This window comes from Cavia porcellus, unplaced genomic scaffold (genome assembly GCF_034190915.1).
Source record: "Cavia porcellus strain 051 isolate PalLab524CR breed Dunkin Hartley unplaced genomic scaffold, mCavPor4.1 scaffold_7, whole genome shotgun sequence".
NCBI classification, from domain to species: domain Eukaryota; kingdom Metazoa; phylum Chordata; class Mammalia; order Rodentia; family Caviidae; genus Cavia; species Cavia porcellus.
This window is the reverse complement of record NW_026947490.1, coordinates 27435620-27704854: the sequence shown is the minus strand read 5'-3', so window position 1 is coordinate 27704854 and position 269235 is coordinate 27435620. Positions and strand designations below refer to the sequence as shown.

The 269235-nt window shown below is 51.4% G+C and overlaps 23 protein-coding genes across 51 annotated transcripts in view; 13 read left to right on the top strand and 10 right to left on the bottom strand.

Annotated features, from left to right (window-relative positions):
• Ppfia3 (PTPRF interacting protein alpha 3) overlaps nt 1–10605 on the bottom strand; it is a 23024-nt gene extending 12419 nt beyond the window's left edge. The window contains exons 1-11 of one of the 4 annotated variants that reach the window (XM_063253072.1): nt 10525–10605; nt 5218–5472; nt 4949–5050; nt 4274–4438; nt 3818–3892; nt 3414–3488; nt 2898–3119; nt 1460–1606; nt 1220–1354; nt 454–537; nt 186–317 (exon numbers count right to left, since the gene is read on the bottom strand). In XM_063253072.1, the coding sequence (XP_063109142.1) occupies nt 186–317; nt 454–537; nt 1220–1354; nt 1460–1606; nt 2898–3119; nt 3414–3488; nt 3818–3892; nt 4274–4438; nt 4949–5050; nt 5218–5457 (1377 nt within the window). In that variant the 5' untranslated portion in view covers nt 5458–5472; nt 10525–10605. Of the gene's footprint in view, nt 1–185; nt 318–453; nt 538–1219; nt 1355–1459; nt 1607–2897; nt 3120–3413; nt 3489–3817; nt 3893–4273; nt 4439–4948; nt 5051–5217; nt 5473–10125; nt 10341–10524 lie in introns of those variants that run through there. The other 3 variants (XM_013147926.3, XM_063253071.1, XM_003465520.5) reach the window with 3 other exon arrangements.
• A 758-nt stretch (nt 10606–11363) lies between these two features.
• Nucleotides 11364–14336, bottom strand: Lin7b (lin-7 homolog B, crumbs cell polarity complex component). Of its 2 annotated transcripts, XM_003465521.5 has the most exons (6): nt 14181–14335; nt 13764–13882; nt 13480–13551; nt 12669–12878; nt 11749–11912; nt 11364–11465 (listed from the first exon to the last, which is right to left on the bottom strand). In XM_003465521.5, exons 1-6 carry the CDS (start codon nt 14215–14217, stop codon nt 11444–11446), a joined length of 624 nt encoding a protein of 207 aa, XP_003465569.1. In that variant the 5' UTR covers nt 14218–14335; the 3' UTR covers nt 11364–11443. The 2 variants fall into 2 exon arrangements, with proteins under 2 accessions (XP_003465569.1, XP_005001828.1); XM_005001771.4 differs by lacking the exon at nt 11749–11912 and having other exon boundaries at nt 14181–14336.
• Nucleotides 14337–18571: 4235 nt separating this feature from the next.
• Nucleotides 18572–34519, bottom strand: Snrnp70 (small nuclear ribonucleoprotein U1 subunit 70). Of its 2 annotated transcripts, none has more exons than XM_005001772.4 (10): nt 34296–34519; nt 33384–33540; nt 31220–31282; nt 31062–31116; nt 27583–27647; nt 27378–27440; nt 24393–24474; nt 21175–21276; nt 19467–19554; nt 18572–19358 (listed from the first exon to the last, which is right to left on the bottom strand). In XM_005001772.4, exons 2-10 carry the CDS (start codon nt 33528–33530, stop codon nt 18728–18730), a joined length of 1296 nt encoding a protein of 431 aa, XP_005001829.1. In that variant the 5' UTR covers nt 33531–33540; nt 34296–34519; the 3' UTR covers nt 18572–18727. The 2 variants fall into 2 exon arrangements, with proteins under 2 accessions (XP_005001829.1, XP_003465570.1); XM_003465522.5 differs by having other exon boundaries at nt 18572–19385; nt 34296–34516.
• A 20820-nt stretch (nt 34520–55339) lies between these two features.
• On the top strand, nt 55340–60042 carry Kcna7 (potassium voltage-gated channel subfamily A member 7). The gene is made up of 2 exons (XM_013147928.3): nt 55340–56606; nt 57385–60042. Exons 1-2 carry the CDS (start codon nt 56058–56060, stop codon nt 58198–58200), a joined length of 1365 nt encoding a protein of 454 aa, XP_013003382.1. The 5' UTR covers nt 55340–56057; the 3' UTR covers nt 58201–60042.
• A 2117-nt stretch (nt 60043–62159) lies between these two features.
• On the top strand, nt 62160–64934 carry Ntf4 (neurotrophin 4). Of its 2 annotated transcripts, none has more exons than XM_063253069.1 (3): nt 62160–62271; nt 63159–63287; nt 64025–64934. In XM_063253069.1, exon 3 carries the CDS (start codon nt 64035–64037, stop codon nt 64680–64682), a length of 648 nt encoding a protein of 215 aa, XP_063109139.1. In that variant the 5' UTR covers nt 62160–62271; nt 63159–63287; nt 64025–64034; the 3' UTR covers nt 64683–64934. The 2 variants fall into 2 exon arrangements, with proteins under 2 accessions (XP_063109139.1, XP_063109138.1); XM_063253068.1 differs by lacking the exon at nt 62160–62271 and adding an exon at nt 62357–62799.
• A 742-nt stretch (nt 64935–65676) lies between these two features.
• Nucleotides 65677–69175, top strand: Saxo3 (stabilizer of axonemal microtubules 3). The gene is made up of 5 exons (XM_013147929.2): nt 65677–66731; nt 66921–67121; nt 67219–67374; nt 67990–68117; nt 68829–69175. Exons 1-5 carry the CDS (start codon nt 66576–66578, stop codon nt 69166–69168), a joined length of 981 nt encoding a protein of 326 aa, XP_013003383.1. The 5' UTR covers nt 65677–66575; the 3' UTR covers nt 69169–69175.
• Nucleotides 69176–69805: 630 nt separating this feature from the next.
• Lhb (luteinizing hormone subunit beta) lies at nt 69806–70699 on the top strand. The gene is made up of 3 exons (NM_001172830.2): nt 69806–69827; nt 70066–70233; nt 70416–70699. Exons 1-3 carry the CDS (start codon nt 69813–69815, stop codon nt 70656–70658), a joined length of 426 nt encoding a protein of 141 aa, NP_001166301.1. The 5' UTR covers nt 69806–69812; the 3' UTR covers nt 70659–70699.
• Nucleotides 70700–70741: 42 nt separating this feature from the next.
• Ruvbl2 (RuvB like AAA ATPase 2) lies at nt 70742–92189 on the bottom strand. 2 transcript variants are annotated; one of them, XM_023563198.1, is made up of 15 exons: nt 91866–92189; nt 88236–88290; nt 86692–86747; nt 85951–86092; nt 79703–79832; nt 79474–79540; nt 76784–76890; nt 76595–76688; nt 76249–76372; nt 75783–75877; nt 75589–75707; nt 71840–71959; nt 71474–71603; nt 70929–71043; nt 70742–70847 (listed from the first exon to the last, which is right to left on the bottom strand). In XM_023563198.1, the coding sequence occupies exons 1-15, from the start codon at nt 91875–91877 to the stop codon at nt 70825–70827; spliced, it is 1389 nt and encodes a 462-aa protein (XP_023418966.1). In that variant the 5' UTR covers nt 91878–92189; the 3' UTR covers nt 70742–70824. The 2 variants fall into 2 exon arrangements, with proteins under 2 accessions (XP_023418966.1, XP_003465572.1); XM_003465524.5 differs by having other exon boundaries at nt 70742–70850; nt 91866–92185.
• Nucleotides 92190–92459: 270 nt separating this feature from the next.
• Gys1 (glycogen synthase 1) lies at nt 92460–110985 on the top strand. Its single transcript, XM_003465525.4, has 16 exons — nt 92460–92790; nt 94132–94313; nt 95737–95928; nt 96970–97155; nt 97389–97533; nt 98495–98612; nt 98901–99021; nt 99636–99742; nt 101331–101390; nt 101485–101563; nt 103260–103373; nt 103597–103723; nt 105771–105866; nt 106029–106192; nt 106588–106668; nt 106835–110985. Exons 1-16 carry the CDS (start codon nt 92673–92675, stop codon nt 107153–107155), a joined length of 2211 nt encoding a protein of 736 aa, XP_003465573.1. The 5' UTR covers nt 92460–92672; the 3' UTR covers nt 107156–110985.
• Nucleotides 109634–110938, bottom strand: Ftl (ferritin light chain). The gene is given in 4 exon segments (NM_001172858.1): nt 109634–109942; nt 110074–110199; nt 110413–110559; nt 110721–110938. Coding segments are annotated over 4 exon segments (528 nt in total). The 5' UTR covers nt 110823–110938; the 3' UTR covers nt 109634–109789.
• A 2341-nt stretch (nt 110986–113326) lies between the features above and the next one.
• Bax (BCL2 associated X, apoptosis regulator) lies at nt 113327–207932 on the bottom strand. 2 transcript variants are annotated; one of them, XM_003465527.5, is made up of 7 exons: nt 207929–207932; nt 117888–117939; nt 117276–117327; nt 117046–117192; nt 116520–116655; nt 113854–113958; nt 113327–113590 (listed from the first exon to the last, which is right to left on the bottom strand). In XM_003465527.5, the coding sequence occupies exons 2-7, from the start codon at nt 117919–117921 to the stop codon at nt 113486–113488; spliced, it is 579 nt and encodes a 192-aa protein (XP_003465575.1). In that variant the 5' UTR covers nt 117922–117939; nt 207929–207932; the 3' UTR covers nt 113327–113485. The 2 variants fall into 2 exon arrangements, with proteins under 2 accessions (XP_003465575.1, XP_013003385.1); XM_013147931.3 differs by lacking the exons at nt 117276–117327; nt 207929–207932 and having other exon boundaries at nt 117888–118020.
• Dhdh (dihydrodiol dehydrogenase) lies at nt 123549–133727 on the bottom strand. 2 transcript variants are annotated; one of them, XM_063253066.1, is made up of 7 exons: nt 133531–133727; nt 132999–133110; nt 131918–132081; nt 127699–127948; nt 125629–125753; nt 124012–124165; nt 123549–123817 (listed from the first exon to the last, which is right to left on the bottom strand). In XM_063253066.1, the coding sequence occupies exons 1-7, from the start codon at nt 133618–133620 to the stop codon at nt 123708–123710; spliced, it is 1005 nt and encodes a 334-aa protein (XP_063109136.1). In that variant the 5' UTR covers nt 133621–133727; the 3' UTR covers nt 123549–123707. The 2 variants fall into 2 exon arrangements, with proteins under 2 accessions (XP_063109136.1, XP_003465577.1); XM_003465529.5 differs by having other exon boundaries at nt 124018–124165; nt 133531–133720.
• On the bottom strand, nt 136457–152318 carry Nucb1 (nucleobindin 1). Of its 4 annotated transcripts, none has more exons than XM_023563200.2 (13): nt 152169–152318; nt 151694–151831; nt 149699–149806; nt 148793–148925; nt 147522–147625; nt 145968–146153; nt 145637–145727; nt 139134–139192; nt 138379–138471; nt 138212–138304; nt 137711–137881; nt 137226–137352; nt 136457–137135 (listed from the first exon to the last, which is right to left on the bottom strand). In XM_023563200.2, exons 2-13 carry the CDS (start codon nt 151820–151822, stop codon nt 137023–137025), a joined length of 1407 nt encoding a protein of 468 aa, XP_023418968.1. In that variant the 5' UTR covers nt 151823–151831; nt 152169–152318; the 3' UTR covers nt 136457–137022. The 4 variants fall into 4 exon arrangements, with proteins under 4 accessions (XP_023418968.1, XP_005001835.1, XP_023418969.1 ...); XM_005001778.4 differs by having other exon boundaries at nt 137250–137352; nt 152169–152317; XM_023563201.2 differs by having other exon boundaries at nt 151694–151828; nt 152169–152317.
• On the top strand, nt 154312–169961 carry Tulp2 (TUB like protein 2). Of its 2 annotated transcripts, XM_063253057.1 has the most exons (10): nt 154324–154445; nt 155117–155237; nt 155718–155909; nt 158494–158618; nt 167369–167674; nt 168466–168578; nt 168822–168936; nt 169067–169165; nt 169396–169567; nt 169804–169961. In XM_063253057.1, the coding sequence occupies exons 1-10, from the start codon at nt 154353–154355 to the stop codon at nt 169935–169937; spliced, it is 1470 nt and encodes a 489-aa protein (XP_063109127.1). In that variant the 5' UTR covers nt 154324–154352; the 3' UTR covers nt 169938–169961. The 2 variants fall into 2 exon arrangements, with proteins under 2 accessions (XP_063109128.1, XP_063109127.1); XM_063253058.1 differs by lacking the exon at nt 169804–169961 and having other exon boundaries at nt 154312–154445; nt 169348–169535.
• Ppp1r15a (protein phosphatase 1 regulatory subunit 15A) lies at nt 171778–175338 on the bottom strand. The gene is made up of 3 exons (XM_003465434.5): nt 175117–175338; nt 172629–174386; nt 171778–172246 (listed from the first exon to the last, which is right to left on the bottom strand). Exons 2-3 carry the CDS (start codon nt 174375–174377, stop codon nt 172001–172003), a joined length of 1995 nt encoding a protein of 664 aa, XP_003465482.5. The 5' UTR covers nt 174378–174386; nt 175117–175338; the 3' UTR covers nt 171778–172000.
• Plekha4 (pleckstrin homology domain containing A4) lies at nt 177044–195346 on the top strand. Of its 4 annotated transcripts, none has more exons than XM_013147935.3 (20): nt 177044–177434; nt 177972–178099; nt 179145–179255; nt 180174–180246; nt 180340–180440; nt 180580–180689; nt 181647–181862; nt 182175–182451; nt 182915–182989; nt 185409–185456; nt 185580–185660; nt 185776–185925; nt 188273–188371; nt 190230–190370; nt 190944–191043; nt 191112–191188; nt 193211–193372; nt 193881–193930; nt 194345–194457; nt 194903–195346. In XM_013147935.3, the coding sequence occupies exons 2-20, from the start codon at nt 178016–178018 to the stop codon at nt 195169–195171; spliced, it is 2337 nt and encodes a 778-aa protein (XP_013003389.1). In that variant the 5' UTR covers nt 177044–177434; nt 177972–178015; the 3' UTR covers nt 195172–195346. The 4 variants fall into 4 exon arrangements, 3 of the variants coding, with proteins under 3 accessions (XP_013003389.1, XP_005001837.1, XP_013003388.1); XM_005001780.4 differs by having other exon boundaries at nt 177044–177568; nt 177923–178099; nt 179148–179255; XM_013147934.3 differs by having other exon boundaries at nt 177044–177568; nt 177923–178099.
• Nucleotides 195600–204063, top strand: Hsd17b14 (hydroxysteroid 17-beta dehydrogenase 14). Of its 2 annotated transcripts, XM_003465435.4 has the most exons (9): nt 195608–195844; nt 196329–196367; nt 196477–196559; nt 196970–197036; nt 198456–198547; nt 202027–202131; nt 203402–203469; nt 203567–203663; nt 203755–204063. In XM_003465435.4, the coding sequence occupies exons 1-9, from the start codon at nt 195757–195759 to the stop codon at nt 203986–203988; spliced, it is 873 nt and encodes a 290-aa protein (XP_003465483.1). In that variant the 5' UTR covers nt 195608–195756; the 3' UTR covers nt 203989–204063. The 2 variants fall into 2 exon arrangements, with proteins under 2 accessions (XP_063109137.1, XP_003465483.1); XM_063253067.1 differs by lacking the exon at nt 196329–196367 and having other exon boundaries at nt 195600–195844.
• Bcat2 (branched chain amino acid transaminase 2) lies at nt 205156–215780 on the top strand. Of its 6 annotated transcripts, none has more exons than XM_063253064.1 (11): nt 205159–205744; nt 209079–209153; nt 209511–209714; nt 212604–212714; nt 212804–212911; nt 213008–213171; nt 213783–213925; nt 214078–214163; nt 214300–214440; nt 214516–214590; nt 215390–215780. In XM_063253064.1, exons 1-11 carry the CDS (start codon nt 205721–205723, stop codon nt 215426–215428), a joined length of 1170 nt encoding a protein of 389 aa, XP_063109134.1. In that variant the 5' UTR covers nt 205159–205720; the 3' UTR covers nt 215429–215780. The 6 variants fall into 6 exon arrangements, with proteins under 6 accessions (XP_063109133.1, XP_063109131.1, XP_063109134.1 ...); XM_013147939.3 differs by having other exon boundaries at nt 205160–205911; XM_003465436.5 differs by having other exon boundaries at nt 205161–205744; nt 212792–212911.
• A 19931-nt stretch (nt 215781–235711) lies between these two features.
• Nucleotides 235712–238030, bottom strand: Fgf21 (fibroblast growth factor 21). Its single transcript, XM_003465437.4, has 4 exons — nt 237895–238030; nt 236913–237314; nt 236730–236833; nt 235712–236243 (listed from the first exon to the last, which is right to left on the bottom strand). Exons 2-4 carry the CDS (start codon nt 237163–237165, stop codon nt 235953–235955), a joined length of 648 nt encoding a protein of 215 aa, XP_003465485.2. The 5' UTR covers nt 237166–237314; nt 237895–238030; the 3' UTR covers nt 235712–235952.
• Nucleotides 238031–238676: 646 nt separating this feature from the next.
• On the top strand, nt 238677–241331 carry Fut1 (fucosyltransferase 1 (H blood group)). Its single transcript, XM_013147941.2, has 2 exons — nt 238677–238839; nt 239094–241331. Exon 2 carries the CDS (start codon nt 239232–239234, stop codon nt 240318–240320), a length of 1089 nt encoding a protein of 362 aa, XP_013003395.1. The 5' UTR covers nt 238677–238839; nt 239094–239231; the 3' UTR covers nt 240321–241331.
• A 1328-nt stretch (nt 241332–242659) lies between these two features.
• Nucleotides 242660–247320, top strand: Izumo1 (izumo sperm-oocyte fusion 1). 6 transcript variants are annotated; one of them, XM_063253055.1, is made up of 9 exons: nt 242660–242830; nt 244442–244516; nt 245039–245125; nt 245390–245410; nt 245713–245793; nt 245916–246016; nt 246258–246411; nt 246601–246778; nt 247033–247167. In XM_063253055.1, the coding sequence occupies exons 1-9, from the start codon at nt 242806–242808 to the stop codon at nt 247145–247147; spliced, it is 837 nt and encodes a 278-aa protein (XP_063109125.1). In that variant the 5' UTR covers nt 242660–242805; the 3' UTR covers nt 247148–247167. The 6 variants fall into 6 exon arrangements, with proteins under 6 accessions (XP_063109125.1, XP_063109124.1, XP_063109121.1 ...); XM_063253051.1 differs by lacking the exon at nt 242660–242830 and adding an exon at nt 243165–244150 and having other exon boundaries at nt 246601–246744; nt 247033–247307; XM_003465439.5 differs by lacking the exon at nt 242660–242830 and adding an exon at nt 243177–244150.
• Nucleotides 247321–247413: 93 nt separating this feature from the next.
• Rasip1 (Ras interacting protein 1) lies at nt 247414–260509 on the top strand. Of its 2 annotated transcripts, XM_003465440.4 has the most exons (12): nt 247417–247550; nt 247763–247903; nt 248317–249002; nt 250889–251244; nt 252840–253493; nt 254507–254544; nt 254759–254910; nt 255023–255126; nt 257037–257280; nt 257467–257639; nt 259480–259627; nt 260114–260509. In XM_003465440.4, exons 2-12 carry the CDS (start codon nt 247767–247769, stop codon nt 260311–260313), a joined length of 2892 nt encoding a protein of 963 aa, XP_003465488.1. In that variant the 5' UTR covers nt 247417–247550; nt 247763–247766; the 3' UTR covers nt 260314–260509. The 2 variants fall into 2 exon arrangements, with proteins under 2 accessions (XP_063109120.1, XP_003465488.1); XM_063253050.1 differs by lacking the exons at nt 254507–254544; nt 254759–254910; nt 255023–255126 and having other exon boundaries at nt 247414–247550.
• A 700-nt stretch (nt 260510–261209) lies between these two features.
• Mamstr (MEF2 activating motif and SAP domain containing transcriptional regulator) lies at nt 261210–266490 on the top strand. Its single transcript, XM_063253048.1, has 9 exons — nt 261210–261969; nt 263012–263050; nt 263592–263734; nt 263848–264008; nt 264283–264385; nt 264981–265175; nt 265462–265635; nt 265717–265771; nt 265921–266490. Exons 1-9 carry the CDS (start codon nt 261912–261914, stop codon nt 266202–266204), a joined length of 1212 nt encoding a protein of 403 aa, XP_063109118.1. The 5' UTR covers nt 261210–261911; the 3' UTR covers nt 266205–266490.
• Nucleotides 266491–269235: the final 2745 nt, after the last annotated feature.

Here is a 269235-nt window from a genome sequence, read left to right as displayed (position 1 = left end):
GGGTCCACACAGTTTGGGACTTTGGGAAAAGCCAAGGTCTCCGGGTATAGATGCCCCTAGAAATCAGCTCTTGGATGTTTAGATGACAAGAAAAGAGGGGGTCAGAAATGGATTGGAGTGGAATGCAGGAATCCTGGTGTAGGTATATCTCAGATAAAGGATGGGGAAAATCAGGTGGGGCTCACCTTTTCCTCCAGCGCCCCCATGCGCTCCTTAAGGTGCAGCTGCAGCCGCTCGTTGGACTCGCTCAGCAGCTTGTCAACCGTCTCCGACAGCCGCTTATTGTGGTCATCGTTCATCTTTTCCCGCTGCCGCGCCTGCGCACAGAAAAGCAAGGTCTGGCGGCTCACCGACTGGTTCTGCCCTAAATCTTCTTGGGTGCCAAGCCCTGCCCTCTCATCTATGCCCCACCCGGCGCCAAACACCGTCCCCTGCAGTCCTCTGTCCCCTCACCCGCTGCAGCTCCTGGTTCTTCTCCTCCAACTGGGCCTCCAGCTGCCTAAGCCGTTCCTCGAAATTCCCGTGACGTTCCTCAGCCTAGGGGACAAAACCCACGGCCTCTGACTTGCTTACCCACCGTGCTCCAGGTTCCTCCTCCTGCCATTCAGGCTTGGCCCAGTCCACTTACTTTTCTTTTTTTTTTTTTTTTTTTTTTTTTTTTTTTTTTGGTCTTTTTTTCATTTTTATCGGTACCGGGAATCGAACTCACGACTGCTTGCTTGCAAAGCAGGTACTTATGCCGCTGAGCTAAATCCCCAGCCCCCTCCACTTACTTTTCTCCAGCCCTGTTCCATCCACCTTAGGCTGCAAGACATTCTTCCCACCCCCCACCCCATACTGAGGATTGAAACCTTGGCATTGAGCTACTTTTTAATTCGTGAAGTTGTGCGGGCTTCACACAGACTTGGAATCCTCTTGACAGCCTCCTAGAGTGGAGGGATTACAGGTGTATACCACCACAATACCTGGCTATAGGACACTCATCCTTTCAGTTCAGAGTAGGGTACCTTTCAGTTCAGAGTAGGGTACGCAGACCCTCCTCCTTAAACCCTCAAGCCCTGCCGCATGCCAAGCCCCTTCCTTTAGGAGACTTCCAGCTTCGGGGTCTTCATTCTACCTCCCCAGATTCTAGGCCCTGCCTCCTATAGGCCCGTCTCCTATAGGCCCCACCTCCTGAGGCCACGCCTCCTATAGGCCCCGCCCACTCAACCTCGTTCACCTTATTGAGAGCAGCCACGCGCTGAGCCAGCTGGGCCTCTATCTCGGGTAGGGTCTCTGCCTTCTGTAGCGTCTGCTGCAGCTTCTGCTTGGCATCATCCAGCCACTCGGCCAACTGCCGGCTCTTCTCTTCACTCTGGCGCAGGGACAGGCAGAAGGATAGAAAGGGCGAAGTCATACGGGCAGTCTCACCGGTGTCGCCCCTCCTGAGGGTGGGGTGAGGGTGCAGGGCAGCACTCACCTGCCGGTACAGCGACTCCTTGCTAGCCAGTTCGTTTTCCAGCTTGTCGTTAGCATCGTGCAGCGATGTGGCCTCGCGCTGGGCGCTCAGGTAGCGCTTCTCTAGTGTGGTGATCCTCTCTTCCATGTCCTCTCGCTGGGCCAGTGCCTGAGGGGCACGGGGGTGGGGGCTGCATGGACTAAAGCTCCCAGAAGTCCCTGGGGTATCCTGGACTTAGAACCTGGAGCAAGGCCGCCCAGGGATTCCTAGGAAATGAAGTCTCTTGCTCCTCCTCACCCCCCTCCCCATGCCAGGAGCGTGGTACCTTAAGTACCCTGACACCTGAGTAAAAATAGTGTGCCATTCGATCCCCGGTACTGATAAAAAAGAAAAAGAAAAAGAAAAAGAAAAAGAAAAAAAAAAGTGTGCCACACCTCCCCTCGCTTCTAGGGTATTTCTGAATGAGACTTTCACTGCAAAGGGCCCAAAGGCCCCTGCAACATGAAGATCCCTCTCAAGCCTTAGGATTCCCAATCACTTTCAGCACAGCACAGGCTTAGAGTTAGAGCAAGTGCACTCATGTCTCATGGACATCCACCTAAAGGTCAACACCTCTCGGGCCACGAAGGTAGCACAGGCTTAGAGCCCAGGAGAGGCGCTCCAGGCTCTGGGGAGTGATAAGACTAGTCTGGAAGCCCTTGGGTTGGAAACACACTTCTAACAGCGCCCCATGGCCTGCAGTCCTGGAAGGAAGCCTCAGTGGATAAGGACAAATCAAGTGTTCACTCAAGCACTGCCTTCGGGAATCCAGGCCCCAGAGCATGAGGATTATGGGTAAGGGGATTAGTAAACCAAGAGAGGTTCAAAGCCAACAAAAGATTCAGTGTCGGGGCTGGGGATTTAGCTCAGCAGCATAAGCACCTGCCTTGCAAGCAGGCGGTCATGAGTTCGATTCCCCGGTACTGATAAAAAAAGAAAAAGACAAAAAAAAAAAATTAAAAAAAAAAAAAAAAAGATTCAGTGTGAGCCTATGGTAGCAGTCCATGCCTGTGATCTCAGTACTCTGGGAGGCTGAGGCAGGAAAATCACAAGTTCAAGTCCAGCCTGGGAAACTTAGTGAGACTTTGTTGCAAAATGTGAAAATAAAGAGGGCTGGGGATGTAGTGTGAATGCCCTGGTGTCACTCTCAGTAACACATGCACACACACATACACAGACTCAGTTTAGGAGCACAGAGGATGCCCCATGGGAACGTAATAGCCAGGCAGTTACTGCAGCCTGCTCTAGGCACACATCAGCCTCTGAAAAGGTTACAGGCCATTTTCCAAGTCAGGTGGGTGAGTCCACACCTTGACAACTGTGTCCAGGTACTATCATTGAGTTCAGTGACTCTGGCCAAAGGAGAGAAAGCTGAGAAGAGGGAGGGCAAAGGGCAGTGCATCAGGGGCTCCCGCCTCACCTCCTTGAGGTCACGCTGTAGCTTGGAGTTGGCCTCCTCGGCCTTGCCCAGTTCGCGGTGAGCAGCACCCAGCTCCTCCTCCAGCTGGCTCATCTGCCGGCACAGCACAGCCAGGCGCTCCCGCAGCTGGCACATCTCAGCACGCTGCCGCTCCAGGGCCTCCTCCAGCTCTGCAGTGCGCCGGCTGGACTCCCCGGCAGGACCCAGGCCATTGGCAAGGGTCTGGAGCGAAAAAGGGGGACACAGAAGTCAGGGCCGGGAGCACAGAGATGTAGAGGGAATGCAAGGAGAAGGCTGATCAGCTGAGGTGATGGAGGCTGAGGATCCAAGATCATTAAGGATCATGCAGATCAGAGTCCCAAGGGGTCACCAAAGGTCACAGAAGTTAGCTAGGTGAGCTGAATCAAATGTGGAAAGCCAGAAAAGGTTCTAGGAGTTTACACAGCCTAGGGTCAGTGAGGACCATAGCAGACATAAATGACCATCATAAAGCCAGGGAAACTGCAGGTGTCTCACCTGCCCATCTCCATCCTTGCCTGGTTCTTCCATCCCCGACCTCCGCCTAGACAGCTGGTCTCGAAGGTTCAGAGTCTGGAAGAGGAAACGAGGATCAGAACAAAGGGCTTCAGGAACCCCTGTTTTACCACAGGAAGGTGGAGTTTTCCTCTTTAGTCCTGCCTTTCCCCCATTTAACCGTGTGTTGCTTAGTCCCAGAGAAGCCCCAGACCCAGGTTTTCCCTTTAGTCTCACTCTCACTGGAAAGGTCTCCCTAACCCCTGCCCAATACAATCTTCCCTAGAAACCCACAAGTATCTTTCAATGGTGCAACCCCATTGGTTGCCTGCCTAATCAGCCCTGCCCATTGGTAGTTCCCAAATTCTGCCTCAAGGAGTCCACTTTCCTCCTGGATGGATCCCCACCTCCTGATTGCTCAACTCCAGTTCCTCCTCCAGCACTGCTACTCGCTCCAGGGCCATCCGAAGCCTCTCCCGGACCTGAGGATGGGCAGTGGGGGACAGAAATGAGATGGAGCCTAGACCCAAACTGGGACCCTTGAAGCTGGCCCGAACCCCACTATCCTGGGACTCATCCAATAAGGCAACATAAGGGTTCCTTTCTCTAAATGAGTGTGCAGCTCCCACCAGAGGCCAGGCAGCCTCCCCCACTGGCAGCCCTCTCTTGAGTACCCCATTTTACAGTATTTTTATCTTATCAACCATTTAGGTCACAGCCCATGAAGCCTGTCACGCTTGGTCACAGTAAACTTCCTCCCACTTTGGACATCCCCAGCAAATCAGGTAGAATCTCGCCCACTCTGGATGGCCCCAGTGACCCAGAGTTTCTGTTCTTCATCCTGGCTCTTCCAGTTCTCACACCTTCTCATCCAGGGCCTTGTGATGCTCGAAGAGGGACTTGAGCGCCTTGAGCACCTCCACCTCAGAGGATACCCCGCCGGGGGACTGGGCCTGGCGCTTCACCACTGTCATACGCAGTGACCTTTCGTGCCTGGACACCAGGCATTCTAGATGTTCCAAAAGGAGCTAGAAAGATAGGACACTGAGTCAAGGAAAAGAGGCAGGCCCAGCGCTCGGACGCTGAGGCAGAAGGATCACTGCGCGTTTGAGGCCAGCCTGAGCTACCAAGTGGGTTCATGGCCACCCTGAACTGCAGAGTGAGATCCTGTCTCAAAAAGAAAAAAAAAAAAAAAAAAAAGGCAACTGGAAAGAGTTAGGGTTCAGGGAAGAGTGACAAGTAGGGAGAACACGTGCAGGAAGAGGTGGAGCCAAGCACAGGGCACAGAGAGACAGGTCAGAAAAAAAGAGGGTAGAGGCGGGATCATCAAGGGAGGTGCAAGAATAAGAAAAGGTTATAGAGATCAAAGAAGGGACATAGAGGAAGGAGGAGGACCAGAAGAGATGGCTAGCCGGGAAGTGAGAGCCTGGAAAAAAAGACAGGGACGAAAGAACGGGAAAACAAAATATTGGGGGATGAGTCAACCTGAAACGCGGAGATCATGCCCACTCCTCTTAGGCCATGCCCACGCCCCTCACCCGTGTGTTGTTCCGCTCTGCCTTCAGTTCTGCAATCTCTTCCTCCCTCTCCAACAGCTGCTCCCGACATAAGTTCAACTCCTTCGTCAGAGCCGCGAACTCCTGTCCAGCAGTGGGCAGGATCCGGACAATCGGATCAATTCTTTCTGTCTCCCTTCAATTCAGAGTTAAGCCCCGCCCTTTGTTGTCCCAGGCCCCGCCCACTCAAACAAGCCTGTTTCCCAGACTCCTCCCACTCAGGGACCAAACACCGCCCTCCCAGCCCAGACCTGAGGCAGCGCGATGCTGAGCTGGCGCTGCAGCGAGTCCTTTTCATGGCCCAACTCGCGCAGCCGCAGCTGCGCCGTCGCCAACCCGTCCTGCGCCTCGCGCAACGTCTCGAGCAAGCGCTCGCGCTCCGTGAGCATGGTGACCATGAGGCGCTCCAGCTCGCCGCCCGCCTCGTCCGGGCCCAGCGCCGAGCCCCGCCGGCCATCCTCGCTGATGGTGGGCATCACCTCGCACATCATGGCGGCGGTGCCGGCCTGCGGGAGTGTGAAAGGGGTAAGGGCCAGAGGACAGCCCTGTCAGGGTACAGGCAGACGGCCCAAAGAACCACCACTCGGATACCCTAGGGGGGAACAGGTGCGCAGATCCAAGCACCGCCCCAGAGAAACTGAGACCCAGTTTATCATGACACAGGGAAACTGAGGTCCTGAGGTCCTGACACCAGGGACTTCGTCAAGGAACTTAAAGGGTTGTCCAGCCGGTGCTGCCAGGGGAAATGGTCCTGTTCCTTGTAAGCCCGTCACGGAATAAATTGAAATCTGCTGTCAGAAAAACAGCCCTGGCCATGTGGGTGCGAGCATTTAGGGAAACTGAGGTTGGGCCTCACCAGACACAGACAACCAACCTGGCCCACTGAGACAAACTGACGCTGGTCGACCCAGGCATCACCTGAGCAAACGTGAAAGAATCATTTCCAGTTATTCTGACTACCTAGAATCTGCACCACCCCATCCCTCACACAGGTGGGGAACCAAACACCCCCAACCATCCCTTTCAGAAAGCAATAGGGCTGGGGCCACTGAACAAGGTCACCTGTAAAATAACATCACAGGGCGGGTCCCCACCACCCGCTATCCAGGCCAAGTTGTCCTCCTCCTTCAATTTCCCAGATATCAATCAAGACTAGAGTCAATTCGAAGACCCATACTCCATTGGAAAAAATAAAAGTTAAAAGCATGGCAAGGGGCGAGGTCGTGCTAGGCAGCCCCCTCTTCAAGGCCCCCGGGGTCCTGGCTCTAGCTTCCGCCTGTCTGCCCTCACAGCAGTCTGGCGTTCCCCTTCCCGGTCCTTCTCATTCCCCAGGAGCCCAAGCCTCCGGCCCCCCAGCTCCCTAAACCGGCGTCAGATGCCACACCCCCTTCTCTCCTGAGCCTTCCAGCCTCCCTCCTGAGGCGCACAAGTCCCAGCCTCAGACGCTGCCTCCCCCACTAGGTGTACTAGGAGTGCCCGCTCCTCTGGTCGGATCCGGGAGTTCTGCTTGCTCCCGCAACCCCGGGAGGGTTAACCGAGGGTGGGGAGGAGGAAGGGGCGGGGTTTCTGGGGCGAGGAGGCGGGGCTTGGGTCCCAGGCGCCTGAGACCGCGCTGGGATACAGCGAGATCCTCAGAGCCGCTCCCTGGTGCACTTCAGGCCGGACAGGTCCGGCTGGCCCGGCCGAAAGCGGGAGGGACTTTCATTTGTTCCTTTCCGTCCTCCCCAGGAGCAGCAGCATAACCGGTTTGAGAAAGGGTAATTCGCAACCCCGCCCAACTTGCAGGTTGTGCCCACAGCCTGGAACTGGGGCCTTGGACTCCCAGGAGGACTTCTAGACCTGGGAGAGGAGGCAGCTGTGTCTGCACCCTTGGGTCTTTAGTGGTGCATCTGTGAGTCCAGACCGCTGCATCCTAGCAGTCAGCGATGAGATTCAGGAAAACGTTATGGAAAGCAGGCCAGCGTAGGCTAAAACTCAGTAGGACATTTCAAACCCACAACCTGCTCAGACGATGCAACACAGCATGTTTTCAGGAGGCTGCCGTAGTACCTTAGATTCATTCTGGGGACGGAACACAGGGCTGGGAATAGATCTAGAGAGCGGATGTTGTGAAGACACAACTGGGGGCAGAAAGAAGCTGTGCTTCCACACATTAGGCCAAGAGGAACACAGTCTAGAACCAAGGTTGGGAACTTAGAACCAGCCAAAGGCAGCCCCATAACAGAGTATCTGGGTCATCCCAGAAGCCCAACAGAGAGGAGCACATGAAATACAACACATAGCAAGATGAATAAGATATAATCTAGACCTCAGAACCCACTGGAAACCAAGGAGTTAACAAGAGAACTGAGCAAGGGTCATGTTCTTGTTTTGATCAGAAGACAAACTCAGTGGTACAGCACACGCCTAACACACACCTGGCCCTGAGCTCAACCTGCCAGCACCTGGTGTTGGGTGGGGATGTGGAAGATAAACTAAGCAAGATGCAGTATTGGGAGAATCAGAAAACAAAAGATGTGCTCCAGAACTGGGGTGTACTCCAGCGGAATAGCACTTGCTAGAATACCAAGGTGACAGGTTCAGTCCTTCACACTGAAAAAAACAAATGTGCTCTAGAATTCAGAACATGCCATGAGTATGAAGAAAAACAGACACAATAACAGAACTTCCTAGAACTTGGTGAGTGCCTGGAGGAAAATGCAGAAGAACTGGGATAATATTAAGTAAGAATTAAGAATTTCCTGAGAGCCAGGCATTGTGGTGGATGCCTGTAAATCCAACACTTGGGAGGCTGACGCAGGAAGATCATCACAAGTTCAAGGCCAGCCTGGGCTACATAGTGAGTTCAAGGCCAGTTTGAACAACATAGCAAGACCCTGTTTTTAGAAAACAAAACAAGGGCAAAGGATTTAGCTCAGTGGCATAAGCACCTGCCTGGCAAGTGTGAGGTCATGAGTTCAACCCCTGGTACCAAAAAAACAAGCAAAAAATTTCCTGAGATCAAGACTGAACTGGCAAGGGAGAGGCATGTTCTGGAAATGGGAACATTCTAAGCTGAAGACTCTGGAGGAGGAGAGAGCCTAGAACATGCCAAAGTGGCAGATGGAGAAGTCCACAGTACACCAGGCGACGAGTTCTACACTAAGGCCACAGCAGGAAAAAAAAAAAAAAAAAAAAAAAAAAAAAAAACCACAAACAAAAACCAAGGTAGCCACAGATGAGCCTAGAACCTAGAACCCGAGGAAGAAAAATGAAATGTAAAACCCTGTGTAAACAATCTTCTAGATTTAAGGTTGTGAAATAAGATGGAAGATAAAACAAAGAAATCACTTCCAGAATCGATAGCATATATTGGGACTCTTTCTAGAAGTTAGAACATTCCTCGCAAGAGAATGCAATCTAGAATGCCAAGGATATGGACACATCTAAAATGGAAATTTAGCAGAGACTAAGTAAGAAGTGGTGGCTAGAAATTTGAAACAGATCTGCAGAGAGGGTGAGATCAGAATTTGGCTTGATCCTTATTGAAAAGATAAGTGAAAAAAGCCATGACTAGAATTTAGCAAGTGATCCAGAACATCAGTTGTGCCCTGGGTTGAAACAGAACAGGGACATCACCTAGGTGGGCTCTAGGACTTAGGAGGAATCTAGAACGTGGAGCAGCGCAAAGGCACTGAGTGACTAGAAATGTGGGAGCCTGAAGGTAGGTTCTAGATCAGCTAATGAGCCCAGTAGACCTCAGAATGCATCTGGAGGAGGGGATGGATGATGGGCTCACTGGCCTGAGAGACTGTACTCAGGGGACATCAAGACAGGGCTCAGAGGCAATGTAGTGCTGGAAGCATCTCAAGAATCAGGACTTTAGAGGAGAGAGGAGAGTGGATTCCAGAAGCCTAGTATGTGACATGCTATGCAGGGGGTGTCAAATCATAGGAGATGCGAGTTTCATGAGAATCATGGGACCATAAAGATCTAGATCCCTAAAAGTTCGATCTGAAAAGCTAGATGCCAGTGGGGAGGGGTTGCTGGATTCCTGAACTCTTGTGGAGGTGGAAGACAGGAAGTTAGAGCCTGAGTGTGTCTGGAAGGGAGGACAGGGGCAGCTGGTCTGGGTAAAGGTGATGGTAGTACAGCAGCTGCTTTCTGAGCTCCAGAGTCCTCTGGGGAATGTGGGGCTGGGGACCAGAAGCTTGGGTCACAAAGTGGGGAAAATGGACAGAAGCCGAGGAATTACATTTCAGATCCTGTCAGGAAGCAAGTCATGGTGCTGGAGTTCCTAAAGGAACAGATACTGGGTACCAGGAGGCTAAGCAGGTTTGTCTGGGGGTACAGGGGCTGTTCTAGTAGGTGCTCGGGGGCAAAAGGGAGGCCATGGGATTCCTAGGACCTATAAGCCTGGTCTGGCAGATTGGGTGAGTACTAACTGCCTTCCAGAACCCGGTGGAAGCTAACACTAGGTGCCAAGGTCCCTAAGGTGGACAGGTCAGGAGTATTCAGTAGCTCTGGCCCCTCAGGGAGTAGTAGCTAGGGTTCTGGAAACTCGGGGCGTTGATGCCGAGGCCAAGAGTCTGGGCAGCAGGATCCTGCAGCCCCGGTTAGGGAAGGCCAGGGTGTCCCCGGGTCACAGACGCTGCAGGGGGTGTCCCCCCTCGCCGCCTGCGCCCCCTCCCTGGCAGCAGCGGCACAGGGTGGGGGAGCCAGGCTGCCGGGCGCGCTGACCATGGACAGCTCCGGAGCCGGCCTGTGCCCAGAGCGGCCGGTTGCTGGCCTGGCCGAGGGATGCGGCCGAGGCTGGAGACCTGGACGGGGGCGCGATGGGGGCGATGCCAGCGCCCCAAGGAGCCTGACAGTCGCAGCTGACGCCTGGGGCGCCCAGGGCTGGGGAGCACAGGGGTCAAGGCTCGGAGGGCCCGCGGCTGGATGGCGGACCCAGACTCCTGGGCCCCGGAGGCGGCGCAGGGAGGCAGCATGCCCGGGATTCTAGGGTTCGACTAGGGACTCCGGGAAGGGGATGCTGAGTCTCCAGGGTCGGGCTGTAGAATCTAGGCTCCAGGGTCCCGGGGGATGCGCTCGGGAAACCAGGATCTCCGGAAGGCGGGGGAGGCTCGCCCAGGGTCCCCAGGGTGGGCGCTGCCGGGCGGGCTGGGCCGGGCGCTTACCTACCTGGTCCGCGGCGGCTGCGGGCGGAGCTGGGCTGCAGAAGGGACGTGGGGTGGGGTGGGGGGACCGGGCGGGGCCCCTGGCGGCGGCCGGGGCCCGGATCTGGAGCTCTGGAGCCCTGTCTCTGCCGCTCACGCGGGATCAGCGTCTCCTACTCGGGTTTGGGCGCTGGGGACCCCCCTCCTCCTCACTGTCTCACAGTCCTCTACCCCCTAAAATAGCCCCTTGCCCCTGTCGCCGTTCAGCCTCCCCCCGCGAGGCCGCATCCGCCAGATCCAGGGGTGCCAACTAGCGCCCCCCAAATCCCACCTCCCCCCCAAATTTCTTCCTCCTTCCCCCTCCCCCCTACAGCTCCCAGGCGGTCGTGGCCCCTTTAACAGGAGACTGACAGACGGTACCGAGTGGCCAATGGGAGGCTGTGTCCGCGCCGGCCGGCTACTAGACCCCGCCTCTGCATGGCTAGGGAGGGGCCGCGCGGGCGGAGAGCGGGAGGCGGGGCTCAAGGTGCGTCGGCCAATAGACGTACGGCGTGCGGCCGCTGGGGTGGGGGGCGGAGCCCAGGAGGGAGATGATGTCACCTGGAGCTAGTAGCTCACGGCGTGGACCGCAACTCCCGACCCTAGATCCCGGCGTTGGCGCGCGCAAGCCCCCGGCTGCATGGGACGTGAGGGCTGAGCTAGCAGTGGGCTGGGGATAAAGATTGGATTTTAAGGGAAGGGCGGCTCCCGGAAAGAAGTGCTTTGGTTGGAAGGTGGGGTGAGTGCCCGATGGATGAGTGCACCTTGTTCTGCACCCCTGCGCCCGCGTCGGGAACTGCACGAAGCACCCCCAACCCCGACTCCCACGTAGACTGTCGTGCGGCCTGCGGAACTCCCCTGGCGGACAAGGCTAATGGTTTGGTCCGCCCCGCCCACACAGAGGCCGCCCACTGGCTACCGCTAGAGCTCCGGACTCCTCCGTCAGACCCAATGCGGAGGAAGAGGCCCCGCGGCTCTGACCCTCTTAAGGGTAGGAGGCGTTGTCTTAGTGCTCCCCACCACCTGACCAGGGTCTGCCACACATCTCGAACTTGGCCTTGGGAGCCCAGCCGGCCTCCACTTCAGACACGGAGACAGAAGAGGGCGCTGCCTCTGCTGTCTGACTTTGAAAAAGGTTTAGGGCCCATTTAGACCTCAGCTCCCCCAATCAAAGCACCTCAAGATGCTCTAACCCCAAGACAGACACACAGACACTGAGCGAGGGTCAAAGATCTTTAAATAAGGAGTCGGTGACAATAAATACTGTACAGGGGAGAGGTGAGGGTCCAGAACTGTGGTTTCAGCCTCGAGACTCCAAGGACCTGCGGGGTGCGGGGTGAAGAGAGGGAAGCAGGTTGAGGGGAGGCACCAAGGGAAGAGAGGGGAAAGACCACGAGCTGGGTTTCGGCCCAGGGAGCGGGGCAGCTAGGAGGGGATAAAGGAGCTGGTACTCCCAGACGTGTGGCCACCATGGGAGGGTTAAAGGGCCAGAATGCCAAAGGACAGGCAGGAGTTGGGACCTGGGTGGGAAGCAAGTGCCCAACGATTACAGCTGGTCTGAGGGGAGGCAACAGAGGCCCCCGGGGTGGGTGGCCAGGGGCTCACGAGTAGCTCTGGTGCTGCTGGCGTCGGCGGGCAGAGCGCATCTTCTCAAAGCGGGCCTCCATCTCCTCCAATACGCGGGGCGTGTACCGCACCACCAGCTTCACGGAGCCCTGAGCCGCCTTCAGCAGCTCCACGGCCTTCTCGTGCTGCTCGCCCTCCACGCTCTGCAGAGCAGGCCGTGCACAGCTGGCTGGGCCCGCCCCCCAGGGAGCCGGCTTCTGGTGAGCTTGATGCCAGACCAGGTGGGGCTGGGGCCTGGTGGCCTCCTGGGAGTCATTTGCTGAGTCCCTCCTGTCCTCTCCCTTCCTGGTTTCCCTTTCTTGGGTTGCACAGCTTTAGCCTGACTCAGACTATGTCCTTCCCATTCTGGACTCTTTTTCTGGCCTTCCCAAGTTGGGTTCCTCTACACCCCAGGCGAAGTGATCCCTTCCCTGCTCTCAGCCTTCCTGTGGATTCTTAGGCTGGCACTTAAGCCCTGCAGGAGTGGCCCCAACCACCGACCAGTGATGCTGCTGTCTACTCTTAAGCACAGTGTTTTAATTAGCTGCATGTCCCAGATGGCCATCAGAACTGAGCCCCATCTCAAAGGAGCTAAGTTAGCCCTTGCCAAGGATACCTTCAGCCAGAAATACTCATCTGGTTTCTTTAAAGAATTCCTATCATTCGTCAATACCCAGCTCAAATATTTCTTTTGCAAAAACTTCCCTCATCTACACTGTACTGGAGCCACATCTGGATTCTCACAATGCTTTGTGCTTCTTCATTATGTCTCTGAGTTGGGTCTAGTTCAGTTAGAACAGGGAGAGAAGTCCCTGAGTCTACACTGTAAAGGACCAGCCACTGAACAGTGTTGAATGGGTGTTACCATCAGGATCTGCACAACAGACGATCACCCTGGCCCTGCCCAGCCCCCTACTCACCACACCATTCACCGACAGCAGCTGGTCCCCACGCTTGAGGCCTCCATGTCGGTCAGCAACGCCTCCAGGGATGACTCGAGAGATGTAGATGGGAGAGTTCTGCTCTTTGCCACCCATGATGTTGAAGCCCAGGCCTTCGTCTGTCTTGGGCAGCTCCACCACTCTGGGATGTGCATGACCCTCACTGGCCGTGAAGGCAGCCACTGTGGCCTTCCGGAGAAGAAGCACATGGTGATGAGGGCCTGTCCACAGTGGACTATGGGATGGGGCCGCAGGGTGAGCAGGGAGAGCAGATTGAAACATAGCACTTCCCTCAAGCTCAGGGTCATATTGGGCTGTCTAATCTTGTTGTTTTGTTTTTGTTAGATATGGGGGACTAAACTGAGAACGTTTTTTATTCTGAGGCTGGGTCTCCCTAAATTGCCTAAACTGGAGTTGAACTTTCGATCCTCCTGCTCACCCTTGAAGAGTATTGGGATTACAGGTATGTGCCACTACACCCAGCCCAATCTTGCTTTTTTACAGATGAAAACTAAACCTCCAGAGGGAATTGGAAACCACCAGGCAGCAACAAGCAGCAGCATCTAAGTGCAGTGTAGTAAGAGTTCCGTACAACAGTCTGCTGTATAGATGTTGATTACAATTATCATCTAGACATCACTGAAATGATTTCCATTGGCCTATTATGCAACGTTGGTTTTAGTTTAAAATGTGTAGCTATTTAAAGGAAACTATAAATAAAGACTCATAGTGGTTTTTATAGTTTTGGTAAAAATCACAAAGGAGGACACAGGACTGCTTGGGCACCTACCTTGGCCGTGGCATGAGCCCTGATCTCCGCGCTGCCTGTGATGTCCAGCGTGTCATACAGCTGCTCATACACCTGCAAAGGATGCCGCAGTGTCCGGGAGCCTCCGCTTCCCTCCTCTCTTAGACACAGTAGCCCCTGTGGTCTCCGCACCACCTCTCCCTTCTCAACCAGGGGTCCGCCTCGCCCCCGCGAACTACAACTCCCACAAGAACCCCGGGCTGGGCTGTAGCGCGGCCCTGGCGTAGGTGGCTCAGGCGCTGCTGGGAGGCGTAGTCCAGGCTCACCTCGCGGATGGCGGAGCAGAAGCGGCTCTGCAGAACCCGCTGAAGAGCTTGCAGCTTCTGCGGCGGCAGCTCCCCGCTGCGCTGGAGCCGCTCGAGGAGCTCCACGGCACGGGACACGTCTGGGTGGCGAGAGCGAAGACAACATCACAGCACGGAGGCCACGGAGAGAGGCAACGAGAGATGGAGTCAGGGCGGAGGCAACGGAGCTGGGAAGGACAGCATAAGCCAAGCCGCCAGTCCCGCTGCGTCCAAGTGGCCCTGAGGTCTGCGCCAGCGCACACCTGGCCTGGGCCTGGGGCCCCACGCAGTGGACCCGCCCCGCGCACCCTGTCCGCCCACTGTGTCGGCCTGGCCGGGTGGGCGGGGCCGTGTGGGGCACAGGAGGCAGCTGGTTGCGCGGGGCCCTGGGGCGCTTACCCCGCTCCAGCCCCAGCGGCTCGACCAGCGCAGCCATGTCGGCGCCACTGCCAGCCGCCAGTCGCCCGCCTGCCCTGGCGCCGGCGAGGGGGCGGTGCTGCCCGAGGCCCCGCCCCACGCCCCCGGCTCGTCAACAGTCTCTTTCCAAGGTCCACCGTGTGTGACCGCGCCTGGCGCAGCTACGAGTCTGGAACCGCCTGTCGGCGTCTCCTTCCTCCCAATCTATCTTGCCCACCCCTTCCCTGTCCTTTCCCCAGGTTTCCACACTTAACAGATCCTGAGCAGCGAGGTAACGCAGGTGAGCAAGGGAAATAAGCCCGCTGCCTGAGGGGTTCGATCTAGGATGACAGATGACCAGCAACGCTGTGCTTAAAGAGTGGAGCCAGGCGTGGTGGCCCATGCCTGTAATCCCAGCACTGGAAGGCAGAGGGACAAGGATCGCCGTGAGTGCAAAGCCAGCCTGGCTACATAGTGAGTTCGCAGGGCCAGCCTGAACTACTCAGTGAGACTATCTCAAAAACAAAAAAACAAAAACACCAAGAGTGGGAGCAGACAGTAGGAAGGGCGCTGACAAAATCCTGACAGGTAAAACCCACAAGTGAGATCTAGGGCAAGGTGGCACTTGCCTATAATTCCAGCTACTTGGGAGACTGAGGCACAAAGATTGCCAATTCAAGGGCAGCCTGGGGAATTTAAAAAATAAAAAGGGCTGAAGGCATCTCTCAGCACTATAAAGCCTTTGCCAAGCATGCATGTGGTCCTGGCCTCAAATACCAGTACGCAAGGATGGAAACTGCAGAAAGCGGAGTGGGGAAGTTGGAGATGCAGGAGCTGTGTGGCCTTGTACATAGGCATCTGCACGATGAGGATCTGGGACTCATGAGCACTCCTGGGAGAATACCGGTGACCATGTCTGCAGTTTAGGATCACTGTGGCCACCGTGAAGACTAGCTTAGGGGAAGCAGGTATAAATGTTCTCCAAAAGCTCCCTGTGCTTGTGGGCAAATGGGGCAAGTGACAGGCCTTGGCCAGACAGCCCAGTGAATGCAGTATTGGGGTGCTTTGGTGCCCTTTGCCAGGGTGGCCTTGCCAGAGGATAATAGAAGACATTCTAAATTTGAGGAGCCTGTGGGCTGCAGGCAGTTTTGGAAGCTGGGACAACAGGTGGGAACTAAAACCAGTGGTCAGAGTGGAGGGGGTGGGGAGCAGCAGGGGAGTCCAACGGCTCCCAATGCTTAGTCGGGAAATAGCAGTGTGTGCTGAGAACAGGCCCTGGAGGAAAAAAGCCAGGAGAGGGGTTTTAGAAAGAGAAAGGCTGTGGGGAGGCTGAAGCAGCACAGGAAATGTGAAAATTGGCCTGCTATGCAAGGGCTTTCAGGCAGGGGGATGGCTCTGTGGCTTCCAGAAAAGGATTTGCTCAGACTGCCTGCAGCAGGCTGGCTTCCTGGTCAACTCAGGTATTTACTTTTTACGGTGTATATGGTACAGTACTTGGAATTGAAACTCAGTTTCTCAGGCTGGCCTTCAGGTGCAATGTTGCCTCAGCCTCACCAGTAACTGGGTTTGGGCCAAGAGTACAGCCTAGCAGCACAAACATCTACCTGGCAAGTACAAGGTCCAGAGTTTGATTCCCACTACAAAAAAAGTAGCTAGACCACGCAAAGTCACATATTTATAGTTAAAAACAGCTAAGGGCTGGGGCTAGGGATTTAGCTCAGCGGCATAAGCGCCTGCCTTGCAAACAGGCAGTCGTGAGTTCGATCCCAGGTACCGATAAAAACGAAAAAGACAAAAAAAAAAAAAAAAAAAACCAAAACAAAACAAAACAAAAAAACAGCTAAGGGCTAATAACAAAAACCCCACTAGTTCCTATACCTCTCCTAAATCTGCCTCCTTCAAGAGGTGGACGTGATGGCACACATCTATCATTCCAGCACTTGGGAGACTGAGGCAGGAAGACTGCAAATTCAGTCAGTCTGGATTACAAGCAAGACGCTGTCTCAAAAAGAATTTTTTTTAAAAAAAGTAATTTACAGATGTCTGTTGCTTCTGTAATAACATGGTATTTCCTGATTTATGTGTTGGTAACATACTGCATACTGGTTTCTGTTCTCACCACCTTTCTTCTACCATCCCTGAGAATTCAAAGCTAGGAGCTTTTGGTTTTCCAGTTCAGTGCTTACAGGGTGTCAGCCTACAATACCATCACTCTACTGTCCTCATATTCTAAGATTACACTGCATTTCAACAGCTCCCTGCTTTGTCTCTTATTTTGGCCCCAGTTCATAACTGATTGGCCATACAGGCCACTGTCCCTTGTTTATACCGATCACAGGCACTGCGCTGGGCCAGGGACCTGCAGTGCTCTTCTGCCAGGCGCATGTTCCCAGCCAGTGGCTCTGAAGCTGTGGATTCCCACTGAGTTCAGTCACCACCACCAGGATACAAAGCTCATCACTTGAGGGTTGCATCCTCCACCTCCAGGTGCTCAGGTCTTTGTGCAGCTTTTCCCACGGGAGTCAGCAGAGTCCCCTGGCAGCAGCATTTTCTTTTTTCCCACAATTTCCAAGTCTCCAGCATGACACTGATCTTACTGAATCTTTTTATCCAGAAACTTCTACAAACTGCAGTCCTCTTGCCTCCATCCAGGCCACTTGCTTTGCAGAAACTGCCATTCTGAGACTTCACTCCACATGGCTCCTGGATTGCATCTTTTTAAAATTCACTTTGGTGAGCTGATGTGAATTCCTAAAATGATTGTCTTTTCCTTTGTGTGTGCACATGCATGTGTACATGTCTTATTTTCAAAAAAATGTGCCTACTCTTAGCTCTTCAGTTTTCGTAAGGGGAAGATTTCAGATTGTCTTGAGCCTATTCAGTTATCAAATTCACTTACAAATCCTCAAATAACTGTTTCTCAGTTCTAGAACTTCCAGTTGACTTTGAGAATCCAGATGTTAAATATTCTCCATTTTTCCTTATTTTGTGAAAATACCAGTTATTTCATTCTGAACTCCAAAATCTGCATTAGCCTGGTTCTGGCTTTTTAACTTCTTGAATTCCTGCAATTTCAGAGCTGTTTCTAGCATGACTGGTGAGCACTGCAAACCAAAAGCCATAGAATCTGGATGTCTTCCTTCAATGAGGGAAGCAGAGGGCCCTCTTGGTAGCTTGACACCAGAACCCTGATGAGGTCCTGCTTTGGGCTCAAAGCTGGTAGATTCCAGCTGTGGTTTGATTCTGATATGCAACCTGTACATTCTGATTAACACTGCCATGCCATGGAGATGACCTCCCAGCAGGTTCCATAGGGATTGCAATCTGTACAGCTGTCACCTCCAAGTGAAACTGCATCCTGCCGTAAGGGTGTGGTAATGCCTTGAAGTAACTCTTGGAAGCATAGGACAAGTGCCCTCCTCCTGGCCTAGTTACACTTCCAGTGCTGAACTGCTGCACCAATCCTGACCAAATGCAAGCAGCTAAGCAGCAGCTCTCATGTCAGTGCAGGCTCCTCCCTCAGGTCTGGCCTCCATGGCTGTTCCACAAGTTTTGATTTGTTTGGGCTTTGTATGACTCATCTGTGCCAGATTAGTCCAATATGGGCTCTTACGGCAGTTGCACTTTTTTTTTTAGAAGTCCTATATTTTTTGGTCAGTCTCCTTGAATGTACCGATAAGTATTTTTTTCTAATTTCTTCTATAATTTTTTTTTTTTAAGTTTTGGGGTCTCTTGTTGCAGTTTTTTTCCTCAAATGCCTGAGTATTCTTGATGTGATTAAAGACTGAAGCCCTTGAAAAGCAGACTAGACTCCACATGGCAGTCAGATTCAACCACTAGGCTGGCTGTGGTCATCAGGCAACTCATCCTGCAGGCTGAGACTTCCAGAGGCGGCCTTCCTGGCCAGCTCCTCTCCCTGTTGCTTGGAGTAGCAGCCCTGACCTACTCTCCAGGCCCGGGCTTCCTTCTCACTGCAACCTCATTCAAAGGTTCCCTTGGCCTCAGTCTGCTTGGAGACCTACTGGAATCTCAGTTGCCAAGGGCTCCTCTTCCGCTCCTGTACAGCACTGTCAGGTAGTACAAAGGAGAACTCGGCCAGAGCTGAAGGCCCTCAAGCTTCCCACTTTCTTCCGAGCCACATTTCTTTTGTTTCCTGCTTCAGAGACAAGTTTCGCTCTCAAGCAAGCATTTTGTTTCTGCTGGGTAATCCAGTGTCTTCCTCCCACTCCCAACACTGGACAAAAAAAGCCCCAAGGAAGGGGATGCAGGACCGGGGCATGGCTGCACGCTTCAGCCCATGAAGGTCAAGCCTGGAAACCGTACACCAATGTGGGACAATAGTCAACTGACAGCCTGAAATGTTAAAAGCAGTGAGGAACAAAAGATGCCCACCATCAACAGGAAATTAATTTTATTCTTAAATCCAAGGGCCCGAACAAAGGAACTCCTACCCTCAGAGGGCAAACTGAGGTGGCCAGGAAGGTTAGGGAGAGGACGACAGTGAGGGCTGGCTGGGATCTCGTCCGAATAGAGCAGCTAGGAAGACCTCCTCACTCAGGTGCTGCCTCCATGAGATACCCGTTCTCCGGAGCCATGTATCCGTCGCCGCCCTCAGACTCTATGTACATGTCTCGGCTGTCATTGCCCAGACCTTCCAGCCCGTTGTCCTGGCCACCCCCGCCCCCGCCGCGGGCCTCATCCCTGCCTCGCTCACCACCCCGTTCCCCCCGCTTGTGCTCTCGATCACGGTCCCGGTCCCGGTCCCGGCGTCGCTCGCGCTCGCTCCTGTGACTCCGACGTCGTTCCCGGTCACGATCCCGGCCCTTCTCCTCCGGGCCATCAGGGCCATCAGGACCAAGCTCCCCAGGAGGCCCATCATCAGGAGGTGCATCACCAGGCTCAGAGGGCTCGGCCATGTCACCACTACCACCACCTCCACTACCACGAAGCTCCTCCTTGCGTTCCCGCTCCCGTCGTGCCCGTTCCCGGCTTCGACTGCTTCGACGCTTCCGGTCTCGGTCCTTGTCCTTGCTCCGCTCCCTGGACCGACGCCGCTCATCCTTGTCACGACTCCGTGAGCGCCTCCGCCGGTCCCGAGAGCGGGAGCGTCGCCGTTCCCGCTCCTTGTCTCTCTCCCGACTCCGCTCTCTACGCTCCCGCTCTCGGTCCCGGTCCCGGTCCCTGTGCGGAAGCGGGGAGGGGCCAGGCCTGGATGAGGTAGGCAGTGGTGTGCAGCAGGGACCCCCATGTCACCAGCCCAGTCCCAAGAAACTAGTCGCCCAATCTTACCTCTCATCATAGCGGGATGTATCATCACGGCCTGAATGCCGGATGTTCACATCAGCCCCACCTCTTCTGGTACCACCAAGGCCACCTCCTACAGGCAGGGCAAGTAGACACGGGTCAGTGTGGCCAGGGTAAAACACAGAGGACTAGGAAAAGGAGGGGCCTCAAAGAACAGAGGGCAAGAAAACTACCACCTCGGCTGGTGGCCAGGGGCCAACTCCAAGTATCCACCACCTCTGCGCTCTTGTTTCAGGACAGCCTTCACCAGGTGCTGCCTAGGAAGGTTCTGAGTAGGAACCTATCTAGCTCAGCATGGTGCCCCACCTACTGGGAACTGAGCCTCTTAGATCCCCTCCCCCTGATACCGGGGCTCCAAGTGAAAACAGGTCCGATTTACACTTTCCTGCCTCAAATCCAAACTCCTCCCCAAAAGGGTAGAGAAGAGCCTAAAGAGCCACCATGCCCAGCTTCCTGCCTGGCTCCCAGATTCCAATGGCCCTGGCTCCTAGACTCCAACGGACCTTGGAGTCAGCCATCTGCCCAGACGCTACTTCCTCGGCAAACCCTTCAGGGCCAACTGGCAGCCCCTCACTCCTCAGAGTTCCCAGCATCTCCTCTGAGGCTTTTGCAAAACTGCCATGTGAGGTGTTGACCAATTGCATGTTACCAGGCTGTACAGCCAGTGCCTGGCGCTCTCCCTGCTCCAGCACAGGTGATGAACCTGGCCAGAGAAGCCGATCTGCCAGAGGTGACCTTCTTTCAGATGGGAAAGCATTCTGTCATTTGCCCCTGGCACCCTGGAAAGCAGGGGGTGGGGCCGGGAGCCACTCCTGTCTGCCCTCAGGAGACCCCGGGCTAGCACTCTTCTGTCATGTTCCACACAAGCAGTAACCCAGGCAGATATAACCCAGCATTGAGACCAAACCCAGGGCCTTCACACTACCTGCAGCCCTTTTATTTGCTTTTGCGGCAGGGTTTCTTACTTACTTAGTCACTAAATTGCCTGGGCTGGACTTGATCTTTGGATCCTCCTGCCTCAGCCTCCCATGGTGCTGGGACAGCCATGAAACAGCAGATCCAGTTCTTTTTTCTTATCTTTTGATACAAGGTCTCACCATGTAGTCTAGGCTGGCCCTGAACTTAAGATCCCCCTGCCCTGGCCTCCTAAGTGCTAGGATTGCACATCTGCACCAACACTCCTGGCTTCAACACCACACTCAGCTCAAATGTGTTTCTGAGACTTGCTACCAAACTGACCTTGACTGAGACAGCAAATGGCAGAGGTTGCCTTTGTCTTGTTCTAGACTACAAGCCTGGTACACAGCTGGTGACTCAGTGGGTACTTGCTGAGCCCAATGAATGAACAAAGAGACAGCAAGTGCAAAGGATAAGCAGACAAGCAAGTGCCACCTACGAGCCCCACCAGATCCACTAGCCGATGGGCACCAGATGCATCAAATGCATGACTCCCACTGCGTGAGGCCAGGAAAGAGGGCAGAACAGCGGCATCTGACAGCTAGCAAACAAGCAAATGAGCCAGGCTGGTGTTTACCCCAGGCCAGTCACCCAGAAAAGCCAAGAGATGTAAGAAGATGAGTTAGAAACAGAGGGAGGCGTGAAGGGCAGACAGAAGGCAGCAAGGTTGTGGAAGAGAGGGACATTGAGGCCACAGGGCACAGCACCCAGGCACTCAGCACACATGATCGCTCACCCAGCCGCCGAGGCCTCCAGCCCTTCACGGTCCGGCCCCTTTCCACATCCACGAGGACTCTTCTGCCATCAATCTTCTTGCCATCTGCGTGTTTGTAAGCGGCTGCAACAGATGTGGGGAGGGGGAAGGGGAAGGAGTCCCCACAGGGTCCTCTAGTCAAGATAGAACCCCACACTGCAGCATCCCCATTCCCCAGACTATCATGGCACGAGCACTCGCACACGCACGCCCACACCACCAGCCAGGCACCTGCCAGCCAGACCGACCCTCTCCCAACCCAGGGAGGGGCCTGCTCCATCTCAGTGCCTGCTCCTTTCTCAGCACCCCCATCACGACTGAAGGTGACGGCTACCAAGGACCACTGTACCCCCTAGAGGTTCCCCTGCTCCCACCAGATGGAGCAGCCCTCTCCTGCTGGATGGCCAAAGTTGCTGCAAAGAAACTGGAAGTTAACACTGGACTCTGCTGTGGGGGAGGGGGCTCCCCCACAACCCCAAGCATGCACCCTAAAACATCATGCTGGGGCAGGAGGCCTGACTGGGCCACTCCACACCCCAGTTAACACCAGTTTTTTCTTCTTGTATGGTTTTAGGGGGAGGAGGCTGAGTGGGTAAACAGACATCAGAACAGAAAATAAATCAGAGGAAGTGGGAGAAATCTTCAGGAAATGGCAGGGAGCAGAGAGGCGGGTTATGTGCTCCCAGGGGGCCTACAGGGACCCCCCAGCAGGAAACATGAAGGGAGGCTGGGGGGACGTGCGGTGCTACTGAAAAATCCCTGCCTTACCTGAGACCACTGACCCTGTCACCACTCAACCTGCACATCTCTCCCCTCGATGCCCCAGCTCAAAATGTGCCAGACACAGCCCTGGCCTGACCCCATCAGGGAAGAGGAGAAGCAGAGGAGGGGCCGGGGAGAGGCCCAAGACTGCTCTCGTGCAGGACAAGCACACGGTAGGCCCAATGGCCAGCCTATAATCTTGGGGGGCAGTTGGGAAGGCCAAAATGTCCTGACCCCCTCCCCAGCCCTGGTCTAGGGACTTTCCTCAACCAACCACAATACCCTGCCCCCCCAGCCCGCTCCCCCCCAAATACAACCAGAGGAAGAGAAAAAGGTGCCATTTACCGATGCCAGCCTTGCGGGTGTCCAAACCGAGCGGGATGGGGGGGGCTCGGCAACTCCTGGGGGCCTGGCGAGGAGGCGGGCTTCCCGGGGGGGTGGGACACACGGGACGCTTACCTGGAGCCCCCAAGCTTACCTGAGTAGGCGCACAGACCCTCCCCAAAAAACCATGGGGTCAGCTAAAGCTACAGGGAGGGGAACTTGGGGGTCCTGGGCACCCCAAAAGGGAAGAGCCAAATCTCCTGCGCCACCTGGAGACAGGCTGAGGAAAGAAATAATGGACCCCAGAGAAACTTTCGGGTGAGAGTAACATCGAATCTGGGTCTGGAAAGCCGGGGGCCTATCTTGGTGGGATTTGCAAAGGTGGCTAGGAGGCCTCGGAACACCTGTCGCCCTTACCAGTTCCTGATACACTCACACTCACTAGGCACAGGCCCACCCCACTCAATTTGGGAATGGCTTTCCCACCTCCAACTCCACAGCCCAACCACCAAACTGCAGCCCAAGGCTGGCACACAGGGAACATACTCCAAGGTCTGGAGGTGCAGTGCTGTCCATGCTGAGAAGGGGCCGCTTGGCCCCTGAACCCAGAGAAGGGTAGTGGGGAAGGAATGTGAGGACCAGGGTGCAGCCGAGCAAAGAACTCTGCTCGGGGTCAGCATCCCAAACCCAGGAAAGACCCAACCCGCAAAGAACAGCAAAGAAAATGTGTCAATGTGTCCATCTAGGCCTCTCTCTCTCTCTCTTTCCCTCTCTTTCATCTCCAGACAGTGGCAGATTCTTAATAAGAGCCTACTACACCTTCATCATTGGTAGCCTGCTTCTTTCCCCCCATGGTCCAGACCTGGGTTCCATGCACTCTGGGGAGCTCCTGGAGTCGGCTGGGCACAGTAGCCAGACCCCTCGAACATAGGAAGACAGATGAGGGTGCAGCACCTTGAAACTAGCCAAAGATTCTCCAGGACCACCATAGTAACAGACCCATGGCAGGGATGGGGGACAGGCACTGAGGGCAGAAGGGTTCCGCATGGAACCCTGGCCCCGTGCCCCACCTTCCATACTCCTGCACCTCGCCCTTCATGTCAGGAAGCCAGGGAAGTGAGGCTGGGTGGAGTTCATCTGGAGAGGCGATGCCTTTCCCAGCGAGGTCCACCCTGCCCCTCATGGGATTGGCCAGACAATCGGAGTGTATGGATCGGGTAGGAGGGGCAATGGGCACCCAGCTAAGGAAAGGGCTGTGGGTGCGGGAAGGCTGAGGGGCGACCAGGGTGGGAAGAGGGACGTCTCACTGCTCCTGTGCTGCCTGGCTAAGCTGGGCTGGTGTGCAGTGCTGAGTGATCTTACCCATGATACAAACCCTTATACCAACCATACACTGAGGTGTTGTAAGGGGAGCGTAAGCATCAGCTGCAAGCCAGCTGCGTGGTGGCTGCAGTGACAATAAGAACAGTCAATTAATACGGCGGCCCCTGGACACGCCGCAGCCCTGCCCACCCCCACCCACCCATCCCTGCCCCTGTGGGCACCGCGTAGCCTCAAGGGGGCTCTGGAGCCGTGGAGTGGGCACTGAACACGCCCACTGGGCCCGCTGCCCCACAGCCTGGAGAACAGGGTAGGGGCCAGAGTGGGGAGGCGGAGGGTCGGGATGGCCCAGCCCCAGCTCTACTGGGGGGGAAGCAAGGGCACGTTCAAAGGCCAGTCCTCATGTGGCCTGGCCACCCCCAACCCCAGGTGGGGGAATTAATGGGGAGAGACTCCCGGAAAATCCAACCCCTCCCCCCACCTCCAGCTGGCCCCAGCCCCCACCCAGTTCCCTCCTGGCCCCTGAGGTTCAACGTGTGGCACTTACCTCCCTGGGCTCACACACACACACACACGTTGTAGGGGATTTGGTTTTTGTTTTTTAAAAAACACGTATATATATATATATAAATATATACATATATAAAAAAAAAAAGATATATCAGAAACAGAGGGAAGAGGAGAAGAGACATTGCTAATGTCAGGTGTGTCGGGGAGGGGGACAGACAACAGGGAAGGGCGGGGCAGCAGAGAAGTGAGAGGGCAGTGGGAGGGCAGAGGCCAGAGGTACTCACAGTGCATGTCCCGCTCGTGCTCGTACTCGATGAAGGCATAGCCGCGGGGCTTTCCCGAGCGCTTGCTGTACACCATGTGTATCTGCAGAAAGAGGCCAGGTGAGCATGGGCCTTCAGACCTAGTCCTCAAGCGCTCTCAGGGTCCCCCTTTAGCTTTAATGATGAAAGCAGAGGACACAGAACTAGAGAGGCACGGGGAGACACCTTGGAGAGAACACAGGCTAAGCACTAAACACTAACGGGGGAGACTGAAGCATTAGCTTCCCATGTGCAGCAGCAGTCACTCCAAAGAGTGGGCCACGGGAGGAGGCACTTCTGTGAGAGTGGGATTTTTGCCCAATTTTCTTTTTTTTAATACCAGGGATCGAACCAACTGATCTTACGCTTACCAGGCAAGCACTTGAGTCACTGAAGTAAATCCCCAGTCCCTGGAATGTATTTTTGTTAAGCATTTTACACCATTTATTCTTGTAATCAAAAACAGGTCAATTCTTCTTGCAAAACAATGCAATACAGTACATAATGGACACACACATCACATTTTTCTTTCCATGGCTCTGGCCCACCCCCACCAAGAGACCAAAAAAAAAAGCAAAGCCCAACAAAAACTCTTCCTGATCACATTCATGGAACATGACACCAGGGTACTACTACAAAGCAGGAGGTGAACATCTGCTCTATGTTGTAAGGTTTCAGGTTTGTTCTCCATGTCTATACTAAGTGATAACCAACACTGAATGTGCTGTGCACCAAGTCAAAATTAACATGTCCAACCTCACTTAATACGGCGAACATAGTAGAAACCGAACTTTTCCACAAGTATTTTTCCTTAAGCACTGGAGGACGGAATGTATTCTGATGGTGAGGCTTTTGGCTTGAGGCTGCAAAGTTAAGTAGACACCAGGACCACCAAGGATCCCCAGTGAAAGGCTGAACATGGACTCTGAGGAACTGAAAACGATGCTGAGTAAAAAGGAGGCCAAGTGGAGAAGCCACTTGGAGTTGGGGTTAAAATGGAGGAGCTCCAAATGCACTGGGTAGGGCGTTCCAGAGCAAAAGAAAGGGCACTGCAGACGCACCCACACACATGAAGCAGAAAGCTGGGAAGCTCGGGGCTCCACAAGAGGATTCTCACTACAGGGACGCCAGCACGGTGCATCAGATGGTGGCACACAAGCCACTCAACAGTGCAAGGCCACCAGGCAAAGCACCTGAGGGCCCAGATGAAGAATCTAGACCTCTGTCCCTATGTGCTAGGGAGCCATGGAAGACCATGAGCAAAGGTGATGGGTCCTCTCTGGGTGTCACCCCCTCTGGGACCATATGGAAGATGGACTATATGAAGAACAACGGTGAGGAGCAAATTCTGGGGATAGAGGGTGAGGATGAACCAGAAAAACAGTGGCAAACAACAAAATTCAAGTTGGCCAAGGATGCATACTTGTCCACTCACTTCACTACCAGTCAGCTGCCCTGAGCTCACCCTGTGCTAGAATGATGGTTACAACCCTGCAGCCTCGCAAACTCAACTCAGATTCCAAAGTGAGCAGAAGAGGTATCAGAGGAAACAGGCCAGAGGCCCAAAACATCAAACAACCCAGCCCTGAGAGCCAGAGCCAGGGCCAGAGCCAGAGCCAGGAAGGTAACAGCAGAGCCCACTCACATCCAGCACCAGGCTCAGCAGCTCACACAGCCCATGGGGGGCGGGGGGGCCATCCACCTTCCCAGGGAAGGGAAGAAGGCTCAAAGTTGACTTCAACTTAAGGAACAAATGTCAGATATACAAAGCTGTGCTGTAAAACAGAAGCAGCAGACCCAGCAAGGTGGCACACACCTAAAATCCCAGCATCAGAGACTGAGGCAGGAGGATCACTGAGTTCCAGCCCAGCCAGGACTACATAGTGAGTTTGAAGCCAACCTATACTACACAGCAAGACTCTGTCTCAAAAAAACACAATAAATAAAAAAATAAAAATAAAACAAGAACCAGTAACAACTTTTAGTAAAGAGTCAGCAAGCAGGCATTCCTAGCTCTGAGAACCACAGTCTGTCATAACTCAACTCTGCCTTCTAGCAATAGCAGCCAGGTAACATGGAAACTAATGCACTAGCCTGTGTATCAACAAAAGCACATTTACAAGGGCTAAGTGTGCCGGAGATTTAGCTCAACGACATAAGTGTCTGCCTTGCAAGTGCACAGTTGTGAGTTCAATCCCTGGTACAAAAAAAAAAAGAGCTAAGTGTGTAGTTTCCCGATATCTGCCCTCTGTCAACTAAGAGTCAGTCACTACTACTTATTTTCCTTCTGCTACTTAGGCTGCGTCAAAGGGCATAAACCCTTTGATAGCCAACCATGGTAGTGCACACCTATAATCCCAGCACTTGGGAGGCTGAATCACGAGGATTGCCACAAGTTCAAGGCCAGTTTGAACTACTGGCCAGTGAGACCCAGTCTCACAAACAAAACAAAAAAATACACCGATAAAAATCTTAACTTTTATAAATTTTACTATTTAAAAAAAAAAAAAAAAAAAACAGGCATAGTGGGATTCATGCCTGTAAATCCCAGCACTTGGTAGGCTGAGGTGGGAGGATTGTTGTGAGTTCGAGACCAGCCTGGGCTACAAAGTGAGCTCAAGGCCAGCCTGAACTGCGCATAGTGAGACCCCATTTCAAAAAAAGAGGAAAAAAAAAAAAAAAAAAAAAAAAAAAGCTGAGTGCAGTGGCACACGCCTATAAGCCCAGCATTTGGGAGGCTGAGTCAGGAGGATCACCTTGAGTTTGAGGGCAGCTGGGGTTAAAAGTAAGTTCAAGGCCAGCCTGAACCATACAGTGAAACCCTGCCTCAAAAAGACCAAAACCAAACAAATAAACACTGTGAGGGAGGTGCCAACCTCAGGGCTAGGAGCTCAGCATTCTCTCCCTCCTAGGGGACTGCCCTCCCCCCAATTCCCAGTTCTAATACCCCTATTTTGACCCACTTACTCTTTTGATGGGTCCGTACACTTCAAACTCTCTCCGAAGCTTGGATTCTGTTGTGTCATAGTTCTAGAAGGAAAGTCTCAAAATTAGAGAGAAGAAAACTGTCCTGAAGCCTCTGTGTAGTCCCAGACAAGGGACTGTCCTGTAAGACCCAGGCACTCAGCAAGTGGGCCAGTGGGGGTTCTGGAGCTGGGAGCTGTGGACTTACCACTCTGGCCACGAACAGAGTCTTGAAGGCATCACCCTGAGCATTGGGATCATTGTGTGGGTCCCCTGTGCAGGAAGAAGATACTCTGTAAGATTCCTGTAGCCAGAGGTATTTAGACAGGTACAGACAGATGGGCAAGGTCCTGGAGACAAAGATAGAGTTGACCTGGCCACTCTGGGCATATCCTCCTGGCTTCCCTGAATCAACACCTTTACTGGAATGATGCTTAGGCTGACAGAATGAGGCTGACTTCAAGCTAAAAGGACGTGGCAGGCCTGGATGGCACCCTGGATGTCTATTCAGTCCTATGCACCCTATGGATCCCTTCCTTTTTTTTTTTTGTCTTTTTCATTTTTATCGGTACCAGGGATCGAGGATCCCCTCCTGAGTATAAGGTGATCTGAGCAATAGGCAAGCAAGCGCAACAGGGCCTCCCTGGAAGGCAGCCTCCTGTGGACAGCTGAGCTAGCCTTCCCCATCCCTGAAACAGGGCCGCACTGCCACCCAATGGGCATAGACTGCAACTACAGCCCAGGGGATCCTGAGACCTAGCAATGCCAGAGTGTTGGCATTACATTTACAGAGTTCCCAGCAAATTCATTTTAGACTTGAATGGGTAGCTCAGCATGTGTGAGACACAGACTTCAATCTCCAGAACCACCAAGAAAGAAAATTCCTAACTGGTCATGGTGGAATATTCTGGGAGGCTGGGCCAGCAAGAAGATCACCAAGTTCAAGTCCAGACTAGGAAAATTGAGACCCTGACTTAAAATAAGTATTAAAAAAAGGGCCAGGAATATACTCAATGCAAAGAGCCAGCCAGGTTCAATCCTCAGTGCCAGGGGGAGAAGAAAAGAGAAAGACAGACACGCAGGCAGGAGACTTTCAAGGGATTTCTTTAAAAACTACCAGTCTGAAGACAAGCTTAAAGGAATGACTATGTGAAAACTGACAGAAACTCGAAAAGACAACTCTATCCCAGTATGCAGTGTTCCCCTACAGCCTCAATTTCCCTGCCACAACACATTCTTCTGTGTTGCACTGTTCTGTGCCCAACTCTCTCAAATTGAACTGGCTCACTCTTTTTCATTCAAGAAGTATTTATTATTAAGCATTCACTGTGTACCTGACACTGCTGCAGGTGGTGGAGATTTGACAGTAAATAAAAACATCTCTACCCTAGGGAGTTAGTTTATAGGCTAATGCAGGAATTAAACAAGGTAAATGAAGAAACCATAAATCACATCAGATGAGCTCAGAGAAGGGGACACAGCAAACTCTATATGGAAAAACCCAGGCAAGACCGCACAGAGCTGGTCACATACATCTGAAGACATGGAGGTGACTCAGCAGCAATCACCAACACACTCTCACAGTGCCACACATAGTGCTGTCACTACTCAGCAATTGCTGGGGTGGGAGCGGGGAAATGAGGCCAAGAGACACCTTAGCTTGCTCAAGCACCACTGCAATGTGCCCAGCTGACAAAGGGACAACACTCTAAGTATGCTACATCAGGTCTCTGTCACTCTCACTTACCCAAGAGTGTGAGTAAAGGTGCCACCAAGTCAACAGGACCCAATTATCTGAAGGAACACATTCCCTTACGGAGGGTGGCAAAAACCCTCAGGGGTCTGCTGGTCAGTGTGCTCTGTGCATGCAGCTGTGCCCCACAAGAGTAGCAATGCTACCCTTAACAGCAACCCAGGATGGTCGGGGATATCGGGGATATAGCTCAGCAGCACAGTGCCTACCTGTCCAGCATGGGGTCCTGAGTTCAATTCCTAGTACCCACCAAAAACCCCCACAACTCTCTGGAAGCTGGAAGTAGGCTGAAGCAGGACTGCCTTCAGTTTGATCCAGCCTGGGCTAAATAATTTAAGGCCAGCCTTAACTATATATTAAGAACTTGTCTTTAGGGGCTGGGGATTTAGCTCAGCGGCATAAGCGCCTACCTTACAAGCAGGCAGTCGTGAGTTCGATCCCCGGTACCGGTAAAAAGGAAAAAGACCAAAAAAAAAAAAAAAAAAAGAACTTGTCTTTAGGGGCTGGGGATTTAGGTCAGTGTTGCAAGTGCCTGCCTGGCAAGCTCAAGGTTGTGAGTTCAATCCCCCGGTACAAAACAACAACAACTTAAAAAAAAATAAATAAAACCTTGTCTCTAAGAGACCAAAAGAAGAGATTTCCTTGAGCTGGGCATGGTGGTACCTGTCTAAAAGTTCCAGCTATCCAGAAGGCTAAGGCTGGAGGACAGCATGTCTGAGACTTGCCTGGGCAACTTTAGAAACTCCATCTCAAAGTGAAAAAGGGGAGGTAGCTCAGTGACAAGAATGTGTCAGCTTCTATCTCCAGTACCACAAAACAAATCTCCAATTTTTTTTTTTTTTTTTTAATCTTATAAATGGAACTCGCATCCCCTACTGCACTTGGAAGCTGTGAGATGTCAGTAACATGAACTTAAAGTGCCAGGGTGCCACTGAATGGATGGATAGGCAGGGAAGGGACTAGGCTTTACACTGAGGGCAAAGGGAAGATACTAGAGAGATTAACACAATACTTCATTCAAAAAGCCCAGTCACGAGGCTGAGGCAGATCACCCTGCGTTCAAGGCCAGCCCCCCAAATGAAGAAAGCCCAGCAATGAACTGGGCTGGACAGACAGGTAAACTAGGTAGACCATTAGTGGGTTATCCAGAGGAGGACTGAGGAATGTGTATGGGGAAAATTTGTACTCATGGAAAGAAAAGCCAACTTTGTGACATTTAAAGGATAACAGGATCCATCATGGTGACAGGCAGGGGAAAAGTTAAATGAAAGTATTAATGTGGAGCTGGGTGGGCCAGGGAATACTGCTCAGTAGCACAGTGCCTGCCTGGCAATTGCAAAGTCGTGAGTTTGATTCTTGTCCCCCACAAAAAAGTGGAGCTGGAGGGGCTGGGGATTTAGCTCAGCAGCATAAGTGCCTGCCTTGCAAGTGTGTGGAAGTGAGTTCGATCCCCGGCACCAGTAAAAAAGAAAAAAAACAAAAGAAAATAAAAAGTGGAGCTGGGGATGCAATTCAGTGATACAGTGCTTGCCTCACACATGTAAGGCCCTCAGTTTTATCCTGTGCACGGCAACAAACAAACTGGGGCCAAGGTGACATCACAGTCATGACTCACATACATGCCATGAGAAGAAACATCCAAAGGTTGGTAGGCAGGAAAAAGCCTGACAGTTATCTTAGCACCACAGAGGCTGAGGCAGGGGGACTATCACAAGTTGAAGGGCAGCCTGGGCTCCATAGTGAGTTCAAAGCCAACCTAAACTACATAGTGAGAGCCTGAATCAAAAAAACAAAACCACCCCAAGTGGGGGTGGGTGTTACAGGGGAACCACCCCACAGGGATTGGAACAGCAGGGTCCTGGATGTGGCCTAGGAACAGGAACATAAAGGAATCTGAGAGAGAAGAGAGCTACCTGAAGGAAGGGGAGACTTACACATTTTTAGCTCTGTTTCCACTTCCTGCTGTCGCCGTTCAATCTTTTCTCTCCTCTGTCAGCAAAAAAGGGAGATAGGAAAGTTGAGTGTAGACAGCAGACACCATTTGGAGAACAAGGCTAGAAAGCCATGGGGTCAGGAGGCAAGTCCAACATACCTTCCGCTCCATACGCTCCTCCCGGGTTTCAGCACGAGTTGGAGGAGGGGCATCTCGAGGGTCCTGGAAACAAAAAGAGAAATGACAGGGAGGGACTGGGGGGACACCCATGAAGGAAATAAGAATCTCAATGACCTCTCCATCACACACTCATCTATACAAACACCAACAGTGTCTAGGCCCCAGTGGAAGTAGGAGTGGCACAGATTAAAGCATGGCCCATAGACAAGAGTTGCCCACAAACAGATGCTGGTCTGGGACAAGTACAGAAGCTAGAAGCATCAAAAATTTCTACAAGGGTCCAGGAATATAGCTTAGCGGCACAAGCACCTGCCTGGCAAGTGTACATGTGCACATGTGAGCGCGCGCGCGCGCACGCGCGCGCGCACACACACACACACACACACACACAAATCTACAGCATTTAGACTGAGTAAAATGTTATGTCCACTGACTCCAATAAAAATTTGATCTTATTATGAAGCTCTTTAAACAAACAAACAAAAAAGCCAGCCATGGGGATGCGTACTTATAATCCCAGCACTCAGGAAGCTGAGGCAGATCACTGAGTTCAAGATCAATCTGGACTACACAGTGAGTTCAACACACAGTGAATTATGCCTGAACTGCATAACAAAACCCTGCCTCAAAAAACATAAATGACATTAATTCTACAGTAGCCATTGTCTACAATGAAATTCACTTTCACCACAGACAATCTGAGAAACGGCTAGCATAGGTGACAGAACTTAATGACACAGTACCAAATTTCTTTGTCTCACATATTTAGAGAATGCAGTACTTCTCACACCCCTAGGAATAGTTCAGAGAACTTTGCCAGAGGGTATGATGGGAACCCTTTCCTGTGAGTGCCATGGGGCCCAGGCATGAATCGACAGGAGCTGACTCAGCAGGGCTCTGAGGCAGACAGATGGACACACTGCAGGCAGGGCATGTAGCAAAGGTCCCACCCACCACACAGTAAATAGTAACTGTCTCATGACCTGCACCATCAGAGGTGGCTCATACCCATTAAACCCATTTAAGTGGCCAATAACATTTTTCCAGTGTGGGTTCACCAAGAGTGGCAAATGGCACAAAAGAGCCACCTGCTGTTAATTACTATATTCCATTCTGCTACTCCAATGCATCCACCTCCAGGTGCCTTCCTACCCAATGCTAAATGATTCCTCCTGATCTCTGGCTGCAGGCCAGCATCTTAGGCATTCACCAATGGTAGAGGAGGTTACTGCAATTTTTTGAATGAAAGAACTGAGATTCGGGAGTCTAGCTTGTTTACTCATGTGTAACACGCATGTAGAGCTGAAATCTCCACGCCCACAGCTTTAAACACTCCAGTACAGGATACAAAACCTTTAGCACTATCATCATATTGATATAAAAATTGAGCCAAGAGAGGACAGGGGTTTGAGGGAAAAAAAGAAAAATCAAGGTATATTATGTACAGGTACAAATTCCCTATGATTTATGTGATCATTATGTGTATCTAACACATACCACTAAAATTAATTTTAAAAAATGGAGCCAGATATGTGGCACATACCTGTGGTCCCAGCACCCTGGGAGGTTGAGAAAGGAGTATCACAAGTTTGAGCCTAGCCTAGGCAACTTAGCAAGATCCTGTCTCAAAATAAACATTAAAAACAAAAAGAGCTGGGGAATGTAGCTCAGTATATGAAGGCTCTGGGTTCAACCCTCAGTACAAAGGAAAAAAAAAAAAGGACACAACACTTGCTGAAGGTCAAACAGATGCCAACTGGTATGCGCTAAGGATTACCTGACTGACTCCAAAGCCCCAGTTCTCGAATGACTACTTACTGATTTTCACAAAAAACTCTCGAGATGTTATCAACCCCATTTAAAAGAAACTACCAGGTGGGGTGGTACATGCCAGTAATCCCAGCACTCGAGAGGCTGAGGAGGAGGATCAGTGCAAGTTCCAGACCAGCCTGGGCTACAAAGTGAGGTCAAGGCCAGCCTGAACTGTATAGGGAGACTCAGCCTCAACAGAAGACAGGAAATTGAGGATTGGAAAAAATAAGCTACCTAAGTCACAAGCTAGAAATAGCCGGAAGACGAGACTGACCAATACAGTCCCCTGCTTCCAGAACCAAACCTCTCCCTGTCTACTCAGTGAACTCACCTCAAACTCTCTGATGTAGGGCGCAATGCCACAGTAAGGTTGATTGTGGTGCTTCTCATGTGGCAGTTTCTCCAAGGGTGGCAGGTATGGGATAGGGTCACGAGGTGCAAAGAGAGCTAGAAGGTTGGGTGGCAGGAACTGTGTCATCTTGCCGAATCTATGAGCAGAAGCCGGAAAATCTTTATGCTAGAGTGAACTAGTAGGGATAGCTTCCGGTTACTAGACCCTCAAGGAAAAAAAAAAAAAAAAGAGAGAGAGAGAGAGATGTCTCAGTACTAACAAGTTCTGTAACGGTCTACATTAGGGGACAAGAAATAATGAAAAAGCTAGCTCTCGGGGAAAGCAGAAAACAAAGGCTAAAAAAGGAAACAAAGAATTGAAAGAGGTTTCTGAGTGACGAAGTCTGAGTACAGAGCCAGGATACGTGAGACTGAAATGCTCCCTAAGTCCTGGTGGACTCAATGAGCTCCATGAGACAAGCCCAGAGCAGACACGGCTGGGGTCCCTCATCTAAGAGAACAAATTATAGGCAAAGGGCGAAAGCACTGTGGGCGCGTAGTAGGCAAGCAGGAGACATCAGGACGAGCGAATCCCCAACGCCAGGGGCTTGTGGGTAATAGACTGAGCTCCCAAATGCGAACGGGATTATGGGTAAGGGTCTAGGACGCCACAGAAAGAAAAAAAAGGCAACACCGCAAGGCCCTGTGGGTAAAGGCCCGCAGATTGGGGGGGGGGGGCAGTGAACGCTGAAGGGAGACGGCTCGAGTGCCCGGTAGACCCTGGGTGAGAAGAGCAAAAATGTGGCTGAGGCGAAGACGCGGGAAGGGACCCGGCCCCGGGGAAGTCGACTGGGGCCCATCGCAGGGGTTTGTGGGTAGCGGCCCTGTACCCCTTAAGGCCACTCGGTCATACCCGCCGCGCGGCGCCCTCTTCGGCCTGGCGTTGGTCCTGTGGCTCGCGGCAGTTGCGGCGGCCCCTCAGCAACTAGGACTCCTTCTTCGGCTCAGACTCCCACGGCGTCCGCTTTGGTCTTCCTCAGTCAGCCGCCCAGCGCGCGCACAAGGCCGCCGCTCTCCTACCCGCGCGGCCTCCGCTCGCGACGGGAACAGGGGGTGGGGCCAACCTGAGATCCCTCCGCTGCCTGCACTGCGCAGGCGTAGCTCCAGTCAGTCGCGCCCACCTGACTTTGGACACCTGAAACATGCCTGGCTGAGAGGCAGAGGCACTACGCATGCACTTTTTGCATCGAGAGCTACCTCCACCTCACAATGCAAGCTCCAACTACCAGTGCCCTAGTCTCTTCCCGATGTCCCGCCCCCTTTTCTCTAACACTTCCCGAATATTTTGCGCATGCGTTATACAAGGCACTCTGTTGTAAGCCTCCGCCGCCTGGTAAAGAGTCCCTACGTGAATAGTGTGGTTTCCTTGGTGTCTAAATGTTTTCAGTCGGTAACTGTCCGTCGAATCTGTTTTGTGTGCTAGTCTCTGAGCTTTGGGAATACAGCATGTGATAAGTCGGCCTTTTCCTTCTTGGGGCTCACACCGTAACTGGAGGAGACAATAAAGGAATTTAAACGAATTTGTGATTTCAAATAGCGGCCAACACAATGAAGACATATAAAGCAAAATTAAGGGGATGGAAAGTGAGAGCGAGACATTTTAGAAAAAATGATCCTGGAAGATCTCTGAAGAAAAAATAATCTTGAAGGCCCTGAAGAGGTAATGTTTGGACGATAGATAAAGGGAAATTGGAGAAGGTTTAAGAGCAGAGATGGCATCAGAGGGCAGAAATCTTCACATCCTATCCGGAAATAAAGGAAAGAAATCTGCACAGCACTAGCCAGCAGAGGCTCTGTAAGGAATTAAATTGTAGTTAAGCTCTCTGAGTGGATTCCGCCGTCTGTTGAACAACTACAGTTATTGCGCTAATTCTTTCAAGCAACACCAAACAACTGCCAGGCATTTAGCTCAGTGGCTCAAGCGCTTGCCTGGGAAACGCAAGGTCATGAGTTCTTTCCTCCATCCCAAAAGCCAACCAAACAAAAACAAATACCAAATGGTAACATAAAAGCACAGTCAGTGTATTAAAAAATGTTGACCTATTTGTTGTGTGTGTGTAAACTATACTACTTTACAGCTCTTCCAAGAATCTTAAAATTATTTCAAAATAAAATTTAATGAAAATAAGAGAACTATGCTGGATGTGGTGGAGCAGGCCTATAATCCCAGCACTGGGAGGCTGACGCAGGAAGATTGCTGCGAGTTCCAGGCCAGTCTGGGCTACAAAGTGAGTTCAAGCCTGAACTGCATAGTGAAACCCTGTCTCAAAAACAAACAACAACAGCAACAATATATATATATATATATATATATATATATATATATAATCTTCCCTTCCCTTGTTAATATATTTTTCCTATACCATTAATACTTTTTTTTGAGACACAGTTTATGTGGTATAGGCTAGCTTTGAATTCATTGTGTAGTTCAGGCTGGTTTTAAACTCACGGTGATCTTTCTGCCTCAGCCTCCTGAGTGCTAGGATCACAGGCCTATGCCACCATGCCCAGCCCCTACCATTAATACTTAACATGTATGTCCTAAAAATAAGGACATTCTACTGTATAGCCACAAAGATTTCACTGCTAAGGAAATTTATCCAGAAATTATTCATATTTTCCAACTGACCCAAGAATATCTTGTGTTAATCGATACCAGCATCCAAGCAGGCCTAGACACAGTTATGTGTTGTGACCTCAGCATTCTGGAGGCTGAAGCAGGAAGAGTGCTGCCAGTTCAAGGCTAGCCTCGGCTACACAGAAATCCTGGTTCAAAAAAAAAAAAAAAAATCAGTTGACCGGGCATGGTAGTGCATGCCTTAGTAACCCCATCACTCAGGAGACTGAGGTAGGAGGATCCTCAGGAGTTCAGGTCAGCCTGGACTACAAAGTGAGTTCAAGGCCAGCCTGCACTGCATAGCAAAACTATCTCAAAAAGACAAAAACAAAAAAAAGTTTACACATTGAATTTAGTTGTCCTTTCTCTTCAATATAGAGAATAGACAGTCTATTTTTTTCATAACATTTTCACCCCCTTGAGTTCAGACTAGTTTCCTGGTGAATATTCCATATTCTGGATTTGTCTGATTGTTACTTTATGGTATGTACTTTGTTCTACCATCCATGTTTTGCCTGTAAAATGTAAGTGGCTAGGCACAGTGAAGTTAGGCATTTTGGACACAAAAATGCACCTGGTGAAACCTGAGATCTGATAGTACCTCATGTCTAGAAGCACATAGTGTCAGATTTCCCTACTAGTATGGCACTGAGTTAGGTCACCTGGTCAAGGAGCCACCTGCCCAATCTCTCCTTGTAAAGGTGTATTTGCCCCTAGGAATCTAAACAGTGAGGCTTCAGACCCTGTGCCAATATTCTGTGCCCCAGTCATTTCTCAGGTAAGGACTGAAGCAGCCACTGTTGATCTTGCCTGCATCAAGTATTACACAGCAGCGGGAGGGTGAGGGGAGGAATATTTAATTTGCAATGAAATAGGAAGCAGGTTTGCTAAAGGGCTTAGGAGAAAAGAAATAACCTAATGTTCATTTTTCAAAGATCGCTTCAGCACTTGGCAGAAGCTAGCATGGTGGCTGAGTGTAAGACCAAGCTAACCAAAAAATTCGCTGTGCACGAAGTTCAGGCGAAGAGCACAGGACATGGCAACTCAGGAACGGAAGAGGAAGAAAGGGAGAGGGCTGGTGAAGAGAGTTAGTCCTTGGATTTGCCAGAGCCTAAGAGAATGACTTCATGGCAGAAGAGCAGAGCTGCTTGCGCTGGCTGTGAAATTCTCTAGAGAAGATGCCATTCAGAGGATTCATTCCTCAAGCTGGGAAATGAGTACTGGGGGTGATGCTAAGAACAAAGCTGAGGAGAAAGGAGAAGAGGAGACAGTAGAGCTTGATGTGTCCCATAAAGAAATGGCTACAAGATAGGAGACCCTGCTGGGAACAATTGGAAAAGGGGTTTTGTTTTTTGCTATTTCCTTTAATTTTTTTCTTAAGAATAAAAATGATACAGAATTTCAAATAAAATAATAGATTAACAATAGTTAGTATATTGTTATCTTCAAAGTAGTTGCTCAGATCACAAGACATAGGCATGAAGAAAATGATCCATGAGGGGCTGGGGATTTAGCTCAGCGGCATAAGCGCCTGCCTTGCAAGCAGGCAGTCATGAGTTCAATCCCCAGTACCGATAAAAACGAAAAAGACAAAAAAAAAAAAAAAAAGAAAAAATGATCCATGAAAGCAGAAACTGTTCTTGATGAACTAACAGATTACTTGTATAATTACCTATATATATCCTTTTCCTTTCTTTTTCTCCTTTCACCCATCCCAGGGGTTCTTTCCTTTTGAGCTAATTCTTCCCTTTTCACATCACAATAGCTACTGTACATTTTGGACCCTATTTCCTTTTTTTTTTTTTTACACTAAGGAGACAATATGCTGAGGATTTAGCTCAGCGGCATAAGTGGCTGCCTTGCAAGTGTGCGGTGGTGAGTTCGATCCCTGGTACCAAAATTAAAAAAAAAAGGGGGGAGCCAACATGATGTTTACACATGTGAATCTGAGTTATTCCACTTATGAGTATGGCCTCAAGTTGCATCTATTTACCTATAAAGGTCTTGAGTTTATCTTTCTTTGTAGCTGAGTAGTATTCCATTGTATAAAATTACCACATCTTTTTATCCATTCTGCTGTGGATGGGCATTTGAGTTGTTTCCAAGATTTAGCTTACAAACTGTGGTGTTATGTTTTCAAATCTGGGAAAATACCCAGGAGGGGAACAGCTGGAATGGGACCTCCAATTCTAGTTTTTGTTATTTTTGTTTTGGATTTTTTGGTGGGTACCAAAGATCAAGCTCACAACCTTGTGCTTGCTAGGCAGGTACTTGTGCTGCTGAGCTAAACCCATGGCCTCAATCCTAGTTTTTTGCGGAATCTCCACACTGATTTCCACAGTGGTTGTACCAGTCTATACTCTCACCAACAGTGGAGAAGGGTTCCATTTTCCCCATAACCACACAAGCACTTATTGCTTGCTTGGTTGCTTTTGCTTTCTTTCCTTTTTTATCTTTCTTTGGCACCAAGGGTTAAACTCACAACCTCATGCTTGTGAGTCAGACACTGTGCCACTGAGCTATACTCCTTAGGCCCTATTGGTTGATTTTTTGATAGTCATTCTTTCTGGGGTAAGATGGAATCTTGTTGTTTTAATTTGCATTTCTTAGATAATCAATGATGTTGAACATTTTTTCATATATTTATTTGCCATTTGTATTTCTTTATCTGAGAAGCAGGTATGTATCTCTGATGCTTATTTTTGGATTAGGTCTTTGATTTTGGGGAACCTGATAAAGATTTTTCAATTCTTTATATGTGCTAGATAGAAGTCCTTTGTTTGAGGGACAGAGGGCTAAAATTTTTCCCACTCTGTGGGACTTTTCACTCTGTTGGTCATTTCTTTTGAAGTGCAAAAACTTTGTAATGAGATCCAAGTTACTGATTCTTTGAAATACTTTCTGTGCAGTTGGTGTTTTGTTCATGAACTCTCTGACTACCCCTACCCCTATGTCTCCAAAAATTTTACCGACCTTGTCTTCCAGTAGATTTAGTGTTTCTGTTTTAATATTTAGATCTTTGACCCATTTTGACTTTAGTTTAGTGCACTGTGACAGACATGGGGCTAGTTTTAGTCTTCGTCATTGGAGAGCCAATTTTCCCAGCACCATTTATTAAAGAGGCTATCTTCCTTCCAATGAACATGTTTGGTCCTTTGTCAAAGATAAAGTGGCTGAGTGTTTTTGTGGCTATGTCTGCATTTCTGTTCTGCTCCATTGATCCTCAGGTCTGGTTTTTTGTTTGTTTGTGTTTTTTTTGCCAGTACCATGCTTATTTTTTCACAGTAGCTTTATAGCATATTTTCTTTTTTTTTTCTTTTTTTCTTTTTTTGTCTTTTTTGAGACAGGGTCTCGCTGTGCAGTTCAGGCTGGCCTTGAGCTCACTTTGTAGCCTAGGCTAGTCTCGAACTCGCAGTGATCCTCCTGCCTCAGCCTCCCGAGTGCTGGGATTACAGGCGTGAGACACCACACCAGGCTATAATATAATTTCAAGTCTGGGATTGTCATGCCTCCTGCCTTGCCTTTGGTGCCCAGAATTGTCTTTGCTATTCTAGGTCTCTCTCTTTTTTTTTTTTTCTTTTTTGTTTTTATTGGTACCGGGGATCGAACTCACGACTGCCTGCTTGCCTAGGTCTCTTATTCCTAAATAAATTTCGGGAACATTTTCTCTAGATCTGTGAGGCATGCTAACTATGTTCTGATCAGGATTGCTTTAAATCTGTATAACAGTTCTGTGCCAGTCAGAAGACTGACAGACTCCAAAAATTAAAAAGGAAGCACTTTATTAGCTGAGCTCAGCAGCAACACTGTCCCAGACAGCAGCCAGGGAAGTGTGCCCCGAGCCAGGAGCTACAGGGAGTTATAAAGCAGCAAACTGCAAGGAGAGAGGTCAGGGTCTTAGGATCAGTTTGTTCCCATAAAAGGTAATTTGGCTTAGTTTTACAGGAACCAGGGAGGCAGGAGAGGGGGTTACATGGTGGGTATGTTACAAGATTGCAACTTAAATGGCTGTCACACAAGTTTTACAGGAAGAGAACAAGTTATAAAGACACATTAAACAATAAGTACAGTACATTTTGAGTTTTTAAGCTTATAACATTCCCCACTGCTTTTGGTCATTGAGTCAAATCTTTACATATTAGGTAACTGGGTATATCCTTCTTGTCTAAGTATAAACATTTTTTTTGTCTTTTTAATTTTTATCGGTACCGGGGATCGAACTCACGACTGCCTGCTTGCAAGGCAGGCACTTATGCCGCTGAGCTAAACCCCCAGACCCTAAGTATAAACATTTTAACAGCTAGGAATCGGTCTTAGATGTGATTCTAGAGGCAGTTTATAATACATGACCTAATGGTTAAGGCAAGTAGGAAGAGGATGATTGGTCCTACCAGCGGAGCAGAGAGCAGAGTGGTCAGCCAAGGGGATAGTGAGAACAGATTTTGAAACCAATTCTGGTCAATTTGTCATTGTTGTTGCTCTCGTTCATGGAGTTTTGTTTTGTTTTGTTTTGTTTTGTTTTGAGACAGGGTCTCTCTATGCAGTTCAGGCTGTCCTTGAGCTCACTTTGTAGCTGAGGCTGGTCTCAAACTCGCAATGATCCTCCTGCCTCAGCCTCCCGAGTGCTGGGATTACAGGCGTGAGCCACCACCCCTGGCTTCATGGTGTTTTTTTCTAAGCTTCTTTATGCTATCTCGTATGCTCCAGAGTGATTGGTGTAGAAACAGCAGGCTTCTCCTAAGGCTACGCATAGACCATTTCTTTCATAAATAACAAATTTAGGCCTCTGCAATTTTGGAGAACCATTTCAGCTAAAAAGCCTATTATTGACTCTTCTAGTTTAGACACTAAATGTTCTAAGGCTGCTAGGTCTTTATCTACAAGTGCGCTCAATTCTTGGTAATTCTTGTCAATAGTTATTAAACTTGCAGTCCCCAAAGCTGTAGCTCCAGATAGCCCCAACCCCATAAGGATTGGGGTCAAAATAGGGGCTGCTCTCATCCCCTTGTGCACGAATCCCAACAAACCTGGGGAAACATGGACTGGAATGTACAATTCAGTTTTCATAGTGAAGATGTTTAACATAGCACAGGGGGTCAAACCTGAAGTACAGGTGAACCATGACCCTTTTGGGGCCTCTAAATGTTGGCCCAGTGAATATGAAATATCAGGTATTACAATTGGATTGAGGCACAGATCACGATAGGAGCTAGAGTTAAGGTCATAGGCAGCAGATTGAATACAAGTTCCACTTCCTTGAACATTTCCTAGAGTTAGGATAGGTTTTTGCCCCCATCAGCAATGGTAGTTAGAATCCAAGGTGGTGGAGTTCCAGATCTGGTAAGGGGCAGTTGAGCCCATGGAGGCCTGTAGAGCCACCCCTATGTAAAAGGGTGGTTGTGGGTCTAAACATAGGCAGCAGTCCTAGGTAAGACTGGGATTGCTGCAATTGAGATATTGGAACATTATGTCTAAGGGACAATATAGGTCTGATGTCGTGGTGAGGGAAAGTTTGGGTTGGTTGTAGGCAGATTGGAATTCTTGCTAGTCAGGGGAGCAGGGAAGGCCAGAGGTCCTATAGCTGGCCCAGTAGGGTGATTAGTGACCCACTTTTGGTTAATATGGAAAATTGTCCCAGGGTCATATCCTGACACATAGAGTCGAATGCCCCAAGTTTTTTCTCCGACCCAGGAGTAGTGATGGACCTGCTTGAAATTAAATGTGAGGAGGTTACATTTTGAGGAACATTCTGGCTTTGAGTACTTTTTAAGGCTTATAAAAGGATTATTATCTGAGTTCGACCCCCAAAAACAAAAGAAAAAAAAAAGATACAAAACAAAAAAAAAATAAAAGAATCATAATCGTTCCAAGAGGAAATGGACTCATATCCCTAGTGAGTACAATAAAATTGATTGAGCCCCTCACAGATTTCATTGTTTTGGGGGTTCTCTGATGATCTTTCTCGAAGGCAAACATAAAATTGCATACTTTGCATATGTTGTTTCCCTCGTTGGGTATGACAGTTCAAAAGGACCCCAGAGTAGCCTTTGTCTGAGCCTATAACCTCACACAGGTCTGTAACAAGCATAGTATGAAGAGTGGTATTTTTAGGCATTTGTCAGTTCCCACGTGTAAAGGGGTGGGTCGTGTTCAAGAGACAGCATAATCATTGTTCCACAAGTAAGAGAAACTAACACTATCAGGAACATTTTGAAAGTTTGAGTTTCAGGGGATGTTCAGTCTGAGTAACAGTCCACTTATCTGTATCCTGGGTATCCGGAGGAAGGACCTTGATGTGGGAGTGATGTATCTGGTGGGTTTTCCAGCTACCTTGACAGCCGTGGGAGTGCTGAGAACAACAGTGCACGGTTCAGTCCAACGTGGTTCAAGGGAGGAATTGCAAGAACAGTGTTTGAGCAGCACTTGATCTCCCAGGCTTGCAGCCAGAGGGGTGTCTGGTTCGTGTGGCTTGACTTGGTGGTCTCCAAAGGGCTGATGAATGGAAGTCAGCACAGGTTGAAGAGCCTGTAGGGACTTAATTAAACTGTGGTTAACAGTCTCAGCCAAATGAGTACTATCAAGATGGTAGAGTGAGGGGTGGTGGTCTCCCATAGACTGCCTCAAAAGGAGTTATTCCACTTATGTATGGAGTATGATGCGTGCGCAGGATGGCAAAAGGAAGGAGACTCATCCAGTTTTCACCAGACTCTAAAATCAATTTGCTAAGTGTTTCTTTCAGAGTTTGAATCATCCTTTTAACTTGACCTGAACTTTGGGGATGATAGGGGCAGTGAAGTTTCCAATCAATTTGCAATAACTGAGCAACTTTATTAGTGATGGAAGCTATGAAAAGCTGGGCCATTGTCAGACCCCATGGTAAGGGAAGGCCAAATCTAGGAATCATCTCATATAAAAGCTTTTTGACAACAATCATGGCTGATTTGGTCTTCGTTGGATATCCCTCAGTCCATCTGGTGAAATTATCTACCAGAACCAGTAAATACTTATGTCCATGTAGTCCTGGTTTCCCGATTTCTGTGAAATCAATTTCCCAGTGTTCTCCAGGAAAAGTCCCTCAGTATCAAGTTCCTTCTGAGATAGTGGTAGCTTTGGCATTTACTTGCAGACATTTTGAGGACCTTTGACTGACTTCCTTTGCCAATTGAGTCAGCTTAGGAATGAAGTACCTGTTCTGAAGCAGCTCAGTTAATCTAGAGCCCCCTAGGTGTGAGGCTTGATGTATTTGAAAAATCAAGTCTCTTCCTAAAGCAGTGAGTATTAAAATTTGTCTGTCTGGCAACTGAAACCAATTTTCAGGGGGTATTTGTTTTGCTTTTAGTTTTCTTCCAAGTTCTTGGTCTGATTTGGAACAGATCAATTGAGGCAGGCAAGGAAGTGGCAGAACTGGCAGCAAAAGTGTTGCAAGTTATATATGCTGTGTAGATTACTTTAGAGATGTTTCTTGAGCACTCCTGTCAGCGAGTACATTTCCTATCAAGACGATCTTTTCCCATTTGGTGGCCCCTGCAATGCACCACTGCCATAGATTTGGGGAGCCAGATAGCAGCTAACAAGTCTAGGATAAAAGGAACATTCTTAATTTTTGAACCAGTAGAAGAAGAACCGTACATGAACGTGGGGCCACCTACCAAAGTGGTGGCAAAAGCGTAACAGCTATCTGTGTAAATAGTTACCCTTAGATCCTTAGCCAATTTTAGAGCCTCTGTGAGGGTAATGAGTTTAGCTCTCTGGGCAGAGGTGCCTTGATCCAAGGGTTGGGCCCAAATAACTTGTCTGTGTGGTTATGGCTACCCCTGCCACCCGTGTACCTTCAGAGAGAAAGCTACTGCTGTCAGAAGTATTCAACATCTGGATTTTCTAATAGAAGATCAGTAAGGTCTTGATGAAGGCTGGCAGTTGCAGAGAGCAGGTCCTGGCAATCATGAATAGGTGCCTGTGGATCATCATCTGGCAATAAAGTTGCCAGATTTAAGACAGTAGTTTCCCTGAATTCAATGAGGTCAGAGTTAAGCAAGAGGGTCTGGTATTGTACAATCCTTGCATTTGAGAACCATCTGTCAGGTGGGGACCTGAGGAGGATTTCAATTGTGTGAGGTGCCACAGTTTGGAGTTTCTGTCCAAAGGTTAATTTATTGGCCTCTTTTACTATCAAGGCAGTGGCCGAGATGGCTCAAAGGCAATTCGGCTAGCCCAAGGAGACTGAATCCAGCCTTTTTGAGAGATAACCCTAAGGTGGCGCCATGGCCCCAACATGTGAGACTGCACCCCCTTTGCTATCCTGGGCTGTTCTGTAATGAACAGCAGGAAGGGTTTGGTCAAGTCTGGCAAGGCCAATGCTGGGTCTTGGGCAAGGGCCAGTTTTAGTTTTTGGAATGCTTGGCTTTTCCTCTGGGTCCAAATGGGTGGGTCGGAAGGGTTTCCCCTAGTTGCAGTGTGGAGGGATTGTGCCAACTCAGCGAAGTCCAGAATCCAGAGGCAGCAATAGATCCTATGGATTCTATGGATCTCAGTGGATCCTATGGATCCCAAAAATCCCTGGATCTGTCTTTTAGTCTGAGGTTCAGGAATTTTGAGGATAGCCTGAACTCTTTTATTTGAAAGCGAGCTATTTCCTTCAACAAGCATAAAGCCTAGGTAGGTCACCTCTTGTGTGCATAATTTGGCCTTTTTGGCTGAAACACAGTAGCCCAGGCATCTGAGCGTGTGTAGCAAATCTTGAGGGGCTTGTAGGTGACCTTCATAGTTAGGGGCTGCCAGGAGGACATCATCAACATATCACAACACTATGACTCCAGGGTGTTCACCATGATATTCTTGGAGGTCCTTGCTCAAGGCTTCATCAAACAAGGTAGGAGCATTTTTGAACCCCTGTGGGAGCCTAGTTCAGGTCAATTGGCAAGAACCCCAGTGTCTGGATCTGTCCATTCAAAGGCAAAAATAGATTGACTTATTGATGCAATCTGAGTGAAGAAGGCATCCTTGAGATCTAGAACCAAGAACCAAGTCTGATCTGGAGGCAAAAAACTTAGGAGCATATAAGGATTAGGGACAGTGGGGTTAAGAGTAAGGACAGGTTTGTTTACCTCTCTCAGGTTCTAGACTGGGCGACAGTCTATAGTTCCAGGTTTTTGGACAGGGAGCAATGGGGTATTCCAGGCTGAAGTAAAAGGTATTAGAATATTTGCTTCTTTTAACCTCTGTGTGTGTTTCAAGATTCCAGTCAAGCTTGAAGACTGAGCAGATACTGGTGCACTCTCACAGGAGTCACATGGGGTAAAAGTTCTATGACTAAGGGTGCATGATTAATAGTCAGTCCAGGAGGGTTAGTTTCAGCCCAAACAACAGGAATCTCATGCATGAAGAGGTCCAGCAATTTGGTCTGAAGTTCTAAGGGTACCTTTGGTGGCTCAGCCATCAATCGGTGTCCCTCACTAATGGGGCAGATTATCAGGAGACATATGAGTGAGTCTTCAGTAGTTGATATGCCCTTGAGGTGAACAAAGGAATCACCCCCAGAAAAGCTAATGTTTTCCTGGAGCCTATGAAGTAGGTCTCAGCCAAGCAGGGGCTCAGGGCATTCAGGCACCACAAGGAAAGAGTGAGTTAAAGTCTGGTTTCCCAAGTGGGTTTGTGTCAATGGGTAATGCTGGATGTTACCTGTGGCCCCATGAATGGCTAGAGTGTCCTTGGATATCTCCCCAAGAGGGCACTGCAATACTAAGTAATTGACTCCAGTATCAACCAGGAAATCTATGGGTTACCCCCACACACAGTTAAGGTTATCTGAGGCTCAGGGGGAGCAGACAAACCCTGAAATTGTCAATCTTTTTCCAATAGGATGGAGGGGTGGTTTCCCCTTTCTCCAATTTGACCTTTCACTTTGGACAATCCTTTTTCCAATAGTCCAATTCTTTGTAATATGCACACTGATTTTTTTTGGCACACTGATTCTTATTTAGCAGGGTTGTTATTTGTTGGCCTTTTCCTTTTTTTCCTTGAGTATGTCCTTCCACTAGTAGGGCCAAGATCTTGGTTAATTTTTTCTCTTGTGGGTCTTCCATGTTGTCAAAAACCCTTTGGGCTATCTCTATCAACTGACCTGTCATCATTCCTTCAAAACCCTCTAATTTTTGCAATTTTCACTTAATATCAGGGGCCCACTGAGAGATGAATGCTATATTAATAGCTCATCTATTCTCTGGTGCCTCCTGGTCTGTAGGTGTATATATACGCTAGGCCTCTAGGAGGCGCTCAAGGAAAGCCGATGGAGACTCAGAAGCCAATTGTCTTACCTCACTTACTTTCGATTGCATTAGTCAGCTTCAGGGCAGCAGCTCGGAGTGCCATAAGAAGAGTCTGAGGATACTGATAGAGAGCCTCCTTACCTCCATCTGGGTTGGGGTCCCAGTTGGAGCAGGTCAAAGAGAAAAGAGCAGACTGGGGATTTAGCTCAGCGGCATAAGCACCTGCCTTGCAAGCAAGCAGTCATGAGTTCCATCCCCAGTACAGATAAAAAAGAAAAAAGACACACACACACACACACACACACACACACAAAGAGAGAGAGAGAGAGAGAGAGAGAGAGAGAGAGAGAGAGAGAGAGAGAGAAAAGAGCATTGAGCCTCATTAGATCCAAAGTGGGTTCCCCATTAGGGTCGAGGACAGATTGGAGCTTCAAGGTGCAGATTTGCTCATGTTCCTCAGATGTGAAGAGTCTGCAAAAACTACTGGCAGTCATCCCAGGTCGGCCAATTAGTGAAACAAATGGTCTCAAGGAGAGATGTTAGAGCCTGACGGTCCTTAGAGAAAGATGGATTCTATAATTTCCAATTGTACAAATCACTGGTAGAGAAGGGGACATAGGTGAAGAAAGATCCTTGAGAGGAGTCGGATGGAGAGACTTCTCGAAGGGGCAGAATGGAAGGTAGGTCAGTGGAGTCAGGGCTAGAAGGGTGGTGGGGGACAATGGCTGTAAGTACAGAGTGGACTGGGAGGGGTAGGGGGCTGCGGGGAGTGTTCTGATGAGTTTGGGGATTCGGGGTGGTAAGGAAGGGTCTGGGAAAGAGGAGGGAAATCTTCAGGAGGAGGTAGAGCAGCAGGAGGAGGTGACACCTTAGTTTTCATCATTGCCACGAAAGGAGGTTGTGCCCCCCCAGGGTCCTTCTCAGAGGAGCTTTTGTATCCATGAGGATGGGTCCTGGACCAAGTCAATCCAAATTTTGATATAGACCACTTGATTGGGGTTCATGGCCGGCTTATGAGGGGGTCCAAAGATAACTTGACAGACCTGTTGAGAGACTTGTAAGTTAAAGTTCCCTGTGAAGCGACACCAAAGGGAGGCCATTCGAATTCACAGAATGTTCTTAGTTTCTTAGGGTAGACAGGATCTCCATATCTGGCCGTTCAATCCCTAAAATCTTTAAAATGATTAAGCACGAGTTGCAGAAGTGACAAAGGGGAGGAAGCCTTCTGACCCATAATGGCGGACACTCAAGACAGGAGTACAGATAAGTACACAAAGACAAATGGTGGAAGCCCGCCACAAAGACAAAGACAAGATGGTGGAAGCCCGCCCAAATGGGAATAAAATTCCCCAAAGTTGGTGACATCTTGCCACAAATAGGATCAGGCTTAATGCTCTGATTTCCCCAAAGTATGGTGCACCATAAAAACAAAAAACATGAACAGAAGACATGGAACAAAACAAAAGTAACAAATACCTGCTTGTGAGAAGAAGCCATGTTCAGGGGCTGGGGATTTTAGCTCAGCGGCATAAGCACCTGCCTTGCAAGCACACAGTCATGAGTTCGATCCCTGGCACTGATAAAAACGAAAAAAAGACAAAAAAAAAAAAATTAAAAAAAAAAAAAGAAGAAGCCACGTTCAAACAGATCTTGGTGCCTGGTTCCTCGGAAGTGTCCGATTCATCCAGGAATATGAGTCCAGGGGTGAACCCCCAAAAAGATGGGATCCTGGACGAGCACCCAAATGTGATGGTCAGAAAAATGACAGACTCCAAAAATTAAAAAGGAAGCACTTTATTACCTGAGCTCAGCAGCAATGCTATCCCAGAAAGCAGCCAGGGAAGTGTGCCCCGAGCCAGGGACTGCAGGGAGTTATAAAGCAGCAAACTGCAAGGGAGGGGTCAGGGTCTTAGGATCAATTTGTTTCCATTAAAGATAATTTGGTTTAGTTTTACAGGAACCAGGGAGGCAGGGGAGGGGGTTACATGGTGGGGATGTTACAAGATTGCAACTTAAATGGCTATCACACAAGTTTTATAGGAAGAGAACAAGTTATAAATGCACATTAAGCAATAAATACAGTACATTCTGGGTTTTTAAGCTTTTTTTTTTTTTTGTCTTTTTCATTTTTATCGGTACCAGGCATGGAACTCATGACCACCTGCTTGCAAGGCAGGTGCTTATGCCGCTGAGCTAAATCCCCAGCCCTGGGTTTTTAAGCTTATAACACGTTTTGGGAATATGAACATTTAATTGGACAAAAGTTTATCAGTAAGAGACCACACCAACAATTATGGAGATAAAAAAGGAAGCAAAAATAATATAGTGAAAACAAAGAAGATTTTAAAGCCCCAGTATTAAAATGGCTGCCTATAAGAAATCACTAGTTAATAGGGAAAAAAATGGCTGCCTTAAAATACAGCACAGGGACACCTGAAAAAGCAATGTATTCTGGAACTCATTCTGATGGCATCTTTGTAGTTGCTAATATGAAACATTTATTTGTAAAGAAATGTATCATTTTGGGCAGCGGTGTATGACCTCAGCACTTTCGAGGCTGAGACAGAATTCAAGGCCAGCATGGACTGCATAATGAGATCCTGTCTTCCACCCAAAAAAATGTGTGATTTTGGAAACAGGCTGTTATTGAAATAAATATGTGTGATGGACATTACACACACTTTTCCTAATGCTACTTCTTAAGAGTACAATTTCAGTTCTTGACCTTCAAATATACATAGGCAGAGGGTTGCTTTCTCAAGATTTTTTTTGTGTGTGTGGTATCAGAAATCAAACTGAGGACCTTCTACCTGCCAGGAAGGTGCTGTACTGTTGAGCTATATTTCAGGCGCTTTAAAGATTTATTTTTGTCCTTCTGAGGCAAAAAAAGGCAGTTCAGACTGGCCTTGAACTCACTTTGTAGCCCAGGCTGGCCTCAAACTTACAGCGATTGTCCTGCCTCAGCCTCCTCCTCCTGGGATTACATGCATGCACCACCACACCTGTCTCTAAAAGTTTTTTTTGACCATAGATTTTTAAAATACATATAGTTCTTCAGTCACTGACCTTGAAGTGACTCCTACAGACAAATACCATTGTTTCATTTGCCTTTATATTTTGCTTTAAATTATTAATCACATCAATACAATTCATACATTCATTTTGGAATCAAATATACAAATTTATTAAATGTTGCTTCATCAAGAACAAGCATGCCTCTAGCCTGAGGTATTTGCATGCTAGCAGTTCACTGTCAGTTTAGGGTAGCATGTGTTCAGATGACTGTGGTTGTTTTTTTGTTTTTATTTGTCTTTTTTGTGTGTGCTGGGGATCAAATTCACAACCTTGCATTTGCCAATCAGGCACTTATGCTCCTGAGCTAACACCCGCCGCCCTGCCCTGGCCCTTATGGGGTTTTTTTTGGTTTTTTTTTTTTTTTTTTTTTTTTTTTGAGACAGGGTTTCACTATGCAGTTCAGGTTGGCATTGAACTCACTTTGTATAGCCAAGGGCAGCCTCAAACTTGCAGTGATCCTCCTGCCTCAGCCTCTTGAGTGCTGGGAACCCATGCCTGACAGTTGCAGTTGTTAAGGGCATCTAATTTTAAAAACTTCTGTAAGAAACATGTTTGTTTTCACATTAAAAAATTAAGATTGTTTCAACAATTTTCTCAGGTAGAAAAGAAGCAGTGAAAGGGCTAAAGGGAAAACAGCAGCTGGAGACCAGGCTATCACTTCTAGAGGACCATGGAGATGGCTGCTTGCACCAAGATGGTAACAGTGGGGTAGGAAGGTACGGTTGGATTAGGGCACATTTGGAAAGCAGGCACAGCTGTTCAGCTTCTGTAGGACTGCAACCAAGTGTGCGAGAAGGAAGGAGACTGATGTGGATCTCAGTGCCTGCCTAGCATGCCTGAGCACTACACAAAGCACTACACCAAGAAAAAAAGGGAAGAGCTCAAACTAAGCCCTAGAGATTTCATGAGACATCTAACACAATGTGGGTTCCGAAATGGAATTCTGAACTGAAATTCAATTTAGAACATTACTGACTGGGCTTAGTGGCATATGGCTGTAATCTCAGCTATTTTGGATACAGAACAAGAAGATCACAAGTTCAAACCCAACCAGTGCAATTTAGCAAAATCCAGTCAAAAGAAGCAGGGAGGTGGAGGATGTAGCATGTGCAAGGGCCTGGGTTCAATCTCAAATATAACAAAAGTAATAAAGAGGCCAGGTGTGGTGGCGCATACCTGCAATCCCAGCACTCGGGAGGCTGAAGCAAGAAGATTGCTGTTGAGTTCCAGCCAGTCTGAGATAGAAAATGAGTTCCAGGCCAGCCTAAACTGCATAGTGAAACCCTATCTTACACATACAAGAAAGGAAAGAAAGAAGGAAGGAAGGAAAGAAAGAAAGAAAGAAAGAAAGAAAGAAAGAAAGAAAGAAAGATGAAATCCAACCAAAGCTTGAGTACTTTTGGTTTAGCAGCATTATACCATTATCAATTTTCTGGCTTAAAATACTGTCTGGGGGCTGAGGATTTAGCTCAGAAGCATAAGCACCTACCTGGCAAGCATGAGGTTGTGAGTTCGATCCCTGGTACCAAAAAACAAATAAATAAAATTTAAATTAATAGATACATCAGTGCCCTATGGTTAAAGCTGGTGGTGGCTGGGTAAAGGGCCTATGATGGTTTTGCACTGTTTTTCTGACTGTTTGGTAAATCTGAAATGATTTCAAAACAACATACTTAAACTGGGTGTAGTGGTGCATATCTGTAATCCCAGCACTCAAGAGGCTGAGGCAGGAGGATGACCACTAAATGCAAGGTCATCCTAAACCACACAACCAGACCCTGTCTTGTTGGGCTATGAAGTGGCTCTGAGCAGGATTTAAAATTAACTAATTGGCTTTTGTGTTCATCTGTGAGTCTGTCCTAGGCCTCAGCCTCTTGCCTGGCGATGGGTACACTGGTCCTGGCTGAGGTCTGTAGCAGCCTGTGAGGCCAGAGATACCTCAAAGAACAAGGCCACAGCTGTGGATACTTGGCTCAAACATCAATTAAGTTGATAAAGACTACAGCTGCAGGAATTACTCCTACGATGTCTTCATAAGACAGTGCTACTGAATTGACTTGAACCATTACTTGGAGACGTCCTTGAAGTGATTCCCAAGGTCCTGCTCCTTCTCTGCAATTTCCTGTTTGCCTGCCCTAATAAAAGTGGGCGATCCAGAGAAGTCTCTGTCTTAGCCCTCAGAGTCTTGAGCTCAGCTAAAGGGTTTTGACCCTCCTGGAGCCCTAAAATCATACCACTTGTCTCATTCTATTTAAGCCTTTGCTGTACACTCATTTGGGAGGTTGGGGATCTAGGTCAAGACCCAGTACTGGGGCTGGGGATTTAGCTCAGCGGCATAAGCGCCTGCCTCGAAAGCAGGCAGTCGTGAGTTCGATCCCCGGTACCGATAAAAAGGAAAAAGACAAAAAAAAAAAAAAAAAAGACCCAGTACTGTCTTCCCCTAAAAACACTAACTCTCAGTCCTAGATTTGTAGGCCAAGCAACTGAATCCACAATGGAGCTATCAGTTTAGAAGAGGATGACTTGGAGAAGGCAGCCTTGGGAGGTGTCCCAGACGTGGACGTGTCAAATGTGCTCATGAAGTCCTGCATGCAAGTGTGCTGTGAGCTTCAGACTGAAGTCTAGTGGAGGCACAAGAATTTGGGGCTGGAAAGCTAAATTTGGAAGTCACTGAGGTACCTAAAGCCATGCTGCTGAATGAAGTCACTTAAGCAAGGAGGAAGGGAAGGGCCCATGGTCTGAGTCCCAGGGGTATCCCCCAAGTACCCTCACCCACAAGTGAGGGTATCCTGCTCACATAAGGCAGAAAGATCATGCAATGGGCAATTATGATGAATCATAGGGGGAAAGACAGGCATTAGCAGTTAAAAGGGCAGGAATTGAGTATGGTGGCTTATGCCTCTAATCCCAGCTATTCATGAGGCTAAGGCAGAAGAATCACAAGTTCGAGGCAACTTAATGAGACCTTGTCATAAAATAAAATAGAAAAAGGGGCTGGCACTATGCTCAGTGACAGAGTGTTTGCCATGTTCCAAGCCCAGCACTATGCACAGTCACACAAAATTATACAAATGCAAACAGGGACAATCTACAAAATAACTGACTGTCATTCCTCAAAAGTGTTCACACCATGAAAGTTAAACAAAACATCAAGAATCAATCACAGACTGCAGAAGAGACAGGAGACATGACAACTACTAACTACAACATGATGTCCTGGGTTTGATTCTGTGATGAGGAAAGTGCAAGATGGGAAAAGCAGAAACTCAGAAAGGAATCTGCCATTCATTGATGAGATTATACCAAGGGCAATTGCTTGGCTGTAATACTGGGCTGCAGCAGTGCAGGATGCTAATATTAGGGTAATGACCGGCACAGCCCCCCAATGAGACAGAGGACGCTCTTGTGGGTAACAGGAACTGCCGCTTTATTTACGCGGGCTCTGGTTTATATATTCGGCCGTGACCAATCACAGGCTGCCACGAGGAAGCAGGGCGGGAATGGGACGCAGGCTCTGGCTAATATATCCAGCTGTGGCCAATCAGGGGTTGCCACAGAGTCGGCACAGGGCGAATACGGAGTGAGCACGAGGTGCGCACGGGGTGGCTAGTTTAGAGAGGGACGTAACACATTGCGGAAGCTGACGTGTTCTTATCATCCCGGGCGGGGTGTGTTGAGCGCCTGCGCCCGACAGGGTAACAGGATGAAAGATATTTCAGAATTCTCTTTTGGATTCAGTCTGTATAGTTTTGAGACATGGTCTCACCATTTAGTTCAGCTGGTCTTGAATTCACTACATAGCCCAGGCTGGCCTTGAACTCACGACAATGCCCTCATCTCAGCCTGCCGAGTGCTAGGATTATAGGTGTGCACCACCACTCGTGCACCATTCTGGACACAGCCTGGTGGTGACAGCTTCTCTCTGCACTCAGAGCATCAGCTGGGGCAGCTGAATGATCTAGAAAACCCACTTCTAGGACGGTATTGGCTGTGGATAGTGAGTTTCACCAGGGCCAGGAGTCAGCAGCCTAAGGGCCTCCCCATCGGGCCTAGATAAGTAAACTGTGAAAAAGAGTGGATGGAAAGCTGCACCATCTTTGATGACCCAACCTCAAAAACATCACGGAATAGCCAGTGTGGTTGGGCACACCTGACACCTGGGACTCTGAGAGACTGAGGCAGGAGGATCACAAGTCCAAGGGCAATTCTGCAGACTTGGCAAAACCCTGTCCTAAAAAACAAAATCATCCTTGGTGGTCTAGCGGCTAGGATTCAATGCTTTCAATAAACAAAATGAAAAAGGGGGTAAAAAAATAAAAGAGGGGCAACCCACTTGGGACCCCGTCTGTCTCCAAGACAGAAGCTTTCTTTCTCTTAATAAACATTTCTGCTTTTAAAAAAATAAAAAAGAGTGTATAGATGTAGCACGGTGTGAAGGCCCTGGTTCAACTCCCAGTACTGAGAAAAAAATCCCAGTGTTCTTTCCTCAACAGGACAGTACATGTATAGCATGTGCCAGGCCCTGGGTTCAATCCCCAACAGGAAAAAAGAAAAAGATGGGAACAGGGATCCCTATGCAGCATGAGCTTCAGACAGCACTGGGTGCCCTCAGGATGGTACAGCCACAGACAGCCTGAGCTTTGAAGAACTTAGAAGTATTATCTAGGCATGTCGGCACACACCTGTAATCCCAGTACTCGGGAGGCTGAGGTGGGAGGGTCAACATGAATTCAAGGCCAGCCTAGGCTATAGCAAGATCCTCGCCCAAAACACAAACAAAAAGATGTAAAAGAAGCTGGAGCAGGGCTGGAGGTTTAGCTCAGCGGTGTAAGCACCTACTAGGCAAACTCAAGGTTGTGAGTTCCATCCCGGGGCACCAAAAAAAAAAAAAAAAAAAAAAAAAAAGAGGCAGCTGGAGCAGCAATGTATGTAGGAGAGAGGGGCAACTGTCGGGATGCAGCAAGGATGAAGCAAGAGGATCTAAGGAAGAGGCCACCAGGTCTTCTGTGAGGAGCAGAAGCTTCTCAGAGAAGCTTCTCATGGCTCATGGGAAATACCTGGGCCCTGGAGGAGCTCAGCTGGATGTAGGGGCAATTCAGTCCTTGATACAAGAGCAGTTGATCCACAACAGGGGCATAAAGAGGAGACAGGAATAAAGTCAGGGGTTAGAGAGATCTGAGGAGGAAGAGCAAAGACAGGTAGGGTCAAAGACTATGAAAACCCCAGCATGACTGTCCAGTTACTTAGAGGAGTCTATGGTGGGAGAATTGCTTTTGCCCTGGAGTTCAAGGCCAGCCTGAGCAGCACAATGAGATCTCATCTCAAAACAAACAAACAATAACAACAACAAAAAGCCAAAAAGAGAGAGAGAGATGCAGAGCCGGAAGCCTAGAGAAGTGGCACAGCAAGCACCCCCAAAGAAATGAAGTAGGGGTCCCGGGTGCCTTTCCCCCAGCTCCCAGCAGAGGGCACCCGGGTTTCCTTTCCCTACACGGGTGGGAGGACCAATATTCATCACGACTCCAGCCCATCGGTGGGGGTTATTTTTACAGTGTCACCGGACACCCAAGCTGGAAGGCCTCCTTGTGTCTGCCCTTCGGCTCCTGAGAGTGACCCTGAGGCATCTTCACCAACACCCCCGCCTCCTCTTGCTCTGTTCGGCTGGGTCTCATGGTGTCTTGCATAGAATAAAAGCAAAGCCCAGGGGCAGTGATGGGCACACAGGTTTAGCGATTTGCAGCTTCTAAAGAGGGCCCGCTGGGATGGCAGCAGAGTCCACTAGGTTATGATCAGGGATTCAGAAAAATGACCTCAAGTCCTCTGGAGTCCTCCGGAGCCATCTGTAGCCATTCAGACACAGGGCAAGAAAAACCCAACAAAGAAAGGGATGCTCCTTCCTCGTTAGTATAGTGGTGGGGAAAAAAAAATAAAGAAAGAAAGAAAGGGATGCCCCAGACGCCCAGAGGCAGGGACGTGGAGGGCTGAGAGATAGTGACCAAAAGGGGCCTAAGCTGACAAATACACTAGGCGGGGTAGGATGGGGTGGCGCGCGCCTGTGGTTTCTGAACTCAGAAGGCTAAGGCAGGATTAAGAGTGAGTTTGAGGCCAGCCAGGATTGCAGAATAAATTCAAGGCCCTACTGAACTACATAGTGAAACGTCTCGATAATAATAAGGACGGGAATGGTGGAGGTGGTGACAATAACAGAAACACAAGGGGAGACGAGAAAGGAAGAGACCTCTGGAAAAACAAGAGTAAAATAAAGACAGACATCCAGGAAGACAGACATGCCCAGACACAGTGGTCCCTAGTGCAAGAGACCTCAGAGGTAAGTGACCCAGGGAGCTCAGCGACCCATCCCAAACAGACCCAGAGCCAGGGCCCAGAGATGACAAAGGCGGGGAATGTGCGCCTAATGGGCACGAAGGAGCTGCACCGAGCCCGAGGGCCCTGATGCGCCCAGGCAGAGGGCGCCACCCCGCCGCCCGGGTCATGGCCCCCTCCCCCGTGCCCTCTACGCGGCCGGGCTATTTTTACGCGCGGACACCGGACACCGGTGGGGCGGCAGCGGCGGCGGCGGCGGCGGCGGCCGAGGCGGGGCGCGGAGGGCCGGGCGTCGGGGCACACGGGCGTCCGCGGGGTCCAGGCAGCGCGCGCCATGGAGCCGCCGTGCGGCTGCTGCGAGCGGCTGGTGCTCAACGTGGCCGGGCTGCGCTTCGAGACGCGGGCGCGCACGCTGGGCCGCTTCCCGGACACGCTGCTCGGGGACCCGGCACGCCGCGGCCGCTTCTACGATGGCGCGCGCCGCGAGTACTTCTTCGACCGGCACCGTCCCAGTTTCGACGCTGTGCTCTACTACTACCAGTCGGGTGGGCGGCTGCGGCGGCCGGCGCACGTGCCGCTGGACGTCTTCCTAGAGGAGGTGGCCTTCTACGGGCTGGGCGCCGCCGCCATGGCGCGCCTGCGCGAGGATGAGGGCTGCCCGCTGCCGGCCGAGCGCCCTCTGCCCCGTCGCGCCTTCGCGCGCCAGCTCTGGCTGCTCTTCGAATTCCCCGAGAGCTCGCAAGCCGCGCGCGTGCTCGCTGTCGTCTCCGTGCTCGTCATCCTCGTCTCCATCGTCGTCTTCTGTCTCGAGACGCTGCCCGACTTCCGCGACGATCGCGAAGACCAGGGGCTCGCCGCCGTGGCCGTGGCCGCGGCCGGCTCGGTGAGGGGCGGGGCCTGGGGATGGGCGGGGCTTAGGAAGAGATGGGCGGTGTCCGAGAGCCGGCCTGGCCAATCAGAAGGCAGGGCGAGGGGCTCTGAGGCGTGGCTAATCCCAGACACCCTGCTGGATCTGGGTCTTGGATTCTAAAGTAGGACCCGCCGTGTGCTACGGCAAGGCTGGGGGAGATGTAAACGCGCCTGCAGAGTATTGGGCCTTTGGGGACGGAAGTTGTGAGCCGAGGGACAATCTGGTCACTCCGGGATCTATGTAGCTGACTAGACACATGAGAAAGATGGGCTGGAGGGCCGCGAGTAGACCCTGAAGAGAGTGAGCTAAAGCCAGGTGGGCTGAGGACTGACGGTTGGGGAGCAGGAATCAGTCGCGAAGAAAGTCAGGCTCTGGGGAGGCGGCCAGCGGAGAGGCATGTGGGGATCTTGAATCACTCAGGGTTGGGGCTGGGGTCCGGAGAAAAGGAAGGCAGGACTAGAGGCAGAGCCAGAATGGGAACCTCCCCACTTGGAAAATCAGTTGGGGGGGGGGCGGGATTTGGGAAAGAACAGTTTCCACCCTACTGAAGCATCAAGTCAAGAGTTGCTGCTGAGGAAGGAGAAGGAATTACCTTCCCAGCACCCCCAACTCAGGAGACCAGAAAGGCAGCTGTCCAGGGTCGTGACAGTGACGGGGGTCCCGGGGAGTGAGGATAGCCAGTGCACTCACTGTGGTCTCAGGGACTGCCCACTCCGGGGTTGAGCAAGGCTGAGCCCTTTCCTCCCTGCAGTTCCCTGCCCGGCTGAATGGCTCCAGCCCCATGCCTGGACCGCCACCCCGCCTGCCCTTCAACGACCCGTTCTTTGTGGTGGAGACGCTGTGTATCTGCTGGTTCTCCTTCGAGCTGCTGGTGCGCCTGCTGACCTGCCCAAGCAAGGCTATCTTCTTCAAGAATGTAATGAACCTCATCGATTTCGTGGCCATCCTGCCCTATTTTGTGGCACTGGGCACGGAGCTGGCCCGGCAGCGGGGTGTAGGTCAGCCTGCCATGTCCCTGGCCATCCTACGGGTCATCCGGTTGGTGCGTGTCTTCCGAATCTTCAAGCTCTCCCGGCACTCAAAGGGCCTGCAAATTCTGGGCCAGACGCTTCGGGCCTCCATGCGCGAGCTGGGCCTCCTCATCTTCTTCCTCTTCATTGGGGTAGTCCTCTTTTCCAGTGCAGTCTACTTTGCTGAAGTTGACTCTGTGGAGTCCCATTTCAGCAGCATCCCTGAGTCCTTCTGGTGGGCTGTGGTCACCATGACCACAGTTGGCTATGGAGACATGGCGCCCGTCACTGTGGGTGGGAAGATAGTGGGCTCTCTGTGTGCCATTGCTGGCGTGCTGACCATTTCCCTACCTGTGCCTGTCATTGTCTCCAACTTCAGTTACTTTTACCACCGGGAAACCGAGGGCGAGGAGGCCGGGATGTATAGTCATGTGGACACCCAGCCCTGCATCAACCTGGAGGACAAGGTCAATGGGGGGCTGGTAGATGGAGAGGTGCCTGAGCTTCCACCTCCACTCTGGGCGCCCCCTGGGAAACACCTGGTCACTGAAGTGTGACTTCAAACCTCCCTGGAGGGGGGAGGGGGGAGGGGAAGCAGAGGAGGGGGTGGGGTTTGGGGAGAACTAGACTAAGTGGTGACCAGTGCTGAGTCTTGTTGGGTCTGTAGCTGCTACAGATACCTCCTTCAGGAGCAATGAATGCCAATGGTTTGTGTTGAGTCGAGGAGTGGCCCCACTGGTTTGTATTGACTCGTGTTGTGTCAAGCTTGTGGGCCTTTGGGAGTAGTGCTGAGATAGATTTGGTCACATCTAGTTGGGAGTTTCCTAGGTCCATGTTGGGTGGGGTGATGAGTCTGGGTTAGGTTTGTCCAACTGCATTATGCAGGGTTCTGTGCCTTTGAATCTTCTAGGGCCATGCTGGGTCAAGTCCCGTGGTCACTTAAGGGCATTATTAAGACTGACTGCATGGTCACGCATGTGGAGACATGTGGAAAATTGTGTAGCTTTATGTTTTTTCTAAGGTCATGTTATTTTAAGTTCTGTGAACTTGTGAGTTGTGTAGGAACACAGAGTCAAGTAACAGAATTCAAGCTTTCTAGGTCATGGTAGGTGAAGGTGGGTTGGAATGTATGACCGCATTCATCTTTTACGTGCTGTGGGTTGAGTTGTGTAGACTTCTGTAGCTGGGAGTTTCTCGGGGCTACCGTGAGTTGAACTGTGTTGAGCTATAGAAGCATGTGAATCTTTTAAAGTCCGTTCAGGCAGGTCACAGGACTGTTGGGTGAATGTTGGGTTGAGTTCTATAGAGCTGGAGAGTTTTACATTGGTGAAGGAAGCATCAGGACCCAAAGGTCACAGCCCTGGGCAAGAGTCATGAGTGGTGTGGATGTGGGCACTGCTACTGCAGAGGTGAGCTGGGTTCCAAGCCCTGGAGTCTGGGATCTGCCCACAGGGGCTCCTTGGAAGAGGAGTGCTCCTTCTGCTGACCCTACATGTGCTTCATCTTGCCGCTCGAAACCCCAATCTCTTGGCCTCTGCAGTGGTTTAGCAAAGAGGTGAAAACATGGAGGCCAGAGAAGAGAGGAGAAAAATGTTTGTTCTTTCTCCAGACATGATCGGAGACAGATCCAAAGGGAGGAAGAGACACAGACACAGGAAAAAGAAAAAAAAAAAGAGGGACAGAGACCTAGACAGAGAGCAGAAGAGATCCAGAGAAAGGGACAGGGGCCTGGAAAGAGAGAGGCAGAGACCAGAGAGAGAGAACGATTCAGAGACTCAGAAGGGGAAGCTGAGATTCAGAGACAGGGAGATAGAGACCCAGGGCAGGAGATGGAGACCCAGGTGATGTCAGGTGCCTGGGAAGCGGCACCTGTGACCAGAGCTGGAGCTGCACCACCGAGCCCCAGAGAAAGAGAACTAAAAAAGCTGGAAAACTCCATGTCCCCAGCCTGTCTATTCCCTGAATCATCAAGGGATCCTAAACAAGGCATGTCACCGAGTGCCTCCAGCCTGGTGTTCTCCATGTCTTCCAGGGAAGAAACCAGAGTCTCAGCAGGGCCGAGGCTTCCCAAGGTCACCCAGCAGGCGCCGGCCAGGACTCCTGGCCCTAGGCTGCCTGACTCTAGTCCCCACCGGCTGAGGCTGGGGGTGCTCAAAGCCTAAGGAGGCCTGCAGCCTTCTACCCTATAGACAGGAAACAATGCTGGCAGGGAACAGGGGATGGTGTTACCTAAGGTCACAAAGCCAAACATTTCTGAGTCTTTCAGGACTAAATGGCATTTGGAGGAGGCAGAGGGAGAGGAGGAGGTTACAATCACTAACACATATAGGGCTTCCTATGTGACAAGCATCATTGGAGGCACTTGAATTAACTTATTAAAACCTGTCCAGTGGTTTACAGTGTGGTGTTGTTATTTTAAGCCCTCCTTCCCCTGTGATCATAGAAACCCTTCCTCAGAGGCCCTGTGTGAGAAAGGGGGGATGTGAAGATGGGACACACCTCTTGCTGTGCCCCAGTGAGCAAAAGCAGTGAAGGAATTCAGTTTCAAAACCCCAGGTTTCATCCAGCCTCCTTTTTAGACGAGAAAGGAGCTACAGGTTTGGGGAGAGTTTGATAATGGTTGAAAATAATACAACCTTGAGCCCGGCGTGGTGGCTCATACCTGTAATCCCGGCACTCAGGAGGCTGAGGCAGGAGGATTGTTTCGAGTTCGAGACCAGCCTGGGCTGCAAACTGAGCTCAAGGCCAGCCTGAACTGCATAGCGAGACCCTGTCTCAAAAAGACAGAAAAAAAGAAAAGAATACAACCTTTAGTGGGTCATCTCTCTCTGAAATGGAGGAAAGCCATATTCCAAGACAGGTTGTCTCTGTCACAGGACCAAAGACAAGGTGGAGTCTTGAGGTGCAGTCTCCAGTACACAAAGAGATCCAAGAAGAGGGTACAGTGCAGAGGGACCCAGACTAAGAGCCTGGGCAGGAAGAAGAATCAAGGGTGAGAGGAGAGCAGAGATCAGGGGAGTGGATGAAAATCCAGAGGAGGGGACAGAGGCCCAGAGAGAGGGGACAGACACTGTTGCCTAGTTTCTCTCCTTTGAACACTCAACCCTGTCACCCACTGGGGACTGGAAGCCACAAAATCTCCTTGTTTGTTTGTTTGTTTTTGGTCATTTTCCTTTTTATCGGTACCAGGGATCGAACTCATGACTGCCCGCTTGCAAGGCAGGCGCTTATGCCGCTGAGCTAAATCCCCAGCCCCCAGAATCTCCTTGTTTGGAAGTAGACTGTGTGCCCAGTGGAAACACCAGAGACGTCAGAGAGGTGACCAGAAGTGACACAGGAGCCTGGGAAGTTCGCTTTCCCTTCCATAAACAACTGGAGCAGCCTTCTGTGCAGCTTTGGCTGGGATAGGGAGGAGAGGGGAACACCCTAATCCGGGGACACCCTTCCTGCCACCTTGCCATGCTATTTTTAGGTGTGGGTGGAGGGGTTGCCGGATGACCCCCAAGGCAGGTGTCAGCTTCCCTGCTAAGAATAGCTCAGGAGGAGGGGATCGGAGTCTCAGGGTGGAGGTGTGGTAGGGCAAAGGGCCCTGCCAGCCATGGACTGCCCCAGGACTCCCTAGGCTGTCTCCTCTCTCTCACCTCTCTCACGGTCTCTCTGGGGTACTGTCCTTTCTGTTAGGGTTCGAGCCTCCCCATCTGTTTTATTTTCCCTCTTTTTTTTTTTTTAAAGACAAAAAACCATGTAATTCAGGCTGGTTTTGAACTCGTGGCAATCTTCCTGCCTCATCCTCCCAAGTGTTGGGATTACAGGCATGCCCCACCTCCCCTGGCTTCAATCCTGCTCTTGTAGTATCTGCCCCTCTCCTCCGCTCTCTGGGTTTCTGTCCACTTCCTTCTCTCTAGGTCTCTAGCCCTTTTTTCTCCTGGTCTCAGACCCCTTTCCTCTGCGTCCCTTCCTTCTGCCTGTTTGTCACTGTTCACGGATTCCTTAGACAGGCCCCTCCCCATCCTTAAACACCATCCTTGTATCTGAGTCCTGAAACACCTTGAATTTCTCTCATCTGAGCTCAGGACAAGACCCTCGACTGAGTCCCCACCCAGGAAATTCCAGGAGAGAGGACTCTGGGGGAGTCCCTCGTCCACTGTCTCTGGGCCGCAGGCGGCCTTATCACTGCCCAAGCCCAGCTGGTTAATGTCTGGCGGGAGCTCCTGGGAAAGTGGGGATGAGAGCGGAGGGTGGGGATCTGCCCCGGGACTGACACTGAATTGGCAAAAGACTCCACAGGGATCTCAGGGGTCCTGATCCAAGGGAGGAGGCGTGGGACGGGAGGGGGGATGGCCTGGATCCCAGGATCTAAAGAGGGTGGGGGCCTGGAACCTGGGTCCGAGGGAGGAGGCTGGGGGATCCGGGACCCCAGGTCCAGGGAAGAGGGTTGGGCTCCGGGTTCCGCGGGCAGGCAGCGCGTGCAGGGCGGGTCCCCGCCCCCCGGGGGCCCCGCCCCCGCCCCCGCCCGGCCGGGCCTTCCAGAGCGCTGGGCGAGGAGCCGCGGGCCCGCGCGTCCGGGCGGCAGCGAGGGAGGAGGAGCCGCGCCACGGGCAGCCAGGGCGCAGCGGAGGGCGCCCCAGGTAAGAGCCTCTGCGCCGCCTCCCCCGGGATTCCCGACCGGGTCGCCCTGCCCCCGGGTAGGGAGGGGCGGGGGCGGGGCCTGCGGGGGCGGAGCTTGGCGGAGGAAACTGAGGCAGGAGGAAAGAGTGTCCCAGAGATGGAGCTCTTTCCCCTTAGCTGGACACGGGCGCCAGGACCCCAGCCCAAACCTCCTTGTGGAGGGGGAGACCAGAGAGCCCGCGCGTCTGAGCGCTCAGAGAGGAGGTTACGGAGCTCGAGTCCAACCTCCAAGGGCAGAGGGCGCTGGGATCCTGCACGCCTAGTCCCAGGGAGGTGGTGGCAGGGCGGGCCGAGGGACTCAACTCCTGGGCTGAAGGCGGAGGCAATTCGGGTCTAGGTTACCTAGTCCGAGAGAGAAGGCAGCTGGGGACCAGGAGACCTCCCTCATCCAGGGAGCCACACTCCTGCCAGGGTCGGGCGCCCGGCGCCTCTGAACACCCTGCCCTCCCTTCTTCCCTTCTCCGAGCAAGGGCGCGCAGTCACCCCAGGTATGCGCAGCCCTAGTCTCGGGCGGGCCCTGGCCTGTCCTGCGAGCAGCGAGCATTCCAGGAAGCAGCCCGTGGACCCAGGGCTCCCAGAGTGCGGGCCCTCCGGGACCGGGTGTCCGGGCCAGCCCCGCCCCGCCCGTCTGCGAGATGAATGGCTCGAGGGGGCGGCGATCCCTCCCAGCCTCCTCCATCTGCCCCATCTGCTTCCCATCCCGGCGGGAGTCGTCACCTGCGCAGGGAGGGGCCTCGACAGGAATCTCTCGGGTGCTTGCGCTCTGAAGGAGCTCTGGGGAGGGGTGTTCAGGGGTCGGGGCCCTCCCTCCCGCCTGTGTAACCTAGCTGTCCCCGTCTTCCCCCAGGTGGCTGCCCCCTCCCTGTCCTGGGATGTCAGGAAGGAGGGGGCCACCCGTGTCCTCTACAGGGGCCCCACCGAGCCTGGGGGCCCTCAGCCCTGGCCCTCAGAGGTGGAGGAGGTGCTGACAAGTCTGGTAATCACCTGCTGCTCCCAGTCTTGGGCTTCCCGAATGTTGTGGAGAGGGAGCTACACGCCCCATCACTCCACCTTATGAATTTCATTCCCCCCGGGGACCCTGAGGCCTAGCCGAACGCGGGGGGGGGGGTATCTCACTTTATTAATGGCAGCTTTGAGCTGCATATGAGTCTCCCTGGAATTCCAGATTCTGGGTTCTAAAATTGTAGGATGCAAGCCAGGTATGGGGACCTATGGCTGTGATTCCAGCACTTGGGAGGCTGAGGCAGGAAGATCACCATGACTCCAAGGCCAGCCTGGGCTGGAGACCTGGCTTCAAAAATCAAACAGGGGGCTGGGGATTTAGCTTAGCAGCATAAGCACCTGCCTTGCAAGCCTGAGGTCATGAGTTTGATCCTTGGTACAAAAAGAAAATCAAACAAACAAATTGCAAGCCTCAGGAGGGGTTTCTTGGCTTGGTTGAGGCCAGTGGCTTGGTTGAGGCCAGTGGGTGGAAGTGAGCAGCTCAGAGTTACAGTTGTCACCTCCATATTTGTTAGCTGTGTGACCTGGTACAAGTCCTTAACCTCTCTGAGCTTGCAATTGGCCTTTTTTTTTGGGCTGTGAACTAATAATAGTTGAATAATTAATCTAGAAGTTCGGCCGTAGTCCCAGTTTTGCAGGCTGCCCTGGGGCTCCCAACTTGTTCCCCGTGTTTTGCCCCCTACTCTAACCCCAACCCCCTTTCCTTTGCAGGTGCGCAGAGATGCACCCACATCCTTGCTGCTGCCTCCCCATCCTCCTCCTCTCCCTTCTCCCCAATGCCCCGGTGGGGTGCCACCCGCCACCCACCACACTGCCCCCATTTCCAGCCCCCGAGTGGGACCTCCTATCCCCCCGAGTAGCCCTGTCCAGGGGCGCTCCTGCTGGGCCTCCTCTGCTCTTCCTTCTGGAAGCCGGGGCCTTTGGGGAACCGGCCAGCGGTGTCCAGGGCGTCCCAGCCAACCGCAGTCGGCGTGGGGTGAGCGAGACGGCCCCCGCGAGTCGCCGGGGTGAGCTGGCCGTGTGCGATGCAGTGAGTGGCTGGGTGACAGACCGGAGGACGGCGGTGGACTTGCGTGGGCGCGAAGTGGAGGTGCTGGGTGAGGTGCCCGGGGCGGGTGGCAGCCCTCTCCGTCAGTACTTCTTTGAGACCCGCTGCAAAGCCGACGGTTCAGGGGACGATGGCGGGCCCGGGGCTGGCGGAGGCGGCTGCCGCGGAGTGGACCGGAGACACTGGGTGTCTGAGTGTAAGGCCAAGCAGTCCTACGTGAGGGCGCTGACTGCCGACGCCCAGGGCCGCGTGGGCTGGCGGTGGATTCGAATCGACACGGCGTGTGTCTGCACTCTCCTCAGCCGGACTGGCCGAGCCTGAGGCCCCTGTCCACGAACTGGTCCCACAGACCTAGAAAAGGAGGGAACTGAAGGCTAAAACACCTCCAGGGAGGCCTGGCTACTGAAAGGACCTCGGTTTGGGAACTTAAATGATCACAAAACAAGGCTTTCTTTTGATTTTGAAAGCTCAATCCATGCAGTATGTGTAGTGAAACCCCCAGTGGGGTTTCAAAGGTTGAGTAGGTGTTCTGGATCAACTTGAGGGTAATCATGAGCGTTATAAGAATGACAATGGCCAATATTTGCTGTGTGCTTTATTGCTTTGTTGCCCCTAATTCAGTGCTCCTCAGCACTGCTGTGAGTGTCAGAGGCCCTCTGCTTTAAGTACACACCACTCCAAGTCATAGCACACCAAGTTGGCACCCCAAGAGGAGGACAGGAGGCAGGGGAACTGGCTTAGGCTGCAATCCACCCCCCATTCTGAGATGGTGAGCTCCCTATTGCAGTGTGGAGCAGTGGGCAAATAAATGGTCAGAGCTCAGGATGTTGGAGAGTTCAGTCGGGTTTCTACACCCTCCCTTCCCTGTCAAAACCTTTACACCATATTGGGAGGAAACCAACCTTAAGTTTGTCTGACTTGAGTAAGATGTGAGGTGCTAACCAACTGCTGTGGGCCCTGGCTGGAATCAGGGATCACTGGGTGCTGATAGGCTTTGAGTAGCACCACAAAAATCCAGCAAGGGCCCCAGAAGGCTGAATGGTCTAGGGGAGTCACAGGGTTCCTGAGCCAGGCTATAGAAGGTGACCTCAGTTTCCCTTAAGGCTGGATGGGGAGGAGGCTGTAACAATGAGGACTGAAGTGCAGAAGTCTTGACCCAAAGGCTGAAAGGTGACAAGGGAAGTCCCCACACCCTCCACTGCCCCCCCCACCTCTTGCCAACACACACGTACACCCCCCACCCCCGCGCGCCACCGGTTCTATTGTTTGAACTTTGGGTGATCTACATCATTAGCCCCCCCCCCCCCCGCGCGCCTTTTAAATTTTACCTTGAGACAAAGTCTCCCTAAATCACTCCAGACCAAGCTCAAATTTGCAATCCTCCTGCTTCGGCCTTCCGGAGTGCTGGGATTACAGGCTTGTGCACCCGCACCCACTCACACACACATTCTCTTAGGTCCAGCTTTGAGCTAAGGCTCTAGACAGCCCTTCTCCTGCCACTGCACAGGAATCCGGGCCCCTTGGAAGGGCAGGGTCTGCTTCCTCCATTTCTGCATCTCCTTTCTGTGGGTCCTGTGTCTCTCTCCGACTTTGTGTCTGTCTCTGGGTGAGCAGCGAGTGCCCCTCTTCCCGCTAAGCAAGTCTGTGTGTTCCCTCCGCGACGCGCCCTCCTCCCATGCCCAGGTGGAAGTCTTCAGCCGAATCAAAGGCAGGCAGAACACGGCCGGCCAGCCGGCTCCAGTGGCCCGCAGGGGGAGGGGGAGCTCCGGGATGTCTGGAAATCGTTACCCTGAGGTGGGCAGGCCTGGCAGAGGGGGAGGCAGCCAGGAGATGTAGGAAAGGGTGTTTCTCAAGGATTCCCATGTGTTGAGCGGGGGCTCAGTCCTGGTCCCCCTGTGAGTCTGTCTGTGTCTTTCTCCTTACCATCTCCCTACCCCCTCCCACACTTGTTATCTTCACTCTGCTCTCTGAAACTTTCTCTTACATTTCTCTTGCCTCTTTTCCCTTTCTGCTTTCCTCTCAGTCTCCAGCCCTCCCCTATATCTCTGCAGTCCTGTCCTCGCAAAGTTCCCTAGGACTCTTTCTCCCTTGGTCCATCCAGATGCATGTCGGCTCTTCATTGGCTGGGCGATCAGGTTGGGCGGGTTCTGTCACCAGGGCAACAGCAACTACAACAAACGAGCTCCTGCTTGGCAACCAGTCAGCGGTGGGAGCATGGCCTGTCCCAATCTAGCTCTGTGCTCTAGTCCCCCAGGGTCACCCATGTCAGGAAGGGATGTGCCTGGATCCTGGCCCAACTGGCATCTCACCAGCAGTGGCACTGCTCATCACATTATCCCACCTATGTCCTTTCCCCCGCCCACTGTACTGGTGAGGAGACCAAAGCTGAGGGAGGGGCCGTGGGTGCCGAGAAAAAAAGAGAACGGGGTTTGTCTGCAGAAGTGTCCTGGGATCATGGGTCTGAGGGAAGAGGGGCCCTGGACTCTAGCAGATGGAAAGAGAAGGGTAAGGGTTAGGATTAAGGTTCTTTTTAGGTGATATGTGGCATCTTCGCCTCAGTCCACAGTCTTGGAGCCCCTACCCCCTGCCGCCAGGCAGGCTTTGCACATCTGGGATTTTGATGAGGTCATCAGCAGATGGGAGACGACTACTGGCTTGGCCCAGTTGCCCAAGACCCATGGTGGGCCCTACGCACAGCCCAGGGCCCCAGAGCCTGCAGACCCCACGCAGACAGTGGGGATCAAAGCTTTAGAGGCAAAGGTAGGGTCCCAGGATTCCCCATCGCAGGGGAGATGGGGCTGGGCACTGCACCTGAGTCCCCTGCCTCACGTTGGGTCACTGGGTTGCCTTTCTGCAGCTCAGACACTGGCGACTCCCCCTGAGCACAAAACCCCAGAGCAGTGAGATGAAGGCACAGTACAAGGGCTGGCCTACCTTGGACCAGGACACCACCATCTACATTGGGGCCCAGCCCCTGCCACTTGCTGACAAGCACCCTGGAGGCCCGGCCCAGGTCAGAGAAGAGGAGCCAGAGAATGGAGTGTCCAGGAAGAGTGGGAGGGCACTAAGGTTAGGGACTAATCTAGGAGATCCTGGGATGTGGGTAGGGCCTGAGAGAGATCCAGATGTGGAGGTTTGGGACGGCCTTGGACTTCTCTAGCCTCAGCTAGAAGAGGGAGGTGACTGGAAATTTGAAATTCTGGCTCTGAAATGGGTTTGAAGAGGGCTTGAACTAGTCAGGTAGGACTGGGGGTGGAACTAGAATATTCCCAGGCAGCGTAGGGGTGGGAGGTGGCACTGGGTTTACTTGAAAACTTGACGTAGATTTGCCACCCAAGATGCACTGGTTCCCAGTGCCAGAACCAAAGTGTACTGGAGGTGGAATGGGAAGATCTGTGTGTAATTCGGTGGCTGTGGGCTTTGATTTGAGTGTTTAGATTGGTGTGGGCTTTAGGGAAGAAACTAAAGTAGCCTGCTGTGGAACTGCTTGGGAAGGATTCTAGGGGCAGAGTGGAAGAGCCTGGTCCAGCAGGGCTGCCGTAGTGGAAGATGTGCAGTCTGGGCCCCAGGACTTGGAACCAGGTGTGACCCCTTCCTTTCCCACCCCTCCTCCTTCCATCTCCCTCAGGCTCTAGTCCCCTGGACAAAGAACCCTGAGCTGGCTGGCCAGCATTTCACGATATCTGACCAAGGTGTCCTGGACCGCCACCAGATCTATCTGACCACTTCAGCCCGAGACTTTGGCTTCTACCCCAAGTAAGCCGCATCCTCGATTGCCCCTAATAGCCCTCCCACCCAGCCCTACCTAAGCCAGTGGGAGCCCAGTCCTTTTCTGATGGTTTCAACCGTTGACTCCAGAATACAGCAAGAACCAAAGTTCCGACCCAGTTCCTATCTCTTTTTAGCATCCAAGTTAGGGATGATAGTAAACCCCTGTAATCCCAGCTACGTAAGAGGCCGAGGCAGAAAGATTCCAGGTTTGAGCCCAGCCTGGGCAATCCAGTGACTTAAGAAGACACTATGTCAGATTTTAAAAAAAATAATAAAAAGCTGGGGATGTAGTTCAGTAGTAGTGTTCGCCTAGCATACAAGAGGCTCTGGGTTCAATTCCCAGCAAAAAAAACCCACCCTAGGACACCCCCCACAATCCTGGCGCTGGGGACTGAACCCAGGGTCTGTGTGTCTTGAGGAAGTGCTGGGCCAACGAGCTGTCCAGTGTTGGGCCTGGGCAGCTTGCAGAGAAGAGCTAGCTCAGACAGGGGTGGGAGAGACGGGGACACACTCCCAGGACAGAGCCTCCTTCCCAGGGATGCGACCGGTTCCTGGACCCAGGAATTGACTCCGCACCTCCTCATCTCATTTTCTAAGGGGTCCCCCAGTCCTACTAGTGTTCATTCACCTCAAAAGTAGGAGTTGGGGTCTGTTCCTCTGGCACAGAGGTCTGATCTCCGGAACGCTCTTCTGCAGGCAGGAGCTCTCTGGCTACCCCCGCCAGGACGTATTGACCTACTGGAACTTCAAGGGGGCGCTTCGGGGCAGGGCACCCAGCCTGCAGCGGCCCAAGCAGCTCTGGCTGCCCCGCGCGCTCCTGGTGACGCCGGCCGTGCCGCACCGCGGGTCCCTGTCTCTGGTTCAGGAGTCCTACAGGGCTCCACTGCACCCTCTACGCCGGATGGACTGGTTCTGCCCGCTGGAGGCGCCCTGGGGCGGCCTCCACTGGAAGCCCCTGCCGGGCATCTTCAGCGTGCCCAAAGCCTACAAGACAGAGTCTTGCAGCTATGGCAGCCTCAAGCCCGAGCTGGTCTGAGTGGGCAAGGTAGGGCCTAGGCCAGGCCAAGCCCACTGTCTCGGGAGGAACCGGACATGTCCATCAAAGCAGCGGCCCATCAGAAGACACACCCTGCCAGGGGCGGGACTCTACGCACCTATTAAACTCAGGCCCTGCCTACTCCTGGACTGGCTCTTTGAATCCTAATCTCCCCGCAAGAATTGGAAGTGATGGTGGGGTGGGGATGTTCTGTCTGAATCTCATGGGCCCCTGCCGTAGCACAGCACTTGGGAGGCCTCTAGGACTGGCTGGACCTTAGACGGAAGCCACACCCCTCCGGAAAGGCAGGACTGGCAGGCAATGGATGGCTTCCAGAGTCCACAAGTGGCCCCAGCACCTTCCTGGGACAGAGTAGCAACCCAGAGGTGGCCTCTTGGTCCCTTACTGGGTCAGGGCTTTCTGCTTCCCACTTCCGGGGGCTCCAACAGGACCTAGGCTCTACCTCCGGTCACCTTCAGCATGGTGGCTGTGAAGCCACTGCTGTCTCGGTGACCTTGTCGCGTCCCGCCCCCGGGGGGATTAGTGTCCAGGTTACCCCAGCTTGCTAACACCACCAAGTGGCCTTGCCACCCCCACAACTTACGGGTATAAAGCCAGGGAGAAAAGTAAGGGCAGCATCAAGAATGGAGATGCTCCAGGTAAGAGGCGGCCCTGGGGAGCTCCCCTCTTCCAGGCCACACTGTAGGGACAGAATGGTGTCACAGGTAGAAGTGGCCTCCTCCTAGCGGGTGTGACAGTCAGCAGGCTTCCCACAGGTGGGAAGTGGTGCAGCAACACATGATGGTGCTGGGGTCCCTGGGGTTAGCCCCAAAGTGTTGGGCTGGGGCTCTGACTGGGTTGCCAGGTCACAGCACCTGAGGGTCTGGCCTTGCTCAGGGACTGCTGCTGGGACTGCTGCTGAGCACAAGTGGGGTATGGGCCTCCAGGGGACCGCTGCGGCCCTACTGTAGGCCTATCAACGCCACCCTGGCTGCAGAGAAGGAGGCCTGCCCCATCTGTGTCACCTTCACCACCAGCATCTGTGCTGGCTACTGCCCCAGCATGGTGAGTGGCCCAGGTGGGCAGATGCTGACCTGACAGGGGCGGGGACCCACAGGCAGTACCCGGTAGTGGGAGGGAAGGTGTGCACGGTTCCAGGACACCCAGAGCCTGAACCTGGGAGCAGGGTACACTCAGGTGAGGCCCTGGTTCCAGTTGATGCCCACCAGCCCTGTCTTGGTTCCCAGATGCGGGTGCTGACGACAGCCCGGCGGCCCGTGCCCCAGTTGGTATGCACCTATGACGAGCTGCGGTTCGCCTCCATCCGGCTCCCTGGCTGCCCACCTGGTGTGGACCCTGTGGTCTCCTTCCCCGTGGCACTCAGCTGCCACTGTGGGACCTGTCGCCTCAGCAACTCTGACTGCGGGGGTCTCCGGGGCCAGCCCTCGGCCTGTGAGCTCCCCCACCTCCCGGGCTTCTTCTTTCTGTAAGGACCCGTGAAGCCTTCCCAATAAAGGCTTCCCAACCCGCATGCACTCTGGTCTTTCTGTAGCTTACACAACACACACTGTGGTTTCCAGCTGAAAAGCATTTTCTACAAATTCACAGTGTTTGAACTTGGGTAGAAAACAGGGTGGGGTAGTGGTGACTTCAGGCTCAAGAGGTGTCCATGGTTTCACCTTCTGTGGGAAGAAGGGACAGTTTGGTCAGTGCAGCCCAGAGGGTGGCAACAGCAGAGGAGCTGGGGCAGGCACACTCACTGAGCTCATTGAAGAGGAATGCATCCTGGTACTCCTTCATGTACTGTGTGGACCGGGACTCGTCCAGGAAGAGCGAATAGACCCGCTTGATGTCATCTACCTGTACCTCTGTGCCCTGTAGGAGAAAGAGGCCTCAGAGGGGCCTGCCCCGTGACCCTGCTCCCGCCCCACCACACCCCCACGGCAAAGCTGACAAGCGAGATAGGACCCCAGGCCAGACCAACTAGGCTCAGACCCCACTACCACACCTCTCAGCTGTGGGCCCAGCCTTGGCCTCAGCTTTTTCATCTGGGAGATAGACTTATGATTTACTGTAGTCAACATACAGAGCACCTAGTATGAGCCAGACCAGGAGATACAGAAACAAACACAATCCCAGCACTTGGGAGGCGGAGGCAGGAGGATCGCTGCAAGTTTGAAACCAGCCCGAGTTACAAAGTGAGATCAAGGCCAGCCTGACTACATAGTGAGACCCTGTCTCAAAAACTCTAACATTCAAATAAGAAAATACCGTCTAGGCCTTAGTAACTGCACTGGGCGCTGACCTTGCGTTTCCGGCACACAAGGCTGGCTGCTGTGATGAGCTGGATGGCGTAGCGCAGGGACGTCTCCAGCCCGATGCGGGTGAGCACGGTGTAAGCATCCTCGCTCATCTCCACGTCCTCCTCCTCACAACTGTGGTGGGACCAGGGCTCCAGCTGCAGCACAGGGGCCTGGCCTCTCCCTCCCGTGTATCCCCTAGCCACAGATGCTGTGGCTACACTTAAAATCCGGGTTTCTTGGTCCCCACCCCAGGCCCTTTCCCTGCTGTCAGTCACTGGAGCTTCGCAATGGCTCTCCCAGCTCAGCCGCCTCCCCCTCCCTACACACACAGCCGCAGACCCGGGTTCGGGCACAATGCGCATGCGCACCGGATGCGCAGAATCTGCTTGGTATCCTTCTCACTGTAGGGCGAGGTGGAGACGATGAGCAGCCGGTCCAGTAGGTCGATAGGGATGCCGTGTGGGCTCTGGTAGCTGGTGCCCCGGATCCTGGGGGAGAAGTGGGGCAGGCTGTCAGGTGGTACCAAAGCAAGGGCTCTTGGTGCTCACCTGGAAAGTGCCACCCACGCTCCACCAAGGCCTACGCAAAAAGCTAAATACGCTTGACCTTCGGCTGCAGCTCACGTCACCTCATAGCTGTGTCATTCCCCCCACCTCCTGCCCAGTGGGGTGTTCTTGGAGTCAGAGATCTATGTCCAGGATTACTGGATCAAGGTCCCCTCCCATCTGCACAGAGCGCGGCAGGGCAGGGGGACCGGCTGTCCTGGGCCCTGATGTGCTTGAGCAAGCCCCAGGCCTGGCTGGAAACTGGCAACAGGAGACACGGGCAATCCTTCCACGGTCGTAGTGGCTGGAAACAACCCTCACCTTCACTGGAAACAACACTCAGTTAGCAACCAGAGAGCCACTGCTGCCAGGGAAGCTGCATTCCCAACAGCCTCTGGTTACACTTTCATCAGCCAGTCAGCAAGAAGGGAGGCTGAGGCAGTAAGATTCAAACTCTAGCCCAGCCTGGGCAACCTATGACTTAGCAAGACCCTGTCTTAAAATAAAACACGGCATAGCACTCAAGAGGCTGAAGCAAGAGGGTTACTCCTGGTTCAAGTCCAGCCTGGGGGTACATAGGGAGCTCAAGGCCAGCTTGGACTACAGAGGGAGACCCTGCCTCAAAAAACAAAACAAACAAAAAACACAAAAATGTAACAGCCAGAGGGCCAGGCATATAGCACAGTAGTGCAATATCTGCTTGGAAAGCTCAAGGTCACTGAGTTTGATTCCTGGTACAAAAAAACAAAACAAAACCCCAGCCAGGAATGGTGGTACACACCTGTAATCATGGCAGCTGGTGTGAACCACTGTAAGTTCAAGGTCAGCTTAAGCTACACAATGAGTTCAAGGCCAGCCTCAATGCACAGTGAGACCTTGTCTCAAAGAGACAGAAACAAACAAAACAAAACAAAACGAAAAACAAAAAGCCAAGATCTGCACAGGAAGACTTGTTGGGCCACCACTGCCTCCCTAGCTCAGGGACACTAACTGGCATTTTGCTGTGCAAAAAAGCAATTCATGTGGGGCTAAAGAGATCAGAAAAATGACACTTGCTTATAGTGTGGGGGCTGCAAGTCACCTCATCCACCTTGAGGGAGCAACATGCACTACCATGCACAGCCTCTATGCATTTTTATTTTTATTTTTATTTATTTATTTAGTCTTTTTCCTTTTCATCGGTACCAGGGATCGAACTCACGACTGCCTGCTTGCAAGGCAGGCGCTTATGCCACTGAGCTAAATCCCCAGCCCCTTCTATGCATTTTTAAACAAAAAATAATACTAAGAGTTTGAATTGATCCTTGTTAGTATAGTGGTGAGTTAAAAAAAAAAAAAAAAAAAAAAAAAGAGTTTGAATTGAGTGAGTGCTTAGGTCCTAGTGACTTAAGGCGACTTGAACACTTGCTGCTCTGCCCACCCGAGTGGGGTGGACAGCAGCAGTGATTTGGAGACTGTGAACACATCTGAGCAAGCAGCAGATCTGTAAGTATAGAATCTAGCCTGTGACCCCAGCACTGGGAGGCAGAGGCAGGAGAATCGCTGTGAGTTTGAGGCTAGCCTAGGCTACACAGTGACTCGGAGGCTAGCCTGGACTATACTGTGAGACCCTCTCTTGAAAAACTAAATTAAATAGCCGGGTGTGGGGGCACACCACCCGTAATCTCAGTACTCAGCAGGGCAGGCGGTGGCAGGAAGATCATTGGGAGTTTGAGACCAGCCTAGGCTACAAAGTTGAGCTTAACACCAGCCTGAACTGCATAGTGAGACCCTGCATCAAAGACAAAAGGGTCAACAACATAGCTCAGTGGCACAAGTGCATGCCTGGCAAGCAGCGAGGCTGAGTTCCATCTCTGGTACAAAACAAACAAACAAACAAACAAACAAACAAACAGAATCTAACAACTGGCTGTCTCCCACAGATAACCCTGTGGAGTTCCCAGGTGCTGATCTGCAGGTCCCATAAGCGCGATGTAATGTCTCTTTGGGGCCTACCATGTTATGTTTTGGTTTTGGCCATGCTGGGATTGCACTCATGCCTCTCACATGCTAGGCAAATGCTACACCCAGAGCCACATCCCAGTCTCATAATGTGCTGAGGCTGAGTCTTCCTATTTTCCCAGGTTGGCCCTGGATTCGTGATCCTCCTCCTTGGGTTCCTGAGTAGCTGGGACCACCATGGTATGTGCCACCACACTCGCCAGGCCCTGGAAAATGGGACCAAGATGTTCTTTACCCTCTGAACTTTTTTTGTGTGAGCAGGGAATAAAACCAGGGCCTTGTGCAAGCTAAGCATGTGTCTGACCACAGAGCCACACTGCAGCGCCTCCTGTGTCACTGAGGAAGGTGTGAAGAGTCCTTCCCTGTCCAATCCCAGCCCAGCAGGGCTGCCTGCCTTCCACTTCCTTTCTGCTTCCTGTAGCTAAACCATGGATGGGCAGGCAGGGGAGTCAGCACCATGGGGCATGGGCGCAGGGATGTGGTGACAGAAGGTTCTAGGCATCATCCTTTGGATCTCAGGAATTTAATCTATTGCTTGCTTGCTAATTTATTATTATTATTATTATTATTTACATTTGGTTTTCTGAAATAGACTCTCACTGTACAGCTCAGGCTGACCTCAAACCAGTGGCAATGCTCCTGCCTCAGCCTCTTGAGTGATGGGATTATAGGCTTGCACTACCACACCTAACCTCCATTACATTTTTTGACCAAAAATAATACTAACAGTTCAAATTAAGTGAGTGCTTGGGTCCTGGCTACTTGAATAATTACAGTGGTTTATGTAGTATCTACCAAGTGTCATTGTTATCGTCTCCAAATTAAAATAAACATCACCCAGCACCTTTTGGGTTTACTGCAGCAACCTGGGGTGCTTCCCACATACTCTGGAAACTGTAGCCATCAACACCCCAGGACCAGCAGGTTTCCTATCAGGCAAAGTTGTCTGCTTGACCCATGCTTCTGGCTGTCTTGCTGAGGGGAAAACAATACCTCTTTCAGCTGAGCATGGTGGCTCATGCCTGTAATCTCAGCACACGGGAGGCTGAGGCAGGAGGATCATTTTGAGTTTGAGACCAGCCTACGCTACAAAGTGAGCTCAAGGCCAGCCTGAACTGCATAGAGAGACCCTGTCTCAAAAAGACAAAAAAAAAAAAGAATACCTCTTTCCTGGGCTGGAGTGTAGCTCAGCAATAGAACAGCAGCCCAGTATATGGGAGACCTGAGTTCAATTCCAGCACAACACAACAACAAAACAAAAAACAGTCGGGTGTGGTGGCACTTGCCTGGAATCCTAGCATTCAGGAGGCTGAGGCAGAAGGATCACCATGAGTTTCAGGTCAGCCTGGGGCTACATAATGAGTTCAAGTCCAGCCTGAACCACATAGCTAGACCTTGCCTCAAAAAAGAAACGAAAAAGAAAACAAAAAAGAAACCAAGGAAGCCAGAAAAGCACAACTTTCCTGTCTGAGAATCTGCAGTAGGGAGCCCCACCTAGCCAGTGCTTCAGTGAGGCACCCCAGTTTACCCTGTGGCCACACTCCAGCCCAGAGGCTGCTGAGGTCGCTCACCTCGTGATGCCCCGGTTGGTGGCCATGATGAGCACAGGTGCCATGTCACTCTCTAGGGCTCGGTTGAGGAAGGAGAAGCTTTCGATGTCTAGCATGTGGACTTCATCGATGAAAAGCACCTGGGGGCCGAGGGGTGTAGGTCAGCTCCCCCTGCCCCTCCCCTCCCTGGCTGCCCCTGCACTCGGGCTGCTCACCCCCGGAATGATCTCCGCCTTGCCCTCCTCGCGCCACTCTGCCACCTTGGCGTTGATCTGCTCCCGGACCTCTGACTTGATCTCCCCTGTGTCACCTGCAGGAGACAGAGGCGATATGGGGGGAATCTGGAGAGGAGAATCCAGAGAGGGCCAGGCCCGGATTGGTGGAGGACAGTGGCAGGAGATCGGGACAGAGCAGTGAGGGTTTGAGATTGTGGTAGCAAAGCGGGAGGAAGGCTGGGGTGGCTGAAATGGACCCAGAGAAGAGGAACGGGGTGACAGAGCAACCTGCCCCAACACACAACCAGCAGAGGGACTTTACCAGCGATGGCTGGGTCAAACCAAAAACAGATGGGGAACAGACAGCACCTCATGGGGGTGGGGGCGGGGTAAGGAGAAGACAGGCTGTGCCAGGACACACAGGGACCAGGCATCCCCAGAAGCCACCAGGAGCAGGTGGCCTGACCTGAGAAAAGCGCCAGGAAGCCCTGGGTGCGGGAATTGATGACGTCAATCTCGTGCAGGGACACAGTGTGTACCACCTCCTTGCGCTTCTGCAGCTCCCCATCCGGGCACTGCACAAACTTGGTCTGTGGGGCAAGTAGGGCAGGCGTGAGGGCTGCAGCTGGGAGCCATCTGGCCCAGGCCAAGGTCCCTCAACACCTCTGACAGGCACGGGGTTCTGCACATGGGGCTGCAGAGTGCCAGTGTCAGGCTGGGGATCCCAGGGAAGACACTGTGTCAAGATGACAAGAGGAGACAGAAACATATCCCGGCACCTGGTGATGAGGGGCAGCAGAGCCCCCACGCACCTGGGAGCCCATGGCGTCATAGTCTCGGGCGCGTGTGAAGGAGCGGCCCAGCTTGGAGATCTTGCCTGTGGCCTTGTCAATGGTAATCACATCCCTGTGGCAGGGCAGGGAAAGAGTGAGAAAGGGGACAGCTCGGGTCCCATGTCCCAGCTCGGGGTCCATGTCCCCTTGAGGGCCCCAAAGCCTCACCCAGCCTGGACCTTGTCCTTGGTCAGTGACTCGATCATCTTGGTGCCCAGGTCATAAATGGTCTCCATTTCTGTAGTCTTGAGGGTCAGCTTGCCCACCTTGGAGCCCTGAGAGGATGACAGCCAGGGAGGGGTTCAGTAGGCACCAATGTGGCCCAGATGTCCCTGGCCCAACCTTTGATCTCACAGCTTCACAACAAGCAAGGCACAGGCAGGTGACTATTGGTAAGAGGAACATATGTACAGTGAACATGCACACACATGCACACACACATGCCAAAAGCCAGGCCTAAGGAGCCTGGTGAGGTGGCACATGCCTGCAACTCCAGCCACTCAGGAGGAGGCTGAGGCAAGACAATTCCAAATTTGAGTCCAGCCCTGGCAACATAGAGACACCCTGTCTCAGAGTGACACAAAAAGGCGGGAATATAGCTCAGTGGTAGGACGCTAGCCTAGCATGCTACAAACTTAGCATTCAGGCTATAAAATAGCAAAAAGCAAAAATAAAAGTGAAACCATGCAAGGCAAGGTAGTTTCACATTTCAAGTCTATTTCAGCCGAGTGCAGGCCTATAATCCCAGCACTCAGGAAGCTGAGGTGGGAGGGTCACTGCAATTTGAAGGCCAGCCAGCCTGGGCTCCAAAGTGAGACTCTGTCTCAAAAACAAAAAACACCACAAAACAAAAAATCTATTTCCATTAGAAACGAGAAGCCAGTAAGCACAACACCTGCCTGGCAAGTACAAGGCCCTGAGTTTGAGTCCTGGTACCAAAAAAAGTAAGAAGCAAATGTAGTTAATCTTGGAAGCAGTCTATTTGTCCATCAATAGATGACTGGATGAGAAAATGTGGTATTAGCCAGGCATGGTGGTTCATGCCTGTAATCCCAGCACTTGGGAGGCTGAGGCAGGAGGATCGTTGTGAGTTCGAGACCAGCCTGGGCTACAAAAGTGAGCTCAAGGCCAGCCTGAACTACATAATGAGACCCGGTCTCAAAAAGACAAAAAAAAAAAAAGAAAAGAAAATGTGTTATTTACACACAAATAGACTACTACTCTGCCATAAAGAAGGATAAATTTGAGATTTACAGGAAAATGGATGTACCTCGGGACAATAGAATTAAGTGAAATAAGTCAAACAAACTTAAATATTACACTGCTTCTCTTATTCAAGAAGTCCAATATGTAAGTAAAGAGTAAAATACCAGAATAGATCATTGGAACAGAGAGAGGAGATAGATCTTTTGCAAATGGTCAGGGCCCCAAGAGATGGAAGGGAAGGGCCTGGGGATTTAGCTCAGTGGCATAAGCACCTGCCTTGCAAGCAGGCGGTCGTGAGTATGATCCCCAGTACTGATAAAAAAAAAAAAAAAAGAATGGAAGGGAAGGTGGAAAAGGAGCAAATGAGACCCAAGACAGAGAAATGGAAGGTGACCAGGGCTTAGGTAAGTGGGCTAAACATGTTTTAAGTTTTCTCTCTCTCTCTCTCTTTCTCTCGTGTGTGTGTGTGTGTGTGTGTGTGTGTGTGTGTGTGTAGTGGAGACTAAACCCACACAGGGCTTTTGCACTGAGCTACATCCCCAGCCCTTGCTTATTTTTTGAATCAGCTAAATTGTCCTGGGCTGGATTTGAACTTGCCTTCCTCCTGCCTCAGCCTCCCTGAGTGTGGGTACGACAAGCAGGCACCATTGAGCTTTCTTTTTCTAAGCTTCCTAGGAGCACCTGAAACTTAATATATAGAGAACTATAAAAGATGAACTTCAAAACTGTGATGCAAAAAGACGAAAAAAAAAAAAAAATGTGATGCCATGGGATGGAAGCAGACACAAAAAAGCACACTGTGCATGCATCTGCTGCTACCCAATGCCCAGGGCTGGGACCGGAAGTGGGCAATGGGGGAAGAGGGTGGAAGAATCAAAGAGACTGTTAAGGGGGTACCCTTCCTTTTGGGGCAATGAAAACATTTTAGAACCGGATAGAGATGATGGCTGTACAACAAAATATGGAATTGTACTCAAGAAAAAAAGAGTTAGGGGCCGGGGATTTAGCTCAGCGGCATAAGCACCTGCCTTGCAAGCAGGCAGTCGTGAGTTTGATCCCTGGTACCGATAAAAAGGAAAAAGACAAAAAAAAAAAAAATGTTTAAAAAAAGAGTTACAGAAAAACTGTGACACGGAAAGGTGAAGCAGCAACCCTGCTAAAGCCTGGCACGGTGGCGCACATGTGTGCTCCCCACATGTGGGAAGCTGAGGGCAGAGGATCCTGAGAGTTCAAGGCCAGCTTGGGCTACACAGTAAGATTAAGGCCAGCCTGGACAGCACAGCGAGACCCCAGAACAAACAAAACAGCCCAAAAAAAAGGCATGAAACATAAAACCCTAGCGTTCCCCACATGCAAGAGGGCTGAGGGGGAGGCGCCCTCGGGCACTGGGCCATCTGGACCCCACATGGTAGGGCTTGACGCCTAATCCAACAGGATGAACCACTGGGAGCCTGCAGCCCACCACTCACAGCACCGCCCCCTTAGCTTAAGCTGTCCCAGTGTCCCCAAGCAGGGATAAAGCACTGCCACTGACCCAAGCCCACGGCAGGTGTGCAAGTGGCTTGGCTCAGGTCTGCCACCAGGCTTTGGACCTCAGTGCAGCCCAAGGAGGAGCCTCGCTTTGCCCTGGGGTCTAGGAGCAGTGTACTCACCGTCCCTGTCGCTGGCCGGTCGATCTGGATCTCCACCACCTCCCCTTCAATGATCTCTGTCTCCTCTCTAGCCGGAGAGAGGTGTGAGGTTCAGTCTGCCGCCCGGGCTGTCAGGAATCAGGCAGTGGACAGCAGCCGGGACGGGGACTGCAGGATGGGCCAGAGGCCACCGGCATGTGCTGGGGCCCCAGGACAGCCACCCCCACTCCCAGGCCTGGGAGCCACTCACTTGATGCGGACACCGATGGAGCGGCGGAAGGCCTGTGTCAGCGCCTCAGTCTTGCTCATCTCCAGGGAAAAGATCTCGCTGCCAGCGATGGCCGTGAATGGTGTGTCAGGGCCCAGGGCCTGCGCCATGCCTGGGAACAAGGGCAGGGGGGCTGTCAGTGGCTCCTGGCACCACAGCCCAATGTATCCTCCAAGGAGGGGAGCGCAGGGATCCTCTGGTCCTCATAGTCACCGCTGCCATACTTCCCATTCCCCCAGAAGGGTAGGAGCCACTCTGTCCCTAGCTGCTTCCCTTAGACAGGTGTCACCTGACAAGGGACCATGTCTGTAGCCACATCCCCGAATGGGAGTGCCTATCATGTGTTCCCCAGACAGCAGGACGAGGACACAAAGGACCTGGCTGTTCCTTTGCTCCTTGCTGCCTGATCCTGCATCCTGAGAGGTGGGAGTGAGCAGGACAGAAGTTAGGCAGAGAAAGCATTAGAGGCAGTGAAGTGTGAGTAGGGTTTTGAAGGCTGGAGAGGAGTTCAACACAGAAGATGAAAAATAGTTGTGGTCCAAAGATCCTAGATCACTAGGGGGTTGCAAGAGAGACTGCACATTTTTCTCTTCTTCACTGGTGTTAGAACACTCCTTTTATCACAGTGTTGGGAGCCGCGTCTGTGATAGCTCGCCTTGCGCGGCGGACGTGCGGCCTGTGGTAAAGAGCAAAGCCTGAGGTAGATTACCCCTCCCATCGAATATGTTAGTTTCCTGCTTACTGCGTAAACAACCCGCTCAACAATATAGTCTGCCTGGCAACTGATGATGTTAGCCAATCAGCTTGCCTTGCTTACTTTAACATGATTGGACACTGTACCCGTATATATACCGGTGCCACCCCTGGGCGGAAGAAGAAGCCAGGTAGAAGCCCAGAAGTAAAAGCCCAAAAGGAGCCGCGGAGAGCGGACCGGTAGAGGCTTTGGGGCAGACTGAAGCACAAAAGGAGCCGCGGGGAGCGGACCAGAGGAGGCTTCAGCTGGGAGCGATCCCAGGGCAGGCTGTACGGAGAAGAAAAATAAAAAGAAAAGGTTGTCCACTGCCAGACTTTGTCGTGTGTCCTTCCTGCCGGCCGGGAGCGGACATCGACATTTGGAGGCCCGCCCGGGGACTGATCACCCCCGAGACGTGGAAGTGGACAACGCTCCAGTACAGAGCTGCGAGACAGGTGAGTTGGGGATAAGCCTGGGCTCTGGGTGGCGCGCACCTACAGGGCTTTTAGACTCCCCTCAGGCTCACGAGTAAGTGGCGGATTCCTTGGGCCTCACGCGGTGAGTAACATATTAAAAGATGGGAAACATGTTAGGTAGCAACACTAAGAGCGAGGGTGGTTGTGGAGAAAGCTCTCAAGAGCTTACAAAAGTACGCAGGGTATCTGAGCAGGCCCAGTCAGGGAGCTCCCGAGAGGGGTCCGTTAAGGGGAACAAGGATGCTAAGGAGGAGGACGGGGCTCTAGCCTCGGAGTCGTCTGACTCCGAGGACGAGGGAAAGTTGAATGGCAAGGAGGCCAAAGAGACCAGCTGTCAGGAGCCTAAGTCGCTCGATAAGGAGTCACAGGGTTCTTTACCTTGGGGGCCGTTTCTGGAGGCGATTCCTCGCCACGAGGCGGCCGCCTGGGAGCTCTCTCCCCTTTTGCCAGAACAGGAAGTGATGCACGGGCCCCCATTTTCCGCCCAATCACGGCTGCTGTCTTATGCTCCGCCGCCGGCGGGTCGGTATTTTTACAGGCGGCTTTGGCAGGGGGGACGCTTGTCTCATGAGGTACATCCACCTGGGATAGATAGTGGCCCCTACGGGATATTTCCTGTACAAGTAGCTATGGGCCAGGGACGCAATGTATGGGAGCCTTTTGAGATAAAGCAGATTAGAGAACTTAAAAATGCAGTTACAACCTTTGGGCCGACTGCGCCTTACACCATTGCCATGCTGGAGAACCTGTCTTCTGGGCCCCTCACCCCCGCGGACTGGATTCAGCTGGCAAAGGCGTGTCTGCCCTCGGGCAGTTACCTGGATTGGCGAGCCTGGTACGCAGAGTTCTCTGCAGAGCAGGCTGAGAGAAACGCCAATCGGGGAAACCGGGGGTGGAACAAAGAAATGCTTATGGGAGAAGGTCGGCACGCTGATGACCAGACCCAGTTCCCCGGCGCTGTCTATGAACAAATCAATGCCATAGGGCTCCGCGCCTGGAAACAGGTAAGTGGTGCCGGAACTGCCTCCTTGTGTCTTTCAAAAATAATTCAGGGTACCACAGAGCCATTTGTTGACTTTGTGGCCCGAATGCAAGATGCTGCCGATAAGATATTTCCTGATCCGGGAGTGGCTCAACCGCTGGTAAGACAGCTGATTTTTGAGCAATGTACAAAGGAGTGCAAGGCAGCGATAGCTCCTCATAAGAACAAGGACCTCAACGCCTGGATTAGGATATGCAGAGAGATAGGGGGGCCGCTCTCCAACTCGGGAGTGGCTGCTCTCCTGGCCGCGGCTGTACAGCAGAGGGGACCTCGCGGGTTAGAAGGGGAATGTAAGGCTAAAGGGTGTTTTGCCTGCGGGGAGCCAGGACACATTAAACGTCATTGCCCAAACAATGCAGATGCTAGGCCTCGCCCTAGGAATGAAGAACCATATGTTTGTGGGCGATGCAAAAAGGGATCACACAAAGCTGAGGAGTGTGGGTCGGTCTTTGATGCTCAGGGCAACCGTATTTGTGGACAAGATGCTAGAGAGCCAAAAAACGGCCAGAGGGGGCCCCCTTCACAGGCGGGCCCCCGCCCCAGAGACAGGACAGCTCAGGGTGGCAGCCTTCAACAAGGGCCACCCCTGGGTCAGCAGGTGTGGACCTCAGTGTCGCCTCCAGACTTATACAGAAGATCACCATTAGGACGGATGGCGTTAGGACCCTAAATGACATGCAAAAGCTATTGGGAGACATTAATTGGATTAGGCCATATTTACATATACCAAATTCAGATCTCAAACCCCTGTTCGACCTTCTGAAGGGAGACCCAGATATAGCCTCCCACAGGAGGCTCACTCCTGAGGCAAGAGCTGCCTTACAGAGAGTGGAAAAAGCCTTAGGTGGGGCTACCTTACACAGAATTGAACCAGGGCGACCCTTTGATGTCTGTTTGCTACAGACTAGTCTACAGCCCACAGCGGTGATTTGGCAGAAAGGACCATTACTGTGGATACACCCTAAGGTCTCACCTGCAAAAGTCATAGAGCATTACCCGGAGGCAGTCGCTTCATTGGCCCTTGAAGCGCATGATAGAGCTGTCCAACATTTTGGCTCAGGACCACAAGCCATCCGAGTACCCTATACCGCCAGCCAGATCAAGACCCTGGCTGCCTGCATAGATACCTGGGCCATTCTGAGATGTGTTTTCCATGGGGATATAAACAATCAATACCCTAAAGACCCTATCTTGTCATTTGTCACTCAGCACCCTATAATTTTTCCAAAGGTTACTGCCTCTGAGCCATTAGTCCCAGCAACTACAATATACACAGATGGCTCCAAGACGGGGATAGGCGCCTATGTGATCCTAGGCAAGCCCCCGGTTACCATACAATTTAAACCAGATCAGCCTCAGGTGGTAGAACTGCAGATCGTTAAAATGATTCTTGAACGGTTCTCAGAAGCCATTAACATTGTCTCCGATTCTAGATATGTGGTCAATGCTATGCAAGTGCTTGAGACTGCCAGTTTAATTAGATCCACTTCCACAGTGGCTGGACTGTTCCTGTCTATCCAGACATTGCTTCAGAACAGACACCATAAGGTCTTCACCACCCACATAAGAGCACATACATCCCTGCCAGGGCCTATGGCACAGGGGAATGCGGCTGCTGACACTGCCACTCGCCCGTTATGGATTTTTACCTTACTAACACCAATCGAGCGAGCCCGTGCCTTCCATGATAAATTTCATGTTAATGCCAGGACACTAGCAAACCATTTCCATGTTTCTAGAGCAGATGCACGAGATATCGTGCGACTATGTGACTCCTGTGCCACATACAAACCTGCCATACCGATGGGAGTAAACCCTCGAGGTTTGATCCCTGGTGATGTTTGGCAGATGGACATCACACATATACAGGAGTTTGGGACTCTTAAATATGTTCATGTTTCCACAGACACCTGTTCTCACGTCATATTTGCAACAGCAGAAACAGGTGAAAAAGTGTCTAATGTGATCAATCATTGCCTGGCGGCTTGGGCCGCATGGGGCAAACCAAAAATATTAAAAACTGATAATGGACCAGCCTATATAGGCAAAGCCTTCAATGAGTTCTACAAAATGATGGAGGTTCAATTAAAACATGGTATCCCATACAATCCCCAAGGTCAAGGAATCATTGAGAGGGCTCATAGAAGCCTCAAAGAAATTTTACAAAAACAAAAAGGGGGAGTAGGCCAAGGCCTGGCCCCAAAGGCACGATTATCCATGGCACTATTCACACACAATTTTTTAAATTTAAATAATGATAATCGCTCCCCAGCTGTGGAGCACTGCAACCCTTCCCCCAACCATAAAGGGTGGGTGAAGTGGAAAGATGTCCTGACAGGACAATGGATGGGCCCGGATCCAGTGGTCAGCTGGAACCGAGGCGCAGTTTGTGTTTTCCCACAGGAACCGGGACGAGAACCACTGTGGGTACCGGAGAGACTGACACGGGCAACAAAGCCCTCGACTGAAGATCAGACCTGCCCTACTGGAGATCCATCACAGACCAACCAATAAGATGAATAGAAATAGCGGTAGCCCGAAATGGACAAGAAGATCCTCAGGCATATGCATGGCTTGCTCAATTGGCCCACGACCGAGTCTAGATATGGCGGGCATCCCTCATTCTCCTCCATAAGGTGACAATACACAGCAGGGTAGGTGAGTCAATGACGGGTAAGAGCGTGCCTCCCCAGCACGACTCGACCTAAGCCAGGCCCTACCCCATCCTGCACGTAAGCCGCTGGACTGTTAGATGCTGCCCAGGTCTAAATTTCTCTCCGAGGGGATTTCTTTACGGAGAGGAAATGAGTGCAAGCTTGTGTGCATCCAGGTTCCGTCCAGTTTGTGCCTGGCCCTAGAAAAAGGACGAGGGCCTCAGGGCCTTGGCAGACCATGGCATGGCCAACCAGGGTCTAAGCCAAGGACCTACGGTGGGCCTACACATAGGGCATAAGCCTCTGCACCCAGTCCAGGAAGGGCTACGATGCGCACATTCATAAAAAATAAAATAGGGGGAGATGTTGGGAGCCGCGTCTGTGATAGCTCGCCTTGCGCGGCGGACGTGCGGCCTGTGGTAAAGAGCAAAGCCTGAGGTAGATTACCCCTCCCATCGAATATGTTAGTTTCCTGCTTACCGCGTAAACAACCCGCTCAACAATATAGTCTGCCTGGCAACTGATGATGTTAGCCAATCAGCTTGCCTTGCTTACTTTAACATGATTGGACACTGTACCCGTATATATACCGGTGCCACCCCTGGGCGGAAGAAGAAGCCAGGTAGAAGCCCAGAAGTAAAAGCCCAAAAGGAGCCGCGGAGAGCGGACCGGTAGAGGCTTTGGGGCAGACTGAAGCACAAAAGGAGCCGCGGGGAGCGGACCAGAGGAGGCTTCAGCTGGGAGCGATCCCAGGGCAGGCTGTACGGAGAAGAAAAATAAAAAGAAAAGGTTGTCCACTGCCAGACTTTGTCGTGTGTCCTTCCTGCCGGCCGGGAGCGGACATCGACATCACAGTAGCAATAAGCCAAATTAAAATAATTAAAAATGAGATAAAACAAAATATTTCAATGTTACAATGCCTTCTGCAGCAGAGTGAGAATATCTGATCAATTTCTGGTCAACAAGATAAAAGCAAAAAATTGTGGCATTTCCAAGAATGTTATTTCAAGGGAGCTAACTCTATGAGGTACAACTTCACTGCAATTCTGCTTTCTTCCTGTTGCCTGGAAGATAAGTAGGAAGGCTGGAGCTTAGGCAGCCAACTTGGAACATGTAATCTCGACATGTAAGTAAATATAAGTTGAGGCAGGAAAACAGAGGGCTTCATGGAACTGCTAACTTCTCAATGGCAAATACCTACATTCTTTTAGATGACAAGGAACACTGAGTGTTTCTGCTACTGTCTTTTTGGGCTGTATACTAACCAAGGCAAACCTGACCCTGACTTAGACGGAAGGGACCACTGGCCCCACGAGGCCTCTCACCCATGGCGATGGCGGTCTTCCCGGTGCCCGGCTGGCCTGCAATGAGGACTGCCCGTCCAGCAATCTTCCCCTCTCGGATCATCTCTAGTATCACGCCAGCTGCTCGGCGGGCCGCCAGCTGACCCACCATTCCCTGCGAAGCCTGGAAGGAAAAGGCATGAAGTCAGTGACTTTCTGCCAGGCCAGGGAGGCAACAGCAGCACTGCTGCCTAGGGCTTCTCTAGCTACTTGTGTGACTCCTTTGAGACAGGGTATTATGTAATTTAGACTGGCTCTGAAGTCACTGTGTAACCCCAGCTAGTCTACTCACTATCCTCCTCCTGCCTCAGCCTCCCAAGTGGACGGATTACAGCTAATTGCCACTATGTTTAGCTTCATCCCAGTTTTTCAGAACCAATAAAATACTTTATGTGTGGCACTGAATGAAGCCTGTAATCCCAGTACTCTGAGAGGGCTGAAATGGGTCGGTTGCAAGTTTGAAGTCAGCCAGGGGGAATTGGCAAGTCCCTGTCTAAAATGTAAAAAGAATTTCGAAGGAGATCCGGTAATGTACCTTGGGTTCAAGCCCCAGTACAGGAAAAAAGGAAACAGAAAAACTGCCTCTACATGTGGCTCGATTTTTTTAACTAGGCATCAAAAGGTCAGAGAAGTCAGAGTGTGGCCCACAGCCCCCCAGGCCCGGGACCCCAGTCTCCAGCTCTCACGGAGCAGCCCCCATTCCCATCCCAGCCCCTTTCTTACCTGGCGAGGTTCCAAGGCATCATCCAGCCCGAGTCCCCGGATGTGGGAGTGGGCACCTATGTACTCGAAAGAACAAGAGACTCAGCTTTCCACTCCTCACACAGCATGAGGTGGGGGTGAGGGCTGTTAGCTGGACGTGGTGGCCCACACCTGTAATCTCAGTACTCAGGAGGCTGAGGCAGGAAGATCTTGGCAAGTTCAACACCAGCCTGGGCTGCAAAGTGAGCTCAAAGCCAGCCAGAACTGCACAGCAAGACCGTCTCAAAAAGACAAGCAAACAAGTAAATAATAAGAACAAAGAACTATAGCTCCTTTCTCAGTCACTTGGGGCCCAAATCACCACCTTCCCAGGGGACAGTTTGTACTGGGCTACCATTACTGCCAACTCATTAGCTACATCATCATCTCTAGAACCAATCGGAGTATTAATGATGAGCTTCCTGAGAAGAAGTAGCCCAGTTACTGTCACCTCAGAATACTTCAGTGACAGCAGCCCTTGAGTCAATTTTTTTTGAGACAGGGTCTTACTGTATAATTCAGGCTGGCCTTGAACTTCTGGAGATCCTCCTACCTCAGTCTCCTGAGGGCTGTGTATGTGCCACAAAGCTCAGCCTTAAAGCCTTATTTACAAAGTGCTCAGAGAGGTTGGGGTCCATGCTCCAGCCCCTACAGTCAGTGAAAGGTAGGCGGATTCCAGTGCTTTTCACTAGGACACGGAAAACCACAACTTATGGACCAGTTTCCTGCTTGTGTAACTAAAGCCTTCCGGGAGCCAGGGCAAGAAGGGCTGTTTTTACACTGTGACAGCAGAGCTGAGTGAGTTTCAACAGAGAAAAGATTTATCTCCCAGCATCTCAAGAGTTCTACCACCCCTGTGCTAGGCTGAAGGCACCAAGGGCAGTGACCAGGGCTGACTGGTCCCCTGGTGTCCTCAGCTCCCTGCAGGGCCAGGCTTTACCAGGCAGAGCAGCGCAAGCAGGCCTGGCAGACGCTGTACTCATTTCAGTTTCTGGACATTATGTTCACCAAGGAGGGGAACTACAGGGCTCCCCGTGAGGATGAGGAAACTGTGGCACTGCAGGCTGGAAGCTCTGGTCACACAGCTCGGAAGTAGCCGTGCTCAGAGAACCCAGCACGGAGCTCCCGGAAGCCGTTCTCTAGCCCTTCCTGGGGGTGCTGTGGTCACACCCCTGCCCACAGTCTTGTCTCTCCACCGTGCCTCAGTTTCCCAGGTGACCTGGCCCCCTCAGAGACTCAGCTACCTCAGTTGAAACTGGGGCCAGCTGAAACACTCTGCCTGCTGTGGACAACACGAGGGCTCCACGGTACGAAGACCCAGGCATCTGAGGTCACCTGCAGAGTCTGCTCTGCCTGGCCCGTGCTGGGGACACAATCCGGATCCCTGCAGGAAGCGCAGGATAGTATGGCGAGCGTGCAGGTCACCACAGGCACCCACATGTGACTGCCTGGACCCACACCCCAGAGCCAGCCAGAACTCGGGATCCTGCCATCTCCTTCCTTGCTCAGGAGAGCTGCTCACTCACCGATGCGCTCAATCCTGGTGACATCACGGATCTCTGGGACTTTGGTTGTGGCGGCCTGGGGGTGTAGGAAGAGGGGTAAGAAGGACCCTTGTGGTATCCTCTGTCCCTCCTTCCCACCTGCCAGCAGCAACTTCTTTCCTCCACTGGTAGACAACAGACTGAACCCCAGTCCCGGCACTCAGCTATCACCAACGGCTTGGTGATCAGCCCTTAGGACACTGTCTCAGGAAGACAAGGACAGTCCAGTCACAGTTGTCTCTCTATCCCCAGGGCTTAGAGCCCAGGAATTCCCCGGTGAGTGACCATGTCCTCGTCGTCCCCAAGGACCATGAACTCTACACCCACACATAACTACCCTGCAACGCTGTTTGTGGTGGCCGCCTTGCACATGCGCAGTCCAAGCCCCCTGAGATCAGGCATCAGTAGCGCAGGGAGGCCCTTTCTGACCACTGACCCTCCAATCAGTGTCCCGGGCTCCGATACCTGAAGCGCACAGAGAGCGCAGCCCATTCGTCTCTTATTTTGGGCCTCAGTGTTTGAGGTTAGAATAAATGATATACTAGCTGGGCATGCTGACGCACACCTGAAATCCCAGCATTCAGAAGGCTGAGGCAGGAAGATGGCCTCGAATTTATTTGTTTGTTTGTTTTTGGTCTTTTTCCTTTTTCATCGGTACCAGGGATCGAACTCAGGACTGCCTGCTTGCAAGGCAGGCGTTTTTGCCGCTGAGCTAAATCCCCAGCCCCTGATGGCCTCGAATTTAAAGTGTGCTTGAGGCCAATCTGAACTACATAACAAGAGCTTGTCTCAAAACCCAACAAACAGCAAGGCGTGGTGGCTCACGCCTGTAATCCCAGCACTCGGGAGGCTGAGGTGGGAGGATTGTTGCAAGTTCGAGACAGGGGGGCTACAAAGTGAGCTCAAGGCCAGCCTGAAATGCATAGTGAGACCCCGTCTCAAAAAAACAAAAAAAACCCCAACAAACAAATGTTAAGAGCAGTCCTGTTCCTAACACCCAAAAGGTGGGCACAACCCCAAAGCCTGAGGAATGAATGAAATGTATTCTAGCCATACAATGGCATAGTATTCAGCAGTAAACAGGGAGGAGGTTCCAGCATCAGCTACGACATGAACTCTGAAAACATCATGCCAAATGAATGAGGCCCCACACAGAGAACCACGTATTTATGATTCCATTTCCATGAAGAGCCCAGAACAGGCCAATCCAGAGATAAAAAGTTGATAGTGGCTACCTAAGGCTGGGGATGGGAAGTATGAAAAGATTAGAGGACGCCAGACAAGGAGTTTGAGGTTTCTTGTTGGGGGCAATGACAATATTCTAAAATTAATTATGGTGGCTGGGCATGGAGGCACACACCTGTAATCCCAGTACTCAGGAGGCTAAGGCAGGAGGATCTTGGTGAGTTCAAGGCCAGCTTGGGCTACAAAGTGAGTTCAAAGCCAGTCTGAACTGCATAGCAAAATCTTATCTCAAAAAGACAATCAATAAATATTGATTATGGTGATGACTGCACAAGTCTCAATGAATACCCCAGCTGTAAACTAGTAAACTGTGGTACAAGCCCTACACCTCAATAAATGCTTATAATCTCTGCTATTCAGGAGGCTGGGGCAGAAACATAGCAAGTTCAAGTCAGCATGACTTTATCTCAAGCAAAACAAAACTAAACCTAGAAAGTGGGTCCTTTGATGTCCCTCACATTTTTCTCAGATACTCATGACTTCCCATAATTTGTTTTTTTCAACTTTTTTTTTTTTTTTGTGGTTGAGACAGGGACTCACTATGTAGTTCAGGCTGGCCTTGATCTCACAGTAATCTTCCTGACCCAGCCTCCCAAGTGCTGGGATTACAGGTGTGCACTATCACAGCTGGTGATTTCTAACAAACAAAAGGAAACCTAAGAAGCCAGCATACTGCCCCAGCTCACCAGGCACCTGTCCCAACTCTCTTTGCTTCCCTCAGCTTTTTCCTCATCCTCTGTTAGATAGGGCATGAGGGGGCTGGGGGCTTAGCTCAGCGGCATAAGCGCCTGCCTTGAAAGCAGGCAGTCGTGAGTTCCATCCCCGGTACCGATAAAAAGGAAAAAGACAAAAAAAAAAAAAAAAAAAAAAGATAGGGCATGAGGCCTCAACTAGAGGAAGTGTCCACTTTCAGGAGCCATGAAGTGAGACTCCTGGCTTCCATATGGCCACAGTCTGCCCCCCTGTTGTGTGACCTCTCCACTCCTCTCTCCTCATAGGCGGGAGGGAGGGGGCCCAGAAGCATGAGCTACACTCCCCTTTTCAGAGACTGGGAACACCTGTATGCACATACACACAAACACACATGCACACTCTCCCTCTATGGGGGTGGAATCTCTCTCTATGGGGACTCTGGAATCCCAAAGTTTACTCTCCTGACATAAACAGACCCACTGGGCAGAAACTGCCTCCTACAAGGTCTTTTCCTTTCACTGTAACTCTCTTTTACACCATGCTGCTCAGTGGCCAGTGAAAACCAAGGCTATTTTAAGACTCAGCACTGGGCTAGGGCTGTAGCTCAGTGGTCAACTGGTTTCCAGTATTACAAACACAATACCAAAAACCTCAGTTCTCCAGCTGCTCATGGTGGCACATGCCTGGAATCCCAGCACTTGAGAGCCTGAGGCAGGAGGATTATTACAAGTTCAAGAGCAGCCTGGGCTACAAAATGAGCTCAAGGCCAGCCTGAACTGTACATCGAGACCCTGTCTCAAAAAAAGAAAAAAAATGACCTCAATACTGTTATATATCCAAATGTCCTTAGTAGGACCTATGGTCATTGCCCTGTGTCTCTCCTACCTCCCTACTTTCTCCTCGTTGCCATGGTAACAGCAACAGCTCAAACTCTCTCCCCAGCCCCTCCTCCCTCAAGAGTGCGGTAACCATGGGGACCTCACGCTTCCCCGAGCAGGTGCCTGGCCCAGTGTATCTTGTCTCATAGTCTTGGGTCTCACACTCACTCACTGAAACAGTCAAGCAGTGACTTACTGAGCATTCACCAGTAAAGGTGACCTGCATAAGGTGCTTAAACACAGGAAAACTGCCAGAAGAGAGCCATGACAAGAGTCCAACCTCTGCTCCAACCTTTCCCCCTCCCATTGACAGTTTTAGTTCTCATGGCTCATTCTGCTAAAAGTTCACCAAGGAACTTCTTGTTCTGAAGCATAGAGGGTACGATCGCATTTGCTCTGGTCCCTTGGAACTCAGGAGCATTTGCACCACGAACACCCCAAGGTTCTTAAGTAGACTGGAGCCCAGGATGCTACAACCCTCATCAGACTGGGGTAAATAAAAGTCTGCACGATGAGCGGCTGACGGCGCCGATTTGCAACTGGAGTTTACATCACGATGGGGCTCAAACCTGAGAATCCAGGACCCATCTTGTTTTACTTCATTCTCTCGGAACCAGGACACCCAGGCCCCTACTGCCTCTTCCTTGAGACCCAGGGGTTCAGGCCAGCCCTTCTCCCTGAGACCCAGGAGTCCGGGCCCCGCCTCCTCCCGACACCCAGGGATCCAGGCCTTTAACCTCCACCTCCTCTGATTCGTGAGTGCAGATTCACTCCTCATCCACGCGCCAACACTTACCACGGTTGCCATGATGCTCACCAACCGGCAATGCCTTAGCGGAAACGGAAACGCGATAGCAAGCGAAGCGCTTGGACCCTCTAGCCTAGCAGGTCATCCAAATGTCTCGATGGTTCCTCATAAACATATTTACATATACCTCCCCGTTGGGGCGTGGCGGCGCTTTTAGACCCCACCCATGCGGCGCAGCGGTCAGAAAGATGGGTGTCCGGAACTCTGGCGTCCTTTCCCAGTGTCTCCTGGCTCCTCCTCCTTTTACTCAGCCCCCACCCCTGTTGAGGCAGATTGCAAAACTCCTAACACTTCTTTTAGCAACCACACGTCTTCCACGCTCCCTTTCCTTTTTATCCCACCCTCTTCTTCCTCCCCACTTGGGGCCTCTACGTTCAGATTGCTATATCCAAAAGCCAATCGCTTCCGTTCAGAACAGCGACAAACCCCACCCCTTGGAGCTCATCCACAGATAAGAACGTGGAGGGTGGAGCTAACTGGGTCTTCTCCACCAATGGGAAGAAACGGGAGTCCCGCCCCTGGGCGCCGACCAATGGCTGGCTGGGGACGGGCACCGCCTCCTGGCGGCCACAGAGCTCACTGCAAGTTTGCTTCAGGATCTGTAAACGCTGCGGCTGCCTGTGGCCAAGTCCGAACGCTCCCAGGGCGGGGGTGCGGTCGTGTAATAGGAAGCGGAGCACGCTGCAAGCTTCCCCTCAACAGCCGCTACCCGGCCCCTCTCTCTGCCTAGTGCATCCCCTGGACACCTCCGGGGTCCCCACCAGTGATCCTGGGAGCCCCCTTTCCGCACCAGCCATGCCTCTGAGCCGCACGTTGTCTGTATCCTCACTCCCAGGACTGGAGGAGTGGGAGGATGAGTTCGACCTGGAGAACGCAGTGCTCTTCGAGGTGGCCTGGGAGGTGGCCAACAAGGGTGAGCACGCAAGCGCCAGGGCCCTTGACGAGAAGGGCAGTCGGGGATGGGAGCCCGGAAGGCCGACTCAGGGGTACACAGCACCGCGGAGGACTCTTGGGTCTCGGGCAAGGTGCCTGTGACTCCTCTGTCCTTGAGAGGGACTGGTTTTGTCCCCTAGGCCCTAGCGGGAAGGGCTGAGAGGTTTGAGTTAAAACGGAAGGAGGCTTCCAGGCCCTGGATCCTAGCGGAGAAGACAGTAAAACAGCAGCTTCGCAGGTCTTGGGAGGGGCCTTCCCAGAGACCTGGATCCTGAACCGGGAAGGAGCTGAGGGTGGGACTTGTGCATGCAAAACCGGGACTGGGCTGGGGGTTTCAGACCTGTGATCCTGAGGAAGGTGGTCTCAGGATGTCCTTCAGGACGGGGGACACAACCACTGGGAGGAGGATGCATGGGACAAAGAAGTGTTTGGGGATCTGGAGGCTTGAAAGTAAAAGTTGTAGGGGACTGGAGACCCTCATTCTTAGATCATAGAGAGCCACTGGGAACCTGAATGCTTTGAAAGAACCAAAGGCCTGAGCCGGTGGTGGCTTTGGACATATGTGTCCCACAGGGGAGAAGCTGGGAAGTCCAAAGTTGGTCAGGGGCTGGGCCCCATGATGGGAGTGGCTGGAAGCCTGCCTTTCTGTATCTTGGGCTTCTGGGGCTAGAATCCCCAGGAGCTAGGCAGTTTCTGTGTCACCCCCTCAAACAGTGGGGGCCTGGGGTCTGCTTTGCTGGCACTGGAGGAGAAAGGGACAGAGATTCCCAGCATGAGCCAGGACTTGTGGACTCACAGCCTGAACTGCCAGGGCTCAGGCTTTAGGAGGTGAGGAGCCCGTGTGACCCAGGCCCCTGGTGGGGGTCCCAGGAGAAGCAGAATCTTGTATGCCTGTGTCCCCAGTCAGGGGGAGAGGCCTGGTAGACAGGTTTGTAGGGTCCATGAGGAGCAGGCTGGGATGATTCAGGCTTCTCTTAAGTAACTTGGAAGCCAAATAGGCCCATGGGAGCATTCTCCCTGCCATGGCTAGGACCCTGAGAATTTAAACCCAGCTATTGAAGACTGAGAGCTTAAGAGTAGGGTCCCAAGAATCCTCATCATCTGCCTTCCTTGGGCTTCCAGCCCCTAATTTGCTCAGACCACAGAGCAAACCCTCCAGTCACTCTTCCCTTGGCCCAGTCCCACCTCCCTCTGCTTCCCGTCCCTGCTTCTCCTGAGCTGGGGGTCCAGGCCTCCACCCTGTCCCCTGCATTCCCCTCCCCACCCCATCCCAGGCCTGTGGACCTGGGCTGGGCCTGTGCTCACACATTTGGGCCCACAGTGGGGGGCATCTACACGGTGCTGCAGACCAAGGCGAAGGTGACAGGGGATGAGTGGGGTGACAACTACTACCTGGTGGGACCATACACGGAGCAGGGTGTGAGGACCCAGGTGGAACTGCTTGAGCCCCCAACCCCGGCCCTGAAGAAGACGCTGGACTCCATGAACAGCAAGGGCTGCAAGGTGAGACTCAGGCACCCGAATGCTGCACAGGAGGATGGGTGGAATGGCTGGCCCCGGGAGGGAGGTCTGAACAGTTGAGGTGGCACTTTTCCAGGCAGGGTGGTGTAGGGTGCCCCAAAGTGGGGGGAGTCCATTATGGGTGAGTGGACAGGAAGACCAGGAGCTCTGGTTCCAAGGACCTAAGGTCCTCAGCCCCACAAAGAGAAGAAGAGTTAGGCAGTCAGCCTAGGGGGTGTGGTAATATCTGACCTATGATCCCACCACTCAGAGGCTGAGGTAGGAAGATTGCTGCAAGTTACACCCCATCTCAAAAAAAAAAATTTGGGGTTTGGTGGTATACACTTGTAATCCCATAATCCCAGCTCTCAGGGGGCTGAAGCAGGAGGATCACTGTGAATTCCAGGCCAATCTGGGCTACCTAGTGAGTTCAAGGATAGCCCAAACTACATAGTGAGAGTGTCTCAAAAAACAAAACAAAGCAAAAACAAGAAACGATGAAAGTCAAGCCCAAAAATCAAAAGATGGATATCAATGGAGGGAGGACAGGCAGGCCGACCCAGTGAACAGCGTCTGAGATAAGCACACTCAGGGACTAAGGAGAGGAGGAAGACTCCAGGGCCCCAGGGTGAAGACTGAGAAACTGTGGCTCCCAGGAGGGGTGTACAGGGCAGTAGGCAAAAAATGAAGGTGCAGACAGGCAGAGCTGAGGGGCAGAATTGCTGAGGTTCCCCTACTCATCCACAGCCTCTGTTTGGGGGTCCAGAGTCTGGTCAGGCCAGACTGTGACCCTAAGGGAACCCAGAGCAGCCCAGTCCCTCCTCCAGGGTAGCTGCTCCTAAGAATAGCGCCCCCAGCAAAAGGGCAGACAACAGCTGGGAGGGGGAGGGGCATCGAGCTTGCCTGGGGCTGGAGAAGTCAGGTTGGGGAGGAGGGCTGCTTGTCCCCCAGCTGGAGCTGTGGCAGCTGCCTGGCACCAAGGCCATGGTCTTAGGAGGATCACAGTCACCTAGAATAAAGTGGCTGGGGATGAAATGAGAGAGCAACTCCAGAGACACTGCTGTGGGTGTAGAAACTCAGACTGAGGTGAGGAAAGAGGACAGGGTGGTGCTAGAAATGTGCTTGTAGAGATGGGCCTATATGAGAAGAAAGAGGTGGTGGACACACTGAGACCCTGTGAAGGGACCAGAAATAAGACCATGGGGAGGAAGGCAGGTGGCTTCCAGCAAAAGACCTTTGGAAACAGCATCATAGAGAAAAAAGATAATGGGAGAAAGCATCATGATGCCACATGACTATAATCCCAGCACTCAGGAAGCTGAGGCAGGAGAATCTCTGAGTTTAAAACCAACTTGGAGTACACAGAAAGACCCTGTTTCAAAAACAAACCACAAAAGCCCTGAGCCTCTCTGCTGTCCCCCTACAGGTGTATTTTGGGCGCTGGCTGATTGAGGGGGGACCCCTGGTGGTGCTCCTGGATGTGGGGGCCTCTGCCTGGGCCCTGGAACGCTGGAAAGGAGAGCTCTGGGACACTTGCAACATCGGGGTGCCCTGGTACGACCGAGAAGCCAATGACGCTGTCCTCTTTGGCTTCCTCACCACCTGGTTCCTCGGTGAGGTAGGCCCCACCGCAGACCGGTCCCATTGTTTCCCCCAGGCCTGAAACTGCAATGACCGTCAGCACCAGCCCCCCCACCCCCAGGCCAGAGGATGGGCTTCTCCTGGGACATTCGGAAAGTTCCACATTCTTTGAACTAATTATTAGCTCTGATCTTTGGGGACATGATGATTCCATTTCCTAAGAAACCCAAACTGTTGATCTTAACTTCATTTACTAAAGTCTTCCAAAGTAAAGATTGTGAGCCATTCGCTCTATGGTGCTAGTGTAGCCTATGGAGGCCTGAGGAATCCTGGGACTTGTAGTTCTTTAGTCCGATAGTGGCTGGACCAAAGCACTCGGTTATGGAGCTGGATACTTGAGGATTCCCCAATGTAAGAACCAGGAACCCTCCAAAAAAAAATAAATAAATAAATAAAATAAAATAAAAAGGGGCTGGGGATTTAGCTCAGCGGCATACGCGCCTGCCTTACAAGCAGGCAGTCATGAGTTCGATCCCTGGTAACGATAAAAAGGAAAAAGACCAAAAAAAAAAAAAAAAAAAAAGAACCAGGAACCTTGATTCTGATCCCCTTTTAGGATTTAAGAAATTTAATTTGTCATGTCCTGGGACAATTTAAGAACCTTTTGCTCCAAGGCATTCTGGGAATTGTAGTCCTTTGCCAGTAGTGACTAAGGTAAGCAGTCTCAGGCCAGAGATATAACTGCGGTGCCTGCCAAGCGAAAGATCCTGAGTTCCATTCCTAGTACAAAAAATAAATAAAATTTAAAAAGTCTCCAGGACTTAGGGACACAAAAACCTCAGTCTTCTCAATTCAACCTTGCCAGGACTTAGAAAGTTGAAAGAACTCCAGCTTGTAAGGGGTGAGGGCAGCTGGTCTACCTGCCCCACAGAGCCTCGTTCCTTGTTATTGAGGTACAGCTGCCTGCCCTAGGCCTTGGTGCTGATGAAGTTACCTCTCCCCCTCCTCCCTTACCACCTTGGGCACTGCTGACTCACGGCACACGCGCAGACACAGTGACCCTGTCGTTGCCTCACAGTTCCTGGCCCAGAGTGACGAGAAGCCACATGTGGTTGCCCACTTCCACGAATGGTTGGCAGGTGTTGGGCTCTGCCTGTGCCGTGCCCGGCGGTTGCCTGTGGCCACTATTTTCACCACCCATGCCACGCTGCTGGGGCGTTACCTGTGTGCTGGTGCTGTGGACTTCTACAACAACCTGGAGAATGTGAGCAGGGTGCAATGGATGGTGGAGGCTGTACCCACGGCACTGGGAAACCCAAAGGGATTGAACTCCCACCTCCCCCAGGGCTCAGGAGCTCAAACCCCCAGCCCCTACCTCCCTGAGACCCAGGAGTTCAGCTTCCGGCCCCAAACTCTCCCAGGACCCTAGAGTGTAGATCTTCAGTCTTCTCCTTAGTCCTCCTGACCTGATCATCCTGCTTTCTCTCCCCACTCCAGTTCAATGTAGACAAGGAAGCAGGAGAGAGACAGATCTATCACCGCTACTGCATGGAGCGGGCAGCAGCCCACTGTGCTCATGTCTTCACCACTGTGTCCCAGATAACGGCCATCGAGGCTCAGCACCTACTCAAGAGGAAGCCAGGTAGGGACTGAGCCAGAGTCCTTAGACTGAATGTGTATGCCAGGGCCAATACCAATTTTTTAAACTATGAAGAATAGGACTACAACTCCCAGAAGGCTATTCGGTTAGTGTGGCAACCTACAAATCAGGCTGCCTGATTTCATATGCCTGGGGGGCTAATGGGAGTAGTAGTTGCAGTGAACCTTTTCAAAAATGTTACCTCTCAGTAATTGGCTTATGTCCTCATTGGTCTCCCAAAAGGGAGTGCAAGGCTAGTAGACATTATTTGTGAGAAAAGTAGGGTTGGAACCCTACTTTTTCCCTAGATCTGAGTACCCAATTTTCATTGAGTGTAAAGTGAAAACTACAACTCCCAGAAGGCCTTTGCCTACCCAACTCCTTCTGCTCCTGAAACTTAGCCCTAGGAGCTGACCTAGGGGTTGTGGTTTTTCACTGACATAGTTTAATTTCTATGCGGTGGGGAAATGGGTCCCTGAAAGAGGTTTGACAGTAGAGAGTATATCTTGGGAGAAACAGCATGTTGGAAGAAATATCTAACCCTCAAGGTAGGATAAGGGGAAGTACAACAAATCCTAGAATCTCTGATGTAGATCAATTCTATGTCTTGTCAGCCATTTGCAAGAGCTGAGGCTACAGGGCTAGGGGCATAAGCGCCTGCCTGGCAAGAGCAAGGTCATGAGTTTGATTCCTGGTACCCATCCCCCACCCTACCCCCTCCAGTTTTAAAACTTTAAAAATTAAAAAAAACAAAAAACAAAAAAACACTTAAGAGGCTGGTGGTTAACCTTGTAAGCATAAGCAAGTAACATTAGGCAAGAAAGCATGGGGCAGCAGGAAGGGATTTCCCAGAAGACCCATTGAAACAAGTTGCAAAAGGGATGAGTTCTTTCCTTCATTCAACACGTTGGTCTGAATGAACAAATAAAGAAATAAAACATGAAACCTTCCATCCTCATCCCAGATATTGTGACCCCCAATGGGCTGAATGTGAAGAAGTTCTCTGCCATGCATGAGTTCCAGAACCTCCATGCTCAGAGCAAAGCTCGGATCCAGGAGTTTGTGCGGGGCCATTTTTATGGGTATGTGACCAAGGTACCTGTGGCTGAGGGCACGGGGCCTGAACACCTGGACCCAAGTCCTAGGAGTCCTCAGGCATTAGGAGCTCAACTTCTTTAGAATGGTAGGAAAAAATTAAAAAGTGATCCGCATCTAAGGAGGAAAGAACCATAGCCCCTAGGAGAGAGGCTCCATGATACCTCAGCATTGTCTAAAATGCGCTTTGCCTCTGTGGCTTCTGGGATTTGTAGTTTTGAGGACAACCACAAGGTAAGACCCTTGGACCTCACCCTGCTATGTGGCTTCTTTAGGCACCTCGACTTCAATTTGGACAAGACCTTGTATTTCTTTATTGCTGGCCGCTACGAGTTCTCTAACAAAGGGGCAGACGTTTTCCTCGAAGCCTTGGCTCGGCTCAACTATCTGCTCAGAGTGAGGAGGCCTGGATTGTGTGTGTGGGGGGGGAGGGTGATAAAATTAGTGCACAGAGCCAAGTGGGGTGGCACATGCCTGGAATCCCAATACCGGGGAGGCTGAAGCAGGAAGATTGCTGCAAGTTTTGAGGCCAGTGTGGGCTCCAAAGTGAGTTCAAGGCCAGCCTGAACTGCATAGAGAAACCCTAACTCAAAAAAGAAAAAGAAACCAGGTGTGTGGTGCATGCCTCTAATTTCAGTTCTTCGGAGACTGAGGCAGGAGGATCCTTGTGAGTTCAAGGCCAGCCTGGGCTACATAGTGAGTTCAAGGCCAACCTGAACTGCATAGAGAGACCCTGTCTCAAAAAAAAAAAAAAAAAAAAGAAAAGAGAGGAAGAAGAAAAAAAGGCAGTGTAAACTTGCAGAGCATAGGACCAGGGAGGTGGGAAAGCCATAGTGATGCAGGGGTGTGGAGATCCAGAAAGGAGACTCAAGGCCTACGAGTGAGGTTATGTCTGCCTTGTGATTCTCCTTAGCAGAAGGGGCCTGGCAGGGTCCTAGTCGTCCTGCTGCTGCCACAGGTGCATGGCCTACTCTCCTGTGAGCTCAGCCTACCCCTTTTCCTCACCCCAGGTGAATGGCAGTGAGCAGACGGTGGTTGCCTTCTTCATCATGCCGGCTCGGACCAACAACTTCAACGTGGAAACTCTCAAGGGCCAGGCTGTGCGCAAGCAACTGTGGTCAGCAGCCCCTGTCCCCACCCCCAGGCAGCCCCGATGTTCTCCAGACATCTGGGTTTTGTCCTCTAATATGATTGATCACCCCACCCTCATTTCTGGTGATATTACTCCCTCGGGAGGCCTCTAGGGGCCTGGCTTCCTCTCTGTGGTGCAGCACTTGTCTGGCTTGAGTGTTCTGTTCCCGGAACTGCAAAATGAAAAGCAGCACCGGAATGCCATATAATTCTTTTCTTTTTTTGTCTTTTTGAGACAGGGTCTCGCTATGCAATGCAGGCTGGTCTAGAGCTCACTTTAAAGCCCAGGCTAATCTTGAATTTACAGAGATCTTCTTCCCTCCACTTCCTGAGTGCTGGGATTACAGGCACATGCCACCATACCCAGGCCCATATAATCCTTTAAAAAACAGTTTAAAAGCCAGTGTGGTGGCACACACCTGGAATCGCAGCACTCTGGAAAGCTGAGGTAGGAGGGTCATGAGAGTTTGAGCCCAGAGTGGGTGATGTAACAAGACCCTGAGTCAAAATAAGGAGGATTGGGAAAAAAAAAAAAAAAACAAGAGTTGGGAATGTGGCTCAGTGCAAAGGTCCTGGGTTCCATCCCCAGTACCAAATGGGAGGAACTACAAAGAAACAAGAAAGTGTGCCTTCATAAAGCTTATACTGAAGATCGTTCTCTAGGAGCTACTCTGGCAAAATAAAGGCAGGGTTAGAAATGAGTTAGATGGTCACGACAGGGGATACTGAGAAAGTGCCATTGGCAGAGACAACAAAGGAAGGAACAGGGCCTGTGTGTCGTGCAGAACAGTATTTCAGGCACAAGCCAAGAAGTGCACGTGCAAAGGCCCTGCGTATGTCTGACAATGAGGCATCAGCATGGCTGGGGCTAGGCATCCTGGGAGATGGGTTAGAAACTCAGGCTGAATTGGATTGGATGCTACACGCTTGTCATCCTTGCTCTCAGGAGGCTGAGGCAGGAGAATCAGCATGAGTTTGGGGCTAAGGTAAGTAGTGAGTTCAAGGCCAGCCTGCACGATGTTGTAAGACCCTGTCTCAAAAAAAAAACAAAACAAAAACATAAAAAGGAAATGAGGCTGAAGCTATGGGAGGGCTGTACACAGAAAGTGACATCTGGGCTGCTCTGGTTGCCTTACGTGTGCCATAGACATTCCTGTCTCGGCATCTTCCTTTTTCATAATATGGGGCCCGGCGTTGCTGTGGTCAGAATCCGTCAAACCTAAGAATAGCTGGCATTTCAGGAGGCTTGCTGTGTGCCGGGCACTGGGTGTTTTTTCTCTTGACCTCATGGAGTCCTGGCTGCAAACTTCTGAAGTCGATTCTATTTTTATACTCATCTAATAGATGAGTCACAAAGTCAGAGAGGAAAGGCCACCTGTCCCTGGTTACACAGCCGATGAAGACACAAGGAACCCCAGGCTTCCAGGCCTGTCCCGCTGTCCCCACCCTCCAGCCCAGAGGCCCCAGCATGCCGCTGCTCTACCCTGGCCTGAGTGTCCCTGCTGCCCCGACCCCATCCCCTAACCTGCCGGTAGATGGGAGCTGATGTCTGTGATGCTGCTCTGCCCTTCCAGGGACACAGCCAACACGGTGAAGGAGAAGTTCGGGAGGAAGCTATATGAATCCTTACTGGTGTGAGTGCTGGCCCTCAGCTCCAAACCCTTCTGCACCCCAGCGCTCCTGCACCCATTGCACCCATACCCTAAAGCATGTCCCCATGCCTTGCAGGGGGAGCCTCCCAGACATGAACAAGATGCTGGACAAGGAGGACTTCACTATGATGAAGAGAGCTATCTTTGCCACACAGGTATGGTTTGAACTCTTTAGCACAGAAATGACAGTTCCCAGAATCCTCAGCTGCCACTCTTCATTCTTTCTTTTTTCTTTTTTTTTTTTTTTTGAGATGTCTCACTGTGTAGTTCCATCTGGTCTTGAGCTCACTCACTATGTAACCCAAATAGTGCTCCAATTCATGGGGATCCTCCTGCCTCAGCCTTCCGAGTGCTAGGACTATAGACCTGTGCCACCATTTACAGCTACCACTGTTTTTTAATTCCAATGGTCATGTCTTAGTCTCTACACACCTCTAGGAGCTTTAGCTTTGGTTACTGAGGATGACCAAGTTAGGTGGAATAAAGACCTTCGATTTATCAGTCAAAAATGAGAACTACAACTCCCAGCAGCCCCTGGGGTTGGCTGCAACATTGACTTCCTTTGAACTAGAGGTTTCTGGGAGTTAGAGTTCTCTCATTCCCTGTGGTCAAGGGACTTTGGTACCTAGGTTGGGACAGATGGAAACCTACACAGCTACTTTGCAAAGTATAAAATTATTTTGGCCAAACTATAATTTTCAATGGCCCTAAGACAGCCCGGTTTCAGTCATGAATGTTGTTTACATAAGGCTGCTGGGAGTTATATTTTCTTTTTTTTCTTTTTTTTGTCTTTTTCCTTTTTATCAGTACCAGGGATCGAACTCACGACTGCCTGCTTGCAAGGCAGGTGCTTATGCTGCTGAGCTAAATCCCCAGCCCCTGTCGAGTTATATTTTTTTGAAACTGTGGGATGAGTAGACTGAGGTTGAGTGGAACCTGTAATAATGATGGAACTGGGCATGTTGGTGCACACATGTAATCCCAGCACTCTGGATGGTTGAAACAGGAGGACCACAAATTCAAGTTTTACCTGTGGCAAACTAGACAACGTGCTTCAAGATAACAAATAGAGATAATGGAATATTTTCAAAGAATTGTCCATTCCAATAACCTCTGGTGCTTCCTATCACTAATTTTGTGTTGTGGCTGTAACTTCTGGAAATTGTGGTTTCTTTGGGCTCCTATTAGGGATGGGAGTGAGTATGTGTGTGTGTGTGTGTGTGTGTATGTGTAGCTTTTTTTTTTTTTTCGTCTTTTTCGTTTTTATCGGTGCCAGGGATCGAACTTACGACTGCCTGCTTGCAAAGTAGGCACTTATGCCGCTGAGCTAAATCCCCAGCCCCATATGTGTAGCTTTTCATAAGCAAACTATAACTCCCAGCAAGCCTTGAAACTTATTGGCATATTGGCACAGTGTGTTCCCACTGATTGAGGAAGTTGTAGTTCCTTTTACATTCCTCTAATGAATCAAGAACCAAGAATACAAAACAAAATGATAACAACTCCCCATCTTTTTTTTTTTTAATTTTTTTTTGTCTTTTTCCTTTTTATCGGTACGGAGGATCGAACTCAAGACTGCCTGCTTACAAGGCAGACGCTTATGCCGCTGAGCTAAATCCCCAGCCCCCATAACTCCCCATCTTCCATGGAGTTTTTTTTTTTTTAAATGCTGGCTGTCCCCTACAGACAGCTGAGAATTGTAGTTCTTTTCAGAAAAGAGAGTCTGTCTAGTTAGAGCAGCAACTCCTGGGAATTTCTTGCGTCATGTTTTCTTGGTCAGCATGGTCCATGGGAAGTGAGAAGTTCTTGATCTCTTCCATAACAGTCCCCCTCCCCTTGTGACCCCCACAGCGGCAATCGTTCCCTCCTGTGTGCACCCACAATATGCTGGATGACTCCTCAGACCCCATCTTGACCACCATCCGCCGGATTGGCCTCTTCAATAGCAGTGCCGACAGGGTGAAGGTGAGGGTGCTGGCCGGGAAAGGTGGTAGATGGCACAGGGAGGGGATTGCACCTGGATGTAACATCCCCACGCCCCTGATTTATCAAAAGGGTGGTTGGCTTTTGAAGTGAACCGAAGTGGGTTGTGTCTCTGTTTTGTCACCTACATACTGTGTGGAACACCCTGTTCTCAGGAAACAACTACATGAAATGCTTGTGCTGAGTGCTACTTTTTACCTGCCAGGTGATTTTTCACCCAGAATTCCTCTCCTCCACAAGCCCCCTGCTTCCTGTGGATTACGAGGAGTTTGTACGTGGCTGTCACCTTGGGGTCTTCCCCTCCTACTATGAGCCTTGGGGCTACACGCCAGGTAAGTGCTTCCCGGTGTTGTCCAGGTCTGCCATGATCTTGGGACAAGACCCTGGCCTTCCCTGAGCCCCTTTCTCTCCTCTGCTAAATAGAGACGATGGTGGGGCCGGGAATACAGCTCAGCAGCACAAGCACCTGCCTGGCAAGTGCGAGGTTATGAGTTCAATCCCCAGGACCAGAAAAAAAAAATTAGGCACAATGGTAACAGACTACTCTACTGCAGCCTATGTTTTTGTGACACAGCAACCTATATGGCTCAACACTAAAAGACTTAGCAGGTGCAGCGGCGCATGCCTGTAATCGCAGCACTTGGGAGGCTGAGTCAGGAGGGTTGTTGAAAGTCCAAGGCCCACCTGGACTACATAGTGAGACCCTGTCAAAAAAAACCATTAAACAAACAAAATGAAATAAAACAAACTAGAAGACTGATGTCAATTTCAAGTGCTATCACCATTCACTCCCCAGTTTTCAAATGCTTGGTCACCAGGAGTCACAGTTCTCTAACAATTAAAACAGCCAAGTCTCGCTCTGAGTTGGAAATGCTCATCTACAGTTCTCCCTCACTTCCAGGAAATTTTGCTGTACTGTTTTCTATCAAGTTGCTTTTTTTGGTTGGCTAATTTGTTTTTTCTGAGACAGGATTTTGCCCTGTACTTTGAGACTGGTCTCAAACTCTCCATCCCGCCTGCCTCAACTTCTAGAGTGCTGGGATCGCAGATATGTATCACCAAGCCCCACGTCATATTTTTATCTTTAAATTAATATCATATTTCCTGTTATATTTGTTGATGTATAAGCAATTTTTAAAAAAATTTTTTTAAATCGGTACTGGGGATCGAACTCATGACCTTGTACTTGCAAGGCAGGCGCTTATGCTGCTGAGCTAATCCCCAGCCCCTGATGTATAAGTAATTTAACAAATCTTTTAAACTGTGCTTACATGATAGTTAGTTTCTCTAGCTCTTTTTCTGCTGTCATTACAACAGGATACAGATTTTATGGAGTCAGCCCCAACCCTCTTCTCATAAACTTTGTTATATATTTTTTTTAAAATCCGTACCAGGGATCAAACTCACAACTGCCTGCTTACAAGGCAGGTGCTTATGTCGCTGAGCTAAATCCCCAGCCCCAACTCTGTTATATTTAGTGCCTATTTAAACGCCCATTTATGGAAGTTTTTAGGAATATATTTAAAAGACTTAAAAACTCAGCGTGGTGGTGCATAACTGAAATATCAGCAGTTGGGAGGCTGAAGCAGGAGGATTGCTGTGAGTTCAAGGCCAGCCTCACTACAAAGAGAGTTTGAGGGCTAGGGATATAGCTTAGTGGCATGGTCCCTGCCTGACAAGCTCAAGGTCTGAGTTGGATTCCTGGTACCTAAATAAATATAAAATATAAAATAAAAAAGGGGAGGGAGTTCAAGGCTGAACCACATAGTGAAACTCTGTCTCAAAAGAAAAAGAGACATGCTTTTTTTCTTTTTAATTACCTGTCAAAATAGACTGGCACTTATAACCCAAATAATGTAGTTCTGGCTTCTGGCCTAAAAAATATATCTTAAGGTTCCGAGGATTAATTAAAATGATGGATACTGGCCCAGATAATCTGCCCAAAAATCATCTATGTTTCTGGACTGTGGACGTTTCTCCATTTTGAATTCTCAGAGCAGCTGAATTCCCTTTTCTGAATCTTTTAGCTTCCTCTCTAAAATATCCTGAGAATATAAGCTAGTCACAGCACAAATTGCGGGCTCGAGCCAAAGCATTTCGTTCACCGTCAGCAGAGGGCGCTATTGTTTTTATTACCATTTTAAACCGTAGGACAGGGAATGGTAGAGCACACTTGTAACCCTAGAGTTCTGGGAAGCCCAGGCAGGAAGATCCTAAGGTCGAAGTCAGCCTGGGCAATTTAGAAAGACTTTGTCTCAAAGTGAAATCTAAAAAAATAAATAGGACAGGGAATGCAGCTTAGTGTCAATCCTCAGTACAAACAAAACAAAAGTCTTAGGAGAGAAGAAAGCTGTGGGCGTTTCTCCTGTCTCCCTGCAGCCGAGTGTACAGTCATGGGCATCCCCAGTATCTCCACCAACCTCTCTGGCTTTGGCTGCTTCATGGAGGAGCACATCGCAGACCCCTCAGCTTACGGTCAGCGCCCAGGCCCCTGAGGGTTAGAGAGGGGCAGCTGGGACGGGTGAAACCTGAGCAGGAGGGATGTGGGGCTCACGGGGTGCTGATGCTACCAAGTCCTGGAGACCATGCAGGTCTCCTCAAACTGTTCTTTGAACCCTCCTGCTCCTGCCTCTGCAGGCATCTACATTCTGGACCGGCGGTTCCGCAGCCTGGATGATTCCTGCTCACAGCTCACCTCCTTCCTCTACAGCTTCTGCCAGCAGAGCCGCAGACAGCGCATCATCCAGCGGAACCGCACAGAGCGTCTCTCAGACCTTTTGGACTGGAAATATCTAGGCCGGGTATGACCCTTTGCGTACCTTTAGCTGTCCCCTGCGCTCTAGCTCCATCAGCCACCTCCAGCCCCGGATGTGGGCTTTTGCAGCCTCAGAAGGCTGGTGCAGGTGGTAGTCTCCTACTTGTAACAGTTGCTATCTATTTAAGCAATGAATGGGCTGCTCCAAGGAGGACTTGGGCTGAAGTTCTTTTCATTTACATAAAGGTGTGGCCAAAGCGGTGCTTAGCTGGGGAATTTCCTTCCCAGGGGAGTGTGGCTCCGGGATTGCCCATTCACAGCTCTGCTTATCTACCACCAGAAAGGTGTAGATTTGCATAAAAGCCTGGCCAGGATTCACCACTCTGAAGGAGTGGACTGTGACTCTTATGTCCCTTGACACTACCTGTCCTTTCCCTTAAGTACTACATGTCTGCGCGGCACATGGCGCTGGCCAAGGCCTTTCCGGATCACTTCACCTACGAGCCCCATGAGGCGGATGCGGTGAGTGGAACAGAGATCTCTGCTGGGCCAGTAGTTAGCGCGCTGGGCTGAGGCTGGGGCTGGGGGTTCCTGGGGATGGTAAAGTCCTACAAGGGGGGCACATACCTCTCAGGACTTTCGGGGCTTCTGCTCAATCTGCGATTTTTGTTCTCGCTCGGGGATGTAGGCACAGGGCTACCGCTACCCACGGCCAGCCTCGGTGCCCCCATCGCCCTCACTGTCTCGACACTCGAGTCCGCATCAGAGCGAGGATGAGGAGGAACCCCGGGAAGGGCCACTTGAGGAAGATGGCGAACGATATGACGAGGACGAGGAGGCGGCCAAGGATCGGCGCAACATCCGCGCGCCCGAGTGGCCACGTCGAGGCTCCTGCACCTCCTCCACAGGCAAGCGCAGCAACTCATTGGACACTGCGCCCTCCAGCTCGCTGAGCACACCCAGTGAGCCCCTCAGCCCTGCCAGCTCCCTGGGGGAGGAGCGCAACTAAGATGGCTACGCCCCCTCCCGCCTCCCACCTGTCCTCTGTGTCCCTCTTCAGAGTGGACACAGCCAGCGGGTGTTCCAGAGTCCCACTCCAGATCCCCAGTGGGATCCAACCTTGACTGATGCACACTTCTGTCCCTCCAGCTCCTTTCTTGGAGTCCCCACACTCCAAAGCCCAAACACTGTGCCTTTCTTGGATTTCAGAATGCATTATCTGTGCCCCAGAGTCCTCCAGGCTTAGACTGGGTCCCAGAGCCTGGGAATCTGCCATTACATTGCAGGGGCACCAGAGGTGCTGGGAAGCCTGGCCTGTTGTGTTGTAGGCCAAGGCTCCTAGAAGCTTTCATAGCTTGCAAATTCTATAGCATACACAGCATGCCGTGCCCAGGCCTTGCCTGGGGACCACCAAGCACTAGAAACCACATTGTAGGAGCTGGGGATTTAGCTCAGCGGCATAAGCACCTGCATTGCAAGCAGGCGGTCGTGAGTGAGTTCAATCCCTGGTACCGATAAAAAGGAAAAAGACAAAAAAAAAAAAAAAAAAGAAAGAAAGAAACCACATGGTATCCCTGCTAATGGGACAACCAAGTCCAGCGATGGGACACTTTCAGGGACTTAATGCCAGTGGTTCTTTCTTCCGTTTCAACTCCCGAGCTCCAGGAGGGACTCACCGTGTAGCCCTACCTGGAGTATCCAGTCCTGCCCAGAGTATCCCTAAGTGCTCTTGTGGTCACCCACAGTTTGACCAGGCTGAGGGTGGCATAAGCACTTGGCTCCTCATTCCTTGTGGAGAGCATGCAACCTTGGTCTAGACAGCCCTCTGCCTTTCTGGCCTGTTCTGGACAAGATCCTCCCCTCTTTCCTGAGTCCAAGCTCTCCCCTGAGTCTTTCTGTGCCCTCCAGGGACTCCCTCTGCCTGCCCTATCCAACCACTCCATGCACTGTGAAACCACTGGGTTCTAGGTCCCAGCTGCTGCATCTGAAACCTCACCACTGCGCTGCATCTGGACCCCTGTTCTAGAGCTGAGCCCACTGGGTTCTAGAAGTTCCATGGTTACCTTGAGGTTCTTCTGTCCCCAGGCTATGCCTGGCCCCTGGCTTCGGTGAAGGGAGGGCCCTTCATGTGTGCAGTGCTGTATCTGACACTCCACTTTGGTTTGCAGGGGACGGGGAGGGCAGATCGGGTGTGCCTGGAGTGTGTCCAGAGATAAAAAGATCCATCAGTATTGAAGAGTCCCAAGTGTCATCTGACATGAGCAATTGGTGGGCCTTGTTCCTGCCTCCCCAGTCCATGCTGTCCACATGGTTTTAGGCCCTGTACTGCCCTCGCCCCCCCCCTTCCGGGAAGGACTTACATTGCTGTCTTGCTGTCCTAAGATCCCAGCGCTGTGCAAGGAAGCCTCTGACTTCCCTAGTTGGGCTCTGATACTCAAGTGGCAAAAACGTGCCTCACATGATTTTTGGTGTGGAGTTCTGTGACTAAGAGGATGATCCACACAGCAGCCATGAACCCCACGTGGCCACTGAAATGAAAGGTAGTTTCTCATTTCTCAGAATTACCTGCCGTATGCATGGTCCATGGCCACAGGTGGTATGTGGCTGCCCTGTGGACATCACAGATGGACAGACTTGTTTCCAGGACTCTATTCTCAAAAAACATCTTCCTTTTTCTGATCTTCACTAGAAAGGTCATGTGTGTTTCTCTAAAACTGAGATGTATTTCCTGTTAAGTCTGTGTGCAGCAGACAGGGTAAACTTGCAAATCATAAATGGCCACCAAAAGGGGAGTGACAGAAGCATAGTACTAATGGGTACCTAATGGCTTGGTCATTTCAGCTGGGTTGGGGGGTATAGGTGTGGGAAACACTTAGCTGGCTTATACATATATGGCCCTGGGTTTGATCTCCAGTACCCTGGCCCACCAAAACCCTCCTCCATAAAAGAACAGCAAGGGAATCGTCTGACCCAGCAGTTTCTTCAGTTCCCATTTGGAGTATTCAGCCTCCAGTTTCGCTTCCCGTTTGTGTGGGGGCCAAACCCCTAGCTCAGTACCCTTTCCCATTATGTGGCCCCGGGCTGCCCTGTGCCAGCCTTGGCCTCACTCTAAAAATAGCAAGTTTTTAGAGTTAGGAGTCTCAGCTGTCATATATTTAATGGTAGTGACATCAGTTTGCCCATGAAAAGGGGCACAATGCCCCTGGACTCCAACCTGTAGGTTTGGCCCAATACAAGGCCCCCTAATTTATTCCTTAAAACACCCCTTCAGGTTGAGATCCAGTGTCTGGCCCCACCCCAAGTATCACATTAGCTGCCTTCACACATCCAGGGGAAAAAAACCCTCAGCAACACAACATACCCTAGAGATGGGGTCCTGCTTTTTCAGAAAACAGCTAGGGCCAACAGATCTTTCTGCCATTGCCCAGCCTAGACTCATTTTTCCACACTGCATGTGTATACACAAGTCCATAGAACACCACTAGTTGCTGTGAAAGGCTTTATTTTTCTTTTGGTCCAAGATTTGGGAGGGGACTCCAAAGAGGTGAAAAAACTGCCTAGTGACTGGAGGGAGAGGGTCCAGCCAAAGCCCTGATGCCAGTGATGCTGGAGCCCCTCAGATACTGCCAGGCTCTGGGGCCTCCTAGTCGTGCTTAAGTGTGAGCCTTTCAAAGAGGTACTCGCCCAGCCCAGCCTGGGGACCATCCAGCCTGCGGAGGTTAGTGAGGTGGTCACCTATCTTCTTGATGAGCTTCACTTCCTCATCTAGGAAGTGGTTCTCCAGAAAATCACAAACCTGAAAAGCAAAAGAAGTCAGAAATCCAATTCTGGGCCAAGAGGGTGGAGCAAAGCCGTTTCTAACAATGGGACATGCAGGAGGCAGGCTCAGAAGTAAATGTGCCTACGGCTCCTGGGACAGTCACTTACATGAGGGTCTGTCTTGGCAGAGCCCAAGGCATGGAGATCCAGAAGAGCTTGGTTCAGGCTCTTCTCCAGGGTCAGAGCCGCTTCCATAGCATCAAGGGTCTTACCCCACTCATCCTCAGAAGGCTTCTACACAGAAAACAAAAGGCACAGAAACGGCCACGTTATCGTACACACTCACAGAGAGCTAAAACTACAAATCTCAGTTTGAGTGATCCTTTCCTGCAGTAACTTGCACAGCCTACACCTGATTTCCCAGAAATCCCAGCGACAACTGATCAGCTAAGGCCCAGGAGGAGCCCCATGGCAAGGACTGAAGTCGCTACTTCAGTCCTTGTTTACCTGCACGTCCTGGAAGAGCGCGCGGCCGCCGCGCTGGTTTTGCATTTTCAGGAGGCGCTCGGCACCCTCACGTTTCTCCTTGGCCAGCTCACGGAAGAAATGGCCCACGCCCGCCAAAGCCACATCGTCGCGGTCGAAATAGTAGCCCTGCGGGAAGAGATGGCGGGAAGTATGTGGAGAGTTGAGGCCAGGCAAGCGGCCTCCTCCCTCCGCCTGCCCCGCAAAACAAAGACGGCCTGCGCATGCGCACAGCCAACAAGTGCGCAGTTACGAGGAAACAGGGCCTAGGGTGTTTGGGGGACCCTTACCAGAGAGAGGTAGGTGTAGGAGGCCTGCAAGTGCAGGTTCACCAAGCGGTTGACGGCAGCCTCCACCTCGGTGGAATAATTCTGACGAATCTGAGAGGTCATTGCTGATCAGCGGGAAGGAGCTACCCACAAAAGAACGGTGTAGGCTGGCCCTGGAAGGAGCAGATGGTCGAGAAGATGGTCCCAAAATTTGTACCTGGAGAGTGGATGGGAGATTTAAAAAAAAAAAAAAAAAAAAGGAGTCCCCGGGTCTGTTCCGTCCAAACACTGTTGAAGCAAGAGACAGATCCGCGGGACCTCCGGACGCGCTGCTGGAAAGGAGGCGCTGGGCGGTGTCTTTTATAGGACGCTGCATTTCGGAGGCGGGGCGCTCAGGACAAGCGAAAGGCCAATCCGCAGCGGAGGAAGGCTGGGCCTGGAGGCTATTCCTGACCAATCCCGAGCAGATGAGTACCACCCCCCTCCCCGTGGCGAGGTGGAGAAGTCACGCGCCTGAAGCGCGAGACTGTTGGGAAATGGAGAATTCGAGTCTAGGGGTGGGGGTTGTGGGGCTGATTTGGGGAAGTCAAGGGGCTCTGGGGAGGGTCTTTCTGGGAGGTGGGCGATTTCATGGGGAGACACTGTTGATAGTGGAAAGTTGCGACTATGAGGCCATGGTGGGCAAGCTTAGCAAGCTGGCTTTTCCGGCTGTGAAAACGTGGGTTTTCCTACAAGGTGCGCGGAGTAGGGGAGGGTAGCTCAAAAGGTAGGAAGGAGACCGGGGGAGTGGGTGGTCGGAGAGACTGAGGAGTTTGGAAAGAGGTAAGATGGTATTTCTGGGACCCAGGGGGTTGAGAGAGAGAAGAGTTCGAAACTGGGGTGTATGACAGGCAATCCGTATTTTCCTGGAGCTCTTTAAGTGAGCTGCAAGATGGAAAGGGACCCTGGGGGCTGTCTCTGGGAGCAGGGTAGGGCGTTTTAAGAAGTAGAGCAGCGCGTGGAACTTCTGCAGGCCTCTTGTATCCCCAGAAAGGTGGGGAGCCGTTTAGGGTACATATTATATTCTGGCTCTCGCTTTGGGGGCGGTCCTCAGGACTACAGTCCTGGGGGTGTTGGGGGGGGGGCTGGGAGTCTGAAGAGGGAAGTCTAGTTGATCTGGTGTCTTCCCTACCACCTGCTGCTTTGGCTCACAGCGAAGCCATAGGTCCTGGAAAAACATGGCCTGCGGCCCTAGGACAAGCTGTCTGACATTAAAAGTGTGCTGGTTTCACCCTGCTCTCCAGGAGCCCGAGTTAGCGCCAGGAAGGTCACACCTCCACTGAGCCCCATCTTGGGGGGCCCTCGAAGACAGAAGCCCTTACTCCTGCTTAGGTGCCCCCTGGAGGAGGCCCGGGGAGCTGGAGCTTCCGGTTTGGGTGAGCGGCGCGGTGCTGAGTCATGCTGAACTCAGCGAGGAAAGGGGCTGGGCGGGCGCGGCGCTCAGGGAGGAGAAGCGGGGGGGGGGGGGGGGGGGGGACGACACACGACCCCACTACCAGGCTTGGGGCGCCCCGCCCACCCCCGAGGTGCGCCCCGACGGAGCCCCGTGTGCGCCTTGTCTGCGCCTGCCCCCCCCCATGCTTCCTTTGCTTGGGACCTGCCGCCGTCTCAGTGTCCCCTTTCCAGAGTCCCTACCATGGCGCCCCTCATAGCTTTCCCGTGACGTGGTGTCTGGAGTGAGGGCTGAGGGGCGGGCCAGGTGCTCAGTGCCCTGCTGATTAGAAAAACGGGGATTACTCATTGACCATACTGCAGACCGCAGCAAGGGACCTTTAGCCTCAGGCAGGTCCTGGCGGGAAAGGCGACCTTGCAGGGCCCTGGGGGGATGGGGGAGGGGGACGCAGAAGAGAAGGGGCTGCGAGAAAGATCAAGAAACTGAAGGGATTGGGAGGAGGGTCAGACTGAAACCCTTGAGGGCTGGGTGCGGTGGGACTCCACGTTTATAACGTTGGGAGGCATTGCTGGGAGGCTGAGGCAGGAGGACTGCTGCGAGTTTGAGGCCATCCTGGACTACACAGCGAGGCTGTCTCACTCTTAACAAAGGGCTGGACACCCAGAGAAGGAGACAGAGATGCAAAGGTGGAGACAGAGCTGGAGGGGCACACTTGCAGGTTCTGACAGGTTGGTCTCCTGTCCTTCCCTCCCCCAGATTTTGGAAGTCCAGCACCTGCTGTCTCCAGCCAGGTCCAACTGTCTCTGTCCCCTTGGTGCTTCAGGTCTGGGTCCCTCCACTTGGGACTACCCGCACCTAGCTAGAGCCCACTGCAGCTGCTCCCTGCCTCCTGCACTCTGCTTACTGAGCTCCAACTGTGTGCTTGGCCAGCTGGGGAGGGTGCTTTGTGCCCACTGCTGGCACCTCCTGTCCCAGCACAAGTAAGCCTGGGCTGCACTGTGCAAGGTGATGGGCAGCCTTGGGATCCTGGAGATGAGGAAGGGACTGTGTCCTCCTTTGTCCAGACAGCACTGGGCATCCCTAAAAAAAGCTAGGCTCCAGGTCTTCAAGGTATCAGGTGAGCAGACAGCAGTGGAGTGGTGGCCTGAACCCTGCTGTCTCCAAGCTGTGGAGCCAGTGACTCAAGACTCCACACTGTGGCCCGAAGGAGGTTTATTGCCCACTGCGGTCCACACTTCCCTCCCCTCCCAATAATTACAAAAGTAAGAAAAATGTCCTGTCCCTGGTCCCAAGTCCCCCCACCAAAAATGCCATAATTTATGCAGAAAAGACACAGTTCAAGGCGGCTGCGGCCTCAGCCCATGTTCTTCCAGATGGTCAGTGAGGCGGTGAGCACGCCGGCCACAAAGATGGTCACCGTCTGCCAGGTCGGGGTTCCAAAGTACGAGAGGAGGCCATCCTGGGGACAGAGATGTCACTTCAGGAGCACGGCAGGCCACTTCCGGGCCTACTCAAGGGCCTTGGAATCGAGGGCTCAACCTGGGGGTGGAGGGTGTCACAGGGACATACAGGAATGTACTGGACTAGAAAAGTGGGGGTAGGGGGGAGGCTGCAGCACAGCTGACTTGGGTTGACAACACAGGCAAGGAAACGCTTTACCAGTGACCTACGGGGGGAGAGGGTGGGCCTGCAGGAAGGCCCATGGGTCCCCAGGCCTCTCACCCAGCCACCCTGGTCCTGGATCCAGCTCAGCAGGCGGTCTCGGAGGAAGTCTAGTGTCCAGCCCATGATGGTCCTGATCAGCTCGGGTACCTTGGTGCACAGCGCCTGCAGAATGAGTGTGTTGGGGGGAGGGGGGGCTCAGCCCCAACGCTGGGATAAGGGCCCTGAGCTTGCTCTTCCAGCCTCTGCCTCCCATGGCCATCTCTTGCTCCCCCAGGCAGGAGCCATCCTAGATTCCAGGCGGCTCTGGGTGGATTATCCTAGCTCTTTCCTGTTTCTGTTCTGTGCCTTACATGCTGCTTTTGTTTGTGGTACTCGGGGTCAAACCCAGGTACCAAGACCCTCACACTGGGTTACATCACCAGCTCCTCCCACTGCTTTGAGACAGGGTCTCGATAAATTGCTAGGCTGGGCTTGAAATTGTGACCCAGATCCTCCAGTATGCTGGGATTACAGGTGTGCACCAACATGCTTGTCTTGTGGCTGGTTGTTGTGAGATGGTCATACCATCCAGGCTAGCCTGTAACTCCTGAACTCAAGCAAGCAATTCTTTTTTTTTTTTTTGTCTTTTTCCTTTTTAGCAGTACCGGGGATCGAACTCACAACTGCCTGCTTGCAAGGCAGGCGCTTATGCCGCTGAGCTAAACCTCCAGCCCGGAAGCAAGCAATTCTTGAGTAGCCAGAACTAGGTGTATGGCATCACGCCCGAAGGTGTCTTTCCTATCAAATACTTTCCTGTCTCAGGACCTTTGCATGTGCTGACCCTTCTAACTAAACAGACCCTAACTAAGCAAAGTCCTACTTACCGCTCAAACTCTGGGTCAAATGTGACTTCCTGGGGAAGGTGTTGTGGACACCCCCACATCCTGAACTACTCCTAACTCCAAGGGCTCCCAGCCAGTCTTCTCCGCTCTTGTCCCAGTGCAAGACACTCCCCTTTTGTGTCCACCACTTTCCCCCTTCACTCCCAATATTATGTCCCAATCACACAATCTGAACACACCAGGGGCTCAGGGGCAGCCTGGTGATAAAGTGCATGCTAAGCACATAGAAAGCCTGGGGTGTGACCCTAGCAACATAAGCACCCGCATTCACTATCCACTGCAAGCACTGGAGGCCAGGGGAATCTTTCAGTTGCACCATGACAGGTGCCACCTTGTCAGGCTCCCTGCCCTTGTCCCCAGTTCCGCGCTGTGTTTGTGTGTGATGCTGGATCAAACCCGGGACCTTGCACCATTTGCTAGGCATACACTCCATTGAGCCACACCCCCTCCCAGTCCTGTCTTTGTTTTTGACAAGGGCTCGCTGTGTCATTCAGGCTGACCTTGAACTAAGAGCTATGTAGCCCTGAACTCACTATGCAGCCCAGGATGGTCTTGAACATGCATCATCGTCCTGCCTCAGCCTCCCAAGTGCTGGAATTATATGTGCTCACTCCTCTTCCCAGGAGACATTTTTTTCTGCAGTATCCAAGGTCTTTTCACTAAACTACATTCCCAACCTTTTTTTTTAGACAGGTGCTAAATAAATTGCCCAGACAGGACTTGAACGTAATGTTTCTCCTGCCTCAGCCTCCCTCAGTGCAGGGATTACAGATGCACACCACTGTGCCTGGCTCTTTCTTATTCTGACCCACAATAGCCAGCATGGTTTGTGGGGCTCCACCCACCCCAATATTTTCCTGAGAATCTTCACCAGGACAAGCTAAAAGAATTCCACCAGGGACAGACAAGACTGCTGCAGCCTGGACCATACAATTAATGTCGGCTATACTTGCTAGGATAATCTCTTCAATTTGCAAAACTGGGTCACCTTGTTCCTTTGTTTAAAATTGACACTGGGCACAGCAGCACATACCTGTATCCCCAGCTACCTGGGAAGCTGAATAGGAAGATCACAGTTCAAGCCCAGGCCAGATGACTTAGCAAGATCTCATCTCACATAAGTAAAAAAGGACTGGGGATGCAGCTCAGTGGGAAGTCTCAGGCTAATCCTCAGTATGCGGTGAGGGAAAAAGGAAGCAAACAAACCAGAAAACAAAAAAAACCCCAGCAGCATCAGGTGAGGCAGCACACATCTATAAGCCAGGTTCTTGGGAGGCTAAGGGAGGAGGATCATATAAAGGCCAGCTCTGTGAGCCTGTCTCAAACAAATGGCTGGGAGTGTGGCTCAAGGCTAGAGTACTTGCCTGGCAGGCAGGAGGCCCAGGGCTCAATCACCAGGAACGCTGCCCTCACCTGCCTTCCTCTCTGCCTGCTTCACTCACAATACAGCAACTGTCTGCTGCCCTCCCCATGTGGGAGTTTGACCCTGCCTCAGGGCCTTTGCACTTACCCACCCTTCTATCAAAGCTTCACTTTCACTGTCCACCTGCTCTCCTAAGTCTTTCCTGACCACACTGCTCAATCATACCAACCCACAATACCATGAGACACCTGTCATACAAATCAGAGCTGTGCAAGAAGAGGGAACTGGCCGCCTTTCCCAGTGCTATCTGGGGTGTCATGTGTGGGCATATGAATAAATGATGGTGCAAACAATCTACAGCTGTCTCTCTTCCTTCCCGCTGTGGCTCCTGGGCAGAGGCAGCGGTTGACCCCAGGATCCCTAGATCCTTATAGGTCTGAAGGGAACACCCCCGGGCTCACTGCCCTGCAGCTTCCCACCTTGAGCACCAGTTTGCTGGCAAAATAGAAAAGGGCGACAACCCGGCCCCAGTTGAAGTTGCCATCAGCGAACATTTCAGCTGCCACTCGGAAAAAGACCTCTCGGGGGGAGTCTGTGTCCACGGCCGCAATCATCCTGCAAGAAGAGAATGGATGCTATGGAGGGAGGGATTTTTGGGCATGGGGTATTCACTGAGGCCCAAGGAAGCTGGAATGAAAGCAAGAGGCCAATGGGGTTGGGACATGATGGCCCCTTAGGGGTTTTTACTGTGTTCTGAGACAGGTCTCGCTATGTAGCCGGGGCTGGCCCTGAACTCATGGCGATCCTTCTGCCTCTGCCTCCTGAGTGCTGGGATTACAGGTGGACACTGTCATACCAGGAAAGACGGATATTCAGAAATAGGAAGAATGATGGAACCCTGCAGGACAGTTCCAAGATTCTGGGAGAGGAAAGCCTGGCAGCCCACATCCAGGGCAGGGGCTTGGAAGACTGAGGGGCCCAAATGGTAGGATCTAGGAGGCACACCTCTGTAGCTCCATATTGCTGTCCAGTTCGTCCCCAATTCGCTTGAGACACTCGCCCAGCTTCTTGGTGGACGCGTCCTGGGGCGCCGGCTCCATGGCCAGTTCCAAAGTGTCCCCGCCCATGCGCCCTGCTCGATCCTGGATGAAACTACATGGGATTGGAGTGGGGTGCAGAATCAGAACGGGGTATCACCCGCCAATCGCTCCACAATAATCAGACCTCCAACTCACCCCTGAAGCAAAAGGGCCCCTGTCTTCATGATGTGCTCAGAGCTGGTGGGCCCTGGAGGAGAGAGGAGGGAAGAGGTGCCTGGACTCTGGGGTCCTAAGGGACCAGGGACTGTGGCGGCTTAGGGTCTCTGAGGGCAGACAGGGCTGGGGGCCCTCGACTCCAGATGAAATGACTGGGAACCGAGGCAACCGAGTCCCTGATAGAGCCAAGCGGGTAGTCTTGGCCTGTACCTACATTCTTCAGGCCTAGCCGACCCCTAGCCTGAGGGGCACAGGGGAGCCTCGCCCCTCCCAGCAGGGCCACAGGCAGGAAGTGGTGCGGACGACAAGTCCGGGCCTGCCCCCGGGGCTTATATTTAGGGGGTCCCCGGATTTGCGGGCTCCGAAGACGCCAGGCAGGAAGGGATCGGGGCACGGAGGTCAGCGGGCCGGGAACCTCCAGAACGGGGGGGTGAGGGGCCCTGGTGTCTGGCAGCGCCTGACGCGGGAGTTTGTGCCCAGAAGAGCTCGGCGATCGCACGGCCCTGTGCCAGCACAAGGGCTCTGGGGTAGCCGGCGACGACCTCGCCCACCGCCTGCCACCCGTCACGCGCCGCCGGCCACCCGCCTCACCGCTTCCTCTAGGGTGCTCGCCGGACCCGTCCATCACTGCCGCCGCCGCCGCCGCCGCCGCCGCCGCCGCAGCCTCTCGCCGGGTCCGCCCGGCGGCTACAGCGCGCCCGGGTCACGTGAGCACCGCCGAGCGTGCGTCGCTCACATGAGCGCCCCGCAAAATGGCCGCTACACTGCCCCGCACGGCGTCACGTGACGGCGTCTGCCGCTTCTGGGCGGGGCATTGACCACGTGATCCGAAATGGCCCCGCCCCTAAGAGCTGGCCTTGGTACCGATCCTTCCCACCAACTATTCAAACTGCAGCTACAGCCAGGAATATAGCTCAGCGGCATAACCGCCTTCCTCGCAAACGGGAGATCACGAGTTTGATCTCTGGCACCAAATGGAAGCCGCCCATCCACCCACCCCATGTATCCATCTATGCATCCATCCATCCACCCTTCCGTTCACTCACTGATTCACAAATTTTACATTTTCGCAGAGCCTGAGCCTGCCCCACGCAGAAGGTAGAAGGTTCAAAAACCAAAACAAAGAAGTCAGGGGGACTGGGGATTTAGCTCAGTGGCATAAGCGCCTGCCTGGTAAGTGCAAGGTCATGAGTTCGATCCCCGGTACCAAAAAAAAAAAAAAAAAAAAAAGAAGTCAGGAGATTTAGCTCAGTGGTGCAGCACCTGCCTGGCAAGAGTAAGGTCCTGAGTTCGATTCTCAGTACAAAAAGTATACATGTAGGAGAAACCAAAGCAATGTATATGTAGACAGGAGATTTCCGGTGGCTGAATGCTGTAGTTGTGTGTATTTGATGAAAACGAAATACCCAGGTGTGGTGATCCATGCATGTAGACCTACCTCTCAGGAGGCTGAGGCAGGATTGTAAATTCAAGCCCAGCCTGGGTAATTTAAATATTTGTCAAGATCCTGTCTCAAAACAGAAAATTTGGGCTGGGAATGTGGCTCAATGGCACAGCACGTGCCTGGCAAGTGCAAGGTCCTGAGTTTGATTCCTGGTACCGCAAAACAAAACAAAAACAGAAAATTCATGCCAGGTGTAGTGGCGCATGCCTATAATCCCAGCACTTAGGAGAGTGAGGCAGGTGGCTTCGCAGTAAGTTTGAGGCCAGTTTGGCCTACATAACCAAGTTTTTAAGGCCAGCCTATACAACACAGTGAGACCTTTGCTCAAAAAGCAAAAGAAAAAAATAGAAAATTTAAATTACGACAAGGGCCCTGGGTTCAATTCCTACTACCACAGGGAATGAAAAAAACATAGGGGATACAAAATTCAAAAACTGACAAAAAATGGCTGGGCATGGTGGTGCACACATAATCCTAGCACTTGGAAGACTGAGGCAGGAGGATCACTATGAGTTCAAGGGCACCCTGGGTTACATAGTGAGTTCAGGCCAGCCTGAATTATGTAGACCTTGTCTCAAAAAGACAAAAGAGCAGGGATTTAACTTAGCAGCGTAAGTACCTGCCTGGTAAGCTCAACGTCATGAGCTTGATCCCTGGTACCAAGAAAAAAGAAAAAAAGATAAGAGGACTGGGGGTTTAGCTCAGCGGCACAAGTTCTTGCCTGGCAAATGTGAGGTCCTGAGTTCAATCCCCGGTGGTTATATATATATATATATATATATATATGAGTTGGGTGGCTCTTTCAGACCTGGGTGAAAGCTCTCTGACTTGGCCCCACAATTGAAAGAGTTCTCAGAGCACTAAAATTTATAATGCTTCTCACCACTGTAATTAATTCTGTGTGCAATATTTTAATTAAGTGTTGGTCTTTTGCCCACCTACAATTCCCATGAGAATTGTGCTAAATTGTTCCCGGTTCCTCAGTAACAGCATACTGCTTGATTTGTGGCTTTCAAAATAGGTTATTTATTTTTGCTTTTTTCTTTTTTTCAGCCCCAAAGGGGTGTTATATAAAATAGCAAGAGCAGGGCCTTACTTCTTGATCTGGCTCCCTTTTTTGTTGTTGGTTTTGTTTCATTTTGTTTTGTTTTTGACACAGGGTCTTGCTATCGAATGAGGTTTTGAAATTTCAGCAATCCTGCGGCCTCAGTCTACCAGGTGCTGCGATGAGGAGCATACTCCACCACTCCTAGTGAATGTGGATAGAATTCCCAACCATCTATGATTTTATAGAACAAAGTTTCTGTGAGGAAAGAAAGCATGTGCTTGAGGGAAACCGTGTTTCCTGTGAACTCCACAGCCAACTTTATCTGCTTGGTATTCTGCCCTGGCACAGACAGGAAGAGCAGCTTTTACTACAAGAATAGAGGTCACAGTTGTAGCTCACTCTGAAGATCAAGACATTTACAGTCACAGACAGACTGCATCAAAACTACCAAGATCACGACACAATCAGATATGGCCAGGTGCCCAGGTGGTGGTGACTCTGCCCACACTGCAGAACCAGGGTGACTGGGGACCCCCAGGATAATGTGGGAATGATGCAGTGTCAGGCTCTGGAAACTTACATCTTTCACTTTGCATTCGTTCCTGTCACTGGCACTCAGGAAAGCTAGCTGCCACATGGTGGGGACACTCAAGTAGTCATCCTATAGAGGTGCACAGGTGACAGGGCTTCAGGTGTCCTGGGAGACCCTGGGCCAGGCCATACAGCTAGGCCCAGGTCAACGTGTGACTCTCGAACATTGAGAGCTACCAGAAATGTGTATTGTTCTAAGTTGCTACATGAATTTGGGTTTTAAAATCTTGGTCTCACTATGTAGCCCCGGCTGGCCTCTGACTCCCCTTCCTGCCTCAGCCTCCTTAAGTGCTGGGATGATAGGTGGGCACTGCCAGCCCTGGCTCTACCCAGGATTATGGCACTACATCTTCTATAGCTTGCTATTTATTCTATATCCAAAGAGAAAAGATATGATGTGATATTTGGGGGCTGAGGATATAGGATATAGCTCAGGGTCACAGCCTGGCAAATGCAAGGTCATGAGTTCAATTCCTGGGACCAAAAAAAAAAAAAAAAAAAGAAAGGGGGCTGGGGATTTAGCTCAGTGGCATAAGCGCCTGCCTTGCAAGCAGGCAGTCGTGACTTCAATCCCTGGAACCGATAAAAAGGAAAAACACCAAAAAAAAGCATTTGAAAGACTCTTCCAACAGCCTCATTTATGCTGTTAGAAATAGGTCCTAAGGCCTGGGGATTTAGCTCAGCAGCATAAGCAGGGAGACACAATCGTGAGTTTGATCCCCAGTACAAAAGAAAGAAAGAAAGAAAGAAAGAGGTCCTAGAGCCCAGCCTGGGCAGCTTAGGGACTTGGCGAGACCTTGTCGCAAAATATAAAAATGGAAAGATGTCGCTCAGTGCAAAGGCCCTTATTTCAGAAAAAGAAATAAAAAGTGAGTAGGTCCAGGCCACCTGGGTAGGGGGTGAGAACAAATCTTTTCCTCCCAGGGGAGACAGATAACGAGGGCTCTGGGGCTGGGGGAGGCTGACACAGGTAAGATGGGTCCTCCAAGTGAATGCCAGCAACTAACATCTATCAAGAAGTCACTCTGTGCTTAGGCCGGCTCCTATGCTGTCTGCTAGGTCCCACCATTTGTCACCCCATCCTCCACATTCATGTCCTTGGCAAGGTGAGTAGGTCATAAAGGCTCTACCTACAAGAAAGGCTTTAGTATCCCTATAAAAGAGGCTGTAGTGGTGTGCACCTGTAAATCCCAGCACTGGGGAGGCTAAGGTAGGAGGATCACCATGAGTTGAGGCCAACCTGATCTACATAGTGATGTCCAGACCAGCCTGGGTTACACATAGTGAGACCCTATCTCAAAAAAAAGAAAGCAAAAAGAACAGCAGCATGTGTGGCAGTGCATGCTTATAATCCCAGCATTCGGGAGGCTGAGGCAGGAGGATCACTGTGAGTTTGAGGTCAGGCTGGTGGCATAGTGAGACCCTGTGTCAAAGAAAAATAGAAAGAAAGAAAGAGAAACTGCACTTCCCCTCCTAAAGATCCTAGCTTAGTCATCCAGCACCCCAGCCAGGCCTGGCCCCTTGACCTTGCGGCCATGAGGCTGCTGGAGCTGAAGCTCAGCACAGTGAGGAAATGGATGGAGTGTGTCAGCAATGCAGGTGCTGCTGAGGCTATGCTGGTGGCTTCTGCATCATCACAGTGGAGAGAAGAAGGGGAGGGAAGGGGTAAAAATGGATTAGGCCTTGAGGTTTTTCTTCATTTTCTCTTTGCTTTCTTTCTTTCTTTTTTGCCTTTTTTTTTTTTTTGTCTTTTTGCTTTTTATCGGTACCGGGGATTGAACTCACGACTGCCTGCTTGCAAGGCAGGCGCTTATGCCGCTGAGCTAAATCCCCAGCCCCTTTTTTTGCCTTTTTGAGACAGAGTTTCTGTTATGTAGTTCAGGCTGGCCTTGAGCTCATTATATAGCTCAAGTCGACCTCAAACACCCATTCTCCTGCCTCAGCCTCCAAAGTGCTGGGGTGACAGGCATGAGCACTATGCCCAGCTTCCCTTTGTTTTCTTAATCATTGGCTCTAGATAACACCCAAGTAGTATGTGGTTTCAAATTTTAACCCAACAGAATGTGGGTATTTTTGTTTGCTTTAAAGTTTTTTTTAAGGGCCGAAGGAGGTTTAGCTCAGTGGCATAAGTGCCAGCCTGACAAGCATAAGACAGTGAGTTCAATCCCCAAAAAATAATAAAAAAAATTTTTTTAAATACAGCTTTTTTTTTTTTTTTTAAGAGAGAGTGAGAGAGTCTCACTATGCATAGTTCAACCTCATTTTGACGCACCCTGTAGCTCAAGCTGTCCTCAAACTCACGGCAATCCTGCCTCAGCATCCTGAGAGCAGGGAATACAGGCATGCACCACACACCCTGGCTAATCCAGCAGAATGTAGCCAACTCTGAGCACACCACTAAAATGCAGGACCTGCACAGAGGAAGGTGCTGGAAAAGCCTCAGGGGCTCAAAGCAAACTAAATGGAAGCCACCCAGCTAGGGAGTAATGGGGACCTTCTTCCCTCTGCAGTCTGTCATCATCATGGCCTGTTTTCCTTGTAAAAGAACAATGATCAGTCAGGCCTGACACATAGCAAATCTGTGATCTTGCTACTCAGGAGGCTGAGACAGGAGGGTTGCTAGGTAGCCTCAAAGAAGTGAGTTCAAAGAAGTGAGTTCACGGCCAGCCTGCATTACATAGTGAAACCAACCCTATGTCAAAACAAAGCAAAATTTTAAAAATGACCTTAGAGGAGGGAAAGGATATTCCCTGCAGGGCCCCATTAATCAAAGAAATGCAGCTTAAGTCTTAACTGAGGCAGCTATCACCACTTTTCAATAAACTCTGCCTCTTGTTATTCCAGGGCCACAAAGCCTTCCTAGAAACCCTTTATGGAGGATGGAGGCCAAGTCACCACTGTTTCTCCTGACTTAGGACCAGAACTCCTGGTGCGGCTGCTACCCACCGTGTTCCCTGCCTGAGGTTGCCTGGGCTGCCTGGTTCCAGTGACACAGTTGTCTTTCATCAGTGTCTGCCTCTATAAAACCAGCACCACAGAAAGCCACAGGGACAGAGAAAACTTTCTAGAGGAAAATCAGTGGTCCAGGTCACCAAGAATTCCACCCTCTATCTAAGCCACTTTAAGTTGCGCTTGTTACACTTTCAAAGGAAAAGCCTGACTACTGTAGTTTTGTTTATTTGGTTTTATTTTTGTTTTGGGGACAGGGTGTTTATAACTCAGGCTGGCCTTGAACTTCTGCAGATCCTCCTGCCTCAGCCTCAGGAGTGCAGGGATTACCGGCATGTGCCACCATCCCCAGTTGAGTCTTGGTTCATTCAAATTGGCATCAACGTTTGTCTTGGGGGAAGCTGACTCCAATGACTTTCCTCACCTCGTCCAGGATGTCAGCCAAGAGCTCACTCTCAGTCAGCGGAATCACAGGACTCTCCTTCAGGCCTGGGGAGAGACTGTCCTGAGGGGAAGCCGCCTACCTGTTCACCAGAGGCCAACAGAAATACAGTTCCCAGAACCCCATGGAGCAGAGGCTTTAGACAGATTGGTGTCGCAGGGCATCCTGGGAGATGTGGTTCCACATTGCTCCCTGAATAACTGATAGTGGCTTGCCCCGCCCCTGCCCTCCTCACTCTTACCCTTACCCTTGCGCAAGCACTCGCGGACATGCATGGCCTCAAAATGCATGTTGACCGAATGGGTAAAATTGTAGGTCTTCGAGCTGAGGCACTGTACGAACTTCTTCCGCTCACCATTCACTACCAGCTCCATGGGAGCCCAGGTGGGGCTAACCTGGCAGCAGGATGTAAATAAGTATTCCCTGTGCTATCACCCCCAGGGCGGTTAGGGGTTCCCATCCACAGCACGCAGGGTGATGTGTCAGATGGCCATGGACATCCTCCCAGCAGGAGACGTTTTTTTCGTTTTGGTTTTAGTTGAGACCCGAATCTCACTATGTACTCCAGAGCAGTCTGGAACTTGTGGTCCTTCTGCCTCAGCCTCCTGACTGACGTGTGCCGCCATCCCTGGCTCTGGAGTTTTAAGTCCCTGCCTTCTCCCTGGTTGATGCGGGATTTTCTCCTTAGCAAAACCATTGCCCCACTCAAACCTGGTCATTTCCCTCTGTGTAAACTGCTGCCTGAGGCCATAGGCCTAGAGAGATGGAGCTTATCCTTGTTCATCTCCAGGAATACCCTCTGCCAGATTGGTTATACAAACCACCCAGCACCTTCTTGTCTGCCAGACCTGTTCTTGAGCCCCAGACCTAGAGAGCCTAAAATACCCAAGTCTAGGCTGAAACAGAAACACAGAGGCCCAGCCCAGTTTCCTCTTGGGTCTTGAGGCCAGAGTGGTTGACATCCCACAAACCAGGAAAAGACTCAAATTGTTCTGGTTTTGTTTGTTTGTGGGTTGCTTTTTTTTTTTTTTTTTTTTTTTTTTTTTTTTTTTTTTGATAGGTCTTGCTGTGTAGTCTAAGCTGGCTTCAAACACACTGTGATCCTCCTGTCTCAGCCTCCAAAGTGCTGAGATTACGGGCACGAATTTCCATGCCTGGCATCTTTTGTTTCTTCCTAGAGTGGTAAGAATGGCAGCCAGAACCTGGAGCATGCTGGGAAAGCTCTCTATCACTGAGTGACAATCCCAGCTCAAAAGCAGGATTTTTTTTTTTTTTAAATAAGATTTTTTTCAGGCATTAGATCCAGGGAAGCTGACCTCAGGTAATACCCAGACCCTATCCCAGGAGCAATTCCCCAGGTAACAACACCTCCAAGCATCACTGGTGAGACTTTGTTCTTTTATCATTATTGTTATTTTGAGACAAGGTCTCATTATATAGTCAAGGCTGGCCTTGAACTCACAACAATCCTCCTGCCTCAGCCTCCTGAGTTCTGGGATTATAGGTGTGCATCACCACACTTGCTAAAACTGGCTTCTCAGGCTGGGAAGCATCAGGGTGGCAGAGTGCAGGCTTAGCATTCAGGAGGCCCTGGGTTCCATCTCTAGTGCTACAAAACCAAAGAAAAAGACAATGCTTCCTCTCAGGACCAAGGGTCCTGGGCACACCAGTGGGTTCACTCTTTAGAAGGACCTCGCACATCCTAATTCACTACTTGGCTTGGTTGTTAAGGAAGCTGGCATTCTTAGCAACAGGGTAAAAATAGGCAGGTCACCTTGGCTCCAGGCCTGGTCACCACAGCTGCTCCCACACATTGCCAATGACCACAGTTCCCAGCCTTGGCGCCCGGGGCCCTCACCTCAGCTCTGCCCTTGGTGCCACTCACGGAGGCGGTGTTGCTGAGCTGGCTGCTGATGCTGCAGGTGAAGCTGCCGTGGACGCCACCCGGGTACTGAAGCAGCACGGTGACTGTGTCATCCACGCCTGCGAGGCAGGAGAGTCAGGGTGAGCCTGGGTCTTGGGGACCCATTGCAGTCCTCAAATCCTGCCTCTGTGACTGGGGCCAGGGACTCCACCACTTAGGTGGCCGTGATAAAAATGGAATGTGGCTGGGTACAATGGCCATGCCTGTCATCCCAGCACTCAAGAAGCTGAGGCAGGAGGGGCCCTGTGAGCTCAAGGCCAGCCTGAACTACATAGCAAGACCCTGACTCAAAGAAACAGAAAAGAAAAAAAACCCCACATCCAAAACAGGCAAATCCACACAGCCAAGAAACATGCTGACAGTGGACTGGTGTGGTGGAGGAGAGAATTGGGGAATTCTAGTTGAGGGTTCAGGAGCTTTATTCTTCTGAAATAACAAAAATGTTCTATAATTAATTGTGATATTGACATGCCACTCTGACTATAGTAAAAGTCACTGAGACTGGAGGACACAGCATGTGCCTGTCACCTCAGCACTCTTGAAGACTAAGGCAGGAAGTCTGCAAGTTGAAGCCCAGCCTGGGCACGGGTGTAATTGGTGAGATCCTGCCTAAAACAACCAAAGGGCTGGGCATGAATCTCACTGTGAAGGCCCTAGATGTAATCCCCAGTACCACAGTGAAGGAGAAAGAAAGAAGGATGGGTTGGTCCACAGGCCCAACTTTGAAAGCTGGGCTGGTCACTTTGGCCAGTGGGGCAGGAGCAATTCGATGCAGGTGGAAGATTGGAGAGTACTCATGCCCCGGGACTGGCCTCTCCTGGCTGTGCCTAGATTTCCAACACCACAACATGGACCCAGGCTGGGTAGCAGAGAGCCCAGTGGCGGGACTGCACGGTCCTCAACAGAAGCCACCCACCTCCCATGTTGCCCTGTGGCCCTGTGGGCCAGGCTGGCCCCGCAGCTTGGCATAAGCTCCTCCCAAACAGCCAACCCCTAAGCTCAGAAAGCATTGCCATTTGTTTTCATTTTTTGTTGTTATCTTTTAAAACAATTTTTTTTGCAGTAGTAAAGTTTGGGCCTGGAACCTTAACTCTTAGCTACAACCTTAGGCTTAATTATTTTTATTTATTTATTTAGTGTTTTTGAGACAGGGTCTCGCTATACAGCTCAGCCTGGCCTTAACCTCACTTTGTAACCCAGGTTGCTCTTGAACTCAAAGTGATCCTTCTGCCTCAGACTCCCAAGTGCTGGGATTATAGGGCTGTGCCACCATGCCTGGCTCTTTTTTATTTTTTTTTATTTTATTTTATTTTATTTTTTTGTCTTTTTCCTTTTTATCGGTACCAGGGATTGAACTCATGACTGCCTGCTTGCAAGGCAGGTGCTTATGCCACTGAGCTAAACCCCCAGCCCCTTCTTTTTTATTTTTTTGAGACAGGGTCTCACTGTGTAGTTCAGGCTGCCCTTGAACTGGATCCTCCTGCCTCAGCCTCAGGAGTACTGAGATTGTAGGCGTGTGCCACCATGCTCAACTTTTTGGCTTTTTGAGATAGGGTTTTGCAGTGTATTTCAGTATCTGTTCTGTGTGTGTGTGTGTGTGTGTGTATGTGTTACTGAGAACTGAACCCCTGACATTTGCACTGAGCTGTGCCTCATCCCTTCTCCTCACTTTTTTTTTTTTTTTTTTTTTTAATTTTGAGACAGAGTCTCACTTAGTTGCCTAAGCTGGGCTTTGAATAGAAATTTTTCTGCTTCAGCCTCCTGGAGTGCTGGGTTATAGGTATTCACCACCATGCCAGGGTCAGCCCAGTACATCCGTCTGTGCCTCCACAGTTCTTTCAACAACTCCTGCGCTGACTCCATCCCAGAACACAGGCAGCCTGTGTTCCTGGTGCCCTGGCTTCCCACTGGTAGATACCGCAGCTGCCTAGCCTGAGTCCTGTCCCAGTTTGGGCCTGGGGACAGCTCCTTCCTCTGCCACCATGCAGGTCCGTGCCATCGCACCTGTCTCATGGATCCTTCCCACAGCCAAAATCTTCTCTGGCCTCTGCCCGCCGAAGACCATGGAGATGAACTGGACACAGTAGATGCCAACGTCCAGCAGCGCCCCGCCGGCCTGTGCCCAGTCTGTGCTCCGGGCCAGGGACAATTTTAACCCCATCTCTGCCCGAGCCATCCGAACGTCCCCCACTGTTCCCTGACCCAAAACCGACTTCAGTTCCTCTGTGGCAGGAAAACAGCGGGTCCAGATGCCCTGTAGAACAGTGGGAGAGGGCAGGGGGGTCAGCATCAGGAGTTCCCCTCCTGGGTCCCAGGTTTGTAGGGCCACCCACTGCTGCCCAGCTCCAAAGCAGGTCCCCTTCCAGTCTCACCCCTGTAGTCCTTCCTGACCCCACTCTTCCTCACAGGACCATTGCCCTGATCTCCGTGGTAAACTAGGGGCCCCTCCCCATAAGGATGTTGAAGTCTTAACTCCTGCGACCTTGAATGGTAATTATATTAGGAGGCAGGACGGGGTTTTTGTTGTGTGTGTGTGTGTGTGTGTTTTCTTTCAATGAGAATCTCTCTATATTTCTCTGGCTGTCTCAAATTCTTGGGCTCATGAAATCTTCCTGCCTCAGCCTCCTGAGTAGTAGGGATTATAGGCAGACATCTTTACACTGATATGAATATTTTCTTTCTTTGCTTTCTTTTTTTTGAGACAGGGTCTTTCTATGTAGTCCAGGCTGGTGTTGAACTTACTATGTAGCCTAGTTTGGGCTCAAACTCATGACAATTCTCCTGTCTCAGCTGCCTTTCTAGTACTCGCATTATAGGCCTATGCCACTGCACCTAGCTATACAAGTAATTTTGTTTACTTTGGTTTTGTTCTGTTTGGAGTACTAGGGATTAAACCCAAGGTCTCCTTCACATTCCCTGTGTTCCCAACATAGAAATAGGGTTTTCAAAGAGGTAAGTATATTAGCATGAAGTTATTCCACATGACTTGTGATTGGAGAGGAAATTAAACTGGGTGTGTTAGTGCAGGCCTGTAATCCCAGCACTCTGCAAACTGAGGCAGGAAGTTTACAAATTCAAACCAAGCCTGGGCAATTTAGCATTTAGGAAGACCTTGCCTCAGAAAGAAAAAGTGGGTTGGGAATACAGCTCAGTGTTACAGCCCTGGGTTTAATTCTCAACACCAAAAAAGAAAGAAATGAAGACACAAACTCAGCCAGCCAGCCCCAGCCCTGCCTACACCTTGATCTCACAATTTTAGCCACTGGGATTGAGAAGAAAGTAAGTTGCTTTTATTTATTTACACTTTTTTTTGGAGACAGGTCTTGCTACATACCAACAGGCCTTGAACTCACAGTGATCTTTGTGCCTCAGCCTTCCCAGGGCCAGAACTGTAAGCTATGGTCCTGCATGTCTGACTGCACTGCTGTTATTTATTTCTTTTTTTTTTTTTTTTTGTCTTTTTTCTGGTACCAGGGATCGAACTCACGACTGCCTGCTTGCAAGGCAGGTGCTTATGCCACTGAGCTAAATCCCCAGCCCCTTGCACTGCTGTTATTTAAACCACCTAGTCCATGGCACTTCATAGTGACTGCCCTAGCAAGTTAACACACACAGCCTCTTCCTTGCTGTCTGCCCTTCCTATCTATGCCCCAGAGAAATCGTTTCCTGAGAGTTGTCTCAGCCCTGCTCAGTACTTTTATGGCTCCACTCTAACAGCAGCTCCCAGCTAGTGGGCATATTTACCAGGCAAGTTGTTGCATCCACACCCTATGCTAGGGACCATCCCTAAATTGCTAGCAGGTGGCTGCCCTTTGTCCATTTTACTGAGCAGAAATTGAGCCCCATTACTCACTGAGATCACACAGCGTGTAGGCAAAATTGGTTTCTGGAATCCTCTGACTCTGAAGCCAGAAATCTTAACCTGAGTGAGGTGAAGTTCATACTAAACACAGAAAACCTGCCCTTTCCCGTTGTAAGCTGTAGTGCTGCTTTTTCTTGCTGCCTCCATTTACCCATGAAATTTCCTTCTCCTTTAAGGCTCAGGACGGCCCCTGCCTGCATCCTTGCCTGAGCCAGACAGGATTAGGGCCTCTGTGCTCTGGCCACTGCCCAAGACTGGGGATGGGGCAGACAGGAGCGGAGGGAGGTAAAAAGGATCCTGATGCCATATGTGTATGTGCCACTACCCATGATGAATATATTCATCACGTATTGGAAATGTACTATTAAAAAAAAAAAACTGACCAGGACTATGTCTACTGAAGTGCCTGAAACTGGGTGTTAAAGCGTTGAACTCCTCAAAAACTGCGATTGCATCATATACAGTATAAAGTTCCCTCTTTCTAGTATAGGAGCAGAAACAGGAGCCACCAATGTAAAGGAGGAAGTAATAAACTTATGCAATGTTGACACAGCAAGACCCAGTGAGAAGGCATACAGCAGTCACATTAAATCTGGACCATCCACCTCTTGGACATGTGGAACTTGGCTGACTGTCCTGGGGATGCAAAACTAGAAAGGTCACAGGGAAAGCACACGGTAGCCACAGCATGGTGTTTAGGAGCCATAATACTCCTTGGCATGGAAATGGTTAATGGATGCCAATTGGTGGCCATCTTAACTACTGGCACAGTCCATTGCCATCTGGTCACCATCTTCTCACTTTTTTAAAATTTTTTTATCGGTACCAGGGATCGAACTCACGACCGTCTGCTTGTAAGGCAGGTGCTTATGTCGCTAAATCCCCAGCCCATCTGGTCACCATCTTAAATACTGGAATTCCAGGAACCCTTTGGCTAGAAAAGCCTAAGGACAAAGCAAAGGCTGGTTGATATTGAGAGTTGGAAGTGGGTTCCTTAGTCCTTCTGATCTTGACCCTTGGAAAGTGAGCGGAACTAAATCCATTCTGAATGGCAGAAAACAGATCCACATAACCAAGCCAGCCCTACCATGTTTGCTGAGGACCAAATGCAATGGCTTCCACGGTGACTGTGTTACAAGGGTGACCCTTCATAAGCCTACTGGCTTCATTTGATCCTAGCTGATTTTAAAGAAAAAAAGCACTAATTTGATTGAGTGAGGCACTGAGGCAGAAGAATCACTGTGAGTTCAAGTCCTGCTTGGGCTCCATAGTGAGTTCAAGGCCACTCTTAACTGAATAATGAGACCCTGTCTCAAAAAAGAAACAAAAAATTATTACTGATTTTGGAAGTCGCACAGCTGGAAGATACATTAATCTCTTTAGCTTTCGATGTGGTGACACTACTCTACACAATGGGTTAAACACTTCTCCAGGGAATGTGACTCCTCTGTCCTCTGGGAAATAGTTGCTTTTCTTTATCTTTCTTGGCCTTCCAGGGAAAAGTTGCCTTTTGCTATCTTCCCCCATTCTCAGGGGAAATGTTATCTTTTGTATCCAAATATGCTACAGAATTAGCTATTTTTCAGAAAAAAACTGAAAAGAGGAACTATGTGACTTTCCACTCAATTTCTCTTTTCCTTCCTTCTTGTGCCTTTTCTTTCTTTCTTTCTTTCTTTGGTACCGGGGATCCAACTCAAGACCTCACACTTGCCAGGCAGGTGCTTGTGCTGCTAAGCTACATCCCCGATTTTCTTTTACTCTTTCTTTCTTCCTTGGGCTGGGGATTGACCAGGCGCACTCTACCACAGAGCTACATCCATTCCCATTCTTTTTAAAAATTTAAGAGAGGGTCTTGGTAAATTGCTCAGGCAGGGCTTAATCCCACATTTTATCCTCAGAGCCATAAACACTAATCCGGAAGTTTCTTTAGATTTATAGGACCCAGATCATCCAGTTACCTACAGAAAACAGCAGACCCCATAATCTGTAACTATTCTGGGATTTGGAACTAGCTTGGTGCCCACCTATCTGACCCACTTCCATAAAACTTTCTAGATAATCTTGGCGTCTGCAACCCCTGAGCAAGATCGTCTTAGTTGGTGTCAGTCCTCATCTTTGATTTTTTAGATTTTCAAATCACTCTTTCTCCTTGCCTCAACACCATGTCCTTAAGTCACTGCCTGTTAGAATGGCAAGCAATGAACTTTGTTTTCCCTGCTCTTAACGGGTGTCCCCAGTACATGCTTGTGGCCATCTTGACTGTGGGCAGACGCGTTGGTTCTGCACAAGTCCAAGGGCGGCCGTGTGTGGTACTGGCAAACCCTGCTATGCTGATTGTTGGAGGAATCCCTCCTCCCTCACCTCCATAAGGAAGAGACCACGCGATCGTGCCTCTGCCACCATCTCTCGAACTTCTGCGGCATTCACGCCCATGGGTTTCTCACATAGAACAGCCTTGCCCGCCGCCAGACACATAAGCACCGCAGCCTTGTGCTGAGGGTGCTGGGTGCCAATGTAGGCTACCTCTAAGGTTGAGGAAGGAATTCAAGACGTCAGCAGTCAGGTGACACCAGACCTGTGGGACCCGCCACCCCCCCTCACCCTTCCCCGTGGGCAAAATGCTCATACCCTAGGTTCCCATCAGGAAGGAATTAAACAATTGCTGTCACCTTTAAACATTCTTTTTTTTTTGAGACAGGGTCTCTTCTATGCATTTCAGGCTGGCCTTGAGCTCACTTTGAAGCCCAGGCTGGTCTCAAACTCGCACAATCCTCCTACCTCAGCCTCCGGAGTGCTGAGTGCTGGGATTACAGGCATGAGCCACCACACCCAGCTCGCCACGTTTTTTTAAAATGAACTTTCACTTGGCACTATGAGTCATGATTTCCCCGTTTTCTGCTAAGATCCCCACTACTTCCCCGAAGATGGCAAGGACCCGAAGAGAGGGGGAGGGGTCATTACAGGATCCCCAAAACCTACTTCCTTCAACCTCCCCCGCCCTTCGGCCCGGCTGGACACAACACGCCGGGTGGTCTTGAACTGGGTTCAAGTCACCCTCCTGCCTCAGCCTAGAGAATAGCTGTTACTGTGCGCTGTACTGAACTATGGCTCCTGGCTCACTGGGATTTTTTTTTTTTTTTTTTTTTTGGTACTCATGACTTCACACTTGCCAGGCAGGCACTTACACTGCGAAACCAAATCCCCAGCCAACAGGGGTTATTTAAACCTTCACCACAGTGCTTTGCTAGGACAGCACATATAGTAAAGTTAAACCTTCGCCAGATTCCACATTCCTTTGCTTCTTTGGAAATGTAAACTGGGTTCCTCGCCCAGTGGGCTGACTCCAGGGTGCTATTCAACACCACAATAGGCCAAACCCTTCCTGTAGCCCCGCCTCCAGCCGGAGGGGCGAGCCAGCACCCCAGCCACCCTCGCCACTCACCCACGTCCGGGTCCTGGGCTAGCTCCTCATAGGAGCCATAGGCCCTGGGGACGCAGTGTTTCCGTGCAAACTCCTGCGCCCGGCTCAGCTCGCGGGCTGCTATCGCCACCACCTGGAAGACGCTGGGATCAGACTCTAGGGGTTGGGGCCAGTGGGCGGGCAAGTGGATGGGCGGCAGGGCTGAAGGGGTTGCGGGGATAGGGAGAGAAGCATCCTGGGGCCAGGAGGAGCAGACGGTCGTAGGGAGATGGTGAGCGGGGCTGGGCGCTGGCCGCTGGGGTCTCGGGAAACAACTCAGGAAAACGGCGATCAACCCCCCTACTGTCGGCATAGTACCTTCTGGTCTCAGTACCTGGGATAAGATTTAGGAAAACCTCCAGGGCTCGGGTGATAGGACCGAGGTGGTGGAGAAAAGGTGGGAGTAGGAAAGCAGCCGTCGCCAGCGCCCGAGAATTAAGTCCCGGATCCCCCTCTCTGCCCACGCTACATCCCAGTGCGTCTTTTCACCTTCTCTTCTCGTAGGGGACCAGACCTGGTGGTCGGAGCTGGGCAGCGAATTCAGCACAGTCGTAAAGTCGTTGGAGATAAGGCCAGCAGACACGATGCCCCAGCGGAGCGGCATCTTCAAAACTCCAAGCCTCGATACTTTGGGAAAGAGTGCTCGCTTGGATAGAGATTTACACTAAAACCAAAATTTAAATGACAGGGTCTCGCAGCGGTGACCCCACCCCGTCGTGGCGCCCTCCGTCCCGCCCCCCAGCACCCGATGCCGCTTTTCATTGGCTTCCAGTCCCCAAGCATCGGCGCGGTCCTTCAATTCTAGCGTCCTATTGGAAGAGCGCAATTTAGCTCCGCCTTCCGGAGTTTCTTTCAATGTCCCTACACCCCCACCCCCATCCGCCCACCTCATCCTCCAATCCGTGTCAACCTGTCCTACCCTATCCTCGCTTCCAAGGCCACAATCTGTTCTTTGGACTACATTATGGCCTTATCTCGCCTTATCTCGGGGTTTACTGCTGACGCAGCACCCTTCTTAGTCATCCAGGAGAGCAAAGAGAAGTAATATCAAAAATCGTTATTACTAATACGCACAAAGCGCTTACTGTAGCCTGGGCCACCATCTTGTAAGTGGCCTTATGCTAATTTTCCCCCCCGCACAACAGGGGAGTTCCAAAATCAAACACCACACATTCTCCCTCCCGTGTGCTTGTTTTTTCTTTTTTCGGGACCAGGAATCCAATTTAGGGCATCATGCTTGCTAGACAGGTGCTTCGCTGCTGAGCTACCACCCTGCCCTCTCCTGAGTTTTTATCCCAGAAGAAAAAGAAAAGCATTTGTACATAGGCTTGTCCCTGAATACTCACAGAAGTATATATTGTAAAAGCTCAAGCCTAGGTATGTTTTGGTAGAGAGCTCAGAATCAAAATGGAGTTATTTTGGTTTTGGTGAGACTGTAGAGACAGATTAAAAGGACATTAAAACAAAAAACAGGCCAGGCGTACTGTGCACTCCTGTAACCCCAGCATTTGGGAGACTGAGGCAGTGATTGTTGCAAATTCAAGATCAGCATGGGTGACAAAATGAGCTCAAGTCCAGCCTGAACTGCATAGCAAGTCCCTGTCTCAAAAAGACAAAAACAAACACAAAAACCCCAAAACAAACCCAGGCCATGGGCCAGGAATATAGCCCAGTAATAATTTGCGCAGCATGCCAAAGGTTCAATCCCAAACTCCACAGAAATAATAGGTTTTTTTAAAAATAAAATTTTGGGGCTGGGGATTTAGCTCAGCGGCATAAGTGCCTTCCTTGCAAGCAGGCAGTCATGAGTTCAATCCCCGGGACCGGAAAATACGAAAAAGACAAAAATAAATAAAAAATAAAATTTTAAAAAATACCAGGGTGAAACGGAGGGGGAACACTGAGATCATCACATGCTTATCTGCAGCTGATCAGCACTCACTGATCTTTGTAGTGTGCAGTTGAGAAAACTTTTCCTACTGTATTCTTATGACAGCATTACATTTACTGTATTCCGACCAGGCCTCCTTCACAGAGACAGGAGGATCACAAGTTTGAGGCCCTCCTGAGCTACATGGCGAGCTCAAGGTCAGCCTGGCCTACCTAGCAAGACCTTTTTTTTTTTTGCAAGATCTTGACTTTAAAAAAAAAAAAGTATTGAGACAGTCATATTTAACTTGCCAGACTTGTATCCCAGGCTGGTCAGATGGCCTTATGTACCCCAGGTTTACTCTAAACTTGCAATCTGTCTGCTTCAAGTCACCAGAGTGCTAGAATGACATGCCCATGCCAGTGGACCCTGTCCTGGTGTGCTGTTTATTTTTACTATGCTGAGGCCTCCCACATACTTAATGACAATGTCAACAGCCTGTTTTATGCACACTTGTAACTACAGCATTCAAGAGGCTGAGGCAGGAGGATCATTGGGAGTTTGAGGCCAGCCCGAACTACACAGTAAGACCTTGTCTTAAGAAACAAAGCAACAAACTTTAAATATAATTTTAGGGCTGGGTGTAGCTGAGTTGGAGGAGTTATATGACACACTCAAGGCCATGAATTCCATTCCCAGCCTCAAAACCAAACCAAACCCAGAATTTCATCTAACAAAATATCTTTTTTTTTTTCTTAATGGGTACCGGGGATCAAACTCAGGACTGTGCGCTTGCAAGGCAGGTGCTTATACTGCTGAGCTAAATCCCCAGGCTAACTCTTCATCAGACCTCAAATGACCCAAGTGTCCCCATCCCAAGTGAGGCTCACCACCGCTAAGTGCCACCTTGGGGGGGGGGCGGGGCGTCCATGGGTATCACAACATGCTTTGTGGCCATGGCCTCTGAAAGGAGCTACACAGAAACAAAACCTTGGAGGTGGATATCTTGCTTACAATGCTCAGGGTAGGATGGGGCTTATTCCTCGGCTTGATGTTTAGTGTGGATAAGGGTGACATCTGGGGCAACTGCAGCCACTTTGGAACCGTGAAAGGAGTACTACACAAATACCTACCACAGCACAGATAGATGGGAAAAGCAGTTTCCCTAACCACCTCGAAGCCATCACACGTTGGGAATTGCTTGGGGAAATAGTACATTAAAAAAAATTGTTTCAACTTAGGTCAGTTGTGGTGGTTATGTGTCCATAATCCCAGCCCTTGGGAGACTGAGGCAGGAAGATTAGCATGCCTTTTGAGGCCAGCCTGGACTATGAAGTGAGTTGAAGGCCAGCCTGAACTACACAGTGAGACCCTGTCTCGAAAAATACCATCGACAACAAAGGTGTAAGTTGTCTAAGCTTGGATTTGATCTTTTGTCCTTGTGGCTAAAAGGCTCCCATGTAAGCTTCTTGTAGGTGATATCTGAACTGAATGTAACACAATGACCACCCTAGCAAGTGACATGCAGACAGGATGTGAGGGGACAGCACATAAACAGGACACGGGAGCATGAGATCTCTTCCCCCAAAGTGTATTTGGATGGAACTGGAAAGCAGAGCGAGCACACAGCAGGGCAAGCGGAGGTCAGCACAGTGGCTGGGGCCGACATCAGGGCTTTTGCCCTGGCCAGAGTGGGGAAGAGGCTGGCGATGAGGTGGCCCCGAGTTGGCCAGAAGCCAGGTCCAGGGACAGCCCTGCCCAGTCACAAGGACCTTGACTTTAGCATCTGTAGAGGAGATACAGCAGCACTGCTGGCCCAGAGAAAGCAGCACAAGATCCTGAGGACCCAACCCAGCTCCCCCCACACCACCAGGAGCTGGCCCCAAGCAGCAGGTGCAACTCCGCTCCTGGGCCATAAGGCGGCCAAAGGACCCGGCTTCGGTCAGGCTATGAGGGAGGGGACAGGCACTCCATAGGGACGGAGATAGGACCATGGCTCGGAGCTGTGGCCCCTATGCCAGGAAGAGAAGGGCAAACACGGGTCTGAGTAGTCATGTGTGGCTGTCACTGAGTCTCCTTCTCGAGGCCGCTCATGTGGCCACCCAGGGAAGGATTTGGAAGGCGGGGTGCTGAGGTTCAGAGGTGCAGGGAATCTGGCTGAGGTGCGGCAAGAAGCTGTTCTGGAGCCTTCTTTTCAGCAGCTGGCACATCCTTTTGGTCACCTGCTGGAGCTGGGACAGGAACATCATCTGGAAGTGACAGGAAACAGTGAGGGACACGACTAAGTTCCCGACACCCAAGCACCTAAGAGTCATGGTCCCAGCCCTCCTCCCTCTGACCTGGGCTCCCGGCCAAGGTGGCACCTGTATCTGGGTGGAACTTGAGCTGTCCCTCAGGGTTGGCAGGGGGTAGATTTTGGTTCTGCTGCTGCTGCTGCTGCTTCCTCTGCTCCATTTGTAGAACGGCCTGCCAGGGTAGGTGACACAGAAGAGGCTGTGTGACACTGCAATTCCTAAATGCTCCAGCCTCAGTCCCTAATCTGAGACCCTGCAGCCACCTGTCCAGTGACTTCAGTAGAGTCCCTTCTTTGTGCGCTTAATCTTAGTTAAGCCCAGCTCTCTGTCATCATGGCTGTGTCCCACCTGGGGACAGCAAAGCCCTCAATGACCCCTTCTGCCTTCTACTCACAGTTTTGCACATGGCAGCTGCACCATTGGGGACAGGGACACAGCTAACCTCACTCAAGCTAGCCATGACCACTTTGAGCATCTACCAGCCTCTGGGGACCCCAGACATGGACAGGGGCCGAACTTCCCACCATCACCTGCTGCAGCTCTCGCCTCTGGGCCACCAGCTGGTCCTGTGACCGCCCGAGGGCCTCAGTCTCCTGACTAAGGCGCTGGGCCTGGGCCTTCAGTTCAGCTTCACGGGCAGCCAGCTCCTCCTCAAAGATCCTCAGCTCCTCCTCCGTAAACGCGGGGTGCATTTCCACAGTCTGCGGGCGGGAAAAATGTGAGCCTCAGCCTCTATGGTGCAGAGGGGCTGCCAAGGGTCCTAGCAGAGGCTATGAGGCCTGGCGGGAGATGGGATATAGGGTAAAGGGGGACACAACGGGGAACAGAGGCTCAGGGCCAGGGCCAGAGACCTCAGATGGAGGACAGTCAGAAAGCATCACAGAAACTGGAGATAAGGATAGAAAGACCAAGATGGGTACAGGTCAGGTACAGAAGCCTGGGAGGATGGCACAGAGGCCTATGAGTTGACAGAGACCCTGAGAGGTCACGATTAGAGCTGAGCCGAAACCCCATAGTGACCATGTCTTCACCTCCCAGCCCTCCCCAGTGTCCCCGAACTCCTTCTGCTGGGTGGATGCTAGGAATTCCTCCAGGGTCACAAGGCGGTCATGGTTGGTGTCCACCTGGGGAAACAGATCCAAGTAAGGACAGAGCTGGGACTTGCACCCCCACACAGCTGCCCTGTCCCTCGGCTCACATTCTTCATCACGTGCTCCCGCATGCGCAGTCGCTCCTCCTCCATTTCCCGCATGTCGTCCTCCTCATTCTTCGGGTCGTACACCTTCTCTAGCTGCAGAGCCAAAAGAGAAGTGGGAGGCATCCAGTGGTCCTGGGGCAAAGGCACCCTCCCCCATACCAGGTGACTTCAACTTCCAGCAGGCCCTGGGCTGCACTGCCACACCTCACATCTTCTTTCTGCCCTGGGGGGCTGCTGGGAATTGTAGTTTTTCCTCAGATTCATCTTGGGGGCACGTGTGGCATTCTGAGTGTCTCCACTCCCACTGTAGTATATGACAGTGGTGGTACAGAGAGTGAAACATACTTGGAGAAGAGTTAGCTCAATCAAGAGGGCCACATCAAGGGGCTATGTCAGTCAAGGATACCAGGCCTTAGCTAAGGAGACATCCAGGAAAAGCACAGAGGCCAAGAACTGCCAGGCTTTCAGGACTGTGTCCAGGGTAGGCAGTTTCCTCGGGAAAACCATGTGACAATGACAAGACACAATAGGCTTCTGTAATCTAAGCTGGGTTTTTTTCCTGATTTTTTTGGTACTGGGGATCGAACTCATAACCTTGAACTTGCCAGGCAGGCACTTATGCCTCTGAGCTACATCCCCGGCCCTGTAATCTTCCTGTCTTACCGTTTACCCCGCACAAAAGCCTGGGTGCTTTTGCCCCGCAGTTTACCCACTGCCTCCTCAATCAAGTTCCCCAGGCACCCCGCAACCCTCACCTCCTTGGTGAAGAGGGCCTCCAGCTCCTGCTCATCCAGGACCCCATCGCTGTTGATATCTGAGAGTGGAGACAAGGTATTAGCAGGGGACTGAGGACACAGTGGATCTGGCCCCAGGGGATAACTGGGAAAGGGCTATCGGGCTGCGGTAGGGTACCTTACCAGAGGACAGTCACTCCCTTGTGACCAGCGCCCTGACAATGGATTAGACAAGGCCTGGCTTACAGGCACACGGGACTCATCTCTAGCACCTGGTGTCTGAAGTCTTCCCCCACTAAAACTGGTCTACTGGGGCTGGGGATTTAGCTCAGTGGTAGAAGCACCTGCCTTGCAAGCAGGCAGTTGTGAGTTCAATCCCTGGTACCGATAAAAAAGAAAAAGACAAAAAAAAAAAAAACCTGGTTTATTGTGACTCAGGCTGCCAGGGCAGCTGTCACAGCCTCAGGCCTCACTCCCGTGCCCACACACGATGCTGAGCTTCCTTCCACAGAGGATGCTGGGAAGCCTGCTCTTGCAGACACAATGGTTATCTTTCAGCCTGCCTTTGACTAGACGCCAGCATATCCTGTGCTCTCTGGCTGCCCCTCCCGAGCTCTTGGAGTCTGGAGCAGCCAGGGCCTCTTTTCTACCACCCTTGCAGCTGTGCCATCCCAGGTGGGAGCCACTGGGCACTCGGGCAGTGGAGTTCACACTGGTTAAGATTAAGTAAGATTTAGCCAGGTGTGGTGATGCACACCTGTAATCCTAGCACTCGGGAGACTGAGGCAGGAGGATCATTGTGAATTTTGAGACCAGCCTGGGCTACAAAGTGAGCTCATGGCTAGATTGAACTGCATAGTGAGACTCGGTTTCAAAAAACAAAAAGATTAACTAAGATCTAGGGGCCGGGACATGGCTCAGGGGTAAAGCACTTGTCTAGTCCAGGAAAGACTATGATTTTGATTCCCAGAATGGGAAAAAATATAGGCTTAAAGTTCAATTTATTCATCCCACTTGTGACACAGCAAGAGACAACAGCTATAGGTGGTTGGCAGCTGCCAAAATAGTTTATATTTCAGAAGACTTCTGTACCATCAGAAGAATCTACACATGAGTACTGTCTACATGGAGGTGGAACAGGTGTTGACATTTAGGTTTTGGTGTTTTTTTTTTGAAACAAAAACCATACAGTTCAGACAGGCCTTGAGCTCACTTTGCAGCCCAGGCTGGCCCCCGGCTTGCAACAATCTTCTTGCCTCAGTTTCACGAATGCTGGGATTATAGCATGCGTCACTGCGCCTGGCTACTGTCATTTAGTTTTACCTAATTGATTAATCCCATTAATGTTTGGTGGTATTAGGGATTGAACCCAGGGCTGTGGCACTGAACTACATCCCCTTCCCCTTTTTAAAAAAATTTGTTTCATCTATTTGTTTTTTGAGACAGGGTCTTACTGTGTAGTTCAGGCTGGCCTCAAAACTCTCAGTGAGCCCCTGCCTCAATCTCCTGAGGGCTGGGATTACAGACCTTCACCACCACACCTAGCACAGACATCTCTAATTTAATATCTTATCTTTCCTGCTGCTGGGGCCAAACAGAGTTCCTTTCATAACTTTTGTGTTGCCATCTTCTGTGTTTAACCAACTTGGCCTCCAGGCTGACTCTAGAGTCTGACCATGTCTCTCTCCCTCTAAAAGGCTGAGGCAGAAGGATTGCAACTTTGAGCATAGCCTGGGCAATTTTATTATTGTTTTGTACCAGGGATCAAACTCACCACCTGGTGCTTGCCAGGCAGGCACTATGCCACTGCGCTAAATCCCCGGCCTGGGCAACTTTATTGTCTCAAAATAAAAAAGTAAGACTGGGAATATAGCTCTGGGAGAAAGGCCTGGTTTCAATTCCCAGCATCAACCACAAAATCACCGAGACAGAAAGCAGAATGTTGGATGCCAAGGGCTGGGAGGAAGGAGAAATGGGGAGTCGCTGGAAGGGTCTAGAGTTTTAGTTTGGCTTGACGAAAAGACTTCTAGGAATCGGCTGCATAACGATGTAAATGTGCTTAACTTTACTGAAATGCACTCTCGCTTTGTTTTTGTTTGCTGTTTGTTTCACTTTGAGTCAGGCTCTTGCTATGTAGTTCAGTATGGGGGACGCTGTGGTCTCAAAGCTTGGTTCTGTCTGAGTGCACATAAGGATGTGAACCTACTGTCTAGTGCAGGAGCCAAACGTCATGAGTTTACGCAACCTCGGCTTCGCTGAAGCAAACCAGGCATGTGCCAGTGAGGCCCCACAGAGAAGAATGTAAACAGGCAATGACAGCATATATTCTTAAGGAGTAAACAATACAGACGCAGCTGTTTTTTCTGCTGCCTGCCTGCCTTCTGAGCTGATGCCTACCCTGTGTGCCTCCTCTTCCCTGGGGATCTCACCTGCAGAAGTTCCTCCCCTGTAGAAGTACTGTTGTAGGTGGTGGGATGGTTAGGTGTGTCCCATCCCTGCTGGCCGGGAAGCCAACACACAGGCCTCTCCCCTGGCCTCTCCTTGGTTATCTGTAGCCCCCTTTTCAGGGGCTTAGAAGGCTCTGGAGGACTAGAACTTGGTCTCTCTGGAGCCCAGGGATGCTCTGAAAGCCTCAGAAGTGACAGACACGCAGAACCCTCCTTCCCAGCGTGAGTCTTTACCCTTTTACCACAAGGGGCAAGAAGGTCAGCTGAAGCAGAGGACTTGAAAGGACCTGGAGCAAGGAGTAGAGACGCACAATAGGCCTCCTCCTGCAGCATTTCATGAATCTAAGTCCCCACCTCCAGGGGGACTCCTGGGAGAGTCCCCTGCTTTTGCATGCAAGGTCTGCTCTGTACCAGAAGATGGAGGTGGAGGGACCCCTAGCCCTAGGAGGAGAGTCAGGAGGCCTGCTGGTCTCTACCCAACACACGATGTACATGATGCGCAAAAACAGCAGTGTAACCAGCACCTCCTCCACCCGCTGCTAACCAGACTTTGATAAACTGGTTGAAGGTAGCAACTAGCAAAAGCAGACAACCTACTTGGGCTTAGCGTCTGTGCAGACGGAAATGGGCATGCCCCGAATGAGGTCTGCTCTGCAGTAATGCAGCGCTCACGAGGAGCTGCTTACAGAATGCTCGAGGGACACGACCTTGGCACATGGGCTGGCTGGCACGTTTGGGCCAGGTATGGCCTTTTTAGCCCCTTTCACAGATCGCCCAATCCACAAGAAACCTTAGGCCATCTAGGAGATGTAAAAGTAAAGCACTATGAGAGCTGTACACAGACTCTAATGCCAAAGAAAAGAAAGCAGGTGGCCCCTGGCCAGTGGGGCCACTGAAGATGAGCTGCACCCCGAGCAGCAACATTGGCCCAAGGTCCAAAGATGAAAACAGCCCAAGAAAACAAAAGAAAGTGACCCTGACCTTCTTCTTCTTTTACCTGGACTAGGATATAGGCCGAGGCACCCAGTTAGTGGGGATCTTGGGGGACCAGAGCCTACACTCAGAAATGACTACCTAGCCCGGCGTGGTGGTGCATGCCTGTAATCCCAGTACTTGGGAGGCTGAAGCAGGAGGATCATTGTGAATCTGAGACCACCCTGGGCTACAAAGTGAGCTCAAGGCCAGCCTGAACTGCATAGTGAGACTCTGTTTAAAAAAAAAAAAAAAATGACTAATTATTGGCCCCCAAAAAACATACAGCATGTTTTTAGCATTAATGGATACTGCAGTCAGTGCTAACTGATGACGACTTCACCTTAGAACCTGCAGACCCGCGGCATAAGTGCCTGCCTTGCAAGCAGGCCGTCATGAGTTCGATCCCCGGTACCAATAAAAAGGAAAAAGACAAAAAAAAAAAAAAAAAAAAAAAAGAACCTGCAGACCCATGACAGGGTGTATTCGGGCTTGCTGGGTTTCTGATGAATGTTTACACTGCACCTAGGTACCCTGCTGTGCCCCTTACACCAGACGACCAGAGGGCACAACATAGGGCTGGACACAGCAGAAGCTGCTTTTTTGTGGGGGAGAGTCATGCAGGTACAAGCCCTCTGGGTAGCTGACCCTACCCTCCCTTTACCATAACTGGGCACAGATGACAATGTGTTTGGCTCGGGCCTTTGGGATGAAGGGAAGCCGAAGTGCCCTAGTGGATTTTGGTCAGTTATGGAAAAGGGCCAAAAGCCGGTGCTCCCCGATTGAGAAGTAGCAGCGGTATATGCCGCTCTGCATACCTGTGAGGGGGTCACGGGCAGCTGACAGTGGAAGTGCAGGCCAAATACTGCATAGGGGGCTGGCTCTGTATAAGAATGTACCGTCCTATGAGTGGTGTGGCCTGGCCCTCCTTCACATGCCAGGGGACGTATGTGCCAAGCACACTGCATTCTCCAACAGCCCGTTGTCAGCTGTTTTGGCAATACAGGACCTAAGGTGTACTCAGCATAGGAGACACTGCAGGAGGACAGACTTAGTCCCTCTGCAGAGGCAAGAGGGACCTTGGGCTGACGCCTGGTACACCGATGGGTCCAGCCATGGTGCAGCCCTGCAATGGACAGCAGTAACTGTCCTGTCTACTACAGAAGCCTTCTGGTTTGAAATTGGGAACAGGTAGGTTGAGGCAGTGGGCAGAGTGGTGAGCAGCATGGCTCCTGGCATGGAGAAGGCCCCTACAAGCATGCGCAGATAGCTGGGCTGCACTTTGAGGACTGACGCTCTGATTATGAGCTCAGACAGACCAGGACTGGCAGGGAGGGCACTAAGCCTTATGGGGTACTAACTTATGGGAGAAGGCCACATAACTAACCAGGTAACGTATCATGCACACTGCAGGACGTCAAACCCCCTCTCCCTGGGGAATGACTTAGCAGATGACTTCTTTTCTCCAAGGCTCTTACCTGCACAAGTACCTCTCCAGCCTGCAGCCATGACATTCAGGCTGGCCTCAAACTCATAGCGATCCTCCTGCCTCAGCCTCCCCCGTACTAAGATTACAGGCAGGCACCACCATGCCTGGTTTGAACTGTACATTTAGAAATAATTACTGTGGTAAATTTCCATGATCTAATTTTTTGTAAATATTTATTTTGGTATCAGAAATTGAACTCAGGATGTCCTGCTTGCCAGGAAAGCACCATGCCACTGAGCTGTATCACCCACCCATGGTATGGTACAGCACCCCTATAATCCTAGCACTCCTGGGCTATAGTGAGACTGTGTCCCAAAAAACCCCTGAATTAATAAATAGGATTTCATTTATCACAACTATAAGTGAAAGAAAATGCAGTTCCTCAAAAAAAAAAAAAAAAAAAAAATTCAGTCCCTCAGCCCCACAAGCCACATTTCAGTTGCTTGGCAGCCACTGGGATTGGTGGCTGCTGGGCTGGACTTCGTTTGGACATCACTGGAAAACAAACAAACAAGCACACACACAAAAACCCTTTTCTGTAACTACTTTCACCCCTTAACCCCAGGTGAGGGTTCTTTGCTTTTTCTTGCAGTACCAGGTATTGAACTCCAGGGGCGCTCTAACACTGTGCTACACTTCAGCCCTTTTTTTATTACTCTGTGACACAAGAGTTTCACTAAATTAATTGCCCAGGGAGAAGCCCAAATTGCAGTCTTCCTGCCTCAGCCTCCAGGAGTGCTGGGATTACAGGTCTGCTGTGGCTGTCCTCTGTGTACCTCCTGAGACTAAGAGGACTTACTCATCAGTTCTTGGCTGACTTTTTTCTCTTCTGTATTTTACCAAGCCTAAAACTGGGATGCACATTGCTATTTTAATCAGCTTTTTTGAAATGCTAGTGCCCCTCACCCCAGCCTGGTGAGGGCTCCAATATGGTTGGCTCACAGGGGAGGGCCTCTGAATTCCTCAGTTTTGCCCCCTGGTCTGACACAACCTGGTCCTCAGCAGTACTTTGTAGACATGGATGAAGCCCAGCCCACAATGAGCTCTGCAGAAGCCCTGTTCTCAGATGCTGAGGGACTGAGGGAAGGAGAAGGTGACTCTGCCCCACCATCAGGACATGGCTCTACAGGAATCTGGAGGCCTAGTTACAGGGCACAGTCCAAATTTTTTTCTTTTTGAGCCAGGGTCTCACTTTGCAGTTCAGGGTGGCCTTGGGCTCACTTTGTATCCCAAGCTGGTCTTGAACTTTCAGTGATCCTCCTGCCTCAGCTTCCCAAGTGCTGGGATTATAGGAGTGTGCCACCATGCCCAGCAAAGTATTTCCTTCTTTTTTTTTTTTTTTTTTTTTTTTGGTATCAGGAATTGAACTCATGACCTCATGCTTACCAGACAAGTGCCTGAGCTGCTGAGCTAAATCCCTGGGCCCCCAACCCAGCTTTCTTGACAAGGCCACTCAGCTTGTAGATACTGGCACTGCTTAGAGCCCAAGAGTCTGACATATCTCAGAAGAGGCCTGGCATGCCATAGAAGACCCAGCAACTTTCAGGGACAGGGCTTAGAACAGTCAGAGCCTCCAGGTTTGACAGAGTATGCGACACCTGCCCCTTCCCTCTTACCATGCAGGATGAAGAAGGTCTTGGGGTTAAACCTGTTGGGGTCTAATCCATCTAGTTCCTCCCACACCTCCTTTAACTGTGCTCGGCTGCCCTGTGGAGGGAAGAGCCAGGGGCTTATGAGCAAGGAGCCTGGGTGCCATGGATAACAGTGAGCAAAATCCTTACCCTTATCTAATGAAGGTAACCCCCATCAAGAAAACTATAATTCCCAGCAGCCCCTAGAGGAATTTGGTAAAGGAAGACCTTTTGACCCAGGGGCTCCTGGGAGTTGTAGTTCTAATTACTTTAGTCCTATGGCCTCCAGGGTATGGGTGCCCATGGGGGTCCTTACAGGCACGTTGACTTTGGGGTGCTCCCGGTGTCGGCGCTGTTGCTCTTCCAGCTTCTGTTCTGCCTCTTTCCTCTGTTCCTCTCCCAGAGACTCCAGGTACTGGCGTCGCTCATGTTCCTTGAGCATCTCATAGCGTTTAAACTCCTCGTGATGGGCTGCGTCATATTGTGCAAGGTCCCGGGTAGCCTGCAGAGAGCAAAGATTTGTAGAATTTTTGAATCCAGCCCTGAAAAGGGAGACCTTGGTAGGGAAGCAGGCTAGAGGCAGGCCAAGCTGCTCCTGCGACAAGTCCCATAGCACCGTCTCATTTTGTGTTCTCCATGGCTGCTCCTGCCTTGTAACACGCAATTCTCTCTCCTCAAAAGTGATTATGACGGGGCTGGGGATTTAGCTCAGTGGCATAAGCGCCTGCCTTGCAAGCAGGCAGTCGTGAGTTCGATCCCCGGTACCGATAAAAAGGAAAAAGACAAAAAAAAAAAAAAAAGTGATTATGACAAGCCCCACATGGTGCCTTACACCTGAATTCCCAGCACTCGGGAGGCTGAGAAAGGAGGATCCTTTCAAATTGGAGACCAGCCTAGGCCACAAAGTGAACTCAAGGCCAGCCTGAACTATATAGAGACCCTGTCTCAAAAAGACAAAAAACAAAAAAAAAGTGATTATGACAACTGCCAAGAGCGAGTTTGGTCATCTCTTTCAAATCCTCCAATCTCAAGGTCTTTGGAGGCTTGGCATGGTTGTGTATGCCTGTAATCTCAGCATTGGGAGGCTGAAGCAGGAGGACTGCTCTGTGTGCGAGGCCAGCCTGGACTACACGGTGAGTTGAGTTTGAAGCCAGTCTGAACTATGCAGAGACCTTGTTTCAAGCAGGAAAAAAAAAAAAAAAAAGGAAAAGCAGAACCTGATCCTGGCAGGGCTGCTAGGGCAAGGGTAGGATCGGGGCCAAGCAGCCTGGCAGATTTTTCACACCGCTAACTTACCCAGGCTAGACTTGAAACTCGTGCCCCTGCTGCCTCAGTTCCCCAGAGGGCTAAGATGAACTGCCCCTGCCAGGCCCTTTTGCACTGAAGCAGTCACAGACTATGGGATGGGACATATAGATGAGGGAGGGGGGCACTGTTCAGCCTTCAGCAAGGACATAGAGGTGTCCCATGGAAGAACCAAGCCAGGGAGGGAGCACAGCAGGTTGGAAGAACCTACCGGCTGTTTTGCCTGTATCTCCTGTTTTCCTGTGGAAAATAGGGAGTCTTGGTGTTGGGGAAGGGTCTTACTATGTAGCCCAGGGTGGCCTCACTCTTGGAAATCCTCCTGCTTCAGCCTCCTGAGTACTGTGATTATAGGTGCTCCATCCCCAGCCTTAGGGTAGACTTTTAGACCACAGCACTGGGGGTGCTTTCAGAGCTGGAATACAGGGCAAAGGTAAAGCATTTGCCTTGCAAAAAAAAGAAGAGAGGAAGGAGAAAGTGCAACTTGCTTAGAAATAGCTCACCTGTGCCAGGCTCTGGCCTATCTAACAGCAGCTTGCATACCATCCCCATCACCCCTGCCCCCTACCGTCTGGATCAGCAGCTCCAGGTCCCGGGCCTCGAACGTGTGCTGGTTCTGAGGGTCCAGGTGTTCAAACTGCTTAAGGAGGTTCAGATGATCCATTTGTACATCTGGATGAGGAGTCCAACAGAACACCCACTCAGGCCATGTAGGCTCTAAGGGTGGTCATGGAGGGCAGTGGGAAGCCCCAGGAGGGCAGAGTGGACCTGGGGCAATCAGGGAAAGTGTCCTGGAGGAGGGGAACCTGTCACTGAGTCTGATGCTGAAAATGAGAATAACCCACCAGGTGTGGCTGTGGTACACACCTTTAATCTCAGTATTCAGGAGGCCGAAGCATGAGGATTCCAAGTGCCAGGCCAGGCCGGGCAACTTATTAAGGGCTGGAGGTGTAGCTCAGGGAGAAAGCATGCAGAAGGTTGTGAGTACTGCAAAGGAAACTGAAGAAATGTGTGTGTACATACACCACCTACGGATGTGCATGTAGTCTTTGATATGTATGTGAAGAAAGTAGGTGTGTGAAGATATGGACAACTCTTCGGAAGAAAACAAGAGACTATATGATTAGACAGTGAAGATCTCCAGTGGTCTTGCTTTGAAATTTATGTTTCTTAAATTGTTTTCTTAATTTAATGATTAATCATTTGCTATGTGTGTCCTTGTCACCCAGGACAAGGTTTTGTTTTGTTCTGTTTAATTTTACCCTCTTTAAAATTAAAAAAAAAAAAAAAGAAATTAGAGTCATTCTAAAAGGACAGGATAGAAATAAGAAGTGCAGCAGGGTTGAAGCTCGGGCACGGAGTGCTTGCTTAGCATGCAGGGTGGGGGTGGGAGATCCATCCCCTTCATTACAAAAATAAATAAATGATTATGATTTTTTTACCCCTGGGGATTCAATCAGCCTTCCCACAGCTACCTCCCCAGCATTTTTTTTTGGTATTTTGAGACAGAATCTCACTAAGTCACTATATTGCCCAGATTGAACCGAATTTGGGAACCTCCTGTCTCAGCCTCTCAGAGTACTGGAATGACAGAGGTCTGGCACCATTCTTTTTTTTTGTCTTTTTCGTTTTTATCGGTACCAGGGATCGAACTCACGACTGCCTGCTTGCAAGGCAGGTGCTTATGCCACTGAGTTAAATCCCCAGCCCCTTCTGGCACCATTCTTGGCTAAACAACCACAGCAAAAGTAAAAATGAAATACAGAAGTGGAAAGCAACCTGCGTAATGATGGACATTGCCAGAGGACAGTCCCCCAAACCTCCCGCCCCCCAGCTCACTGGGCTCCTGCTTGGCGTCCATCTTGGCCTTGAGCAGCATCCGGAGCCTCGACACCTCCTGGCGCTTGAGTTCATCCAGCTTTGTTCGGACATGGTGACTGACGAAGTCCAGCTCTCTGCTCAGCTTCCCACTCTGCTGGGACAGGAAACACTGGTCAGCCCTGTGTTGTCTTCCATCCCCTCTGGCCCTAGACCTGCAGGAACCGGGCCTGGGCCCAGCCCCACCTGAAGCCCCGCTGCCTGAAAGCCCAGCCCCAGCACCTGGATCTACTTCTGGTAGTGTCGGGCTTTCGGCTCTGTTCCCCACCCCAGGGTCCTGGCACCTGCTACTCCTCCCACTGGGACTCTTGCCTGCTTTCCAACTCTAACCAGACCCTCAGGTCATGAGCACGGGAGGTCAGGGCCAGCCTTACTGCCACCCTGGTGTCCTGTCTCCCCATTGCAGGGGTCCTGTGTTCCAATCCTGATCTTTTTTCTGACACAGGGTCTCACTATGTAGTTCAGGTCGGCCTTCAACTGGCTGCAATCCTCCTGCCTCAGCCTCTGAGTACTGGGATTACAGGCATGTGTCACCACGTCCTGCTTCCTCAGACAATCTGACCCTGAACCCTGTCATACAGGTTTCATTACTACCCCCTTTTTACAGATGGAGAAACTGAGGCACAGCAAACTGAGGTCCCATAATGGTAAGCAGTAGCGCTGAGAGTGAAAGGCACCTGACCAGCTCTGTGCTCAGCCAAAGCTCCTAGGTCCCCCAGATCAGTCCCCATCTTCATGACCCCAAGACCTGCCCTTTTATACCCAAGTCTTATCCCAGTATTCCAGAGCCCGGGCGCAACTGCAGCCACGTGGCTCCTTGGTCCCCGACTCTGCCCCACAAACACCCCTGCGCCATGCTAGCCATACCTTGATGTCTTCAGCATTGGCGGCCTGAAGCTTCTCCCGGAAGTGCCCGTCTGTTTCCAGCACATTGATGACTTCCTGGAGGTAACGGTGGTAGTACAGGCCCGTGTCCTGGGTGACAAAGACACACATAGCAATCCCATCTCCACCCTCTTCCACATCCTTCCCACAGGCAGGACTGTGTGATGCTGCAAACTAGCCGCTGGGGAACCCAGGGACCCTGTGCATAAGCAGGGGTCCAAGAAACCCAGGTTTAACCCACTGTGTGATCTCAGGCAAATCCCTGGGCCTTTGGCCCAGTGTTCAGTTCCTCCCAGGCCTGCAGTGCAGATGAAAGGAAAATCTTGTGGGTGAGAGCTGGGTGTGGTAGCACATTGGGCTCAGGAGGCTGAGGCAGGAGTATTCCTGAGTTCACAGCTAGCCTGGTCTACACTGTGAGACCCTGCCTCAAAACAAAAAACTTCTTCTGTATACACTTAGCCCACCACCGCCCACAAAAGGATGCCTGCAAATCCCACTTGGGAACTAGTGACACACACACTTATCTAATTGTTCCCTTACTCACTCCGCAATAAGCACCACCACACGTCAGGCACTGCTGCCCTAGGGGTGACAGCAGGGATAAGCCCTGGCCTCCTGCCTTGGCCCCACACACCAAACTCCACAGTACTAAGCCCTCTGATAAAGGACACAGTATTTGCAAACCAGCTGCAGTCTCCTGGAGATTTATTTATTCAGTAGTGCCTGGGATAGAGTCCAGGGCCTCATGCATGCTAGACAGGTACTGTACCACTGAGCTACAGCCACAGCCTTTACTTTTTTTTTTTTAATGAGACCGGATCTAAGTTGCTAAACTGCCCTGCTTGGAGTTAAACTATAGATCCTCCTGCCTCAGCCTCCCAGAGTACTGGGGTCATGGGTATGTACCAACACACCTGGCTTCTTTTCTGTTCTTGTCCTAACATGTTCGCCACTTTAGCACTCAGCTCACACATCCCAGCCATCACCATGGTCCATGCTCAGAAGGCCCCAGCCTGTCTTCCATTCCCCAGTGAGCCAGGCCGCCCAAGATGTGGGGCTTTCAGCCTGTGGAAGGTGCCCAGGAGAACTAAGGGGAAGAGGACTCCAAGGGCCCCTCTGTCTGCGAAAGTTTCACAGCTTAGGCCTAATGTGCTGGCTAGGCAAGGACCTGCCACACAGGCACACAGCACGCTCTGTTCCTTGAGGCAAACAGGGGCCCATTTCTGCCAGGAGCTACAGAAGGAATCAGGACACAAGCCCAGGTGTTTGATCTCTAATGTTCCAACTCTGAAGACCAAAGGTCATTTCACAGGGTTTGATAAACACCTGATGGGATTAATAATGAGTTCACAATGGGTGTGGTGATGCAGGCCTGTAATCCCAGTACTCGGGAGGCTGAGGCAGGATCAACACAAACTCATGGCCTACCTCAACTACATAGCAAGAATCTGTCCCAAAACAAACAGATAACAATAACAAGCCATTCATATGTCCTTTTGTAATTTTTAAAAACTTATTTTTTGAGACAAAGTCCCACTGTGTACGCCAGGCTGGTCTGAAACTCACAGGGTAATCCTCCTGCCTCAGCCTCCTGAGTGCTGAGGTTACTGGTGTGTGTCACCACACCTGGCATCCCTTAGTAGTTTAAACCACACTTTCCATACACCCAGTTAACTACTATCAACGGTCCTGGTGCTCCTGGGAAATGAGGTTGTTTTGCTCTTGTTCCCTTTCTTTTGCCCCCTCTTCCCAATTCCTTCTTGTGTGGAGAAGACCCTGCACAGTAAGATTTCGGTGACAGCGATGCGGTTTTTCACTTACTATCTGACTCGGTACGACCCTCAGTTTTTCTCCAAGTCACTCCCGCCCCATAAACAACGGCTAAGGAAGGGCCAGCTACAGCTACAGATCCCGGAGGGTCCCAGGGGCTCCGGAGATGCGGGGACTGCATCCCTGGGCGCAGGCGGGGTCACTCACCGGGCTCTCGGTGGCGGGGCTCGGCTGGTTGGCAGCGACCCGCTCGATGGGCACAGGAAGCACAGTCGGTAGCCACAGCAGGGACGGCAGCAGGAGAACGAGGGCTCGGCGGGAAGCTGAGGGCGGCATGGCGCGCTGCTGGGGAGGCGAGATGCGCTGTGGATGGATGATCCCGAGCCCGCGATTCCGGGATCAGGCCCAGCAGCGCCCCGCTCCCAAGAATCACGACGCAGCGCGTTTCGCGGTTTGCAGCACGGGACTCCTGGTCTCTCTCACCATCCCTTTCAGAGGCACATGAGCGCCAGTCCTCGGCCCCGGTAGTCCAGGCTCCAACACCCTCCTCAGGCCCCAGTTTCTCTTTCCCTAGGCCCCACAAGTACTGATACCCAACCACTCCTCCTCCAGGTCCTGGGGTCCCCGCCTTTTGATCAGCCTCCTCTCGGCATCCAAACTTCGGAGACCCCGGCGCCCTTACCTCGCCTTTACCGCAGACTGCGTCCTCGGGACAAGGACCTCCTACGAGTCTCTGGCAATTTCCTCTGGACCACGCCCACTTTCCCTAAAGAGAACCCGCCCCAGAATCTTGATTGGCCCTTTCATCCAGAGTCCCCGCCCCCTAGACGAACCGGTTCGTCTAGTCTAGAAAGCCGGCCTCCTTGCTGGAAAACCTGCGCCTGACGTGACACTTCCGGCTTGGTAAGCGGAGGGCTATCTGGACTCTGGAGGGAACTCCAACCCCCTGCAGGCCGGGAAGAGCCGGCAACTTCCGCGGCACGTTGGCCCCTTTGCCTCACGGGAGATGTAGTTTTCTCATTTATCTCATCATGTGTCTGCAAGTTAGTTTGGTCCGTGGCAGTTGTACAAACCACCTTATAAATTTTTTTGTTTTTGTTTTTTGTTGCTACTGGGGAATTGAACCAAGATCCTTCATAGTGAGTTACATCCATACATCCCCATTTTTTTTTTTTTTTGGGTCTTTTTGAGAGTTTTGCTATGCAGTTCAGGCTGTCCTTGAACTCACTCTGTAGTCCAAACTGTCCTTGAACTCACTCTGTAGTCCAAACTGTCCTTGAACTCACTTTGTAGTCCAAACTGTCCTTGAACTCACTTTGTAGTCCAAACTGTCCTTGATCTCGCATGGATCCTCCTGAGTGCTGGAATTACAGGCGCAAGACACCATGCCTTGCCCACTTCCCTCTTTAATTTTTTTCATATAATCTCTTGCTAAATTGTTAAATTGTTGGAGCTTCAATTTGCTGGGCACACAGGGCTTTTTATAGGTGAATTGAGCTGGAAGTGGTGGCATCAGTCTGTACCTCAAGAGACTGAGGCATGGGGCTGGGGATTAGCTCAGTGGCATAAGCATCTGCCTTACAAGCAGGCAGTCATGAGTTCGATCTCCAGTACCGATAAAAAGGAAAAAGACAAAAAAAAAAAAAAAAAAAAAAAAACAGAGAGAGACTGAGGCAGAGGATCTTTGCAAGTTCAAGGCCAGGCTGGGCTACATAGTGAGACGCTGTCTTAATGTCTCATATTCTAAATAAGCTAGATGTGTAGGCAGATGTGTAGCTAGATGTGTAGGCTACATAGTGAGACGCTGTCTTAATATCTCATATTCTAAATAAGCTAGATGTGTAGACAGTCTCTCTCCGGTCCCTTTAAGGAACACTAGCTTGTAGTTCCAATCCAGAACCCTTGCGGGTGGGGGGCACAATGGCATCAGGGGTTAATTGTTGGAAGTGGAGTGTGTGGGCCAAGAGGAGGACAAGGGCAGGTCCCCGTGGGAATTTCTCCTGGCTCTTAGCTCCTTTTCTTGCCCTGGAGAGTTGGTCTCCTTCTCCAGAGGTAGCTCCAGAGACAGAGTCTGGAATGCTGACCAGGGGCAGGGCAGCCACCAAGATGTGAACTTGAGTGGTAGGAACAAGCAGCACTTCCAGATCGCAGGCAGGGAGCTGTAGGGAGCCTGGGGCTAGCCGGACTGGGTGTGTGGGAACCAGAGCCTCGAACTGGAAACTAGAAACAAGACTCCTGGGTCTCAGGCAGAGGGCAGGCTGGGTTTGGACTTCCTGAGTGCAGGACAAAAATAAAGACTGGGAGCCAGGCGTGGTGGCACATGCCTGTACTCTCAGCGTTAGGGAGACCAAAGCAGGAGGATCTCCCCAGATTCAAGGCCAGCCTGAATGACTTAGCGAGATAATGTCTTAAAAAAAAAGAAAGCTTAGCATGAGGTGTTGGAGGGCAGCATGTGCTGGGATGTTGGCTCTGGGTCCCGACTTCTCCTCACATCCCAGGATGTCTCAAGAGTGACTCTTGGAACAAATGGTGAGTGGGAAAGCCCAAAGGGCTGAGCAGCGGTGTAGGTGGTAGGGGAGACTTAAAGCTCACAGGGGCCCCATATTTGCCCTGGGCCTCTTGACTACATGTGGGGGTACCTGGGACCTGGACTCCTGGGTCCTGAAGACTCAGGGCTATGGAGACCACAGGGGTTGCGCCAGGATTCCCACATCCTGAGGCAGCTGGGGCCTGGATTTCTACCGCTGGATTTACTGAGCTTCAGAAGGGTTGCAGGAGGCCTGGGCTTTGTGCTTTCTGTGACCTCACAGTGCTCAGAACTCACTGGTCTGGGACAGCAGAGAATGCTGGGGAGGCTGGGAACCCTATGGGCTCTCACGGTGGATCTGACCTGTGCTTCTCCCACAGGACTCTGATGGAGGAGCTCATCTCCCTGAGGATGCAGAAGCTGGATCAGCAGGTATTGTGCCTGGGAATGAAACCTCCAAAGAATCCCATTTAGGGGCCCAATACTTGCTTTGGGTGCATACACCCTTGATGGTGCTGTCTGGACCTCAAGTTGTCCAATTAGGAAATGAGAACACAGGAATTGGGATCTTAAAGAAGCAAATTTGGTGATGAGACTCTGGGGTTGCTAAGGAACAAGGGTTCCACAGGGAAGGATTTTTTTTTTTTTTTTTTAAGATAGGGTCTCACTGAAGGCTGGGGATTTAGTTCAGTGGCATAAGCGCCTGCCTTGCAAGCAGGCAGTCGTGAGTTCGATCCCCGGTACCGATAAAAAGGAAAAAAAAAGATAGGGTCTCACTCTGTACTCCAGGGTGCTTTTGAACCACTAAACATGCCTTACAACTGTCTATGGAACTAGGGGCCAAGTCCCCAGGGGAAGAATTTACAGCAATCCTCCTGCCTCAACCTCCAAGTGCAGGGATTACAAGCCTGCATCCCCATTACAGGCTAGGACTTCTAAATCCTGGGAGGAGACCGTTGAGTACTAGGGCTCTTGGGCCCTAGGGAATGTGACCCTAGAGACCTGGCACCACTAACGGGAGCTGTTCTCAGACTCCTTGGGTCCCTTCGCCCCCAAGGTCCCCTTCAGTTTCTGACCTCGGTGCCCCATTTGCCTTCCTGCAGTGGCAGCTATTTGAGAAGAAGCAACGACGGAAACGCCGCGAACCACTCATGGTTCAGTCCAATCCGGATGTTTCCTTGCGGTACCGGCGAATGCAGTCGGAGCACTTTGCTAGCCACAAAGGTGACAAAGGGTTACTGGGGACCCGGAGGTGGACCGCAGGGAAGGGTTTATGGCAGCAGGGGTGGGACCTAGCATTTGAAAGGCGGGGCCTGGGCTCGGGGCGGGGCCGGAGATGGGTGGGTCGGGGCCTAAGGGGAAAGGGCGTGGCTGGGTGAGGGGTGCAGCCCAGGGTGCTGCAAAAGTGGGAAGGGCTCGCAAGTCCCTAAAGAAACCAGGTTGAGTGGAGGCCCTAGAAGAGTGTGATAGAGTGGGCGTGGTTTTTGTTTTTGTTTTTATTTGTTTTAACGGTGCACACTATAACCCAGTGGAAGAGCCCTCCTGATTTGATCCTTGGGAGGAAGTTTGGGTTCAGCAAGAAGCGGCTGTAGTGGTCAGACAATCGGGGCCAATATCTGGGAGACCATTGAGGGGCAGGCAGATCTTCACGGAGCAGCAGGATTTGTACTTCATTTGCACGAGCCTCGCCACACCTTCTTGCAGGCCCTGCTCTCCGAGAATGCATGTCGGAGGAATATCCGGACTCTGGCTTCCACAGTGCCCTATGCGCCCCTGTGAACTGCGGTGGAGATGGCACCAGCGAGCTCGGGGCCCTGGGGCGGCCTGCACAAGCTGATAACCTGGAGACCCGGGACCCCAGTTCTCCACAGTTTGGCCTCATGAGGATGCCAAGAGGTGGAAACCCAGTCTTGGTTCTCAGAAGGGGTCTGGAGTTGTGGGTCTCACCCCTCCCCCTCCCCGAACGAGGTCAGGTCCTGAACCACCTCCTCCTGACCCAGGATTCCCAGTCTCCAGCTCTTTCTTCCCTAGTGCAGGTTCAAGAGCCCAGCTCTCCAGAGCCTCCCCAGCCTGGCTTCCAGAAGTTGACATTCAGGTTGGAGAAAGTCACATCCTGTCCCACCCTGACACCCCTCTTAAGGAGCCTTCAGTCTCCTTCAGTCACCACCAACTTGGAAAAAAAAAATTTTTTTTTTTTTATTTTTACCAGTACCAGGGATCAAACTCACGACCACAGGCTTGCAAGGCAGGCGCTTATGCAACTGAGCTAAATCCCCAGCCCCCTTTTTTGGTCTTTTTGAGACAGGGTCTGGCTGGACTTGAATTCACTTTGTAGCCCAGGCTGGTCTTGAACTTCCAATGATCCTCCTACCTCAGCCTCCTGAGTGCTGGAATTACAGGTGTGAACTACCAATTTGGAAATTTCCCTGATTTGGGGGTTATATATCTGGCCCTGATGCATGAGATTTCATCCTCTTTCCTTTAGTGACAACTTTATTGAAACATAGCTCACATGTCATATCATTTACTCACGTACAATATAGAATTCCATGGCTTTTACTATATTCAGAGTTCTACCACCATTATCACAACAGTTTTAGAAAAAAAAATTTTTTTTTTAGGCATTGGAAATGGAACTCAGGACCTCACACTTGCCAGGCAGGCACTGCACTACTGAGCTAAACCTCCAGCAACAGCTTTAGAAACTGTTCTAATCAGAAATTATTCTACATGTTCTATTTAGAAATTATTCATTGGGTTAGGGATTTAGCTCAGTGCCACAGCACCTACCTGGCAACTGCAAGGTCATGAGTTTGATTCCTGGTACCAAAAGATAATAATAATTCATCATGCCAGGCATGGTGGCACACAATTGTAATCCCAGAATTTGGAGGGCTGAGACAGGAGACTTGCCGTGGGTTTGAGGCCAGCTTGGGCTACACAGTAACTTCAAGGCCAATCTGAACTACATAGGAAAACCCTGACTCAAAAAATTATTTATTATTTCAAATAGAAACTTTGGCACTCACCCAACTAAATGCCTGTTCTACTTTAGATGTGCCAGTTCTACACTTTTCATGTAACTGGAATCATATGGTATAGATTTCTTTGGTCTGGCCTCATTTACAAACCAAATTGTTTTTTTTTTTTTTTTTTTTTTTGTCTTTTTCTTTTTTATCGGTACCGGGGATCGAACTCACGACTGTCTGCTTGCAAGGCAGGCGCTTATGCCACTGAGCTAAATCCCCAGCCCCTTACAAACCAAATTGTAAAAAGTCATCTATGTGACAGCAATACATAGTTCATTTTTAGCATACCCATAGCCAAAATTTTGATGACAGTGTTCCAGGTAGCTCATTCTAAAAGGGACTCGCCGATAAATGTCATCAGGTTTTGTGGTGCTTAAGTTTCCTTCTGGAGTTCATTTCCACATTATTATCATCTCAAGCAAAGAATTGGACCAAATGATTGAAAAACAGAAGTAAAGTTTATTTGGAAAATTAAAACTGGCTCTGCAGAGGGAGCTTGGAGCAAGCAGCAGAAGGAAAAAGAAAGCAAGATAAAGGTACACACTGGAGAACATAGGGGGGGCTGTGTTGAGGAAAAGCATTATATCTCGCTCTTTTTTTTTTTTTTTTCTTTTTGGTACCCAGACTCAAAACTCACCTTGTGCTTGCCAGGCAGGCACTTATGAGCTAAATCCCCAGCCCACAGCCAGCTCTTTTCGGTGTCTGTTCTTTCATGCTGTCAAAATCTTGAGGAAACCTGCAAGAACTTCATGTGGGTCCTGAAAGGTGGAGCTAGGATTTCTAGGCCATCCTTTTGAAAACTTGACTAAGACTTTGCTATGTTCTCTGGAGAGGTCCTTGAGCAGGGCTTTGGGAGCTGCACAGGTTATGTGTGGTTAACAGGTTATGTGTGCCAACTTTGCCATGCCCTGATCTCCTGTCTCAATAGGACTCTTAATTAGCACCACAAAATCCACCACTGTATACTACTTCCTGTCTCTCTGATGCCCTGGATGCAACAAGGGAAAGAGAGGCCTTGCTGGTGCTAGGGTTGGAGTAGTGGCAGGATATTAGCCAAGCAGCTCCAGGCCTTGAGTCCACTGTGAGGTGCAGTGGGTTGGGAGACACTAACTCCTCTCAGTCCTGGGGCTCAGGGAAGTCAAGACTTCTCCGCCATAGCATCCCACGTGCATAGAAGTGGACAGGATGTGGGGCTGGGGATTTAGCTCAGCGGCATAAGTGCCTGCCTTGCAAGCAGGCAGTCGTGAGTTCGATCCCTGGTTCTGATAAAAAGGAAAAAGACAAAAAAAAAAAAAAAAAAAAAGTGGACAGGATGTGACAGCCACTGCGGTGGATAATGAGCCTTCCTGAGAATCCAGGTGTTCTGGCATCATCATCTAGCACTGATGACTTTGACCCAACCTTCCAGCCCAGGGTACTGAGCTCAGTCCCTGCCTTTTTCTCCCCCTTAGCCCAAAGTCCTTACCACCAGAGTGAGCCCCAGGATGTGGAAGCTGAATACCACCAGTCCAGATGGGGATCAGCCTATGGAATGGATGGTGACAGGAAAAGTCATGGAGACCTGATATTCTGCAAGGTGAGAGGAGGAGGTACAGTGCTAGGTGACCGGCGCAGCTCCCCAATGAAACAGGAGACAGGAGACGCTCTTGTGGACGACAGTTAACTGCTGCTTTATTCACTCGGGCTCTGGTTTATATATTTGGCCGTGACCAATCACAGGCTGCCACGAGGAAGCAGGGCGGGAATGGGACACAGGCTCCGGCTACCATATCCAGCTGTGGCCAATCAGGAGTTGCCACAGAGTATGGAGTGAGCACGAAGTGCGCACGGGTTGGCTAATTTAAAGAGGGACGTGGCGCATTGCGGAAGCTGGCGTGGTCCTTAGTCCCGGGTGGGGTATGGTATGTTGAGCGCCTGCGCCCAACATCTCCCCCTTTCTTTATAACTGACGCAGGGTCTCCAGAGGTCGGTGCCCCTCGTGAGGTGTCACGCTGCAGTCATGACAGTGCCTCACTACTCGTTGGTGCTCTTTTGGAGGGGGCGGGAGTATTGTTTTATGAGCCCAACCCGCATGCTCACCGACATGGGGACCGGAGTGTCTCCTGGCCAAGGACGACACCCCCTGCGATGCTTTGCTCCACACCTGCGTCACAGCATGGCGAGCCATGCTGCCGGGCTTTGACCAGATTCCATGATCAGCAATGCTTGTTTGATACTTTGTCCCTATTCCTTTGTCTGCGAATCCGACAGAGCAGAAGTAGACTGCCGAATGCGGCAAGTGTAGTCATGGTAGCCAGAGCCCCTGTTCCTGCCCATTCCTTTATGAAAGCCAATTGGAGAGTTGGCCCGAGCTGGATCACAGGAAACTCGTCTAAGTCCGCCATAACTGGAACCGGTGCGAACTGGAGTACCTGCATAACGACAGCTGAAAGTGCACTGTTATCCCAACATTATAACATATAACAGGTTGCGGTGGAGCAATTTAGAAAAGTCATTGGCTGCAAGGGCCGTACGAGATGCAAGAAGGAGGGGAAAAGGAGGCTACTAACCAGGGGAGTTGGCCAAGGTGCCATGGTTAATGGGAGTTGTGGGTGTACTTGCTTGGTCTGGCTTGTGAGGCTCCTGTTGGTTCCCCTGTTCTGTGGTTGATGTTTCCTCTGGGTCGGGGTCTGGTGGTTTGCAGGGACGTATCAGGCGTTCCGGGACCCAGACAGGTTCGCTGCCTTCTTCCTGCGGGAAGATACAGACCGCTCCTCTCGCCCAACTAAGTACTGGGCTGGGGCCTCTCCACACCCCATGCAGGAGGTCTTTCCAGCACACCCAACCATGTTTGGGTGCGACAGGGTTGGCATGTAGCTGTGCTGGCGTGGATCCTTGTGGGTTGATGTTTACAAAATTGTAAGTGAAGAGGGCAAGATTTAGTCTGGCCCTAGGTGTCATGCCCTGGGCAATACCCTCCTTTTGTTTAAACAGAATAGACTTGAGGGTTGGATATGGCCTAACTTTAATTGCTCTTGAGTAAGTTTGGATGCGGCTTCTGCTTTGTCTCGTGATAGGGGCCACTGATTTATCCAAATGGGGTCATTAGAGACCCATGTCAATTTGAGAAGGGCAGAAGCCAAGCCAGTGACCCCCACTAAAAACCCAAACCTTGCCTCTGAGCATGTGGTTGTGCCTGGATGGGGAAAGGCCTTCCTTGCAGGTCTTTGCCTAATCCTTTGCCTGGTTCATACCCTTGATTTTTAAGAATTCTCCTTGCTGTGTGAGAATATTCATTGTACAAGGTCAAGTCTAGGGCAGAGAGCACTTCTCTCCCCCATAGGGTAACTGGAAGCTGGAGAACATAGGGTATGAATTCTCCTGAGTGTCCCTCATTGTCTTCCCATTTAATTATCTGACTACTAATTTTAGGTGCATGAACTGATCCCAAGCCTTGCAGTGTTTGTTGTGCCGTCTGGGTAGGCCAGGTTAGTGGCCAGTCCTTTTCAGCTATAATAGAGTGGTCTGCTCCTGTGTCTAGCAGTCCGGATATTTTTCGTCCATTGAGTGACAACGTTAGCATGGGGCGCTCATCCAATCTAAGAACGAGGGCGGCAAAGGCTGGGTCTGATGATCCAAATCCTCTGTCTCCTCTAATACCAGACAATGATGGATAATCCCCATGACGGCTGGATAACACTAGCATCTGAGCGATGCGGTCTCCTGCCCCTACGGCTACTGGGCCTTTAGGAGCCTGCATCATCACCTTTATTTTTCCTGTGTAATCAGAATCTATAACACCCGGTAAGACCTGTATTCCTTTCATGGAGAGGGATGATCGACCAATTATCAACCCTACTGTGCCTTCTGGTAAGGGGCCGGACATATCTGTCTCTATGGCCTGTATCCCCATTTTCGGGGTTAATACGAGTCCAGTGGTGGCACAGAGGTCAAGTCCCCCTGAACCCGGAGAGGCTCTCCTCGGTTCTGACCTGCCCATGTTGGCGTCATTGGCAGTGTCTGGTCTACCATATACTCTCTGGCTGGGTAGAATCGGGGGCCCACCCCCCGGGGGGGCCCCCCAATCCCGTTTTTTGGCCTCTCTGGGTTACAGCCCTTACCCGTGAGGGGCAGCCCATTTACATCAAAGGTGGAGCGGCACTCCGTGGCGGAGTGATTTCCCTTTTTACATCTGGGGCACTTTCGGTCTTCGGGGGGGGGGGTTGTTCTCTTCTGAGTCCCCAAGATGGACAGTCTCTTTTTATGTGTCCCTGTCTTCCGCATTTGAAGCAGCCTTCTATTGGGCGGGCGCCATTCTGTGGCGCCACTCTGCCTTCCTGACCTTCTTTAGTTAGCTTCATTAGCATGGCTGCCAAACCTGAGTTGGTTAATGGCCCCCCGATCTCCCGACAGAGTTTCATCCATTCCTCAAGAGGCCTATTTTTGTATGGACTAATGGCAGAGCGACATTCTTTAGTACATTGCTCAAAAATGAGCTGCTTAATGAGCGGCATGGCTGTCTCAGCGTCCCCAAAAATTCTCCCCGCCACCTCCATCATGCGGGCCACAAAATCTGAAAAAGGCTCGCTCGGGCCCTGCAAAATTTTTGTCAAGTGCCCTGAGACTTCTCCCCTAGCCGAGACCCGTTTCCATGCTTGTATGGCTATTCTATTTATCTGTGCATACACCTCTTGTGGAAATATCAGCTGGTTATTGAGATACTGCCCTTGTCCTAATAACATATCTGTGTTCCAGGCAGCCTGATTGTTCTGGGCATTAGCTTGGGCCTGTTCTGTGGCAAGTTCAACATTCCAAGCTTTCCAATCAAGATATTGGCCTGGGCTGAGCACTGCCTTGCACAAACTGGCCCAATCAGCAGGTGTCATGGCATTTCCTGCCAGGGCTTCTACTAGGGACAGGGTATACGCCCCGTTAACACCGTACATGGTGCTGGCCTCCTTAAGATGCTTTATCGCCTTCATATCTATAGGCAGGTGGGCTCTGTTTCCCTGAGCATCTACAGCAACCGGAAAAGCCTGGAGAAAACGGCCCAGGCCTCCTGGGTCCTCTCTTTTGACTTGATGCCAAAGGTCTTCCTGGAATGTCCCAGGGGACGTCTGGACCTGTTGCGGACAGCTACATAGCTGATGGCAGGGTCTCCGGTGAGCATGATAATCTGGCGGGTCGGGAGGTAGAGCCGTAGGTCTTATAGGGGGTGGCCCTGGGATCCCGTACTCACTTTCATTGACCCATTTACTCTGAGAAATCCTGCGTTGCAGCTCATTTATGGCCTCAGAGTAAGGCCCTCTCGACTGCATGTGTGTGACTTCCCCTCTTTTGGTGGTGTCTGCATCCACCATTTTGTATACTTCTTCTTCCTCCCCCTCATTATCTGACGAGTCCTTTGTTTCTGGGTTGGGTGGGGTCACCTCGCCTGCGGCACTGGGCTCACGAGATTGCTCGCGGGAGGATTCTGCCTGATGGTAATCAAGCGCCATGGCGCCAGCCCTTATATGGTCACGACAAGAGGTGTCTGCAAGGCAGCTTCTCACTACTGCCCAAAGGGGTCTGACTCCTGGCTCCAGGAGGCCATTTTCTGCTGCAAAGTCAAGATCTCTCCCTAATTTATCCCAGCTGGGGATGGTAATGGACCCCGTGGGACCAAACCAAGGTGCTACCTTATCGACCTGATCGAGGAAGTTTTGAATTTGTTCTCGTTTCATTTGTAATCCCTTTTCTCTCAGTAAGTTGCTTAAGGCGACTGACAGTGGCTAAGTAGCCGTGTTACCCATGGTTAACCGGAATTTCAAGAGTTTCTTTTTATTTTTATTTATTTTTTTCCCTTTTTCCTTTTTTTTTTTTTGTAACAGGGACAGCTTAGTCCCCGCGCCCCTTTACGGCGCCCCCAAAACCTGCCTCTTTACGGCACCGGGAACTCTCTTTATGAGTTCCTCGACCCTTGCGACGCGTCCGCCCAAGGTTGCCCGATAGCCCCCGCCATCCGGCCCTGCAGCCCCCGCTGCCTGTTGCGTAGCACCCGCTACCAACGTTGAGCAGTTTAACCTGTCAGCCCCCGCCCGCCGAGTAGCCCCCGCTATCGGCGCTTGACGGTTTTACCTATTAACGTCTCTGTTCCATCGGAGAGAGAGGTTCATTCCCCGTACTGTCGGAGAGAGGGTCTCAGTGCTCCGGGAGAAGAGGGTCTCAGCGGTCCCCGTACGTGCCACCAGTTGACCAGCGCAGCACCCCAATGAAACAGGAGACAGGAGACGCTCTTGTGGATGACAGTTAACTGCTGCTTTATTCACTCGGGCTCTGGTTTATATATTTGGCCGTGACCAATCACAGGCTGCCACGAGGAAGCAGGGCGGGAATGGGACGCAGGCTCCGGCTACCATATCCAGCTGTGGCCAATCAGGAGTTGCCACAGAGTATGGAGTGAGCACGAAGTGCGCACGGGTTGGCTAATTTAAAGAGGGACGTAGTGCATTGCAGAAGCTGGCGTGGTCCTTAGTCCCGGGTGGGGTATGGTATGTTGAGCGCCTGCGCCCAACAGCTAGGAGCATAGAAAGAGGAGAGGGGACTTCCGGGAGAACATGGCAGACAGATAGCAGATACTACGGAGGCTCTCTGAAAGGCTTGGTTCCGAAGTCAGGAATGGTGTGGACTAAGGAGACATAAGCCAGTAGAGATATGCTCTGCTGACTCAGGAACGAACTGGGCTGAGAGAAACCAACTTGGAATGCAGTCCTGGTGCTAAAACAGGAACAGAAAAGTCTCGGTGTGGAGGCTGGACCCCGCGCCATTGGAAGCCGCGATTTGGGTTTCCCGCCGCGCGGCAGCTGGCTGCCTCTACATCGGGCTCGGCAAAGAGAGAGACGCGCAGAAGCTCTGAGAACGGGAGTCTGCGAACGGAGTCGAATGCAGGACGGACAGGGAGGTGTACACTGACTTGTGGTAAGGTGAGTGAGAGAAACTGACACCGTACCACAGTTTGACTCCATTGGAGGACTTTCTGGGCTCCGGCAGTCCTGCGGGAGCAGGGCGCGGTGGTGACTCCAGCCACACATTCCCCTCACGGACGGGATTGGTGAAAAGTGCCTGGCCTGCGTGATGCTGCTGGCGGACTCAGCAGGCTGGCCCAACCCAGATCCCAGAGACTGACGGTGGCCCGGAGGGGTGACTCCCACGAAGGCTGCCTAGTCTGCAACTCCCTGGTACGCTGCGGTGGGCGGGAACACCTACCCAGTGCAATTCGATCAGGCTCTGACTGACAGGGAGGGAAGCTGGGCCTCCTTTGTAAGCTTGCATATATAAGGAACAGAGAATATGGGAAAAGGCAGCAACAAGAAAGGCTCCTCGGCCCCCAATTCTGAGAAACAGGCAATAGCAGACACCGCACCAATAGACATAAAGCACCATATAGAGAGCCTCATAGACCAATTCAGGAATGAAGTTATCAACGACCTGAAGCTAGAAGTATGCAGAATAGTTAGAGAAATGCTAAGCACCACCCAGGAAAAAACAGATGGTGGAATGGAAGAACAGAAAAAGAGGGGAGAATTGTTTGATGGAGAAAACAGAGAAAGCATAGAGTACGTGAAGCAGGTTCAAAGGGACTACCAAGATACTAAGAAGTCTATCCAAGACTGGCATAACAGCTTGAAAGAAACTAAGGACAGACTATCTGAACTGGAGGGCAGAATTGTAATATGGGAGAATGAAATGAAAAACTTCTTAAAAATAACAAAGAAACAAACAGCAATAATACAAAGACAAGAAGATGATAAGAGGAGCCATAACTTAAGGATTAAGAACATAAAAGAAGAAGTAGGGACACAAACAAGTGAACTACAAAAGCTACTCACAGAAATAATCCAGGAGAATTTTCCTAATTTAGCAAAAGGTAAAGATACTCAGATGTATGAGGCATACAGGACCCCAGCTACCTACAACCCAAACAGAGCGACACCCAGGCATATAATAATAAAAATTCCAGAAATTCAATACAAGAACAGAATATTAAAAGCTGTCAGAGACAAGAAACAGACCACTTACAAGGGAACACCCATCAGAATTACAGCAGATTTCTCTGCACAAACCATCAAATCACGAAGAGCGTGAGGGGAAATAATTCAAGCTTTGAAAGATAATAATCTCCAGCCAAGATTGAGATATCCTGCACAACTGTCCCTGGAAATTGATGGAAAAACAAGGTGCTTCCAGGATAAATAGGAACTGGGGGAATTTGCAACCACCAATTCAACTCTACAGAAAGTATTGCAGGATATTCTAAAAAAAGAAAAATACAAAGAACCCAGAAATAGTGGCAGGGAGGCCACAATGAATGGAGCAGAGAACAAAATGAAGAAGACAAACTGACAGCTACTGACAGAAAAAGAGCTCAACAGAAATGAGACAGAGAAGATTGGATGATAGGAACAGCTATTTTGGAGAAAATGACATCTTAATAGGTAATACTGATTTAGTATCATCTTGTTTTGATGTCTCATCTAGCTTTTGTTCTTCTGTCTCCAATGGTCTAAATAGGTTGTATCTTATTGGATTTTATTATTTACGATAGTATAAGCAAAAACCTTTTAAAGACAAGGAGATTATACAGAAACCATTGTTCATTTTCTGTTAGTCGATTCTAAATACTCTGTAATGCTGTCATTCTCTTAAAAGGTTTTACATTGTTTTGATATACTTAATGCTATAGTATACGAAGTTGTACTCAAGGACTTCAAGGAAAGAGTCAATATGGTAACTACTTTTGGGTCGGGATTATCTGGTGGTGAAGCGCTATTCTGCTTAAATGGTTATGTTTTGATCTGCGCTGTTTCACTGCTATGCCCTCTTTTATCTCAATCTCCACTCCATTATTTACTTTTTTATTTTTATCCGTTTAATTAAAGGGAAAAAATAGCAGGATATATTATAGTAACCCACTTTGACTTTCTATTGTCTCGATTTGAAGCCCTGTATTACTCTCACCATCTTGTTTTTGACTGATGTTCCCCTATTCTGTTTTGCTGGATAGTGTCAGGTTCGAAAGTTTAGGCATCAGCTGTGAAGATAATGAGATTCATTATAACGCCCATTCTCGTTGACTTTTATCTACTTTTGAACACCTACAATGTCTCCAGTGGTTTGGTTTTGTCGGTTTTGTTCTTTACTGTTTTGTTCAATTGTATTATGACTAATGATATAGGCAATTCTATTAGAGATAGCGGCAGGCATTAGGGTAACCATTGTTGATCACCTTGTATTATGTTTTTACATTATCTATTATGTCCACCCTTTTGACTTGACCGATTCTGGTCTGTTATGTCACACTTGGTTTTACTCTCTACCAAAAAAGCAATAAGAACCGTGGGAGCAATGAAACCCAAAATGTGTAATAGTCATTATACAAAAGAGAGGAAAAGAAGGTGCTCTAAACTATATAACAGCATGTATATTTAAGTGTATTAGATAGAAAATGATATCACAGAGTTTTATTGGATCATTGAACAGAACTGTTTGCAGTGTCATTGTTGGAATGTCCACTCTACAAGCTTTAATTTTGTGACTTGAACAATTATTTCTAAGATGGCAATGTGTGATCCATTAACTAGTGATTTCCTACTGTTCAATTTTTTCTTCTGTAAATCTATATAACTTGTACCCTTTCACTGTTTTTTTTTCTTTTCTCCTTAAATAAAATTAAAAAAAAAAAAAAAGAAAAAAGAAAGAGGAGAGGGAGCTGGGCGTGGTGGCTCACGCCTATAATCCCAGCACTCTGGAGGCTGAGGCAGAAGGATCGTTGTGAGTTTGAGACCAGAATGGGCTACAAATGAGCTCAAGCCAGCCTGAACTGCATAGAGAGACCCTGCCTCAAAAAGACAAAAAAAAAAAAAAAAAAAAAAAAGAAAAGAAAAAAAAAAGAAAAGAAAAGAAAAGAAAGAGGATAGGGAGCCTCAGACATTTAGGGAGGACAGGGATGCAATTCTGTGGCCCAGTTAGAGGTGACAGGAAAGGCCCTACTTTGGTGTTGGTGAACATGCAGTAGTTCCGTGGGCACACCGGTGCTGTGCTGTGTGTTTTCTGCAATACTGGGCTTCATGAAGGCTCTCAGAGTGATCCTCCAATCAGAGGGTGGAGCGGACACAGTGGGGGGGGGGGGGAGCTAATGAAGTTAGCCAATCAACAGATACAGACTGGGCGGGCTGAGTGAGATGCTAGACCAATAAGTTGAAGCCATAGGTTGACAGAAGGGTGGGACCTCAAACTGGTCTGGCCAATCAGGAGTTGGCAAGGCTGTGTCTAAATTTTTCCCTCAATTTTGAATTTGACACGAGCTAGGACACAGACTCAGAAGAGGAGGAAGAGGAATCGCACTATTTGGAAATTAACTCCCAAGCAGCAGAGGGCCAGGAGACAGTGCCAAGGGACCTGGAAGGTGGGGACAGCCATGATGTAGGGACCATGAACAGTTTGCCACCTCTGGACCTGGGCCCTCAGCCAGGAGAGAACCTGAGGGAATACATGCTGCGGCCGACGCTGAAGGGCCACGTAGTGCAGTGCTGCATCCACCGGAACCAGCAGGGCCTGGAGAAGGGCTTGTTCCCTGTGTACTACCTCTACCTGGAGGCGGCCGAAGGCTGGAAGGTGAGATCTAGGAGCCAGTCCTTCACTTCCTCAAGCAAAAGTCAAGATTTTCAAGAATTGGGCCGTAGCTCAATGTGTCCACTCCAAAGCCAAGCCCTGCCCTCTGCTTTTCTAGTAGTTTCATAGGCTTTGCCTGTGCTATCACCAAGCCTGACCCATTAGCCTGGGATCAACCATTTCAAAGCGTGGCCACGCCCCCAATGACTCACAGCCCCGGATGACAGGCTCCTCCCACCCCTGGGGTAAGCCCCCCACCCAAACCAAGCCAGGACCTTCTCTTTGTGCCCAGTCCCCTCCCAGTTTGGCCACCTGTCTTTGTCCTCTTTTCCTCACTTCTTCTCTCCTGCAAAGAGGCTTTTCGCTTACCCAGGTCCAGACCCATTTCCCGTGATGAGTGCCCAAGTCCTGCTGCCGGGTTCAGACCACCCTTCCCCATTCTCCAAGCCAGGCCCTGCCTGCCTGGGTGGAGGGAAAGAAGGGAAGACAGTGAGAGGTAAAGCTGCCCTCCAAGCCCCAGGTGATGGTTTCCCCCTGAGGTCATCTCCCAGCATATTGGGGACGCTTAGTGTGCGTTACCTTCTCCCCTGTCAGGAGACTGGGCATTTCTTTGTCTTGGACTCCTAGCTCTGCTCACATCTGAGAAATCCATTCTTTTTTTAAAATTTTTTTTTGTCTTTTTCTTTTTTATTGAACTCACGACCACACACTTGCAAGGCAGGCGCTTATGCCTCTAAGCTAAATCCCCAACCCCCAGAAATCCATTCTGATGGGCTATTCCTTAAACCCCACAGCGCTTCCTCCTGGCTGGGCGCAAGAGAAAATGGAGCAAAACCGCTAATTATCTCATTTCCTTGGACCCGATGGATCTGTCTCGGGATGGGGACAATTTTGTAGGCAAAGTCAGGTGGGCAAAGCCCTGATGCATGGTGAGAAACAAGGCAGAGAGGAGATGAGAGGAAGTGATGTCTGTATCTTTGCATTCCAGAGGGAATTCAGTTCCCGAGGGGCTAAGGGAGGAGGCTAAAAGATGTGTATGGAGGAAAAGCAACCTGAATTTTTACCTGGGGGACTGATTTGGCAAAGCATTTAAAGCAGTCAAGGAGTAACAAATATTACTCTTATTCTCTCTGCTGCCGGCCTGGGGCAGGTCCAATATCTTGGGCACCAAGTTTGTCATTTTTGACAATGGGGTGAATCCTGAAGACTCAAACTCACTCCTGGATAGGAGCCACATTAGACAGGAGCTGGGGACTGTGTGTTACGTAAGTGTCCCGCAGGGAGGCTGAGGGGGCGGGGAGGGAGCCGGATAATGAATATGAATGAGGCTTGAGGCAGGATGGGGGAGGGGACAGGAGTCAGAGCCAGCACACAACTGGAATCCGATACTTCCAGGAGACCAATATCTGGGGAACTCGGGGGCCTCGAAAAATGACTGTGATCATCCCAGAAATTAACGACGAACACCAGAGAATCAGAGTCCAGCCAGAAACCGTAAGTTCCAGAGGTCGGGACTTTCTGGATTCCAAGAGAGCTCCCAAGGACGCTCATCTGGCGTCCTAGATGCCCAGACAGGAGGGGGCTGATAGGTTGGAAGTCCCATGGGAAGCCTAGGGGTCCCTGCCAGATCCCTGAGTCTGGGAATAAAGACTATGCTCAAAACCTCTGTGTTAAAGCTGGCCGGTGCAGGCTAACGCGCCACGGTCCCTACTTTACCTTCAAAGGAAGAGGAATCAATACTGAGTCGCTTCGAAAGAGGCATCAGGCAGGGGCTGCTCCTACTGCAAAACAAAACACCGGTGTGGAGTGACGAGAACGACGCCTTCGTGCTCAATTTTCACGGGCGAGTGACTCAGGCCTCCGTCAAGAACTTCCAGATCATCTACCCCAATAAGCGTGAGCTGCTGGGATCCCCGGTCCCCGGGTCAGGGGTATCAGCGCGTAAGGACTACTGCTCCCATCAGCACTTGAGAGTCTGCCTAGCCGACCGCGCCTCTCTGTTGCCCTGTAGTTCACGCGGCACCAGAGCGCCTCCTAGCGTAGGGGCTGGGTTCCCGTAGCTCAGAAGTGGGGGTGGGGAGGTGGCGGCTGAGAGGCTTTGGCTAAGGCTCAGATTCTGATTTTCTCCACAGCAGACAAAGTGGTGCTGCAGTTCGGCCGGATGGGTCCAGATACATTCACCATGGACTTCTGCTTTCCTCTTTCCCCGCTCCAAGCATTCGCCATCTGCTTGTCCAGTTTTGATGGGAAGCTGGCCTGTGCATAATTCAATAAAATTGTTTCTCTGGTTTGTGTGCTTGTGCCTTTGGAGAAAGGGCTCTGAGGTGCCTTCTTTCTGCACCACCTCAGGAATCACCGCACTTCCTAGAGGCCCTCTTGGTGTACCGTCCTGGGCTCTGTGGCCTGGTCTCCCAGGTGTTAAAGGAGATGGGCCTCGTCTAACTGGGAAGTACCTGGGGTAGTTTGTTGTGTTAGAGCAGCATAACTCTAAAAAGTGTCACCGTCAAACTTTGAACAGTCAGGAGCAAACCATTTGAACACACAGGAGGAACCAGCTGGATGGCTTGTGTTGGGAACATTTGAGAACAGCTCTGAGCTTAGGGGTTGAGAATGTGCCAAGATTGAGGAAGAGCCTGGCTTCCACCCCTAGCAATGAATAACAAAAACAAAACAAAAACACATGCAAAAATTAAAAAAAAAAAAAAAAACTAAGAAAAAGCCCTGAAGCTGAGTGTGGTGGCATGAGCCTGTAATACTAACACTGGAGAGGCTGAGGCAGGAGGATGGCCATGAGTTCGAGGCCAGCCTGAACTACATAGTGAAACTGCCTTGGGATTAAAAAAAAAAAAAAAATCATGACACATCTACAATCCCAGGTACTTAGAAACCCAAAGCAGGATGATCTAATTTGAGGCCAGCCTGGGGAAATTTAGCAGGACCTCCGCTTTCCCTCAAAAAGTAAAGTAACAAGTCTTACAGGTGGAATGAGACCTGGTACAGCCAGCACCTAGGGAACTAGCAGAAGGCAAGGACATGTGGCCAGCTGTGACTTACCCATTTGAACTGGGTAATTCCATGAGCTCAGAGAAACATTTGCAAGCTTTCCATGAAAAAAAAACATTCCATCCCCTATCACCAAGCCTTAGACCCCTTACTCAGAGACCCAAAATTTTGCACCACCTCAGCAATACCTCCCTCTCCTACCTAAACTCCCCTATAAAAATATATCCTTACCCCTTTTTCAGGGCCAACGGTCTTTTCATCCTTGGCCTCATTGAACCCGGGTGGCAATGAAATCCTTGCATGTTGCTTCGACTTTGCCTGCCTCAGTGGTCTCAGGTGAGCCTCAGTTTAGTCTAACAACACCCAGATGAATAACTGAACATGTACACGAATAGTTTCACTAGCTAATGCTTATCTGCCATTATTTGATGGACACTTTGTTTTTGTCTTTTTCCTTTTTATCAGTACCAGGGATCGAACTCACAACTGCCTGCTTGCAAGACAGGCGCTTATGCCGCTGAGCTAAATCCCCAGCCCCCGACACTGTTTTAATTCATAACCCTTTTGGGGTCACACAACCCGTGAAGGATGTAGACCTGGTAGTACCATTGCAAAAAAGGACACTGAGTCTACAGGCCTAGAGCTGCTGTCAAGTCAGGAAACAGTCCTGAGAAATTCAGCAGGGAATGAGAGGCTGTGGGGAAGCATACAACAATAGGACTATTCGCCTTTCAGATGTCAGCGAGTCAAACTCTAGACCTCCTGGAGAGGTAATTGTCCCACATTAATGAAATATAGGCAGATAGTAAACAAAACCTAGCTGGGTGTGGTGGCGCATGCCTGTAATCCCAGCACTCTGGAGGCAGAGGCAGGAGGCTCTTTGTGAGTTTGAGACCAGCCTGGGCTATAAAGTGAGCCCAAGGCCAGCCTAAACTACATAGAGACCTCAAAAAAAAAAAAAAAAAAAAAAAAAAAAAAAAAAATCTACAAAATCCTGAGGCCAGACACAGAAGCATGATGGGAAGTGTGATTTTTTTGATCTCTTGCAGGGTTGTGAGCTTTTGAGTCCCCTCAGGACATGACATACAACAAGGAGACACTGCTCACTACAAACCAGAAAGATTTATTTTTTTTTGTCTTTTTCCTTCTTATCGATACCGGGGATCGAACTCACGACTACGTGCTTACAAGGCACGTGCTTATGCCGCTGAGCTAAACCCCCAGCCCCCAAAGCTTTATTCTTGATCAACATCAACACTAAAGCAGGGCCTTGAGATGGAGCGGGGGAACAGGGCGCGGCCACGGCTTGGCTCAAGGGCGGGGTCTCTACAGGGACAGGGGAGGGGGCGGGGTGAGGACCGTAGGGCCAGGTGGGTTCCCAAGGCGAGCCCACGCTCTGGCTCGCCAGGCAGGGGTGAGGCAAGGTCCCAGCTCTTCTTGGGCCCGGGCAATGCGGCGGGCGAAGCGGCTGCGATCCCGAGCGAGCTGCTCCCAGGGGCCTCGGCGGGCGGCCTGCGCAGGTCCAGCCCACACAGCCAGGAGATGCACTGTGATCTTCTCAGAGAAACGCACCTGGGGACCAAGGACAGACACAGGGTTTCACATGCAAGATTCATAGGGTCACAGGAACCCACACAGGAAGTGTGTGTATGGGGGGGGGGAACTAGCTGCAAAATCCACTCACTGCAGGCCACAGTGTTTGACTTACCCAGGAGTTTCCTGGGCCTGCCCCAAGCCACGCCTCCGGCTGCACCCATAGGGCCCTGGCCTCTTGCAGAAGATTGCAGGATGGTGATGCAGCCCCAGCCGAGGGCGAGGCAATCTTCTGTAACAAGGGCAGGGGACCCCGGAGTCCCGCCCAGTCTCTCTGACTTAAGAACCTGCTGTCTATGGGTCTACCTTCAGGGCAATTCCAGCATCAAACTAAAGAATCTAGGCCCACAGCAGCACCCACCTTTCTATCCTTCGCGGAAAGCTTAGGATCCTGATCCTCGGGGAGGGTCTTTGACAACCTCAACTTCTTCTGCAGTCGGAGGGGCAGCTTAGGAGCAGGCCAGGGAGCTGGGGGCGTCTGTCCAGGGACATACATGGCCACAGCCAGGGGCCGGGGTTCAGTCTCAATCCAAGCTTCAGCAGCATGCTTTTCCCTTGTCCTCTCTCCAGGTGGCGCTGTCCAGGCACTCAGCTGGGCACCTTGAAGTTGAGGGAAGGCACCTGGGCCCAGGTCAGTATCTCTGTCCCCAACTGCTCCTAAATCACCTCCTGTGTCCTGGTTCTCCTCCCACTCATCTTCGTCCTCTGTGACCTCTCCAGGACGATATACCCAGGCCCTCAGGAAGGTGCTGGTGCCAAGGGTGGATGAGGAAGCATCAGCTTCTCCCTGAGCTGATCCCGAATCACTGCCCTCATCTTCCTCATCTTTCCCCTTCTCCTCCTCATCTTCCTCATCTTCATCCTCCGTGTCCTCTCCAGGCCGATACACCCAGGCCCTTAGGAAGGTGCTGGTGCCGAGGGTGGATGAGGAAGCATCAGCTCCTCCCTGACCTGATCCCAAATCACTGTCCTCATCTTCTTCCTCCTCCTCCTCCACTTCCTCTTCCTCCTCCTTCTCCTCCTCTTCTTCCTCATTTTCATCCTCTGTGTCCTCTCCAGGCTGATACACCCAGGCCCTCAGGAAGGCATTTGTGGTGATGGTAGAAGAATCCCCAGCTTCTCTCTCTTCCTCAGCCCATCTGGAATCAGGGTCCTCATCTTGCTCCTTGTCTTTGTCCTCTGCGTTCTCACTGGGGTGATCTTCACAGGATCCATGCAGTGGCCCTTGTTGGGGACCCAAGGATCGTGGCTCTGGGTCAGCGGCTCCTTTCTGGGCTACCTCTCTGACCTTCGAGTCCTTCCCAGCCGCCTCTCCTGAGCAACTGTGCCAGGCCCCAGGGCTGGGCCCTGACCATGACGGGGAAATGGACCTCTTGGTTTCTGTATTTTCTGTTCCTTTGTTCTCCGTGGCTTGCTCCTCTTCCTCTCCTGGGCAACACAGCCAAGTGCTGGGCTTGAGTTCTGGGGCCAGAGGGGAAACAGAGGCGGTGGCAGCTTCTTTGCTGGCAGCCTCCCCATCTTCCCCCTGCTCCTCCCTGACAGGACCACCCTGGCAGTGTGATGAAAGATAAGCTAGCTTGGTCTCTCCCTGCTCTTCAGCAGCTTCCCTTCCTTTAGTCTGCTTCTCTCCAGAGCTCTTATCAGGACCTTGCAGGGCACTCAGCAGCAGGGTGGGGGACAGTGGTGCAGGCTGGCCATGGGTGAATTCTCCTGGTTGCAGCCTGTTTGCTTTTTCCTTCCCATACTCTACCGTATCGCCACAGGAAAGTCCCCAGGCTTTGGGAGCAGAACTGCTGACTTTCAGGTCAAGTCCCCCGGGCCCTGGTGCTGCCTCTCCATTCTCCTCTGTGGCTCCGATGTCTTCAGGCTCCTCTTCTGGATTTTGGGGCCAGAGGAAACGAGATCCTTCAGGAGGAGCCTCGACATCTCCCTCCACTCCAGCTTCTAGCTCATCTGCTCTTCTGGCTTCTGCCAGCCAGGGCTGTAGGGGTCCTGGGACCCTCAGGAGGCTCCAGGCCCGGCTCAAGATTCCCATCAGAGGGGACAGCAAGTACAAGGCCTGGGCATCCCACCAGGGACTGGTGTGATGGGGCACTTGGCCCGGGGCCATCTGGCTGGGCTGGGGAGAAGAGAGAAAAAAATAAAGCTTAAGAGCCATTTTGAAAATAGTATTAGAGCATGACCCTGAGTCACACAGGAAAATAGCAACACAAATATGAACGTGAGTAACACTGCCTCAGATTCCTTGGTAATCTCGGCACGCCCATTCCTGTTGCTCACACCCTTCTCCCTTTAATCCCTGGGAGCCAGCACCCCAGGTCTCTCTTTGATCCAAAATTCAAGCCCCTGGCCCCTCCTTCCTCAAATCTTCATTCCATTAAAAAAAAAAACAAAAAACAAAAACCACTTCATTCCAGCCCTAAGAACAAAAAACCTTTCACTAGTTTTCCTTGGGGACCAAGTTATAGCCTCCATTTCTGACACCTATGAGGACAGAACAGGTTTCTAACACCTTTCTCTCCGGGTCAAGGAAAACATTTTGACCCCTAGAGGATTCCTTCTCTAGGGAGCCAAGAGTCGGGCTGCCACACTCCTCTTTCCTCAGCCTAGGATCCGGGTTCCCCATCCCACTGCCCGTCTCACTGAGGGTCCCCACGGCTTTCTCAGCCGCTTCTGGCTTCTCTCCACACCCTGGAATCCAAGCTCCCAGGCCCTCCTTCTCCACCTCCAGGGGACCTGGCGCGGAACCCTCCGGACTCAGTCTCCTCCTCTTTACAGCCTGGTAGTCTGGCCTCCAGCTCCAAGCGCAGGCCCAGCCCGCCTCCTTCGGTTCCGATCCCTTTACTCACCGGCGGGGCTGCGCGTCAGCCCGGGGGCAAGAGCGCGGGTCCGGGTAGCCAGAAGCGATCGCAGGTCCGGAGGGCTCGGGAGGCCTGCGCGTTCATCTCGCCTCACACGTCGATCTGGAGGGTTTTAAGGATCACGACTGTCGCAGCGACGTTAAATTGCCTGGCGTCTCGAGTATAATTAAACACAAACCTGGGACAGGGTCGGATTAGGAGCGCTAAATCCGGCTTTTATAGTCCTCCTCAGCAGACGCGCTGACGTCACGAATAGGGGCGGGGTTTCGGAACGTCATGGATCTTGTGGGTGGGGATGGAAAAAAAAATCCAGATTTCTCGTGGACTTTCCGAGCTTTTGACGTCATGATGTCGTTTGGATAGTGGCCACATCTCAAGGCCCCAGGAGTTTACGCTGTGCGGGTGACCAATGGGCTGTATGGAAGGGGGAGCAAGACTGGGATAGCAGGGGCCTTGCAAGTGTGCGGTCCTGAGTTCAATCCCTGGTACCCATAAAAACAAAAAAGACAAAAAAAAAAAAAAAAAAAGACTGGGATGGTAAAGAGCACTTGCAATCCCAGCAATCTGGAAGCTGAGGTAGCAGGACTGCTGTGAGTTCCAGGACAGCCTGGGATACATAGTGAGTTTAAGGCCAGCCTGAACTGCATAGTGAAATCCTGTCTCAAAAAAGACCACAAAAATAAAAACAAAAACAAGACTATTGTGGTCCCAGGCCATCCCACCTCAGTTTAAACAGCAGACCCTAGTCAATTCTCCCACCTTCTCACGTGATTGACTTCCTCCCCAAGTTGGAGGTAGGGTATTGTTCCCTTTCACAGATGAGTAAACTGAGGGTTAGGAATGAAGGAATTTGCTCAATGTAGTACCAAACAGTCCAGATTTTTTTTTTTTGTCTTTTTCATTTTTGTCGGTACCAGGGATCAAACTCATGACTGCCTGCTTGCAAGGCAGGCACTTATGCCGCTGAGCTAAATCCCCAGCCCCCTTTTTTTGTCTTTTTGCAATAGGGTCTTACTATCCAGTTCAGGCTGGCCTTGAGCTCATTTTGTAGCTCAGGCTGATCTCGAATTTGCAGAGATCCTCCTGCCTCAGCCTCCTGAGTGCTAGGATTACAGGTGCGCACTACTATGCCCAACTCTTTTTGTTTTTGTTTTTTTGGGCGGTACTGGGGATCAAACTCATGACCTCGCACTTGCCAAGCAGGCACTTATGCTGCTGAGCTAAATCCCCTGCCCTTTGTTTTGTTTTGAGACAAGGTCTCATGATTTATTTCTGGCTGGTCTCAAAGTCACTATGTAGCCCAAGCTGGCCTCAAATATGCAGCACTCCTCCTGCCTGAGTCTGACCTGGGATTACAAGTGTGTGCCACCACACTGGGCCGGATTCTTTGTTAATAGGAACGAGAATGTGGAAAAACCCCATTCTTCTTTGGGAACTGGATGAACCCTCCCCAGCCTCACTCAAAGCTATGCTTCCATACTGGGCCATCACAGCTGAGGCATCCTGACTCCTAGCTCCCACTTTCTTGAGTACCCACAAGTCTGAAATCCTAACCCTGATTCTCCTCAGGCCGCTGGCGTCTGAGTGCTAGTCCCTGGTCAGACCAGCCCCCCTTTAGTTATTTATTTGGGTACTGGAGTCAAACTCAAGACCTCATGCTTGCCAGGCAGGCACTTATGCCACTGAGCTAAATCCCTTTATAGTTGGGCCAGTGCCCCAGACCCAAACACAGTAGGCTGACAAGGATCTCTCTTCTCCAACCCCAAGAGTCCCAGCAACAGGCAGCCAGGAGGGGAGTTGGGGCCCAGCCCCTCCCCTGGGCTGTGGGGCAGCAGAGCCAGGGGTCAGGCTGTGGTGGAGAAGCCAGGAGGGGCGGGGACAGCCAGGATTGGGAGGGGAGACAGCAGCGTGGGAGGGTGGCAGAGGAAGGGAAAGACCAGCAGAGAGGAAAGAGAAAGGGAACTGGAGGAAAAGAGAAAGTGAGGAGAAGCGAAAGGGACGGAGACTGGGAGGAAATAACAATCATGGCAGGACAGGGTGGAGAGAGAGAGTGAGAGGAAACAGAGACGGCAAGAGGAGAGAGGAGGTGGGAAGGGCTGAGAGAGGCGCTCAGGCACAGGCTCTGAACCTGAGAGGAAAAGCTTGGGGCTGAAGCAAGCCTGGGAAGAGACTAGAAGAGACAGAGGGGAGAGAGAAATAGAAGGTGAGGCTGGGAAAGAGGTGATCTCAAAGAAAAGTTGAGTGCAAGAAGGAAAGAGAGAAAGGAGAGAGGAAGAAAACACAAGACAGCAGACAAAGGGTAAAAGGTGAGGGCAGAATCAGGTGAGGAGAGAGACCCAGAGCTATCAGGCCCAGCTCTTGAGAGACCAAGAAGGGGGAGACTGCGACTGGCACCCCTCACCCACAGCATCTCTCCCTGTCCCGGGGACCCCAGAGTGGGGTAAGTTGCCTGCCTGGGCTGGGAGGGGAATCGGGATGCACATTCCTGGAGCCTTAGGGCCCCGCTTATGGAGTTGGCAGGGATATTGGGGGGAGGGTGTGCCCGTGGGAGGGCAGGACGCAGGTAGCCCGGGGCAGAAGGAAGAGGGGAGGACAGAGAGGGTCACATTTCTGGCCAGGGCCCAGTGGGCAGAAAGAAAGGAGCCCCTATTCCCTGTCAGGCCATAGATAGCTGCCCCCTCCCTGCAGCTGCCAGTGCCACCCACCTCTCTTGGCACTGCTGTGGTATGCGCTCGGGGGCACGGCCTCCCCGGCCCCAGCCCCCAGCCCCAGACAACAGGCTCTTTCTCCTCAGTTTCCTTGGACCTCTGAGCCTCTGACCCGGTCTCGGTCACCATCCCCAGCTGAGCTGGCCTTGGGGACTCAGCCACTCTGTCCCCAGAGCCGAATGGAGGACGGCCGACCGTGGAGCAGCCTCAGCCTGGCCAGCAGTGCCTCCACCATCTCTTCGCTCAGCACCCTGAGCGCCAAGGTGCGCGCTTCCTGGTGACTGGGCCATGGGGAGGGAGGACAGCCCAGCTCTGGGCCCCTCTGTCCCTTGCTTGGTGCCACCCGAGGGCCTCTGGTTGTTACTCGTGAGACACCTTAGAATTGGCTCAGCAGCTGCAGCTGGGGAGCTGTGGCCACTCCCGGCCTGTCCCCACCCCTCCCAGTTTCCTAACTCCCAGCCAGAGTGACACCCTCTCTTGACCTGCTTGCTGTCCCAGCTGCCACGCCCCAGCCAAAGTGAGCCTGTTACCACTACTCCTTGGAGAGGATGCGGCCACCCTGTCCTGTCTTGGTTTTTTTTTTTTTTTTTGGTACGGGGATTCAACTGTGCGCTTGCAAAGCAGGCGCTTATGCTGCTGAGCTGAATCCCCAGCCCCTTAAATTTTTTTTTGTCTTTGTTCATTTGTCCATTTCCTCTGTCTACCTGTGAAAGCCAGTTAGGGAAGACTTCTCTTGACAATCAGGTCCCCAGGATACTTTCATCTCCATGTCACCCTGGCTGCACATTCAAGGAGGAGACCCATTTTCACATCCTCTGGCCACTTCCGGTGCCCTGAGCTCAAAACCAGAGATTCGATCCCAACCTTGGTCAGCGGTGCCTCCAAAGAAGAAGGGCCTCCTGTGGCAACCTTGTTCCAGGAGCCTCGACCCCATCTGAGTCAGCCAGAGGGATCTAAACCCCTAATTTGGACATGGTTCCTGGGGATGGGGGTCATGGGCCAGGGCTGGAGCTGTCCTTTCATCCTTCTATTTACTGGGAGCTCAAAATTGAAGTCATCCTGCTGACGGACCTCCCTGCCAACAAAGGCTCTACCACATCCCTGGCTCTTGGGACCAGGGTGTCCGCTTTGCAGCAATGAACCGTTGAGTCTCTGAGCCCCATCCCCCCTCAATCCCTCCATCAGTGCTTACTGCGCTCTCTTCTGCAGAGCCTGTGGCCTGCAGTGCCCTCCCTCACCGACTCTCACAGGCACCTCTAGCAAGTGCATTTCTGAGTGACCCCCCATTGCTTCTGTCCTTCCTCTCAGCAGACGCCCACGCGGGCGGTAAACAAGGTCCATGCCTTTGGGAAGAGGAACAATGCGCTCAGAAGGGACCCCAACCTGCCCGTGCACATCCGAGGCTGGCTTCACAAGCAGGTGGGGTGAGCTGCAAATGGGAGGACGCTGGTGGCTGTTCCCCTGGCTGTCCACTTTTCTCTCCTTCCAGGGTTCCATGTATGTTTCTTTTCATCACCCTGCCTCTCCCCTTGTTCTGCATTGTTACATTCATTCATCCACCCATTCACTAATCAAGAAATAGTGCATATCACATCCAAGATTATCACAGGGGGCAGGGATGCATCATAAATCAGTAAGTATAACTGGGCATAGTGGGCTATAACTATAATCCTAGGATTCAGGAGGCTGAGGAAGGAAGATCACCATGAGTTGAAAGCCAGCTTGGGTGACATATGAGTTCAGTGCCCACTCAAACTATACAGCAAGATTTTAAAGCCCAAAGGCCCTGCAGGAGCAGGAGCCAAAATTCCTGTATCTAGAACAAGCTAAGGAGAGAGAAATCAGAGGGCTGGTGAGGCAGTAGTTCTCAAGCCTTGGTGCCTAGACCAGCAGCATCAGTGTCCCTTGGGAACTTAAGAAATGCAAATAGTGTTGCCCCAGCCCAGCTCTACCGAATTAAAACCTCTGGTGAGGTGCTCAGGAATCTGTGGTTTGTAGGTGTTGTTTTTTGATACTGGGAATTAATCTCAGGACCTGGCACTTGTCAGGCAGGTGCTGTGCTGCTGAGCCATATCTCTGGCCCAGTTTGTATCAGGGATTGTTTTTTTTTTGTTGTTTTTTTTTTGTCTTTTTCATTTTTATTAGTACCGGGGATAGAACTCACGACCGCCTGCTAGCAAGGCAGGTGCTTATGCCGCTGAGCTAAATCCCCAGTCCCTGTATCAAGGATTGAACTCAAGACCTCAAGCTTGCCAGGAAGGTGATTGTGCCACTGAGCTAAACCCCCAGCCCCCTCCCTCCTTCCAACTCAGGCCTTCCTTCTTTGTCTCTCCCCAGGACAGCTCTGGGCTTCGGCTCTGGAAGCGCCGCTGGTTTGTCCTCTCTGGCCACTGCCTCTTCTATTACAAGGGTCAGTGCCCCAGCTGGACCCGGTGGGAAGGTGCAGTTCCCCGCCTCCTGGCTTCCTAATCCTCTGTGATCCCTGATGCCGACCCCTTTGCAGACAGTCGCGAGGAGTGTGTGCTGGGCAGTGTCCTGCTTCCCAGCTACAGCGTTCGGCCAGATGGACCCGGAGCCCCCCGGGGGCGGCGCTTCACTTTCACCGTGAGTCCCTTGGTCCTCCATAGTACCAGGTCTGGGAGGGGCCCTGGAGGGGTGCATTGGAGGCCCCATTACTGTGACTGAAAGGTTGTGACTCTGATCCATGGCGTCCCGGGGTTCAGAGTGCCCTGTCCTCCCGCAGGCTGAGCACCCGGGCATGAGGACCTACGTCCTTGCGGCTGACACCTTGGAGGACCTGCGGGGATGGCTGCGCGCACTGGGCCGGGCCTCCCGCGCGGAGGGCGATGACTGGTTAGTAGAGGTCCAAGCCATGCCCCTGACTTCTGTGAGCAGAATCTTCCAGATCTCTGATTTTCTTTTTTTTTTTTTTTAATTTTTTTTTTTTTTTTTTTTTTTTTTTTTTTTTGCCTTTTTCGTTTTTATCGGTACCAGGGATCGAACTCACGACTGCCTGCTTGTAAGGCAGGTGCTTATGCCGCTGAGCTAAATCCCCAGCCCCCAAGATCTCTGATTTTCAATCACTAATGTAGCCTAGGATATTCTGTCTTTCAGGCTCCATCTCTCTGATTGGCTGCTTTAGAAATCTCCATCCCTGAGACGGATCCCTAACTAATAACACTAAAAGATCAAATTAAAAAAAAAAAAAAAGTCAGGCAGTCTTTTAGGCTCTGTCCCTGCCTTTTCCAATTTCCATTCTGGAGATTCTTTTCCCTGGTTCAGTCTTTCTTCTTTTTCTTTTTCTTCTTCTTTTTTTTTTTTTTTTCTTTTTTATCGGTACCAGGGATCGACTCATGACCACACACTTGCAAGGCAGGCACTTATGCCGGTGAGCTAAATCCCCAGCCCCTTCTTTTTTTTTTTTTTTTTTTTTTTGAGACAGGGTCTCGCTATGCAGTTCAGGCTGGGCTTGAGCTCACTTTGTAGCCCAGGATGGCCTCGAACTCACAATAATCCTCGTGCCTCAGCCTCCCAAGTACTGGGATTACAGGCATGAGTCACTATGCCCGGTTGGTTCAGTCTTTCTTATAGTACAGGAGATTGGGTCTTGGGATCTGGATGGACCTGGTGGCCCCGTACAAGTCACTTCCACACCCAGGGCCTCAGTTTCCAAATTTGGAAAATGGGTGCAAGGATGTATACCGCATAATTTCCCCTTTTTGGGTAGGTTGCGGTGTTTGCATCTGTGACGAGTCTAGAGCTATTACGAGGGTCAGAGGAATAATGTCTCTTTCTGTGCTTTCTTGTTAGTGGGCCATCTAGGTCACCTCCTCGTCCCCAGCCTGGGGAGGGCCCTGGTGGCCCGGGGGGTCCCCCAGAGGTGAGCAAAGGAGAAGAGGGGCGCATCTCGGAATCACCAGAGGTGGCTCGGTTCTCCAGAGGTCGTGGCCAACCCGGACTACTGGCTCCCAGCCCCACCGCAGACCTCCAGTCTGGACCCAGGGTTTGCAGGACCAGAAGCCCAGAGTGAGTGGGGCAGACCGGCGTTAGGGCGTGGCCTAATCGAGGGCGGAGCCGGAGAGTGGTTGCAGCGTGGTTTGATGGTTTCTGCTTTACGTCTTGAGAGTTGCTAGGGGTTCTGTGCAGTCACAGACTTTCGGGAGTTCTAAGGCGATACCACGAAGGAGACATTTGGCAGGATCTACCCAGCAGAGCAGGATTCTACTCCAACGCAACTGAACACTGAAGCGAGATATCCTTTTGGGCTGACTTGAAAGACAGTGAAGTGCACTGGGGCGGCTCTAGTTGACTCACTTCCCCGATTCTCTCCTTCCATAGCCCGTTTGCACCCCTCTCTCGCCCGCCTTCCCCGCTGAACCTTCCCCGTCCCCGATCTGCTCCAGCGCGGCGACCCCCGCCCTCAGGAGACACAGCGCTCCCTCCCCGACCTCACACGCCCTTGAGTCGCATTGATGTCCGGCCTCCTCTTGATTGGGGACCCCAACGACAGACCCTATCCCGGACCCTCACACCCCGCAGAGGACCATCCTCTGAAGCTGGAGGAGGACGGCGTCCCAGGAGCCCCCAAAACTGGAGTCAGGAACCCAGAATAAAGGTGAGCCAAGGGGACTGGAGAACTACATTTCCCATGAGCCTTCGGGACTGTTTTCAGGATGAATGGGCTCTAAGTCAGTTCCTTGAGCCTCATGGGGATTGTAGTCCTCAATAATTACCCACGCTCAGCTGGTCCTGGCCTTTGCTTCGTAAGCAAACATGGGTTTTGTAGTCCAGGATAATGTGCCCAAATAGTTCCCTAACAAGTGGTGTGGTTTTTTCTGCCTTAGTACCCAGTTTATTATGCTATTTTCTCTGAGCATTATTCATTTATAGCCCAGAATATCCACAGCTACCTCTCATCAGCTTGTGGGGCTGCTTTGCCAAAGCTAGCTCATCTATTAGCATACTCTCAGCTCTGAACCTCAGGTCTACTAAGCTTTCCTATTCTGAACATATCTGCTGTGATATCTGCTACTAGGATGAACTAATTTCTAAACATCTCTAATCATTATGTCTTCTAGGCCCCCCCTGGTTCCTCCACTTATCTCCAGCTCCCCCCAAGACACCCTGGGACCCGGGCCTCCATGGTTTTATTGGTAAGTATCCTGAGGCACCCAGATCTACCAGCGCCTCCTCCGTTGTTTTCTTTGCTGTGAGTAATGCTATTTCCTGGCCAAGAGCTTCAGAAACAAGGTATTCCATGGCCCTCGAGCAGGTGGTCATGTCTGTTTTCTGTGGCTGCTGAAATAGCACAGGACTTTGTTTTAAACCACAGACTGGGTGGTTTAAAACAATTTCAGTTGCTTTTGCCACCCTCTGGCTGTAGAAATCCGAAGTTGAGGTGGCAGCATGTCCAGGGCTACGCTTTCTCTGAAGATTCCAGGAGAGGATCTATTCACGCCCCTCTCCTAGGCTGGGGTGTTGGCAAAACCCTTGCTCTTCAGTGGCTGCATCATCCTGTCCCTGCCTCCATGATCCTGTGACTGTCTTCCTTTTTGGTTATCTGTGTCACTGGGTTGTGGGGATACCTTCTAGAGATTCTTTCTAGGTTCTTGCCTGAACAAAATTTTGGATGGAACAATCACAAAATATAGTGAAATTTTACATTTATTAAAAGTCGGAAGGAGCCGGGCGTGGTGGCTCACGCCTGTAATCCCAGCACTTGCGAGACTGAGATGAGAGGATCCTTGCGAGTTCTAGACCAGCTTGGGCAACAAAGTGAGCTCAAGGCCAGCCTGAACTGCGTAGCGAGACCTTGTCACAAAAAAGACCAAAAAAAAAAAAAAAAAAAAAAAGTCGGAAGGGCCAGGGATTTTGTTCAGCGGTATAAGTGCCTGCCTGATAAGCATGAGGTCATGAGTTTGATCCCCTGTACCAAAAAAAAAAAAAAAAAAAAAGACAGTGAGGGCCCAGGGATTTAGCTCATCTGCCTGGTAAGAGACACCCTAAACAATTAAAACATCTTTTTTGGAGGGTTAAAAGTAGGAAAAGAAACATGCTCTGCAGAGTGAGTTAGAACCAACTAAAAGTAGGAAAAGAAGTATACTGTACAACATGAGGGCAGACCACAGTGGAAGAGAGCTCACAGTGTGCAGGAGTACAAAGGTGGCCATCTTTGTACCTCCTACTCCCCAGGCTAACCTCAGGTCCAGGCTGACCTAGCAGAAACCTGCTTTTCCCAAGTAGAACTGCCGGGTGCAGGGCTTGGGTGCTTTACTGGTTACACCCATTTGCCCAGCCCGCTGACCATATCCTAATCTCCTACCTCATCTGTGTCTCCCTTTTAAATCATTAAATTACCCAAGCTGGGCTCAAATTTATGATCCTCTGCCTCAGCCTCCCAGAGTGCTGAAATATGCAAGTGTGCATCATCATGATGGCTAATTAATTTTTTAAACTTTAAGACAGGGGTCTCCACTGGGCACACTCCTGTAATCCTGGCATTTGGAAGGTTGAGGCAGGTGGATTGTTGCAAGCTGGACACAGCCTGGGTTACAAAGTAAGCCCAAGGCCTGAACTACATAATGAGACCCTGTCTCAAAAGACAAAAAACGACAAGGGTCTCCATAAGTAGCTGTGTTGCCAGGATAGGCTTGAAATTGTCATCCTCCTACCTTAGCCTCCTAAGTAGTTTATCACCTTACTTTGCTGATGTAGTGGTGGATACCTGTCATCTCAGCACTTGGGAGGCTGAGGCAGGAGGATCACCGTGAGTTCGAGGCCAGCCTCAGCTACATAGTGAGTTCAAGCCCAACCTAAACTGCATAGTACGACTTTGTCTCAAAAAAAAAGAGTCTGTTTTGGAAATGTTGCTGTTAGGCTGTTATACCTGTAATACTGATTTCTCAGAAGGTCAGATAAACAGCTTAATTCTTCTAGCTTTGAGAAGTGGAACTTTCATTTTAACTAATCTGTTGGGGCCCAAGGAAGGAGCATACTCCCAAACAATGGCCTCCTATAATTTTCTTTGTAAGTTATTATTAGTACACACACACACACACACACACACACACACACACACACATTTTTGGTCTTTTTGAGACAAGGTCTCACTATGCAGTTTAGGCTGACCTTGAACTCACTTTGTAGTTCAGGTTGGCCTGGAAATCAGTGATCCTCCTGCCTCAACCTCCTGAGTGCTGGGATTACAGGTGTCCACTAGATAACTGGCTTCTCAGTTACTCTTATCTTGACTACATGCAAAGTTGAAAGCTTATGGTACCCAAGGAGACAGAGACAGTATGAAAGCAGAGATGCCAAGCTGTTACCTGTAATTCCTTGGCCATCAAATGTCTGCAGCCCCATTGAAACAGTCAGTGTTTTTGGCACCGAGTTTCATTAGCGACCTGCTTGTGTCCCCCCCCCCCCCGCTTTTTTTTTGTCTTTTTCGTTTTTATCGGTACCAGGGATTGAACTCACGACTGCCTGCTTGCAAGGCAGGCACTTATGCCGCTGAGCTAAATCCCCAGCCCCTGCTTGTCCCCTTTGACCCTTGATTTTTTTCCTTCTTCCTAGCCAGGTCCACCCCTGGACTCAACCTTCCAGCAAAGCTTGGAGACAGATGTAAGTTCCCAGATGCAGCCTTTCCTGGGGTCCCAGAGCTGGCAGGAGAAGATGTTCTAGATGGTATGGGGTGGGGAAGATCCCATGGGGCCCCTGAATGCTCCTCCTGTGTCTTTTCTGCAGAGCCTGCTGACCAAGCTATGTGGGCAGGATCGGCTCCTGAGGAGGCTGCAGGAGGACATCGACCAGAAGCAGGAGGAGAAGGTCCTGGGCCCCCAGGACCATCCTCAGTGCTGTTGGAGGATGCAGAGGACAGGATGCCTCTGTTGCCCTGAGCCCAGTGTGGCTCCAGAAGTCTGATAGCTTCCCTCTCCTGCAGGAGCAGCTGGAAGCCGCCCTGGAGCTCACCAGGCAGCAGCTGGGCCAAACCACCAGGGAGGCTGCAGCTCCCGGCCGGGCCTGGGGTCGCCAGCGCCTCCTGCAGGACCGCCTGGTCAGCGTGAGGGCCGCCCTCTGTCATCTGACTCAGGTGAGAGGCTGCAAGGGCGGGGCTGTAGGGTACTGGGAAGGGGACCCTGTGGGTTACAGGACCGGGTTCTGGAGAAATCCATCACCCAAGCTGTGCAATAACCTTGATCATCTGGAAACGGAGACAGAGACAGAGAGAGACTGAAACAGAAACGAGAGAGAGACAGACAGACAGACAAATAGGCAGACAGGAAGACAGGCAGACAGAAAGATAGAGAGCTAAGTGATTAAATTGCTCAGGCTGGGATTGGGTTTGGAATCTTCCAGCCTCAGCCTCCCAGACTGTTGAGATTTGGGTAGGGAGAGGGGTGTGTGTGATTGAACTAGGGCCTTACATCACTGGGTGAATTTGACTTGGGCTCCCCGGGTTGTGTGAGCTAACCCTCTCTAATAGCTGGGTGTGGTGCACCTGCTTACAACCCCAGGATTCTGGGAAGCTGAGTCATGAGGATCAAAAATTAAAGCCTAACCTGGACAATTTAGAAATTTAAGGAGAATATGTCTATCTCAAGTCAGTAAATAATAAATAGCTGGGGCTGGAGCTCAGTATGAAGAACTTGAGTACAGAAGAAAAAAAAAAAGGAAAAAGTAAAGCAAAGACAATCAGGCATGGTGGCACATGCCTGTAATCCCAGCACTGAGGAGGCTGAGGCAGGAGGATCACTGGGAGTGTCAGGTCAGCCCGGACTACTCAGTGAGACCCTGTCTTAAAAACAAAACAAAACAAAACAAACAAAATTTAAAAATTTATTAAACCCTCTGGGCCCTGGGCTCTAGCTATCTTTTTTTTTTTTTTTGGTACTGGGGATTGAACTCAAGACCTCACACTTGCCAGGCAGGCGCTTATGCCACTGAGCTAAATCCTCAGCCCTTTTAGCTATCTTTTATGTAAACTCTAGATAGTAAAAACAACATTTGCTTCATGGGACCCTCACAAAGATCCCATCAATATATGTAAATGAATATTTAACACAGTAAAAATACTTGGTCCTCGGTAATATTGTAAGGGCAGGCAGAGAGCAGAGAGACCAGCCAAATGGGCTTCAGGGGACAACAGGGCTGTATATCTCAGGGGTGCGGGTGGTAGCAAGGGGAGAGCAGAGGTGTTTAGGGGAGGTGTTTGTCTGCCTTTGATTGGAGCATGGCAGTGAGTAGTCTGGGGCAGACACATCATGGGGTTTCCTGGAACCCGATGGGCTGTGCGTGGTGATCTTTGATGGCCTTACCCGCTGGGCATGACAAATGCTTGTGTGTTTAGCGCTAATAATTATTATCTGTTAGTAATGGAGACTGTTTCTAAACTATGTGAACTACTGTTCAAACACCTTTAAACTTGGGGCTGGGTTTAGCTCAGCGGCATAAGCACCTGCCTTGCAAGCAGGCAGTCCTGAGTTTGATCCCTGGTACCAATAAAAAGTTTAAAAAAAAAAAAAAAGAGCAAACAAACACCTTTAAACTGATGGCGAGGATAGTACCCACCTCATAACAGTTCACCAAGAGGGCCGGGGATGTGGCTCAGCTACATAAGGACCTTCCTGACAAGGGATAGGTCTGAGTTTGATCCCGGTAACAAAAGAAAAAGAAATAATTCACCAAGAGTCAGGGGTGGTGGTGCATACCCTTAATCCTAGGACTTGGGAGGCTGAGGCAGGACTGCTGCAAGTTCGAGGCCAGCCAGGGCTACATATTGAGACCCTGTCTCAAAAAAATAAGACAAAACAGAACAGAAAGCATTCACCCAGAGGTGGTACTGGTTACCTGTGCCCACCTGCTAGCTATTGCTATCCTGGCCTTTTCCCCCTTTTTTGGGAGAGGGATGATACTAGAAATTGAACTCAACCTCACACTTTCCAGGCAGGTGTTGTGCCACTGAGCTATATTCCTGGTACCTCCTTTTTTCCTTTTTGAGACAGTCTTGATATGCTATGCCATTCAGGCTTGCCTTGAACTATGTAGTCTAGGTTGGCCTCAAACTTGCAGTGATCCTCCTGCCTCAGCCTCCTGAGTGCTGGAATAACAGATGTGTGCCGATGCACCCAGATGACCGTCTTTATCCTGGCCTCATGATGCTGCGCTGCAAGGCGTTATGGCCTTGGCTTCCCCTGAGTACATCACACCTGCAGTCTAACGTGCTCTGAAGAGGCACATTAGCAATCCAGCGACTCAGGGATGCTCTTAATTGTCTACACTAGCTGCTCTGTGGAATGCAGGTTTCACAGACTCTGGAGTTCCCCTAGTCCCAGCCCGGCCCTGGGCCGGGGCCCAGGCATCCCCTCCACCCCTAGGCTGGAAAAAGATGGGCAAAGTTGTGGAGGGTGGCGTGCTAACTTGTTTTTCTGCCACTTGAGGAGCGAGAGCGGATTTGGGCCACATACAGAGGCCTGGAGCAGGAGCTGGGCACCTTGCGAGAGACCCTGGAGTACCTGCTGCACCTTGGTTCCCCCCAGGTACGACGCGCTCCCTTCCCAGGGGCCCAAGCCAGATCTTGGATGGAAGGGACCTGCTATAGCAAGCCCCTCCCACAGAGCCAAAGCCCCTCCCACTAGGCCCAAGTCCCGCCCCCTATCCTGTTAGTCTAAACTTTTTTTTAAAAAAAGAGTGGGAAGAGCTTAGCGGGGCATAGTGATGCACACCTATACCTATAATCGCAGCACTCAGGAGGCTGAGGCAGGCGGATCATGCAAATTTGAGACCAGCCTGGGCTACAAAGTGAGCCTGCATCCAGCCTGAACAGCATAGTGAGACCCTGACTCAAAAAAAAAAAAAAAAGAGTGGGAAGAATTTATTGAAAGAAAGCTTCTATCTATCTGCGAGGGACAGAAAGTGGCCCAGAAGGTGGGTTGCCCCCCCTACTCTAAGCTCTTTTTTGTAGTTAAGAGCCTGCTCTGCCCCCATTGGCCAAGTTCTAGTCTGGCAACCTGCTTCTTGCCTATTGCTGTTAAATTTATCCTCCGGAAAGAAAAGGGAAAAATCTTCTGGTTTCCAGTTCTAAACCTAACTTCAAACGCAGTACCTAAAATATAAAACCCCTTGCTTAGCCTCTGACTTATTTCTTCATTCTCAGCTGATGTAGGTAGTTCTGAATCATACATATTTATTTATTTATTTATTTTTTGTCTTTTTCGTTTTTATCGGTACCAGGGATCGAACTCACAACTGCCTGCTTGCAAGGCAAGTGCTTATGCCGCTGAGCTAAATCCCCAGCCCCGAATCATACATATTTAGCTCGTGACACTGACTTCGCAGTTACTCAGGAAGCTGAAGCATGAGGATTGCAAGTTTGAGGCCAGCCAAGGCTGCTTATGGGACCAGGTCTGGAGAGTAAAAATAAAAACAAAAGTGACTGGGGAAAAAGAAAAAAGAAAATCAAAATAAAAGACAAAACAAGGGGCTGGAGATTTAGCTTAGTGGCATAAGCGCCTGCCTTGCAAGCAGGCAGTCATGAGTTCGATCCCTGGTACCGATAAAAAGGAAAAAGCAAAAAAAAAAAAAAAAAAAAAAAAAGTAAACAAAACAAAACAAGGACAAATAGTTTATAATAACAACAAAAGTCAACTATCTAAGAATAAATCTAGTGAGAGATATGTAAAACATCTTTTTTTTTTTTCCATTTTAAAACAGGGTCTTACTGTGCAGTTCAGGCCGGCTTTGAACTCACATTCGCCTAGGCTGGTCTTGCACTCTCAACAATCCTCCTGCTTCAGCCTCCTGAGTGCTTAGATTAGAGATGTGTGCTACCACACCTGGCTAAGACCTTTGTTCTGAACACCAGAAAAAGTCATCAGTAGACATTAAAATCTAGAGATGGAGAGGCTTCCATGGTTACCAGTAGGAATGACAAGGGAAAGACGTGGCATCACCCCAGCATTTTCCAGATGAGGACCAGCAGCGCTGGGACAGATTTGGAAGAGTTTCTGTATAGATTGACAAGGGGACCCTAAATTGTCACTGCAAATGCAGAAGGCCAGGAGTCACCAAGATGACCCCCAAGGGCCAGCACAGCCGCATGTCACCCCGGATATGAACACTATGGTTACTAAGACAGCAAATGTTCTGTGGGGGGACGGCAGGACCAGAAAGGGGGCTCAGAAACTGACCCATGGATATTTATACAGTCAACCCCGTGGCGCAGAGGTGGGGCTACAGAGCAGGACACAAAGGACATTCCCACACTTCCCCTGGTTCCACAGGGAGAAAAATCCTGACTCTGAGAACAATGCCCCAGTTCAGACCATGCCAAAGCGGAAGAGCTGGAAGCCCCTCGAATTTCCTTCCTTCAGTAACAGAGCTCTTTCCTTCCCCCAGGACAGGGCCGCGGCTCAGCAGCAGCTGTGGATGGTGGAGGACACGCTGGCAGGGCTGGGGAGCCCCCAGAAGCCGCGCCCCCACACTGAGCCTGAACCTCCTACCCCTGCATTCCAAGGCGAGGAGTCCTCTGAGAGGGAGGTGAGATTCGCATCTCTCTCCTTCTCATTTCCTGTCCCAACTGCCCTGGCCCAATGTGTTCCCCTGCTCTTTTCTTTCTTTTTCTTTTTTTCTTTTTGTCTTTGGACACAGGATCTCACTATGTGGTTCAGGCTAGCCTTGAGCTCACTTTGTAGCCCAGTCTGGTCTTGAACTTGCAGTGATCCTCCTGCCTCAGCCTCCTGAATGCTGGGATTACAGGCGTGCAGCTGTAGTGGGCTGAGGTTTGGGTTGTAGTAGAGGACTTGGTTGGCATTCACAGTAAATAACGCGCGCGCGCGCGCGCACACACACACACACACACACACACACACACACACTTGGGAATGCTGGCCCACACCTGTAATCGCTGTACTTGGGAGGCTGAGGTAGGAGGATCCCCATGAATTCAAGGCTAGACTAGACTACACAGCAAGACCCTGTTTAAAAAAACAATAAGCAAAAGTAAAGAAAACCAGGATTAGGTTTACAATTATATTGTTCCTCATACTGTCTCAGTTGCTGAAAAGTGACAGTGATGACACAATCCTGAGTGCCCTCCTCTACACCCTCCAGAGCCTGCCTGAGTCCCTGGAACTCAGCTCCCCTCAATTGCCTGAGGCTGACTGGGGCCGGCCCCCTGGAGGTGACAGAGACCTTGGCAGCCCACGCTCAGGTGAGTGTCCTGATGGGTGGGTATGTCTTGTGTTCCCTGTCCTCATTGAGTCCCCTTTGTCCTTCCAGGCCTGGCATCTCCCAGGGTCTCCCGGGCTTCCAGCCCTGAGGGTCATCGTCCCTCCTCCCCACTGCTGGGGATCAAGGTAGGCTGTGCATGTGGGTCATTCCACTTGTCTTGTGGCCCTGTAATCTGTCCACCATGGACCCCAGTCCTAGCAACACAGCTGGGAGTGGTGTTCCCAAAGCCACCTTCAGAGGAGAGCGTGCTATTTGTGAGAACCTTGGTACTCATTTTTTTTTTTTTTCAGTACTGGGGATCGAACTTGCAGCCTTGAGCTTGCCAGGCAGACGCTTATGCCACTGAGCTAAATCCCCAGTCCCTTTGGTCCTCATTTTTATCTCTGCCATGTTTGGTTGTTTGAGACAGAGTCTCACTATGTAGTCCAGACTGGCCTCGAACTCGTCGTGGTGATCTTCTTGCCTCAGCCTCCCAAGTACTGGGACTACAGGTGTGCACTACCCTACCCATCTAGCTCTGTTACCTCTAAGCGGTATTACTTTGGGCCCATTATATTGCCTCACTGTTTCATCTGTAAAATGGGGCTAATAGTAGTGATTGCCATTTGGAACTGATGTTGTTAGCTAGGTGGCGTGAAGTTTCTGTAATCCTAGCACTTGGGAGGCTGAGGCAGGAGGAGGCTCACCCAGTGTTTGAGGTCAGCCAGGGCTACATAGTGAGTTCAAGGTCATTTTGACCTTGGGAGACCTTGTCTCAAAAAAAAAAATTACTCTTACCTTGGTGTCTTCAGCCTTTTGTTGTGTTTTGTCTTTTTGTTTTGAGACAGGATCTTGCCGTGTACTCCAGGCCTGCCTTGAATTCACTGTGTAGCTCAGGCTAGCCTTGAACACTGGACCTGCCTGCCTCAGCCTCCGTGTACTAGGATTATAGGACTGTGCCAACTCTCTGGCTATGTCCTCGTTCTTGAAGAAGACTGAGAAGGCCAGACAAACTTAGGGATAACAAACCGTGCAATTCTAGTTTTTAGACATACAGTCTGTAACTAATCTGTCTAGGACATCCAGAGCTGAGCAGGAATCTGATTTTCTTTCTTTCTTTCTTTCTTTCTTTCTTTCTTTCTTTCTTTCTCTCTCTCTCTCTCTCTCTCTCTCTCTCTCTCTCTCTCTCTCTTTCTTTCTCTTTTGAGACAGGGTCTCACTATGTAGTTCAGCCTGGCCTTGTCTCAGCCTCCCAAGTGCTGGAATTTCAGGTGTACACCACCACACCTGGTTACTGTTTCCTTTATTGAAATGTATGATTGGGAGCTGGGCAGGGTGTACACGCCTGTAATTTCAGCACTCGGGAGGCTGAAGCAGGAGGATCATTACAAGTTTGAGATCAGCCTGGGCTATGAAGTGAGCTCAAAGCTAGCCTGAACTGCATAGAGAGACCCTGTCTCAAAAAGACAACAACAAGTCAATAAAGGAAAACAAATATAAGTTGTGGGCAGAGATACCAAGCTGTATGCTGATTTTGGTTTCCATTGGGCATCTTCAAGTCCAGCTGTAAGATTGTGGTAACAATGAAGTGATTAAATGAATGTAGTATCTCCAAAGACTGCAAATAGTACCCAGGTTTATTTATTTATTTATTTTGTCTTTTTCGTTCTTATCGGTACTAGGGCTAAGTGCTTGCAAGGCAGGCACTTATGCCGCTGAGCTAAATCCCCAGCCCCTAGTACCCAGGTTTAGTGAGCACCTCATTCATTCTTCATCAGTTCACCCACTCAGCAAGTATTTATCTGTGATGCTGGGGCCCAAACCCAGAGCTTTTCACCTGGGAGGTGAGACTCCACTATGGTGCTCCCTGTAATCCCAGGCTTGAGGAGGAACAGGAGGAAGAGGAAGAGGCAGAAGGATCGCAAGCTCTAGGCCAGCCTGGGCGATTTAGCGAGATCTTGTCTCAAAATATAAAAAACAGCTGCGGATGCAGCACAGTGCAAAGGCCCTGGGTTCAGTCCCCAGTACCACACACAACAAAAACAAAACTGTGAATCTCTGTGGTGAACTGACTGGGAAGGGCCAGACTGCAGGCCGGGAGATCCGGGGTGAGAGGATAAAGAGGTGCCCTAGTCTTTGGGGTGTTGAGGGACTTCTAATCTCTCCAGGGTCCTACGGCCCGGCCCAGGATGAGTGCCCAGGAGCAGCTGGAGCGCATGCGCAGGAACCAGGACAGTGGACGGCCCCTCCTGCGCCCTGCTTCCCCCCGACTCCTTACCCTGGGGAGGACGCTGTCCCCAGCCAGACACCAGCCTGACGCAGAGCAGAGGGTAAGGGCAGGAGGGCTAGGACTGGCCGGGGGACAGTGACGGGCCCCTATTCCTAGTCTGTCAGTGTCCCGCCTTAAAACAAGAATATTCCCTACCTCCTTGCCCTGAGCTGATTCACCCCAACTAGTGCTTTATGAGCATCCTGGCTCGCCCAGTGCTGGGGGGCCAGAGCAGAGTGGTGAGGAGAAAAAAAAGGGGAGTTCCTTCGGGGGTGGAGGATGTCACAGACCTAGATGAGAGCCCAGTTGTTCTCAGCTGCTGTGTGTTGTCAAAGGAAAAAAATTCTTTGAGCAGAGCAATTGATTTTCTTCCCTATTACAAGAAATTAAAGATCAATGTGTTAAAAAAGGGCTTCACCTTAGATTCTTAAAGGAATTAGATAAGTCCTAGAGGTGTGTGGTGTGTATGTGTGTACACGGATGCGTGATTTTTTTCTCTGAGCCTCTTTCTTCAAAATGAAAAGGCAAGGTTTCCAGGGCAGGACTCCAAAGGCCCACTTCCTTTTCAGGCTGTCCTAGGAGCTGCAAAGTTGCTCAGAAGCTCAGGGTCCTGGAGCAGGTGAGGACCTGAAGGAGGGTGTGAAGAAGAAACACAAAAGGGAAGGCGAGGACTAGTGTTTATTATTAGGGTCTTCTGAGTACTGAACTACATGTTCCAAAACTTTAACCGCCACTTGAGTTCCTGGGGCATTAGAAACACCACCAAGAAGCCCTCCATCGCAGTGAGAACTGCAGTTCCCAGATCTATTCGTTCCTCTATCTGGGGGTTCTAGTAATGTGGAGGCGCAAGTAAACTACGAATCCCATAATACTCAGGGTCTGTGTTCAAACCTGACCAGTCCCATCACGTGCTCGGGACTACAACTCCCAGAGGGCAGCGCAAGGCCGCTACCTAAACCCCATAATGTCCCTTGTCTCCAGCCTACCTTTGTTTGTTTTTTCCTTCATTTTATGTCCAATCTACCTTTTTTAGTCCCAGGAACACTAGCCATTACTTGACCACATCCGACGGCCACAGGGAGCAGGTCCTCAGCCTGTCCCAAGCCCTGGCCACTGAGGCGTCGCAGTGGCGCAAACTGATGACAGGTAGGTAAGGGCCAGGGATAGCGGACTTCTAGGTTTCAGTGCGGGAGGAGCTGCAAACGTTGAGTACTGGGTCCGGGTGAGGAAGGGTCTGGTGCCTGCTGGGGGACTCCCATGTTGAGAAGAGTGTGTGGTAGCGACTGAGAGTTCTGAGTCCCCGGCAGGAGGGGACCAGGGTCAGGGTGAAGAGCCTTGAGGTGCCTGGAAGGCTGGCAGCTGAGTCTCAGGAATGGATTATGGGTTGAGACTATTGGGTCTGAGAAAGCGGGTGTTTGGGGCTGGATTCCTGGGGCAGAGGGTGGAGGGTGGGGCTTGGACTCCCAGATCTGAGGGAGGAGGGGCTGAACCTGGACTCCCAGGTCTGAAGAAGTGTTCTCTGGGATGGATTCCTGGGTCGAGGTCCCCGAGTCCTGAGTCCTAAAGTTTGCGGATCTCATTTCCCACTCAGCTTCTCCAGGTGGGAATTTGGACTGTCGCGAAGGCCCTATCCCTTCTGTTGCTCAGTCGGACCCCAGGCCCCAGGTCACCTCGCCTCCGAGATCCCCCGCAGTGACTGATTCCTCCGATTCCACTGGATTCTCTGGGCGCAAAAGTGAGCGAGGTGGAGGTCCGTCTCCCTGGGATCCCACGTGGGACTCGGGGAACGCCCCTCCAGCCGCCAGTCAGGACGACGGGGCGTGGCCTCTGAGGGTCACTCTGCTGCAGTCCAGTTTCTGACCTGCTTCGCCGAGGGGGCGTGGCCTGTGGCACCGCCTGGATATCTGTGGCCACTCAGAGCACCTGGGGGCGTGGTCTGGTCTCCACCTGTGTGGCCTGGGGAGGTGCCTGGTTTATATCGGTTAAATTTGGTTTTGCCCACTGTCCAAATTTGGATTAAAACTTTGAACTTTCAGTGAGTAGTTTTCTGTTTTGGGGTTACGATGCCGCAGCTTCTAAGGAATGAAAGTAGAATCGTGGATGGCTGGGTTCTGAAGGAATAAGGAACAGGGAGGGCCCTGGGTAGTAGGTGGCAGGGATCCTAAATTATTGGGTCTGACACAGGAGGGAATAGATACTCTGAATTCTAGGTCAGATGGGAGCAAAGGGCCGGAATTTAGGACTCCTAAACTCCGGGAGGAGGGGCTGGGGGGCGGGGATCCCCAGGTCAGAGAGAGGAGGTGGAGGCCAATTCCCCAGGTCTCTGGTCTTCCCGGCAACGCCCCCAGGGTTGGGCTCAGGGTTTGGCCCTTATTTACTCCGGGATCTCTGAGCCCCAGCACAGCGGATGTGGGGAGAGACTCCAGGACAGGCGGCTAAATCGGGATGGCATCGGGAACACGCTACGCAGGGAAGGTGGTGGTTGTGACGGGGGGCGGGCGCGGCATCGGAGCCGGGATCGTCCGCGCCTTCGGTGAGCAGGGGTCTGGTGCTGGACCTTTCCTGGGGTAAATGAGAAGGGTAGGGGAGTGACTATGAGAGTGAGAAGAAGAGATTGCATTCTAGATTCTTCTTTTAGCGAAGTCTGTTTTCAACGCCGAGGAAGGGTTCAATGCCCAGCGCCAGAGTTTTTGGCCTGCTGTCCAAAGCAAATTCCTCACTTTCTGGGGCTGTTACCATGGCTACGGGGGGCAGTTCAAGGAATTTGTGCGTCCCAACCTGAGGTTGACTGGGGAACCCACAGATGGGGGCTCAAGAGCTCAAGAGTTCAAGCCCAGCAGTCACCTGGTGAGGCCAACGGGAGAGTGTGTTAGGTCTCTGCCCTTTGTCCTGGGGTTTATCAGGAGACTTTGGGGTCACAAGTGGAAGACGATATTGGTCCTACTCCACGTGGCCACAAGAGGGCAGCACGGGTCTGAGTGAAGGCCGGCTAGGGACAACCTGTTCTTTCCCTGCAGCTGAAAGTGGGGCACACGTTGTCATCTGCGACAAGGATGGTGAGTGAGGGTCCCTAACTTGCCCTAGACTCTCCTCCCTCAGAGCTGGGGGGCCCGGGCCGGCTCCTCCTCTAACCCTGGCTCCAGCGCCTCCTCTCTGTCCCTGCAGAGTCCAATGCCCGGGTCCTGGAGCAGCAACTCCCGGGCACCGTCTTCGTCCGCTCTGATGTGACTCGGGAGGAGGATCTGCAGGTGAGCTCGCCTCTGCCTTGCACCCCCCCTTCCAGCAATTTCTACCGCCATGCTCCAGCTGGCTGTGTCACAGCGGGTCTTTCTCTTGCTGCTGTCCTGTCTGCTGCATCTGGATGCCTGCCCTTCCTCTCCATGTCTCCTGTCCTTTCTGTCTTGTGTGTATTTTTTGCTTACCCAGTCCCCATGTCTCTATTCCCTTTTTCTGGGTCTCTGTCCCCTGCTCTCCGGTTTCTCAGGTGATAACTGTACCTTGGCTCTGGCCAACCCAGCCTCTGGCCTCCTCTTTCTTCTCCAGCTAAGCTAGCAGCGCTGGCCGAGTGTGTCCCTCCTGGTTCTTGTCCCTGTCCCTTTCCCACCATCCCTTCCAATTCAGCCCTACCACTTCTCCAGGATTGTGCTTCTCTCCTCAGACCCTGATTGCTGAGACCATTCGCCTGTTTGGCCGTCTGGATTGTGTGGTCAACAATGCTGGCTACCGTGAGTATTGTGGCCCCATAACCATTTTCCCCGGCCATTTGGCCACCTCTTGGCCTCCACCATACCCTCCTATACTTCAGTTTCCCCTCTCCCTGGCCCCGGTCCCCCATCTTACTTCATCCCTCCCTGTTCCCTCAGATGGGACAGTGCAGCTGTAATGCTCACCCCAGCCTGAAACCCTGGCTCTCAAGCTGGCCATGATGGTGCACGCCTGTCATCTCAGTGCCCAGGAAGCTGAGGTAGGAGGATCACTGGGAGTTTGAGACCAGCCTGGGCTACATAGTGAGACCTTCTCTCAAAAAACCAAACCAAAAAATTTTAAAAACAGAACAGAATTGTCCTTACTCTGGCATTCACTGGTGGGCCGGTCTAGGTGACTCCCTTAAGGCTTTGACTGCTTGTAAAATAAAGAAAATTGAGCATAGCAGCAGGGGTTGCTGCAGAATTTAGGACCACATCTGTCCACACCCAGATGTTTGCACATCTGACACAACCATGACCAATGGCTGGGACGCGGAGTTATCCACTGAGTCATTGTTAGCTTCATGAGCCCTGGCACGCTGTGTCATCTGAAGGCTGCTTTTCCGGTTGTTCCTGCTGGGAAGGGTAAGGACAGGCTGCATGGCCTGGAAGAAGGAGGCAAGATGACACTGAGGAGGTTTGGCACAGTGCATGCTAGGTGCCCATCTGAAGCCCTGGGGGAAGAGGTGGCTGTTCTCCCGTCGGTGGGATGACGAGTCTCCTGTCTCCTCTACTCTCTGCCCTCGGTCCTGTTCCCAGCATGCCACCCCTTTATTTTATTTTTAATTTTTTGGTTTTTATTACCGAGACAGGATCCCACTGTATTCCAGGATGGCCTGGAACTCACTACGTAGCCCAGGCTGGCCTCAAACTCACAGCACTCCTCCTGCCTCAGCCTGCCAAGCATTGGGATTAGAGCCATGCGGTAGCACACCCAGCAACTCTCTATGCCTTTGCTCACTGTCTCATTCCTTGGAGAAGCCATGCACTTTATCTCCACCTTTCCTCCCATCTGGGCCTTTGCACCAAGCTGCTGCTCCAGCCCCTCTCTAGTTTTTATTTTTTTTTGTATTTTTACTGGTACCAGGGATCGAACTCATGACTGCCTGCTTGCAAGGCAGGCGCTTATGCCACTGAGCTAAATCCCCAGCCCTCTAGTTTTTATTTTTGAGACAGGGTCTCTCTGAATTGCTAAGTTCCCCAGGCTGTGCTCAAATTTTCAATCTTTCTGCCTCAGCCTCCCAATTGCTGGGGTCACAGGTGTGTACCACCACATCTGGTTCCCTAAAGACCTGTCTTCCTTAACTGATGCTGCTTGCAGTCCTTGGCTTGTTGCCCCGTCCCCTGGATCTACCATGCTTTCCTTTCCCCCATCGCTGTTCCCTCCTCTCTCCTCAGATCCAGTGGCTCAGTGGCCAGAGGACACCTCTGCCCAGGACTTCCGGCAGCTGCTGGAGCTGAACCTGCTGGGCTACTACTCCTTGACCAAGGTGAGGTGGCTCCTGGCCCCAGCCACGGCACTGCAAGCCCTACTGCACCCCAGAGCCCATGTCTTCCCTTGCTTGGTTTGATCTCCCCCCAAAAACCTCGTTTCTTGTTGACACTAGGCAGTGCAAAGCCCTCTGTCCAGCCAAAGCCACTTGTGTAGTGACACAGCCCAGCCTTCTCAGGAAATTCCATTTTATTGTTGTTGATTTTAAGATGGGGTCTCACTGTGTAGCTCAGACTGGCGTCTGTGATGATCCTCCTGCCTCAGCCTCCTGAGTACTGGCATTACAAGAGTGTACTACCTTGTCTAGCTAGGGTTGTTTTGGTTTTAGTTTTATTTGTTAATTTATTTTTATATTTTTGGCTAGGGTTTTCTGGTTTTGTTTTGTTTTTTGGAGACAGGGTGTTTCTACACAGTTCAAGCTGACCTCAATCTCACAGCAATCCTCCTGCCTCAACCTCCCAAGTGCTAGGATTACAGGCATAGGCTAGCAAGATTGTCATGGTTAGCTAGGGTTTCCTTAAAGGTGAGTTCATGTGGATGAACTTTTGGATGTGGAAGCTGTCAGGAAGGTGGAAAGGAGGTGTGAGGAAGAGTGGCTCTGGCAGAGGAGCAGCTGGTTGCAAAGGCCCTGTGGTGGGCTGTGGCTACCTGGATATGAGCGGGACAGCAGTAGAGTCAGCGTGGGAGTGAGGGCAGAGAGGGTACCCAGGAGTCCAGATGTCGCAGGACCTCTGAGGCGCGGGATAGTCTCAGTTTAGAGCTGGAGCCCGGGGTGTCCAGCTGGCGCCCTCTGGTGGCCACTCGCGGAATGGCCTGCGCCGTGACCCTGGGTGGGGCGACATCTGCCCAGCTTTGGTATGAAGCAGCTTCAAGCCTGAGCTTCTTTAGAACCACCAGGGAATTCAAAAGAGTTTTTGTTGTTACTATTTTGTTTTGAGACTAGGTGTTACTACCTAGCCCAGGCTGGCCTGGAATTTAAGATCTTCCTGCCTTAGCCTCCGGAGTACTGGGGCTACAGGCATATAGCACCATGTCCAGCAATGCTTAAAGTGAAAGAAAAAACAATCTAAATGCCCATCAACCGTGGAATGGATAAAAAAAGATGTGGTATTGTTATACAGTGGAGTACTGAGTACTACTCATCCATAAAGAAGGATAAATTGGAGAATTTTATAGGTAAATGGAGGCAAGTTGAGACCATCTCCTTAAGTGAAATAAACCAGATGCATGTGTGTAAACATCATATTGTCTCCCTAGAGTGAGAAGCTGAGAGAGTAAATAAGAGAAAAAGGTGTGTATATAATAATATATATATAGACACTTACATATGTATATATATAATATATGATAGTTAAGATGGTTATGTTACTAATTTCTCTTAGCTCATTGAAAAGAAAGTTTTGTGCTAATATTGTTTGGACAGTTAAATGCCAACATCTTATACTCTGAATAACTAATTTAAAGGTAAAAATATGCAGTGTATTAACCAGTGTTACCCTCTAATTATCTTGTTTTGAAATTTTTTTCCTCTTTAAATTTTTTTTTAAAAAAAGAAAAAGAGAATTCTATAATACCCATATGCCCTTATTTGTATCTAACAGTTACACACACGCACACACACACATGCACACACACACCAACCTTCTGTATCCATAGGTTCCACATCTGTAGATTCAACTAATTTACCAAAAGGGTAGCTGAGAGAGGTGGTGGAGTACCCTCTAATCCTAGTACTCTGGGAAGCTGAGGCAGGAAGATTACAAGTTCCAGCTCAGTCTGGGGAATTTAGTGACTTATCAAGACACTGTCCTAAAATAGAAGAATTTCTTAAAAAAAGAGCTAGGGATGCAGCTCAGCGCGTGAAGGCCCTAGGTTTAATCTCTAGGACAGTCACACTTGTTTAGGAGAGAAGTGGCGGTCTTCAAAGCCTCCTATGCCCTGGCCCTTTCCTCTCTGACCTCAGCACCCTCACACTGGTTCCATTCTACCCCAGGACCTTGGTACTTGCTGTCCTGACGAGTTCTCTTCCTGTCCTTCCTGCTCACTCTGCCCTCTATGTCTGTGTTCGGTTGTTTCCTTGCCAAATTGCTTTTTGAAATGCACCTACCCCAGTCCCCTCCCTCATCCCAGTGACACCCAGGTCCTCCTGATACGCCTGCCTCCTGTGTTCCCCACCTCCACCAGGGCAGAAAGCTACGGCTGCAGTGTTCCTGGACTTAGCCATGGTGTCTATACATAGTAGGTGCTCAATAAACATTCACAGACGGAATTTGGAGGTGGGGAGAATTATATCCCATGTGTCTCAGAAATAGCTTTGCCAGGGCTCCTGTGTGGGCAGAAGAGACACTGAGGCTTGGAAGACACTGGATTGGATTTCTAGGAGTGGGTGAGGAACTCCAGAGAGGGCTCGGGCAGAGTTAGAAGAAGCTGGTTGTTAACAGCCAAGTGCCTCCCTCCTCCTGCACACTGAGGGGATCAGGATGTGCAGACACAGGCTTGTAACCCCAGCAACATGGAGGCTGAGACGGGAAGACTGCACATTCAAGGCCATCCTGGGCACATCGCAAGAGTTTGTCTCAAATTTTTTAAAAAAATGCAATAAAACCAGAACTGGGGTGCACTGAGCCTGACAGAGCATGCATTTATGTCCCGGTACAACAGTGTCCCAGGGATCTGCTGTGAGTCTCACTGGGTGGTAGGAACAGGCCCCACCCTGGTCATCCCAGCTGCCCAAGGCAGGTGACAGGAAGGTTAGAATCTGAGTTCATCTAAGGTCATGTCCTGTCCTGCATACCAGGAGCGGGGACAGTCAGGAGAGAAGTTCACAGAGAATTCACTTAGGTCTCCACTTCTGTTTGTTTTTGGATTTTGTTGTTGTTTAAGACAGAGTCTTGCTCTGTAGTTCAGGCTGGCCTAAAACTCACTGTGTAGCCCCCTGGGACGCACTGTGATCCTCCTGCTTCAGCCTCCTGAGTGCTGGGATAACAGACGTTCACCACCAGCTCCAGTTCTGTTTTGAACACAGAGAAACCTTCCCCTCTGAGCCCTTCCTTTATTTTTTATATAGCTGTTTGGACCTCTCTGTGGCTTTCCCTAGCTTGTTGGGGGCAGGGTTTTCAGTAACATAAAAAGCCAGAGAGATGTCAGACACTAGAAAAGGGGGAAGAGAGAGAAAGAGAGGGAGAGAGAGCACAAAATTCTCTTTTAGCGCTGGGCATGGCGGTACATGCCTGTCACCTCAGCAGGCAGGAGGCTGAGGCAGGAGGATCACTGGGAATTCCAGGCCAGTCGGGGCTACATCGCTAGGCCATGTCTCAAAAAACCAAACCCAGACAAAATAAATTCCCTTCTAGACAAAGAAAAGTTCCCAAGTACCAAGACCCAGCGACACAAGGGCAAGCCACACGAAGTGCTAGGTGTGGTGGGTCACTGTCCCGACATCAGGGTATGGTGGCTGATTCTGCTTCATGTCCCCAGCTCGCCCTCCCCCACTTGCGGAAGAGCCAGGGCAACATCATCAACATCTCCAGCCTGGTTGGGGCCATAGGCCAGACCCAGGCGTTGCCTTATGTCGCCACCAAGGTATGCCAGCCCCTGCCCTGCCTTGCGTCCTACTCCCCGCCCCGGTTGGGTCTGAGGCGTCCCTGGAACTGAGACGTGGAACCTAGTGAGCGCTTCTGCAGAAGAGGTTTGCAGTTCGCTGACTCCCGAGGTGAGAGGAGTTTTCATAAACGGAGCGGGAAGGGTTCATTGGGCAGATTTTAGGATGAACACAAGAGGGCGCTCAGAGAACTGAGACCGTGTCGCGGGGAGGGCGGACAGCTATTTCTGCTTCTCAAGAGAGGTGGAGGGGCTGGGATTGAGCTCAGCAGGTGTAACCGACTGCCTGGCAAGTGCGAGATCATGGGTTCGCTCCCTGGTACCAAAAAACAGAAAAACAAGGGGGGTGGGTGGGATGTGGAAGCCCCAACTCACCCCAGGAAGGATACGGCCCACGCCACAGGTATGGGCTCTGTCTTATTTTTTGTTTTTTAGTTCAAACATTCTTTTTCTGTTTTTCCAGAGTAGAAAATATTTATTGGGGGAAAGAAAGCTTCTAAGAGACAGAATGGGTCCCCAGGGGTCTGCCTAGGCATTCTTTAGATTGTCTCCACGTGTCGTGTCCCCCACCCCACCGTTCCTCTAGGGTTCACCCTCCTGCTCTGTACTCTCAATGAAGCCACTTCGTGGACTGTTGGTTTCCTGAGGAATTTGGTTGGGTCAGGTCCTGGGGGGAAGAAGCCTAAGTCTAACTAAGGGAACACTGATGCAGATGGCCTTGGGCACCTTGGCTGTGTCTTTGTTTTTTGTTTTTTGTTTTTAAGACAAAGACTCACTATACTATCATAGTTCTGGCTGGCCTTGAATACACTATGTAGCCCAGGCTGGCCTTGAACTTTCATCCAGAAACTTTCATCCAGGCTGGGATTACAAGCTTGCACCATCATAATTTTTGTTTTGTTTTGTTTGTTTGAGATGGGCTCTAGGGTCTCTCTTTGGAGCCCACATGGCCTGAAATGCATAACCCTCGTGCCTGAGGCTTGCCCCAACAAGCCCTGTGACAAACCTTTGGGTGCAGGAACCTGGGAAAGTCCTACATGTGATTCTCAGGATCACCCCCAAGGAACAACTGGTGACAAACAGTTCGGCCCCAGTTTTCCCCAAGCCACAGAGCCTGGTGCCTTTGAAAGCAGTCTGCTGGGAGGGTGAGATTTCTCCATCCCGCTGCCCCTGCTTGGGCCCCTGGCCGGAGAGGGGAGATGGGCGGGGCCCTATCTTGTGGAATCTGACTCTGTCCCTGGGTTCTCTACAGGGGGCAGTCACAGCCATGACCAAAGCCTTGGCCTTGGATGAGAGCAAGTACGGAGTCCGAGTCAACTGGTGAGCAGCTTCCAGTAGGCAAGAGCCCCATGGGCCGCTGGGAAGAGGGCCGAGCCCCTTGGCAGCATCTGTGATGCCCTCTGCCCCCATTCCCCAGTATCTCCCCAGGGAACATCTGGACCCCGCTGTGGGAGATGCTGGCAGCCTCCTCACCAGACCCCCAGGCCACGATCCTGGAGGGGGTGCTGGCCCAGGTGAGTGCAGAGCAGAGGAGACCTGGGGGCGTGGCGATCCAGGGGCGTTCCCAAACCCCTCCCGACCCCCTTTCTCCGACTCTCTCCCCAGCCCCTGGGCCGCATGGGCCAGCCCGCTGAGGTGGGCGCCGCAGCTGTGTTCCTGGCCTCAGAAGCCACCTTTTGCACAGGCATCGAGCTCCGTCTGACGGGGGGCGCAGAGCTAGGGTACGGAAGCAAAGCCAGTCGGGACACCCCTTTGGAAATCCCCATGCTTCCTCCTGACTTCCCACGGCAGTCCCTGGCGTGTACCACCTCCCCCCAGGAGCAGCTCCCTGCCCCGTAGACTTGAAGCCTGCTTAGGCGATCGCCCTGTCGGTCCTCCCTCCCCCGGGTTCTCAACAAAGTAGCTTGCACCGATGCAGAGAATCGCTGTTTATTCCCTGCCCTTTCTACGAGTTGGCCATACCAGGCTTCCAGCCCTGCGCCCACACTTCCCTCTGCCCTGCGACCCAGCTTCCCTCTCGGCCCTGTGTCAGTGCCCCCGTTGCTAATTCCTATCGGCCAAGTGGAGAGCGATTTGGATTCACCTTAGTTAAAACGCCCCCACGGGAGGTAAATTAAGCGCTAATTAGGAGAGAATGGAGAAGCAGCGAAAAGGTCTCTTTATTCTTTGGCGATCAGGGAAAAGGACCTTTGGGTCCCTGGTCCGTACAGGAAGAAGGTGGCTGCCCCTGGGGAAGTAAGGTTGAGACAACTGGGTCAGAGGGAGATAGGGCTGAAACCGGAATGCCTGGGTTTAAGAGAGGAAGAACCAGGGGTGTGTGGATCCCCGGATGCGACTGTGGATCTTGGGCTCCGCGCCCTGGCGCAGTGTAGGTGAGGGTGCGGGGCTATAAGGCTGCGGCCGGTTGGTCCCGGCGGGGGTGTGCGGCAGACGCTGATTGGCCGAGGCGGGGGCGGGGCGGCTTGTGGGCACCGCCCCTACCGTCGTGGGCTGGGAGAGGGGGGCCGGGGACTCGGGCCAGTGGAATAAAAACAGCAACATCTGCGGGGGAGGGTGCGTGATTGGGGAGCTCTAGCCTGTGGCATTTGAGGTTGAGGACAGTGACTCTGAAGCAGGATTTGTGAACATGATGGGGGTGGGGATGGATAGAGTTTGGGGAGAATCTCCCAGAATTATGGAGGCACAATGGCCCAGGATGTTGGGAACATAGCAGAGATGGGATTTTAGTGTCTCAGTGATCTGGATTGAGGAGTTTGGGGACAGTAGGTGACTGAGGAGTGACTCAGGGTCACTTACTGTCACAGGTCTGAATGGCCGAGGTCAAAACCTGAAGAGTGTGATTGGCATCTCCCCTGAATTCGGGGAGATGCTCATAAAGGTGGTCACTAGGGACTTCTGTGCGCGGGGTGAGGTGGGGCACCTGTTATCGGAGACTCACGGATGAGTGGGACAGAGAGCGACAATGTGGGGGGGGCTTCAATGATGAAAGGGACTAGAAAGAAGCAAACCCTGGGTGCTTTTATCTCGGGGACAAAGAACACATATCTTCTTCATGGTAAGAAAAACTACAAATTCACACAGGATGTATCCAAATTGCGGGGCCAAGCTCCTCTTGCATACCCCCGACCCCCGCACCCTCTCGGGCCACTTCCCAAAGTCCCATTTTGTGGTGCATTCGCTGACAGTCACTGTGAGCTCTTCCTTCCCACAAAAAGACTGTGATCAACGGGAACTTTCTGCTCCTTGCATTTGCCCCGGCTTATCCCGGACTGCCTATCCTGGCCACCACTCCACGACAGCTTTAGTGAATAAATAAAACAAACGCTGCACCGAGGCTCTGGCGTGCGTGTGGCTGGGACAGAGCAGGGGTGGGGGCTTGGCTGGGTGAGTGATTTTCAGTTTCTTCCTCTTCCTGTGCATGTGCTCCGGTAACAGGGCCAGAGAACTGGAGGCCTGGCCCGAGCCACCCCGCCACGCTTGTCCCTGCGGGAGGGGCGTGAGTGGGGCGTGGCCAGAACGGCTTTCTCCGGGCCGGGCCCCTGCAGGGTACAGTTAACCCGCCACGCTGACCATGGCCGCAACCGCGCTGGGGCAGGTGGGTTCGCGGCCCGGCCGCTGGGGCAAGGGGAACCTTGGGGAGGGGTGCACTTCCGGGAGGACCACTGGAGCGCAGCGCTTCCGGCTTGGCACAGCTCCTTTGGCCCTGGGGTTCCGTGGCAGGGCGCGCGGACGGGGATGGTTCCCCCTTGCGGGGTGCCCCAGGTGCTAATGGGCTGGGGGAAGTAATTGATGAGAAGAGGGTCTGCGCTGGGAGGTGTGAAGTGGGAAGCGTAGAGGATGAGGCTGTACTGGGCGAGGCCGCGGCCCAGAGCTGGTGTGATTTGGGGACCACAGCCCTGGGGCATTAGGGAGGAGTCCTGCGTGGGGCCTGGGCTGGCGGGAGGAAGCGCAGAGCTCGACCTTAAATTGGATCCCTCGCATTGGATCACACTCCATGTGAAAAGGAAGAGCTAGCAGTGACTCTGGGGGCCCTGAAAGTAGATGAAGACATATGCGCAATGTTTATCTGAAGCTTAGCACCTAGTGTAGAAACTGAGGCAGCGTCCCTTTGTCCAGGAGAGGCGTCCCTTTGTCCAGGAGAGGCGACAGGTCCTGTAGGCGAGTTGGACCACCCACGCTCACGGGATAGCTTGTGCAGCAGCAGGATTCCGAGCAGGGTTTCTAAGTGGAGAAGGAAACAGTCAGGGAGTACAGCCGTTTACCCTGCAGCGACCTTGAGAGAAAAGTTCCTGTTTGCTTTACACCTGATTTACCTGGGTCAACCCAGGCTGCGAAGAGCAGCCCTGGCCTTTCCTTTCTTTGGGTCTTAGTGACTGACTGCGACAACTCTGGGATAGACAGGGCCCATCTGGGCTGTTAGAGGGACAGTCATGGCCATGACAAGAACAGCACTGCACTATAACGAGAAGCCATCCTGGCTGCGATGCAAGGACCTGGAGACTGGCTGTCTGGGCTGGGCTTCCACAGGGACCCTGCTAGATTCTGATGGTGATGGACACACTCGTGAGCTGTGCTGGGGACAGCAGCCCTGGGTTGTGCAGAACACGGACCGGGAGGCTCTTGGATGTCACCGAGCTGTGGCCAGTGCACCACCCGCACCTTCATCATTCCTGACTGGGCTGCAGGCTGTTGGCACTTTGTCCCCATGGTTTCCCTGACACCTGGCATGGCTTTGGGCCCACCCCCACCGCGTGGGATGAGAGATGGGAGCCTACAGGAGAGCCCTGGCTTCAGAGACGTGCCCAGCAGGATGAAGGTGGCTTTTTCCATAGTTACCAGCTGTCCCTGGCCAGTGAGATTTATAATCTCCTGGATGCCATGCCCAGCTGTGTGGCACATTCTCCTGCTTCTCCTTCCTCCTGGATCAATCTTCATCTCTCTATCTGTCTCTCTCTCTCTTTGTCTCACTGTGTAGCCCAGGCTGGCTTCAGGGTGACCCTCCTGCTTCAGCGTCCTAAATGCTGGGAAGACAGGTGTACACTCCTACGCCTGGGTTCTAATTTTTAATTTTTTAAATTTTTTTATTTCTAATTTTCAATTTTAAGACAAGGTCTTGCTAAGTCACCAGATTCCCTGAGCTGAGTTTGAATTTGAGATCCTCCCGCCTCAGCCTTCTGGAGTGCTGGGATTATAGGGCTGTACCATCATGTCTGGCTCTGAGCTTCTCTGAGACAGTTTCTCTCCCACTCTTTCCTCATTTCACTAGCTGTGCTTCCACTGTAGGCCCTGACATCTAAACTTTATCTACTTCTTTCCTTTTTCCTGTCCTGTCTCCTGGCTTCTCTTTGTCCTACCATCAGTCACTTTTCTAATTTCTCCAGGCTTTCTTTCTTAAGTTTGTCTCTTTTATCTTTCCTTATTTATTTATTTTTGGTACCAGGAATCAAATTCAGGATCTCACGCTTTGCCAGGCAGGCACTGTGCCACTGAACTAAACCCCCAGCCCTCTATTTACTTTTACTTTTTTTTTTTGATACCCGGATCGAACTCATGACTGGGCACTTGCAAGCAGGCACTTATGCCACTAAGCTAATTCCCTAGCTTACATTTTAATTTAATGTTTTTGAAACAAAGTCTCCCTACGTCATGCAGGCCAGCCTTGAACTCACTGTGTAGACCAGGCTGGCCTCAAACTTGCAGTGATCTTCCTGCCTCAGCCTCTGGAGTACTGGGAATATAGCTATTTACCGCCATACCTGACTTCTCCCTCTTTCATCTCAGCCTCTCGCTTTATGCTCAGATTTATTCACCAGTCCTTTGCCTTGCTTTCTCCCCTTTCTAGCCCGCATCATCCACCTCGGTGTCTTTGGTTCATCCACTTCCCCGTCTGAGTCCCTTTTCTTTCTTTTCTGTTTTTGGCTCCCTCTGCCGTCCTCGCCATGATGTGCTGGCTGCCCTGTCCTGTCTCTGCCTTCTCTCTACCACATGGAGTGTCCTGGCCCTTTCTGGGCAGCTGTGTGACCACAGGGCCAGGCGGGCTGCCTGTCACCTCCACAAGGCATGTGGGCAGCGCATGCTGATCATCCCAGAAGCCCCGATCTGCACCCCCAGGCTGCACCTCAGGCTTGGTGGCCCAGCTCCCAGCTCCCCATGACTCACCTACTTGTCATTGTCGCTGTCCCAGTTCACAGGTTGGGAACTGAAAAGGCCACTCTGTTTCCCTCAACCTCAAGATCCAGTGGTCTCTCTGCAGGGCTTGGGAAAGGGACATTGTGAGGTCAAGGATCATGCTGCTGGACACAGCCAGACCTGCTCTCCCTGGCCTCCTTGGAGAGGAGAAAGACGAGGGCCACTTGAGCATGGTTCTGGGTGACTGCAGGGCCCCCTGTCTTCATGGAGATTTGCATGGAGTGGAGTCCTTGTGCAGGGTGGGGCTGGCAGGAGGTCAGAGCCCCGGGCTCTACAGCAGAAATCCTAGAGCTTTGGACTCCTGGGACCCATGCTGGGGGCCAGGGCCCGCACCCTTGAGTTCTGGGGGAACATAGTTTCAGGGCCCTTACTTTTCTAACTGAAGACAGGCTTGAGGACCCCGCTGAGGTCCTCACTTACCTGCACACCTTCCTGCGTTGTCCTCTATCTGAGCTGCTCTCAGGCTGGGGCCAAAGTTCTCTGGGGTAGGAGGCGCCTGCGCTAGACTTTGCTCCAATGGAGGAGGGCGGGAGTTGGGCTGGTGCTTTCGAGGGACAGGATGACCCCTTGGGACTTCGGGAAGGGTTGGCCAGGCACATGCTCTGAAATGCACTGGGGTTGCAACACTGGCCCCAAGGAAACTCCTGGGTGGAGGAGGGAAGCAGGAGAGGTTGGGTGCCCTGGCTCTGTCTGCGTCCCCCACTGGCTTCATCACCTTGCATATTGCTCTCCACACACAGATATGGGCCCGGAAACTTCTCCCTGTCCCCTGGCTTCTGTGTGGTGCCAGAAGATGTGCTTCTTCCAACTTCAAGGTGAAAGCAGGGACCTGGACCCCCGGGACTGAGGGAGGAGGCTGGGCCTGAACCCCCTGGGTCTGAGTAGGGATTTGCTGGCAGCTTGATTCAGGGATTGCCAAGAGTCTGGCAAACCCAGAGTAAAGGTAGATAGCAGGGTGGTGTAGTAACCTGCCATCAGGCAGTGGGAAAGCAATGGAGCCTTGTTTCCCAGAGGCCTCTGGGGTATCTGGGCCTCCTTTGTGGGTCTGAGATCCCAGTGCCTGATGGGAGCTGTAGTTTTCCAGTTTAGAATCTAGCCAAACCCAAACAACACCCCCCCACCCCTCTCACCCCCCCCCCAACACACACACCTGGGTGCCCCATCTTTTTCAGGCTGCAGACCTGCAAATGCAAATGACCCAAGAACCACAAAAGAAGCCCAGCCCCAGCGAGCCCCTGGTGTTTGGGAAGATGTTTACTGACCATATGCTGATGGTGGAGTGGAGTGGGGCAAAGGGCTGGGGCCAGCCCCGGATCCAGCCCTTCCAGCACCTCATGCTGCACCCGGCCTGCTCCGCCCTCCACTACTCCCTGCAGGTGGCCAGGCAATGTCTGTATTTCCTCTTTGCTGTGTCTCTTGATAAATGTATCCCTTTCTTTCATTTATTTATTTATTTATTTATTGTCTTTTTGAGACAGGGTCTTGCTATGCAGTTCAGGCTGGCCTTGAGCTCACTTTGTAGCCCAAACTGGTCTCAAACTCCTAATGATCCTCCTGCCTCAGCCTCCCAGTGCTGGGGATTACAGGCGTGAGCCACCATGTCTGGCTATTGGGTTGGGTTTTTCTATCTATCTTTTCTTTCTTCTGATTCTGCTTTTTCCTCTTTTTCTTCCTCTTCTTTCTTTTCTTTTTTGAAATCAGGTCTTGCTAGGTAATTCAGGCTAGCTATGAATCACTACATAGTCCAGGCTGGCCTTGAACTCATGCTTTTTTTTTTTTTTTTTCTTTTTGTGGTTTTTTTTTTTTTATTGGTACCAGGGATCGAACTCACGACTGCCTGCTTGCAAGGCAGGTGCTTATGCCGCTGAGCTAAACCCCCAGCCCCCTGAACTCATGCTAATCCACCTGCCTCAGCCTCTTGAGTGCTGGAATTACAGCTGTGAGCCACCACACTTGGCTTTTGTCGTGTGTCTCTTCTTTCCATGCATTTATCCTTCTCTGTTGGGACGCCTCCCCTTGCTCCAGGCCCTGGTGCTGGGTGGTGCAGAGTCCTTTACTTTAAAACCCTGCAGCTCAGGCAGAGCTCTGTATAATGTGTTGCAGCCATGCAGGAGGCCAGCAGAGAGCTCTGTTGAAGCTCCTTCTACCAAAAGGGCAGCCACTAGTGCAAAGTCCCAGATGGCAGAAGATTGTGGGATTGGGGTCTGGCCACAGACTGGGTGTCGGAGGGGCAGAACTTTGTCCAAGGAAGCTGGGAGCCATGGAGGACTCAGCAGTGAAGCAGCAAAGCCCGGCAGGAAAGAACAATGGCAGAGGTCTGACCAGGCCAGTGTGGTGGGTGGTAGCCTCTAACACCATCTTTCTGGCAGCAGTGAAGCCTTCCATGCTGGCGACACCCCCTCAGATACCCATTGCTTGGGTGGTTCCAGCCTGTGCTACTGTGGACAAAGCTGTGATAAGCAGTCCAGTGCATGTATCTCTCTGCCCAGTTTCAAAGCCGTTGGGGCAGAGGCGAGGCTCTCCTGTGGTTTGGGAAAGTGTTAAAACACGTGCTTGTGGGACTGTGGGTTTCCACACCTGCGTTCTGAGCCTGTTTCTCCAAACGTTGGGCAAGCCTCGTCCAATTTGGAAATCTTTTCCAGTCTCCTGAGTGGTTTTAAAGGTTCTCCAAGGAATTCCAGTGTGCATTTGCCTCCTAATTAGGAGCGCAGATGGTTATTTTAGGTTTTTGGTGGTAGTGAGGTGCTACTCCTTGAACTCAGGGTCTGCTCAGCCTCCAAGAGTGCTAGGATTACAAGTGTGCCCCACCACCTTGGACCCTAGCACTTTTCCTTTTTGAGACAGTCTCACTAAATTCCCCATGTTGACCTCAAACTTGGGATCCTCCTGCCTCAGGCTCTATGGGACCGGGGATTCCTAAAGCCCTGTTCCACCAGGCCTGGGTTTCTTATTTAAGAGCCATTTGTATTTCCTTTTCTGTAAACTATTTGCTAGGTTAAAATTTTCGGTTAGAGGGCCAGGGATTTAGCTCAGCGGCCCAAGAACCTGCCTAGCAAGCACAAAGTCTTGAGTTTAATCCCTGGTACTGAAAAAAAAAGTGGGGGGGATCCTTAAATTTTCAGTTAGGTTGGATTTTTTTTTTTTTTTGGTCTTTTTTTGTTTTTATCGATCCCCGGTACCGATAAAAAAATAAAAAATTAAAAAAAAAATTGGTGTGTAGCTGGGCATGGTGATCCCCACCAGTAATCCTAGCTACTTGGGAGGCTGAGACAGGAGGATCACAAAAATTTGAGGTTCGTCTGGCAGTTTATGGGGATGGTAGCTCAAGTCTCCTTGGGTTCAAGCTCTAGTTTTAAAAAAAATGGCTGGGGTAATCCTAGCTCTCAGGGGACTCAATTTAATTTTCTTCCTAGGTAGACAGTTCCTTTTTTATTCTATTGTTCAGGCTGGACACAGTGTTTGTACCTACCAGTGTCACACTGTTTTAAGTAGCTCAGATTTAAAGTCTGTTTTAGTATCTTGCTCTTTGTCCCCCTAACCCCCCCAAATGTACTAGTATGCTTACTTACTTTTCATTCATTAAGTCAATAAAAACCCATTGTATGCCAAGCACCACCCAGGTTCCAGGGATGGGTGCTTCTGTGGAGAACAGGTCAGAAGTGGTCCTGATCCTAATGCTCTTCCAGCCTCTAGTGGACCAGATGCATAAACATGAAGTTGCAGGGCAGAAATCCCAGTGCCCTAGCCTGTCCCTGGGTGAGGACTCTGGCATGAGAGTGGTGACATTTGATTGTACCATTTTTTGTCATGGTGCTAGGGATGGAGCCCAGTCAAGCACTCTGCCTTGGAACTTTATCCCATGTCTACTGTTTTTTTGCTTTTTTTTTTTTTTTTTTTTTTTTGAGACAGTGTCTCACTGTATAGTTCAGGCTGGCCCTAGAGGTACTCACTGTGTAGCCCAACCTAGCCTTCAATTTGCAGAGATCCTCCTGCCTTGGCCTCAGGAATGCTGGGATTACAAGTGTGCGCTGTACTGTACTGGTGCTAAATAATACCTTCCGGGAGCTCTAGGAACCAGACAAACAATTGGTTTGTCATCTGCGTTCTGTCTCCGTCTGTCTGTATCTACCATCTGTCTCTTCAGCTTGCCTGTCTGTTGTAATTCGATGTGTTCCTCTGTCCCCTGCTCTGTGCTGTCCTGCTGTCTCTGCATGGTGATATTGGGGTGTCTCCAAGACCGAGCCTCCCACCCTCTGTCCCTGCAGCTCTTCGAGGGCTTGAAGGCCTACAGGGGCAGAGACCAGCAGGTCCGCCTCTTCCGACCCTGGCTCAACATGGATCGGATGCTGCGCTCGGCCCAGCGGCTCTGCCTGCCGGTGAGCAGCCCCTGGCCGTGGAGGGGCGGGGTGGGGTATGGGCACCCCCAGTCCTGACATGTAAAGGTTCCACCTAGACTTTTGACAAGGCGGAGCTGCTGGAGTGCATCCGCCGGCTGGTGGAGGTGGAGAAGGACTGGGTCCCCGAGGGGCCTGGCACCAGCCTCTACGTGCGGCCCGTGCTCATTGGCAATGAGGTGAGCCTGGCTCAGGGAAGGGAAGGGGCAGGGGTTGAAGGCGGAGGCCAGGCCTGGACTTCCAGTCACTCACACTGCCCCCCTTTTCCCTCACAGCCTTCACTGGGTGTCGGCTGTGTCTCGAAAGCACTCCTGTTCGTCATTCTCTGTCCTGTGGGCTCTTACTTCCCTGGGGACTCCTTGACCCCCGTCTCCCTGCTTGCTGACCCAGCGTTTATCCGAGCCTGGATAGGGGGTGTCGGTGACTACAAGCTGGGGGGGTAAGTAGCACCCGAAACCTCAGGGTGTCCCGTGCCCTGGAAATGACGGAACCCAGATTCTGAGCTCAGAGTTGGGGGCTGTCTGGGTGTTGTCCTTGCCTTGTTCCCATGGCCAGGGCCACCCACTATGGGGAGATGACGGCCTGTCACCAAGGTGCAAGGTCCAGGCTGAGCTTGGTGTCACCGTGGACACACTGTGGGAGGGAGGTGAGAGCACGGCACAGATGGACCAGATGAGCCTCAGCCAGAGAGGGAAGGGGCCTGCTTCAGCAGGGGAGCCTCGAGAGCGCCAGAAGGAGCCTGCAGGTCCCAGACGCATCACGGGGGGCAACACTGGGAAAGGCTGGGGATTTCAGGACATGGCTCTGAGGAACGGTGTGAGGGAGACGAGCTCAGCAGGAAAGGCAGGGTGCAGGTGCCATCCAGAGAACAGGAGGAGGCAGCAGGGCCCATCCCCCCAGGGACCCTGTCTGTGGCACTGGGGAGCCACAGGAGGGCTGGGAACTGGGAATAGTAGGTCATCCCCAGTAGGGAAAGACTCCTCGAGGGCCACATTGGGGGGCGGGTTGGGAGGGTCCCTTGTTGAAGCTGACCAGGCTGCCACCCACCAGGAATTACGGGCCCACTGTGTTAGTGCAGCGGGAGGCACAGAAGCGGGGCTGCGAGCAGGTGCTCTGGCTGTACGGGCCCGACCAGCAGCTCACCGAGGTCGGCACCATGAACATCTTCATCTACTGGACCCACAAGGACGGGGGTGAGCTCAGCGATGAGCCAACCCCGGCCCTGGGGGGAGTGGCTGGTGATTCCCTCTTTCCTCAGAGGTTGCAGTGCCAGGGATTCCAGGGGTGGGATGGGGTGGGAAGAGGGCTCCAGGCTGTGGGTGACCCCTCCTTACACCTGACCTAGTCCTGGAGTTGGTGACGCCGCCATTAGATGGGATTATCCTGCCTGGAGTCGTCAGACAGAGCCTGCTGGACCTGGCCCAGTCCTGGGTAGGGTCTGGGGCACCTTGGGGTGGGGCCAGGCATGTTGGCAAGTCTCTATACCCCTGGTCTCTGTGCCTGTCTTCCTCGGCATCCTCTGGGGAAGGGAAACAGGATTAGAGCTATTTCCTCTCCTGCTTTGAAGGGTGAGTTCCGGGTAGCAGAGCGCAAGATCACCATGCAGGAGCTGCTGCAGGCGCTGGAGGAGGGCCGGGTGCGGGAGATCTTCGGCTCCGGCACTGCCTGCCAGGTCTGCCCGGTGCACCAGATCCTGTACGAAGGCAAGGTGAGGCGGGGCTGCTGAGGGGGCAGGAGAGGAGATGGTGGAGACGCCCCAGCCTCACGGCACTTTCTCTCCCAGAATGTCCACATTCCCACCATGGAACATGGGCCTGAGCTCATCCTCCGTTTCCAGAAGGAGTTGAGGGCAATTCAGGTGAGTCCCACCCACAGGGAATTGGCTGGAGGTTTCTTTCCTGGCACCTCCTCAGTCATCCTGGATAATAGTCCCCCTGTCAGCCTATAGGCCACAGGCTGAATAAGTTTTCCAGGAATTCCTTTTGGCTGAAACACTACCCCTTGGTGCTAAATAACACTTTCCGGGAGCTCTAGGAACCAGACAAACCAATTGTCATTTCCACTACTCAAGAGCCTCTGCTTCTCCTGGTGGGAGAAATCCCCTTCCCATGAGCCTCTGCAGCTTCTGGGGCTCCTGGACAGAGGAAACCCTTTCATCTTCTTGTGACCTTTTGAGAACACAGGGTCTCTTTTTCGTGCTGGCCCTCCCTCTGGGCACACAAACTGGACTCCTAAGACGCCCTAAGGCTCTGAGCTCTGCCTTTGGGTTGAGAAATCTTACTCCTTAAGGACCTCCTGCCCAAGAAAATTTCCTCCCATAAACCTCTGGGGCCATTCCTATGCTTCTGAGCCAAGATGGCTTTCCCCTCCACCTTTCTTGTAAACTTGTACACTACAACTACACTTCTGACTGGGCTTTCTGAGTTGGAACTACTTTTCCAACGCCTCGGGAGCTCTGCAATTCCTCAGAACTCCTTTAAGCCCCTGTGCAGTTGCCTAGATGGCCCCTCCCTTCCCCGTGACAGATGGTGTTCCCTGGGGATTGGACTTCATTTCCCATGAGGCTGCGGGGTGGAAGCCATGAGCCCTCAGTCTGGGGCACTCAAAGGCCTCTTGGGAGTTGTAGTTTACCCCCCCGCCCCCCGTTTGTCTTGCAGTACGGAACCAGCGCCCACGAGTGGATGCTCACTGTGTGAAACTGCGGGGCTCGGCTGGACCACACCTTAGCCTCAGATCAACCGACCTGTCAGGACTCATTTGAAGTGCAATAAGAGAGGCCCAGGTCCCTGGCGCCCCCTGGTGGTTGCTACACTCCCAAAGCTGTGAGAGCTGGGTCCAGGCCTTTGAGACCTGGCCCTGCGACAGGGGCGGGGACCCGGTGGCCTCTCCCTACCCCTGCTGCTCCATGTTCATCTCCTGGGGGGTCAGAGATGTTTCGTGGCCTCGACTCTGCATCTCTCCGTTCTCAGGCCGGACCCCACTGCTGCCGTTAATTTTTTTTCTCTCTGTTCTTGCTACAATTTTGAAATAAAATGCCAAAGAACAAAACATTGGCTGTCATCTCCAGTGACGCAACTCAAGACCTAGTGTTTTAAAGCAGGAATCCTGACCTTTGGCCACTTTGTCTTCAAGGACCCAGTGTCCTGGTGGTCTCTAGCCCGGGAGCAATTTCTATCTCTCCAGTCAGAGTTAGCATTTCCTTCCCCTTCCCAGCTCCCATCCTGGGGACAGTTTGCATCCATTCCCGACATCCACCCATCAGCCCTGGGCCCCTCTCAAAGTCATTGTTTTCCCTGACTGCTCGAGCGCACTCTCCTTCTCTCTCTCTCTCTCTCCTGAAACTGAGGATTGAACTCATGACCTCACACTTGCCAGGCAGGTGCTTATACTGCTGAGCTAAATCCCCAATCCTCCTTTTCTTTTGAGGCAGTGTCTATGTAGCCCAGGCTGGCCTCAAACTCCAGGAGATCCCTGTGCCTCAGCCACCTGAGTGCTGGGTTGGCAGGCTTTCACCACCATCCTTGGCCTCTGTCTCCTCTTCACCCCCTAGGTGCTGGCTTCAGGGTCATGGTTTGTACCCTGTCCCAGACTTCACTTTAAAATATATATATTTTACAGACAAGATCTTACTTTGGCTGGCTTTGAACTCCTTCCAAATGCTGGGATTACAGGGTGCACCACAACACCCAGCTTCTGAGTTGTCCTTAAAGGAATCTCTTGACACTCCTGAGCTGGCCTTGTCCCTCAGGGGCCTCCAGCACCTGCAGCAGGTGATCACTGCTGTTGGAATGTTTGAGCATCAAGAAGTTTATACAACAGAACCCAGCATGGTGGAATATGCTGTAATCCCAGCATATGGGAGGCTGAGGCAGGAAGATCGCCATGAGTTCTAGGCCAGCCTGGACTACCCAGTAGGTTAAGGCCAGCCTGACCTACATAATAGGATTCTGTCTCACAAAACAACAAAAAGTTTATAAAACAGAGTCCTTGTTATGCGTCTGTGTCGTTTGTGTGGCCACTTCACGCAGACACTTTGCTCATTTCTATGTGGACGTTTAGAGAGAGGAGATTGGGACCCGGCAGATCCAAACCTGCCTCTAGTGTGATTCAAATCCAGAGCTTGGCTGTGAGATTTGATCTCTTTGATCTCTTTGATCTAGTTTGCTGGAGGGAGACCCTGGGGGACTTTTATTTTTGTTTGATTTCTGGTTGTTTTTTTTTTTTTTAGACAGTGTCTCACTATGTAGTTCAGGCCTTGAACTCACTGTGTTCCAGGCTGACCTGGAACTTGCAGGGAGCCTTCTGCCTCAGCCTCTTGAGTGCTAGGATCACAGACATGCCCAGTGCACTCAGCTCCTATAGGCTCCCATGGCAGCTGTGATCGATGGCCTGTCTAATAGCATGCAGCACTGGCCTGGAGTTCTGATTTCTTCAGGAAGCCGCTGACTGGACTTCCCTGCCCACTCTCTGCTCGGGAGGGATGGTTTTCTCACATGACCATCAGTATTGCACACAGCAAAAAGCAAAAACACTTTCAGCTGAAACTACTTAGGCCTCTGGGAGCCAAGCTGGGCTTCATAGGTGCTCGAGCAGGCGAGTCCCATAGGGGGAGCTCCTGGGCTCCTGGCCGCCTCCTCTTACGGTCCTGGTGTTCCGTTCCCCATTTCCACCCTCATCTTTGCTGATGAGGTCGGGCCCACCGCTGCACAGGCCCCTGTCACCTCCACCTGTGAGGGAAACTGGTAGCTGGGGTCACAATGAGCCACATCAAAGGGACTGTTTTGCCACCTTGGCTGAGCCAAGCAGCCAAGGTTAAGGTCACTAGTGGCCCTTCAGATTGGCATCCCAGGACCCAGGGACAGATGTCCTGAGGCTTGATTGTCATCAAGCTTGATTGTCAGACGCTGCTAACCTGGGCTGATTGTGAGGAAATATTTGATCTGAACTGAAGGGGCTGAGGGCTGGGGGTTGAACCCACCACATGGAGCTACTCTTCAGCCGTTTGTATTTCTAGTCTTTAAATTTTGAGACAGGGTCTCTGTCTGTGTCACTAGGTCGCTCAGCCTGTTCCTGAACTTGAGATTCTTCTGCCTCAGTCTCACAGAGTGCTGAGATTACAGCTAGGCAGCCCCATGCCAAATTTCAAGGGCTATCTTCTAAAATACCTGATTAGAGGTAGGGTTGATGGTGCATACCTATAATCACAGCACTTGGAAGACTGAGGCAGGAAAATTGATGTGAGCTCAAGGTCAGCCTGGGCTATATAGCAAAACCCTCTCTCAAAACAAAAACAACAACAAAGCCACAAAACACTCATCAGGGTATAGTGGCACCCGCCTATAATTCCAGCCCTTGGGAAGGTGAAGCACGAGGCTGCTGCAAGCTTGAGGTCAGCCTGGGCTACAAAGTGAGTTTAAAGTTCAATTCCTGGTACAAAAAAAAAGTCAGTTCAAGGCCAGCCTGAACTACTCAAAAACAAAACAAAACAAAAATGTGAGCCAGGCATGTTGGCACATGCCTGTAGTCCCGGTACTAGGGAGGCTGAGGTAGGAGAATTGTTGCAAGTTTGAGACCCAACCTGGGCTAAAAAGTGAGATCAAGGTCAGCCTGAACTAGTGAGATCCGGTCCCCAAAAGTAAAAAAAAAAAAGTACAAATGTGTTCCAGTATTGTCTCTAGGACTCCCCCTCCACCTTGTTTTGAAATAGGAATTCACTGTGTAGCCCAGGCTGGCTTTAAACTAGTAACAATCCTCCTGCCTCAGCCTCCTTGAGTGCTGGGATTACAGGCATGCTTTGCCTGGCTCTGCTTAATTGATCGGTGTATTTCGTGTTAGTAGCATTTTAGTAAGCCCAGGTGCTTTCCAGCTGGCCACAGCTCAGTTTGTCTCTGCCTTCCTCATCCCTCAGGCCACAGACTTGGTTTCCTTGCTACAGGAAACATGCTGCTGAGTGTAAATCCCTGGTAAGTGGCACTTTGTGCAGCCTGGAATTCGTCTGCCTCTTTTTTCTGTCTCCTGGCAACTTCCGCCTTTGGCAAAGGTTCTCATCTAATAGGTTTTCCTGAAAACACAACACACATACCTAAAAATAAACTCAGAATGGTACTTAACTGGCATCCCAGGGATATAAAGACACGAAGATTGCAAATTTGAGGCCAGTCTGGGTTACAAAGTGAGACCCTGTATTGTTTTTTCCAATACTGGAGATTGAACCCAGGGCCTTTGCACCGAGCTAGTTTTGAGACAGTTCTAAGTCTCTTAATTTTCACATTTAGCCTCACACTTGTGATCTTCCTGCCTCAGCCACCCAGAATGCTGGGATTACAGGGACGTGCTACCAGTTGGCAATGGTTTCTTAAATATGACACCAGAAGCAGAAATAGAGGGGAAAATTACCTACATTAGACTTCATCAAAATTAAAAATTGGGCAGAGTATTACGCGGCTCATACCTGTAATCACAGCAGTCTGGTAGGCTGAAGCAGGAAGACTACAAATTTGAGTCCAGTCTGAGTTATTCAACAACTTGAGATGATCTCTTCTATAGGTATCAGATATTATGAGATTCTTTTTGTTTTATTTTTTGAGACAGTCTCACTATGCAGTTCAGGCTGGCTTTGAACTCATTATGAAGTCCAAGATGGCCTTGAACTCACTCATGGTGAGCCTCCTGACTCAGCCTCCGGAGTGCTGGAATTTACAGGTGGGTGCCCTATGCCTGGTTTTCTCTTTTTTTTTTTTTTTTTTTTTTTTGAGACAGGGTCTCAATGTGTAGCCCCGGCTGGCCTTGAACTTCCGGTGAGCTTCCTGTGTCAGCTTCCCCGGTAGATAGATTACTGAACTGCACCACCTCGCCCGGTTTTTGTAATAGCATAAAGATGCTTTGCGGGGGGGGGGGGAGATGAAAACTGCTGCTTTTGAAGTTCAAATTGCCCTTCATTCTCTTCCTTCCACGATGGAGACGTCATGCCCAACGCCGGCCGAAAGATGGCGCCGAAAGCACCAGGCGGCCGCCTCGGAAGCCAGCGGTCACTGCGGGTGGCTGCTTAGAACGTGTATTTACCTGTATTTTAAACTTTTAGTTTTTCTTTTCCTCAGGTTTTTTTTTCTTTTATAATTAATTTTTAATTTTTAAAAAATATTTCAAATCTTTTATTCAAACATAAAAAAAGAAGAAGAAGAAGAAAAAAAAAAACCTCTAAAACTCCCTCCGTTTTTAAAAATACTTTTCTCTCTCCATAAGCTCCACAAAGCACCATGGGAGGCCGCTGCCCGACCTCACCGTTAAACCCCAGGATAAGCTAGGACATTTTAAGAAATAAGCACAAAACATCAGTCTAAGCTTGGCGCATTGGCACAGGCCAGCACCCGGGAGGCTGAGGCAGGAGGATCTTGCAATTTGGAGGCCAGTCTGGGCTACAGAGTGAGGTCAAGGCCACCCTGGACTGCATAGATAGACCCTGTCTCAAAAAGAAAAAAATGTTGAAAGCATCAATCTAAAGGAGACTGAGATTTTTGATTTCTGAAAAAGGCAAGGAATGTATGTGACCTGAAATCCCTCATGCTCAGGCAGAGAGATACGGTGCTTGTAGAGGCCGCAGAAGAGGAGGTGAGTGTCACTGCCGAGCCTATCCCGGGGCTCTGCCCGTCTTTGGGGACATCGTTGTCCCCCAGCTGTTCAATGAAAGAAGCCACTGGGAGCCCCCAGACCTCCTTATCCTTCATTCCCGGACCAGGAAATCACCCCCCTCCCCAAGGGGCTCAGAAGCTCCACCCGCAGCCTGTGCCCCAGCCCCAGGGCTCCCCCTCCTGCTCACAGCTCCCTCCTCCCGCCGCTGAGCCCCCCCCCCCATTACGGGACCACTCGGCCCGGCTGACAGCCGGAGATGCTGAGGCTGATTTTCAGAAGCCCTTCGGGGTCTGCAGACGGGTCGCCCTAAACTCTCCCGCTGGGACGCGCAGTGAGTCTAGGCCACTTGCTGCACCCCCAGAAAAGCAGAGTCCTAGAAGGGGCTGGGGGATGTTGGGAGAACAGCGGTTCCATGGCGACAGGGGACTCGGCCCCTAGAGGGCGCTGTCCCTCGGGCAGGGCTAGGACTGAGATCCTGCGGCGGGGTAAACGTGATGCCTGCCCTCAACCCGGGGATTGGGGGATGTGGCAGGAATGCGACAGAGGTTACACCGGGCAGAGAGGAAAATCCAACTGTCTTCTTTTGTTTTTTTGGAGACGGGGTCTCGCTATGTAGTTCAGGCTGGCCTTGAACTCATTATGTAACTCAGGTGGGTCTCAAACTCACGGTGATCTTCCTGCCTCAGCCTCAATCTTTCTTTTAGAGCTGATTAGTACAAGCTTTCAGGAACTACACAGACTTGGATCCAGCTTTCAATGAAGGACAGACACGTATGGGACAGAATGTCACAAGCCTACCAGCCCCAGACACTCAGTGCAAATTAGAAAAGTTCAGATGAGTCCCAGGCCTCTATGACCTAACTGCTGGACACAACTTTCTCTGGGTTTAGCAATCGTGATCTGGAGGAAGATATGAGGGAGGAGGAAGAGGAGCAGGAGTAGGAGGAGAAAGGAGAGAAGGAGGAGAGTGTGGGGGGAGGAGGAGGAGGAGGAGGAGGAGGAGGAGGAGGAGGAGGAGGAGGAGAGGAACCGAGTAGAAGGCAGCCAGAATGATAATCACGGTAACTGCAGCACTTGACTCACCAACCCCAGAGATGCTCAGGGAAAATCTTCCTACTTTAGAGGGGAGGAGACTGGCCCCAGGCACTGCACCAGGCTCCCACCTGAACCCTGTGGCATGTGTCAGGTGGCTGATGTCTCCATCCGTGAGCTTCAGGGGTGATGGTCCCCCTCCTGGAGAGAGGCTGGGCCTGCTGGAACCCACACCTCCTGCTCTGCCGAGGAGGAAAGAAGGGTTCCAAGACAACCTGCAATGTCCTTGTTCTCAGGTGGCTCCAGCTCCTGCGAGGAGCCGGGGAGACCCCAGATGTAGGTGAATTCCATTCCTTTTGGACACGGGGATGGTCCCTCTGTTTTGACCTCTTCTCTGGAAAACCCTTTTCTAGATCTACAATCCTAACTGGGAGGCCCCTAGTCAGAGCCCCTTTAGTGCTGCTCTGAGTTGTCAGTTTGAAGATCAGTGTTTAATCAGGAGATCAGAACTGTTCTCCAGTGTCCCACTCCTTTGCTGGGGAGAATTTTACTGATAAGAATGGGGAGAGCCTCCGACCTGGCAAGGGCTTTAGGGACAAAGTGCTGCCTCCACACAGCATGGAGAGCTCTGTCCTCTCAAAAGGCCAAGAACACCAACCAGACCCTGAAGCAAACTGGCAAAATTGTGCCAAGAGATTTCCGAGTCTTGGCTCTGGTTATTGCCAACAGCCCCAAACTACCCGTGTCCCTTCCCCATCTTCTGACGTGATAGTGGACCCAGGTCACAGGGCTCTTACAGATCCATCAATCTGGGCCATGCTCATTAAATCTTGGTGAGAAGGGGGATCCTGAAGCCCAGTCAAGGGCAAAGTGAAAGAGCCCCTTTTTGGGGACCCCTGCATTCCCTGCAGTAAGGTGGCAGAGACAGAGCTGGGTCAGTTAAAATCAAGCCAGCACCACCCCAACTGTCTGAGGGCGATGACCATCCCAAAGAAGAAAGCGCCCCCTGTGAGCCTCTGGGGGCCCCGAAACTCCTCTCCAGAAAGCGAGGTGCCTGCACTGTTCTGGGTGCCAGTAAGCAGAGTCGCTGATGAGCCCTGATCCACCATGGCCTAAATGGGCACTGGTACCAGGACTCCGCGTGTTGCTGGACCCATAATGTGGGGAATCTTGCTGGGCTACAGTGCTAGGGCTCATGGTAGTTTATGTGAGATCCCACATCACAACAGGCATGGAAATAAAACTCCTTAGAAAACCTCTCCCAAATAATAGCATGGAATCATGATCTTCCTAATTACCAGATCTGTCCTAGCCCTCCTGTTAAAGCAGATCAGTAAGTGTTCTGACCTGCTGTTTTGCAAGTTTGGTCTCTGGCCCCTCAACCTCAATAATAGGGTTCATTCATTCAAGCTTCAAAAATATCCGCCCCCAGATGGTGATGTGGACTCTCCTGGCAAAGTCACTGAGCTTCTCCAGAGCAGGCAGCCTGGCACTTCCTGACATTCAGGCCCTGACTTTTCTTGGTCTCAGTGTCTTCTGATAGGTTCTTTCCAGCCCACCCAGTCAGGCCCCGCATGCCCAGGAAGTCAGGCAGTACAGCTCCTAGTGGGTAGGGCCTGAGCCCTTTTCAGCAGAAAGCAGCTATAAGAAGAAAATTTGCCCATGGGGAACAAATTAGGGACATTATGATGATCAGGGGGAAATGAGGCAGGAGATTAGGAGTGGAGCAAAACAGGTCAAAGAAAGTAGGTATAATTTAGCAAACTCAGGAGACCCAGGATGCAGGTACAAAACACAGGCTCCTGGATGACTCAAAGCTCCTGAGCATTTTACAAGGAACCAATCTCAGCCAGGGGTGGAGGCACACACCTATAATCCTAGCACTCAGGGAGGCTGAGGCAGGAGGATCGCCAAGTTCAAAACCAGCCTGGACTACACAGTGAGTTCAAGGCCAGCCTGGACTACATAATGAGACCCTGTCTCAAACAAACAAATGAACAAACAAGAAAGAAAGGAAAAGAAAGATAAGCTAATTCCCAGAGGTAATATTGAAGCACACTTTTGGGGATCTTGTTTTGTTTTTTGAGACGTCTCCCTATTCTAGTTCAGGGTGGCCTTGAATTCATGGAACCCAGGCTGGCCTCAGACTCATGGCAATCCTCCTGCCTCAGCCTCCTGATCGCTGAATTGTGCATTTGGTGTAGAAGCAAACTTATAATTCTCTAGCAAATAGGTTGTGGGCAGGATGTAGGTGGGTGGCAAATGAGTGTCACTTAGCAATGGACCCGCTGCAACCCTGCCTGTTTTGTTGAAAATCTGGGAAGGAGGAAATGGGCCTTGGGGTGCAGTGGGCTAATGGGCTGGGACTGTTGGTCCCCTCCCAGAGGTGACATTTTCTGGGTGACAATGGAGAAGTTGGGACTACCTGTGTAGAGGAAGTGGTGGTGGTAAGGTCAGATGCCTACTAAAAATGTATGTTCTCCTTTTGCATTGCCAAACTTCTGTCTAAAATTAGAAGTTTTCTGAGACAGGGTCTTGCTATGTAGCCCAGCCTGGCCTCAGACTTGCTGGGCAATCCTCCTGCCTCAGCCTCATGAATGCTGGGATCATGGGTGTGCACCATGGCTGGTTTTCAGGGACTTCTATTCAGGTTTTCCCATGGAAGTGTGACAGATGGAGAGTTCCAGTAAAGGCTTCTCAGTTCCTGGAAGATGGGGAATGGGATGGGGGTAAAGTTCCAGCATCTAATTGTGGGCTAGTCCTGCTGGTGACCACCATCTACCCAGGAGCTCAGCTAGGTCACCTCACTAGGACTAACCCCATCCCCCAGCATCCAGGAAATCCTAAGGAATTTGGGAGCTCTGTGTCAGGAGTTGGGTCAAGCACCAAATATTACAACAAATTCCCAGAAGCCCTTACGAAACAGGAAAGGCCAAGAGTGTTAAGAGCTCTGTACTAGGGAAAGAGGCCAAAAAGATGTGTTTTATTAGGCCTCACTGCCATGCAGAGACCACATTTCCCAGCACCCTTTGCATATAGCTGGGCTCAAGGTATGGGTTCCGCCAAGGGAGTGGAGGCTGAGCGCTCCCATTCTGTTCTACAGAGGCCTGTGAAATCCTATTGCACACTAATCTTTTTTTTTTTTTTTTTTTTTTTTTTGTCTTTTTCGTTTTTATCGGTACCAGGGATCGAACTCACGACTGCTTGCTTGCAAGGCAGGCACTTATGCCGCTGAGCTAAATCCCCAGCCCCGCACACTCTTCACATGGCAGTGAAACCACCGTGTGTCTTAATTACTTATTGCTGTGTAACAAATTACCCCAAATTTTCCACAGCTTACAAGAACAAACATTCAGGGTTGAGGATGAAGTTCAAGGTGGGCACTTGCCTAGTGTACATGAGGCCCAAGTTCTATCCTAGCTCCACAGATCTGAGTTTTGGGAATCTAGGGCACCTGGCTGGGTGGCTCTGGCCGGGTCCCACACAAGATCTCAGGGGGAAGAGCAGTGGACTTATGGATGTTATCAGATTATAGGGTTCTTTCCAGGTCCTTGGTGTCCTGAACAAAGAATCAGGCAAGACAAAGAAGGTAGCAAGATTTTGCATTTAGTAAGTAGGAAAAGAAGTAATGTTACATAGACGGCAGAAATTGAGGCGATCACAGTGACCCGGAAGTTGCTGGTGGAAACTTTCTTATTGCCTCATTTTTCAGGCTGACGTCAGGTCGATGCCATCCTATGAGAAGCTTCCTTGATTTTACGCCAGAAGAATTGAAGATAACACTTTCTGATTGGTCCCAGGTGTAAGAAGTGTGTTCTGCGCATACAGGATTGTATGATTGACAGCTGATTGACCACATCCTAATCTGCTTTAGACTGGGCTTCTGTGGGAAGATAGGAGACTAAGCACAGTACCTGAAAAATATAATAAAAAAGAGCACCAAAGCAAATAAGTTAGAGCACCAAAAATAGAGGAGAGTAACTTGATCATAACTCATGGAATAAAATAGGAATCCATAAAGGGCTGGGGATTTAGCTCGTCGGCATAAGCACCTGCCTTGCAAGCAGGCAGTCGTGAGTTCGATCCCTGGTACCGATAAAAACGAAAAAGACAAAAAAAAAAAAAAAAAAAAAAAATAGGAATCCATAGCTCTGTAATCTCAACACCCAGGAAGCTGAGCCAGAACGATTGCAAGTTCAAGGGCTGCTTGGGCGACATAGTGAGACCCTGTCTGAAAAAACAAAACAAAGCATCTCCTCACAAAGTCACTGTTTACAAAGGGGACAGGAGTATTTGGCAGTGTCAAGGCCTGGCAGAGTCCAGAATCCTGTGACCTGGCAAATAGGAATATCAGTGTGCCAGGCATCATGACTGCTCGCTTCCAGAGAGCGACACGCAACCTCACGTTGGCGGTTTAGCTGCCAAGGAATCTGACCACGTGGAAAGGACGGACAAACATGTGGAGGACAGGTGACACAGGAGTGGCCTTTAGTCTTCAGGGAAGGGTCAGGATCATGAGACATTGGAAAGACGAAACTGGAAGATAAGAATTGTCCTTTCCTGACTTTGTGTGCATGTGTGTGTTACGAGGTGTTGAACGGGGGTCTTTGCACTGAGCTACATTCTTACCTACTTTAAAATTTTTATTTTGAGCTCAGGTCTTGCTGAATTACTAACTTCTGGGACCTAGGCTCAAACTTGTAATCCTCCTGCCTTAGCCTCCCAGAGTGCTGTGATTACTGGCGTGCCCCACTACACCTGGCTCATGACTGTTTTGAAATTAAGAAAAATACTGTGCTTTCAAAGATAAAAAGGTCAAGGGCTGGGGATTTAGCTCAGCGGCATAAGTGCCTGCCTTGCAAGCAGGCAATTGTGAGTTCAATTCCCGGTACCGGTAAAAAAGGAAAAAGACAAAAACAAACAAACAAACAAAAAAACAAAGATAAAAAGATCTTCCACAGCAAGTGAACATTTCAAGCAAACTCAAAAGGTTAAATGATGCGGGTGTGTTGGTAAACGCCTGTGATTCCAGTACTCAGGAGGCTGAAGCAGGAGGATTGCAAGTTCGAGCCTAGCTTTGGTAACTTAGTGATTCAGTGAAAGCCTGTCTCAAAACTTTAAAAGGGGAACTAGGGGTGCAGCTCAGTGTGAAAGCCCGGGGTTCAATCCCTATACTGAAAAAAAAAAAGATGAGACGAGGGATACAGCTCAGCAGCATAAATGCCTGCCTGGCAAGTGCAGGGTTCTGTGTTCAATTCCTGGTACAAAAAAAAAGCTACAAAACTATAGAAACCTTTATGGGAAAGACCAGCAGCCCAACAGAAACACAAGAGAAGACATATAAACATGATTCCCTCGGAAGGAAATTCATACATGTTATAAGCCTATGAAAGTTTATGCCATTTCGTTTATAAAATGAGAAATCTAGACAAAGGTGCTGGGTATCAGATAGGTAGGGATCCCAACGGCTGATAAGCAGCTCTACAATTGAGATTTCTGGACCGCGGTCAGAATGTGGCCCAGGGCTTTGTGGAGGGCTCCCTGGCCTCCACACTTGCTCAGCTGGGATCCTTGTGGGTTCTGGGTTTCACCTTTGGTGTCTCTATACTAGAGCCGATGTGAAACCATGGGAATGGAATGCAGTGTTTGCAATGTTACTGATTATAGCATGTTTCTTAAAGCATTGTAGTTTTATTTTATTTTTATTTTTTGTCTTTTTGAGACAGGGTCTCACTATGTGATAGTGAGTGCAACCAAGGGAAAATATAAAGTAAAAAATGGCCTTTATTCTAAGAGTGTGGAGATAACTCCATGACTGCTGGGGCCTGCTTTCTCTGCTGGAAATGTGGTGTGGGGGCATATATATATATATAGGTTTCAACTGGGGTGGTGCTTAAGGTGGCATTGCTGATGTGTAGGCAGCTGATTGGGACTCTTTTCGTGCCTCGGGTAAGTTGTCATAGGAGAGGGGAAAGTGACCTCAAGGTAAACGTCCCTTGGCCCCACTCCCACTGCCGTAATACAGTAATAGGGCAAAATCCCTTCATTTTAGTCTTTTTATTGTTAGGAAAAGGGCGAAGTCTCTCTCTTACTACTTACTGCTGAAAGGGGAGATCATGTTGGGGTCAGGAAGGTTGACGGGATGACGGTTGATGCCGATGCAGAAGCTGGTGCCGGGTGTTTCAGCCAGGACAACTTGATCATTGGTGAATGCTTGCATCTTAGACTAGAAAACAGAGACAAGGTGCTATGAGGAGGCCGGCCACTATCATATTTAAGGACCCAGGTGAGTAGAAGGAAAGGTGCCTTTGATTTAGATATGTCATTTTATCAGGACCACGGTGGGGTAGAATCATATCACTAAAATCACAGTGAGGTAGAATTCTGAAAAATAAGTGTGGGGTTAGGAGGAGTGAAGTTATGAGGGGTGATTATTCCCCCATCTGAAAGAGTAAAAGTTAAGAGGGTAGGTAGGCAGGTCTATTTGGTCCAGGAGTTGAGCTGGGAAGAGTAAGAGGGGTGGGGAGGGCCATGGCTGTGTCACTGCAAGGGAGATAAGAGCCTAGGCCTTCAGGGAGCTCACGTTTGACTAAACAGCTGAGGGTAGAGAGAACTAAGACAGTTGTCACATAGAACAACATGAACCTGTAATTGAGCGCCTTTTAGACAATGGTTTTCTTAAACCTACCCATTCACCCTGTAATACTACCATTCTCCTGGTACTCAAGCTTGATGGGTCCTATTGCCTAGTGCAGGACCTTAGGTAATCAATAGTGCTGTTACCCCAGTCCACCCAGTGGTGCCAAATCCCTATACCATGCTCTCTCATATTCCTCCCTTCACCACTCACTTTACAGTTGTAGATTTTTTTTTAAGCCAGTCAAATTTAGCAGTGGGGGGGTGGTATATCAACTTTAGTGACACTAATGTTAATAAGTTCTGATAACCCACTGCCATCGGACCAGCTACAGTTGTAGATCTTAAAGATGCCTTTTTAGGTTTTTTTTTTTTTTTTTTTTTGTCTTTTTCCTTTTTATGGGTACTGGGGATCGAACTCACGACTGCCTGCTTGCAAGGCAGATGCTTATGCCGCTGAGCTAAATCCCCAGCCCAAAGATGCCTTTTTTAAACCATCCCCCTACATCCTGATTGTCAGGATCTTTTTGTGTTTACATGGAGTGATCCAGACACTCCCAGGTCTTAACAGCTTACCTGGACAGTGCTCCCCCAAGGGTTCAGGGATAGCTCCTACTTCTTTAGCCAAGCTCTCGCTACTGACCTCACAGAAATTGATCTCAAACCTAGTGTTCTTCTTCAATACACGGATGACCTCTTATGTTCTCCATTCCATACACTAGCCACACAGAGTTTAGCTAATTCCTTAATTTTCTTGGCAGTCGTGAGTACAGGGTCTCTCCTGCTAAAGCCCAAATAGCTTCCCCAAAAGTCAAATATCTAGGACTCTCTCTCACCCCCACCACTTGTTCCATCACTACAGATCATAAGACAATTCTTTGAGATCTCCAGGTACTCACAGCTAAACAACAGGTTACATCTTTCCTAGGTTTAGCTAATTTCTTTCACCTCTGGATTCCTAACTTTGCAGCTCTAGCTCAACCCCTCTACAGGTCTTCTAAGGGCCCCTTAGCAGACCCCACTATGCCCATACATGCCTCCTTTCCTAAATTAAAAGAGGCTCTCCTAAGAGCTCTAGCCCTTACCCTTCCTGACCCCAGCAAACCTTTCACTCTATACACTACCTCTCAGGGCCACAACGCTGTAGGTGTACTAGGACACAAGAAGGGACCTTCTTTTCAAGCACTAGCCTACTTGTCAAAACAGTCAGACAACACAGTAAAAGGATGGGCTCCTTGTCTCTGAGCCCTTGCGGCTGTAGCCCTCCTGACACAGGAAGCTAAGAAGTTTACATTAGTGCAGTCTATTCCAGTACACTCACCTCATCACCTCCATGAGCTCATCTCACACAAGGCACTCCCTGCCCTGATGACCCCTTCTCGTCTTCAACAGGTACATCTAGTCCTCTCTCAGGACCTTTTATCTCTATTGCAGCTAGTGGTCCTCTTAATGTAGCAGCTTTACTTCCCACCTCAGAGGGCCACCCTCACCATGACTGTACTGAGGTCTTACAGATGACTCCCACCCCTTTCCCTCACATCAGTAGCATCTCTCTTTAGCCTTTGACACATGGTTCGTAGATGGCAGTTGAAAAACAGACAGCCAACAACAACAAAAAAAAGGCAGGATATGCAATAAGCAGTCAAAAGTTATAGAGGCAAATCCACTGCCACCTGGGACCTCTTCCCAGAGGGCAGAACTTATTGCCCTTACAAGGTACTCTGCTAGGCTGAGGCACAAGGATCTCAAATTTGACCCTAAGCTGGGCAACTTAGTGATTTATCCTGTCTCAAAATGAAAACTGGAGCCTAACATAATGATGTAAACTTGGGAGCCAAGTGTGGTGGCACATGCCTGTAACCCCAGTACTCAGAAGGCTGAGGCAGGAGGATGCTGAATTTGAGGCCAGCCTGGGCTACAAAGTGAGCTCAAGGCCAGCCTGAACTGCATAACAGACAGAAAGACAAAAAAACAAAACAAAACAAAACAAAAAAAGAAACAAAGAAAGAAAAAAATGCACGCTCAAAATCCCAGTACAACACCCCTCATTGGTTCAAATGAGAGTTAGGATGTCACCAGGCTGGGTGTGCTGGTGCAGATGGGTGGCCTGGGCTCTGACTATGACACAGAGAGACCCTGTCATAAAACCAGAAAGGGAGAGGAGGAGAGAGTTAGAGTCTCTCTTTTGTTTTTTTTTTTTTGTTTTTTTTTTCTGTCTTTTTCCTTTTTATCGGTACTGGGGATCAAACTCACGACTGCCTGCTTACAAGGCAGGCGCTTATGCTGCTGAGCTAAACCCCCAGCCCCTAGAGAGTTAGAGTCTCAATGGAGAGTTCGAAGGAGACACAGACATTGCTAGTAGGACCTCAGGCCACGCCCTCCTGACCTGAACCTTCAGCTGCTGAACTGTGGACCCAACCTCCTGGGGGAGGCCCGAAGTGGCTCTGAGGGTCAATGGTCACTGGCCAGGTCACCAGGTTCCTGGAAGGAGACTGATCCAAGCGCTAATTACTGTCCCCCGGAAGCTTCAGGCACTGGTGAAACTTGTGATCAACTCAGCCTTACTGTGTTTTCTTTTGTTCCAAAGGTATGAGGCCAACTCTTACCAGGCCTGTGAAAAGTTCATTGACTGCATTCTTGATCGATGTTTCAGTGTTTGGAGACATTTCCACTTGTGTAATAGCTGGCTTGCTATTTTTAGCTGTGAGAGTTTGGCGGTGAATGTTTAAATATTTAGTGATTATTAACAAAACACTAAAGAGTTGTGAATTTCTTCTCCATTGTACAAAAGCATGTCAAACATTAAAAGATTTTTCCATAATTTTTTGGTTTTTGAGACAAGGTCTCACTAAATGGCCTCAAATTCATGACAATCCTCCTCCTCCTCAACCTCCCAAGTATTGGGATTGCAAGTATGCGCCAACACGCCAGGCTCTTTATATAATCTTTTCAGCAATGGCGTAGAGAGAAGGCTGGGCAGGAGTTTAGGAGAAATGCAGAGGTGCTGGTTTGATTTATTTTTTTTCTCTCAGTGCTGAGGATTGAACCTATGGCCTTGACAGTGAGCTTATCACCAGCCCCTTTTTATTTATTTTTCATTTTGGGACAGGGTCTCACTAAGTGGCAAAAATTTTCATGTTGGGTTTGAACTTGGAATCCTCCTGTCTCTGCCTCCCAGAGTGCTGAGATTATAGGGTGACCTACCACACTCAACTAGGAATGGGTTTCAAATTTGGAAGATGCCAATGTTCTTCACATGACAGTGTGAATATATCAGCACTAGAGAACTGTGCACTTAGAAATGGTTAAAATGGCCGGGGACGGTGGTGCACACCTATAATCCTAGCACTCGAAAGGCTGAGGCAGGAGGATCACTGCAAGTTCTGGGGTCAGCCTGGGCTACATACTGAGTTCAAGGCCAGCCTGAACTATACAGTGAGACCCTGTCTCAAGAAGACAAAAAACAGGAGCTGGGGATTTAGCTCAGCGACATAAGTGCCTGCCTTGCAAGCAGGCAGTCATGAGTTCAATCCCTGGTACCAATAAAAAAAAAAAAAAAAAAAAACGAAAAAGACAAAAAAAAAAATTAAAAAAAAAAAGAAGACAAAAAACAGAGAGGGAGAGAGACAGAGAAAGAGACAGAGAGAGAGAAGAAATGGTTAAGATGGTAAATTTCATATTATGCATAGTTGGTCATAATTTAATAAAACATAATTTAATAAAACTGAGCCACAGTCAGTTTACTTTGCTGGTTCTGCAATCTCAATTTCCATTTGAACAGGTCAGGGTGAAGTCATGTAGTATGGAGCAGTGGATTTTTAAATTGTTTTATTTTGAGACAGAGTCTCACTAAGTTCCCACTCTGGACTCTAATTTATTATCCTCCTGCCTCAGCCTCCCACAGGGCTGGAATTGCGGGCCTGTGCCACCCCACTGGGCTTTACATAGCTACACATTCTTCAACAGAGAATTTGTTTCCTTCTGTCCAGAACCACAACAGAAACAGAAGTCTCTACTGTTTTCTTTGTACAGATTGGCACGGTTTTTGTTGTTACCATTTTGGCAAACTTAACACAGAATTTGTGTATGCAGGTGTATGCCGCCAGGCTTGGCCTCTTTTGTTTTTCTGAGCAGGAACTCACTGTGTAATCCAGGTTGGCTTCCAATTCGAAATGATCCTCCTGCCTCTGCCTCTGCAATGCTGGGATCGCAGGTATGTGCTCCACCATGCCTGGGCTGGATGGGTGGATGCCCCATCAACCCAGGGTTTTTAGATTTTGAAAGCAATTAATTAATTTTTTATTGTGGGAATGTGCCCATCATATGAAATTTACCATTTTAGCCATCTTACTGTTTTTTAGGTTTTGCAGTTGAGTGGAACCTGGGGCCTTGAGCAAACTAGGCAAGTGCTTCAGTTCATTTTAACCAAAAAGCATACAAGAGGGGCGTGGTACCACATATCTGTAATCCCACACTGCGGAGGCTGAGGCAGGAGGATCACCATGAGTCCCTGAGTTCATGGTCAGCCTGTGCTACGTAGCAAAAAATGAAATTCACGTGCACATGTGCACACACACACAGAAACCATGTGACACGGAGGCAGACATGGGAGTGGCATCACCTACAAGCCTAGGGATACCAGTGGTTGCCAGAGGGAGCAGGTGTTGGGAGAGGCCAGGAAGGAGCCTTCTCCTCAGAGCCTTCCTCCCCAGAGACATTGTCCTGTGGTTCCCAGCCTCCAGCCCCGGGTGGGAGGCAGCTGCCTTGCGCCACAAGGCTGTGTGCCTGGGAGCCCCACCCCTGGTCTCTCCCTCACAGAAGCCATTCTACAGATTTCTGTCTCTGACTTTTCCTATTCCCCCAGGTTTTGTTTGATTTGGTTTGGCTTTGATTTTGGTTTTGTGAGATGGGGTCTTACTATGTAGATCAGGCTAGCCTTGAACTCACAATATGCCTGGGCTTGTGGCAGTCTTCCTGCCTCAGCCTCTCCCGTGCTGAGACCACAGGTGTGCCCATCACAACCAATTCTTCAGAGTTTTTGACTCCATAGATTTGGGGACCAGAATGTGCCTTTCCAACAACACTGATGCTGCCCGAAGCCTCCCACCACAGTGTAGTCGGCAGTTCAGTGTACCTGCTGGAGCCTTGGGAGTCGAGGTTTGGGTCTACAAATTCGAGCTGGCTGGGCGTGGGGGCACACACCTGTAATCCCAGTGCTGGGGAGGCTGAGGCAGGGTTGTGGCCAGTTCGAGGCTAGCCTGGGCTGCAAAACTGAGACCTTGTCTCAGACCAAACCAAACCAAACCAAAACCAAATGCAAACTGGGGTCATCCCCACCCCACAGCCAGCCCTGGAGTCCAGATCTCTACCTCTCCATCCTTTCCTTGGCAGAGTGGCCTAATCCTAGACTGCACAACAAGTGCTCCTCTCACCTGACACTAAATCCCCAGAACCGTCCTGGTGTAACACTGATGATTAAATCATTCCCACTCTGGAGGCCCAGGACCTCTCCCCATCATCACCCTCTCCACCGCTGCTGTGTGCTCTGGGTGGGCTGTGTTCCCTCCAGTCACACGCAGCATCTCATCTGCAGCCTGTGGGCAGTAGGCGGGAGTGGGGTGGTCAAAAGGTCGAGTGGGATGGGACCAGGCATGCTCGGTGGGACAGTGACCTTGAGCAGACCCTGAGGACAGAGGACAAGAACCTGCCACTGGAAGTCTGTGCTGGACAGGGCTCTGCAAAACCGGGAGCTCAGAGACCCCACTACACCGAAGTGTGCAGCCTGGACATAGGTCCAAGTTCTCCTGCCCGTCCCCCTCTCACTGGATCTCAGTTGCGCAATGTCCTCTCTTTTCCCTTGTCTCTTTACCAAGATAAGGGATGTGGTGATGTGGCGGGAAGATGGCCGGATGGTGCCCAGCACTTTCTCACTGGACTTCTTCCCTGGACTTTCCCTGGTCTTTTCAGACCACAACCCCATGTGTCACTGTCACCAAGCTTCATGATCCAGGCCATACCTTCCCAGGAGCATGGTGGCCTTTCTGATCCTGTTCTTTCCCTTCCCCGAGCCCCCAGGATGGAGACCTGCACTTTCTACTAGGCACTGACTTTTATTTCTTCTGGGCACTAAGTCTCTCCTGGGGCCCTGAGAGACCCAGGCGCGCAGCTCTCCAGCCTGGTGCTCCCCTGACTGGACACTTGGGAATAAGAAGGGCTGAGACCACAGCTCTTCTACTGTGCTTGAGGCACAGTAGGTCAGACAGCTGGGGACCTGGAGGGGCTGAGTCCTGCAGATGTTATCTAATGCTCCTCTCCTCTCCTCTCCTCTCCTCTCCTCTCCTCTCCTCTCCTCTCCTCTCCTCTCCTCTCATGTCTGTGTCTGTCTCTGTCTCTGTCTCTGTCTCTGTCTCTGTCTAGCTTTGCAAATTGAATTCCAGGCCTCATTCTGAGCTACCCCCACCCACTCATTTTAAACAGGGTCTTGCTAAGTTGCTAAAATGCAAAGGCTGGTCTCAAATTTGCCATTCTCCTGTCTCAGCCTCCCAGAGTGCCAGGATTGCAAGCGTGCACCACCACACCTGGCTTTGTCCTTGCTTTCTTCCTCATCTGGAAATGCACAACATGAAAATCTAGATTGTTGAGACTGATGGCGGCTGACTGAGCAGCTTTCTGAAGTGGGCGCATTCCAAAATTAATTGATAATTTCCTAGGATGGAAGAATTCTGATCTTTGACTTGAGACCTCCGACTCCAAGCCTCTAGCTTTCCTCCTTTGGAGCACAGTATTAGGTTCCTTTCTCCTCTTCACCTAGGATCCTCCTTCCAGATGTCTAGCACTGTGACCCTGCAGGACTTGAGCATTGTGTTTGCACCAAACCCACGCTGCTCAAGACCAAGGAGTCTGCTCTGGCTCTGTGGGCCAAGATAGTTCCTCATTTCTTCCTCCAAATACTGAAGACAACTACATCTCCCATGAGGCTAAGGGCTGCAGTGTCACTGAAAAAATGTCATATATATATATATATATATATATATATATATATATATATATTTGTCTTCCTGAAACAGAGTCTCAGTATGGAGTTCAGGCTGGCCTTGGAATTCATTTTGTAGCACAGGCTGGACTCAGACTTGCACTGATCCTCCTGCCTCAGCCTTCTGAGTGCTGGGATTAGAGATGTACAACACCACACCTAGCTGTCCCCCATTTATTGAGGCACCTCTTAGTGCCACAAGAGAACACAAGGATGGGTGGGGGTGAATAAATACGGTTCCAATAGGTGTGACCCCAGCAACTTCAGGACACAGGAGGATCACAAGTTGGAGGCCAGCCTGAGCAACCTGGTGGAAACTTGTCTCAGAATTTAAAAACCTATAAAAGGCTGGGGATGTAGCCTCAGCTCAAGATGCTTGGCCGGTATATGAGAGACCTTGGATTCCATGCCCAGTGGTGAAACAAAACAAAGCACCCAAGAAAACATCTTGTTCTGTTAAACAGCAAAGAGCAAGATCGCCCTACAGACCCTGAGGATACCTTTTCAGAGCAGGACAACGAAGCCCAGAGGGAGGCTGGGATCTCAGTGGGCAGCAGGGGTGCAGGCGGGGTGGCAGGGGTCACAGGGTCACGTGGACACAGGATGCAGAGCCCGGCCCCCCTTTTCACACTGACACACACTCCTTAGATTATCCTCTGTCACAGTCTTTATTATTTTTTTTAAGTCTTTTTTTTTTTTTTTTTGGTCTTTTTCTTTTTTTATCAGTACCAGGGATCGAACTCACGACCACACACTTGCAAGGCAGGCGCTTATGCCGCTGAGCTAAATCCCCAACCCCACACAGTCTTTATTATTCCAAGTAAGAAAACTAAAAAAATAAATAAGATAAATACCCCAATAAATAAGAGGCTAAATTAACAGCCTTGGCTTCAGGAAGTATAGCTGGGGCTTCGGTCCCATAAAGGCCCCACCATGCTCAAAGGGTCCGAGGAGCCCACATCTGGGGGCCCTGGGGGCAGCATCCTGGGTGGCTCCGGGGGTGTTGCGGGCAGGCCTGGTAGTGGCAGAAATCGGGCTGGTCCTGGGGGTGCTGGTTCCTGCGATAGAGAGTCACCGCGCAGCAGGTGCAGAGGGAGGCCGTGGGCTTCAGACTTGTAGACATTGTAGCCATCAGCAAGCAGCAGCTCCCGGAAGCTGCAGGCCTCAGGATCAAAGTGGAGCTGGGGGGAGAGAGAATAGGGGTGTGAGCCCCGAGTTCCTCTATACTCTCCCACTGCATGCCTCCGGGTGCCAGACTTCTGGACTCCTCCCTCAGACCCAGGGGTCCAGGCTCTAGCCCTGTTCAGGAAACCAAATCTCAAGATCTGACTTCTCCTTTATCCCTGTCATAGAGAAGCCACCTGCCTGCCCCTGGTCTAGAATGTTCTAGGCCAGGTAACCTCAAGGCTTCCCTGGGGCAGGCAGCAGGTCTGCCTCACACCTAAGGTCATAGAAAGGCTTCTAGAAAGTCCCAGAGTGAGCCAGGCACAGCGGAGGCCCTGTGGCCAGGATCAGGGGGTGCAGTCCTAAGACTTGGCTTCTCAGGCTGTCCACACATGTCCAGCCTTGCCCTCACACTGGCCCTACCTGGGCCTCAGTGTCCTCAAACACTAGGAACAGTGACTTGCCAAGGCCGGCATTGTGAAGCTGACAGTACAGAAACTCACTGATCCATACAGACTCCCATCGGGCCTCTGGCACAGGAACCTGGAAGTCCTGATTCCCAAGATCTGAATGACTCCTGGCTTCAAGGCTTTCAGCTCCAGGAGACCTGGGGGAGAAAAGGGTAAGACTTCGAGCACCCCTCATCCCTTCTGTTCCAGCTGGGGGTGCCCAGCTCCCACACTCACTTTCAGGGCTCCTGTGGGCAATGCCCCGTACTGAGCCATCGGCCCTGATCTCCAGGTGCACTTCAGTGTCCTGAGCATCATCTGTGTAGAGGTACCGCTGCCGGACCTGGCCCCCAAACTGGAGGAGGGGGCTGGAGTCAGGGATAGGGTGTGCCTGGCAGGCTCCCACCAGAAGGATGGCCAGCATGGAGACCCACAGCCTTGGGCGCTCACACTCAGTCCGGGCCCAGTCCATCAATGGTGCACGCGTCATCAGTGCAGTCCCGGATGTGAGGCTGAGGAGCAGAGTAGTGTAGGATCCAGGTCCCTCTTATCCGGAAGAGTGGATTCCCACTGTGGCTCAGGTAACCAGTGTCTCAGGTCTTCCTGCTGGTGGATTCCAGCTGCCAGGACACCCAAACTCTGGGGACCAATGCAGGCGTTCTGGTGTTTATACCCAGACACACTGCCCACACGCCTTCCCCACTTCTGATTGGTGATATTTGACCCACTTGGCAGGACCCGGAATTCCACCGTGGCCAGAGCAGGCTGGAGGGATGATGCAATGAGGCGGGGGATATGCCAGGCTGGGGGCCTGCATGCTGCCAGGGTCTGCAGGATGGATGGAGGAGACACAGCCTGATTCACTGGGACTGGGGCGGAAGGGGCACAGGACCTCCTTCCTGGGCCAGAGAGAGGAGGATCTGGGGTAACAGACTCCTGAGTCTCAGAGTCAGGGTGCTTGGGCTGGGACCCTAGTGTCAGGGAGTCGGTGGGACCGGGATCCCCATGTCTGTATCTGGAAGGTTAGGGGTTCTAGAAACACCCTCCCTGGGAGACAAATGCTGATTTTATTCCACAAGTGGAATTTTTGTCCCATTTGAATTTCTGTGTTCTAGGGAAGGAGAGTCTGACAGGTAATCTGAGGAAAAGTGCACCTGCCTCCTAAAACAAACCAGGGGTGGTGTCCTGACTCGGAATCCCCCTCCCGCCCCAGGCAAACCTCATTCTCCCCAGATCCCGCTCCGCCCTTGGTGTCCTCTTCCTGATGCAATCCTGGTGCTTCTTTCACCAGCTCAGCTACCTGGCCCAGACAGGTGCTCCCGCTCAGAAAGGAAACAGGAGTCGGTGACTCCGGTTGAGACGCCCCTGGGGCGCAGTGGAGGGCCTGGATTCTGGGTCTGGGGGCAAAGTGCGGAGGAAAGTTGGTCAGATCTTTAGGGAATCGGGTGAAATCTCTCTTTTGGCTGATCCAAAGCGACAGAAATGGTTCTGGGTTGGCAGGAAATTTCTGTGTTTACGGAGGTGGGGAGCACAAAGCCCCTTTCTCTCTGATTGTCACCTTTCTCCTTCCAGAAAGTAGCACTGGGGCGCCAGACCCCCGAATTCCCTAAAACGAGGGGTCGGGGACCGAGTTCTGGGATTTGAATGTGGGTGGAGCGCACGTGGGGACCTGGAAGCCTGGACCTTGGAGAGCTGGTCCTCGGGAGTCCTGGCTAACAGGTTCTCGGTCCCCCGGGGAGGGCGCGGCAGCAGCGCTCCAAGTCCACCCACCTCCTCGGGGAGGAGCGCATCCCGGGCAGAGCGGCCGGACCTGCCGTCCCGGGTGGAGCCCTGAGAGCTCGAGGCCGAGAGGTAGGGGCCGGGGCGCAGCCCTCACCAGAAAGGGGTGGCGGGGGCGGGGGCCGGCCTCGGGCCTGGCCCTGGCTCAGGGCGGGGTCCCCTCCCTGCTACCTGCCGGGCGCGCCGGGGCGGAGGTTGCGTCCCCGCTAGTCCCTTCCTTCCAGTCCAGCCTCCCTGCCAATGGGGGGCCGGCGTGGAGGCGAGGGCTGCAGCCCCAGGACCCCGATATCCGGGAGGTAGGACGGGTGTGGCTCTCGCTCCCTGCCCGCGCGTCCCGGCCAGGCGGAGCGGACTGGGGACCCGCCACCACCCTGCCTGCACTCAGGTGAGTGGCCCTGCGCATGCCATGCCGGATGCCGAGTCCCTGGCGCGCGGGTCCTGTGCCTCTGCTCCAGGTGGCCGGCACACAGGATCCCTCCTCGGGGCTGTCCAGTTTCACTTGCTAGTTACTTCCTGTCTTCTTAATGGTGTGAACTGTGCTGCAACTGAGAAAGGGGTCAGTGGCCAGGCCTTGTTACAGGAGGAGGGTCGGGGCCCTGGCACCACTGCTAGCTTGGAAACCAGTAATTTCTATTGCAGCCCCGGGCAATCCAAACTTCTCAGCCCTCCAACCTATGGCTTAGGCTCTCCTGTCCTCCTGCCTCACACCGGGAGTCTGCATCTTTAGCTTCTTCAGTCACAAGCATCCATCCTGAAGTGGCCTGTCCTTCGGCAGCCATGTGGGCGCCCAGCCCCCGCCAGTTCTGCCTGGGCTTTCTGCTCCTCTGTGTTCTCTCAGGGATCTCTTTTTTTCTCTACCTCAACGACATCTTCCAAGATACCCTTGGATCTATCCTGTGTCAGGACTGCCACTTGCAGGCATCTCCAGTGGCCATCGTATGCCTGCCGGACACACCACTGAGCGCCAACACCTCTTCCCTTGCCCAGCACCCCTCCTCCCTCTCAGGAACCTGGACTATCTACCCCAAAGGCCGCTTCGGGAACCAGATGGGACAGTATGCCACGCTGCTTGCGCTGGCCCAGCTCAACGGCCGCCGCGCCTTCATCCTGTCCACCATGCACACCATGTTGGCCCCTGTGTTCCGCATCACCTTGCCCGTGCTGGCCCCCGAGGTGGACAGCCACATACCGTGGCAGGAGCTGCAGCTGCACGACTGGATGTCTGAGGAGTATTCCCACTTAGAAGACCCCTTTTTGAAGCTCTCCGGCTATCCCTGCTCTTGGACTTTCTTTCACCATCTCCGGGAACAGATCCGCAGTGAATTTACCATCCATGACCAACTTCGGGAGGAGGCCCAGGATATCCTGAGAGAGCTGCACCAGGGCCACGTGGGGTCCCAGCCACGCACCTTTGTCGGGGTCCATGTGCGCCGTGGAGACTATGTCCAGTTGATGCCTAAGCACTGGAAGGGAGTGATAGGCGACCGGAGTTACCTCCAGCAGGCCATGGATTGGTTCCGGGCCCGCTACAAGGACCCCATCTTTGTTGTCACCAGCAATGGCATGAAGTGGTGCAGGGAAAACATGGATACCTCCAAGGGGGATGTGGTCTTTGCCGGCAATGGGCAGGAGAACACACCAGGAAAGGACTTCGCCCTGCTCACACAGTGCAACCACACCATCATGACCATTGGCACCTTTGGCTTCTGGGCTGCTTACCTGGCTGGTGGCGACACCATCTACCTGGCCAACTTCACCCTGCCAAACTCTAAGTTCCTCAGGATCTTCAAGCCTAAGGCTGCCTTCCTGCCTGAGTGGGTGGGTATAGATGCCGATTTATCTCCACTCCAGGCACCCAAAATATAGGCCGGGGTCTTGGAAGGACCTAGGGAGACTTTACATGCAGATCAGATCAATCTAAAGCCACTCTCTGGAGGCCTGGTAGCTTTTGGATAAGCCAGTGGGGTGGTCCCATTTCCAGTTCGATTCTAGTTGGCCAGACTTGGAAAGGAGGAGGGGCTTTCTGGAAGTGCTAGAAGTTCTAGAACCAGTGTCAACTTCTTTCTCTTTCTTTCTTCCTTCTTTTTTTCCTTCCTTCCTTCCTTCCTTCCTTCCTTCCTTTCTTGTTGAATTTTTGAGACAGGGTCTTACTATGCAATTCAGACTGGCCCTGAACTCACTTTGTATTTTAGGCTAGCCTCATACTCGCAGCCATCCTCTGCTTCAGCCCCCGAATGCTGAGATTACAGGCATATGCCACCATGCTTGGCTGGAATACCTATTCCTAGTGGTTAGCAATGTCCAGAGAAGCTTGTGGTAGCTCCAGCAGCTATAGGAGCCCCCTCTGCTCTTTCCTGCCCATATCCCTAAGACTTCTGGGTGGCTGCTTGCCTGTCTTTATCTTATCTACACAAGGTGTTATTTTTCCCCCTGGGTCTTCAGAAGACTGGAGGAATTCATGAGTTATCTAGAGCAAGCATGCACCTACATTTTTGAGTGTTTCTAGAGGAGAGTTTGTTCTAGAGAGGGCCAGGTCTAAAGCCTGTAAAGAACCCTGCAAGGCCCTTCTGGAAGGGGACAGGATCCCCTTCCACTCTAGGGAAGGATCTAGAAGCCATAATTGGAAGGAAGCTTAGCACCTTATCACTGCCAGAAAGATGGGGACAGGGCATTCTTGTGCTCTGTTCAGAGCATGGGGAGTAGCTAGGGAGTTGTGTGCATAGCCAAACTCTGTTCAACCCTCAGCCCAGGAAAAATCTTCACAGTTGAGTTTTGAGTAGGCAGCCTAAATTGTGTGTGTGTGTGTGTGTGTGTGTGTGTGTGTGTGTGTGTGAGAGAGAGAGAGAGAGAGAGAGAGAGAGAGAGAGAGAGATACAATTGACATGCAGCTTTGAAGCACCACCTTCTATTCTAAACCAGGGACACTTAATTTTTCTTAAGCTTCAAAACTGCCAAAAAGGGAAGTAGCACATATTGGCTCTGGGTTTAAGATCAAGGAAGCTTCTACCTCTGCAGCCAGACCATTGTGGATCTGGGGTCTCTTTTTTTCTTAATTGTTTTTGTCCTGGGGTCTGTTTTCTGCAGATCAGCAGCCCACAGAAAGCTAGGGCTATTGTGCTCCTCATCAACTGTTACGTACTTTGAGCTCCCAGAATCACTAAATCTGGCTTTGGCAGATCTGTGATAAATAGATTCAAGGATATGCAGACCCCGAAACCCAACTGAAGCCCAGGCAGGAGCAGTGTCTAATTAAGGAGGATGAGATCTGGACTAAGATTTCAGAAGCTCTTGCTGCATTTTAGATATGGAGGGAAAATTCCTTAGATATCGTAAATGTAATCATGCCCTATCCAAGAACCTAAATCACAACTCTTATCAGGGATTTTCAGGGTACATTCCCCACTCCCCTGCCACAGACAGGAGGGAGAGAATGTGAATTAAAAGTCTACATGATCAATTCCTGTGGCTGAAGATATTTTGGAGCTGTGTGTGTTACATATGCATGTGTGTAAAAGTGGAAGAAAAGGTGGAGAATTTTGGGGGATTTCTTTTGTTTTGTCTTTAAAACACAGTCTTGGCCAGGGATTTAGCTCAGTGGCATAAGTGCCTTTCTGGCAAGCACAAGGTCGTGAGTTTAATCCCCGGTACCAAAAACAAAAACAAAAACAAAAAACACCCAGTCTTGAGGGGTTAGGGATTTAGCTCAGCGGCATAAACGCCTGCCTGGCAAGCGCAAGGTTGTGAGTTCAATCCCTGGTACCAAAAACAAAACACACACACACATACCACCACCGCCAACAACAACAACAACAAAACCAGAGTCTTGAGGGGCCGGGGATTTAGCTCAGCGGCATGCCTGGCTGCCGACTTCATTGCTCATGATGTCTTGAGTTGCAGTACCTGTTTATCTGGTAACCAGAGTCATGCACAAAAAGAGAAAGGCACTTTCCAGGACCCAAAAGGCTCCAAAAGGCTAAGTCTTCAGTATCTTCTAGGATTGTCAGTATCTATTCCAGATCTTTTTTTTTTACTAGGGTCTCAGCAGTCTGCCCAGAAGGGCGAGAAGGTAGAGGAGCTGGGGGGTGGGGGGTGGGCAGTGTCATTGAACTACATTTCCCATACAGTTATGGGGCTGACGGCCCTAGTTTGGGATAGAGAAAGAGGCCCTAGGGCCTTCTGGGAGTTATAGTCCTAGGCTGGAAACAGCCACTACTCGCATCTTCATGGCTAGGCGCCAGGGTTTCCAACTAACCAGTGTGCGAACAGCCGGAAGCCTGGGTTCTGGGGCCAAGGGAAGGGAGGACGCTGCAGGCTATAAACCGGACCTTGGCTGTGGAACCGGAGCAGGCAGATGGCTTTCCTTCCGCCGGCGCTGGGCAAGTTCTTTGGTTTTGGGACTGCCTCTGTGACGTCACGGAGCGCCTATCTAGACCTCCTTGAGTTTCGGTCCAATCCGACTCAGAGTTGGGCTTCTGGGCGGGGCCAATAGAAGCCAGGGGATTGTCTCAAGGGATTGAAGAGGGGGGCCACGTGAGAAGCTCGAAAGAGGAAGTGACAGGAGTTTCTGGTAGAGATAGGACAGCTCACGACTCATCCCAGTCGACAAACTGGATTCTATGCAGCCAGTCTCTTCCTAGTTCTCCACACCCTGTCCTTAATCTTAGTGGCGGGGAGGGGGGGGGGACCACGGGGGTGGGGGTGGGAGGGTATTAGGGCCCCAGCTTCCTCTTTCAGAAGCCCTCAGGAGGTGGCTGGGTTCCTGATCCAACCCTAGGGTTTAAGGGCATAAGTCAGAGATCAAGGTCGGAGAGCCTCGCTGGTTAGGGCACACGGGAGCTCTGTTTGCTGAGAATGGTGTGCCCTGCAAATTAGGGGTCTTTGTCGGGGGGAGGGTGGACAAGGTCTACCGGGCACTGGAAGATGGTTGGGAGACTTCCTTAAGTTTGCAGGGTCCCCAGATTTAGAGATTTTGGGTATAGTTTTGGTTTGAGGGAGCTTTGACTTTGATAATACCGAGGATGGCCCTGTCCTGCACAGTTTATTTGGTGAGGGCCCTGAAATTTCAGTTTAATGTATAACAGGTTTTTGGGGGCTTTGGGGTATCCACTTGAGGCTTGGGGTTATGGATCTCGTGGCTTTGGGGGAGTTGGGAAGGCCATGGATGGGAATTTGGGGAGCCTGTGTGGGTAGGGGGTGGGGTCCTGCTTTAATGCTTTTTTGGGATGCAACGAAGACCCTAAATTTGGGGTCTATGGATTGGGATTATGTCTCATGCTATGGAGACATTCGATGAAGGAGATTTAATCTGGAAATTTCCTAAAGATCCTGTTTCCTGTTTCTGGTAGGGGGCTCAGTGAGGTCCCCTAAAATGGCTTCTCCCCTTTTAGCATCTACCTACTACTCTCAGTTTGGGGTAAAAGGCCCCATCCTGGTGGTATTCAAGGACTGTGCTCTGGCTGTAATGGGCCTACGTTTTGCCCTCCTGTTGGTGGCCCTGGCCTGCTGCCTGCTGTCTGCAGGGTGTTGTATTATATGTGACCCATCCGTGGTGGCAGCGCTGAAGTCCTTGAGGACAGATTACCTGCCTGGCCACCTGAGCTCTAAGCATCATGCAGATGTGATGCAAAGGGTAGAGCATGCCGTGAAGGATTTCAAGAACCTGCAATTCAGCGAGGAATCGTACATGGGGGCTGTTGGTGAGGATGCGGGCTAAGCATGGCCTCTTGGGTCTTGGGGTAGAAGGAGGCTAGGGACAGGGTCTCCTGAGTTCAGGAATGGAGAAGACTGGGCTTCAGATTCTATAGCAAATACTGTTCCCTCTCCCCTTTTCCTGTACCTTTATGTTATAAAACTGCAGGTCCCAGAGGATGATGGCTGGTTACTTCCTTAATCAGGGCCATCCTTGCTCTGTAACCTCCTAGTTTCTACAGGGAGGCCAGCCTAGAGACAGTTGGGTTGGAATGTGGGGTTCTGTATACCCCCTACAGATGAGGATACATTGCAACAGGCATCCTGGAGTTTCCTGAAGGATCTGAAACGCCTTACAGAAAGTGATGTAAGAGGTAAATGCACCAAGGGGGTGTAGGTGGCCCAGAATCTCTCAGGTGAGCCATTGCTGGGGATGGCAGAGCTGTAGGAGTCAACCCCAGGATCCAAGTCAGGTCCCAGCTCACCCTAAGGCTTCCCAGCCACATGATCTTGAGTCAGGGGCTTAACACCTCCTTTAGCTCAAAAACAGAGACTTCAGCAGCTCCTTCCTCCCTCAGCTGTTGCAGTGATTAAATAAATTTATGAGTGTTGCCCAGCTGGGGCTGGGGTCCGGTTGAGCACCTGATTTCAGTGCTGCTCACTGAGCAAGCCAGTAAACAAATCCCAGAGCAGCGTAGTGGCCTGTACCTGTAGTCCCAGATACTTGGGAGAGTGAAGCAGGAGATTTGTGGAATCCAAGAGGTTAAGAACAGCTTGGGCAGCTTATTGACATCCCGTCCCATAGACACATAAGAACAGAATTCCAGGCTCACAGAGGCAGACCTCCTGCCTATCGCCTGAAGGCAGGGCACTGTGCACTCCCTGCTTCCTCCCAGAGGAGCTCTTCGTGAAGGAGCTGTTTTGGATGCTGCATCTACAGAAAGAGAAGTTTTTCATCCTTGCCAAGCGGTTCCAAAAGGAGGGTGAGGAAGGCAGGGAGCTCAGGACCCCAGTCCCAACCTACAACCCTCAGGTGCCTGTCTCAAAGGCCTTGCATCTCAGAGTCCAGTCTCTCTGCTTCCTCAGCTCCTCCTCCCTGCAATTCGCAGAGGGGACCTCACTCAGGTCCTTCCCTCCCCCTGGAGCCCAAGAGCTCAGAGCTCACTCCAGTCCCAACCCCTTCAACCTTCTTTAGCCTAAAAATCTGATTCTCTCATCTCTTTCTCTTCTTTTCCCGCCTGAGGCAGCTTATTGCCCTAACAAATGTGGTAAGTCCAAATAATAGCCATTAGCCCTCTGTCCCTCATCCCTGCCCTCCCAACCCCAACCTCCCCTGCTTCCCTCTTTGGAGAGGGCGGTTTCTTCATTCTGCAATCTCTGAGAGCCTCCCGGGCCTCCAGCATTCTCTCTGCAGCTTGATTTCTTGGGTATCCGGTGGTATTCTATCTGCATTCTTTGCTGTCTCATTGGTGGGCCCATGTCTTAGGGATCTGACGCCCAGTGTACCCCAACCCTTGACCTTGCCCTTGCCTTTATTGGGCATATACACGCCGTGGCCTTGTCTCTTCAGGCATGATGTTGCAGACTCTGATCTGGTGCAATAAGTGCGAGAAGGAGGTCTACACCTGCCTGAAGTCTCTCAATTGCGGGAGTGAGAACTAGAGCTGGCTGGAGGGGTTGGTGCGGGAGGGGCGGGGCTAGAGGAGGGCCCGCCCGCTGCTCTGTTTGAGGGGAAAATGAAGGCAGAAGGAGCATTCACAGCCCCTTCCTCAGATCGCCATGTGAAGCTCCATCAAATGGAAGACATGATCCTGGACTGTCACCTCAACTGGCACCGTGCCTCTCAAGGACTCACGGACTACAGCTTTTACAGGGTGGGGCCCTCCAACTCTCTTATCTCTCAAGCCCACATCCATCAGACTCCCTCCACCCCTGGATCTGCTGGCCCCAGAGTGTTAGATGTGGCCTCTACTGACCACCGGGGACCCCATTTCCTAACCGGTGTCTCCCTTGATCTCTCTCTCTCTCACCCTGAGGCTCTGCGATCATGTCATCCCTGTATTGCCCAACTCCTGAATCTCCCAAACCTCTGTGATCCTTTGAGCTTGGGTCTAGGTTTGGGAGAACAAGTCTGAAACTCTGCTGTACAAGGGGAAGGAGCCCCTCCTGACCAAGCCCTTGGTGGGGCCAGAGGATGCAGGAGACTACCGCTGTGAATTGGGGACCATAACTTCCCAGCCAGCCACCATAATCAATTTCCTAGTTACAGGTCAGCTCTGGGTGAGGGGTAAAGAAGGGAGTTTTCCAGAGAGCTGGAGGCCGCTTCGGGGGCGTGATCTGATCGGGGGCGTGGCTTCCTTCTGGGTGTGGCCTCGGGCAGCTCGGGAAGGGGGTTGGGTACTGGGGCGGGGCGCCTTCATCCCCGGCCAGGACCGCTCTTTTGCCCCTCGCCTACCAGTGGGGCCCAAAAGGCTGGAGGACCAGGAACAGTCAGATCTAACTGAAGGAGTGTCAGAGTCCATTCCTGGGACCCTTCCGTCTGCGAAGCCCGAGAATATGCTCAGAAGCCGCCTTTTAGTACTGCTGATCTGCGGCTTTATCGGTTGTATACTTTTGATAATCGGCGCAGTTACAATGTGAGCCGCTACAGGAGGCGGGGCTCGGAGGACGGGGCGGGGTTTCTTGCTGCCCAATACAGTAGGAGGCCTGGGAGCCAATGAGAGCCTGCACAGTGGGTGGGGCTTCTACTGGGGGTGGGGCTTGCTTTGAAGGGTGAGGATGCAAAATTTCTAGAATAAAGTCAGATTTGTGGGATGTTGGGAGAGCTATCACTTGTTCAACCACTGCCTAACCCGGCTCCATTATTTGCACCCTCCTCACCCTCTCCCAGGCTGTATCACAGGTCTAAGACAATGGTTAAACCAAAGTCCTCACCTCTCAACACTGATAGCGAATCTGCTGCTGAGCAACCAAAAGAAAAGGCCTCAGATCTGGAGAGCGAATAAAGATTTGTCTTTTTGTCTAAGTATTTGACTCACTGTTCCGGTGCGATCCAAACTTCTGGTTCCATGACAGGAGACGACTGGGGTTAGGCTGCTGCCTGGGAGAGGTGGGTCTGGGAGCTGGGAGCCCCAGGGTCCGGTGTGCAGAGACTAACAGGCAGCGACAGAATCCCAGAATTAAGGAGCAAGGCAGGGCCGGCCTTGCCCAGGTCTCCTCCCCCAGGCCTGGTCTCCTCACAGGACGCCCCCTCCCCTCTCTTCCTGCCGGGTTTCCTCTGGCCTTTTCCTGTCCCCCACCCAGTGCAGGGAGCTGGGGCACAGGCAAAGACTACAAGAGCGGAGGGAGCAGGGACTAACTTGGGCCAACGGAGCCAGGGCCTCCGGGTGCTGCTGGACCCGAAGCAGGGTAAGCGCCAGGGACCCCGGAGTCAGTCCCACAGCCTTCTCCATCCCGGGACCGGAGTCCCACGCCCATCTCTCTTCTCCAGGCCTTTGGCCTTCTTCGGAGCCTAAGCCCAGCCCCCATCCGCCTGCCTCAGGAGTCCAGGTCCCTCTCCACCCCCTCCGTCACCACCATCCAGTGCCTTAGACATAGGGGCTTTATCTACTTATGCTTAGGGCCATGCTATCTGGTGAAAGGAAGGAGGGCGGAAGCCCCCGCTTCGGGAAGCTACATCTCCCGGTGGGCCTGTGGATCAATTCCCCCAGGAAGCAGCTCGCCAAGCTGGGGCGGCGCTGGCCCAGCGCTGCCTCTGTCAAGTGAGTGGTCACCTGCCCTGCCCACCTCCCACCCTCTCATTTGCCCCTGTTGGTGACCCAGGCCTTGCACTGCCCCTGAGAAGCCTGCTGTCTTGAATGGGCAAGGGAGCTAGCTGGGGGCGGAGAGGACACACTCAGGGACCCTAGTGCGGTGTCACGGCGGGTGGGGGCAGAGCTGGACCAGGAGATGGGCAGAGAAGGCGCAAGGGTTTGACTCTCCTTTCTTTCTCCCCTTTAACTCCCCTCCTGACAATTCCTTCTGTGGGAGTTGCCTTTATTTATTTACTTTCTCTTCTTTTCCTCCAATTTCTATCCCCACCCTCATTTGTCCACCCCTCTGCCCGTCTCTGGTTCGTGGCCACCTTTCTTCTCTGTCCTGGTCTCTCCCGCGTCCGTCCCCACCCCACTCGCAGGTCCTCATCTTCCGACACGGGGAGTCGCAGCAGCGAGCCGATGGCTCCCCCGCCACCGCACGTGGAACTGCGGCGCGTGGGCGCCGTGAAGGCGGCGGGGGGCGCCTCGGGCAGCCGCGCCAAGCGCATCTCTCAACTTTTCCGGGGCTCAGGAACCGGGGCTTCGGGGACCGGCGGGGGAGGGGTCCCGGGAACCCCGGGGGCGGCGCAGCGCTGGGCCAGCGAAAAAAAGCTGCCCGAGCTGGCGGCGGGCGTCGCCCCCGAGCCCCCGCTGGCCACCCGCCCCACAGCACCCCCGGGAGTCCTCAAGATCTTCGGGGCGGGGCTGGCGTCGGGGACCAACTACAAGAGCGTGCTGGCCACGGCGCGCTCCACGGCACGCGAGCTCGTGGCCGAGGCGCTGGAGCGCTACGGGCTGGCCGGCAGCTCCAGCGGCGGCCCAGGCGAGAGCAGCTGCGTGGACGCCTTCGCGCTGTGCGACGCGCTGGGTCGGCCCGCAGCGGGCGGCACGGGCGGCGGCGAGTGGCGCGCGGAGCACCTGCGAGTGCTGGGCGACTGGGAGCGCCCGCTGCTGGTGCAGGAGCTGTGGCGCGCGCGGCCCGGCTGGGCGCGGCGTTTTGAGCTGCGCGGCCGCGAGGAGGCGCTGCGCCTGGAGCAGGAGGCCTTCGGGGCGGCTGACGGCAAAGGTGAGCTGGGGTAGGGGGGTGGATTGGTGTGGAGGCTGCTCGAGAGTGGTCGCCTGCCTAGGGGGTCGTGCTGGGGCGGGGATTTCGGGGGGTGGGCCGGCGATACTGGACCACTGGGACTTGGCCGGCGGTAGCTCTCCACTGGTAGCGTCGAGGGGTGTGCTGGGCAGATCAGGTTGGAGGTTGGAGCTGGGGCAGGGCTGAGATCAGTTGAGTAGGCGGGATCAAGGGGGCGGTTCTGAGAGTTGGAGAGGCCTGTTTGGTTGAACGGGCTTTATGGGGAGGGCCATGGGACCATGGGAGGCACAGCCCAGATGGTGATCGTGGGAGGTGTCCTAGGTGGTCAGGTTCAGGCTGCCTTTTTTTTGTTGCCGGGGAATCAAACTCACGACTTTCCGCTTGTGCCACTGAGCTAAATCTCCGGCCCAAGTTGGCTGAAGGAGGGAGGCTGAATGTGTTGTGGGTCTAAGAGGCATAGATGCTTAGATCGTGTCTGTGGGATCTGGGGGCGGGATATGCTGTGGATGGGGGAGGAGTTTGTAGGGTACCGAGGGATTCGGCTTAAGCGTTGATGGAAATGGAAATTGGAAGAATTAAGAGCGGAGGAATAGGCATGGGTGATGTCCTTGGACATTCAGAGTAACAGGCAAGGCGGGACCTGAGGTCGGGATAGGTGATGTGTAGTGGCATCCGGAACGCGGTCTCGTGGTAGTGGGAGGCAGCTCTGTGAAGCAGATTGAGGCTGTCCGGTTCGAGGGTAGGGACCTACGTGGGTAGAGCCTAGGAAGGGATGAGAACTGGAGAAAAAGGGCCTCTTCTGGGATCTGGAGGACCTGAGTAGGCGGGGCCTCCAAGGGGCAGGACTGTGTGAGCAGCCTTAGATTGGGTTATTTGCTTCCAAGTATTAGTGAAGAGGGGGCTAGAGGAAGAGGTTTTTTGGTTTTGTTTTTTACCTTTTATTAGTACATGTTTTCAGTACATAATGATTACATTCATCATGGGGTGTTGGTTCATGTATACAACACATCCTAATTCTTTTTCCTTCCCCTTTCCCTCTTCTCCCTGCCCCTCCCCATCTCCTGGAGGAAGAGGTGGCATTGAAGGTGGAATAGCAAGGGCAGGATGGAGCTTGGCAGGGCTGGGGCATGGTGGGGCTGAGGTCCAGGGCTGCTTAGGGAACCCTCGAACTGCTTTTCTATTTCTAAATCTCCCTTGGGGGTTTGCACTCAGGCTTGGATTCCAACCCATTCTTTGCCTGTTAATCTCAGCAAAGTGCTAGGTGAAGGTTTAGTGTGTTTGCGTACATAAGGGATTTAGCACAGTATAGATGCTTAATAACAAGTGGCAATTAGAACCATCATCCCCCCCCCCCAGCATTCACTGAGCACCTACTGTGGGCCACATTTTTAGGGCCCTGGGGATACATCGGGGCATGGACAAGTGAGGGTCTCACTTTCCCAGTCTCATAAGCTTCATGGGAATCAGCAGCTTACTCATTAAGTTTATTTCCACCAGACACCTACTCTGTGGCTGGGTCCAACAAGCTCTTTTTGGGCCTTGGTATGGTTATTTGCTTCGACTTGGACTGTCGGGGAAGGGTGTTCAGAGGAGATTATTTTCATCTCCCTGAGGACAGTATTAGTGACTACATCAGTCTCCAGCACATAGTAAGTGTTTGGGAAATGTTTAAGAGAACAAATGAATTTATGAGCTGAAAACTCATAAATTTATGAGCTGAAAAGGTGGGTGGAAGCCAGGCAGGAAGTGTGTTCCAGGTAAAGGGAACAGCATCTACAAAACCTAAGTGTGGGAAGCGGCCTCACCTCTCCGTGACCCGTTCGGTGGCCTGATGATCCTCTAGCCGCGTTCTCAATATCTCTCCGCAGGCACGGGCGCCCCCTCCTGGCGGCCGCAGAAAAGTCGCTCCCGGGCCGCATCTGGAGGGGCGGCGCTGGCCAGTCCTGGTCCAGGGTCGGGATCTGGAACCCCGGCTGGGTCCGGGGGCAAGGAGCGCTCGGAAAACTTATCCCTGCGGCGCAGCGTATCGGAGCTCAACCTGCAAGGTCGGCGTCGGCGGCAACAGGAACGCAGGCAGCAGGCGCTTAGCATGGCTCCTGGGGCAGCCGATGCCCAGATTGGACCTGGAGACCCCGGAGATCTCGATCAGTTATCTCAGTGCCTCATCCAAGCTCCTAGCAATCACCCCTACTTTCTGCTGCTCCAGGGATACCAGGACGCTCAGGTTAGCGCAGTCCTTACCTGGAGTTCTTTGTGTCCCATGTCTTTGGAGAGCAACAAACTACAACTCCCAGAATTCCTCCGTCTCAGTGTCCTCAGGTACTCTGGTAGGTGTGGTCCAGCAAGGTTCCAGAGTAGCAAAAAAAGAGGTGGGGGTTAGATAGCTGACAAAGATTTTTTAGTGGAAGAGCTGGGCATGATGGTGCAGGCCTGCAATCACAGCGCTTTGAGAGGCTGAAGATGGAGGACCACAAGTTCGCGCCCAGCCTGGGGAAAGGAAAAAAAAAAATTCCACTAGAGGGACAAACAGGAAATGGTTCATTTCAAAGTTAGGGAAAACACTATGTTCCTCAAGGGAGAGTTAGTCCATTGGAGAAAAGACATCCCTTTCAAACATCCGTTTCTTGAGAAGAAAAAGAGTGCATCTATTAGGACAGGGAAGTCAGGTGGTGCCTGGGATCTGGTTCTGGATAAGCCTATACAGTATTTTGATGGGGGTGAGGAGTACTTCATTTGTAAAAGATGATGGTTTACGTTGGAACGACTTAACTGTTGTTGATGACAGCAGGTGGTACTGACACTTCTACATATTTTTCATATTTGGGTGACAATAGGAGTACTAGAACGTCAGATCTATTTTAGGAAGAGGGTCAGGCAGTGCTTCCATTTTTACAGGATGGAGGTGAAAGAGTCCAGTTTTAGGAAGGGGTCTTCTGCATGCATCTCTTCATTTAGTGGATGAAATAGGACTCTGTAAGAAGGGATCTCTTTGAAGCATCTATTTATTAATGGAATTATTAGATGAACCCAGGAAAACCGATATTTCTATAGAGATGTCCACTTTGGAGATGGTAATACTGAGAGCTCTTGTTGACTGGAATCCTCCATCATGCGAAGGGGTAATAGTGAATCCATTGTTGAAGGATGTTTCCTGGGAGGTGAGCTCATCTTGGGATGGGGCTAAATGAAAGTCCACTGTAGAAAGGATTTCCTTAGACGTTTGCATTCAGGGAGTGGAGGTAAATGGAAGAACCTTCTCTTCAAAGGGGGACTCTGAAGAAATCCATCCTTTGCTTTGAGATGTTGAGAAACTGTTATCTCAAGGGCAAATGTATTTGGAAATCTCCATGAGAGGTGGAATAAAGGACAAGTGAGCCAGAAAAAGGGAGAAAGGTCCATTCTTAGAAGGTGTAGACATTAGGGTGTCCTTGGAAGCCCTGTTCCTTGGGCTGCATGTCATGGGAGAGTCCACTGTGGGAGTGACAAGAGTCCCTTCAGGAGCACTGAGAAGATGGGTCAGTCCACTGGCGAAAGAATCCGAAAGCAGCTGTTCTTTGAGGAAGGAACACGGTGGGGTCCACATCGTGAAAACGTTATTTGTACACGGGGTCTTTGGGATGCACATTATGGGAACACCTACCATAGAAAGTGCCTTGGAAGATCCCATTCATGGGAGGCAGCGTGCGCGGAGAGTCTTAGGGTGAGCCTGGAGATCTCCTTGCAAATGTCCACTCATGGATGTGGGTCGGGAGAGATGATCGTGGGACAGGGATCTGCTGGGCGTTGGTGTCCTCAGCGCCATCTTTACTTCTCCTCCAGGACTTCGTGGTGTACGTGATGACGCGGGAGCAGCACGTGTTCGGCCGGGGCAGGACCCCGTCGTCCTGCAGCGGATCCCCTGCCCCATACGTGGACACCTTCCTCAACGCCCCTGACATCCTGCCGTGTCACTGCACAGTGCGCGCGGGCCCTGAGCCCCCAGCCATGGTGCGCCCATCCAGGGGCGCCCCAGTTACGCACAACGGGTGCCTCCTGCTGCGAGAGGCCGAGCTGCACCCCGGCGACCTGCTGGGGCTGGGCGAGCACTTCCTGTTCATGTACAAGGACCCGCGCGCCAGTGGCTCTGGGCCGGTTCGGCCCCCGTGGCTGCCCGCGCGCCCCGGGGCCACGCCTCCCGGCCTCGGCTGGGCCTTCTCCTGCCGCCTGTGCGGCCGCGGCCTGCAGGAGCGCGGCGAGGCGCTGGCCGCCTACCTGGACGGCCGCGAGCCCGTCCTGCGCTTCCGGCCGTGCGAGGAAGAGGCGCTGCTGGGCGAGATCGTGCGCGCCGCGGCCTCGGGCGCCGGGGCCCTGCCACCGCTCGGACCCGCCACGCTGCTCGCGCTGTGCGTGCAGCATTCCGCCCGCGAGCTGGAGCTGGGCCACCTGCCGCGAATGCTGGGCCGCCTGGCCCGGCTCATCAAGGAGGTCGTCTGGGTGAGCGCCCCCCACCGCCGCCCATCCCCACCTGCTCCCCGAGTCTCTGCCGCAGCCTCCCCGCCCCACCATCTGCCCCAGCTTCGGATGCGGGAGAGAGAAACTACCTTTCCCGTGATGTCTCCGGGAGGGGACCGGTAGGATGCTGGGAGTTGTGGACTCGTCCACTGCACTGAAAGAGCAGGCAGTACCAGCTTTTGGAGGTGTGGGATTGGGAAGGAACCATTCTGAGAAGTGGCGGGGGTGAGATTTGGTTGGGAGAGACCATTGTTAGAGGTAGTACAGTACGGACGAGACCATTCTTGGAAAGTGGGTCCCTTGGCTTACATATGGAAGTGCTACAAGTCATTTAAAGTAGAGAAGAAGCTTCCATCCTATTGAGCGAGGCCCCGAGTCAAAGAGAAGTTACAGGTAGTTTCTGGGGGTGGGGGGTAAGGAAATACCTTTTGAGCAGAAGAGGGCTGGAGGGAGATAGACCTCTCATGAGCGTAGGCCTGTGGGTTTGCAATGGTGAGAAGAGACAGAGATCATTGTGAAGCTTGGGGATTAGAGTCCCTCTGAAAAGTAGAGAGAGTCTCTGTTAGAAATGTTGGTTGTGGTAGGCATATGCCTGTAATCCCGGCAGTCTTGGAGGCTGAGGCAGCCTAGCTTCCATAATTTTGCAACTTAGTGAGACACTGTCTTTAAAAAACAAAAAGTGAGGATTTAGCTCAGCGGTGTAAGTGCCTGCCTTGCAAGCATGCAGTCATGAGTTCCATCCGCCGTACCAAAACAAACAAACAAATGAGGGGGAGGGGTCAAACTGTCAAGAAATAGATCTCTCAAGTCCAAGCTCAGTGGAATCACTCTGTATTGCAAACATATATTAACAAAAAATTGTAAGGGCTAGGGATGAAGCTGAATGCAAAGGCAACCCTTCTTTCTGAAAGAGAAAGAAAAGAAAAAGAAAAACCAGGGTATTAACTCATGAGCCTTGATTTCCTCAGTTTGATTCTGATCTTACTGTTCCACAGGAAAAAATTAAGGAAATTGGAGACCGTCAGCCAGAGAAGTAAGAGAAAAATCTGGGGTGATGCAGGGGATGGGTACACACCCAGTTCCGAGTTCTTTCCCTGCATGTCTTAGCACAGGTTTCTGTGCTTCTCTGAGGCTCAGCTCTCCCAGTTATGAAATGGAGGTGCACTTGGTCCACACTGAAACCCAGATCTGAGGGTTTGGAGAGTATGATGGCCATTAGAGTCACAGGTTCTGTCCTTTATTTTCAGCCACACAGAAGGTGTCCCTGAGGTGCCCCTGACTCCTGAGGCTGTGTCTGTGGAGCTGCAGCCACTAATGCTGTGGATGGCCAACACCACAGAGCTGTTGAGCTTTGTGCAGGAGAAGGTGCTGGAAATGGAGAAGGAAGCTGACCAGGATGGTGAGCTCTGACCCAGGTCCAGGCCTCTCCCAGCCTTATCACTCACTGGACCTGGACCTGGGCTTCTGGCTGCCAGCGTCTGGTTCTGCCTCTTACCGGGGCTTGTCTTCAGACCCACAGCTCTGCAATGATCTGGAATTATGTGATGAGGCCATGGCCCTCCTGGATGAAGTCATCATGTGTACCTTCCAGCAGTCTGTCTACTACCTCACCAAGGTTGGCCTTTGCCCATGCTTCCTGCTGGAGACACTATCACTTTCTGCCTATACTACATTGTGTTAATCTGATGTCACTTCTTGTTTGGCTCAAAATTTCCTCCTCCTGCAACATCACTTTCATCTCACTTCAGGGTTGTGACATCACTTCCTATTTAAAATTGCATCACTTCCTGCCTTTCTGCCTTCTCTTGTTTAGCAATCATAACACCTTGACAGGCTGAGCTCTTTACATGTTTGTATTGCCATTAATACTTTATCAATCTCTTATTTCCTAAGTCTAATATGAGTTTTACAGATACAGATATAGAGAAACCAAATAGTGCCAGGCACTGTCACTTAATTTAGAGGTCCCCTTTCATCAAGTCGCATTCTAGTGCTTGCTGACCTCACTTCCTGGAACTCTTGATTCACTCCCTTTTCTGAGCCTCAAACTCTCTGAGATCTCTTCCTGTAGGTTGTTTTCCTACTATCACCTTTATTTATTTACTTTTTTGTCAGTCCTGGGGATCGAGCTCATGATCTTGCACTTAACAGGCAAGGGCTTCGGCCACTGAGCTAAATCCCCAGCCCTCTTATTACTATCTTTGACCTTAATATTGCTTCTTGGACTTCATAGAGTTTTTGACTTACAGTTGGCTCCTCTATAAAATAAGAAATTTTGGGGCTGGGGATTTAGCTCAGCGGCATAAGCTCCTGCCTTGCAAGCTTGAGGTCATGAGTTTGATCCCTGGTACCAAAAAGAAAAAGAGAGTTTTTTTTTTTTTTTTTTTGGTCTCTTTGAGTTATGCAGTTCAGGCTGGCCTTGAGCTTACTTTGTAGCCCAGGCTGGTCTCGAACTTGCAAGGATCCTCCTGCCTCAGCCTCCCATGTGCTGGGATTACAGGCGTGAGCCACCATGCCCGGCTTTTTTTGTCTTTTTGAGACAGAGTCTCCCTATGCAGTTCTGGCTGACCTTGAGTTCACTTGGTCTTGAACTTGCAATAAGCCTCCTGCCTCAGCTTCATGAGTGCTGAGATTACAGGAGTGTGCCACCATGCCTGGCTCAAAATAAGAGATCTTTTGGGGAGAGACAGCCTCTAAATTCTTTGAGCAGCCTCACTTGTGAAGCTCTTTCTTCTGAAGTTTCACTTCCTGTACATTTTTGCCAAGTGTATTATTATTTCTTTTGTCTCTGATCTCATTTCCTGTCCTTGGCCTGATCTCACTTTGTACTCGCTAACTGCCCCTCCACTTCCACTTCCTGCCTCTGTCTCATTCTTTTTCTTTCCTTGGAGAATTCTGAATAATTCTTTAACTGAAGAAGGCTTCCTTGCCCAATATCCTTGGTGAGCTGCTGACAATTATAAATGCCATAATTCATGAGAGTTGGTCTTAAAATACCAAAGAAACGTCTATAAATTCTTGTTTTGTTTGTACTGTTTTTCTGAGATAGGATTTCACTATGTAGGTCAAACAGGCCTTGAACTACTATGTAACACAGGTTGGCCTAAAACACACAGTAATCCTACTGCTTCAGCCTCCTGAGCTCTGGGATTACAGCTGTGCCCCACCAGGTCCCGCTTAGAAATTCTTGAGACTTGAGTTGTTCCAGGGCCAATAAGCACTAAAACCCTTGTACAAACTGGGGATTGGCTCAAAGAATCCTGTCAGAAGATAGAATGGACTACAACTCCCAGAAGCCTTTGGTGGAATTTCCTATTTATTTATTTTTAATACGGTGCAGCCACTTTGAGGACTTTCTTTTTTTTTTGGTACCTGGGATTGAACTCACAACCTCAGGCTTGCCAGTCAGGCGCTTATGCCGCTGAGCTAAATCCCTGGCCCCTGGAGCCTCCTATTATCTACTATTCTGGATTTTCCAGGGAGTGTGGTCTAGTTATTAATGTTTTTGCCTCTGTATCTCCTCAGACTCTTTATTCAACATTGCCTGCTTTGCTGGACAGCAACCCTTTCACAGCTGGGGCAGAGCTGCCCGGCCCCGGCTCAGAGCTGGGGGCCATGCCCCCGGGTTTGAAGCCTACCCTAGGCGTGTTCCAGGCAGCCCTGGAATTGACCAGCCAGTGCGAGCTGCATCCGGACCTTGTGTCTCAAACTTTTGGCTACTTGTTCTTCTTCTCCAATGCATCCCTTCTCAATTCACTGATGGAACGAGGTGAGGATTGGGCTGGGAAGCACAGGGATGCAAAGATAAGATGGGAGCTCCCAAAGCAGCCACATCTGCTAGCATCAGCACGGGCTCAGGGGAAGCAGGCTCCAGTCCCAAACTCAAGGCCAGGAAGCATCTGGGAGGCAGAAAACCATCCACGCATCCATCATCCTTTTTCCCTTTCCCTCACAGGGCAAAGCCGACCTTTCTACCAGTGGTCCCGAGCTGTCCAGATCCGCACCAACCTGGACCTTGTCTTGGACTGGCTGCAGGGGGCTGGGCTGGCTGACATTGCTACTGAGTTCTTCCGGAAACTCTCCATTGCTGTGAACATGCTCTGTGTACCCCGTACCTCTCTGCTCAAGGTGACCTCTGGTCAGCTCTATTTGACCTCTGACCTCTGACTCCTCAGCCCTGCTCAAGCACCTCCAGAGCTAGCATCTTCTGGCCCCAGGAATAACCATGTCATGCCCAGCCCTAGCTCAGACACTGCATGGCCATTGGCAGTAAGAAGGAAGCTGGCCAGCACCAGCAGTGACCAAATTCAACTGTGTCAGAATCCCAGTGGTACCTATTCAGTTTGCAGGGTGCTTCCTCAGACATGTAGAGTATTGCACTAATGAATGTCACAATTAAAACTTGGAGGTCATCAAAGCTGAGTGTGGTGGCACAGAATCTCAGCACTCAGGAGGCTGAGGCAGGGAAGATCACTGGGATTTTAAGGCCAGCCTCAGCTATATAATGAGACCCTATTTCAAAAACAGACAGAAAAAAAAAATAGATAAAAAGCAAAGCAAACAAATAGACATAAAACAAATCCCAGTCATTGAATATAAACTACAGGCCAGGCACTTATATAATGCTGAAACATTCTCATGAAAGTAAGTTATTAACTGCCAGACATGGCAGTTACACCTGTAATCCCAGTACTCTGGAAACTGAGGCAGGAGGGATACCATAAGTTTGAGGCCAGCCTGGGCTACACAGTGAGTTCAAGACCAGACTGAATTACATAGTGAGACCATCAGTAATAATACTAAAAAAAACCTAAACTGTTAACTGATAATTTTCCAGACAAGGAAACTGATTCATGTAGGACAGGTCCTTTGATTTCATTTATTTTATTTTTTTTCCTGGGGATTGAACTCAGGACCTTGTGCTTGCCAGGCAGGTACTTGCAACACTGAGCTAAACCTCCAGCCTTTATATACTTCCTTATTCTGTGGTACTGGAGGTTGAACCCAGGGGCCTTGGCACTGAGTTACATCCCAGCAACCCCAGTCTCTTTCTTATTTTGAGACAGGGAGGTTTTCCCTAAATTTCCCAGGATGAATCCCAGAGTGCTAGGATTACAGGTGTATGTTAACATACCCAATTTCATTTACCTTTTTTTTTTTTTTTTTTTTTTTGTTATCAGGGAACCAACTCAGGACCTCACACCTACAGGCAGGCGCGTTCGACACTGAGCTAAATCCCTGGCCCCATTTACTTTCTTTTATCAAACATTTAGTCCATTTAAGAAACCCCAAGCAGTGTTCCAAGTACTTTACAATCTTCCTATATTGTGTCTTCAGAACTACCCTACTAGTCTAGTCTCCCAATGTAGAGATGAGGAAAGTGAGGCAGTGATTTTACAGGAGGTTAACAGGTAGCCAATCTGAGATTTTTGAACTCAGGCAATCTAGCTAGAGTCTGATTTTAACTACACTGATTCTGGTGTCAGCTAGACCCCCAGAAGAAACACAGAAGTTACACACAGCTACAAAATTAGTGGCCACAATGGATAAGAAATCGTGTCAGTAATGTGTAATCCAATGGCCAATCTTATTCTCTGCCTCCTTCCTACATCCTCATTTACTGTGAAGCAGATACTTTTTGTTTGTTTTTAATTTGAGATAAGATCTTGCTATGCAGTTCAGGCTGGCCTGGAACTCACTATTTAGCCCAGGCCGGCCTCAAACTCATGGTGATCCTCCTGCCTCAGCCTCCACCATAGTGCTGGAATTACAGGTGTGTACCACCGTGCCTGGCTCAGCACATCAGTTTTTTAAAAATCCTGACAGCACACCCTTCTCCACTGTCACTTCAGAGACTGCCAGCTTCATGGTGCCTAGAGATCTGGCACCAATTCCACTGCCCACTCCGACATGCACTCACTCAGTAATGGTCCCTCCACCCTGACTTGTCCCCTGGTCCTCTCACCAGGCCTCCTGGAGCAGCCTACGAACTGACTACCCCACCCTCACCCCAGCTCAGCTCCACCATCTGCTCAGCCACTACCAGCTGGGTCCTGGGCTCAGGCCACCACCGGCCTGGGACCCTCCCCCAGCAGAGCGAGATGTAGTGGCCACAGGTGAGGAGGAATGGGGGATGCAGGCATTGGGCTGTCAGATTTCTTCTTTTCGCAGCACCTAGGAGTCCATCTTTCCTAATCTCCTTCTGACCCAAAGTTCTGGATCGTGAGCCCTTTCTTATCCCAGAATCTAAATACTGAACCCAGCCCACTTCTTCCCAGGATCTGAGTTCAAGCACTCCATTCCTTCTTGTTTCTCGGGATCCGGGTCTGCAGCCCCTTGCATCTTTGATCCTTAACTCATCTCAAGAGTTCCTTCACCTTCAAAAATCCCTAAGACCAAGTTCTCAGTCCTTCATGCACCCAGGCACGTCGCCGATTCCTGGGCAACTGTAGTTCGCCACAATGTGACAACTCCCGTCATGCTCCGGGACCAGAGTTGCGTTTCAGTGGATTCTGCTCTAGTAGTTTTTTTCTTCCTTGGGGCGTGGCGCAATCGCCTCACACCCATTTTCACGTTAACACCTATCTTCTTCGGTCTCATAGGGGACATCTTCGAAAGCTTCTCCTCTCATCCTCCCCTCATTCTGCCCCTGGGCAGCCCACGCCTGCGCCTCACAGGTCCAGTGACAGACGACGCTCTACACTGTGAGCTGCGCAGGCTCCGTCGCCTGCTTTGGGATCTTGAGCAGCAGGAGCTTCCGGCCAATCACCGCCACGGAGTTCCCGTGACCACGCCTCCCTAAAAAACCAATAGCAAGCGACCGCGCGAACCTTGAAACTTCCTCGGCTCCAAAACTGGAGAGTTGAGCTTTCTGGGAGTTGTAGTTCTTGTCCCGCGCGGGAAGTAGGAGGTTGATTTCGGATAGTAAAGAATAAGACAGTGAGAAGATGGGCTTGGGATGTGAGTGTCAAGGGGCAATAAAAGCATATGTGGTATTATCAGCGTTTCGCTTTATTAAGACTGGGCGTTAGGGATCATTTTCTACGGTGCTAGGCTCTAATCTGGAGTGTTGCGCCCTTGTTGAGCCCAAGGAGGTTATTTATAGCCACGGCCTCAGCTTGCCATCCTGCATGGAATCCAACTCAGGAGCACTGGGGCCTCCCGCACAACTCAGAACACAGCCCTGAGCAAGCTCGGCCAAATATCAGGCCTGTAGTCCTACACTGTTAATCAGCTGACCCTCCCTGCCACCCCCAAACTCCATATCCATTCCTGCCCTTCTCTGACCCAGGCATCTGTCTCCTACCGTCCAAATCTGCATGCCTGCTGGGCACACACCGAATGTCAACACTCCGTACACCATTCCTAGCACTTCCTCTCTCAGACCCATGGTCTAGACCTCTAAACTCTTCCTTTTTAGGCCTGGGGGTCTAGGCTTAGAGTTTGAATTTTCTCTTCCTCTGAACCTGATTCCTGCTGCTGCGTCAGGGAAAAGAGGGTGACAGGTGGCACCTGCTGGCAGGGCTGGGACACGACCACCTGCTGCTGCTCCTCATCCGTGCCCCTCTGCCCGCACCTGCTCCTGTCTGTCCAACTGTGGCTGCCATCCCAACCTACAACCCCAGGAAGCAAGGAGGAGCCAGCCAGGACCCTGTGCCCGCCCCACCCCTTCCCAGGCCCCAGGCAGTATTTCCTTGTCCCCTGCCCTGCTCCCTGCTCCCTGCGTCCCAGAAAGGGGCATCTGAGGCACCCCAGGCATTCGAGGTGGGGCCTGAGGTCTTGGTCTATACTGGAGACTGCCCAACCCAGCAAAGCAGCGCCTATCTCACCTGGTGAGGAGCCCCTGGGTTGGGGGAGGGACCCTGTTACACTTCCATGGCTCTTGGAACCTGGTCCCTTTTATAAGGCCCTGGTGGCTGCCATCCACCCTTCTCACCTTCCTGGACACCGGAACACTTCGATACCCACCCCCACCTCCCAGGTCCCCTTTCTCCTTTCCACTGAGGATCTTGGATTGGTCATCAGACTACTGTGTTGCAGTCCTCAACTTCCAGTCCTTCAAATACAGGCTTTAGGCCTCTTCCCTTCATCCCTTTTCAAAGACCCAGAGGTCAAGGTTCCTGGTGGCCTCAGCAGGAACAGGAGTCCTAGACCCTGGTCTGCCCCATCCAGTACCGGAGAGTTGAGGTCCCCAGTCCTGCATCCTCAGACCCAGTCCCGTCCCTCAGCCTCCTTCTCCATCAGACCTGGGTAGTGGGTCCCCAAGCAGAAGTTTTGACCACAGGTTACATCCATCTCTAATGCTCTGGCCTTTCCTGAGTTACGGTGGCTGCCCAAGACCCTGCTTGCTGTGCAGGGCCCTCCCTTTTCCCCACTCCAGGACCCATTCCAGCCTTGGCAATGACTTTGGCGGCTTCCTCTCAGCGCTCCCAAATCATCCGTTCAAAGTTCCGATCTGGTGAGAGGCCTCTCCTAAGAGTGGGTCGTGGCTGTGGGGTCCTGGGAATGCTCTACTCAGGGTGGCAGAGAGGACCCAGGAAGCTTGTGTTGCCCTTATGAAAGGCCGCTTGTGTATAATGGAGTCCTCAACAAAGGGTTGTGTCTTGGGGGGATAATGGGTGTGCAGTGCAGCACACCCTGGAGCTCCAGAGGAACATGGCTTCAGCTGAGAGGGCTGCAAGGCTGAGGATTGGCATGGAGTGTGGTAAGGGGACAAGGGGCTATCAAAACTTAGATGTGCCAAAAGTTATGCTTTTGAGCCAGGGGTGGTGACCCTTGCTTGTCATCCCAGCACTTGGGAGGCTGAAGCGGGAGGATATCACAAGTTTCAGCCCAATCTGGGCTACATAGTGAGTTCAAGATCAGCCTAGACTACATAGTGAGATCCTGTCTCAAAAAACAAAACAAAACACAGACAAACAAAACAAAAACACCAGTTTTAGGTCCCAGGGTAGGAAAACTGTGTGGGTCAGTTCCTGAGTAGGAAGAGGGCACCTGAGTGGGCAAAGGAATGTGCTTCTGTGGTTCATTGTGCAAAGACACCAGTCACGGAAAGGCCAAGCATGTGTGACAAGGTGCAGGTATGTGGAAAGGAGCAGAAATGTGCAACAGGAGAGCCAAGACTGAGAGCTGGATCCCAAGTGTGCAAATCATGTGGCAGCATGGCTAGCTGACTGCCGGGGTGCAGTGTGTGTGTATTTTCAATGCAAATGCATCGAAAAGTGGGTGTTTGGGGAGTGACTGAGATGTATGTCCAAAGTAGGGTGCCTTGGATGAGGTGTGAAATGGGCCAGGCTGCCGTTTACAGGGTGCCCACAGCTCGGGAAGGGGCAGTAGGCTGGCTCCCAGCTCCTGAGCAGCTCTGGCTTGAGCGCTGCACAGGCAGGGAGCACACAAGTCCCAGGAAGGCAGCTCGCTGCCCACTGCCAAGGCCTATATTGCTACCCACCTGGAGCCAGGCTCCTAAGCACTCCCATGCTACCTTCCTTCTCCTTCCACAGTCCTCCAGCTGCGGATCCACAGACGGAATCGGGACCTGAGTAAGTGTGGGCCCTGACAGGGATCGAGGGCATGGTGGCCCCAGCCCTCTGGGACATGCTAGAGTCTAGCCAGCAGGTCCTTCAGTGGTTCCTGCAGCTCAGTCCCACTGTATGGCATGAGCACATGGAAACCCCATCCTGGCCTTTCTCAGGGACCCAGGAGTCCAGGTCCCCCCACCCCAACCTTAGGAAAGAGGTGCCTCAAGCTCTACTCCAAACATCTGTAAGCCTCAATATACTTCTTGGCAACCAAGAACACAATTCCTGGCTTTTGTTTTATTTTTTGGAGACAGGGTCTCACTATGTAGCCCAGGCTGGCCTGGAATTTGAGGTGATCTTCTTGTCTCAGCCTTCTGAACGCTGGGCTTACAGGTGTGCACCACCATACCTGGCTTCCTGCCTTTCTTGAGAATGTGGAAATCTATGCCTCCACCACCTCTGCCCCCACTGCCCCTGTACACCCAGGGCGAGGGCGCTCCTTTCCCTGTTCCCTGGCAGGCTGGCTGGGTGTCTCCTCTCAGCGCCCTCTGCTGTTTTCCAGCTTCAGATCCGGATCCGTGGATCTCAGCCCCAGGCCCAGCTATGGCCCCAGCCTTGCCCTCTGCCACTCCGACCCCTTTCCTCTTCGGTCCTGGGGTCTTCCTCCCTGAGCTAGAGCACTGCCCGTGCCAGTGTGCGCAGCAGGTAAGTCTGGCTGGAGGGAGTGGTCCTCGTCCCTCTGTAGCCCCAGGCTGACCAGGGATGGCTCCAGGTGGGACTGGGCACGGAAGCAGAGGACAACACACCTGCCTTTTCAGGAGTCACCCAAGGTCTCCTCATGCTGGACAGCACCCAAGCCCCAGGGGACCTTGACCTACCACCAGTACAGGACCCCAGAGCCTGGCCAGGACAGCAGGGCAGAGCCCCCAAGCGGGCCACCTCCATGGGGCGGGACGAACTCACAGCAGCCACCTCCTAGGTATGACTCTCATTTCTGCTCTCTGCAGACCCAGACTTTCTGTTCCCATCATTCTGCCTTAAACTGAGTTCAAGATGGGGAAAGGGAGGTTTACCCACCCCCAAACTCCTCCCCCAGACCTCACTGGACTAGCTCCCAGCTCCTCCTTTCAGACGTCGGTCGGTCCCGTGTGTTGCTCCGTTGGAGATCCTAAAGTTCTCCCTTCCCGCTTTCCTCATCTTTGGGGACCTTGAAGAGCTGCCCCTCTAACCCCTGCCCCCCATACTGTCCCTAGGATGGAACCTACGCTGCTCATACCCTCCCCTCCAGGAGTTCCCGGCCCCTCGAACCCTCCACACAAGTTGGAACTTCAGACCCTTAAACTAGAAGAGCTGACGGTGAGTTTGAGGGCACCTTTCCAGGCTCCTCATTTCCTTGCGTAAGGGCGACGCATTTGGGGAGCGATGGAGGTACTGGGGACTGAATCAAAACTTTCACACCGAGTTATAGTCCCAGCCCTTAAAATTTCTTTTTTTAATTTTTATTTTGAGGCAGTGTTTCACTCAGTGGCTACGCGTTCCAGGCTGGACTCAAACTTGCTTGCTATCCTCCTTTCTCAGCCTCCCAGAGTGCTGTGATTACAGGCTTCTGCCCTGGGCCAAGCTGAGCGGCCCAGACTTCTAACCTTGCAGCCTTTGCCCCCAAAGAAATCCAGGAGTTCGGATCCTCAGTCCCATCCTATGTAGGGCCCCAGGAGACCAGAATCAGTCCCTCTTTGCCAGTTTAAAAATGTCCTAGCCCTGCCGGGCATGTTGGCTCTTGCCTGTAATTCCAGTACTCAGGAGGCTGAGGCAGGAAGGATTGCCACGAGTTGGAGTCCAGCCTGGGCTACACAGCGAGATCCTGTCTCAAAACAAAAACAACAACAAAAATGTCCTGGCCTCGGCTGAGCCCGGAGCAACCCTAGCACCGCCTCCCTCTGTCCCTTCCCAGGTCTCAGAACTCCGGCAGCAGCTACGCCTGAGGGGCCTCCCGGTGTCGGGGACCAAGTCAATGCTTCTGGAGCGCATGCGCGGCGGAGTCCCGCCCCGCGAGCGGTTGAAACAGAGACTTGAAGACAACGCAGGGGACACTCCCTGGCTGCGCCTTAGGCCCAAAGCCCTGGGAATAGCTAGGCGGCAGGGCGGGGTGAGGGCAGGGCTATGCGCCTGTGAACCAATGAAAAGAGGATATAGCGGGATGGGGCGGAAGTCGAAAAACAAATAGCCAATGAGGTGGGGGGGCGTGTTCTCTGCACGATTCAATGTGGGGGGCGTGGTTAAGGCAACAAAAGCCAATGGAAGAATAGGGGGCGAGGCCAAGGGACGAGTTAGTGAATTGCTAGAAAGGACAGAATGGAGCCGCGGATTGCGAGTGGATGGGGTACTTCCCGGTGTCCGTGGTTTATAGGACCTTGTTGGTTTCGCGGTTCTAGGTCAAACCAAATCCCGTGCTTCCCCGACCACCTCTTCCAGAATCCGCAGATGCCCTGGGAGCAGCCCCAGCTCCTGTTTCGACTCGGGTTCCGGCTCCCGTCCTCCCACCCTCGGCACCGGCCTCGGTCCTGACTCTGGAGGAGGAGCTGCAGGAAGCCGTCCGGAGGGCTCAGGTGAGGGTGAGGGCCCCAGCGGAGTCTGAGCTCAGGTCCTGGGCTGGAGCTCGGCGTTCACGCTGTGTCCCTCATCCACAGCTGCTTCCCACCCGGGGTATCGATGACGTCCTGAAGGATCAGGTGGAGCCTGATGGTAGGACCCGATATCCTAGATTTCAGAGGGAACGGGGCTGAGGTGCTGACTTCAGGGTGGGCGGGGAACAGGACTCCCGAAAAGAAGGAATGCGGTTCTAGGAGCCTCGTCCTGATCGCAGTGGCTCACGCCCCTTCCTTCTCCTGCAGACTTGCTGCCCCCCATCCCCCTGGACTTCCCCGGCTCTTTCGATGTCCTTTTCCCGTCCCCGGACTCCGAAGGTCTCTCCTCTGTTTTCTCCTCTTCGCTCCCATCCCTGGTGAAGTCCCCCTCCTCCTCTCCTGGGGACCCCACAGAAGCCTTGGACTGGCTTGAGGCCCTGAGCGAGGATCCTCCTCTGGGGTCTGGCCCCCCGGGCCCCAGCATCTTCTCTGCTGATTTATCTGTCTCCGGTGGCACCCTGGTGTGGGACCTGCGGGAGGATCCCTGGTGATGAATTCTGGGGGGTCCAGGGACTGAAGATTGGTGGAGGTGGAGACCACAGACTAAGATTAAGACAATACCTCGGGTATTGGAGCAACCAACAGAGCTCCTCCTGCGGGCAGACACAGGATCAAAGACAACCCTGTCCCCTCATGTCCCAGAGCTGCTGCTGCCACCCAACCCACTACCTGAACTTTGCCTGCCTGGCCTGCATGTGATCCACCCATCCCCACAGTGTGCAGGTGGGGCAGTGGTTTGAGTGCTGCTGGCCGGGCCAACATGCTGCTTGCTGTTTCCTTTGGAGGCCTCTTGGGTAATTTTATACTCCAACGCCCACCACACACACACACACACACACACACACACACACACACACTCACAGGGATGGCTGCCTGTTGTCTAGGGAATCTGGAGGGTGTTTCTGGATACAGAAGGGCAGGGAAGAGTAAGGAGAACAGAGATGGGGCTGGACTCCTGGGTTCTAGGAGCTGGGACAATAAGTTTCCGGTCTGAGGTCAGATTCTTTTGGAAGCAGATCCTGGACAAGATTCAGGCACCAGTGACTTGCTTCCAGGAGAGAGCAGTAAGGGAGTAAAGAGATGGCAAAGAGGAAGAAGATGAGCCAGAGTGTGCCTTAGGTTGAGTGTTCAGCCCAACCTGATTCCATGAGGCACCAGGAGCTGGGGCTTTGTTTCTCCCTCCCTAGGCTTATGACTGCTGAAGCCATAAACAATAACTAGGGCCACTCACGATTTCTGTGGTTGACTGGGCTCTGCAGGGCAGTTGTGTGGTTCCACATGGTGGTGACGAGAGACACAGAATACTGTGACCCAGCTGGGCTGGGACATGCAGGGTGGCACACCCAGATGTGTTGGGCCCCTTGGCAGGGATGCTGGAACTGCTCTTTCTCCATGGAGTGGCACACTGTCCCTCCATGTGGTCTCTCCAGAAGGATGTCTAGACTTCTGTGATACTGTTACCATGTGGTGAGTGTGTGTGTGTGTGATGGAAATGAGACATGGCCTGATTCTAGAACCTGTTTGCAACTGTCACCATTGTCTACCCTCTTCAGGGCCCTGCGAGAGGAGGCTTTCTCCACCTGTTTCCAGGGTGTTACCTTCTGGCCGAAGGTTCTTGTTCAGTGTATACAGAAACCAAGAATTGACAGAGTGCAGTTCTTTTGGTGTTCACAGCTCTGGGCTTTGAATGCCACTGGCTGTCAGCTCTGTCAGTGTCAGGGCTCCCTTTGGAGCAAGCAGCTACAATGGGCTGTGGGAACTTCTGGAATTGGCAGCTCCCAGCAATCCTTCATTACTCTGTGACTGTCTGGCATCCTCAACATTACTAGTTCTGTTTACTCTTAGTCCAAATGCCCTTGGAGTTACCAGCTTAGCAGAGGCTACTCAAGACAAACCACACTGTCCAGAAGAGCTTTATTAGAACCCATGCTGCATAGGGGCAGAGCCAAATTGACTCAGGGCAGGTTGCTTAGATAGGGCAGGGATGGCAGGGTTCTCACAGACCTGATTAATGAGGAGAATTCAAGAGGAGAGTCATCTGTGACAGGTCCCTGACAGAGAGCTGCCGCCACCAAAGCAGCTATCTCCAGCTGGGCCTGGTGGCACATGCTTGCCATCTCAGCACTCTGGAGGCTGAGGCAGGAGGACTAACATAAGTTTGAGAATAGCCTGGGGTATATAATGAGTTCCAGGCCAGCCCAAGCTGCATAGTGAGACCCTGGCTCCTAAAGACAAAACCAAACCATATCTCTCCAAGTGTCTATGGGACACTTGATGCAACCATGGCCAGGCTGCAAGAACAGCCACAGAATATTAGTTTCTTCTGGGGGAACATCAGACCTCTTTCCCGTCTCAGGGCTCATAAGAGCAGGCATTCCCAAGGTAGGGAGCAGAAGGTGCCAGTGCCTCAGTGACTGCGTTTGGGCCTGCCCCAGTTATACATCTGCTGCTCTCATATTTGGGCATAACAGGGTGTGACCATCGGGGAGGAAGAATTGAAATGCCCAAGCACTTCCAGCCAAGGGTGGCCTGGGCAGAAGGTCATAGAGCTAGCCCATTAGCAGCAATGGCTTTTTTGTTTTGTTTTTGTTTTTTGAGACAGGGTCTTGCTGTGTAGACCAGGCTGCCTCAGTGATCCTCCTGTCTCAGCCTTCTGAGTGCTAGAGTGCTAGGGAAGGAGGCACAGCCTGGGACCCCAGGCAAAGGCAATCTCAGTGTCTTCTGAGCTGGCTGGGCAGGACTTATTATTTTCTTTCCAGAGATCACAGGAGGTGAGAGGAAGGGATAGACATGCCCAGGACACATGTAGGACCTTAGTGATCTCAGGTTCCACATCGTGGCCCCTCAGAGTGCAGGGAACAACGAACCTCTGTTCTGCTGGGGCTCAAAGATTTGCCACGAGAACCTCTGTTCAGAATGGTGTTTTGTTTACTTTTGGTTTTGGCCTTTGCACTGAGCTACATCCCTAAGCCTTTTTACAATTTTTTTTTTATTACTTTGAGACAGGGTCTCCCCAGACACTAAGTTGCTCAGGCTGGGCTCAAACCTGTGATCCTCTGCCTCAGCCTCCCAGAGTGCTGGGATCAAAGACATGTGCCACAACACTCAGCCAGAAAGCTGTTGATGGCAGTGGTGCAGGAGACTGCAGGACTGTGGCTCTTAGAGAAGACACAGCCCTGAAGGAAGGAGCAGGGGGTCAGAGACAGTGTTTTGCTGAGTCAGGGATGAGGAAGCAGCCAGAAGAGCCTTCTGGGAGCAGTGTCCTCTGATGGAAGGGAGTCGCAGAGGCCAGAGCTGCGGAGGACACCAGGCACGGGGGAAGCTGATGGACAAAGGGTGGTGGGTGGCTGTGACAGACTGGGTGGAGACTTGGAAGGCGCAGAACCCCTCATGTCAGGCTGAGTGGGTGAGGGGCACGGACAGCACCAGAAGGATCGGGCAGGGGTGAGGTTGGCTTCCTCTGCCTCCGATTCTGTCAAGACTTTACTGCTGTATCACTTCCTTAGCAGTCTCTCTCCACCT

Bases quoted from the DNA above. Each gene is read 5' to 3' on its own strand.
- Ntf4 (XM_063253069.1), top strand. From the start codon at position 64,035: ATGCACCCACATCCTTGCTGCTGCCTCCCCATCCTCCTCCTCTCCCTT.
- Mamstr (XM_063253048.1), top strand. From the start codon at position 261,912: ATGACTTTGGCGGCTTCCTCTCAGCGCTCCCAAATCATCCGTTCAAAG. The intron at 261,970-263,011 runs GTGAGAGGCCTC...CTCCTTCCACAG, and splicing joins CCGTTCAAAGTTCCGATCTG to TCCTCCAGCTGCGGATCCAC. The intron at 263,735-263,847 runs GTAAGTCTGGCT...CTGCCTTTTCAG, and splicing joins CGTGCCAGTGTGCGCAGCAG to GAGTCACCCAAGGTCTCCTC.
- Kcna7 (XM_013147928.3), top strand. From the start codon at position 56,058: ATGGAGCCGCCGTGCGGCTGCTGCGAGCGGCTGGTGCTCAACGTGGCC. The intron at 56,607-57,384 runs GTGAGGGGCGGG...TCCTCCCTGCAG, and splicing joins CCGTGGCCGCGGCCGGCTCG to TTCCCTGCCCGGCTGAATGG.
- Plekha4 (XM_013147935.3), top strand. From the start codon at position 178,016: ATGGAGGACGGCCGACCGTGGAGCAGCCTCAGCCTGGCCAGCAGTGCC. The intron at 180,441-180,579 runs GTGAGTCCCTTG...GTCCTCCCGCAG, and splicing joins GGCGGCGCTTCACTTTCACC to GCTGAGCACCCGGGCATGAG. The intron at 182,452-182,914 runs GTGAGCCAAGGG...TATGTCTTCTAG, and splicing joins GTCAGGAACCCAGAATAAAG to GCCCCCCCTGGTTCCTCCAC.
- Gys1 (XM_003465525.4), top strand. From the start codon at position 92,673: ATGCCTCTGAGCCGCACGTTGTCTGTATCCTCACTCCCAGGACTGGAG. The intron at 95,929-96,969 runs GTAGGCCCCACC...GTTGCCTCACAG, and splicing joins CCACCTGGTTCCTCGGTGAG to TTCCTGGCCCAGAGTGACGA. The intron at 97,156-97,388 runs GTGAGCAGGGTG...TCCCCACTCCAG, and splicing joins TCTACAACAACCTGGAGAAT to TTCAATGTAGACAAGGAAGC.
- Tulp2 (XM_063253057.1), top strand. From the start codon at position 154,353: ATGGGCTCTCACGGTGGATCTGACCTGTGCTTCTCCCACAGGACTCTG. The intron at 158,619-167,368 runs GTGAGAGGAGGA...GACACGAGCTAG, and splicing joins GAGACCTGATATTCTGCAAG to GACACAGACTCAGAAGAGGA. The intron at 167,675-168,465 runs GTGAGATCTAGG...TAAACCCCACAG, and splicing joins AGGCGGCCGAAGGCTGGAAG to CGCTTCCTCCTGGCTGGGCG.
- Izumo1 (XM_003465439.5), top strand. From the start codon at position 243,823: ATGGCTTCTCCCCTTTTAGCATCTACCTACTACTCTCAGTTTGGGGTA. The intron at 245,794-245,915 runs GTGAGAACTAGA...CCCCTTCCTCAG, and splicing joins GAAGTCTCTCAATTGCGGGA to ATCGCCATGTGAAGCTCCAT. The intron at 246,779-247,032 runs GTGAGCCGCTAC...ACCCTCTCCCAG, and splicing joins ATAATCGGCGCAGTTACAAT to GCTGTATCACAGGTCTAAGA.
- Fut1 (XM_013147941.2), top strand. From the start codon at position 239,232: ATGTGGGCGCCCAGCCCCCGCCAGTTCTGCCTGGGCTTTCTGCTCCTC.
- Hsd17b14 (XM_003465435.4), top strand. From the start codon at position 195,757: ATGGCATCGGGAACACGCTACGCAGGGAAGGTGGTGGTTGTGACGGGG. The intron at 196,560-196,969 runs GTGAGCTCGCCT...TTCTCTCCTCAG, and splicing joins CTCGGGAGGAGGATCTGCAG to ACCCTGATTGCTGAGACCAT. The intron at 197,037-198,455 runs GTGAGTATTGTG...CTCTCTCCTCAG, and splicing joins GGTCAACAATGCTGGCTACC to ATCCAGTGGCTCAGTGGCCA.
- Ruvbl2 (XM_003465524.5), bottom strand. The intron at 76,689-76,783 runs GTGAGGCTTTGG...GCCCTGCCACAG, and splicing joins AAGGACAAGGTCCAGGCTGG to GGATGTGATTACCATTGACA. The intron at 71,604-71,839 runs GTGCGCATGCGC...GTCCCACCACAG, and splicing joins AAGCAGATTCTGCGCATCCG to TTGTGAGGAGGAGGACGTGG.
- Bax (XM_003465527.5), bottom strand. From the start codon at position 117,921: ATGGACGGGTCCGGCGAGCACCCTAGAGGAAGCG. The intron at 113,959-116,519 runs GTGGGAAGCTGC...CTCATTCTGCAG, and splicing joins CCAGCAAACTGGTGCTCAAG to GCGCTGTGCACCAAGGTACC. The intron at 113,591-113,853 runs GTGAGAGGCCTG...CTCTGTCCCCAG, and splicing joins TCCAGGACCAGGGTGGCTGG to GATGGCCTCCTCTCGTACTT.
- Nucb1 (XM_023563200.2), bottom strand. From the start codon at position 151,822: ATGCCGCCCTCAGCTTCCCGCCGAGCCCTCGTTCTCCTGCTGCCGTCC. The intron at 146,154-147,521 runs GTAGGGGGCAGG...TGCTCTCTGCAG, and splicing joins TGGAGCTGCTGATCCAGACG to GCTACCCGGGACCTTGCACA. The intron at 138,472-139,133 runs GTGAGGGTTGCG...TTGGCTCTGCAG, and splicing joins AGGCCCTCTTCACCAAGGAG to CTAGAGAAGGTGTACGACCC.
- Snrnp70 (XM_003465522.5), bottom strand. From the start codon at position 33,530: ATGACACAGTTCCTGCCACCCAACCTTCTAGCTCTCTTTGCACCTCGT. The intron at 31,283-33,383 runs GTGAGTTCACTG...TTTTGTTTCCAG, and splicing joins CCTACATCAGAGAGTTTGAG to GACCCTCGAGATGCCCCTCC. The intron at 31,117-31,219 runs GTATGTTGGACT...TTTTGCTGACAG, and splicing joins AGGAGCGTATGGAGCGGAAG to AGGAGAGAAAAGATTGAACG.
- Bcat2 (XM_063253061.1), top strand. From the start codon at position 205,885: ATGGTTCCCCCTTGCGGGGTGCCCCAG. The intron at 214,441-214,515 runs GTGAGGCGGGGC...TTTCTCTCCCAG, and splicing joins AGATCCTGTACGAAGGCAAG to AATGTCCACATTCCCACCAT. The intron at 214,591-215,389 runs GTGAGTCCCACC...TTTGTCTTGCAG, and splicing joins AGGAGTTGAGGGCAATTCAG to TACGGAACCAGCGCCCACGA.
- Saxo3 (XM_013147929.2), top strand. From the start codon at position 66,576: ATGGCCTGTCCCAATCTAGCTCTGTGCTCTAGTCCCCCAGGGTCACCC. The intron at 67,122-67,218 runs GTAGGGTCCCAG...GCCTTTCTGCAG, and splicing joins TCAAAGCTTTAGAGGCAAAG to CTCAGACACTGGCGACTCCC. The intron at 67,375-67,989 runs GTCAGAGAAGAG...CATCTCCCTCAG, and splicing joins ACCCTGGAGGCCCGGCCCAG to GCTCTAGTCCCCTGGACAAA.
- Rasip1 (XM_003465440.4), top strand. From the start codon at position 247,767: ATGCTATCTGGTGAAAGGAAGGAGGGCGGAAGCCCCCGCTTCGGGAAG. The intron at 253,494-254,506 runs GTGAGCGCCCCC...ACTGTTCCACAG, and splicing joins TCATCAAGGAGGTCGTCTGG to GAAAAAATTAAGGAAATTGG. The intron at 255,127-257,036 runs GTTGGCCTTTGC...GTATCTCCTCAG, and splicing joins CTGTCTACTACCTCACCAAG to ACTCTTTATTCAACATTGCC.
- Lhb (NM_001172830.2), top strand. The intron at 70,234-70,415 runs GTGAGTGGCCCA...CTTGGTTCCCAG, and splicing joins CTGGCTACTGCCCCAGCATG to ATGCGGGTGCTGACGACAGC.
- Ppp1r15a (XM_003465434.5), bottom strand. From the start codon at position 174,377: ATGGCCCCGGGCCAAGTGCCCCATCACACCAGTCCCTGGTGGGATGCC. The intron at 172,247-172,628 runs GTGGGTGCTGCT...CTTGGTCCCCAG, and splicing joins TTTCCGCGAAGGATAGAAAG to GTGCGTTTCTCTGAGAAGAT.
- Fgf21 (XM_003465437.4), bottom strand. From the start codon at position 237,165: ATGACGCGTGCACCATTGATGGACTGGGCCCGGACTGAGTGTGAGCGC. The intron at 236,834-236,912 runs GTGAGTGTGGGA...TTTCTCCCCCAG, and splicing joins TGCCCACAGGAGCCCTGAAA to GTCTCCTGGAGCTGAAAGCC. The intron at 236,244-236,729 runs GTGAGTTTCTGT...CTCTCCCCCCAG, and splicing joins ATGGGAGTCTGTATGGATCA to CTCCACTTTGATCCTGAGGC.
- Lin7b (XM_003465521.5), bottom strand. From the start codon at position 14,217: ATGGCTGCGCTGGTCGAGCCGCTGGGGCTGGAGCGGG. The intron at 13,883-14,180 runs GTAAGCGCCCCA...CTCGCCACCCAG, and splicing joins GCCGCTGGGGCTGGAGCGGG to ACGTGTCCCGTGCCGTGGAG. The intron at 11,913-12,668 runs GTGAGTAGGGGG...CCTGCTCTGCAG, and splicing joins TGCTGTCGGTGAATGGTGTG to AGCGTGGAGGGCGAGCAGCA.
- Dhdh (XM_063253066.1), bottom strand. From the start codon at position 133,620: ATGCCGCTCCGCTGGGGCATCGTGTCTGCTGGCCTTATCTCCAACGAC. The intron at 127,949-131,917 runs GTGAGGGAGGAG...ACTGTTCTACAG, and splicing joins GTGGTCTCTTCCTTATGGAG to GGCATCTGGACCCGCTGTTT. The intron at 125,754-127,698 runs GTGCGATGGCAC...CCTGCCTCGCAG, and splicing joins GGGAAGGATCCATGAGACAG to GCGTGGATGACACAGTCACC.